The following is a 214,330-nucleotide window of genomic DNA, read 5'->3' as shown; positions in this document are numbered from 1 at the left end:
ATCCAAATGATCCTGACATTCCTGAAGAAGACGCTGAAAGACAAAATTATTTATCCAACACAAGAAATTATCATAGACGATGCTGTGCGTAGACGAGATTTCAGATATCCAAATGAAACACTCTTTGAAGAGGAAGTAGTAGTAGTAGATCAAATACAATTTCTAATGACATTCTGATATTCAATGATGTGAAGTATGGTTGTACTCCTAATGAAGTAAGTGAAGTTTGTGTAAAACAGTTACTAGAAAAATATAAACTTTCTGAACCATTACTTTGTGAAAGTTGTGCAATTCGTAGTGAGAAAGAAACAGCATAAATGTGTAAGTGAAAGTGATGAAGAATTAAATATTATTGTGTGGAATTTCCTAATTAATAAATCAACACGTGAAGAAATATTAAAACAATATCTAAAGATTCATATGAAATATATAGAAGTAAACATTATTACACATCTTATAAACAAATTTAACTATACATATCAGGAGATTACATTTAATAATTATCATTATTCTGATTTAAGAGAAGCATATCTTGAACACGATAAAAATGTGTATCAACGATCCATACTGTACCAATGTCTTTCCCTAAATGTGTACGACCATTGCGAATATCATTGTTCTTTTTCTATAGATGAACAGTGCGTTATTACGTATTGCACGCTGGAAACCACAGCATAAACTTTTGTGTTGCGGTTGTTTTGAAAATAGCACTAATTTCGATGAACATGAGTATTACTTTAGACTATGATATGTTACGCTATAATGCATGGCGTGCTATGGTTAATGTGCAAGTTTTTCATGACTTATATGAAGAATTTGCAATAATGCATTGTGATATTGAAACATGATTGAACATTTACATACGCATTATATAACATATTGTTAAACAAAGACAATATTCAGTTAATTACAGTGTTATTGTTACAAAAAGATTTACAATATAATATGCAATATTAATTTGTGAAATAGTAATAACGGAAAATAAAAACTTCTGTTAATCAATTACAAAATAATAAAAACAAAGTGTATAAATTAACAAAAACTAGTGATAAAAGACTTTCAGCAATAAATTGGCCAACATGTAATTGTACATCTACTAATATAAATATAGATTGTATTAAAAATATTTCAAGGAATGTTAACATTATTAAGTCACAAATGTATTTGTATGTAAAATGCATATCTTATTGTAATTTGTAAATAAAATTTTATCACTGTATATTGTTTTCATTTTTATTATTTCCTTAGATGTATGTTTTTAAAACTTTTTTATGTGTAAATGCGTTTTACATTATCGTACTTAAAATATTGCAACTAAAAACTTTAACATGTGCATATGAAAAAGTTTTCGCATTTTTATAAGAAAAAAATTCGCATGTCATGATCCGCGTGAATAAAATTTGTTTGTGCATTTTATATTGCATGCATGTGAAAAATTTTCAGATTTTTAGTTTACGCTTCTGCATTTTGTTTTTTAAACTTGTATTTTCATTTTGACAAGTTGCATTTTTTAATTTTGAAATTACATTTTCGTTTTGACAACTTGAATTTTTAATTTTGAAAATTACATTTTCATTTTATCAATTTGCATTTAAGTTTACGTTTCTCTATTTTGTTTTTGAAAATTACATTTTCATTTTTACAACTTGCATTTTTAATTTTGAAAGTAGAATTTTTAATTTTGAAAGTTACATTTTGTTTTTTTAAACATGCATTTTAAATTTTCAAATTTACATTTTCATTTTGACAACTTGCATTTTTAATTTTGAAAGTTACATTTTTAATTTTGAAAGTTACATTTTCATTTTGTCAAGGTGGAATTTAGTTTTCACAACTTGCATTTATAATTTTGAAAATAACATTTTCATTTTCGTAAGTTGCATTTTGTTTTTAAAAGTTGCATTTTTAATTTTGAAAATTACATTTTCATTTTGACAACTTGTATTTAAGTTTACGTTTCTGTATTTTGTTTTTCAAAACACTTTTCGACATTTATACCACATGTATGTGAAAAACTTTTTGCATGTTGATTCGCGTTTGTAAAATCAGTTTCTGCATTTTATATTACATGTATGTGAAAACTTGTTGCATTTTGTAAGGTAAGTATATAAATCACACCACAATATTACAGTTTTTTAAAAATTCATTATCAGATCAGTTTCTGTTTTATATATATATTCTCCTTTGCCATTGCAAAGTCGGTGTTAATTTTTTTTATTCTGAGTATTTTATTCTCTTGTAAAATTTACTCGATGAACAATGTTCTTATTTTATTATTTCGTATTACTTACAGTAATACTCTTACAACAACAAAGTTATGTAGTGTTAAATAATTACTATGTAAAATGTTAAGGACACTTAAGTGTAAACTTAGAAAATCGTTTCTCATTGCAAAGTCAGTGATAATTGTTTTTTTGATTGTGAATATATTTAAAACGTTTCTGTGGAGCTCAGAACAATCCATTAAAATTCTTGAAAAAACTCTGATTGCTTTTAATACTCGTGGAGTGTAATCCATCAAATAATTGTTGCACAAATTCGCTCTTATTTACTTATGTGGATCTTTCGTTACATAAACTCTTCTTATTGATATGTTTGTTGTTACACAAACTTTGAGGAACTATGTTTCGAAAATCGCAAACTATGTTTCGGAAATCGCACTTGTAAATAATTCAATGTAAAATACTCATCAAACTTTTAATACTTCAAAGTATTAGTAAAAATCAAAAAAAATATAAAACAATCATCAAATACCAATTTTTAAACGAGTTTCAAAAAGTAAACGATAAAATACATAAATAAGTGTCACCTTGTAAAATACCAATGATACCTTTTTATTTAGGAAAGTTTTTATTAAATAAAAATCAAGAAATGAAATTTGTATATATTTATTTGGATATAAAGATATATACAAGCAAACATAAGTATAGAAAATAATATATATATGTACAAACACAATAACACACACACACACACAACTATAGAAAATAATGTACAGGTAATATTATATACATATACACAAAAAGAAATCACTTTGCAGCGTTTCTATCTTTTTCTAGTAAAATGTTCACTAGTAGTTCAATATAATTTGGGTTCTTTAATTAGTTGTCATAGTTTTCATTAAATAAATGTTCATTTCTTTTGTTAGCAAAACGCGATTTCACATAATTTTCATACACTTTGTCTCACATTTTTGCTGGCCATAATTTACCATGCTTCTGCTTCGAGTTTATATATTCACAAGAAGACACCTGTGACCAAACTGATTGAAATAATTTAGGGTACATCCAACGCAAAGTAAAACTGTATTCTGTTCCCACTTTAAAATACTGTCTTTAACACATGTTTCACTTACAAAGTGACTACTACAGTTGCACTGACACTGTTTCGTATGCACACGCAAATCCAGTGGGGCCTTTTGGGATGAAGTTGGAAAATCCAACGGTGAAACACTTGGTGATGGCGTAATGAGTTTGCACTCACTGAATAACTTACAAATTTCTTCCTCCTCGTCCTCATTAAATAAATCAGGAGATGTTGGTCTTTCTTCTTCTTCTTCAGCAAGTGTCCACTTTATCGATGGAACTTGAAACTTTTGCTCCGGTGTTCCTGCTACTGGCACTGGTCAAGGTGTTCTTGATCCAACAGACGAAGTTGGAATTAGTATAGGGTCTTCTCTTAAATCAATAATTTCTTCCTCTGGGGAAGCCGGAGATAAATAGCAAGTTTCTTCATCAATAAACAAGTCCGGAGATTCTCTAGTCGATTTGAACTTTTTGTTGGGAGATTCAACATAGTCAAATGAAGAATCCCAGTCTACTTCGTTGCAAAGTTGAATTTCTCGTTGTACTAAACTGGCAGAGGAGTCCATGATGATACTATGCCAGTCTTCTCATCATACCCCATATATAAGGAAAACTTATGTCGACGTCATATCACGTGGCACTTTAAAACACTCCCCTTACATCATTTGAAATATTTTCACATTTACTTTCCCAATTCTCTACAATTTTTCATTGGTATATGGGATGGAGAAAACATGTAGTTACATTTCATTTATGTTCTCATATATCATTTATTTGATCAAACATTCTTTCTGAAACAACATCATCAATATTATTTACATTGCGCCACGATCATTCACATCTTACAACGGTATTCCCTCAATAATGTTATTCATATCCTGTACTAATCAATCAGATGTCATCTACGTACAAAGAAATGGGTCAACACAGTTCATACTGCATAACTTCTTTTGTATTTGCATTCGGTATCATATCAATGTGATAGTCTTCTATTCGCGTTCAGTACCGCTTCATGTTTCAATAGGATCAACAGTTCTTTTGTATTTCCGTTCAGTGTCGCGTCATGTTCCACCATACGTGGTGCAAAACTTCTATTGTATTCTTCGGCGACAATGTTTTATTTTCATTTCCCATACCATTAAACTTGCTTTTATTACTCTGTCGGTATTCTGTGATGTTTATCTACCGCAACCTTAATCTTCTTTGTATTTACCGTCTTGTGTTCACCTAACGCGGCGCCAAACTTCTTTTCTATTACCAATTAGCATACAGATATAATTCAACATGTTTACCTGCCACGACCTCAATCATTTTTGTATTCTCCGCCGACAATGGCTTGTGTTCACCTAACGTGGCGCCAAACTTCTTTTCTATTAGCAACTAGCATAGGGGCATAATTCAACATGTTTACCTGCCACAACGTCAATCTTCTTTGTATTCTTCGCCGACAATGTCTTGTGCTCACCTACCGCGGCGCCAAACTTGTTTTTATTACTCTGTCGGCACTCTGTGACACACGGCAGCGGTTTTCCTGTGCATTTGTCTTCATGTTTTAACATGCACCTGTTACCCAACAACGCCATCTTTCACTCTCGCCCAACCAGTTCCCAAAAAGCGTGCGAAAAGTTCAGTTCATGTCTTGAGTTCACCAGCGAAAGACGTACGAAAACCACGCTCTGTATATATACCAGCATGGCGTATCGTACTGGAGTATACATATTCCGTACACGACGTCTTTCAGACAGAGAATCCACAATGTGTCCCGCATGAATAAAGTTTATTTCCTCCAATTTATAACAAGGAGTATTATTATGAATAATACGAAAAACAAATAATTAATATGATCACAATCAAATTTAACGAGTTTGCACAGCAAACGCCCATCAAAATATAAGTTGCTATGCAAATGATCGAATTAAATAATACGAAAGAAAAAATATGATCACAATCAAATTTAACAATGAGCTTTTCTTTAGTACACTCACATTTTTCATAGGATCGCAAATACAATTTGCTCAGACTAATTTATTAAGAGAATACAATACAAGTCATTCAACCTTTTTCTAGAAACTACTCCATCCCTCCTAACACTCAACCTTTTCCAGGAACCTGTCTAACGACCTAACAAACAGGGTAATAAAACCACCTGCCCCAGAAACCTCCCCAAGGCCGGCACGGCCCAAGAGACATGAAAAGTACACAGTAATAAAGCAATTAACCAAACAAAAGTTCTTTTGTTGTTGACAAAAAGCGACTTCCCTACTAAGTGTATACCTAAAAAGTCACTTAATAAAAGTATCAAATGGAATAGTACTTAGAGTGTAGAATATTTTACCTAATATTACATCAAACGCAGCGAAAAAACGCCTTCATTTAATACCTATGACTCCTAAAATGTAGTCACTGAAAATTACTTTATCTAACAGCTGCCAGTAATGCGCCATCATCTGCTTCTATTTACTACAGGTTTTTCACGCTATATCGAACTGTCCGGGGCTACCCCTCTCTCCCCTACATATGTGCCAAAAAGTATAAAAGAAATACGTGTAGAATGAAGCACCATGCAAAAATTTGTTATCAATAACTGATTCGCTATTTTTCGAAAGGTGTCTACAAAAACTATTTGACTGTTTAATCAGTGCAGTTTAAAAGTAGTTGTCGTGCCACTCTTTATAAAAATTTTACAATCAAGTAATAGTAGAAATCTATTCTAAAAATACCCCTGTCATACTTATTTTCTGTAAGTTGGCCACTTTTCAATGGAACTAACGCACAGTGCAGTGTTGGGCAAATTTCAATTGAATTAACAATTAATCTGTAAATTTAATTGTTAATTGCAATTTCCAATTGAAATAAGTAATGGTTAATTGTTAATTGCAGTTGGCCATTGTAAAAGGAGAATCAATTGCAATTGATCAATTGATTGAAAGTAATTGCAGTGGAAAGTAATTGCAATTGAATTCTGTAATTCAATTGCAATTGAAATTAATTGGCAATTGATTCAATTGCAATTGATTTCCACAGCAATTACTTTCAATTGATTGATCAATTGCAATTGATTTTCACTGATTAATTTTCAACACTGTAGTTCAGAGAGGGCGTGGGGCAATGAGAACTTTAGCCACGACAAATTGACTCACCACCCGTCGTGACCCACGACCCACCGTGACCCACTCTGACCCACCACCCACCATAAACCACTCTTACCCACTGTGACCCACAGACCCACCAAAACCCATTGTCATCAACTCTGACCCATGATTCACGCCCTCCTCTCTACTGACTAAAGAGTTTAAACTTGTAATAAAACAAGCCCATGAAATTATCACTCATCGGAGTTTGAATTTCTACGATCAATCGCTCAAGCACCGCACTAATACAATAACGGCGGATCTGACCTTTCTAATATAAGTAAAATAGAGTTTGTTCGTGTGTCTGTCTGTCTATCTTTGTGCGACCTGTGGACGAGACGAGTGGACCGAAACTTTTCAAAATTTGGTCACGGGTAGCTTGGTCTAGGCCCCAGACCAAGACGAAGACACTTTTTTTTTTATTCCTTACTAGGGGGTCTCCAGAGGACGTTTACCGGGACCGGCCTCGGGACCAGAAAATTTGACCGAGAGTTACCAAATTTTGGTCAAAGATACCTTGGTCTAGGTCCCACACCAAGGCAAAGCGTTTTCAACAAAATTCGAACCAGGGGGTCTCAGGGGGGTGTTTAACGTGACATGTAAAAGTAGAACGATATCAGTGTCGATTTCATAGTTTTCGCGGTCGCTGAGATCAATGGTGGAACTCCGATCCCATTAACTTCCAATTCACCCTATTCGGCTGCGGGCCATGGGTCAACGGGGGGGGGGGGATACCGAAACGTAAAAGTAATTCAAAATGACCGATATTAGTGTCAAATCCATAGTTTTCGCGGTTACTGATATCAATGGCGACACTACCATTAGCGATGACTTTCAAATTCATCCACCGTTGTATGCGGGCCTTGGGTCACCAGAGGGGGGAATTCCGAGACATGTAAAAATAATCGAAAATGACCGATGTTAATGTCAAATACATAGTTTTCGGGATAGCTGAGCTCAATGGTGAAACTCAAGACCGCGTTTACTTTCATATTTAGCCCCCATCAGCTAAGAAAGGGGGGGCATTATAAAGGGGATCACGAGATATGTAAAAATAATCCACAATGACCGATGTCAAATCCGTAGTTTTAGCGGTGGCTGAGATCAATGGTGATACTTTCATTAGCGATGATTTTTAAATTTAGCCACCATTGAATGCGGGCCGGGAGTCACCGGGGGTGGGGAATTGCGAGACATGTAAAAATAATGGAAAGTGACCAATATTAATGTCAAATCCATAGTTTTCGCTGTCGCTGAGATGAATGGTGATACTTCCACATTCGTTGACTTTCAAATACAGCCCCCATCGGCTGTGGGCCAGAGGCATTGTTTTTCTTTTCAAAATTAGAGCCGCCATCGGCCTTCCCAATGAAAACACATGCACGTTGTTGGATATATATTCACACAAAATATATCCAATTTTAGAAATGTTTCTTAATTGTTCTCCCGTTGTTCAGTTCGTTTACATTGATATTTTATCAGATCCACGCGAAGAACGGGCATAACAGCTAGTACGAAATGGTAAAGTGTTTGTTATGGAACAAATTACAATGAATTCAATTATATAGATAATAATTATGATTAATAATTATTTCCTTGTTGAATTATAGATACTTTTCAGTGGAAAACTGAATAAAATTTAAAAGTCCCAAATCAACGTAAAGTAGACCAACGTAAAGGAAAAATGTATAAAATTTTCCATATAATTAAGCTTATAAACTTAAATGGAAATTTAGCTTAATTACATGGAAATTTTTTGTGTCGTTTTGTGCGCCTATTTCCATGTTTTCTGTGTCACCGGAAATGGGTCAATGTTATCCTACAAATATGGTGGAACAAGTTAATGCTGTTCCGTCAGGAACGATTTCGAGGTCGTTTCCTTCACATCATCTTGTGCGTGTTTTCTACCGTTTTGTAAGCCTATTTCCACGTTTTGTGAATCAATGGTAGTGGGTCGAAATGGGCATTCAATGTGGGAAGAAAAATCATCCACTCTCCCACCAGTATCGAATTTCAAGGTCGCTTTTTCGCATTGTTTAGTGCATGTTTTTACCGTTTCTGCGCATATTTTCACGTTTTGTAGGCCAACGAAAGTGGGTCAAAGACGACCTACAAATATGGCAGAAAGAGACATATACATTCCACTTTCAAGGTCCATTTTGACCCTCTCCCACTGATGCACAAAGCGACACGAATCATGCATAAAAAATGTGAAGAAAACGACCTCGACATTCGATGGTGACGGAACAGCATTAAGTTATTCCGCTATACTTGTAGGCCATTTTGACCCATTTTCGTTGTCGCACTAAAGTGGAAATAGGAGCACGAAACAGTACAAAGCAGGCATTATACGATGCGAAAGAAACGACCTCCAAATTCGACAGTGGCGGAACAATGGCTCTATTTCCTCACACATTGATGGACCATTTTGACGCATTTCTGGTGATGCTCAAAACGTGGAAGTAGACGAACAGAACGGTACAAAATACACACTAAACGATGCGAAAGAACCAACCCCGAAATTCGATAGTGGCGGAACAGTGAGCCATTTAACTCCCACTTTAAAGCCCCGTTTAACTCACCTCGGGTGATGCACAGGACGAGAAATAGGCGCAGAAATTTTTATTTTTTAAAAAAAGGCACTAAACGATGCGAAAGTAACGATCTAGAAATTCGATAGTGTCGGAACAGTGGGTCATTTTCGTCACACCTTGGAGGCTCATCTTGACACACTTCTGGTGACGAACAAAACGTACAAAACAGGCACTAAACGATGCGAAAGAACAGACCCCGAAATTCGATAGTGGCGGAACAGTGAGCCATTTAACTCCCACTTTAAAGGCCTGTTTAACTCACTGACGCACAAGACGAGGAAGTAGGTACATAAAACTTTTTAAAAAATAGGCACTAAACGATGCAAAAGAAACGACCTAGAAATTCGATAGTGTCGGAACAATGGGTCATTTTGGTCACACTTTAGAGGCCCATTTTGACACACTTCTGGTGACGCGCAAAACGTCCAAATAAGGGCACGAAACGGCACGAAACATTCACTAGTCGATGCGAAAGGAAGGACCACCAAATTTGGTAGTGGCGGAGCAGTGGGTCATTTTCGTCCCACATTCGAGGCCCATTTTGACCGTCTTCCAGTGACGCACAAAACGTCGAAATACGCGCACAAAAGGGTTCGCGATGTGAAATTAACGACCTCAAAATTCGATAGTGGCGGAACAGTGGGTCATTTTCGTCCCATCTTGGAAGCCTATTTTGACCCACTTCTGGTGACGCACGAAACGTGGAAATGGGGGCACGAAACAGCACGAAAATTCAGTAGTCGATGCAAAATGAAGGACCTCGAAATTCTTTAGTGGCGGAGAACTTGGTCATTTTCGTCCCACCTTCGAGGCCCATTTTGACCATCTTCCAGTGACGCACAAAACGTCGAAATAGGCGCACAAAAGGGTAGGCGGTGTGAAATTAACGACCTCGAAATTCGATAGTAGCGGAACTCTTGGTCATTTTCGTCCCATCTTGGAAGCCCATTTTGACCCACTTCCCATGACGCACAAAACGGAAGTAGACGCACAAAACGGCACAAAATGATGTGAAGGAAACGACCTCGAAATTCATTGGTGGCGGAAGAGCAATAATTTGTTCCGCCATATTTGTAGGCCCATTTTGACCCACTTCAGGTGATGCACAAAATGTGGGAATAGGCGCACAAGGCGACACAAAACACGCACAAAAGATGCAAAACAAAGTACCTCGAAATTCGTTGGTGGTGGAACAAGTTAATGACGCCGTGAGCACCAATATAAGTATATACTGTAGTTCTTACCAGGGGGCGCGGTGGGTCAGTGGTAGAGCGTTCATCTCCGGTGCTTGAGGTCCCTGGTTCGATCCCAGCTCGCGCAGTTTGGACTTTGTGGTGGACAAACACCGTGCTCGTGGATTTTCTCGGGGTTCTCCCGTTTCCTCCCACTTTCTTCATTTCATTCATTTCCAATCATCACCGTCTCCTTTAGCCTAACCGGCATAATCGTGGGACGTAAAACTAAAGATTTCATATCATTTTTTGTAGTTCTTACCATCAAGGCTGAGAACTGCACGGTCCAATTTTTTAGCCAAAGTAGAAGCCCAACCGGAATAGTGATGTAAACTGGCTCGGCTCGGTTCAACTGAGCGTACAGCTTGAGCTGGTTTGGTTGGGATTACCCATCGACTGGGCTCAATTGAGCCAATGGCTTTAACCGGCTCGGTAAAGACAAGTTATCGACTCGGCTCGATTGGAGCCAATGGATCGAACCAGCTCCGTTGAAACGAGTCCATATGCTGGGTTCGAGTTAGCTTAACTGAGCCAATGGCTTGAACCGGCTCGGTTGGGGTAAGCAATCAGCTCGGTTCGGTTCGGCTCGAGCTGGCTCGGTTGGATAAGCTGTTGGCTCGGCTCACTTCTCGGTTCGGCTCGATAAGTGAATGAGCTGTGAGCGAGCCGCTTGAGTCGTTGACAATCCTAAACCCGGGTCGAGCAGTTTTAAACATGTTTGGCTTGAGTCCCATAACTTCTAACAATTTTTGGCTCGAGCCCGAATACTTGCTCCTCCTGAACTCAAACCAAGAACCTCGTGACCGATGTCCTTGCCTCCTGAAGATTTCTTGACTACCGAGATCGACAGTTAACTAATTTTTAGTATTCCGATACAAACCGCCTATATTCCATGTTTATAGAGGTACACGGTGTTATAATAAAAATTAGTTATAATAGTGTAGTAGTAGTATCATTGTTAATTATATTGTCTATGTAGGATACTTGAAGATAGTAGTACTTGGAACTACACAAAGGATTTAGCTCGAATTGGCTCGACTCGACTGGAAACTCGATCCGAATTCGAGTCGAGTTGGGGGAAATTTTTCGAGCCGAGATCTCGAGTCGAGCTCAAAGATGTCTGCTTCGAGTCGAGTCGAGTTTTAAAGAAAACTCGCTCGAACAAGCTCGTGCTCATTCCTATTGTATGCATGACGGGCATATAGAGTTCTTTCGAGGGGGATAGAACCATAAACATAATATATTTAAAAAATACTTAGTTTCACGGCTTTCTTCCCAGGGGGGAAAGGGATGGTAGGTATCCAGCATTTCTTATAAGTACCTTATTTGAAATATGTAAAACAGTAACAAGTGGGCAATACAATATACACATATCTTCTTATCTTCAGTTTTAATTGCTGATTTCAATTCCAATTAACAATTACAAGTTTCAATTGTCAATTGCAATTAACAATTGAATGTTTCAATTGCACCCTTTGCAATTGACAATTAACAATTAAAAGTTTCAATTGCCTGGTGACCAATTAACAATTAACAATTGACGAAAATTTAATTGCAAATTTTATGATTGAATTCAATTGCAATTGAAATTAATTGTCAATTACAAATTGAAATCAATTGCAATTGATTTTCAGAGCAATTACTTTCAATTGATTGATCAATTGCAATTGATTTCAATTGATTTTGCCCAACACTGGCACAGTGGGGCGAAAACGCAAGAAGCTGGCCAAAAGTAAAAAAAACGAAAGTTAGTAATATAGAAATTTTATAATGTAGTTGGCTAGAGTGATGTTAGAAGGGCCCAAACCCATAAATAGAATAGGGTTTTTACTTTATTCCTACTACCTGAGCCACTCTTAGGTAGACCCTTCAGCAAGTCCAATGCGTAGACAACAATAGAAGAATTGTGACGCGTCCGTTTAAACGGTTGTAACTTTCGAACGCGTTCATAGTTTTTAAATCTGTAAAGTTTTCCTATATCGTACTGGTAAGTAGAATAGGTACGAAGTGAAAAATTAATAATAATGATGTAGTAATTTATTATTTGCATCGCAAGTCAGGCAGAATTTTCACATTGTTTACATATTTTATTAATTTAAAGCATTGAAAACATTATGTGCACCCTCGTTAACCACGTTCATATTTTGTAGAATGGTAGTCTGAATATTAATTAATGCTGTCGACAAAAACGTAGCTGCCAAAACGTGCCAATTACGAAGCGTGTTGATGTTAATTATTGTTCATTTAATGTTACAGTGACAAGCTGTTGCAGTTATCATAACGGAATCAAATACCAATAATTTGTGTCATTTAATTAATAATACATTTCTAATAAATAAGAACGTAAGTAACAAGTAATTGTTCATCAAAATATGTTAAAAAAGTGAATGTTGTTAAAGATACATTGTGAAAATTACGAAGTATGTTGACATTCTTTTTATTACACCATTTTGGATCCGCCATTTATTTATTTTTAACTTTAGTTGCAGAATCGTAATCAGCAACCTCAATAACCCCTTTATCGCCACTTTTGAGAATATTTCTACGACTTTTTCGACTTTTGCAAATTTTATTCCGCCATTTTGGATCCGCCATTTTGTTTTTTCAACTTTAGTTGCAGAATCGTAATCAGCAACCTCAATAACCCCTTAATACTGAATTTCATTCAATTTGAATATAGTTATCATATTTTGGCCAGCTTTTTGCGCTTTCGCCCCACTGTGCAACGGTGGCCAACATTAGGAATGGACACGAGCGAGTTTTCTTTAAAGCTCGACTCGAAACAGACATCTTTGAACTCGGCTCGAAAATTTTCCTCCAACTCGACTCGAATTTGGTTCGAGTTTCGAGTCGAGTCGAGCCAAATCGAGCCGAATCGTTTGTGTAGTTCAAGTACTCTCTTCAAGTATCATACATACACAATACCACTATTATCAATGACACTACTACTACTACTACTACAACTTATTACTACAGTACAACCCCTCAAATCCGAACCCCGGAAATCCGAAAACCCGGCAAATCCGAATACGTTTGTAGCGTTCAGTTTTCCCCTACAATAATTTGAACATTCTGTTTATAATGTTTTTGTCTGTTTTCATTTGTTTATGTAATTCTGATTATGGTTCACTCTTTTGGTTTGGTGTGTTTTTGAGATTGTTTAACTAGTGTCTTTACAATTGTCAAAATTAGTTTTTATAATTTGTATACTGTGCTTTTGAAAAGAATTTCCGGAAAGAAAGAGGGTAAGTTGAACTGTTCACCGTCCAGAATTGTGCGGAAAGTAAGGCAGAGAGATTGGAGCGTGTTACTTATCTAATAATTAGTCTTAAAACTCATAAATGCATTAACAGGATAAGTATATCTTTTAAGGAAATAGAACATTTAAAATACAACATTCCTTGTGAATTTTAATCTTCAAAGTTATGAATACAAACTAACGGCAAATCAAAGTGAAAATAGCAAACGGGTATTGATATCATTATAGTGCTGCTAGCATGTGGTTTTTGCACTTATAAATAATAATATTATTTTTAAAACATCGGAAAATACTAAAGACTCATCTGCATTCTTTAAGTATTACAGCACAGCTGCAAATTATTACAGGTGTAAACTTACTACGGTAAGATTTTCGGCGTAAAGTGTGACCTGTACAGTAAGTGTTAAATAAACTGATATTTTATTATCCTTCAGGAATGACCGCTAGTACTTTTTTTTCAATGACTATGGTTCAGATTTAATATAAGGTGTCAGGTAGCAACGAAATTATAATAGCACAAGTCTTGAAGCAACGAACCTGAATACGTGAAGTAAAAATTAGTTCTTTGATAAGTTTTTTCCCTTTTTTATAAGAAGTGGCGACCCATGCAAAAAATATAAGTAGTATTTTATGTCTGGGCTAGTACGTTTATAAATAATAAAAGAAAATAACACAAAAACAGAATATTGCCAAGTGTTTTTCAAAATACAATTTCCGTAGCATTACATAATAAATGGCGACCCAGCTTTAGGATATTTGCTTCTAGACGTTGACTGCTAGGTTTTGTTTCAAACAAGCCAAGATAGAAAGTATTTTTAATAGTACGGTTATAAACAATTTGTGTTTACTGAACTTTTAAGTGAGCTTCTGAAGGAAATTTAATAGTAAATATCAAAATGTCGAGCGATAGCAGTAGTGGAGAAGATTCTTACGACGAAGGTGTTGGACATAGTTGTTGCAATCGAAAATATAGGTACAGTGTAGCTTGTAGTACCTGTAAACGCTCGTATCATTTAAGGTGTCAGGGGATACCAAATACGGAATATGAAATACTAAAAATGAAAAGTGTAAAATGGAGTTGCTCAGAGTGTATGTTAAAAAACGGTACAGATAGAGAAAAGAATATAGATCGCCGTAATGCCGAAATCACAGATAATGGTAACGTTGTAGGGAACAGTGTCGAGGAAATTAAAGTTACCGGTAAGGAAATTGAGATAGATGGTGCTTCAAACGTTACCATACAAAAAGTAAGCAGTGATTTAGTAAATGAAACGGAAGATCTTGTTAACGCTAGTAATCAAACCAGTTCAAACGTCGAGTTTGTAATGCTGTTAGAGAAATTAAACGAAATGTCGATAAAACAGTATAATCAGTCAAAAGTGTTAACTGAAAGATTAGACTGTCAGGCAAGGGAATTTAGTGAAAGGTTAGAAACCCAGGTTAAAGCAATAAGTGATAATTTTGATAGAAAGATAATTGAGTTACAGGGTGAATTAAAGGCTTTTCAGTTAGAGACTTGCGTTGAAATTCGTAGGGACTTAGAACTTGTACAGGACGATGTTAAAACTTTGAAGAACAAGTGTGAAGAAGTATATTCACAAGTAGAAGAACTGAATGACCGTTTAGTGACTTTAGAAAATGATAAGAAGAGACACGAATCTAGTATTTGTCAGTTAAATGCACGTGTAAGTTCATTAGAAGAAGGAAATAGGGTTATCAATAACGAAATAGAGCAAAGCATTGAAAGAAATGTCCATTTGTGTAGCCAAAAGAGTCAACACCTAGACCAACGTTTGAAAGAATTAGAAAAGCAGGTGGAAATCTTTAGTTCAGGTGAAAATAAAGCTACATCAGAAAGTAATTGCATTGATAATCGAAAACAACTGCAATATACTGTAGGTTCGAGAAATTCTGAAGTTGAGGTGCGAGAAATTCCAATCGCAAGTACTTACAGAGATTGTACTACTACAAGTATTGTTACTACAATAGCTAGTACTACTCCGTGCAATGAACGAATTAATGTTACATCGCCTTTTTGTTTGCCTTTTGAACCACTTAGGGCAAATACAGTATATGGTACTGAAGCGACAAACGTTCATAGTAATGCTAATAGTTTTTATCCTTTTAAAACTACTAAGAGCCAGTTAGGTTGTTCAACTGCTGTTGCATGGTCTGGTTTAAGTTCTTCTCAACCAAATACAAATACTTTTAGTGCTAATAGTGTTAACAATCCTTTCTATTTTCGACCAATGAATCAAAGTGATACTGGGTTGAGTCGTAACGTAAGTATGTTCCCATATTCAACTCAAGAGTCTAGTAAACGAGAAAATGGTAACAATACAAGCTTTTCCTTAAGAGATTTAAATGCGTTTCCAAAATATGATGGTAATCCTACGCAAGGTGCCGCTCGAAACTTTTTAAGAGAGTTAGTTCAGTGCATGGAATTGTATAATATGTCAGAAAGGGAGAAATTGTTAGTAGTTTAGAGATTGTTGACACATTCGGCGTCAGCGTGGCTAAAGTCAGTTTCAGGAGAAATAAATTCATTCAATGATTTTGTATATCAGTTTAGAAAGCAGTATTTCTCAGCGCGCCTGGAACGTGCACAGAAAAGACAGTTGCAAGCTCTTCGTTCCCGCGAATGGTAGATTTTGTATGGTACATTGTAAATCAGTATTACAGTATTTGCGATACGGTAAATGAAACAGAACTAGTAGATCTGATACTCGAGTGTTTACCAGAAGGGGAGTCAAAATTGTTAAGACTAGTAGGTTGTCAGGATACGGAATCCCTAATTGCTCATTTGATGGAATTAGAAGCACAGACGGACGTTGCAGAGTGTCAATCCTCTAGTGTGAAGCAAACAAAAAGAGCTTTTGTTAGAAATGTTAATGTTCAAGAGAGTAAAAAGACGAAAATGGATTCTTCGGCGCAAACAGAGCAGTTTTTTGGTAATAGAAACAGTGAAACTTCTGACCGTGAAGGTTATCAGTATTCTTACAAGCCATACCGCTACCAACGGAATAATAAGTTCAGAAGAAATGGTCGTGGTAGGAAAAGGATGTATAATAATGATAATAATAGGGATTATAATTCAAATTGGAGACGTGACGACCCCGAGTTTAATTCGTATCCTCATGAGTCGCCAAGAGTACAATATTCATCAGAGAATGACGAAGGCGAAAGGAATGTAAATTATCGTATGGGAGCCGATTCCATTCAGAGAAATCCTAACAGAAATACGGTAGTGACAGATGCTGTTGTTCATCACTTGCGCGAGGAAAACTTCCCGTGCAGTCGACATTAGAAGGGGGCGATTTCGACTGCAGTTTGAGTCCCCGGCAGTACTCAAATTTCGAAAATACTTTTGGTAATAGATGTTTCGATTTAACGAACACTTTGCATGGTGATAAATCAATTGTTTGTGTTAACAATATCCAAGAAGAGGGTGAAGAAGTTCGAGTTAATAAAATTTCAGTTGATAGCGGTTGTGCATCAAGTAAACTTTCAGAATCGTTCTCAGAATTGGTTTTCAAACCTTGGCAGGATAATTATCCACTTGTACCGCGAAGCCGAAACGTGCCATTGCAAATACGTTTTGTTATCGATGAAGAGAGTGAGTTAAGTAATTCTAGGGTAGAAATAACAAAGTGTCATCCTCCTACTGTGGATTGCGAAGTAGCTGGACTTCCTATAAAGTGCATAATTGATAGTGGCTCAGAGTTAAATTTACTCAGTTTATCTGTTTGGAATAAAATAAAGAATAAATATCCTTCCGCCAGATTACGCCCAGATCCTAATATTGTTTTGTGTGGCTTTGCTGGAAACGAGAAATACTTAGTGAAAGGTTATCAACTTTTGAATCTAGATATCCAGGGCAAGATATTCGAGACGCCAGTGTATGTGGTGAAAAACCTGAAGACTGATATGATACTAGGTGTCCCATTCATTAAAAGATATAATGCTGTGTTAGATTGGAAAAACAAAATCCTGTCCTTCGAGGATTCTAATGAAACAAAAGTTACTGTAAACTTAGATGAATAAATATCTTTTTGGCAAAGTTAGAAGTGCATGATCCGATCCAAGAAGAAGAAGAGGGTGTAATATCCAAAGAAGAAATCGAGAATTACGTTCGTGAAAGAAATGGCTTGGATAACGAGACGAAGTCAAAATTATTATCATTGTTGCTGAAATATCGTACGTTGTTTTGTGAGTATCCGAGAAAAATTAAAACAGAGCCGTATAAAATTCAGTTAAAGGATAACGAGCCCGTAGTAGGTAAATCTTACCCAATTCCTCAACACATGCAGGGCGAGTTCGAGAAAACCTTGAGTAAATGGATACGTATTGGTGTAGTGAAAGAATGTGTTAGTCCTTATAAAAATCCAATACATTGCGTTCGCAAGTCATCAGGAAGCGTGAGGCCTGTATTAGATTTGAGACAATTGAATACTAAAGTTATATCACCAAGGGTACAGGTGGAACCAATAACAGACATTTTAAATCGTATGTCAGGGTCTACTATTTTTTCTTCATTGGATTCTACGGATTCATACTATGGTATTGCACTTCACCCGGAGTCATCTCTTTGTACTAGTTTCCTTTATTTAGGAAGACAGTTCATCTTTTTACGAATGCCAATGGGATTAAAGTCTTCAGGATCAGTTTTTCAAAGTGTTATGAATCATTATTTTGATATTAGTACTAAGGATTTTGTCATATGTTATTTAGATGATGTGATGTGCTTCTCACCTTCGTACGAGGATCATTTTTCTCACTTGGAAAGAGTATTAGAAATTTTTCGAACAGGAAACTTTTCATTGAACTTTAAGAAATGTCAATTTTTGAAATCCGAAATTTTGTTCTTAGGACATGTGATAAGTGGAAATTCCATACAGGTGAATCCTAAACATAACGAGGCCATTCGAAATTTTCCAATTCCCAAAAACAAGAAGCACTTGAAGGCATTTTTAGGGCTTGTTGGATGGAGAAGACGTTTCGTCAGTAATTTTTCTGAGCTAACATCACCTTTGTACGACCTATTAAAGAAAGTGAATAAATTTGAATGGACACCTGAAGCTTTAGAATCTTTCGATAAATTGAGTCATATTGAGTTCACCTGCACTATCTCAGCCAGATTTTAATCTAACATTCCATATCTATACAGATGCAACTGCACAAAATCTCGCTGGTTATATAGCACAACATCCTGAAGAACAAGAAGAAATGAATGTAATTGGTTACGCTAGCAGACGTGTTAAAGCCCATGAGATGTCATTATCAATATTTCAGTTAGAACTACTGGCAGTGTTATTTTTGTGCGAGCAGTTTTCATATTATCTATTAGGAAGAAAAGCTATCATACATTGTGATAATGCCGGAGTAAAACATGCGTTGACTCTTAAGAACTTGGATCCGCGCACGACCCGCATCATTCTAAAACGGTTTGACTTGGAGTTTGTACATTTGCCAGGAGTAGAAAACAGATTTGCGGACATTTTAAGCAGGTACCCACCTGATGTCAAAGAAAAGGAACCTCAAATATACCGAGTAAACTTCATGTCTCAAGAAGATGACTCACTTCTAAATTTTGATGAAATAAAAGGTCAAGCTTCAGATGATTATTGTGTAAAGCTAAGATCTTTGGCAGAAGATTTTAAGTTTCAAGATAAAGTTAGTTTTGGATGGCGTAATTTATCAAAGAAATCCTAAAACTCAAAATTGATTGTTAGTAATCCCCAGTAAGATGATTTCCGATTTGGCACAAAATATACATGTTAACGGACATTTGGGATTAAGAAAATGTTTAGCGTTCGCTAAATCAGTGTTTTATTGTAAAGGTATGAAGTCTGCCTTCGCGAAATGCATAAAGGACTGCCTTGATTGTGCTACGTGTAAGTTCGCTAATAGAAAAATAGCTAGAGAAACCTATCACATTACTGGTGAGAAACCACACGAGAAGATTTGTGTTGATATTGTTGGTAAACTTCCAGGCAGTTCCGGATACTATTTTATACTTTCCGTTTTGGATGTTTTTTCAAGGTTCATTTGTTTTTACCCACTAAAATTAGCGAAAACGAAAGAAATTGTTGCAATATTAGAAAAGAGATATTTCCATCATTATCCTATTCCAGCATGTTGTATTACTGATCAAGGAGCTCAGTTCAATTCGAAAGTGTGGAAGGAATTTTGTACAAAATATAAAATGCGGCATATCATGACATCCCCTTATAATCCAAAGTGTAATGGTTTAGTGGAAAGGAAACATAGAGACTTAAATACTATCATCAGAGTGTATTGTCATGATAATCACACACACTGGAGTAAAGTATTGAAAAGAGCACAGGATCTAATAAATAATTCACTTTGTAGCAGCACGGGGTATACTCCATCTGAACTATTTCTTTCTTATTCAGCATCAGAACGTTTTAAATCTAACTATCCCTGGCCTAAGGAAATGGAGAATGTGGATATCAAGGATCGTTTCCTAGAAGTTGTGTCAGAAATAAATTCTAAAAAGGACAAAAACACGGTGAAGTCATCAGGAAGGGAAGTGATAATCAAAGAAAGGGATTTGGATTTGGTGAAAACACATGCGCTTTCCTCATCCTGTAAGAAGAGAATACACAAATACATGAGTACTTACACAGGACCATATGTAGTGGCTAAACTTATGAAGAATAGTGCTATGTTGAAGGATCTTAAGAGAAATGCTGCTGGCATTCAGAATTTTTCAAATTTAAAAATATTTGATTGTTCCCGAGAGAAACGAGAAGAACTGTTAAAGGACTATGTTGTAGTAACATGAAGTTAGTTTGTTTTGTGCATTTATTATATATATCACTATTTAGTACATTTATAGTTTGTTTTCGTTTTCGTTGTATAGACATTCTTTGATAGCATTTGTGTATCTACTGGACACTGAAATAGTGAATTAACTTTACATTATTGAACATAAATTTTTACATATTGAAGACTAAGTAATTTTAGTGAAATATTTAAGTGAGGTTAAATAATATAAGCAAAAAAAGGACGATTTAAGAATTGTTAATTTTTTACTCATATTATTTTTTTGTGTGGCAGGGGAGGATGTAGCGTTCAGTTTTTCCCCTACAATATTTTGAACATTCTGTTTATAACGTTTTTGTCTGTTTTCATTTGTTTATGTAATTCTGATTATGGTTCACTCTTTTGGTTTGGTGTGTTTTTGAGATTGTTTAACTAGTGTCTTTACAATTGTCAAAATTAGTTTTTATAATTTGTATACTGTGCTTTTGAAAAGAATTTCCGGAAAGAAAGAGGGTAAGTTGAACTGTTCACCGTCCAGAATTGTGCGGAAAGTAAGGCAGAGAGATTGGAGCGTGTTACTTATCTAATAATTAGTCTTAAAACTCATAAATGCATTAACAGGATAAGTATATCTTTTAAGGAAATAGAACATTTAAAATACAACATTCCTTGTGAATTTTAATCTTCAAAGTTATGAATACAAACTAACGGCAAATCAAAGTGAAAATAGTAAACGGGTATTGATATCATTATAGTGCTGCTAGCATGTGGTTTTTGCACTTATAAATAATAATATTATTTTTAAAACATCGGAAAATACTAAAGACTCATCTCATTCTTTAAGTATTACAGCACAGCTGCAAATTATTACAGGTGTAAACTTACTACGGTAAGATTTTCGGCGTAAAGTGTGACCTGTACAGTAAGTGTTAAATAAACTGATATTTTATTATCCTTCAGGAATGACCGCTAGTACTTTTTTTTCAATGACTATGGTTCAGATTTAATATAAGGTGTCAGGTGGCAACGAAATTATAATAGCACAAGTCTTGAAGCAACGAACCTGAATACGTGAAGTAAAAATTAGTTCTTTGATAAGTTTTATCCCTTTTTTATAAGAAGTGGCGACCCATGCAAAAAATATAAGTAGTATTTTATGTCTGGGCTAGTACGTTTATAAATAATAAAAGAAAATAACACAAAAACAGAATATTGCCAAGTGTTTTTCAAAATACAATTTCCGTAGCATTACACGTTCTCAGGTGAAAAATAATAACTACAGCTGGAAAATGAAAAAACAAGATTAATCACACAAATTGTTTTTTTAAGGTTTTAACATTTTTAGACTTAATGCTTATTCTAAATCATTATCTAATTATATTCTTACAAGAAGACATAGATATGCGACAATCATTTTGGACATAAGTGTACACCCGCCAGTCAAGGTCACTGCCCTTTCGACCACTGGGCCTCCCTGTCTAACCTCAGTCGTTGTTTTACCGCCAATTCAGTGACGAAATAAGTACGTAATATTATTTCCCGGGTAATCCAAACCCCCGAAATCTGAACAGGCTTCAGCCCCAATTAGTTCGGATTTGAGGGGCTGTACTGTATTATTATTATTATTATTATTATTATTATTATTATTATTATTATTATTATAAGAGCCGCCGTGGCTCATTGGTAGAGTGTTCACCTCTGGTGCCTGGGGTCCTGGGTTCCATCTCTGCTCCCGCCAAGTGCACCTTATGGTGGACGAACACCGTGTGCATGGGTTTCCTCGGGGTTCGCCCATTTCCTCCCACTTTCTTCATTCCACCATTTCATTCATTTCTCATCATACCCATCTCCTTTAGCCTAGCAGACATAAGAGTGGAACGTAAAACTCAAAGATTTATTACAGCGTTTTTGCTTCGTAATCGGAAGGTCCCATGCTCGAATCCAGAGTTCAGTATCCTGACTGAGGTTTTCCTCAGTTAGGTCAATGTTGAGATGGTACCTTAAAATATAGACCCTGGACGCCACCCTTCCACTTCCTTTCCCAATGTTATTATTGTTGATTTGTTGAGTGCTCCAGTGTAAAATGGCCTCTGAGATTGTATCTGGTAGCTTAGTAATATATAAATAAATATATCTCTCGTTCACTTAATTCTGCAAAGGATGGGTGATGGTGGGCATGAAGTCATACGTTTCCAGGTACATATACACTTCCTAAGAGACTACCACTTTTACGATACTTTTTCGATACGAGACAGACGCAAACTTTGTCTCCTAGACTATTGTCATGGTTTGTATGGAAAAATTGAAGAACTTTTTATGAGTCGGAAAATTTTCATCATTTTGAAGCAAAAAGTAAAACAACTTTTTGTGAATCGGAAAGTTTTATTGCTTTGTCGAAACAAGTGAAAGGAATTTTCATAGATGGGAAAATTTTCATCACTATGTAGAAACAAGTGGAAAAAACTTTTCATAATCCGGACAGTTTTGGATATTATGTATAGTGATGTTAGGTGGAAAATTTTCCACTATATTTAACTGCACACTGAGCTACAAAATTGAATTTCTGTAGAGGAAAGTTAGTCAGCAACAAATTATAATTTTCCAATTAGCTTTCGGGAACTGGAAAATTTTCTAATATTTTAAGTTGGGAAGTAAACTTTTACACAGTGTTTCTCTCTCTCTCTTCATCTGCGAGCTCCTTGGTTGCTAAGCTCGAAGGTTAGCATACGTGCCTTTGGCATGGAAGACCTGGCTTCGATTTCCAGCGGGAGCTCAGGTAGTTCGGATTTCACGTTAATCAGTTGGTCCCGTCTTATATAGTCTCGGTGCTGAAAGGGACGTTAAACTCAAAATCAACTCAATTCAACTCCTCTCTCTCTGTGTGTGTGTGTGTGTGTGTGTATGTATGTATGTGTGTGTGTGTGTATGCAAAGTGCAGAGAACATGAGTTCGTTGAGTACAAATATCCAATTCTATTATTTAAAATTCAATTTATTAAAAGTCATGAATGTTTTCCGATTCATAAAAACATACTCCACTTATTCCTGCATCGTTGTTTAGCCGTAGAATTTATTAGTAGTAAGTATTGTCTTACAAAGTTTCATGAAGTGAAACTCTAACGATACTTCATTTCAAGAATGTTTCAAAAACTTCAATGCGTTCTTCCCTCAGAATCCACCTTTGATCTTACAATATTAGATTTCGTCACTTTATTACGACGGTTTTCTCATAGCTTTACTACTTTTATAGATTTATATTCTGCAACATTTATAATAAGTAGATATAATAGAGAGTAAGAGAGAGAGAGAGAGGGAGACTATGTAAATTTTTACTTCCCAACTTGAAATATTAGAAAATTTTCTGGTTCCCGAAACCTAATTGGAAAATTATAATTTGTTCCGGTCTAATTTGCTCTAGAGGAATTACAAATCTCAATGCGCAGTAAAATATAGTGGAAAATTTTCCACCTAACATCACTATACACAATATCCAAAACTGTCCGGATTATGAAAAGTTTTTTCCACTTGTTTCTACATAGTGATGAAAATTTTCCGATTCATGAAAATTCCTTACATTTGCTTCTACAGAGCAATAAAACTTTCCGATTCACAAAAAGTTGTTTTACTTTTTGCTTCAAAATGATGAAAATTTTCCGACTCATAAAAAGTTCTTCAATTTTTCCATACAAGACACAAAATACTTCGATTTAGGAAACATTGTTTCACTTGTTCCTACATAGTACTGAAAATTGTGTGAGCCATGAAAATTTTCAGATTCTTTAAACGATCTTTAACTTTTTAGCATTTTTATACATGATTTCAATCAATTTATGAAACTGAGGAACTGTTACTTGATCACTGATATTTGTTAAGAACGGAAAATTTTCCGGAAAAATATAGAAGAAAATTTTCCACCTCACATCACGGCTAAACAAGGATAGGGTATATAGGAATAAGTGGAGTATGTTTTTATGAATCGCAAAATTTTCCGTTTCAAAATTTTCCGGAAAATTTTCATCGCTGTACAGGACAGACAATTCTTCGATTCATGAAAAATTGTTTCACTTGTTCCTACATAGTACTGAAAATTGTCTGAGGAATGAAAATTTTCAGTTTCTTTAAACAATCTTTCACTTTTTAACATTTCCATACATGAATTTAATCAATTTATGAATACTGAGGAATTGTTACTTGATCACTGATATGTTAAGAACGGAAAATTTTCCGGAAAAGTATAGAAGAAAATTTTCCACCTCACATCACTGTTATACAACGATGTAGGAATAAGTGGAGTATGTTTTTATGAATCGGAAAATTTTCCGTTTCAAAATTTTCCGGAAAATTTTCATCACTGCTCATGCCATACACGTTGAGGTTTTGACTCTAGGACAATAAGAAATTTCCTAGGATCTATCCTATAGTGTATAACATGCCTTACTCGCTAACGACTGAACGTATCGCGATAAAAACAAACACCATTCTTTTATAATTTTCACTTCTACAAATGGAAATAATTGGTAAAAAATGCATTTCTAAGTAGAACTGCTCCTTTAATTTGTGAAATATCCGTTTTAGCGACTTCGAAACTGTGTTTAGCGACAATATGCTAATAAGAAATGGCAACATTGAGAGTAAGTTTAGTTATGAAGTTGAAGAAGAAGCTTGTATTGAGTTTGACAGTGGCCGTTCCAGCGTGTACCTGGTGGCATTTTCGCCGGTCCCAAAAGGTTTATCCAATACATGGCTGTAGTGGCACTCTTATTGGCCACGTACGGATGACGTCACTCCTATAAAGTATATAAAGTAAATTGCATTATATTTCGTGGGAGTTTAGCATCCCTTTCAACACTAAGGTAATAATGAGACATGGTCCTACTGCTTCCCGTGGAATCCGTACCACATGGGATTATGCCGGAAATCGAATCCGCATCTCCTGGGCCAAAGACGAGTATGTTAACGATATAGCCACGAGATAGTTCAAGACAATGTAAGTTTAACCTTGTTTCTCTTTAGAATGAATATACCTGGGTCAACTTTACATCGATTTAAACTTTAAACCAGTGGTCGTAAGGGTCAGCCTCCAAGAAGGGGACGTAAAGAACAAGCGAGGGATCACAGGCTGACCACAGAAATAAACTATAAATTGCCAATAAACTTAACAGATGTTAGGTTTTGATATTTTGTTTTTCTTATACTCCCATTCGAGACTTTTAAGTAATTAAACACTTAATAAATATAAACACACGGAAACAAGGCGAGTGGTTTGAGGTTTGGAGTCCCGTTCAGCATCAAAGTTATATGAGACGTGAAGCTACAGTTTAACGTAAAATGCAAACTACTTAAGTTCTGGTCGGAAAATAAATTCAGATCTCCCGCGCCGAAGACGTCTAGTGTTGTTTATAAGTTTGTAACACTACATTTACTTGGTTGTGTGTATATGAAAGCTAGTTCTTCAGAAATGCTCTCCTTTTCTAAATTACTACATATATCTTCCTAATGGGTGGGTAGGTGGATAGCGTACGCACATTTGGGACAGGAGGCACGTGTTCGACTCCCGGCTCCTGCTGAAAGGAACGCTAAATTCAAATTGAAAATCAAATCTAAATTACTACATCCTTCCTGTAAATTGCCAACTTTTGGAATGCCATTTCAAAATCTGCAGTAAATGCAACATACAATTGTCCGCGGTGTTTTTAGTCCAATGTTTTCAGATGTTATCCTTGCTCTTAAACTCACTCCATGCACTATTCAGGTGTCTGTTTTCTTAGGCCCCCTACACTTCCCAGTGGATTATGAACCCATTCCTTTCTTCAAAGAATTCGAAACAGAATGAAAATTTGCTCTTGGAAAAGGCCCATTCAAACATTACGAGTTTCGTATAGAAATAATTTAAAAAACGAAGTCCTGCAGTTCGTACGTGCATCGGACGTGGAAAAATATTTTGTAACAGATGTTATTGTCGTGTCTTTATTGATAATGGTTTCTTGATACAATTATAGCATCAAGTGTGTAAAATACAGTTCAATCTGTATTAGCTGGTCTGTACAAGCTAGTTTTGCATCAAATCCGGACAAATGCAGGACGAAGCAGGAAGCACAAGCGCGAGGTTATAAAGTGTAAGTGATAATGTTTAAGGTAGTGGTTCCCAACCGTTTACTTGACACCTCCTTCTTAAAACCTGTATACTTCTCGCTAACCTCCTTCCCCCACACAGCAACGAAATATTTTCAAAACGTTTCTAAAACGTACCATCATTTTCCTTCAGAAAATGTATCCTACTTCCCTTCAGGAAATATATTCCATATGTTGTTGAAAACATTTTCCAAATAACACTGAAAATATTTTCGCAATATACTCAAAAACGTTGTAGAAATATTTTATACGCCGTTAGAAAAGTTTTCCAAAAAATGTTTTCTGAATCATTTCCACACATTACTGAAAATGTATTTAAAACGTTCTATACAATGTGAACGGAATGGTTTTTAAAATGTTTCGCATGGAATATTTTAAAATCATTTGCCAATAACACTGAAAATCATTTGTCTAAAATAAATTTTTTCTAAATATTTTTACAATGTATTGGATACTTAGTTGAAATGTTTTCTGAAGATTTCTAATCCATTTTTAACAAAAATTAATGTTCTGTAAAATAACAATTTTAAAATATTTTCCACTCATATCAAAAAATATTTTCTATACATGACAAAAAATATTTAGTGAATATTTTCCGTACATCACAGAAAATATTTAATGAACATTTTCTGTGCATGACAGAAAATATTTAGAGAATATTTTCTGTACATGACAAAATATTTAGAGAATATTTTCTGTACAAGACAGAAAATATTCAGAGAATATAAGGTAGACATATCAAAAACATTTTCAAATTATTTTCCTTGGTGTTTTGTAACAGAAGACAATGTTTAGAAAATATTAAACTAGTTTCAGATATGAATTTGTGCTAAGAAAGAAAATATTTACGATTCATTTTTCAAATAGCAATTGATATGTTTTTGATTTGTTATTGCATGTAGTTTCAGAACGTACTTTCTAACGAATTCTGGTTTTCACATAGAATATTTTAAGTTCTTTCTGAATATTTTTTCATTACCACGATAACACCTACAGTTTGAAATACATTTCTTTCTTCAATACTGAAGGAAATGCATACTGAACAGTTTTCCAACTCTTGTAAGTTAAAATATCTGGATTTCATTTTTTACAAATTGATGGGGTGGTAGAAGTCTGTGTATGTTGGAACCGGTTTAGAACACACGGAAACTTCTATCATCACATAAATTTGTTGAAATAAATTCTAGTATTCTAACTTATAGGTTGAAGAAAGAAATGTATTTCAAACTGTAGGTGTTATGGTGGTAATGACGGAAAAATATTCAGAAAGAATTTAAAATATTTCTCTGCGAAAACCAGAAAATGTTAGAAAATACTTTAAGTACGTTCTGAAACTACATACAATAACAAATCAAAAACATATCAATTGCTATTTGAAAAATAAATCGTAAATATTTTCTTTGTTAGCACAAATTCGTCTGAAACTAGTTTAATATTTTCTTAACATTTGCTACTGCTACAAAACACCAAGAAAAGTAATTTGAAATTTTTTTTGATTTGTCTACCTTATATTCTCTGAATATTTTCTATCATGTACAGAAAATATTTTCTAAATATTTTTTCATGTACCCGGGATCCCTTAATATTACAAGGCGACACCATAGGGGCACTGTGCAGTACAAGTGGAGAAAACTAAATTATCTCGGACACACATTCTATATCTATGTCAATACTCATTTAAAAATATGGAGGAACAATAACAATCGGAACAAATCACATGCATTTTGTGAAAAGTATTCTTAATGGAACTAAAAAAAATGCTATAGTACAGTTTCTTACAGAAGTATTAAAAATATACGAAACTTACAAACACGTGTATATAATGAGTTTTTCTTATAAAGAATCACTATAAAACGTGATCATATCACCACGAAACCATTTTATTGCACCATGACTCTTAACACAAGGACGACGTGGACCACTCAGATGTCCACAGTCGAGGTGTCTTAATTGTGCTCTTCGTTGTATGTTTTACACAACACTAAAACAGCTATTGTAGTGCGTAGAATAAATGACAGAGCACAAGGAAGACATCCCAGTTATCAACATGTGAGTGGTTCATGTCGTCCTTGTGTTGAAAGTCATGATGAAATAACTCGGGTATAAAGAAATCAGGTATACTAAGTTAAAGTACATAATTACAAAAGGAAAGAAAATGCAAGACTGGACTAAGATTTGAACCTGTAACTTCAACTTACCGTGTCGATGCATTAACCACTAGGCTACTCACTGTTTACGAATAGTCATTCATTCTACCACTCCTGAAGTCAGTGCTCAAGCAACCAGACCGCACTGACTATACCGCAACTTGTGAAGTACTTGGGCAACCAGTGTCTATACTACAGAACCCCACTGGTGATAAGATTTATACATGATAAATGGGGAAAATAACTTATTTTATATCATGTAAATATTTAATGCGATATACAATCGATTATTTCTTTGAGTTATCGTATATAATAGAGAAATTATCCTTAAAATGATCTAAATTCCACCATCCTACATTACTTATGATTACATAACAAACCGAAAGCCAAATAAAGGAATGAATCTTTAAAAGACAATACATAAAATATCCTGTAGATTTATTGAGAATAACTACAGTAATAATTTATTAAATTTTACATTAAGTATACATTTGTAGTACACAATATATTTAATGTGAATACATAAACAAAAAGTCTATATTAATTTAAGTCTACTAATTGCATACCGTACATTATAATAGTTTGAAATGTATATACACCTCATCAGTGTATCAATTTTAACAAGTTTTATTTAAAATTAAAAAAACACTTACTTTGTAAGAAAAGTTTGCACAGAGTTGCATCTTACAAACTCTTTCCCACACCCTAGTATTGTAGTTCAGAAGATGACTGTACAAATCACCGAAAACCAAGCAGCAGAATCATGCGTTTACTTACGTCCCCCTCCCCTCAATACACACAAAATAAGTTAAACTATTTCTTGAAAAGTTTTCTGTCACCATCTAAGAATATATTTAACGACACGAAGTAGGTATATTATACATTACTTTAGAACCTGAAGTGTGATTTAACTGCCATAAATTAAAACTAAGCATAATATACCCGCAAATTAGCTTAAATGAGTACCATGAAGCGAGCTACGCCAATAAAAAAAATCACGGTCAATAAGAATTAATTAGATCTTCAGTCTATATTTTTAAGTTGGTGTTATGTTGACGCTATGAATTTTGGGCTTCCTATACTAAATGTCTCTATGCCAAATTATATATAAAACATTTTTCGTCGAATCTGCAAATTGAGCAAGCCACGCGCTAATGATGGGAGGCTGATAGTTGATCACATAGGAAGACACTTTGAAATGCTAGGTGAGTCACAACACTTTCTTCCTTTTTCTGGGATTCATCCTTACTTACGGTCAAATTTGATACCGTCTATGTAGCACCTGTGTGCGGCGTACCTTGAAATCATCTCGGTTGATAGCCTCCAAACACGGTGGACTCCTAAAATAAAGCAATTGTTGTAAAATTACTATTTCTAGCATGTGTGGCAAAATTTAAAAACGAAAGATATCTCAGAATCAAGGTTAAGTCAAACGAAGCGTTTTATGTGTTATTTTTTATCTTACCTCAGGTTATCCAAAATACTAAAACATTGTTTCCTATACTTTTGGAAGTTATATACTAAATATCTTAATAACTATCACTCAAATTTGGTACGCTGAATAAAGTTATAGTGTAGATATAGAATTGAAACTATGATCCAAACTTAAAATAATGATATTACAGAACACAATAAACTTAACGTAGGATGAAAATGGAAACTGTAGATGCATGAGTATTACTGAGCGAAGGAAGGAAAGTAACTCAGCTGGGTTACGAGTTTGACAGAGTTCATACACAGAAATCGTTCGGTGGTTTATATTTCCTGCTTCGACTTAAAAGATAAAGAAGATAAGCTTGCTTTAAAAAGAGTTAAAAAGAAAAAACTTTTAAAAGATTTAATTTATTCTGAATTTTTGTTCAGTATTTGTAAGTAAATAATGTAGAAAACCGACACAGAGCTTGCCCGCTGGACTCTGGCGCCCAAATCCCAACTCCGCTATATGCATGTCTGCCATAAAGTAATAGAGATATAAACTTTTTAAAAAAGGTGCAGATTAAGCCTAGCTTAATATTTACAATTTTTTAACGATACCTACAGTATGGCGCTAAATTTGTCGTACAAAAGCAGAGGAGTGTTTCCTGAGAGTAAAACAAACAAAAAAGTTCCAATAAACTTAGGGCGAAAAGCCCATCGTTCACGTGTTATAGGCTGCCGAAAACATGAAAAAATCAATTCTAAAGGTCCATAGCTCCAAAACTATGGGACCTACCAAAGTCGGGTCAAGACTTCACTTAGGAACTAATATGTCCTCTATCCAAAAATACATGTTTTAGAATTCTAAGGTACTCACGCAACAATTTTTATGGAGGTAGTTGGAGAGTACTTTATATCATAGGCCCGTAGTCAAACTCCCTCTATAAACATTGTTGTGGAAGCACCTCAGGATTCTGAAACACGCATTTTTGGATAGGAAACATAGTAGGTTCTAAGTGAAATCTTGACCGGACCAAGGTAGGTCCCAAAGTTTTGGAGCTATGAACCTTTAAAGTTCATTTTTTCATGATTTCAGCAGCCTATAACACATAAACGATGGGGTTTTCGCCCTATGTTTATTGGAACTTTTTTTTTTTACTCTCAGGAATCACCCCTCTGTTTTGTACACCGATTTTAGCGCCATACTGTATAAATTAATAAGGTAGAAGTATATGTGCTCCTTCTCACTATGCTCACTTATATATATACTAGCAGCGTTCACCCCGCTTCGCTGCGGTCACCCCGGAACGCAATAAACTTTGTTACTTAGATAATTTTTACTTTTTCGCTTTCAAGTGATATGATAAAAACCATAGAAGATTGCAGTAAATGTTAACATTATATCGCCTGTCATTTATGTTAACCCGCCCCGCTTCGCTGCGGTCACCCCGGAACGCAATAAACGTTGTTACTTAGATAATTTTTACTTTTTCGCTTTCAAGTGATATGATAAAAACCATAGTAGATTGCAGTAAATGTTAACATTATATCGCCTGTCATTTATGTTAACCCGCCGAGTGACACGGTCATGCGGGTTGCATATAAATACGTTTATTTTTACCTATGATGAACTAACAAAGGATTTGTACGTTATGGACACTTGAATGGTCAATTATCTCAAGACACTGGTAATTAAAAATTAAAGTGATATGATAAAAACCATCTAGGGTCCAAATCCTAATAACCCCCCAAAAATGAAAGAAATTGGTTCAGCCGTATTAGCGTGATGAGTTCACAAAGGATTTGTGCGTTCTCTTTTATATATATAGATATATATATATATCTTAAAGGCTAGTGACAAAGAACACCAGCCCTCTGCTCCTATACCACCCTGTGATACCGGAGCAGGACGTTTGGGCGCGAGACGTTTGGACGCAAAGCCGTATATCTAAATAGGTTAATCTACTTAAATGGGTTATAATGTACTTCAAAAATAGAAACCGGATGATTACGTACTAAAAGCCTTAAAAATAGGCATTAATATCACTAAAACTCAAAAAATAACTGCACAACCTAAAATTAAAAAGTTCGAAAAGGTTAAATTTGATCCACATTTTCTTTAAAATGCCATGGCAAACAGTCACTGAAAGTCTCAGTTGCAACAAATGCTTAATTTAGTTCTAATATTTTTTTTTTTTTTTGTATAATGCAGAAAAAAATGGGTCTAATTATTTTGTTTTTAAAATGATATATCCTAATTTCAGGAAAATCGGAGACAATGACCTGCAGAAATTTTTCTCAGCATGAATCTATATTGGGCTAAAATAAAATTTGCTGTAGGCAACCTACAGCACCCCCAAGTAAACTTCTGTGAAGTTATCTTTACAATATCTCTAATGTAAAGGATATTCATAACTTCATAGCAATTCATAACACTGCATTACCGCTTATTACTACGTATTTGCAACACAGATAATTGGAAAGGAAACAACAGTGAAATCTAATATACCTATTGAATAATTTACTTTGTCTTATGTTACAATTATCATGACATTAACATTCCATGACGGAATTATGGGCCAAATCCAGCATTATTCTGCAATGTCAAGAGTTTCAAAATTCTGTACGGCGAATTCTTTCATCAGCTTGAATGTATTTTCTTCTTTCAGTTCAGTTGAATTTGAGTTTAACGTCCCGTGAACAGCGAGGCTATACAAAACGTGAACCTACTGATTAACGTGGAATCCGAACCACGACGTGAGCTCTCGTCGGGAGTTTTCTTCTTTTCTTGGACGGATCGTCTTCTCGAAGCATTGCTCGTGTCCTGCTTCTCTTTTTTCCTTCGAAATGCATCAATAAAGCGCCAAATCAACCAATGTCGTTTCTTTATGTTCGATATATTATAAAGAACAGAAGGTTGTTTATTTTGGGGTGTCATTGGCTGCCTACAGTAAATTTTACTTGACACATTCTTCCTATTTAAATGTATAGTTAGTGCCTATTTCTATGAAAATTTATTAATATTATAGTGTCTCAACTTTCTATCAATACAATAGAGTCTCAACTATATGGTTTAATGGGCATATAGAATAATAATAATAAGACATTCAATAAATACTCACTTCCTGAACTACCCAATACATAGCATAAAGAACACCATTTTCATTCCAAAACCAGCTCGTATTCATCTTTTCTGATCTCTCGGAACAGGTCAGTACTTAATAAACATTTCTTATGTTTTGTATGTACCATGTGTTTTAATAATCTATTATAGAAAAAGAAAATGCAAAAAATTAAAATATGTACAGTATTTTACAAATTTTAAGTCACATCTTTAGAGTAACTAAAAATTAATGAGAAACGTACGTTGTTTTTAACTTAAATTAGATATCTGGTGCCTTCCATTTCAATTGAGGCAAAAATAAATAAATAAATAAAAAATAAAATTGTACCCTCAGCATCTCAGATATTGTTCAAACTTTTTTTAAATAGAAACTAGACGTGTTTTTAAGGGACCCGTATTTTTTTTCGGAAAAAAATTCCCATCAAGTAATGGGCCATCAAGGACGGGGAGTACAATTCATGAATTATAGAAAACGTGTAAAATGGTCAAATTCGGAGCCTCACAATTCAGCAATGGAGACATGTAGAGTTATAATTCTTGTTGTGGTATGCACATAGGGATATGAATAAACTATATTTTATTATAATTTGATTTGCGTATGCGTATCTTTTTGTACATAAATTAACAAATGAACGTAAGTTTATGTGAAAAGTCGAAGTTTATGCTTTCTTTCGAGCACTTCCTGTTCGAATTTTAAATTCCGTTTTCAAGGTTGGTAAGACCTAGTTACCCGCTTCCCCCCCCCCCCTTCCTTAAAAAAAAGTATCGCTTCTGTGTGCAACCGTTTTATCGCAAAAATTCGAGAAATCGTCAAATTTTCAAAAATCGTCATTTTCTCGAGAACATCATAATTTAAAATTCTTAAATTTTGTCAGATGGTTCAACTGTACATGAATAATAAACACCAAATAGCATTCTCGACCAATGCTTCATGAATGAACTACAGCCTTTTTAAGTTAGCGAACTTTCTTTAACTTTGAAGTCACAGTTGGCAACAATGAAAACAATGAAAGTGTAAAAAAATGTTACCGCAAAGCATCGTGTAAAATTTCAAGATACAAATTCTATTTTACTGCATGTGGACTTCGCTTAAATTGGACTGTTATTCTGCAAAGGGAAGTTCAGAATGATCACTGGAGAAACGAGCAAATGTCCTTCTTTATGACAGTGATATATTATTATGAAACAACTGACAGTTTTGCCGTAATAAGCGATGACAAAACACATGATTCGGCTCGTACTCATAGCCATGAATAAGATTCTAAAAATACTCGAAGAAAAGCGATAATATACGTTACAGAGAAAGGTTCGAACACGTGAAAATAAGTGTCTACGATTTAATAAACCGTTTCAGTGATTTCTGATGGTGCTGCATTCCACTTTAAAAATTGCTTTCAGATGTCCAAGATGCAGACAGGTCCGATAAAGCAGTGGCTTTTCAGTGAAACCGGCCGTGGTAAGTGTCTCTGCGACGTATTGGGGAGAGCGGGGATAAGAATGTGGCAACCCGGGAAAACGAAAAACAGATTCACAGTATTAAACCTGCAGAAAAATTCGTGAGTATAATGCAAGTACCAACTCCGGGTATTACTCTCGTCTTGTTGCCAAAAAGAAAGTGTGCGACCGGTAACTGGTATTTACCGAAGTCATCTTTGGCTTTTATGGCAGTAACGGGTCACCATGGACTAACTTCATGCTTTCCCCAAAATCGAGCTTCTGCAATTCAAAGTATAGGTTTAAGAAATCTGCAAAAATGAACTTTTGTTACATGCATATATGATAACCAGTGATGGATAGCAGAAATATTATCAATAAATCATAAACTACATGAAATTGCAGTGTTCTTTGTGTTTCCAGGAGGCGCGGTAGCTCAGTGGTAGAGCGTTCACCTCTGGTGCTCAGGGTCCTTAGTTCGATTTCAGCTCGCGCCATGTGGACTTTGTGGTGGACAAACACCGTGCTGGTGGGTTTTTCGGAATTCCCCCGTTTCCTCCCACTTTCTTCATTCCACCATTTCACTCATTTCTCATAATCACTGTCTCCTTTAGCCTAACCGGCATAAACGTGGGACGTAAAACTCCCAAGATTTCATTTCATTTTTTTTCTTTCTTTCCACATGGACCTTCAACAGGGTACAGGTTTCCAGAAGAGAATAAGAGAAGAGAATATAAGTGTTTTGTGACTATCGACAACGTGCTACGAGTTGTGAGTGCACCAACACCTATTGGAGTATCTGCCATGGTGACATGCTATTAGCGAAGAAGACACTAAAGGAGCGTTTACACTTGGTCGATTTGCGTTCGATTCAATTGAATTGACGTCACTTTCAACTTAATCGACCGTGTAAACAGGACTTCAACTTAATCGCTTGTTGATCGAAAGCGACTAATCGACTAACAACTGAATTGAAAGACGTTCTATTTTCTGTGGTCGATTCTGTTTTCTTCTGCTATAACACCGCAAATTCTACCAATTACTTTTTGCTTGGACATCATTAAAATTGCCAGTCGATTTCGAATCGACCAGAGGAGAGCGAGTCGACAAGCAGCATTCAATTTCGGTTAAAACAACTGAACACATCCATCGATCTCATTCGGTCTAGTTGCTACGATTTAGTCGCAAATCCAACGAGTCGATTTAGCCGTGCGACTAAATCGACCAAGTGTAAACGCCCCATAAGCAAGCAAATAATTACTTCAGAGTGGAAAAAATCAGTGAAACTTTGTTTCCGAAAACCATTTTAAGTAAGTTTAAAATTTGTTTCGTAATCGTAATTTTCACCTCAGGTTACATCGGTTTAAGAAAACGGAGTAAGGGGAGGCTCATCTTATTATTTCAGAGAGCTTTTTTTATCAAAATAATAAAAAGGAGCCAGGAAAAACTTTTATTCTTTGTTTAATGAATGTGAACCACAAACATCATCAAATTGTTGCACTTTCATTGTTTTCAGTGTTGCCAACGGTGATATTGAAGTTAATGAAACTTCGCTAACTTCAAGAGGCTGTAGTTCATTCATGAAGCATTGGTCGACAATGCTATTTGGTGTGTTTATTATTCATGTAAAGTTGAACAATTTGACAACATTTCAGGATTTTAAATTATGGTGATTTCGAGAAAAGTGATTTTTGAAAATTTGACGGTTTCTCGAATTTTTGCGACAAAACGATTGCACACACAAGCAATACAATTTTTTTTTTCGAGAAGCGGGTAACTAGGTCTTACCAACCGTAAAATAGAATTTTAAAATTCGAAACGGAAGTGCTCGAAAGAAAGCATAAACTTCGACTTTTCAGATAAACTTACATTCATTTGTTAATTTATGTACCAAAAGATACGCATGCGCAAACCAAACTATAATAAAATATATTCTATTTATATCCCTATGTACACTCATGTCCAAAATGATTGTCGCATATCTATAACTGTCTTCTTGTAAGAATATAATTCGATAATGATTTTGCAGGGTACTATTGATACTGATACTACATGTATAATCGGGAAATGTACACTCGTAGTAAATTTCAGAAGAAAAGAATTATTCAGAAGAAAAGTTCTACCCTAACCTGAATATGGAAGAAATTTGTCAAATGTTATATATAAATATATAAATAAATAAACACTTACTTGTTTCAAATGTTAGCTTCTTTGCTGCTCCTTTTTTTTTCTTCATCACTATTAACAGTGTTTTTCTCGCCTCCGACTTAAATGTAGTCTTAGTAGGCTCCAAATGCTAAATTCGTTAGGTGATCTCTATTGAACATTTCGACTTAAGTTACTATCTTCTTCAATGGAAGGAATATTTCAAGCAATTTATTTGTATTCATCTTCACAAACGAATGGTCCACCAATATCTAACACTCATTTGTTTTCAAAACTCGCTGGTTCAAATCAGCGTTGCCAGACTGACAGTTTGGAATTATTCCAAAACCTGATCGAAATTATGCTAGATTCGGTCAAATTATGCTAGATCCTCATAATTACTATTTCAGGAGTTTTAAAAGAAAAAAGAACGAAGTTGAGATACGATAACGTAACTTAAAATACGCAGAGCTCAAGAATGCGTGGATGGAACTCAATACTTCACGCACCAAAGCTTTAACTCAACTAAACTAGTGCAGTCGTTGCCAGACTCAATGGCGTATATATCGTATAAATAAATGCAAAGTGTTTGTTTACATATTTTGAAAGAAAATTACCTAGCAGCATAAGCGGAGTTGGGAATTGTCTGCTGGGAGGGGGGGCAAATTTTTGGTCGGTTCCTGACCTTTCATTTCAGGAATAAAGGTGGTCATGAAGTCAGAAATAAAGATGGTGAAATTGTCAAAAAGTTGGGGGGATAATGGCCCCCATAGCTCCGACCATGCCTCGCAGTTAAAGGATTAGAAAACTGTGGGTGGAGCCACAAAAAAAAAAAAAAAAAAACCAAAGCCGTTTTTAACTTACTTCGGAAAATAAGACTGCCTGCATGGTTTACCGACTATATGAATCGATGAAAGAGGATACATTTCTGCCGTTCTTTTTCTTCCCACGACCAACTTGTTTCTCATCTTCAGGTTTTACGGCTTTTTGATAAACTTGCTGAAATTATGCTAGATTTGGGTAGGATGCTAAAAGCAAGATGCTAGATCTAAAGAAATGCAAATTATGCTAGATCTAGCATCATTATGCTAGATCTGGCAACGCTGGTTCATATACTTGCCCCTGGCGCTGCATACTACAGGTAATAGAATGACGTGTAAGGCTGCGCCTCCATTGCTTCCGAATGCGATTGCGAATGCGAATCAAGTTGCAAAGTCTCTTTCAACTCTTCAATGTGAAATATTTTTGCTTCAAAATTCGTACCTTAAAATCTTGAGAGCACGAAGAAGACGAATGCGGATAAATGACATATTTTGCACATTCAAAGGATAAATGGCATTTCCTTTGTGTGCAAAATAGACTGAATGTCGCTCCCTTTATTATTATGCTTTCGTGGTAACCGCTACTATTTTCACTTTAAAATAAATTAACTAAATAAAATTAGAGATTACATAATCAATCTACTTTCTAAGTAACTTTTCTCCATGAGTAAAAGGAACCCGTTTTTGCTATTTCAAACATATTTGTCAATAATTACATATATTCCTAAAATCATTATTTAAGGAACAGAAAGGAAAAATAAGTTGAATAAAAAGTTGGAGTTCATGTATTAATTAAATCTTCATTATTTTAAAGACAAAACAAAGAAAAATATACATACCTTCCACGCCAAGTTCCTTGCTTATATCTGCCCATAATTTGTTCACGATGTGTCGTTTGTGATAATCTGGATAAGCTTGGTTCCACAATGCAACTTTATCAAAAGCACAATTTATTAAACCATGAACATCTACTTCCATTTTTATTTTTTATTTTATCTCCGCACCTTGCAACGTCGTTTGCTTTCACGCAAAACAAACTTTATTTCTCTCGTAGAGCTCAATTCCTCTGCAGATAAATCTCCTTCGCACGTATTCGGACGAACAATCCCAACAGGTTGGGATCATTCGTATCTTCTCGTCGGTTTTTTCACAATTTGCTGGTCGGAACTAGTCGAGGCCTCTCCAATTTATTTACACGTGCTGGGAAATTCGCATTCGCAATCGCATTCGGAAGTAATAGAGTCGCGGCCTAAAAGACGTCCACATTTAGTTCGGATTCCACGTTAATCAGTAGGTCCACGCCTCGCTGCTAAAAGGGACGTTAAACTCAATATCAACTCAACAATATATATATATATATATATATATATATATATATATATATATATATATATATATATATACAGGGTGTATCAAAAGTCCCTTACCACCCCTATTAAAATCCAAATGGATGTACTTTCAGCGAATTTGATGTGGTAGGTGAACTTGAGAGTTAGGGGGACACTTTTTAGCGTAGGTTACGCGGACGGCCGCCATATTGAATTTAACTTTTTTTATTACAAACGCTACGTGGGTCATGTGATACGTGACCATAGGCTAGAATTTCACCAGAAAACCGAATCAGAAGTCAAATTGCATTTATCTATGTGGTAAATAGTTATTAACAATTGAAGTTGTGCATTTGACTGCGTTTCTTTTGTCTTGCAGGTTGTGAATCATGCCCTTAACGAGGGACGAACGCATCCAGATCATCAAAGTATGGGGCGCGACAAGTGCCCGCGCTGTGGCTGCCGATTTTTCAATGCGCGTCATCCACAACGAACACATGTATCGCAGTGGCACGGTTATTGACCAAATTCGAAGAAACGGGAACAGTTGTGGATAGACTCCGTAATGGACTGCCAAGGACAGCCAGGGACGAAGAAACAGCTACTGCCGTGCTGCCCTCCTTCTCGAAGTCGCCGCAGCGAGGCACACGTCGTTTAGCAATGCAGTGTGCCGTGAGTCACAGTTCAGTGCACAGAGTGCTCCAAAGGTATAAGTGGCATCCATATAAGATGCAATTGCAGCAACATTTGTCGGAGGACGAACCCGATCGTCGCGTTCAGTTTTGCGAGTGGGCTATTGAGCAATTGAGGGTAAATCCGCAGTTCGCTATGCAGATACTTTTTTTCCGATGAAGCCCATTTCTACGTAAATGGTGAGGTCAATAGGCAAAACATGCGCTATTGCTCCCGTGACAACCCCGCTTGGACAGATCCCTCGAAAATGACCGGTGCAGGGAAAACTATGGTATGTGCAGGCATATGGGGAACAAAGATCGTCGGTCCGTTTTTCATTCCAGGAACGTTAAATGCAGACCGATACCTCGCGTTGTTGCAGGAAAACATAATGCCGGCTCTGATGTCCGAAGATGGTACCTTCCCCAGGTTCTTCCAACAAGATGGTGCACCTCCCCATTATGGCATCCAGGTGCGTCAGTTCCTGGATGAACAATTCCCTGGGACGTGGATTGGTCGACGTATACCAGTGGAATGGCCTGCCCGATCACCCGACTTAACCCCCCTTGACTTCTACCTGTGGGGACATGTGAAGGCAATGGTGAATGCTGTGAAAGTTCGTGATGTTCGCCATCTGGAACAACGTATCATGGCTGCCTTTGAACAAATATCCTCAGAAACCTTAATACGTATCCATAGCAACTGGGAGAAGCGTCTGAACACGTTCATTGCCCAGCACGGACAACATGTTGAGCACATTATGTAATACGAAAGTCACACTTGCAATTGTGGATAACTGTTTACCGCATAAAGATAAATGCATTTTGACTTTAGATTCGGTTTTCTGGTGAAATTCTAACCTATGGTCATGTATCACATGACCCACGTAGCGTTTGTAACAAAAACGTTAAATTCAAGATGGCGGCCGTCCGCGTACCCTACGCCAGAAAGTGTCGCCCTAACCCTGAAGTTCACCTACCATATCAAATTTGCTGAAAGTACATCCATTTGGATTTTAATAGTTGTGGTAAGGGACTTTTGAGACACCCTGTATATATATATATATATATATATATATATATATGTGTGTGTGTGTGTGTGTGTGTGTGTGTGTGTATGTGTGTGTGCTTTTGTGAATTTCTTTGCGTTTGTAAGGTTAGCATATACGCCTTGAGCACGGGAGACCATGGTTCGATTTCCGCTGGGAGCTCATGTAGTTGTTATACCACTTTAAACTGTAGCGTAAACAAACGTAATAGTTTCGCAATTAAAGCTTATAATGCAATACTAAACACGTATTTACTTACTTTGTAGTTCCTTAATTAGCTACTATAATGAAAATTTTGCCTACTCATACTCATTTATAGTGAAACTTCAGATTTCTCTGACACTACCAAAACTTGCAAGTCACTCAAATCACAAACCCTACTGATTCTTAGTTCCCAAACTGTGTAGGATTACTTTCTAATATCAGCGCCTTTTCTTAAAAGGAGTAAGTAATGTGCCCAGCACAACACTTGGCTGTTTATGCTTCATAGAAGCGCTAGAGACTGGGGTGCCGAATTAGGGATAGGGGGCTGGTATTGGTAACTTTCCTCTCTCTCTCTCTCTCTCTCTCTCTCTCTCTCTCTATATATATATATATATATATATATATATATATATATATTCTCCAACATATTTAAATTAGAAAAATGTTTCAGAAACATTTCCGATAAAATTCATTTTACGTATAACAAGGAATATGTACTTTTATTGTAACAGAACCATATATTATGAGAATAATGTAAAAGTATTTCTTTGATATATAATAAAATACTATTAGCTAAAAGCACAAACTATATTTCATAAACATCAAACTATATTCATTTTTAATATCTGTTTTAACTTTTTAAATTAAACATTAGATAAAATATTCTGAAAATAATTCTAATATATTGTATGAAAATATTTTATTTAACCCTAGGAAGTCCAAGCTCGTTTGTATTTCTTGAAAAAACCCCGTCGTAAGTCTTGATGAAAATATTGAGAATTTTATTTATTGTGTATTATTACTTCTTTGATAGGGGGGCGCGGTGGCTCAGTGGTAGAGCGTTCACCTCTGGTGCTTGGGGTCCCGGGTTCGATCCCAGCCCCCGCCAAGTGAACTTTGTGTTGGAAAAACACCGTGCTCGTGGGTTTTCTCGGGGTTCTCCCGTTTCCTCCCACTTTCTTCATTCCACCATTTCACTCATCTCTCATCATCACCGTCTCCTTTAGCCTAACCGGCATAGCCGTGGGACGTAAAACTTACAATTTCATTTTACTTCTTTGATAAATCCACATCATTAATATGCATTTTTATTTAGTAACTTGTAAGTTAAAAATTATTTCAAAGTAGTGGGCTCATCGAACCCCCTCCTTGGACTTCTATGCGACATAATTTCTACAAGTATATTTCCTGAAAAACTCCGTCGTAAGTCTTGATTAAAATATTGAGAATTTTATTTGTTGTCTATTATTACTTCTTTGATAAATCCACATCATTAATGTGCGGTATTATTTAGTAACTTGTAAATTAAAAATTATTTCTAAGTAGTGGGCTCATCGAGCCCCCTCCTTGGTCTTCCATGTGACATATTTTCTACAAGTATATTTCCTGAACTTAGATTTTTTCGTTTGTATTTAACAAGGATTGTGTTTTTATGATGGGAAACAACATATCAGCCACGAATAAGTTCTGAATGCTTATTCTATATTCATTTCTTGTTAGATGGCATTATGTGAGTTATAGTATGTTATACTGTGGGTTCGAGAAGCCCCCCCTTGGACCTACTTGAGACAAAAAAAAATTCTTGGACTTCCTAGGGTTAATTTACAGTAGAAGGTAAAAAAACATTTCCATACAAAATTAATAGGTGTTTTAAAAATATTTCTGGAAAATATTTCTCATATTACGAACGAATTTATTTTTAAAATATTCGAAACATTTTTAAAATTATATTTCATACGTTTTCTCGTAACAATAGAAAATATTGCAAATAACACGTTGGAAAACATTTGTAAAATCTATGGAATATATTTCCTATTCTCTTTTTTATATCATGTATGTAAAACATTTTCAGTATTACTTTGAAAACATTTTCTCTCTCAACATTGAAAACATATTGCATTACATTCAACACAATAGTAGAATTTGTGAAAATTTTCCTTAGATTATTTTCCTTCTAACGTTCTAAAAATATACTTATTGTACTTCATAAAATGTTTTTCAAACATTTTCTAAAAATATTTCCGGTAAGTATTTGGGATATTTCTCAGATATAACAAGAAATATATTTTCTCCAGTAACGGAAGAGTATATTCTGAAAACAATGTAAAAATATTTCTATAATATATCAGAAAATGTTGTTTACTAAAAACACAAAATATTTTCCAAAGCATAACGGAAAACATTTTCTATTAATTTTTAATATGTTTACTTTTCCCTGTTTTAGAGTTTTATATTCAAAATCCGATAAAATATTCTGGAAATAAAACTAAAATATTGTACGAAAATATTCCATTTAAGTTATAACAGAAGGTTACCAAAATACTTTTGTTAAAATTAAGTAAACCTTTTTAAAACATTTCTGAAAAATATTTCTTATATTACGAAAGAATTTATTTTTAAAATATTCTAAACGTTTTAAAAAATATATATTCAATATGTTTTCTTGTAAAAATAGAAAATATTGCAAATAATCTATTAGAAAACATTTTTCAAATATATGGAATATATTTCCTTTCATTGTTTCCCATATCATATATTGAAAACATTTTTATTATCATTTCGAAAATATTTTCCTTCTCAATAGTGAAAACATATTAGATTACATCCAATAAAATATTTCTAATACATTTTGTGAATATTTTCCTGGATATACTTTCCGGCTAGCATTCTCAAAATGTACTTTCGGTAATTTCTAAAATGTTTTCTAAACATTTTTGGGAAAATATTTTCCGGAAATATTCGGAATACATTAGGGAAACCAGCATGGAAATCTCCAGAGAAGGAAAACCTTTTGGAAACCAAGGAAAATATTTTCTTTTGGTTGAGAAAATATTCCTTGCTGTGTGGGCCCACTGATTGGCCGTATGTTCTTTTTTGTCTGATTTCAGATTCAGCATTGAAATCTCGTCTTCAATAATAATATCGATAATACAATAATAACCATATTTTCATTTTTAGTTCCCTCGTGGCTATATGCTTAGCATTGACGTCTTCGGCGTGGGAGACCTGAGTTTGATTTTCGGCGAGAACTTATGTAGTTAGGATTTTACGTTAAGCTGTAGCTCACATCTCATATAGCTTTGCTGCTGAACGGTACTCGAAACCTCAAACCACTCGACTTGTTTTCATCTGTTTATATTTATTGTTTAATTACTTAAAAGTTTCGAATGGAAGTATAAGAAAGACAAAATATCAAACATGTAACATCTGTTAAGTTATTGACAATTTTATAGTTTATTTCTGTAGTCTGCTTCTGATTCTTCGCTTGTTCTTCAAGTCCCCTTCAGGAGGCTAACCTTTGAGAACCACTGGTTTAAAGTTTAAATCGATGTAAACAGTAGCGTCATTTCAGATTTGGCTTGGAGTGCAAAGCCCCTTGACATAAGTAAAATTTCGCGTTTTTCACTGATTTACTACTATTCTATTGATAAAATCTATATAAATCTCAAACTCAGGGGGGCAAATGCCCTCCCTGCCTTCCCTAAATTGTAACGTACCCTTTTATGGTACCTCACATTACATTGTTGTTGAGTGGCCCCCGTTTGGTATAGTCGTGCCATTAGTTCAAATACACGTTTTATTTGGTTTTACGTGTTAGCTATTAACGTTAGTTGTTGAAATGTTTCTTAACTATTAATACAAGTCACTGGATGGTGGGGTTATTCTATAACTGTACACTATATTCACATATAACTAATATCAATTACAAATTATTTTTGACATCATATCAAATCATTCTAAATTTTCTACGTAAAGTCTATTATGTGTTTATATTACCATAATAACAGAAAAATTCTTATTATCTAAACCTTACCCATGATGTCAATAAATTAAGTCAATCACTAGTAGGTTTATATTTTGTGATGATTATACAATCAACCATCGATAATCGGTATTTACTTATTGCTTGCGCGTTGCATGCTGGGTAATAAAATAAACATGGCGCCTTCCAGTGTTTACGCTCTGAAGAGATGGGGGCGTCTATTGGTCTACTCAAGCTAGTAGGAAAGGCGAGATTTGGTGATATACATAAATATTTTGTTCTTAGCTTGAGCAATCATTTGTGTAGTTAAATATATCATATATATTAATACTTCATTGAGTTTTAAAATTTTAGGAAATTAATTATGATAAAATGTTAGTTATTATAATATGAAAAATATTGTGTAGCCTGGGTTATGTAATTGCCAGGTATTGCATGACGCTCAGCCATTTGTGTAGTGCTAAGGAATAGGCGACGCGTTCAGTCCTCCATAGAAATTTGAAATTTAAATGCATAAGTTACACGTCTAGGACTAAACCTTATAAAATTTTGTATCTCGATCCAACCTACAGTACTTTGGATAAAAATAATTGGAGGCTGAAATCTAAATTAAGTATTAATACCGTTGGAAAAATGCGTTGCCGTAGCCAACCACCTACAAATGCTACAAGGAATATGTGGCAGGTGGTTTATGAGTTGTTGGTGTAATTCGCCATTTCAGCTGTTGGTGTAAGGGCGGAGTCCGGAATTGTGGAGGTGACACAAACAACGTGTAATAAGATAAAACCTTTCTTTATTTATTTGGCCTGAACTATCCATACTGCAGGCAACAAGATCTAGGGTACCATTACTGCGGTGAAAAAACTAAAACATTGGAAATTAATGACTGTTCACGAATTTTTTATCAATACGTAACAATAGCATGACAACCATGTATGAATAAAATTTCGTGTTGCGTCACACATCTCATGGGATTATCGTAGTACTTCCACTAATACTATTATTAAATTCTTAGCATGCATTCGGTAAAATTACAAAATTAGCTTCCGGTACAGATTTCTAACGTGATGTCCTTATGTAGTTTTAAAGGTTAGGTTAGTTATGCTCAACGTGCCGCTTTTTCTTTGAATATATTAATCCATAGGGAAAAATGTTATGTTCACATTATAATCAGGAAAGTGCTAAACATTGTAAATGTAGGTTTTTTTCACATTTCATATTCATTTGTATATATAGTGCACACTCATTCATATTAATAATCAATGTAGTGTTTGTGATGAGTTGAGTTGATTTTAGTTTAGCGTCCCGTTGAGCAGCGAGGCTATATGAGACATGGACCTACTGATTAACGTGGAATCCGAACCACATGAGCTCCCGCCGGGAATCGAACCCGGGTCTCCCACGCCAAAGGCGCGTATGCTAACCGCTTAGCCACGAGGGAGCTCTAGTGTTTGTGATGTTGTAAGAAAATGTGACCCTGTGGTGTCATAGAAACAAATGAAGAATATGTTACGAACATATACTTTATGATTCCTAAGAAGGAATAATAATAATGATAATGATGTAGTATATAAGATTGGAGGTGACACAAGAGGGCACATATGCAATACGTGACGAAAGTGCACGAAACATATTTTCTCTTCATTTTTTTGTATTTATTTATTCCTGACACTTTCCTGAATCACAAATGAAAAATGAATGGATCAATGAATAATTAGAATTAATAGGATTGTTCCATTGAAGCGTAATATTCTATGTTTAACTGCCAAAGAAGCTACTAATACTGTATCATCTATATGTTTATTTTTTTCCCTTTGTACCGGCAAGCTATGGATATGTAAAACATGTTACATTCGTAATAATGTTTATCGGAAGTTATATACTGACCGAATGTAAAAACTGAAGCAGTGTAAAGATTCAAATTTATTTTGAAACGATAATTCAAAATTTTATAACCGCCTTCTTCAGTTGTAATTCGATTTTTTTTATTGAAACAATAAATGATAATTTCCAAATTTAATCTATGACTTTATTTTCAGAAGTTCATATTAAATAATTATATGATAATAGTAACATAACTTGTAAGTTCATGTCTAACATGTGCTAGATGGCACACTTGCTAAGATCTCATTGACGGTCTACCACTTGACAAGATTCAGCGATTGCTTTAAAAAAAATCCGTTGCGAATGTAAATTAGAAATTGCTTTTCATTCAAAATATTTTTTTTTATTAGTTGAACTTAGTATATGAAATTGGGTTAAGTTAGCCAAGCTACTGAATATTTGGAGATACCTTTTTTCTTTTTCCTCTAAAATAGTGTGTTTCAAAATGAGCCCCTGGATATAAAGTTGACCAAGGTATATTCATTCTAAAGAAAAGCAAGGTTAAATTTACATTGTCTTGAACTATATCGTTAACATACGCGTCTTTGGCCCAGGAGATCCGGTTTCGATTCCTGGCGTAATCCCATATGTTTCGGATTCCACGTGAAACAGTAGGCCCATGTCTCATTATAACCTTAGTGTTGAAAGGGATGCTAAACTCCCACGAAATATAATGCAATTTACTTTGTATACTACAGTTAGTAGCTTTATGTGGTTCGTAAAGAATGGTAGCTAATAAGGACCATCTATGATAGATCAAGTTAGTGAGTATTTCTCGTGCAATTGAACTGAACATGGCTTATCAATAAAGACACTCCAACGTTATTTGCCGCAAAATACTTCTAAACCAGACCTACTTTGGATGCAAATGAAGACGAACTGGAGCGTGTAAAGTTAATCTGAGAAAGATTTTGTACATGGTAAAAGTAACAAAGCCAAGACGTTTTCAATTTTACACCATCAATTGAGTGGAACCCAAGTTCTATATGTAAATTTGAAATGAAAAGGTGTTGCATAACAAATTGCACGATTTCTGCAAAAGCCATTCTATTCATTGTGAGTACCATCAGCTAATATTGTCTCTGTGATCTAATAAAAATGTTAAAATTGTAGACAATAATAACATTCATGTGAATTGCGTTTTATAACACTTGTTTGGACGAAGAATTATTTAAGGATAATTTATTTGTATATTCCTTTCTTTTTTATACTCTTCTCTTGTTCATTTTATACTTCCCACTTTCCTCTAACTTTTTTCCCTGTTCAAGTTGGTTTTCAGCCCTCTTTCACTGTCTGAACTTCTTTTCCGATTTTGACCTTTTCCTGACTTTGACCTTTTTCCCGATTGTGTACTATCTTCCCAATTGTGTCCTGTATTTATTCAATTTTATTCCTGAATCACAAATCCTCCGTGTGATATACACATAAGACAATTTTACAAATATAGCACACAGGATTTAGTGCTGGTGCACACACCTATTTGACCGATAATGGTCTCAATACAAGAATAAGTTTATTATTGTGAATTATTTATTTATGCAGGTGAAATGGGTTATTCCCACACTTTCCATCCTCTTACTTTAGGAACAAGAACAATGTTAATGATGCATATACTTTCGTAAAACGTTTTTATTAATTTAGTATATACTTAATTACTTAAGACCTCTCCAACTTTTTGCAGTTTCTGGCATTTAGTTGATGAAGAAGAAAGCGGTGCAGTTCTATAATCTGGATGCAAATATAAAGTGAATGAAAATGCATCGTCCCTTACATACATTTTGGTGCTATCGCAGTTTAGGTAAGCACAGGTTTATGAAATTTACGAAAGAATAATGTTTTTTTTTTTTTTTTTTTTTTTTTTTAATACAAGAGTAGTGTATAAATAATGAAAATATATGGGGGTCTCATCTTAGCATTACTGCTGTATCGCCGGACGAAACGAAAAAAAAAAAGAAGCCCCATGTTTAGCAGAAGGGGTCCAAGACTTTTTTCGGAAGTACGAAATTGAGTTTTAATCTGTACTTCGTATTCGTCCTGTTGTTCCTATTTGTAAATTACTTTTATGAAAGTACGTCTTCCCAATTGAAAAATAATTCGGGGATATAGTATACATGAAGCTGCATCAGTTCCCGAAGGAGCAGGACGCTCGTACTTTTAGGGATTATTCATTGAGTATGTACGAACTTACAAAGCGACTTTTATTTACTTATCGACTGATACGAAAATAAAAAAGGACGTACCTGTACTTTATATCTGCATGTGTAGTGCCCTTGTACTTTATCTATGACTATGTGTGTGTGGGGGGGGGAATTTAACGCATATCGCATGTCTTGTGCACTTTACTATTGCAATACGTAGAATATTTATGGTATTTTGTGTAGAAGTGGTAATAGAATACAGAAAAAACGCAGATCAGGGGGTTCTCGTGTATACTATTACCATCTTTCAAATAACGTAGAAATGAAGGCTATATGACAGTCCGGGGGTGGGGGCAGTACTGGATTAGGTAATTTACAAATAACAACAAGGCGAATACGAAGTACAGATTAAAACTCAGTTTCGTACTTCTTTTTATCAACATTTACGACAGTTACATTTTAGTCTTCATAACGAAATAAAAATAATGATTGAACTTTTCCACTACATTAAATTGAAAATTTGTAACCAAAGAAATGTGGAAAACTCCTTGTGCATGAAATCAATTTCTTACTTCAGCATGTGCCCATCACAGTGATTGGATTTCACTATTTGAGACTGAAGGAACTTACTACTTCGTTTAAGCAAAACGCAGCCAGTATTGTTCATCCACAACCTGAACCTCCTTATCTGAGAAATAATATATTCTTCCAGTACCTTTAGTAAAGGGGGCGCACACAGAAAAAATAATATTGGATATCGGAACATGAAACACGTCGTCTTTTCCTGCAGAAGGCCAGTAAAAGGATGGAGCTGGTCCAAAAGGATGCATAAACTTGACTTCAACATCATTTTCCTCTTCATCTTTACCTAACGCTAACCCCCCCCCCAAAAAAAAAATGGTTATCGTAAACACACAAAAGATACGAATTAGTGATGATGTCCGCGATGTTCATTCGAGAAGATGCCTTTTCTTCAGTAAAATGAAAAATGGAACCGAAATCTGGATCAGCACTCATTCGCTTTGTCCCAATCCAGGTTTGGCTTAGAGGAGAGAACTGATTATATAATCATGTTCCAGGAATTGTTTTTGCACCAGAAAAACGATTTTTTATTTTTTTGCGTGTATCTATGAGAGTTTCTTTTTTCAGCAGTCTGAAATTTATATGTTCAATTGCGAGATCTACAGTAGGTAAAACCTTTTTCTGGCGTATTTAAAAAATCGGAACATCTTTGAAGTCTTTCTTTAGTAAGCAGACGTTTACTTGTCCCACCAATACCATCACATGGGGATTTAGCATGGCTTGTAGCAAAAAATGACCATGTTGCACTTAAGGATAAATCGTCATAATGGTTACACAAGTTCATGAAGTTTTTACAATTTTTGTACTGCGCATCGCATGCATCACTAAAGTAATTTACATTTTTGACATATGGAAATTGCTCTTTCAGAAAAGAAGGTATTTGTTACTGAGTCTCATAAACAAATGCGACAGTGTGTTCCAAGTCATCTGATATCACATACAAACTAGAAACACTCAGGTCTGCAGATCCAGGAAGACGTGTATATCGTACTGCTGGCTGTAGGGTACAGAAATCAGTAGACCAGTGATATCCTTGAACTTCGTCTTGAATTATGTAGGAATAATTTTTATTGAAGTCCATCAGAACGACGGTTGTCTCTGGCACAAGATTTTTCTTTCTGTCATTTAAGAAATGTGACTGTGCCGTGGAAATAAATGAATGTGGCGCAAGCTTTTCAAGCTTTCGTATCAAAATTATCACATACTCGTCCAGTGTGACAGTACTTTTCACCAATTCTGTTCTGTCCGTTGATACCCACTGGTAATATGTTACTTCCTCCCCAGGATCAAAATCCTGGAATTTTGCTATCAGAAGCTGCCTCAAATTTTCACTGGAGGGACACACGGAACAATGCCTCAGCATGCAATCCCGACTATGCACAGAACTAACCAGAGGACGGATCAAGTCTTGATGTCTCTTCTATATGACATGCATGCTGTAAGAGAATAACGTTTTGATGTATTGTGCACACGCACACGGCCCAGCAGAACCTGCTAATACACACCACTTAGAACTTGGCGTGCAAAATTTAGAAAATCCAGTTCTAATGGTAGGATGTTGATGTTTAAATGAGGAGTGTAATTCTTTTAAATTCCCAAGTAATAATCGCTTCTCCATGTGTAATATTTTTTGATATATTCACTGTTTTTTACAATTTTTTCTGGAATATTCATCATCAACGTGGAAATTCTTTACCACTTGAATTGTACCTTCACTCAGCTGTTTTCCCTTTCTCAATTCAGAAAGCGCTGAAGTTCCTTTATTCTTCAGAACTTGCCTTGCTTGCCGAACGGCATATTCACTCACATTAAATTCATCGACATTTTGTGTCCTGCTCCAAAATGAGGGCACTAAAGTTAACAGTTGTACTCTTTTTCTCTTCTAGTGATTTTACCTTGGAGTTTGGCCTTATTAAATCAAGAAATTTATCCATATCATGAGCCTTTTGTTTCACATCTTTTGAAATTTTACAAGAATCTTGTTTAGAGACAAGCTCTTTTCACAACTTTGCTTATTTTACTTTTCAGAGCAAAACTTGCTGAGTCAAACTTTTTTTTTTTTTTTTTCGTCAGGCTTGTTGTGTGACGGAATGCCATGGACTTTTAGAGGTGACTCCCCTAATGTTGTAAGTGAAAAATTAAGATGCTCTACAATTTCGTTTTTGCGACAAATTCTTCTAAAACAGATACATCGTGTTCACTAAATCCGGCCACGTCTTTGCATTCAAAGGAAATCCCAAGTTTGTTTCTGCAATTACCGCATATCTTTTGTCCAGGAATAGCCTTTACAGAGTCAATGTTTTTATTAATTTCATTAGCAAAATCAACACTTAATTTTCGCAAAGCGTTAGTGATTGGTTTTTTGTGGCAATTAAATGGATCAAAACAACTTGTCTAATAATATTCATACTTGTGGCAATTAAAGGGATCAAAACAACTTGTCTGATAATGTTGATACTTCTTCAAGTAATATGTTTTATGATGTTTAGAAACACTAGTTAACAAATCAACTAGATAACAATTCTTTCTCGGATGCACTGATAATACAATGCAATTTGACCACCCGTGTATAGCTGTTTTTGTGGCATTCACTTTTAGTTTCCTTTCCTACACTGCACTGTTCTAATTCACTTTGCGACATCGTTGGAGGCCAAATTATCACTTGACAGGATGAACAACACTATCTTGCAGCAACCCCAATAAGTATTCAGTCTTAAGCACTCAACACGACATAAACATCTGCACAGAAACACAGCTGAAACTGAAATAAACAAGTTACTGTACGACCACAATGATGCAGAATCAGGCAAGATTAGGCATGTTCCTACTCGCATTGCTCAGACAAGATTTTTCACGTCAGCTTGGTTGAAGTAAAACTAAATTTTGGTATATGAACAAAATATCAGAATGGACAAATTCTGGCTGGTGTCGCCAATTGAAGTAAAACTGAAATTTTGGTTTAAGAATAATTCTTGCTAGTACAGCCACACTGAAGAAAATATTCTCTTCATGCCAAAAAGAAAAGAAAAGAGAAAAACATACCAGGCAAATCCTGAATTGGAGTAGCCAATTGAAGAAATTTCTGGTTTAATCCATTGTATTTATATAGAATGATTTAAAACTAAAGTAAATAATATACTACGAACTAAAATAACATTTTGTATATTTGTAGTTATTAATTGATTGAAATCATTCTCAGTTAGATTCCAAGATTCTGAGCTAAAGCAGCAACCGATTGTGAGAAACAAAATTATTTCTTGTAACTTTTTGAAATGAGGTGCAGTTACGTTCATTACTGTAGTATTATTCTATTATAACATAAAACTTGAAATATTATACTCAACCTTTCCATTATTGAATTCTTTTATTGCTTACAGATGGTGAAATACAACAAATATTCAAAATTTTGGCTAAGATGGTTAACATCGATTCAGTTTAGCAAGTAAGATCCGAAGAAGAAAAAAAGAAATCATGAATTACTAAAAGTTCCAGTCATAAATCAAATATATAAACTTTTGACTATTTAAAATTTATAACAGAATTTCGGCTGTATTTTCTTACAATGGAATAAATCGTATCATAAAAGAAATTTCAATGTTTTGGTCATGCAATATGACTATCCCATCGTCGTCATAAAGGCAGCATGCATATCTAACATTAAAGGTTTGATCTTATTTTGCTACAGGTGTACAAGGCATAACAAAAAAAAAAAAAAAAAAAGGCATATGAACCGATTATTATCCTTCTCATTCTAACAACATTATATTTCATGAACCCATTTTCTTTCAATATTCACACTGTCAAATAGCATGTGTCGATTTACTGAGCGATAATATCCTCACTTATGTATGTCATCATTTCACAATTTTTCCATTTCAAAATTTGGAGAGAAAACTACAATGACAGATACGAGGAACGCTCTTTGTGACTGTAACATTAAATCATTTAATCTAGCCATTAAGCCACACATAATAAATGAAACGTGAACTATATACAAATGAACATGCAAATGAAAAAAAAATATACTGGACAATGTTTTTGGGTTATTCCATTATTCATATTAATTACTTGGGAACAGGTTACTAAGAAAACTAAATCTTGTGCCATTTTCTTCCTTAGAACTAAAGAATTCACCTAGATACATGATCTTTAGTATTTTGTAATTAAGGGCAGCAAGCTGATGCCTCAGGTACATCCATGACCGAGATCAATGTTACATTAGTCGACATCATGAGCTAAACTTGTTATGTAATCCGGAAAAAACAAAGTAAATATCTAAAATTTCAAAGCGATCTAATTTCTAGATTTATTCAAACTATATATATTTCCAACTATGTCGAAGTAGCAACACTAATAAGATAACGTAGCAATAAAGACCAATCGATGTCACCATCATTGTTCCAGAAGATTCTACCAGCCTATTACGTAACTTAGACTACATCAGTGGAGACACAATTAAAGAATGTCGGGGATGTGTGACGCCGCACAAATTTTTAACTTGACATTTTGATATTAAGCATTTTCATCACATATATAACACCACAAATATGAATACTCACTAAAGTTCATGCGTCAGAAATTATGATGATAGTGTGATCGGCGCCATATTAATTTTAGAAGTTTCGAGTTCCTGGTTGTTCAACAAGATTAAGGAAAATTTGTATTACCTGAGTCCTGCAGATTTAAACGTCATCAACAATCTCCTGACACCACCAAACCTTCATTCCTTTCTAGGGATGAGTCCCAGTCGAGTCCTGATACTGCTCACGACAAAACAGGTCCACCAAGCCAACTACACGACTGCCAAGGTGAACATTCCAAAGTGACGACTAACATCCACATGAGGTTGAATAAATTTTGATTTTTTTTTTTTTTTTTTTTGCCAAACGTATTCAAGGTTAGCCCAAGAACGACAGGTTCGCCTAATTCTTGCAATTTCGCACGTTAATTTTCTAAATCTAAGGGCTCCACATCGTCACTGTCGTTTTTCTTAAAAATGACAGAATTCTTCTCTTCTATGTTATACCTGACCTACTTACTCGCACATCAAGCGTAACATACACATAATAATTATTATTATTATACCCGTCATTGCAAGCTTGGAATTAGAGACATGCATTGTTATTATTAAATAAGTGCATTATTATTATTAAATATCTATAAAATCCTACAAATTTAGCTTTATAAATGGTATTAGAATAATATTTTGACTCTCACCTAATCACGTCAAGCAAATTAATTCCAACATCATTACCAAAAAAGGTACAGCGCGTTACTTGCAATATTAAAACAATAACGCAACGAAAGAGAAGAAAAAGAAGACTAGCAGTAAAAAAAAAAAAAAAAAATCGTACAGTTTTAAACTTAAGAGTAAGTATCAAACCAAATACTGACCCGAAACAATGACGATGCAAATCATATATGTGTATGTTTTATGTAACTTGATAATTCAATTAATTATGCATTAGCCGTGTCAGATTATGCACGTAACGCACGCAGTTAATAATGTGTTGCACATACAGTTCAAGTATACAATCACCGATAAATACGTACTAATTATTTAATATTGTTCTCCACTAATATGGTCTGCAGATATACAATGGACAGGCCAATTAAATACCATGTATGTTATAAGTTGACAATTCTAATATAAAACATATCACGTCTCGTTATCAAATTAATTTGAATGAAGGCCTACCGCGTCATATTACTAGGTATGTCCATGGTAACTCACGTTACGTAATGACGGATGTTTTGAAGAATACTAACCACAAGTAAACTTAAAAGCTACGCTTTTTTTTCTTTCTTTTTTTTTTTAAAGTAAAATTGTCATATTTATACAGATAACTACCAAATATTGTCATTTTATATTATACAGCAAACCTAGGAAAAAATAAAATAGTATGGGAACTCACGTTACAAATTTTTTCCCTACATTCAGAGGCTGTGATTTTTCAGTACATTTTCTTTTGTCCTGGCATAGCTATGTGCATGAAATTACTATGTAAGATAGGGACACTCATAATTTAATTATGGCAAAAACATTAAATTTTTATTTACATTTTATGACTGCTTATTTTAGAGGAATATGCACAGAGTCGGGTAACTCATTACATTTGTCAATGATCTTTTATTATTAAGTATAAGCAACATACATTTATAACAACTTGAAATAAGCATAGTTTAATTAAGTTGAACATTGAACTTAACTTTAAGAAAATGTTTCATCAGTTATATGAAATTTTACTTGGGATACCGACAGAAAAAAATAAGACCTATGAAATAATAAATAAAGCTTGTATAATATAATCAACATTAAAACTTAGTAGATAAAAGGTAACCTACGGAAAAAATAAGAAAATAGTAATTCTCTGAAAAAAAAAAAATAATAATAATGATGCCAGCTACATACAACTATATTTTTATCAAAAGAACAACTTGACTAAAAATTATAACTATATTTCTTTTATGAATTTTGTCGCTGTTTCCGTGGACATACCCTACTGTTTACGGCGCAGATAGAGATTATGTACACTATCAATGCATTATCTCCATAGTACCAAACATTTACTGAGAGAAAACATCAATAACGAATTCATAAGAAGCACGAATCATAACAAATTAAACATGCACACAAATTCAAACTTACAAACGAACAATATAATGTATCGTGACCGATAATCGGTACGTTACATGGTAGTTCAAGACACAACTTGCATGTTCGCGTTAACTAAACGATTTTCAATCCGTAACTACTACTGCATTAGATTTGATAGTTTATTATGCATCATGTACATTCACAGCTAAAAGTTCTGATATGAAGAAATGAAATTTACTCCCCTCCCTCAGTTGCAAATTCGGTCAATCTCACTTCGTCTCAGATACTAAAAGCTACAAAATAACTTTAAAAATAACAGTGAGTTTAGAACTTCAGATAGAGAAAGTATTTTATTCGGATGCTCATGAAACGAACATTTGTCCTTGTGTACAGGATGTCTCAAAAGTCCCCTGACATAGGATAACTCGGTTATTATGAGAGTTACAACAAAGTGTAAGGGAAAATCGTCTCCAAATATGATGTTTTCAATCTAAAGTGAAGGAATTTTTTAAATCGAACTAGCCGTTTGGGCTGTACACTGTTTTATGTACCCAATGTTAAATGAAAATGCAATACTGCCATTTACCTGGACCCACAACATAAGTGAATGAAGTTACTGTCTTTTACGCTAACGTGCCGATGGCCAGCCCCCATTTAAAACATGACCCCTATTCATCATACTTTTACGAAATTGATCCACCTCCCCCAGCCCTTCTATTAATGGCAACGTTGCATTTTCGTTTAACATTGGGCACATAAAGAGTGCACAGCCCAAACGACTAGTCCGATATTAAAAAATCCTTCACATTAGATTGAAAACATCATATTTGGAAACTGTTTTTCCTCTTACATTTTGTTGTAACTATGATAATAATAGTTACCCTTTGTCAGGGGACTTTTGAGACACCCTGTATATTTAACAACTACGAACGTAAGATCTTTGACACTATAGATACATATATCAACAAATATGTTAAATAAATGTATACTCTTCAAGTCATACAAAACTTTGCATTATGACTAAAAGCTTGTACTTTAGTTTGTGCGGTTAGGTTAAGTTTGGTTGGCAGGTCTTTTATCTGGCACTGGCTTCCCCTTGACTGTTATATAACCTTCATTTCTACTTTATTTGAAAGATAATGGACTGTAGATTTGGAAAATTAATTCAATTTTGACATTAAATCCACTTTGATTATATTAATAGTTTGACAAACAGAAAAAAAAAAAAAAAACTATAAAATTTCGAGAATGAATGTTTCTAGCCTGGTTATCGCGCTTCTCTGAACCCCCACACATTTCAACACAAACAACACGTATACTTAGTGATTACTTGAGACCTGTGTGAGTGAATCGAGCAATAATTTGCCAATACCTTGCTTGCATCAATGGCAATAACGCTTTACAGATGACAGGAAAAGCTGGCGCGTTGGTCTTGAAGGGTTAAACGAGAATTACTAACCAAAGCATTCTAAAAACCACTAATTTTATTTTACAGTCTCTTAGAACATACCTTAAGGTTCAATTTTAAAAAAAAGAGCGGCAATGTACAGCAATCTTGATGGTGTTTTTTTTATTAGCTCTACAGACTTATACAAACCTCGGGTAGAAATTTCCAAGTGATACATTGCTTAAATACTGAGATATGAATTTTTGTATTAAGCTCTACGAAATATTAGATGACCTCGAGAGCTACCGGGATGCCTGAAGTTCTGAAACTTTGGTCTCGTATTTCTCACAAACTATTAGGATTTCGGAAGAAAAATTTTACAGGTCTTCATACCTTAGTAGTGTTAACAAGTACACGAAGTTTCATTAAAATCTGAATTGTTAGGTGACATGGCCTGGGTAGAGATGTGGGTCGGGTAAAATACCCAGTGGGTAGGTAAATAAAAAATGGGTATTTACCCTTTTGTATTTACCTACCCAAAAAATGGGTATTTTACGAAAGTTCAATTTATTATGAAGTTTTAAAAATTGTTAACCATACCGGTGACGTTTTTCTGTTTTGGGGTCTCTCGATCGTGATGTTTCATTCATTCACTATAAATATGCAAAATAATAATCAATTTACCCACTTCAGGTGCGGAGCAAGTTAACCATGGCGCACCAGCGGTACAATTATATGTTATTCTAGATTAAAGCGATATCTAAAATCTATTTTTTTTTAAAATAATTTTCCTCGGAAGAACTTCATAGGTAAAGAGGAAATCAAAGTATTGAATCGAATGTTTTGAAAGGGCGAAATGGTGGGGGTGAGTTGTTACATTTTTCGGACAAAGCCCTCGTGTACACCTATATGTACATCAAAGTTTGATCAACGTCGATCAAGCCAATCTTGAGAAATAATTCACACTACATTTCCGATTTTACTCATCGCTCACGAACAAATCAGATTGAGAATCAGAATCACGAGTTGAAACTTGAGGGATTAATGTCTCCTTGGGATACCTACATTAACATCCACTTGTCGTCTCAAGATTGATCTTGGCCTATTTTACTATACTTACCCAACTATTGCCTTTCTTCACAAAGGTGTGAACGGCTTTTAAACTTGGATTAGTTTCACACCAAGACTTTAAAAAATAAATCGTAGTATGACCAAGCCTTAGATTGCCCAAGCATAGAAATAATATATAAACCCTCTTTGTTGAATCATTGGGAGACAGACCCAGTTTTAAATGTAAAGTCTGCAATACGCCACCAATTTTCAAGAACCCTATCAAGTTATTGTGTATTTTCATTTGAGAACAGATGTTTTGAGACTCCTTCAATCCAAGAGGTTTTCCTGAAACGTGCAATTTTGAAATTTTAAAATTCTCAGGAATGTTTCACAGAAAACAACTCAGACACCCGACACACAAATAAAAGATAAATGAAAGCTGGATCATGGATATAAAGCATTACATCTCAGAGGCTATAACTAGTTGAATAAAGACACCCAAAATTATCAAAATCTTTCCGAGTCGAACATTATAGACTTCAAGTTAATCATGAAAAAAGTGTGCGCTAGGTCTACTAGTTTCGAACTTAAAAGGACATTTTAGAGTAGTTTTATCATGAAAGGAGAAAGTGAGTTCGATATACTTGATGTAGTCGCATTTATTGTATGAAAATATGCTGAAGTAAAAAACATTACATCAATTTCCATAAAATGTACAGACTTTTTTTTAACTTTTTATGGCTTTCTAGGTTTAATGTTACTATTTAGGAGTTTTGATAGAATCGTAATATTGATGTTTCTTAAAACAAATACCGACGTATGGAATGTTATCGAAGTCTTACAGGAAGTGTTTAACGAAAATATTGCCACAGCGATCTTCGTTAGTGGGTGTCCTCTGTCACTTGGTGATCACCCTTTGTGGATTGATTTTTTTTTTAAAGAAAATTCGTCCTTCGTATGCTCTCCCATCAAAGTATCGCCTGGTTACGAGTTACTTGGATGCTCTACACAGTGAAATGCAAGAGAAAATTAAAATGAAGTTAGAGGAAATCTCCAAATCTACATTTACAGTGTGACGGTTGGACTAACTTGAGAAATGAATCTATAATTTATTTCGTAATTTCAAAGTTTTAACCTGTATTTGTTGATTTTGTGTTGTTGAAAGATGCACATTGCTTGTCTGAAGAGATTGTGAATGTTCTGTAAACAATATAACCCTGAAAAAAATTTAGTAATCATAGGAGACAACGCGTATAACATCAGAGTAGCTTTTATATTAGTAAAATAGAAGTATCCTAATATAGTATCTCTGGGTTGTCTTGCTCATCTCATTTGCTTTGTTCTGACATACTCGGATGTCCTTCGGTAAAGACATTACTGGAAGTGAAACTGATGTTGTTAATACAAACATAGACATCACTTGCAAGCACTATTTACACAAATCTCAAGGGAGAAAAGGGTTACAATTTCTTTAAAGTTGCTTGGAAAAACAAGATGGGGAAGCCATTTACACTGCCTCCAAAGTTTGCTTGTCAATAAAACTAGGCTTCCGACGCTTGCTGTGAGTGAGGAATTGTCGTCATTACTTTCAGAAATCAAGAAAAGAAATGTTGATTATGTATTCTGGATTTGTATTGAAAACCTTGCAGCCATTGTGAAACCTATAGTGGATTTGATTAATTGCTTCGAGTAAAATAAGCCTCAGATGCACTCATAATTCCAGAGCCTTCATCAAACTCTGACAGAACAGTTACCATCGTCAATTCTTTCAAAAACAGAAGAGTAGTCAATAATGGAAAAATTTAAAGAATGAAGTGAGTTCGGCTTGGATCCAATTCATCTGGCTGCAGATCTCAATCCCACTTTTCAGCGCTGCAAATTGACCGCTGAAGAATTGTTTGATGAAGTAAACTTCGTTTGTAAAGTTGGAAAACAAATTGGGTTGAATTTTGGTTTACTGAGAGCACATTTGACTTGACTATAGGGACAAGGAAGGAATATGAGCAAGGAAGTTTTTGTGAGACGAAATGGAACAAATGACCTCACTATTTTGGTGGAAAGGGTTTCGAGGCATCAGTGAATTAGCTGATGTCGCCATTCGAATCCTTAGTGCTCCTGTTACATCTGCTGCCACAGAAAGAACTCTCTCTACATTTAGTTGGACCATAGTAAAACAATAAATTGTTTATCATCGGAGAGGGCAGGGAAACTAAAATATCTTTCATATTACTGGAAGATATATGAAGTTTCACGGATGCAACACTCAGAACCGGGGTCTATAAGGAAGAAGTCACCAGCTGTTGGCATGGAACAGAACAAAACACCAGAGACATTGGAAGGGCAAAAAAAGTGACAGATGAAAATAAAGAAACGAGTGATAGTGATGTTGATACTGAAGAATTACTCTGATCTTACGGTTGATTCTAAGTAGAACAGTAAAATTTGTGATAGTTTTATTTATAATGCTCTGAATATGGTAGGGGTTAATTGCTGTTCTATACTGAATAATTTAAGGTATAAATATTACCTTCACTTACTTCCTATACAACTTAACTTTTTTTTTTTATCACATTAATATTTTAAATTGCAATAAATACTTTCACAAAGCATTATTGGTAGTGTTAAACTCTGTTTAGTGAACACTTCTAAAAATCAGGAATTAGTTATTTAAGTGCTTTACAAAGTATTATTTCATATTTTATTGATCATTTTCTTTCAACGGCATATTTAGTAAATAATTTGATCGAACGATTTATTAAATTCAGTTACTTTGATTATTCTGCAACTTTCGTAATCATATAATTACTTCTACAGAATGGCAAATTAGTAAATGTGTAATTTGTTTAGTTCCTAAATATTTTCTAGGTTATTACTTACTAGAGTCGAGTTTATTTACTTTGTTATAACTATATCAACAACTTAGATGTTACAATATAGTTTCCTAATTAGATTTAATTTGTTAATTCAGTAAACCAGGAGTGAAATATAAGAAACTTATTGGTCCAATTTTTTGCATAATTGACAATTCAGTACATCTCATTGCCTAATAGATGAAATACAAAAATAACATTATTTTGCGTGAAGAAAGTAAGAAGCTGTATTTCGAATATCAATTCAGTTTTGTTAATTATTAAAAAAGTTATTTTACATCAGTACTATTCACATTTTTTAAGGTAAACTTTAGAACCGTAAAATGGGAAAGTAATTATTAATAATTCATTTTCCGCAATTAATGACTTTGGTAAACCTAAAGAAAAAGTGGTTGTTCATTTTAGTTGATCCCAGTGTTACTTAAATAGTTTAGTTAGTGTGCTCATCGGTGATTTGAAAAACTGGTGAAGGTATTGGAAGATAAAAGAAGATGTGCCAGATCGAGAAAAATGGAGAAAGCAATTTCACCAAACTCGAACCTAAAGAAGAACTTAAATTCCGTGTCATTAATACCAGGAGCTGCTGGCAGACAGAATACTTCATAAAAGTATATGATTAGTTTGGTGGCAACTGACTTCACTTTCTTTGGTCACCGTCATGTTCAGTCATAAATTTTATACTTTCGTGTTGGTTTGGTCCACTATTGAATTCTATACCGTGCGACTGATTGGACGACTCAGGGGCACACTAAGGTAAGAATTTACGGGGTAGAGTGGTCAATTATTTTCCGCCAAGGGTAATAGAAGGAAATTTAGTGTAAGTAGAAAGAAAATAGCGGTGAGTAACTAGGAAATCCGTACTGTGTTACTTAATAAATATGAAATTCATTCTTTAATCGCAAGAACAAATGATTAATTTAGTGGTTATTTAGTGCTCCTGTTGCAGGTGATACAAATTACCATTATATTTTTCATTAACAACAATAAAGTTCATTTATTGGTAATTGAAACATAAAATACTCATTTTGGGTAAATACCCGGGTATTTACACGCTGAAATAAATACCCAGGTATTTTACATCCCTAGACCTGGGTGATTTGACGTGGAATGAGCCTTAGGTTAGTTTAGATTTGGTTACGTTATGTTACGTCTAAGTATTTGCATCATTCATCTCTTGTAAATTTTGTGTTTTTTACGTGCTTCTGGACCCCTTCTGCCAAAAGGAATAATATTTAGTTTATCCTCCAAAACACTAGATTGTGACCCTGGCACACTTGGTATTGATTATTGTTTGAAATACACTGGACGTGTGACATATACTAATGCATAGAACACGAACTAACTTATGCTAGGTAACCCTAGAAAGCACGAATGCTATCTTAACCGAGTCAGAGTAGGGGGGTCCGAGGTATTGCGAAGCGGTGCGTTAGTAGGGTACAGGCATGTCCTCGGCCGTGGGTATACGAGGATAGTGGGAAAGCGTTTTATATGTCAAAAGGCGTGGCTTATATGTTGCCCAAGTTTGGGTGAAATAGTAAATGCCATCCAAAAAAGTACTAAGATGTGCTAAATTAGGATTGGTTTGCTATTCTTCTTTTGCAAAATGTTTAATAGAAGGGGTCCAGTACATTTGCAAGATAAACACAACTATCGGTACCATGTTTTTACGCCCCACCTCAGCAAGAGAGGTACGTAACATAATAATGTCATTGAAGTCAAAGTGGTCTTCTAGTCTGGGTGAAATACCAATTGCCATAATCAAAAAATGCAGCATCCACATCTCGGAACCATTGTCCTACCTCATCAATATGTCCTTTCAGACAGGTACCTTTCCTGAGAAATTAAAATATGCCAAAGTTAAACCGCTATATAAGAAGGGGGACAATACAAAAATCGAAAATTACAGACCAATTTCCTTGTTGTTTTCTTTTTCAAAAATTATAGAGAAAGCCTTTCTCAACCAAATTATACCATTCCTATCTAAGCATAATGTAATTTCACCTTCACAGTTCGGGTTTCAAAAATGCAAATCAACTGAAATTGCTATCTATAATTATATCAATGAGGTTACGGAGGCCCTGGACAAAGGCAAAAAATGCGTAGGATTGTTTCTAGATTTATCCAAAGCTTTTAATTCTGTCCCTCATAACATTCTTATTCAAAAACTTAACAGTTACGGTCTAAGAGGAGTCGTTAACTCATGGATTAAATCTTATTTGCAAAATCGCACCCAAGCTGTTGAAATATCTTTTTCGTCAGACAGCTGAATCAGCAACTTATAAATCTCAATTTAGAAGCATCTCTACCGGCGTCCCTCAGGGTTCGATACTAGGACCCATATTGTTTTTGTTATACGTAAATGATTTGCCACATGACGTATCATTAGCAAATACAACTATGTATGCAGATGACACAAGCCTAACAATAACAGGTACAGACTATGATATTGTCTGCGATAAAATTGACGAGACAACTCGTAGTTTAGAAAACTGGTTTGTCCAAAACAAACTAAAATTAAACACAGACAAATCTACAGCTCTAAATTTCCATCACATTCAAAATAAGCAGTGCGTAGAAATTTATATAATGCCAAATAATCACAAAATCATGTACTCAACCAAATTTTTGAGACTGGCTAAATCACAACCTCTCCTGGGAAACTCGCATATTTTCACTGGCCCAAAAACTCAATAAAATGCTCTATGCATTAAAATCAATTAAACACGTTTTACAACTCGACAAGATTCGTAACTTATATTTCGGGCTCTTTCTGTCTTTACTTACATATGGCATAATCTTCTGGGGAAATTCTCGAAAAAGTAATATGTTTTTTGTAATTCAAAAAAGGCTTTTAAGAACTATAGCAGGGGCCAAAATAAACGACCCATGTAAACCAATATTTAAGGAATTTAAAATTTTGCCGTTACCCTCTCTTTACATATTTCGACTGCTGCTCTTTGTCAAAAACAACATTGACTTATTTAACACACCATCAACACATAAATATGATATCAGGCGTAAGGATAAAATCCCCAGCAAACAGCACTTCACTAAGTTATATGAAAGGAATCCAATGTTTTTTATGGGTACTATATTGTACAATAAACTTCCTCAGAATATTTAAAGGACAGAACAAAAAGGAGAGTTCAAGAGGTTAATGAAAACTTATCTGTTGCAGCACTGTTTTTATTCTGTAAATGAATTTTTAGATATGTAAGTGAATTTGTCTATTGATAGTTTTGGGTAGCATAGTAGCTTAATTCAATTGTCTATTGATAGTTTTGGAAATATATATTATTATGTACTGCTTTTATATCGTAGATGTAGCATAGTAGTTTAATTCAATAGGTATGTATTTGTCATTACTACGTATTTTATATATTTGTACCCTTGACGAGTCTTATTCATACACACGTAATCGTGCAATATGTATGACTAAAAAGACGAAATAAATGAATGAATGAATGTATGGTCTTCTGTGATGGCAATGGTAATGATACTGTGCTAGTGAGTTTTAAGTTTTTGGACTTGTAAAAGAAGAAAGAAGTAATTTGTTGTTAGTAAGGGCATAAAGAATAACTTCATTGTTCTAAGTAGTAGTATTGTTTATTACTTATATTGGGTCTATATTAGAGTTTGTAAAATAATCAGGGTGTATTGATTTAAATCAGTCTGATTTAAATCACGATTTTAATCAAGATTTAAATCACCTGATTTTTTCAATAAAAATCGTTGATTTAAATCAAATTCCGAAATGAATTAATTTAAAGTGAAAGTAAGTAAAATCCCATTTCTGTTCTGTTATTTGGATTATGAAAGATAATAATCATAATACAATGAGACTCAAATGCACAATATGTAAGCACAGTATGAAAACGAGTATCATGTAGAGAACGATCAGGGAAAATCCCGTTTGAACGGGTAGCGGGTGAACCCTGCTTTCTCCTCTTTGTAACACAAGGTTTTAAAATTTCTATTCCAAAGGGGAAATCACCATGGACATTTAAGATGAAAACTGATTTAAGATGTCCACGTCTATTTGTTTGTTTCCAAATAATAGGGGCGTATTTAGAAGGGTCCGATCCCCTCTCCGAAACAAACAAACAAAAAAAAAAAAAAAAAAAAAAGATTTTAAAATTTTGGGCGAAACTTATGTACTAAATACATAGGAGTTCCTCGGGATCGTAATACGACAAATTTTCGATGCATTTAAATATCGAATAATACTTTTGATAAAGTGGATACTTGACCCTATTGCAGAACATGCCGCGATCTGCGATGTGATCGCAGAAAATTTGTCGTGCCCGTGCAGGAAAAATTGTCAGAGGAAATAGCCAACAGAAAAGTATAAAAACGTGTCTGCTATATACAGATGTCTTAAATGCACGGACAACTTGCATTTGAACTGTTTTTCACGTCACATAAAGCATATTTTTAACAATCACAACTGTTTCTTCTTCTGGAACTGATCATCTTGATTTTTTATTTTGGAATTCCTGCAGAAAATTTTTGACTTACAAAGACTCATCGCATAAAGACAAAGAAAGTTCTGCCATCGGTTAATATATAGGATCAGAAAACTATATTCACGAAGAAATTAAATATCGACTAAAAGCAGGGAATTCGTGTTATTATTCAGTTCAAAATCTCTTATCGTCGCGAATTCTGTCGAGTAATTTCAAGCTTTAAAATATATAAAACGATAATTATGCCTGTTATGCTGTATGGTTGTGAAACATGGTCGCTTACGCTGAGGGAAGAACGCAGACTGAAAGTATTTGAGAATAAAATCCTGAAACGAATATTCGGAACCAAAAGGAACGGTAATGAGGAATGGCGAAATCTTCATGATGAGGAACTGCATAATTTATACCGTTCACCAAAACATTGTTAAGGTCATCAAATCTTGGAGGCTCAGGTGGGCAGGGCATGTAGCGAGAATGGAAGAAAGTAGGAACGTTTTCAGTTTTAACTGGAAGTCCAATCGGAAAACGACCATTAGGAAGACCTAGGCGCAGATGGGAGGACAATATTAAGATGGATCTCGTAGAAATAAGAATACAAAATAGAAACTGGATTCAGTTGACTAAGGATAAAAGTCAGGAGAGCTTTTGTGAACATGGCATTGAACCTCTTATAGGTCATAGAGTGAGTTAATTAATTTTAGGCGAAATTTATATACTTTATATGTATTTCGTGCCGCTAGCTAGTTCCAATTGCTTAAAAATATGCCCCTGCCAAATATCAGTGATTTTCGTGAAAAGAAAAGTGTTATTTGATATACATTGCTGTACTTTTTCTTTAATGCTTAAGAAACATTGTTTGGGAATAGGTTAACGATTGGGAATTAATTCAAAATTAAAACCCCATACTTTCACTTAAATGGAATAATTAACATTTAATACTAATTCCTAATGTTTTTTCTTCAGTTCACGACTTGTATTATGCGAAGAAAAAGGTTTGATTTAAATAAAAAAAATCGATTTAAATCAAAAAAATCAACAAAAATGATTTTTTTGAAAAAATCATGATTTTTTTCCACCCTGAAAATAATTTACTTAGCGACAAATTTAGAAATGGTATATCTCAAAATGTGACAAAATACGAAATTTTTAATTTCAGAAACGAAATGTTTAATTTCAAATAGCGATAAACTCCTGCTCTTAGTGATTTGTGAAAAATAATCGTTGCATTTTTTTTAAAATATCGATTAATTTCGTACGAAAAATGAGCTTATATAAATATTTTGCAACAGTGCTTATCATTGGTTCCATATAATGAGTTCGTTTTATAATGCCAGAAAAAATGTTAATAATCTAAAATATCAAAAGAATGTTATTAGTATCTAACCTGCAACTTTATTATTAGTGAACAGTGTCTCAAATGCAAAGCTATTCTTGTTATTTGTATGTGGGAGCCAATTTTGTGTGATAATTATCATTATCGTAGTTAAAATACTGCTTCATATTTATTTTGAATGATATTCATACATTCATCTTATACACGTTATCAGTAGTGCCTATTCCATCGTTTATTAGGATTACCCCCACGCATTCCTGAACTCCTGGAAAGCGAGGAGAGTAACAATACCATCTTGGATTTTAACTATCACGTATAATCCTGTATTCTAATTTCTTTTATAATAGATGTGATCTCCAGCCAGAATCTTACAGACGTAAGTCAATGTTATTCATATTAAAAGAACACGCACGACGTTATAAATCATAAAACAATGAAAAAATAGTCATTTGAGAGCACTGAAAAGAAAAACTAACAATTATCGTTTAATAACGACGTTGCTAAAAATAATAATAATAATAATAATAATAATAGTAAGGCCACTCTGATAATCATTAAAATAATTCTGGTTAAGGCAACAATTTAATAATATTCTTTGTACAGTTTACATTTTAAAGTATAACTGTATAATATACAATGCTTGTTAAAAGTTCCGGAACGGCTAAATATCTCGGTTAAAATGCGTTTTGGTGAACGTGTAAAAGCAAAAAGTTGCAGGATATCAACAGAACTATCAGAATCCCGTGTGGGGTCTACATGGCCCAATTTTGATATTTCAAATGGGACCCCCCATTTTGTATTCCAGATTCGGTATCTAAGGAAAAATGAAATCAGAATATGTATTCCACACAACTGTAGGATGTGAGTTCCAGACCACAAAAGGCCGCAAATGAAGTGTCGAAAGTCCTGGAACGGTTAAATATCCCGGTGACAATACATTTTTCTGAAAACTTGAAACTGAAGAGTTGCAGGAAATCGACAGAACTGTCGGTAAGGTGTGCCAACCAAAATGTGTGTGGCCACGTATGGGACCCACGGGGCTAAACTTAGATCTGTCAAATGACAGTTTCCATTGTTTATTCGAAAGTCGGTATCTAGGAAAAAAACTAAATCAGAATATGTAGTGCTCAAAGCTATAGGATGTGATTCCTAAGCCCTACACAATCACATCCTACAGCTTTGAGCACTACATATTCTGATTTAGACCTGGGGACGGAAACAATATGATGGTGGGAAATGTGAAAAGTTCCAAAACGTCTAAATACCTCGATTTGAATTTGGTTTTCTGAACACGTGAAAAAGAAAAGTTGTAGGACATGAACAGAACTATCGGAAAGCCAGACCAGTCAAAATGTGTGCGGCGCTGTGTGGACCCCACGAAGCCTAATTTTGATTTTGCAAATGAGAAGCTCCATTTTGTATTCCAGATGCGGTATCTATGGAACAAATTAAATCAGAGTATGTGCTGCTGAAAGCTGAAGGATATGAGTCCCAGGCTCTACAGGGCTGGAAAGAGTATTGGGTTGAGAAGTGTTAAAATCTTCGAAACCGCTAAATATCTCGATTAGAATGTTTTTTTTTTTCCTGAAAACTTGATAGATACGATATTTACAGAAAATCAACAGGATGATCGGACTGATGGGAAAATAAAAATGTTAGGACCCTGTGGGCCCCAGGTCACCGGGCTTGTATTTTGTAAATGGTACAAAGGTGGACGTAAGCTATAAGCCGTGGAGATGTTCTGCAAAATTGGTTCGCGAAATCCTGTAGTGTCTAACACCTCTAAAATGAATGTCAATGAAAACCTACTTCAAAAGTAATACAGAGGGCATCAACAGATTACTATTGTTTGGAAACCTCCAATTATTTGTACTCTGAATCATTGTAGATTGTATTTCTACTGCAAACGATTTGGTGGGAAATACTTAGTCGCGAAGTTCGCGTCTTTCCATATCAGATGCTATTCGGGTCGTCTGGGAGATATGTATTTCTGCAAGAAAAACAGGTATTTCAGAAGATAGCAACTAATAGCATGTCACCGTCCTACAGCTCATTTTTTTTTTTTTTGCAATTTAAAAGAAATATTGAGAAAATAGATTTATTCTGAACTTTATTAACCAACCCTCGAATAAACCCAAATGTTCTAGAAACTCGTTGTCATCGCTTTGGAATGCTTGTTCATCTGTGTTAGTAGACTTCCGTCAGATTTTGTAACCATATATGGGCATCCGTTGCAGAGACAGTGATTTCCTTTGTGAACGCTCTCAGTCCCGAGAGCAACGGGAAAGTCGCAGAAATACTATACTCCTTGTCATTGCTTAACGCTGATTTGACTAGTTAAAATGCCCGCACTACTGCAGCCAAAGAGCGCGAACTTAGTAGTATACGTCATCATCTGAGCGCTCCAACGCCGAGAACATATACGCAATAGCTAACTGAACAAGTGGGGCAGTCGCCGTGGACCAGTTCAAGAGGAACGTGTTGACGTTCGCTCGCCCGAATTACATTTACCTAAAAGCAGCATTCAGGCTGCCTAGTTTTCTATATACAAAGTGACAGCTATATTTTTCATAGTGATTTTTTCTATAAGTGCACTTATTTGATAATACAGCGGTAACGAACTCCTGGAGCAAAACCTACATTTGTAGAACCTATGGGGAACCACCACTGAAGAAGCAGTAAATTAATTTTGGGACCTTAACGCCAAAACCAGTACACATCATCGAACACAGGACAGCGGAGGAGTGACATCGACAGGCTAGCCGAAGAGACACGTGAGTTAATTACCCTTTAATGCCACCTCTTCGTCTATTGTTAAAATCAAGCCACTAGCGTAAAAACAGTGTTAGATTGTTCATGGTGAATATATTGCAAATGCAAACGTATGTAATATTTGTGTTTTTATAGTAACATTATATTTCTTTTATCGAAAAGTAATTTTATCATTTGTATAGTTAATATCAAATCCTATTGTACTTGTAGCCTAACAAATTTATTTACGTTGTCTACACTTTCGTTTATTGCGTTTCCGGCTACCGCATAACGAAACTGTAGGCATGGGTAAGTGATCGTATACGTCGTAAAGTAGCTGGAAAATAAGAGAAGAAAGGGGCGAAGTATGAGACTGAGAAATTAATCCGAACCACGACGCAAAATAACGATTACACCCGAAATGGCGACCGTGACAGGACGTACTTTAATCTTCGGATAGAACTGCATTTAATTATTTCAGAGTTCATTTATTAAAATACGAAAATAGTAAACATTTGAACCACGTAGTCACAGATAGCTACTCAATACAGAATCATGCGCAGATTGCTTCAACTTGTGAAAAGAAAGAAAAGAAAAAGAAAATAATGAGTAGGATTTGAAAAAAGAAAAAATAAAGTAAATATAATTACCACGGAAATATAATTAGCAGCATAATTTGTTTTCTGCGAGATTAAAACGTTTTGTCCATTCGCGAACTTTTATTCCGCTAACCTTTCACAGTACGGAAGCATAGAACAGCTGATTACACATACACACACACATACACACACAGTTGTAGTCACACATGCACCTTTCATGAGTAAAGAGTGAAAAAACGTATCTTGTGTAAGATATTTGGTTATGTTTGTGTAATTTGCTAGTGAAACATCTCATTTAGTGGAAATTTAAAGCAAGTGTTGTGTAATTGAAATTATACGGGTTTTAGAAAAGTGTTTGTTTACATTGTTATTTACTTCAAGTGCTTGTTGCCGCATGTTTTGTATTGTGATTTAGCTACTTGTAAGTTAAGTAAACATGGAGAGTAGTATTACATTAGAACAAATTCAAGCATTATTAGAGAAACAGTCAGAGAAATTAGAGCATAAAATTGAAAGTACTAACGAGCGGATAAAGGAATTGGTAAATGAGTGCGCGAACAATAAGTCAGAATTAGGAAATAAGTTTGATTGCAAATTCGACCAATTAAGTACCGGTATTACAACTACCAATAATTCCATTATCGAGGTACATTCTGGACTAATTGATGTGACCAATCAAGTTGAAGCAGGAACTGTTGAGTTTAAAACTAGTGTAGCAAAATGTAAGGAAAGTCTCGTCGAGTTTCATGAATGCATGCAGACGGCACGACTTGAACGCAAAAAAGTGCAAGGCGAAAGTGAAATCGTAAATACTCTTGAATTCGCGCAGGTTCCCATTGCGGAAGATAGATGCCTCATAAGTCAGAGAGTTAGTTCTAGTCAGGAAAAGGAAACACGTAGTGTGGAAGTAGCAGTAAACAAAAGCTTGTTATGTGTATCCGTAGACAATTGCGATTCTAGTATACTTAGCGTTATTGATTTACCGGCTAGGGATGCCGATGGCTCACACACAACGAATGGTAGCGTTGGGAATACGCGTACCCACCCTCGCCAAGAAGCCAGGAAGGGCTTGCGAGTTGAATTGTTGTTTTTGTGTGAAGATGTAGTTACAGTGTTGTCGTTTTTATGTCGCGGGCAAGTGGTCTTGCGCGACTTAACGGATTCAAATTTGTCTTTGGTACCATACATGGCCAACGTGAATTGCATTTTTATACTGCAGATCCATTCCGACTTTACTAACTTCGAATACGGTAGTAAGAAACAGCTCCAGATTGATAATTTAAAGTGTAGGCCTATCCAGCGAATCGTGTTTTACGTGCTAAGCGCTTTATTTGTGGATGACTTGTCAGAAACGTTTATGATAGTTGAGCTTAAAAGTAACATTCTTACTCAAGTGCATGCAGATAAAGGGAAATTGTCACCCGTGAAAAAGTTAAAATGTAATACCGAGGTCAAGAACAACAGTGAGATAGTCCACAATAACCAGTTGAATTTTGTTAATTCGGTAGTTTACCTGAATTCGGTCCCAATGCGCACCAATAATAAATATGCTACAGAAGGGCGTAAATTAGATCCTAGTATGGTCACCTTTTATCAAGTTAGTACGTCATCATTGCGAAATTGTCGAAAACGAAGGTTTAAATGTAAATCTACTCGAAAACAGCTGATCGTTCGTGATCATGTTTATGCTTGTCAACTTCAATGCAAAGTGTATTTACAGCGCGCACAATCCCGCATTAGGTATGCAGCGAACAACAGGGCAAAAGTAAAACAAAAGCGTTCTCGAAAACGAAAGTTGGCACAAAGTAATCGTGGGAGAAAGAAATTTAAGTGCAAATCGAAGTTAGCGGCGTATCAACAAACTTGTGAGAAAGCGAAGACGCGAAAAAAGTGTATGTCGGCTCCGAAGAATGCTAAAAGGCGCAAGCGCAAATACGTACGAGCCTCGTGCAGCAAGTTACACGGTAAATACATTGGTAGTAAGTGTAAACTTAAAAGAAAAGTTGTGCATGATCCTAAATATAAGCGCCGTAAACGAAAACGCGTTACTATGTGGAAGTTCAGTAGGTGCGCTGCAAAAAGGAGAAAAGTCCCGCGAATTATAAAAGGTAATTGGAAAAGTACTCGTAAGCGTATGAAATTGCAGGCGTACAAGTGTAATCGACATCGGTGGAAGATTAAAAATTCTAGCGCGACCTAAGCGTGAACTTTCCCCGAATTTAGACTGAATCCCGGAAGAGACGAAAATTAAATACCGAATTTGATTCGTCAGATTTTATAAGAAATGAAAATAAAGATTACTATTTCTTTTATTTTAATTATTCCCCACCGAATTTCGAAAGTTAGGAATTTGTTTTTCAGTCTCAAGTGTGTGCACACTGTCACCGACGCGCCCAGCCAGAGGAACCACCAGTATCCATTCATAATCAGGTACGTTTATTTAAATACCATGTTTTATTCTTTCTTTACAGTTCTTGGAGATGGAAAGAGGAAAGGAAAACCGGAGGAAGGACAGTATTGGAAATTTTAAATAGGTAATCATCTTAGATCGCGATTTCGGTCTTTGAAATTTTAAAACGGCCCCACCACTTTTGAAAACTATGGTTATCCCGTTTTGGATACAGAACTTCTGTATTGAATTTTGTTAGGATGTTTATGTTTTGTATGTTTTATTTCTTTTCAGGTACTTCCAGTCCTGGGAACCAAATGTCATTAATAAAATTTTACTATTTTATTTTCTTTGAGTTTTTATTCATTTACCTTGTATGATTATATGAACATTTAGCTGTCCCCATACCATTAGGCATTTAGAGAAATGTTAGGCAATTAGAGATACTTAAAATTCAATTAGAGAAACACTAATGAATGTTACAATTAATTATGAAATTTGAAAAAAAAAAAGTGTGGTTTTCAGTTAACGAATTTTTCCATCTGACTTTGTCATGAAGTATGTGCAAAAGTATAATGAGTTTTGTAATATAAGACTGGCTAGGCGTCAGAACATTGAAAATTAAATAATACTTAGTATGATTTCGTAAATACTTGAAAATAATGTTGAATTTAATAATTTGCTTATGAATCCATTCACGTATAATGTTCGTTATGTAAAGTCAGTGGGTATTTGTTACGATACTAATGAAGTTTTGAACTTAATTGAATTTAATCACGAAAACTGTCCTACAAGTTAAGAAGAGGTAAAAGGTCGAAAATTATAATTCAACCCCTAGAGGCGTCACTACTATTCTCTTTCAAAATTACAGTGACGAAATCGGTTTGGCATCCGGTTGGGCCTCAGCTAGTGTGTGAATTTGGCCTTTAGACACACACACTTCAAAATTCTCTTTCGGCCTATGACATTCTCAATCTATTTATTTAAGAACAAAAATATCTAGTTTGACGCTTAAAATTTTATATTTTATCAGACATTTATTTTTCATTGACGCAAAAGACACAATAAATTGCATTTTATTTGGAATTTTGGCAAATAACTTTTCTCTTCTTTTCTTCCTGTAGCTCAGTTTTCACGAACTGTTACGCATATTTATAATAACGGTTCGCGGAAACTGAACTACCAATGATCATCGACACAATTTGGTATCGATATATAAAGTGTTTTCTTTTAATTAGGTAGCGATTACCTATAATAAAATTGGTTTATAAAAATGAAAAATATATATAGATATAATGATCGCGAAATATTATGGAAATTGAATAATCAAAAGTATTATCAACCTTAAAATTCATTAACGTCGGTAATTTCGAATAAAATTTGATAAGTGTTGTTTTAATTTTGAAAATAAATTTATTCTTGAAAAAAAAAAGTGAGTAATATTTTGCATCGTAAAGAATTTAATGTTGAAGTATTCTTGTTATTTGTTTAAGTTTGAATCAGAAACTTGTTTCAGTTTAGTGAAACGATTTGGCAATCAGTTTTGTTCAGTTTGAAATGCTTTGAAATGAAAAAAAAAGGGGCGTATAGTGGCAGTAAGTAACTGAGATATGTAAGACAAAAAGCCAATGGTAATTTAAGAACTATAATTGGGCAAAAAATAGATTAAGCCAATAAGCAGTTCCCATGTTGCGGGTTAATGCCGGTGTCAAAGGCTATTTTGAAGAGCGACACCGATGTTGCGTTTCAGGATACTAGCGATAATATTCGCATAGAGGGCGATAATTGCGTATAAGGCCTATAGGGAGGCAGACGCTTATACTGAGGACCACATATATATTGCGAAGTGTGCACGATGCAAAGGGCAATCAAAGGCCGCATCTGTGTTTTTCGAGGTTGATTTTTCCCTCGTTGTCGTTGTTAAGTTCCCAGCCAAGGGTGCTGGAGGAGGCAAGAAGCCTATATTTTGTGTGTTTATATTACTAGATAACAATGGTCCACAAGGTTGATATGTATATCCCTTTATGTGCAATGTTGTGAATGCTCAGAAGATATTTCTAAGAAACGCCCATGCTTTGAGGTGAATTTATCCCTCTTATGTTGTGTAAAGTGTCTTTGTAAAGACAACCGCAATATGAATTATTTTGGCTCAGTTTTGTAAGTGCCCATAACCCAGTTAGTTGCCATTAAACGTCTATCACAAAATCGTTGTTGATAAATTGTTATAACCAAGTTAAAATAAATAAATAACCTTAAGATATTAAGTTGAGATTTCAAGCAATGTTTTTTCAGAATTAAATTTATGCTATGAGAATACATCAACTTTATTACGTAACAGTAGATGCTAAACTGTATTAACGTTTAATGATCCAGTTATAAAACATTATGGAAATTTGATAATTGAATTTATCATTAGCTCTGAATTCATTAACATTGTCGGTTTGATTTTAGACAAAATTCGATAAATATTGTTTCAAATTTTAAAATGAGTGTATTTCAGAAATTGAGGGAACGTGAATAATAGTTATTAAAGTAATATTAATCGCATAACGAATGTAATATTCTGATTGTAAGTGATATGGTCACCACCCGATATGGCTAAATGTATTGATTTATTCCCGATTGTGACTTAATACCGGATATGACGATATTACTGATGTTGATAAGTGCATTTTTGCCAGATAGGCCGCACATTTCGTATTGGCTAGCGCTCTTTAAAGGAATGCAATTGTAAACCTACTAATTCTGTAGGTATGAGCGGGCCGAAAAATATTAATAATTAATAAATGGTTGATGATATTGAGATGCAGGGCTGTAGTATCGAACTTTCCCTCCCCCAGGGTATTCTTCTTGTCCTTTTCATATTTTTTTTTTTCAATACCTTCTGTAGGTCTAGATACTGGCAGCCCAATTGGGGTTGGAAAATTTTACCCGATTATGACATAGCTACGATGCGTAAAGCATCTAGCTGGGAGGGATTAGGATTTCATGCAGAAGCGATTTTATCCAAATCGTCGGGAAGGTTGGCGATCCCGCATACTTCGAGCTGTAAGAGGAAAATAGTAAGTCGGCGCTCATTGATCTTCGGGATCAACTCATTAACCTATTTTTGTTTAATTTATGACTTACGACCTGCTTTGTCAATCAATGGCACGCAGGATGGCGCTTCGAAAGGCCTAACCGCCGTTTAACTTATGTATATATATTAAAATGTTTTAAAGTTTACTAGTTAGGTTATGTAATGTAAATATATAGATTGATATTTTAACTATTTTGCATATTATAATATAATACGTAAAAATGTCAGTATATAGGCAGATTTTGTTTAGTGTTGAACTTCACTAGTTTATGAATAGATTTTGCATATTTAATGAGAAACTGTAATCAGAATTTGAATTTCATTCACATATTGTATTACTTTTATATATATTATGTTCGCATATTCCAATTATTATTTTGGAAAACAGACATTTAAAAATGAAGAAGTAGTTTTAATGTGGAAAACATATTAAAAAAAAAAAGTTTACTTTTGTAGTTTTTACAAGTTTATCTATTGCTCAACGACTCACACAAAGGAGAGAATACCTAATTATATTTTGCTTGCTTTAAATAATTCATACAGGTGGAAAAATTTTAATTTAATTCACTTTATTAGAGTTTTATTCATGTCAATTTGAGAAAAGTATCAGTTGGAACTTTCGCTGCATAGTTCATTTGAAAAGTGTGATTGTGATTAACGAATTACTTTGTTGTCTATCTGATTATTTTCATGTTCAAGAGTTTGAAAGGAGAGAACATCGTTTCGAATCAACACTTGTCAATAAACTCACACAACTATAACAAATTTTAGATTAAATTTGAATTTGAGAGTTGAGAATTTGAAAAATAACAGTAATAATAATAATAATGGAAAGAATTTGGTTTGTTGTACAATTTAACAGTAATTGATAGATCCTATTGTTTATAGTATGATGAGGCAATCAGGTTTAAATCTGTTAGGCACGTTGATATTGATAATGGTCATCGAGCGAACAAAATGATTGTGTGCAAAGTATTTTGAGCTGTATACGTTTGAGTTCAACTGAACGGCAATTGAGCATTACAAATAAGTTAGGGCTATTTTGAGATGCCAAAGGCTATATAGAGCGGCATTCTTATTTGAATTTATTGTTACGGCATACGTGTACTTTACCGTGAAACCAAAGGCCATTAGAGGGCGGTTCACGTTCAGAGATGAATACTCCTTGAATATCTAGCTTAGGGATGCTAGAAGAGAGAGTTTATTCAAAGTGTTTAATGTGTTTAGAGGTGGATTGTATATCCCTCTTGTTATGTGATATGCGTTTGTGATTAATGCCCGTAAAATGGAGTTGTATTTTGCCTTTGCCAATGAGATGTTTGTTGAAAATGAGATTCGGAAATGATTGTATCAGCTAAAAGTCGTATGTTCGCTAATATTATACAAGTTCCGTGCACTAGTATTGATGTCTACATACTACTTGCAACTAATAAATAAATGAAGGAATAAAATAAAAGTTTACATTTGTTGTTAGCAATACTGGCAATTAAAAAAAAAAGAAAAAGAAAGAAAAAGTGAGTTGATACGTAAATCCAAATTTATTTGAAACAATTTGATGAATCTCTTGTTTGTCGTTTGAGCAATACGATTATTGAAACTTGATAGTATATTTGATTTAGATTTCTTTAGTATTTTGATGTTTAATGAGTTGAAATATAATATTCCGAATAATTAGTGTGTAATTTACTTCATGACTATTTTATGAACTTTTGTTTTGAAAACTCTTTTGGATTATTAATATTTTGCATTTATGAATATATATATTAGTTAATATAGTTATTTTGATGTTATTTTAGAAAATTTAAGTATCAATTTTGTTGTAAGAAGGTGCATATACACACATTACACTACACAAACTACATGTTAGGAATTTTGATATTACCGTTCATTATGTTGTTAGGCTACACTTTCGAGATCGGTATACATATTTTACTATTGTTTAGTAGTTAAGTATTTTCTATATTAATGTTCATTTGTACATTTATTTGGTTTAACATGTTTAAGTATATCATGTGTTTTGCAAAAGATAATTGAAAAGTGAATTAAAATATTTTTATTATGGTGAGAAACCGATATTTGAAAAAATAAGTAAACAAATAAAAGGAACTATAAACTATAAACTATAAAATGAAATAATAATGAACAATCTATTAATGGTGGCATAAAGGTGGCTTTGTTTAAACAAAAGGTGGCTTCATATAAGTAATAGGTGGCTTTAGCAAAGGTGGCTTGTCGTCATACAGGGTGAACAACCTCACAGTTAATAAGTGAAGTGCGATAGATACAGTGCAGTCCCAATATGTCGAATTTTCATAGTGAGTCCCCAACGATTTTCAATTTATATACAGTGTGTCCCATAATATAGTGATCTTCTAATAACACTTCCGTACACTAGTGGAGTGAATTATATACAGTATAGCCCCAATATATCGAGTCATTATGGTGAACTCCCAGTGATAGTTGATTTATATACAGGACGTTCCAAAATATACTAACCCTCAAGTGATATTCCAGTATGGACTATTAACCCCTCAACGGCCAGGGTTCTCTTCACAAATTGAAGCAATTTGCTCGGACACTGCTCGGGCCCCAATAGGATGTCACCGTCCTACAGCTCATTTTTTTTTTTTTTTTTGCAATTTAAAAGAAATATTGAGAAAATAGATTTATTCTGAACTTTATTAACCAACCCTCGAATAAACCCAAATGTTCTAGAAACTCGTTGTCATCGCTTTGGAATGCTTGTTCATCTGTGTTAGTAGACTTCCGTCAGATTTCGTAACCATATATGGGCATCCGTTGCAGAGACAGTGATTGACTTTGTGAACGCTCTCAGTCCCGAGAGCAACGGGAAAGTCGCAGAAATACTATACTCCTTGTCATTGCTTAACGCTGATTTGACTAGTTAAAATGCCCGCACTACTGCAGCCAAAGAGCGCGAACTTAGTAGTATACGTCATCATCTGAGCGCTCCAACGCCGAGAACATATACGCAATAGCTAACTGAACAAGTGGGGCAGTCGCCGTGGACCAGTTCAAGAGGAACGTGTTGACGTTCGCTCGCCCGAATTACATTTACCTAAAAGCAGCATTCAGGCTGCCTAGTTTTCTATATACAAAGTGACAGCTATATTTTTCATAGTGATTTTTTCTATAAGTGCACTTATTTGATAATACAGCGGTAACGAACTCCTGGAGCAAAACCTACATTTGTAGAACCTATGGGGAACCACCACTAAAGAAGCAGTAAATTAATTTTGGGACCTTAACGCCAAAACCAGTACACATCATCGAACACAGGACAGCGGAGGAGTGACATCGACAGGCTAGCCGAAGAGACACGTGAGTTAATTACCCTTTAATGCCACCTCTTCGTCTATTGTTAAAATCAAGCCACTAGCGTAAAAACAGTGTTAGATTGTTCATGGTGAATATATTGCAAATGCAAACGTATGTAATATTTGTGTTTTTATAGTAACATTATATTTCTTTTATCGAAAAGTAATTTTATCATTTGTATAGTTAATATCAAATCCTATTGTACTTGTAGCCTAACAAATTTATTTACGTTGTCTACACTTTCGTTTATTGCGTTTCCGGCTACCGCATAACGAAACTGTAGGCATGGGTAAGTGATCGTATACGTCGTAAAGTAGCTGGAAAATAAAAGAAAGGGGCGCAGTATGAGACTGAGAAATTAATCCGAACCACGACGCAAAATAACGATTACAAGCAAGATATGAGAGATGGAAATGAAAGAAGAAATGCTACACTCTGCAGTAGGTTCAATGGCGAAACGCAGACATTTTTAAAAATCTAAATTAAAAGGAAATTAATATCAGGCTGACTTTTTTTTATAAGTATAATAACGTTTTCCTCCAGAAATTGTTTTGTTAGTAAAGTAAATTACGTGTAAGTGGTCAAATTTTCTGTATTCTTTACCTCTGATCCAGTACTAGCTAAGTAAGTATCTATCAAATATGGAGAAGGAAGAGATTCTGAAAATGTTATATTTGAAAGGTTTAGGAAGAGAAAAATATTTATCGTTCAAAGGTTAAAAATGAACTTTAATTTTTCACATTCCATAGTTCTCTCCCTACACACCAAAACTTCAAGCGAGAATAGCTCTTTACCACAATTTTGTTTTTCACTGGATCAGTATAATGTTGCGCTGCGCAAACTGGTACAAATATTTTCGAAAAAAAAAATAGCTGATGGTTTTCCGCATACCCTTCGTTTATTTTTAAAATAGTACATTAACATACTCCATATATAAATTTGAGATTGGACTTGGTGTGGCAATTTGTACGAAATCCTGATTTTTTTTTAATTCCTGACTTTTCCGAAATCCGGGATTTTTTCTGAATTCTGGAAATTATCCGGAAAGAGAAATTTCCGATTTCGGAAAATTTTGCCCATCCTTGATAATATGTACACATAATGTATAAAATTATGTAATAATGAAATTAATGCTTCATTTACTATTTTATTCGAAAAAGCCAGCAGGAGAAAGGACAGAAGACAACCAAATTATGTGTGTAGATGACTGTGGCCATATCAAAGTTGAAATAATTCTTATACGAATATTGACTTGTGAAGGACTGTGAACCTGAGTACGTACTGTTGCAAAATAAAACAAAATTCTGTAATATAATGGTAATATTTTGATTGGGCGTTAAGATGTTCCATCTGTGATCTAGGTTAGGTCAATTTCTTATGTGTTGTTTATAAGAATATGGAATATTTGTACATTGTAGTATACATTATAATAATATACATTTTGTTAATTACTTAATAACATTTCGTATGCATATATATATATATATATATATATATATATATATATATATATATATATGCATTTTTACATTTCATATAAGTATATGTATTTCAGTGTCATCTACTACTGGTCATATAAACATCAAAAAGGGTCACAGGAATAAAATGGTAGAAACAAAAATATGACGTGAGACAGCCGTTGATGGAAGATGCGTGAAACCACACAAGAGAGCCAGTCTTCAATGGAGATTGAGGGGCGCAGCATCTCCGAGCCTTTGGAGGTACGCTGTCATTATATAATTACATTTTTTATTATTACTATTTATAATGTCGAACTTGGGTAAGAGCACAAACTTAGAACTTAGTCCAGCTAACACATTCAGCTTTGATGCATGTGCTTCCTGCTTCTGCCTGACAGATGGATAGTCGAGATTAGTTACATAGCAGGTAAATGAAGAATTGAACTAAGAGAGAGGAGGGAAATATTACACTGTTGCAGGAAGTATACATAAGACAGTATTAGCAGGCATTTGTGTGAATGTCTCCTCAAATTGGTCCAAGATATTTTCAGAATGACTCAGATGCTGAGAAAAACGCTACAGTCCTCATCCAAAGAACTATGATCATGATCGAATGAATACGAACAAAGTTACAACTGATTTAAAAATTGACTTGTTTTAAAAGCCTTTACTTCGAGAAACTACCTAAATAAGTACCGCATCTGATTACAGAGATGATTTTCAATAGTGTGAGGATTACAATGTCGTTTACAGCTATTCGATATCGTGGAGATATGATAAAAACTATTAGTGTGCAACACTCCTAAAATTATATTATTCCGAGAAATTGCTGTATTTACACTTACCAAGGGTATTGTTGTAATGTTATAGAAGCAAAGTAAATAAACAAGTGTTTTAAAAAGTTCCTACAAACACGCCATTGTAAGAAACACATTAAAATTTCCACATCCACCTTTTTTCATATCTCCCTAATGGGTTGAGATACAAAATTGCTGCAAACGGTATTATAATCTTCATGTCTATTGAAAGTTATCTACGTAATTCGATGTCATACTTGTCTAACACTTCTTTCGAAATAAAGTTCTTTGAGAAAAGTTAAATTTTCAGTTAGTTTTAACTTTGTTTCTACTTCTTCGAAATGTCATATGAAGACCATAGAATTCAACATTAAGGTACTTTAGATGTGCATTACTTCGTCCGTGTCACTTGCCCTGCAAAATTTGTTTTTTTGTTTAAAGTTTGTGCCATAGCGTCCTTAGTTTACAACAGTGCATACTATAGAATTTTAAATTTTCGGAAGATTTGAAATATGTATGTAATAACCTGACGTAGTCTCATTTGAAAAAATACAACCTTATATCGAGTTGGCTACACGGTTAATTTTGTGATGTTAGAGGGTATTTCTAACAATGTTCCCCTGCTGAAGTTTGCATGGTACAAAATTTCAGCATTTTCTGGTGGGGAATGTGTTGGTCAGCAGCTTGAGGTGGGGTTCAACAAGGTGTACGTGTCGTTTTCAATGTACACCATTGCGGGCCAGGAAAACATTGTTCATTTGCATTTGAGGAACGTATAAGAAATGGCAGATCGCCGGTAGCAACGCAGCGTGCGTTTCACCTCCGCTTCACGCTTTGTATCAATAATGGAGACCACCATTTGAATGAGTTTTTGTTGAAAAGACATAGATGAAACGGCATGGCACTTTCCACAAAACGGCATATAAAACTTTCCACAAAAATAATTTCCGTACTTTCTTTGGTTTGGAATTGATTAGCTTCCTAAATAGAATTGTTTCTGCTGCACTTACTTTTTTTTTTTCCCTAGATTGAAAATAAGAATGACAGAGGGGAAAGTTTTATAGTTGTCTTTCTTTATATTTTCCTTCTTTCGTCTTTCTTTCTTACATACTTTATAAAAAAAAAGAAGTTGACTAGTTGAGGCTCTTTCTCTTTTCCTGCCTTCAAACATTTTTACTTTCTTTAAATTTAAGAGGAACGCTTTTCTTTTCACGGTGATTAAACATGCTCGCTTATAAAAAAAAAAAGGCAAGAAGAAGACTACAAATCCTGTTTCTCTTTGCCTTTCTGTCCGTCCTGTTTTCCTTTTATTTTAGATAATAATAATGAGTGTAGATAGATGAGAAAGTCAAGGAGCGGAGTGGGGAACAGGAACAAAAAAAAAATTGAACATAAAATAAGAAAAATGGAAGAGGATACGGGAAAATGGAGTGAGGAATCACTTTTTCTCTGCAATTGAAAAAATGAAGAAGAATCAACTATAGTAAAACTCCTCTCGTCCGCCCTCGGCTGGTCCGCCACTCCAGTAGATCCGACCGTGCTCGAGCCGAACTTGGTCCAACTCGTCGGTGAATCATTGTGGTTTACTGCCGTTGCGGCATTGTTATTTATTTGGTGTTACTGCATATTTGCCTTAGTGCTCCATCATCTCTTGTATCGTTTCATTCTTGTGCATGTTTTGTGTACTGTACTGTGCAGTTTTTAGTGCTTAGTGTTTGTTTGTTTTTTATTGTAGAGAACTATACAGTCATTTTTGGCTTCATAGAGTGTTTATTATACTGTAAATGCGTATTTTTCTGTATTTTCTGATAATCCGACCTTTTTCGCGTTCCGACCATACCCCCTGTCCCATAGGTGACGGATTAGAGGAGTTATACTGTATTTTCCGCTTTTAGTGTTTTCTTTCCTGGAGATTTACTCTGTCTTCCTTTTATTAACTCTTTCTCACTTCACATATCGTTAATTTTCTTCCTTCTTTTTACGATAATAAAGGAAACACCAGTAGTTCTTTTCTTTAAAAAATAAAGTTAGAGTTTTCCCATTTCCTCCTACTGTTTTCTTTTCATCATATTTTCTCATTCAGTAAGTTTTATATTTTTTCCTTAGGATACTTCCATTTTCCCGTTTTTTTTTTCTTGTGTGTGTGTTTTCTTTTCTTTCGATTGTTTCTTATATATATTCAGGAAATCTAAAAATGGGCCAAAATTTAAGTCACAACGTGCATTAAATATTTTAGTGGGTTTTCGTATAGAAATTTTGAGCCAAAAGTAATTCGTTATACGAGATATTCAGGAGGATTTGGGTCCTTACGACAAGTTCAACATTTCGAAACAGGATGTAAATTTACATCTTAAGGGTGTTGAAAATTTATTACGCCCTCTTGTTCCTGTCCATGTATTAACTTGTAAGATAAACATGGGCCTTATCTCTAAGATAAGAATATTTGGTTAAGTGATCAAAACTTACGCCATAAAGTGCAAAAACAGTCGAACGGAGTGTTCCCCAAAGTACTTCGCAAGCCAAAGGGGAAATTCCGAAAGAGTCAGAGAAAGCCTCACATTATAGTTGTTTTTTTTTTCTTTCTTTTTAAAGCTGAGTGTCCCTTTTCAATATCGATGCTATATGAGATGTGAACCCACGGTTTAAGGTGGCATTCAATGCTTTCTCACCGAGAACTTAAAGCGAGACCTCGTGCAGCAAAGACATGGTCGTAGTCACAACACCAGCGGGGAGAACTTCCCATATTATAGAAAGCATCGTTGAAGGACGTAAGTGCTTACTGAACATGTTCATGATATAAATTATGAACTTCTCTGTGTTCCTCACCCAATTTGTACTATTGATGATTTCGGCGATTTTTTTTTTTTCAATCCTGTTAATTGGAACATTCATTAAAAAATGGGTTAAAAAGTTACGGTATTACAGAGGCTAAAAGCAGATAAATAGACAGGTCTTATCTAGTGAATAGCAAAATTACCCTTAAGTTGTGGATCAATCTTAATTTTATGTTATTAGTGTTCCATGTCACTGTGTAAGTTTATTTGGCTTTTATTGGTTTGTTGCACGCGCCTTCTGTGCGTCACAGCAAATTCAAAATCTTCTCTCCGATGTACTTCGAGCGGTAGAAATTATAATAGGACCTCGATACAAAAGATTTGATTTGGGACCCAAATGGCGTCCCCCGTCGTTAGAGCAGAAGTACAGTCAGAAACAATATTAAGTATAGGTTGGAGCTATCATTTCTTATACCTCCAACCTATACTTAATATTGTTTCTGACTGTACAAGCTGAAACTATAATCTAACTTGTACATACATACACTATAAACCCTAGAAGATCCAAATATATTATTTTCTAATATGGTATCCAACCAAAGACATACGATAGCATATCAAAATATGAGAAAATATCCATTACTAAAATAAAATGACATCTGAGATAGAAGAATTATTCTTCTGAAACGTTTAGTAAGTGTTTTATTAATTATTTTTTTACTTGGGTAGACCTGGTACCTTTTCCGAGTATGACGTCATCAATGATGGTTACTGAATCAAAAAATGTTCATATTGGCTGCCACTTGATTGACTAACATCGAATTTCGTTATTTTGTTTATTAGAAATGATTAGTAGATGTCCTAATAAGTACTTTTACTAAGGTGACCATTGGGATTATTTCTCTGTAATGACGTCGTCCAAGATTGCGACTGCTCAAATACAAAAATATTCATATTTCTGATAATATTTGTTTGAAGTTAACACGGAATTTCGATATTTGCTTTCATTAATGCTAAGCATATATTATAAGTAGTTTCAATGCAGCTGGACATTGGACAAATTTTCCACATATTACGTCATTTAAGATGGGAGGCGGCTGCTCAGCTATAGAAATCTTCATATTGTTCATATTTGGCTGATCAACATAGAATTTTGTTAGTATGTTGCAATTGCTATTGGTGAGGCAACGATTATTATTGTTGTCGCAGGTCAAGTACGCGAGCGGAACGTACTTTATAATTTCAACTTCAGGATTAACAGTATGCGAGCGGTCACACGTGAATAAACAACAAATATATCAAGTCTCTCTTAATCTTTAGCTGCAGACAGGTCCATGAGGTAGTAAGTACTTTAAATAATTGAGACGATTAAGCTAATTCTTTTTATTTTAAAATGAAGTTTAGAGAAGTAACGTTACAGTTGAAGTCCGTCGGTGAATTTAGTATTACAAATGCATTTGTAATAAATGGAAAAACGTGACAAGTTTCTGCAACTTACGTCAGATCTCTTAACTATTTTGTACTTTGGTCACCAATGTTAACTTTCCATATACCCTTTTGTGCACCCAACACTATAGCTGCATGCGCACATAGACTCTGAGTATTTTCCCTTTTCGTACACATTTTTTGTTATTGACACATTGACACAAAAATTTGATACATTGATATTCAGTGCTTAAGTCCTTATCACGTGCCTGGTGACCATTTCCTAACAAACATCTCCAAAGTCCCTTTCATATCCTGTTCTGAATTACCTCTTTGACTTTGTCTCAGTCTTGAAGTCTCTCCTACGATATCCAATGTTAATAGGAATTTTCCATTGAGAATATTCTATCATTGGGATTTAAGAACACACAAAACACATATTGAACAGACGAAATAAACGAAACATACATATATACAATATAAACAATTGGCAACTTCTCAATTAAGAAGGGGAGATCAGCCATCCTTTTAACATCCCATAGCATAATTAAATATAATTAACCAACAACAAGAATTATATAACATTCAATAAAAGAAAATAAAAAAAAAATACAATAATAAGATGTACGGCTGTTACAAAAGAATGGCACAGGCTAAACAAGCATTCATTAGGAGAAGAGGACAACTAACATCAAGAAATATGTCTCTGGACGTTCGTAAATGATTTATTAAGACATTGGTATGGAGCGTGGCGCTGTACGGATCAGAGACGTAGACATTGAGAAAAGCTTAAATATCCAAGCTGGAAGCATTTGAAATGTGGGGTTGGCGCAGAATGCTGCGCATATCATGGACCGAAAGGAAAAGGAATGAAGACGTACTAAACGACGCAAATGAAGGACGACAGATCATGAAGATAATAGGAAAAAGAATAAACAACATGCTTGGCCATCTTATTCAACACTCCGATTGGATCACTGTGCTGATAGAGGGAAAGACAGAAGGAAAACCAGGAAGAGGAAGACCAAGGATAGAATATCTAGATGCAGTTACGAAGAAGAGGCCTTATCAAAGTATAAAACAGCTCTCCCAAGCGACAGAAAAATTTTAAAATTTCCATGTTGCACACCAACCTATGGTTGAGGTGAACAAAAGAAGACAATTGTTACATTGTGTTCATTCAATATTGTTAAAATGTTACACTTATTCGAATGAAACTTTTTGTTTTTATTATATATTAAGGCATTCGAATGATTTTTTTTTCTTTACAATGTGAGGTGCATCAGAAGTTTAAAATTATAGTATATGAGAAACAAAAGGATGAGAGATACTATAATAAACATCATCACCATCTTGTTCTTATGTAATCTAAAAAGAATTACGACAAGCTGAATCTGACTCCTTTACACTTCTATATTTGGAAAAGAAGCAACACGTTACCTCATTTGTCTTACAAATATATGGGAGTTTTGTACTTGTCAAACAATACATGTCCCAATAAATTCATTAGGAAATTGCTGTAAGTTTTGCTTTGGCATCAAACAATTTTCTGTCATTTTAAGACCAAAATCACAATGGTCTAGTTGAGCAATTGAGTCATCAATACAGTACTCTTAAAGGTATGTATAAAAGTAAGATCTTAAAAAAAATATCTCTTAACACTCTTGCTTGTAGGTAGTAAGTTGTCAATGTCTGTTTTTTTCATGGTAGTATCTCCAAACTCTAAATCCATCTAAAGATGTGCAAGAGGATTCTTTCTTCAGTAGTTGTACTAAATATTCTTCGGCAACTTTAAGGCTTTTTTCTATATTGTAAAACTTTCTCTCATATAGGATTTTCGGGTAGAGCAGTTAATAAAAAGAGCGTCCGGAATCGACTCCCACTACCAGTTTTATTATAAAACTTCCTCTATAAGAGTATTTTCACAAAATACTGTACAATTTAATCTCTCTAGAAGCAAAGGTTAGTTATAGATGGTCTTTGACCGTAAGGTCGCAGACAGGATCTCCAACAGAGCCCCGTAGCAGGCTAAGAGGAGTGGAATTAAGGAACCAATGCTCCGTAGCAAGCAGAAGCGGGTTAAGTGGCCAACAGAGCCCCGTAGCAGGCTAAGCCAGGAGATAGGATAGGCGTAGTCCCGTAGCAGATTAGAGGCCTGGGGTTAGGTTACTCCAAGAGTCTCGTAGCAGACTAAAGGAGGGTCACCAGATAACTGGTATCGAGTTGCCTTCGTCCATCCAATTTATAGGGTCCTTTGGGTGGCGGTGGCGCTGCTGCTCCGATGTCGTCTTCTGCTCCGTGGGAGGGGCCAGAAGCCGTTGTCTGCGTGTGATTATAGGTCCCTCTGGTGGGAGATCCTCTTGCCGAACCATGTGGTGGTGTTTGTAAACATTGATGCGTGGAATTGCTTGTTTACGACATCACATAGGTTATTACAATATTATCCCAGCAGGCGACACTCAAAAATTTTCCAGATATATTTTTTGTGCAGAATGAACAGTTGTTTTCTTCGTACTGAACTTACTAGTGTAATCTGACCCAGGTAATGCATGGATGGCTGGAAGCAATTTACATTAGACTTTTCCCATTTTTCGGTGAAGAGCATGAAGAGGCAAAAGTCACAAACACTCCATTTTGCACAGATGTATAGTTGAATGTTATCTCATCTTCATCACCAGAGAAGGCACTAAAGGTGTGTGGTTGGCGCTTCAGTCAAAAAAGCTGTCAATATGTTCGCAATAAACTCTTGTAATAGCAGTTTGTTCCTTGATAATCCTCGGAAACTGTAGAGTTGGGCAGACTATGAAGTGTCTTCTGAGATGCGAGTTATATACGAGAGTGGTTCAATAAATATTGTCCCTGAGCTATAAGCAGTATTATTTTTCCAAAAATCTCCTTTCATAGTAATGTACTTCTTCCACCTATGCTGTAAAGCCATTATGCCAGCTTCAAAGAAAGTCTCTGGCTGAGTCGTGATTCATTCCTCCACCGCTTCAATAGCAGCTGCATTTGAGTGAAACTTCTTCCCCTTGAGATGCTCCTTCAACTTTGGGAACAAATGAAAGTCATTGGGGTCGAGGTCGGGTGAGTAGGGAGGATGTTCCAACAGATCAAAACCAACAGCATGGATTGCGGCACCAGTAATATGGCTTTTGTGGGCCGGAGCATTATCATGGGGGAACAGCACTGTTCGCTGCAATATCCCGCGCCGTTTGTCCTTGATTGCTTCGCGTAACTTAAGGATTAGGACTGCATGATAAGCCCTTGTGATAGTGTGTCAAACCTCCAGGTAGTTAATAAGGAGCACACCCTTCGCATCCCAAAAAATTATGGCCATAACCTTGCGTGCTGATGCTTGCACCTTGAACTTGCATGGGGGAGGCGAACTGCTGTGCCGCCACTCCATGCTCTGTCGTTTGGACTCGGGATCATAGTAGTGGAGCCACGTCTCATCCACTGTCACAAATCTATCACAGAACTGTTTCAGGTCTCTCCCCATAACCTCCAAACCAGCCCTTGAACATCGAACTCTGTCTTTCTGATGTTCACGAGATAACATTGTGGTTACCCATCGCGCTGACACCTTTCTGATTCCCAAGTGTTCATGCACAATGGTTTTCACTGAGCCTACAGAGATTTGCATGATATCTGCTAACTGTTGCACCGTGATTGTTGTGTCTGCTATAATCGTATCGTGCACAGCATCAATGTTTTCTGGGGTGATGCTGTTGTTGGAGGACCAGCACCAGGGGCCTGTTGACAGCTTTCTCTGCGCAATGGAAGTCGCGGCACCAGTTCTTCACCACCTGGTAGGAAGGAGCCCCATCACCTAACACACTGATCATGTCCTCATGCATCTCCTTTGGGCTTAACTTCTTTTTCTGGAGCTACTTGATGACAGCAAGTTGTTCGGTTTTCTCCATTTTTCAAGCTAGGTTTCACCTCTCACACCCGAAACAACAAAAAAGAATATTAACATAGCAGCTATGCTTCTGAAATTTAGCATATAGGCATCTAAGACATTAGGCTACGATATCCCGCATCACTCATCCCAGCTCAAGTATTTTAAATATGCCGGGGACAATAATTATTGAACCTCCCTCGTATATAACAAGAGCATTATTTTGCCTTCACATTCTCTTATGTACTTTTGGTGATAGTTTGTGGTAGCTGTCGAACACATAATCGACTCTTCCACACTTCTTCATGATGCTCTGAATATATATGAAGAAAAAGAAGCTACTCCACCAAAAATTTTCTTTTCACATTTTATTACTTTCCAAGTAGAATTCCTGACATCCACAATGTAACAAGTTTTCTGATCCACCTGGAACATGAGATCGTTGGTGATTCTGAAAGGTGTTTGTATATATTTCAATAACGCGCTCTTTGTGGTTTTGTCATAAATCTTTCTTCATCGAAGAGTAAGGAATTACTGGATAAATAATATTTAATAAGCTCTTGCATGCCATATGTACAAGCTTGACAAAGTTGTATCATCGTTAGTAGTGAGAACTGCGAGACTTACGTTTCTTGTTTTTATCCTGTACTTGATGCTATGTGACTATGAAATGATGATAGCATAACTTTGTGAGTAGTATTAGAGATCCATCTTGTTATTTTCTTCATACAGTGTCTTACGCAATTTAAAATAGACCTAATCACCGATTTGGAAAACGTTAAAATCTTTTCTTTTGCATGCTGTGAACATGTTACAAAATTGTGCAGTCCTTTAGGACAAATTTCAAATAGGTAACTTTTTGGGAAATATATTAGAAAACTGAGCTTATAGGAAATTCCAAAACATAAGAACCTTGTCTCACACCACTACAAAAAGAGCAACCCAACCTTTGTTAGGAGGGTGGTTGTTGCCAGCTGCTCGATGTCATTAGGTAGAAGAAGAAACAACAAAGAAAAAAAGAAAGGAAAACAAGTGAAAAATAAAGACATAATGTTAATACTTTTAGTGGTAAATTAAATAAAAGAAATCTGGAGAAAAGGGGACGTTTGTCAACTTCTTTTTCTCTTTCTAACCAAGGGTCACCTACTGTTTTGTGAGATTTATGGCCTGTTGACAAAAGACAGAGTCGTGTGAGTGTTCCGTGCAATTCCAAGAACTGGAGTTTTCTTGTTCTAAAACCCACAGTACCTTTTCATGTACGCTCTGTGTTTGTTTCTTAGAAAAATTATGATGAGCATTTAAATCTTCAACAAAAGAAATGGAATCTGGTACTTCACGAAACAAGTTTGTATGTTCAGACGTTCATGGTGAGTTACCTCCCATTCTGCCACAAATTGCTTTTGTTAATGCGCCGTATTATGTTGGATGAATTCTTTTGAGACCTATTAGTAGTTTGTTCTAATGCCAGCAGTAAGACCGGTTAATTTATGGTCGTACCGTTTTACAATATGCTTCTCTTCATGAATATTTGATACACTTCTGGTCCTGTTCTGGACAATCTTCTCATGTTCTCTAAATATAAGGTAACCTACAAAGCTCATAGCGAGTCACTTACCTAACTAAAAGTTACTTTTTTCAAATGGGTCACTAAAAGTTACTTTTTTAAATTTGTCAGTAAAAGTTACTTGTGTGGTGAAGTCATTTTTTCGTGTGATTTATGTTTTGTATTAGCAGTTTTCTAAGAGAAATATGATAAAAATAAATGGAAAAAGGCAGAAACTTGTTATTTATTACTCTTCTGAAAACTTCAGTAATTGCTGCTACATGTGAACCAAGTCAGCTTTATTTTTTCTAAAGCACAGTGGATGGTTGGTGGGTGCTTAAGCTCTCAAGGTAGGTTTGAGAGCCCTTGTAAGCATTTTGTATGCAACTTCATTTTTAGTTAACATTTGTAATTTATTTTAGAAGTTCATAACAAGGGTATAAACATAATCCACATTATTTGATTTGATCTTATTGTGTTACAAGAGAATGGTATATATTACCTGTTTACAGTTTACCTTTCATTGTGTGCGGAATGTTGGAAGAAACCATACCAATGTTTATTAATCATGTGGTACCAAGCCAAGATTTGTATCAAATCAATTATACAAGACAATTTTATTACCAGTTAATGGTAATCTGGAAAATATACAAATTTGACCTTATCCCATCCAGATAAAAGTTGAAATACAAAACCATGGAAAGTATGTAAGTAATAACGAATTTCTAAACACAAGTAATCCACTTTATGTTAGCTGACAAACTTAAGTAAAATAAATTTTAATCTTAAAACAATGCGTATTTCAGCTATGATCCAGCCTTTTTTTTTTTTTTAAAGTAAAATTCAATTTATGCCCAAGTTTGGCATCTAGGTTTAAAGTTACTTTTTGATGAGATTTTGGTCACTTCTCAACTATTTAGGAAAGACCAGACCACTATGAGCCCTGTAACCAAGAAAGTTCTGTCGCTCTTTCATTCACCACCTTCGAACATTGATATGTCACCTAAGACGTACCTGGAAGATCAAAAATAGTCCCCATCAAATCTACTACGAATTTGAATTGGCGTCCTCTAAAGTGATTGTCCAAGAAATGGAACAGGTGATAATCGGACGGTTCAATGTCCGGCGAATATGGCGGATGCAATAGTGTTTCCCATCCAAGGCGTAGAATGGTGTCCCGGGTCATCCTAGCCACGCGGGGCAAAGCGTTGTCATGTAACAGGAGGACCCCTTTGCGATTCAGAACTGCTGGCTCCAGAGTTTTGAGTTTTTCTTGAACACGGCTCAACTACTGACAGTACATAGTTGCATTGAGCTCTGACCAGCTGGTAGCAGTTCCCGATGCACGATGCCGCGAGCAGCCCACCAAACACACAGGAGGATCTTCTGATGCACTGCTGGTTTCGGCTGTTTTGGAACCGATTCGTGGGATGCTAACCAATGATGACGGCGCAGTGGAACTTCGTATAGGACCCACTTCTCATCACATGTCAACACGCTGTCCAGAAATGGCTCCTTCCTCAGACGAGACAGCAAAAAAACACAAGTGTCTGCTCGCGTTGTCTTCTGGTCAGAGTCATATCATGTGGGACCTATCGACCCAACTTGTAGTGCTTTCCAAGTTGATGGAGATGCTGCCGAAAGAATTCTCCACTTACACTGAATTATAGTTCCAGTTTTTCACATGTCTGGCCACTGTTCGCCTCGGTTGCTGCCTGAAGATCTTAATTTTGTATATGTATTGATCTTCCGGCACGTTTAGCATCTTCGAGCGTCCGCGTAGTCACGACACCCTCACGAAAGGTCTGGCATATCTTCCGCTCCGCTGCAGCGTCGTTTGAGCCCAGTTTGAACTTGTACAGCATACACACCCTTATGACGCTCTGTGAAGGTCCCGTGTTCACTCTGTCCTTACGCAAGTTCACGGTGTAACTGAACTGCCACAACCAGGTGTGTTGGATATACCAACACCAACAACTGACCTTTGCCTTATTTCCATTCGCATTTAACTCACGGTGTGAGGGTCAATGGAACACAGACCTTCACAAAAAGCGAAAGAACTTTCTTGGTTACCTTTATATAAAGAACACCATTGCTGATAGATCATACAATAAAATATGGCAAATACAGGCTGCAATTCGTATAGGATGTCTAGGTGTGACTCCCACAGACTTTTTAGAAAATTATCCCAATACAAAAATTGTTCAGAAACTTGCCTTCTACTTTCAATAATTTTTTCGAAGTTAGTTAAAAGCTTTTCCACATTTATATCCTTGCTAACAAGGAGGGTCACGAAGTTGCTCCGCTGAGATCCAAACGAAACAATTGTGTTTGCATTTGATATATTATAACTAGACAAATCCCAAAGTTATACGTGCCACCGGGCGGGATATCGTGAGGTACAACATTAAATGTAAAAGCTACAAAAAATTACCTGGTAGAACAGTTTGAATCGAGTCATTTGTTCGGAAATGGTTGGGTAAATAGAAAACTCGGCGAACACGTATTCCATCATTTCCAAGGACACACTTTTCGGGGTAAAAAAAACTTTGCCCCAAGGTCCCCCCGCAGGGTCCCAGACGGGGTCCAACTCAATTTTCAAATGGCAAAGGGGAGTTAAGTATCGCATTGTTTGAAAACTGTTGTAAACTGAAAGAAATGGAGCAAGTCTCGACTTCTACGCCAACCCTGTGCAAAATGGCGGCGGATCAAAATGTACACAAAAGCTTAATTGAAAATCTATGGCAACCATGAATCCAAATGGCCAGTTAAAACCTATATCGAAAGGATAGGCATACCAAACTGCTGAAGCTAGGAAAACCAAATTTGGCTTGAATGTTGGTCAGTAGGTGACGAAAGGATGCGAAATGTTCAAAAACGCGATATCTTGAGTTCAAAATGCCGCACTATGTATCGAACGCATGTCCAGCTCAAACCACTGCTGTCGCAGAAGCGAAATATGGTAGTTACGTTTATGGTTAATATCAGATATCCACAAAATATCGAAGAGGATCATCTATAATCCAATATGGCTGCCAGCGTGAAAAATGAGTTTGTCAGTAGCGTAGCCAGGATGTGTGTTTGGGGGGGGGCCCAAGTGCTGTTATAGGTACACATAGAAAAATTACAAACAAAAAAATATATAAACATAAAAATATATAAAAAATTACAAATATCAAAGTACCAAAGTACATTGTCGGACCTCTTTGGGGGGGGCCCGGCCCCTCTGGCCCCCCCCTTCCCTACGCCACTGGAGTTTGTATATAAATATGCTATTTCTTGGAATATTGTGACAAACCAACAAAGGTTACGCAGCTCGATGCACTGAGATGATTTACACGTGGTTTGGTACTGCTCGCCAATCTTGTAAATGAATGTTTTTTGTATAGTTGGTATTGTTTGAAATATTGCGATCGAACCAACGAATGGCATACAAACGTAACCATCACGAATACGTTATAATACCTAGGAAGAGCCTCCAACCTGACTGGTGCAGCAAGTTTTTTATGTATCAACTGCGTATGACAAAATTAGAAAAATACTCGAAGATATTCAACTTTTGTTTAGCAGTATGAATAGGAAGACATAGTTGTGTATTCATCACATATTCGTTATATTCACGTAAATGATATCGAGAGAACCGTGACGAACGTGCATTAGGAACAAAATATATGTGTTGTTACGGAATGAAATAATAGTTGAAGTGAATCGAAATTCAGTTGTTCTTTAGTCTTCCTATTGTTTCTAAATATATAATAGAGAAAAATAGAGATTTAGATTTGTACTGGTATGAATGATACAGGTTTTAAGCGGCCATCTTGGATTCAAGGTGGCCATAGAGTTTTAATTAAGCTTTTGTTTACATTTTGGCCCGACGCCATTTTGCACATAGTTGCGTAGAAAGTCGAGACTTGCTCCATCTTCTTTTATTTAACAAAAGCTTTCAATCGATGTGTTACTTAACCCCTCTCGCCATTTGAAACATTTTAGTTGGATCCCAACTCAGACCCTGTGGGGCCTTGGGACAAGACGTTTTAACTTAAATCGTTGTAAATAATGCCACAGTTCTTTTCCTGTTTTCACATTTGTCTCACCGTTTCCGATTTATAGGGGTGGCCATAGACTTTTCAATTAAGTTTTTGGTTACATTTTGACAGGGTTTGGAAAAACCCGTTTTTTTATTTTTTTATTTTTTTTTAAAGCCCAACCCACCTGGGTCCATATGGATTTTTTCGGGTTTATTTTATTTTATTATTATTATTTTCTTTTAATATTCCAATGTGTTTGGGGTAAAAGTGTTAAAATGTGATATATATTTCAAGATTATCATTATCACAATTTGCAGCAATTTTCTATTCACTGCTGTTTTTTGAAAAAAATGCCGGCCATTTTGAAGTTTTACGTTGGTATGCCGCCAAAATCTATACGGGAAATTTAGTGTGTCTCGTGCTTCTACTCTGAAAGTTTAAACTTAAAAAATCGAAAGTGGTACCCAGTAGTATGTGTGGTACAGGCAGACGAACGAACAAATGTAGATTGAATCATCCCAGGAGCCTCAGTGACGTTCGGCAAATATCAATACCAAACATATTAATTTAAAACAAACATATAATTCATGTTTTGTAAAATAAATGTTTCAAAATGTTTTATACGACATAAATATTTTCTAACGTAAAATAAATGGATGTGTTGTTGAAGTTCACTTCCGATACTTTGTGCGTTCAATTACAGGAATTTCCCGAGCACTTGTTGCAAGACGGTTCTTTCCAGAAAACTAATTTAAAACAATTAACAAAGATATAATTCATATTTTATGAAATAAACGTTTCAAAATGTCTTAAATGAATCTAAATATCTTCCAGCGTAAAATAAACAGTTTTATTGTTGAACTATTGAGTTCCGATGCTGTATGCGTTCAGTTGCGGGAATTTCCCAAACACTTCTTTTGCGACGGTATTTTTTTTTCTTTGAAAGTGCAGCTTTCTTTACTGTACATCAAAACTACCACTAGTACGGAAGTTTGAATTCAGCACTTGAAATAGTAAGCGTTACGTCGTTTTCGGAACTCCGAGCATTAAGCTTGTTAAATTTGAGAAGAATTTTTATACTATTGCTGGTGTTGATTCTACAGAATGCTTATTTGAAGAGTAGCAACAAATAACTGAATTAAACTGTTGTTGTTGGAAAACCAAATTTTGCTGAAGAATGCTTGTGCTACCATCAAAGATAGAAATAATACTAATAGTTTTATTAATGTATTTACATATTTACTGGTATCTGCACCTATGGTCTTAAACCCGTCAAAACGTATGAGGTATAACGTCCCTCGGCTTCGCCGAGTCGCGAGCACACTATTCACGGAAAGTATTTTCTAAAATATAAAATTGCATATTTTACTTCAAATAGGCTATAAGCATAATCTATACATTAATTTGTTCTATAATTATCTCAAGCTGATAAGGTTCTTTTTTATTCATTCAGTGCATTCAGAACTTTATAAAGGTATTATGTCGAATGTTGTGTACTTTAACGTAAAAGCATCTCATTTGCCCAAGGAAAGTCCAAAATCTGCTAGAAATCCCAGGCTGGGCCCACTTTGGCAAACCCTGCATTTTGACTCGCCGCCATTTTGCACAGGGTTGTCGTAGAGAGTCGAGATGTATTCCATTTTCTTTCATTGTACAACAGCTTTCAAACGATGTGCTACTTAACCTCCCTTGCCGTTTGAAAATTTTGAGTTGGACCCTGTCTGGGATCCTGCGGGGAATCCTGGGGCAAACTTTTTTACGTGTTCGCCGAGCTTTCCATTTACCCAACTATTTCCGAACAAATGACCCGGTTCAAACTGTTCTGCCAGCTTTGTAGCTTTTACATTACAAAATATGTTGTAACTCACGACATTCCGCCCGGTGGCATGTATAACTTTGGGATTCGTCTAGTCATAATATATCAAATGCAAACACAATTGTCTCGTTCGGATCTCAGCGGAACCACTTCGTAACCCTCCCTTATAAGACACCTAGTAAACTCTCCTTTTAAAAAATCAATGTTGATTAGCCGAATATTATCAGCGATATTAAGATTTCTGTGGCTGAGCAGCTGTTATCTTGATGACGTAATACTCGTACATGGAAAATTTGTCGAATGTCCACCTACGTTGGAATTACTTACAAGAATTTTTTTTTTTTTTTTTTTGTAAGCATTAATGAAAGCAAATATTGAAATTCCGTGTTACTTTCAGTCAAATATTACCAGAAATATGAATAGTTATGTCTTTGACCAGTCGCCATCTTGGACGACATCATCCCAGGGAAATATGTCCCAATATTTACCTTAATAAAAGTATTTACTAGGACGCGTACTAAACATTCGTAATATAAAATAATGAAATGCTGTGTTAGTCAGTCAAGTACTAGCCGAAATATGAACATTTTTGTGATTCAGCAACCACCATCTTTGATTACCTTATACCCGGAAAATGTACCAAGTGTCAGATGTCCACTGTAGTAAAAGGTAATTACTAAGACACCTACTAAACATTTCTGAAGAAAAATTGTCCATACTCAAACTTTCCTACAGGACAATAGTCAGATCCTGGACTAAAACGTTTCTGAGACCTTTTTTTCTCCCTCAGCCAATGAAGTACGGGCAACGATTTTAAATTTGTAGATTTAGTGATAGCAGGGTTCTGTGGATAAATTTTGATTTCATCAGTTTTCTTATGTTATTAGTGAAGTGAAATGAAACACAGATGAAAGAACGGTGAGAATTCAAAGGAAGATTTCATTAATTATAAATCCCGTGTTTTACAAAATACGGGTTAATGCAAAAGAAGAAAAATTATAAAGGTACAAGGAGAATGTAGTTAAAATATTAGTAGAAGTGCTCAAGTTAAAGATACAGAAAAGTGTGAAAAATGATGACGTTTCCATCAAGAAATAGTAATTTTTTGAAAGTACCTGAGCTGAGGGTGACAATAACCACTTGCCAAAACGTACACAGTTGATATAAATAAAAAAGTGTTTTTGGTTGAGTAAGTACCATTTTAAATTAAATTTATACAGCATTACACGCCTCGTATAATCTGCATTACCATATTCGAACGCACGTCCCTGGTACACAACTTGCCATGGAATTATCTCACTCCGCACACTGCTGTACTTGGACTTGGCCTATACAGCGATACGAAGACAACTTCCATGTAGTCATTCGTCCGTCATATTGCGCTGTTAGAAAACGACATTGCTTACGAAACAACTCAATAGATTGGTTATTTTGATAGACACCCTCTATTTACAGAGTGTCTTACAGTCCAGAAATTTAAAAGAACAGCTTATGATATACCTATTGGACACTTCAACTACTACAAGTACAAAATGGCATATTTCCCAAAATCATGACATTGTTAATATAAATAGGGACAGACATGCTCAGAGCATACCGAAGAGTTTTACATCTAAAAGAAATTAAATCATAATGTTAAGGCTTTTGAGACCAAGTTTACTTAACAAGATTCTGACTTGAATTTTTAAAGAATGATTGTAAAAATCGGCGAAATTCTTCTTTCCTATGACAGCTATAATAAGAGACATCCATTACAGTTATATCTGAAAATGTTTAAGTATTGAAGTTTTTCAGATTTTAGTACAGCCATCTGCAAAAGAAAACAGTATACGTCATTTACGAATTGTGTATAAAATACATTGTTTTGTTTTGTCGCAGACTGTAGAACCAATGGTTGTCAATATAATTTAATTTTATGTATCTATATTTAACCTGTCTGGAGATGTGATAAATGAATTTAAAAATTATAACAATAATAAATAAATCCTTTTATCTAATTGCTACTAAATTGATTCATTGATTAATTTAAAGTCTAGTGTCGTTTGTAACACCGAGACTATATAAGACGTAGACCTACAGCTTAATGTAGAATCTGAATCACATGGTGTCGTTCTTACCTTGTATCTCCAGATTTGTGAAGGTTATTAAATAATTTCAGTAGTCTTTGCTACTTCTATCAGTAACTTCATAAAAGATTTGCTACACTGGACCCTTTGTAGGATCCTCCTTCCTATGGAACTATTCTAGAGGAATTGATAGAACATTATTCCTTGGAAAAATCAGTTGAAACCAAAGGTGAACAGAAAACAGGGATCGTTTGCATACTTCAGCCATGCTGTTTCGTAAAACAATATTATGTACGACCTAATTATTACTCTGAGTTCTAATATCGGAATTGCTACTCGAAGCTTTTGCTTTAGAATACGAGGGTTATTAAAAAAAAAAAAAAAAAAAAGATTCTAATCCTACCTGTGCTTCTAAGAGATTAATTCCAATACCTTCTGCTCCTTTGATTAACATTCATCTTTATATTTATTAAAAGTTCTCTATATGCACTTATAATTGTCACTAATTTGCGTGTCGTCAATGATAAGATCACTAATATTCTGGTATCAGCAGAATAATCCTGTAAAACTTTTGTAACATATTCATTATAGATGGTATTACGTTTTCAACATAGTCCCCTGACAGGTCAACATATTTTGCCCATCGATGATCAAGTGAGTTAATGCCAGTAATAAAAAATGATTTGTCGAAGGCGTGTAAAATTTCATGTACGGCATGTATGACGTCATTATCAGTGTCAAAATGAGTACCTGCCAACTTCTTTTTGAGGTTCGGAAAGAGATAAAAGTTGGAAGATGCCAAGTCAGAAGAATAAGGTGGGTGGGCGGCCAATCTGTAGCTGTAATCGTGAAATGTTGTCATTGCTGACTGACTTGTGGCTAGGGGGTATTGTCTTGGTGAAGAAGCGCACCTGCTGACAGTTTTTCCACGACGCTTGTGCCGAATATTATCACGCAGCTGTCGTAGAAGACCTGCATAGTACTCTCGAGTCTCTGTTTGCCCTTTTGGGAAATAATCCATCACTATCCCTTCCAAGCTCTAGAAAACTGTATCCACCACTTTTCCAGCTGAGGCATTGACTTGGACTTCTTCGGAAGGGGAAAGAAGTGTGTTTCCCGTGCTTGGAACTTCGTTGGGACTCTGGTTGGTAATGATGGACCCAGGTCTCATCTGCTGTTACGAACCGAATGCGAAAAGTATCTGGATTTATCCGGAAGAGATGAAGATTGTCCCTTATGCATCTGGTGAGCTTTTGATCATGTGTCAAAAGTTTTCGCACCTATTTCGCGAAAGCTTCGCTCCAGTGGCGAAGCGTGCTGTAAAAAACTGGGTAGACACACACACGCATACACACACACACACACACACACACATATATATATATATATATATATATATATATATATATATATATACAGTATATGGGGGGTATTTATTTTTTATTTATTTCTATTTTTAGTTCTGATATTTCGTTCTGTATAAAAAGATGCTGATACACTAATCACTATTCCAAGTAAGATGATCCCTGATAATTCATAAATATAGTATTAATGTTTGAGTTTTCAATATACTTTGCAATTTATGTTTACTCTGTTCCTTTAAGTATAAAATTTTATAATTATTGAAATTTGGTGTATAGTATTTCTTTTTCCGAAGTATAGATTTCTGAATGGTACCACATTTGCTAGAAATGAGAGCATTACTTCCCCATACCCTCTTTGGGAATAGTCTTGTCTAAATACCTTAGAAATGAGCTATAAAGAAAAAAAATAGAAGTAAAACACTTAGAATACCTAACGTAATACCTAATACCTCACCGTCTTGTAAATGAACTCCATGCTCTGTTCTACATTTCGGCGAAAATATTAACAGAAAGCCTCCACACCAGGTTCTTTATTGTAAGTGTCCGTAATTCAAAAAGAGTGTCCGTAATTTGTTATGCTGTTCGTTAAGTAAGTTTTCACTCTTTTCAGGGTACTCATTGAATGTTTTCAAAAAACTGAAGTTGATGAAATGCTCAATACCATATTTAGCAGTTTTGTTGTTTCCTTATATACGCTTTGAAATTCATTACTGAGAATATATTTAAAGTATTCGGAAAGAGAAATGTGTTCGTTACTATCGGAACATAACTTGATAGGTTCATTTTTAAGCTGATCTGAGCAAAAAGTATTAGGAAAGGTGGATATCAAGTCATTCAGTTTGTCGTATGAAAGAATTTGTTGATACATACTAAATTTTCCATAATTTATTAGTTCTACAATGACCAAATTTTTGTATTTTTCAAATCTTTCATCTGTACAATTATTGAGCGAAGAATCTAATATAAATAAAATAGAGTTTGTTTGTATGTTTTTCTGTCTTTGTGCCTGTGTGCGGCCTGGGGATCAGACGAGTGGACCGAGTTATCAAAATTTAGTCACGGGTACCTTGGTCTAGGCCTCAGACCAAGACGAAGCATTCTTTTTTAATTCGAACCAGGGGGTCTCAGGGAGAGGGGCGTTTACCGGGACATGTAAAAGTACTTGTCACTCTCGCGAAAAACATAAAAGTGATAAAATTGCCAATATATCTCAACTAGGGAGGTCTTTTTTTATTCTGATGTTTAAGACACATAGAGACAATATATATATACTAATGTTCAAGGTTTCGCGAGACGCTTTGCTTTCTGTCTTTCATATGGAAGCATTAAAAAGAAAAAAAAAAAAGCTCAGAATAAATAATAGGAAATTTTAAGTTCAGAATCTTTAAATTACAAAATTTTAAGTTCAGAATCTTTAAATTACAAAATTTTAAGTTCAGAATCTTTAAATTACAAAATTTTAAGTTAGTAATTTAGGCTTAATATATATAAAATTCTAAAGGGTAGACGCTGTCTCCCTTCAAGCCTCGCCACTGCCTTGCTTATTCCCAGAAGCTGGGTGATAATACAGTCAACGCTTGCAGTAGATAAATCCACTGCTTCAGCAATCTGCCTGATGGTCATTCGAGGATCATTCATGATTTAATGCGTTTTCTCAATGTTCTCGTGAGTTAGTGCTTCCTCAGGCCTCTCTGATCGAATGTCATTTTCAATGGAAGTTCTTTTCCTCTTAAATTCGGCTGGTCATTTCTTCGCTGTTACATATGAAGGGGCACTATTACCTAAAGTATCAACTGTGTCTGCGTGGATCTCCTGCACCTTTAAACATTTCTTCTCGCATTCAATTTCCCATTTGGACACTCTTTGCTCACTCTTCTTTCTGGACCTGTAACACAAGAAAGAAGTTGATATTAATACCAAATTTGGTATGACATCATAGGAAGTTTCAGTAAATACGGACTACAATTATAAGGCCGGCTATACACTATAAGATAGATCCTAGGAAATCTCTTACGATTTATCCTAGAGTCAAAATCTCAACGTGTATGGCAACAGATTCTATGTCATTTCCTGTGTTCTGAACGATCCTATGAGATTTCTCTTGTTTAGAGCACGCTCTATTTCGGAAAGAAAATTCGTAAGATTTCGATTTAAGCGACATCAGGTGAGAGAAAGTGAAAACAAAACAAATGAAAACACAAATGATGAGGTATCTTCTGATCGTGCAGGTTTACTTTAGATGTACCACTCGAAATAATTGTTGAAAAATTATAATTTGTCACTATTTCCTAAATGATTTGCGTTGACCGACATGAAAATATCTTACATAGCATAGATAAAATCCCTGAAGGGAACCAACAAAAGCAATTGTTGATAAACTACAATTCTTTTACGATTTGCGTACAAATACGGGGTCAAGATATATATATAGTATAAAAACTATAGTGCAAAAAACGCAAACCAAGTTGTGCTAGGTTGTTTCTAGAAAGTACGAATGCTATTTAACCGAGCCAGAGCAGGGTTAAGCGGGGTTCCGAGCGTCAGTGAGGGGGTGCGAGCGAAGGAAGCAGGCGCGTCAGTTGATGTAGTGAAAACGAGTGGGTTTTGGCAATGATAAGAGTTTGAATAGCACTTGTCATGGTATCGTGGTAGTAGCGCTCCACTCGTAAACATAAATTATAGCTTCTGTAAACTATGCAGAAATACACCGGTGGTGGAAAATAGTATCACCGGTCAACTTTCATATGCACTCACTTACGTAAAAGTTTCGCGGAAGGGGTCCAGAAGTAAGCAGAACATACAAAATTTACAGGAGAAATGGAAGATGCAAGTACTTAGACCTAACACAACCTAACTAAATCTAACCTAATGAAGTTAACTAGCTTAAACTAACCTAATATTAATAGAAGTAAGCGAAATTCTATCACTTTTTGAAAATTGTGTTGGACCCATATACTAATATAATCTAACGTAACATAACCGTAACTAACCTGAACCAACCTAAACTAAACTAATGTGAATATAAAATACCGAAATTGTAGCATTTCTTAGAAAAAATAGCTGGACCCTTTCTGTTAAACATTGTCTCACCTATTTTAACCGTCGTTAAAACATTTATAATGATTTTACACTAGTAACCCTACAGTTGTAAAAATAAAATACAGGTGTATTACTTTGTATTTAATTATGTTGCTTCCAAAAAATTTGTTCCTTATAAATATGTCTTTTCATGCAAAGTATTAAATTTTACTTGTAAATCTTCTAAAATGTGGTGCGCCAAAAGTATACCAGCACCCTTCTGACTTATGCTTTTTTTTTTTTTAGAGGTATCCAATTTAACAATATAGCGCCTGATATTAATATCAGTGGGATGTGCAGTGTGGTTAGCATAGTAATTCTTCAACTTTATACTTTTATTAAATAGAACTATTTCACAATGTTGATATACGTCATTCGGTCAGACAGGAAAAATCTTCACGTGTATGGCACACAAGGGTAAGATTTCCTACAAGATATGTCATAACATTTTTCCGAAGATAAATCCTAAGATATTTCCTAGGATTGATCTCGTAATGTATAGCGCGCCTTACGTGTCTAGTTATAATATTTCTTGGTTAGACTTAGAAATTATGTAACAACTCTCGTATATGAGTCGTATAATATTACTCTTTCTAATTACATCAAATCATCAATGTGTATGTATTAACCCTTCGAGTACCAAGACTGGGTCAATTTGACCCAAATGATCTTTTACAAAGAAATGCTATAATTTCAAAGAGCAGTAGTGGGCTAACATTTTAGGTATTCCTCCATTAGCAACCATTTTTACTTTTGGAAACCATTTAAGTAGAATTCATATATAAAATAAACATAAAATACCCAAAAATATGGCAGAAAGTGTAGTTGGGTCAAATCCGCGGCACGGCACACAAAAATAACATTTATTATTATTATTATTATTATTATTATTATTATTATTATTATTATTATTATTATTATTATTATTATTATTTGTAGTAGTTGTAATAGTAGTGGTAGTAGTAGTATGCCGGTATGCTTATTATCCCTTCCTCGTTCTACCGAGCTTTGATTGGGGTGAGAGTAATAGAAATTTCTCTTTTAGCAAATTCTTTCTTCGCACCCTTTCTCCCTCCACACTTACCGCTGTACTTATCATTCTAAGTAATTTCTACATTGTTGTTCAATTGCCTATAATATCTGGTTTTATTTCTAGCAAGCCACGTGATTCTTCACCCGTCAAAAGTGTGCAATCTGCCACAAGTTTGTATGCAAAGCACACTGCACCAGCGAACCGCTCTACAAGGACTGTCAGGTGTAATCAAAATACCATGTCTGAAAGGAATTACTCCTAACAAAAACAGCGTATTTCTTTTTATAAATTTCTAATGTTACAGTACTATAATTCAGGTATTGTTTGAAAGTGTCACGAGCCGCCACTGATAGTGTATACAGTGTATAAAATTTACTGTAATATAAAAAACGATCAGGTACATTGCCCTTTTTATTGTACGTTAAAATTTTAACTCCTGAATCAGTTTTTATATTTTTTATCAAAAAACACGCCTGGGTCAAAATGACCCAAGCTTAGTACAGTGAAACTTGTCTATGTTGGCCACCATCGGTTCCATCGAAAAGTGGCCAACTTAGACAGGTGGCCAACTTACAGAAAATAAGTGTGATTTGTGTATTTTTAGAATAGGATTTCTAGTATTACTTGATTGTAAAATTTTAATAAACAGTGGCACGACATCTACTTATAAATAATGTATATAGAGTAATCATAAAAATATACAGTACTAGAAAATATTACTATAGTATGCAAGAGCGCCGATTTCTCTGTAAATTTTGGGGGCATTTAGATGCAGAATGTATATAGATGAAGATTTTAAGACAAATTGCACTCAAATTATACCAAATATTGTATACTCATAAATAAAATAGGAACCACATGAGCTTTGGGGAGCCCGGGGCCCTTCGGTCCCCCCAGGATCGGCGCTCCTCATGGTATGTTTAATATATATGCATACCTTTCTCTTCCTGAAAACTAGTCTAGTACATTGGATTATTTGGATTGAAAACAGTAACACAAACAACTATGAAATAGAAGTGTATGTACGCAGTTTATTGAAATTGATATTATAGCACACTGAGTTATTCAGATTGAAAACAAGAAAAGCTAAGTTATAAATTGAGAAATTCATATGCAATTTATATGACTTCTTTCCAGTTGTTGCTGAATGGTGGTTCATTTTAGACATATTTGCTTTATTCTTTTTGGCAGATATGCACATTCTATATTGTAGTTAACTACCTCTTGTTAATGAGCTAGAAGTGTTTCCCTCGCAGCAAAAGATGTTTTGAGAAAATCTTGAGGAAATTTATATCTCAAAACCTCCGCTACCTTTTGATATGCAGTCAGGTGCCAATAAATGACAATTGAGCTTTAACCTTGAGAATTTTCCGGAATTACTAAAGCTTCCCACTGATGAAAGAAGCCGATATAGCTAATGGTTTTACCAAAACAGACAGGGTAAACAAATACGTAGAACCATTTCCTGAATTCCTGTACGTGCTTTTTCTTATTCACATCTTTCTTCACCACCCCTTTATCAGGGTAGTCTTCTGGCCATTGACCTCCAAGAACAAATCGTGCGAATCTATGCTTCTTTGTGTCCAGTCACAAATACAGAACATCTGCCTCTCATATGGCAATTCGAAAGAGTTAAGAAAAATAACAAAACTGTATTTTTCGTGGCCAAGATGCGCAGGTAAATTTATCATTATCATCATAGGATAAACATTGCTTCAGTGTGGCCAACTTCCAAGATAGACAGGTGGCCAACTTATAGAGTAGTAAGTAACGAATGTCTTACGGGAAAATGCAGGTTCAAGACGACCTAGGCCAAGTTGACAGGTTTCACTGTACTTTACGTAACATTTTAGGCTTGGTATTCTAAGGGTTAATCAAAAATGTATCGGAAGGAATACTGTAATGACCTAAAACATTCAAGCGTAATTTTATATTTTTATATAACAAAGAATTGAAAGAGATATTAAACTAATGTGTCTAATGATTACAGGCAACCGACGACTATCACAAAACAGATAAAGCAATCCTTAGATTGGCAACTGATATTCAACAGAAGCAAAATGTAAGCAGCGAGCTATATCCAGAGATAGCTGTTGAAGTTAAACAGGAACTACTAAGCCCAGAAATTATAATAAAGGAAGAATTAAGTAATATCAATGAAGACTGTAGTTTCCAAGATGTTGATACATCGACTCTGCTTGAGGATGAAGTAAATAATGAACAGCCAACACCATCTGCAGATGAAAATGATAAACGTGAAGGGCCGTATTCGAGTGTGTAAGTGTATTTTCTTAAATTTCGTTCTCGGCTAAATTATTACATTCAGTGTTATTAGTAGTAGATTTAAATATAATGTTAGTAGTAATGGCAGTCTTTGTGTTTATCTGTGTATTATGTATCACACTTTGAAGACATAATGTGCAATTTGGGAAGAAAATGGCTCTTTGGATCAGAAACTTAGCCAAAATTCAGAATTCACTGTTGTTCACGGTTGGTGGGTTTAAACAAAAACAAAAAAAAAAAAAAAAAGCTTTAAATCGTATGAACTGCATGGTGACGTTTCCACATATCAAACCATCTGCATTAGTTTTATCTCCGTTTCGCCTTTTAATTAAGGCTCCCATATTCAATTCTCGAAAGAAGGGTTCGAACCACAACCCTCCTTTCAAGTGTAAACCAAATAGCGGTTCGAATGTCACTTTTAAGCGAAAGTCTTCCGCTTAATAAGCTAGGTATAACATAAGGATGTTAAGCCTAAAAATACGGAAGGAAACCAAATTGTATATTTCTGCTTGCCTGAATGCCTGTTGTTTTATAAAGAAGCCAAGGTTGCTTAAATATATTGATAGAAATTGGCAAAATTTATCGACTGCCTATGTAGCTTCCAACATTAGCTCGGATTGGACTTTCAGTTTTAGTTTAATTGAATGATATCTACATAACTAAATTTGTAATTTAATACCTCAATTTTAGCGTACTGATCATGATACGTTCAGTACCACTTGGCCATAACATTTTACATGCCAAGCAATAACGGGATTTTTGCGTTATTGCTTTACACTTAAAGTAATAACAGGATTTCCCCAATGGCTAAGGCGGGAGTTTCCCGATTAATTCTGTACAATGGTTTCATTTGTGAAACTATTTATCTTTTTGTCCTTTTGAAGTGACTCTTGACAATTATATTAACAGGTATGTCAAGATCAGTGCAACGTATTTTTATCAGGAGTCCTTCGTGAGTGAGTCGGCAGACTCATCGCATTTGTGGCCAATTGTTTCAAGTCCAAATGCAGAACAATTTCTCTCGGTTTGGATTCCGCTTTAAGCTTATGTGACTCCTTCCAGCACAACCCCGTTGCTGCATAATAACACCAAGGCGAAACAAACTTATTTCTGCCCATACCTAATATAAATACATAGAGCAATTAAAAAAAACGGGTTTAAACAAAAAAAAACTGTTTTTTTGTTTTTTTTTTCAATAAAAACCATGGTTTTTGCCAACCCTATGTTGAAAGATTTTTAAAGATAATTCCTAGGGTTAAATATTTACTAAATCGTAACACCTAATTGAGTTATTTTGCACTGATTTTGTTACATTAGGTAGTAGCAATAAGAGTTAGAATTTATGTGCAATTTAGTCATAAATATATACCAAATAATACTAAAAATGTGAAGATGCCAGAAGATGCACGTAATAGCCTATATTTGCTTGAAATTTTAAATACGATTGGTATTATAGTAGCGGGAGAGAACTGACATAATAACAAAATGAAAAGGAAAGCTTCGAATCTTTCTCTGAAATTAATTTACATCACGACTCAATACTTCTAACAGAATCTTCTGCACTGAATGATACCCAGTTGATTCTATTAGAGAAGAGCTCTATAAACTTGGATATACAGTAAAAAGAACAAAAAAAAAAAAAAAAAAAATCTCATGTTCAGAAAACACACGGACTACTCATGGCTTTATCACTTTTCGACACTGACTACAAGGTAATCAAAAACATCCTTGTCGTTCTAGGGCAGTGACAAACAAAGAGCAATGCAGTGGGTGATAGTACTTTTAGGTTTCGAAATAATCTCCATCAGCATCCAACATCTTTTGCCAACGTTCTTGCAGCTGAACGATACCTCGGTGATAAAACTCGGCGGACGTGAATGCACAGAAGTCCATGAAGGCGTCCCTCAGGTCTTCTGCATTTGAGAAAGGATCTCCCATGAAGGGGTTGTCGAGGAAATGGAAACAGGTAGTAATATGTTGGCGCAAGGTCCGATGAACATGCTGTACGATACAGTGTCTCCAGCCAGGTTGCCGAATAGTCTCCCGGTTCCTCTTTGCCACATGTAGCTTGGCATTGTCTGCGATTCACCAACACCGACTCTTGTTGCAGTGCACAGTACATCCCTTGCAACTGCTGAAAGGAGAGGTCAGCAGTTATGGTCCGATCAGGTGGAAAGAGTTCGTAATGCACCACGTTCCGACGATTCCACTATACAAAGAGCATAACGTTTCGTGGATGCGGAGGTGATCTTAAGGTGTGACAACCAATGTCTGGTACGCTTGGGAGTGTTATAGGAGACCCACATTTCGTCACCAGTGAGCAAGCGATTAAAAGGACAAAGAGGCTGTCACTTGTTATTCCTTGTTGGCTGCTGATAATACCCACTTGCTTAGCGTATATGACTTCCCTATCCCATGGAGGTGCAGACTGACTCTCTCAGCGGAGACATGAAACTTTTCTGCAAGTTCATCATACATTAGACTACTGTCCTCCTCGACACCCAACACATGTGGTCGTCTGCTGCGAAGTTCATCCGAAAGGCTCATATCTCCCGAACAGAATTTCTGGAACCACTGTCTGGTGGTGCATCCTTTGCGGCATTCTTTTCAAATGCCTACTTGATGCGGCAGCTGGCAGGCCCACTTGAAAGTCATACAACAAATATACGCGAACAATCTGCTTCGATACCTCCATTTCTCTTCGAATTGGACAAACTATGACTGCTGTGTGTGCGCGACGTGCCTGCATTACTGAAGGTTGGTGGTCAGACTAAGGGTAAGGACATACCAAAGATACGTCGAGGTCGAGATTTAAGTCGCGGCCGCTGCCTTGATGATGGCACAAACATATGGATTCATATGGGTAAGCGCCTGCCGGAGATGCACACTACATCTACCTAGAGGTTGACCGCGATGATGAATTAGAGGCCACGATGATGAAGAACCGAGTATATTTTTACATCGATGTTGAGTGAAAGCATCGCTGTGGCTAGTGTTCTCATTGGTTTCCCAAAGGTAACGAAGCGCTGAGGAATGGGTTCGTGTAGTAAATATTGTAGTTGTCTTTTTCTGTTTTACTTGATTTAATTAAAAATGTAGTCGAAAGTTTCAATAGACATTCTCTTATATTCATGAAATTATGGATGCTGTTTCAGTTCCAGGAATAAATAGTATTCACGCAACTCCTCTTATTAATAGGATGAACACTATAACGCTGTTCTGAATATTGAAAGTAACTACCATTTTATAATTGTAGAGATAGAATCATTACCTTCATTGTCACTGGAGTCCACGGTTTTATCTACACTTGAGTATACAAAATAAACTGAACAAGGAATCACGTTCGGAATAATTTCGCACGCGTCACAGCTGCTTTCAGGCCCATAACTGGGACTTGTGTCACCCAGAGCAAACATGAAATTCGACATCCACACCCATTTCGTAAGTTTGATAAGAGAAATGTTACTTAGTTATATTATTGGTATAAATTACAGTTTAAATAAAAATTATGTTGTTCGGGTTTGTAATTATGTTAATGTAAATAATTTCCTTACACATATCTCCTTAAATTTATCACACTCCTCTCAGGGGGCACGCCCAGCTGATAAGTTGTGAAGACCAAAAAATTGGATTCAAGATACCGACAGAATAACCTACAGTCGCAGTTACAGATACTACGAATGTTGTAACAAGGAAATGAAATATCCAGTTTAACGTCCCACAATAATGCACCGAAACTAAGGGAGACGGTGGTGATAACAAATGAGTGAAAAGTTGGAATGAAAAGAAGTGGGAGTAAATGGGAGAACCCTTAGAAAACTCTTGCACACTGTGTTTGTCCACTACAAAGCCCACTTCTCGCTGGAATCGAACCAGGGACGCCACGCAGCAGAGGTGAACGCTCTACCACTGAGCCACCGCGGCCTCGTATGTTGTAACAAAGTGTCGTTAAATTAAATACAGTACAAGCACAAAGTAATTGTTAAAAACTGTGGTTTCATTAACGAAAGAAAAGAAAAAGAAAGTTTTAAAAAATATGAGCTACATGATATACACTTATGCAGAAGTCTTGATGGAAATAAATAGAAATTGTGAGAATATTATTATTATTATTATTATTATTATTATTATTATTATTATTATTATTATTGAAAATTAGAGAATGCAATACTGTATCTGAAATCGCAGAAAGGGTCAAACTAAAAGCACGCACGTCCAACGAGCAGGAAGGAGTGGGGTGAAGAATACAGAGTTTACGAGGGGAACGTGACGCGAACAAAGTTGTGAACCACTGCTCTAATTTACTTCACGACGCTTTAAAGACGTTTTGCAAAGCGCTGAAGCTTCTTGAACGAAGCACAGAACAAGACTGCCAGAGAAGAGGGAAGGAAACCTGCGAGGGCCTGTTTGTAGATTCATTTCTATCAAGATGCATATTATATTTTTAATGCATGGCACTAGATTTTACATTAAATTAATTTTTCGATATCGACTTGAAATAGTGGAATTTTAGGCGAAAAATAATATTAAATACCTAGAATATTATTCTTTATAAGTGCCATAGTTGCGGCCGTGTGTTTCTCCTCAAACAGAACTTACAGCGAGGATGCGACCTCTTCGGTATGTGCGCCCTTCATCCATCGCGACCTGAACACCGAGGTAGCGACCGCGACTTAATCCTCGACCTCAACCGTGAGGCATCTTTGGCATATCTTTGCTCTTACTTCTGATCGCATGGCAGTCATGTGTGTCATTTCGTTTCCTCTCTATGAACTTATGATTAATGGACTGTCAAAAACGGCACGAACTTTTGTGGTTACCTTGTATTATGTGGTTGAGAAAAGCTGGCGTCCATTAGAAACCGTGTGTTGTAGACAAAACGAAGGGGGAAGTCGATCACCACTCACTGTAGTATTCTTTTGCGCTAATTCTAAGCAACCAAGGAGACCTCCTGTTGGTCTAATGGCTATTCCAACGAGAGCTTTGAAATTACGGTGGTTCGGATTCCACTTTAAACTTACGTCAGCGTTCCAAATGTCAGAAAAGAAGAGGCGGCCACCATGTGACAAGAAAGCTAGAAAAAAAAAGCCAAATGTCATCTTTTCTGCGGAAGCCATTTCTGTCTTTATTAATGATCATTTAATTTTTTTTTTTTTTTTTTTTATATATATATATATCTTCGAACTAATTTGAATTATCCTAACAGCGGTTTGGATACTCTTCTGCAATAGTTTGAAAATAGGAAAAGATTAATAGTTAAAACACACTAAAAAAAACTGTCATGAAGTTTTATTTATTTATTTATTTATTTATTTATTTTTTAACTTGTAACTAAGAAGGTAATGCAATGCTTAATCTGATGTAAACTTGTGTTTTTCATATTTCGACAAAGGAGAGGTATTGAGAAACAAGATTGCGAAAAATACCAGTGTAATTACTGATAGGAAACACTACCAATGTAAAATAAATTGTTCGAGGTACATCTTCTATTCCCTCAAATCAAGCACGAGCTGCATGCGGCTCTTGACCAATTTTTGTGCAGCCCTCGGTTCACCCCGAGAAAATATATATCGTAAGATGTCATGGTTTAAACCAGCGACAATTTTCTGCTTTCCTGGAAGAATTAGAAAGCATATATTCCGGGCTTTCCTATTACTCAGAAGTGCACGTTGTTTTCTGTTTCACGAGGCTCGAAAGGGTTTGAAAGACGAAATACGCTGCTTTCTGGAAATAAGGAACAAAACACCAGCTTATTAGTTTGTTCTATGTGGCTAGAGATCTTCCCTTTATAGTTGATATTAAGAATAATCTAATTTGAAATTAAAACCGCAACGAAAGGATATAATGTAAATCTGATAGGGGATGACGTAGAACAGTAGAAAGGTATGCAGAGGTCGTATTAAACGCTTGTAGAGACATAGGTTTAGAAGTAAATGCAGAGAAAACTAAATACATGGAAATTTGCTGGGATCGTAATACTGCAAATTATGGATGCATCAAAATATCAGATCATATTGTCGTCAAAGTTGATACTTTCCAATATCTTGGATCAATATTAACAGATTAAAATCATCTCTAGGAAGAAATTAAATGTCGATTGAAAGTTTTTTTTTTTTCGTCGCGAATTTTGTTGAGGAATTTGAAGCGTAAAATATATAAAACTATAATCATGCCTATTGTACTCTATGGTTGCGAAACATGGCCGCTTACTCCGAGGGAAGAACGCAGACAAAGCATTTGAGAATAAAATCCTGAGACGAATATTTGGATCTAAGAGAAACGGGAATGACGAATGCTGGAAACTTCATAACGAAGAACCAATCTGAAAACGACCGTTAGGAAGACCCAGGCACAGATGGGAGAATAACATTAATATGAATCTCCCAGAAATAGGAATACAAAGTAGAAACTGGATTCAGTTGGTTAAGGACAGATGCCAACAGAGAGCTTTTTTGTGAACGCAGTATTAAACCTTCGGGTTCCATAGTCCATAGAGTTAGTAAGAGATCTGCATTATCTATCTTGTAATCCTGATAATTCAGTTTGACTAATAATTTATTCCTTTACTCATTAAGTAAATTTATAATTTATTCCTACTAATAGAACTTATGAAATATATATATATTTCAAAATTAGTAAAGAACTCAGCTAATTGTATTTCTGTTAACAGCAAAGACTTTCCAATTTTTCGGATACTATACGAGTATCCTTTTACGAGGAACATAGAGGCTTAACGCATGTTGTACTAAAGGTTCTTCACATGCTTCTTCTTCTATCGATACCATTGGACCTTTAAATTTTTGTAACGTATTTTTCGAAGTTGATTTGATTTTCAGTGTAGCGACTCTTTAGCAGCGAGGCTACATGAAACATAGACCTACAGCTTAACGTGAGATCCGACCCATATGAGCTCCCGCCAGGAATCGAACCCGGGTTTTCTACGCCAAAGGCGCGTATGCTAGCCGCTTAGCAACATGGAAGCTCGTATTTTTCGAACTGACGTCGGTTTAATGTACTAAATTTTACGTGGGGACAACACACGATTATATTATTGCCCCATTAAATTCAAATTTCTGCAAGTGCACTTACAATCAAATTACCTGTTTTAATAAGTTAATATCTATTCTATATACATTAGAAAATTGTTCCACTCGATGATCTTGATGTATCTTCACTCTTATACCCAAAACCAGTATGGAGCCCATGCGAAGATTACTGTTACCATTTCAAAGTTGAAGTGAGTGATTTTTTTATTGTCAAAAATGGACTAAACTTATAAATGGACATTTCAGTAAACGACGAAATTGAATACAGAACTCATTAGGTCTTAGGGATGGGTTAAGCCCTTATGGAAAGTTGGCAACAAAGGGAATCCAATATTATATAAAATTCAAAAATTGGTGAAACTAAAATACAGGACAAACAGGTAAATATATGGGTTTCATTCCCCTTATTTCCTAGCTTGTCGTGTAGATTAAGAAAAATTGCAATGAAGTATAACATAAAAGTTAGCTTAAAATTACCTAAAAATTTGGAAAGGTCTTTGAGCTAGCTGAAAATTTATTTCATTGATAAATGTTCCCTTAGCGGTAGTTTCGAGGTATTCTGTTCGTGCCTAGACACTTACATTGGGATGACCAAAAGGAATATCAACATCAGACTAAAGGAAAATCTTAGGGAGTCACGAAATGATAAAGAAGCTATTTCGGAGTTGTCCAAACATTTTCAAAGGACCAAACATTATTTGCAGAATAAAGTTTTACGTTGTGCGACATCTACGATTGATAGAAACGTTTTTTAGGCTTATTACATTAGGATGAAGTATCCTTTTAAAAAAACTTAAAAAAGGATTTTGGATAGGGAATGAAACACTATTATTATCAATCTCATTAACAAACCTTGAACTGTTGCTATTGTACCGTATATCTTTATTACTTTGCTGTATACATTAGCAAGAATTTTCCACTTCGTATTTTCTGTACTATACCGAAGTGTCCGTTTATAAGTTTCGTTCATTTTTGAGAATGAAACAAACACTATAACTTTGATTTGACAACAGAGATCCTCTCGAAGGGTTTCACTTGGTTTTTGTATAAAGCCGAAGATACATCAAGATTATCGCCTGGAAGAATTTTCTCATCTTCTGGAATGGAAATGAATTTATTTGGAACGGGTAATTTGATTGTAAGTGCACTTACCTAGATTTGAATTTAATGGGGCAATAATGTAATCGTGTTTTGTCCCCACGTAAAACTTAGTATATTTAACCGACGTCACTTCGAAAAGTAAGTTACAAAAACTTATAGAGTTAAAGTGATATTGATAGAAGAAGGAGCATATGAAGAACCTTTTGCATAACATGTATTAAGCCTCTATGTTTCTCGTACATGTATCCGAAATATTGGATAGTCTTCTGCTGAATACAGTTAGGTGAGCTCTTTTCTAATTTTAAATTTATTCTTTTTATCCGGTTTAATGCACCAACTATTATTTTCTTGTAACCATTTTTTAAATTCCCTAATTAGGTGACCTGTTTTAGCTCCATGGTTGTTTCTTATACAGGGTGTCTATCGGTCACGAATGTCACGAAAAAGTCACGAAATTTAGCTTTTGAGTCACGATTTTTTTTAAACTGTACAAATGTAAGTACATATTGGAAAATTTTGTTCTGTGAAACGTCAAAATTCACCACCAAAAATGTCTGTGGTCAGCTTTAGACGCTACCAAATCGCAAGCAAAGCACGTTTCTATCCATGGATGAAAATTCGGCCCAATTCGCACGCAAATTCGCTCTTGAAAATGTTAGGAAATTTTATGATTTGGTAAAGAAAAGGTCACGAAAAAGTCACGAAATTTCATTTTGGAATTTTAGTAGACACCCTGCTATATAATTACGTATCTAATTATCTATAACACATTTGCATTCTAGTTTAAATTTTTCCAACTCTTCCGCATCATGTGAATATATAGTGCAGTTTTTTCCATCACAGAGATAAACTCTGGGAGTCGTATGTATTTGTTAGGGAAACTAAATTTATAATCAAATCTGAAAATATCTGGAACTTCTTAGGCAATTATAGATTAGTAAGATTCAAAAAATTACTGTATAGTTCATAATTTGAAGGCTGTCTTGAATTATGTGGATTTAACCACTGTAGCTCATTGTCTGTTATTACTATTATTATAACAGGCGCATTCCAAGCGAAATCAGCACATGGATGTAGTGGGACCATCTTCAATTTTGCTCATGTTTTGCTATGTTATGAGGCATCAAGAGAGGTGTTGAAATACAAAGTGGCAGATGCTGATGGTTCACCATTTCCATCCAAGATACAGGGCACTGAACACGTGAACAGTGCTTCAAACATGTATATATTAAAATATTTGTAGTTACAGTTTGGTGAGTGTGAGGCACATGAAACTTTGTCACAGTACACATAGTAGTACAGGGGAACACACAAAAAAGTAAGAAACCAATGTTACCATCACAATGGCGGATCAAAGATAAAGGTCATTAACGCAAAAATGACCCAAGTTTGATAACCTTTTTGGAGTAGAAGGGGAAAGAACCACTAACCTTTATTTTGTGACTGACAACCTTGGACCTTCCTCAGAACATTGGTGTATATTTCAGCGAGTGGTATGTTGCCCCTGCCTGTGTATGGATGTATTGTAACTCAATGTTGTCAATATCGGTCGTATTTGGGAGGTCGCCTGGAAGAAAATTGTTCAGCATGTGGGAAAATAACCTCCCGTTGTATGTCTCCTTGCACAAAAAATATGATTTGGTGGTTCACAGTATTGTCCGAGTTATCAAAGGTGCAATATGGCTATGTTCAGATAGCGAAAAACATATTCGAATAGTGCATGCAATATGTAGATGTCTATGATTACAACTCATATGTTCATTATAAAATACATATTACCTTATCAATAGGTGGTTGACATCCAAAATTAATGCTTACAATCTCATATAAAAGGAAAGCATGTCAGTGGAAAAAATCAAGTCTCAGTTTCGGAACCCTGCCTGGTAACAGAATTTATTCCAGAACATTGCATCTGCCATGTTTGTTTTATTGTATCGTGCTAGATTGAATGTGTTGAATGGTGTGTAAGTCAAACATTATTGTACGGTAGCAACTACTGAAGATAAGAATGTCTGCAGATATTACTACTGTGTGTGAACACCACAAGAAGATGTGTCTTGCAAAATACCACCATTTGTATGGACGAACCTGCTGTGATTTCACACGTGTTCATAAGGAGGCATTAGGAAAGAAACCTGAAGAAAATCACTGTTGAATTTGGGAAGAAACATAGTGTCCAAGAAATAAAACTAATTCCTAGTAAATCAATATGCACATGTCATAAAGGGTTATTCATACATGATATGCCAAAGGACTTGGTAACAAGACATATCAAACATGATCAACATTTATCGGACGATGCGACATGTAGCAGTGATTGCTTGTGTGGGTACAGACGAGCTGTATGACCTTTTGTCAGAATTGTCTTCAGTTACAAGTCCAACAGAACACTGCATGATACTGGTAGGACTACCACATTTCTGCAAAAGAACACAAATCAACAGTTGCAATGATGTTGACTTACACACTACTCAACACATTCAAATTAGCACTATACAATAAAACAAACATGGCAGTTGCAATGTTCTGGAATGAATTCTGCTAGCGGACTGATGAAGGCCTAGGATCCTGCCAAACTACTACGTTTTATTCGTTTCCAATAGCAACAAGCTTGAGTGGCACAAGAGAAATGCGAAACAAAGATTTGTCGCTCGCTAATTCACCCACCACGAATTTTTGTTTATAGCGGCTTTGATCGGGACTACCATCACAATCTCACTTAGTCAATAGGTTATATCGTTGATATGGCAAATTCGTCAAAATGTCTTGTTGAACTTTACACAAACGTTTAACTGTATGATCAAGTAGATCTTGGAGAGGTACTGCTGCAAATATATCTGAATCGGTAATGTTAGCTGGATAGCAGTTGTCTTTACTTCCATGCAGTAAGTAATATGGTGGATACTGGTTACTGTTGTACGCCTTTACATTGTCTCGTAATTCCTTATACTGGTTGGAGGTCAGTTGTACATCTTTCATCAGGTTACATAACAGGTTTACCTTGCACGAACAATTTTCATGCTTTTTTTGAGCTTCGTTGCGCGTTGTGGAGAGGCAATGACACCTCCCACACTATGCTGGCAGCATCGTTTTTTCCTGATTCACGTAAATTGTTCAGTGCTGCAGCCACCGTTTCTTCATGTGATCCTTCTTCCCCAAGAGTTTTAACTTTCCTTGTCTTAGATCTTCCATTTAATTCTGCAAAACGTTTCTGTGGACGTCCACGACTGTTGCTACTGGGTGTATCATCTGTACTCTGTTGCAATGAACATGACACTATTTTATGTGCTCCTAAATCAAGACTGGCATCGCCATTTAATCATAGTCATTGTATTTCAAAAATATCGTCCTACTTCGACCATACTTCCTCCATCTGGATCTAATTTTCGCACACAGAATGCTAATACTGTTCTTCACTAGTTTCTGCACATCTTCATTGTGTTCCTGCAAATTAAACTGTTCTTTTACGTACTTCCAAATGTCTTTATTACATGCACTTTCGTCACATTTGTTCCACAACTCGAAAATAACTCTACGATTTAATGCACACATTGTCAATGAAACAGTGTTATTGCCACTCTGTTTGCAGCAAACATTTTTTGTGTCCCTTTAAGAACACTATGAAAAATATATTTACAAAGTTTCGTCGCGGAAGACAGGAGTAATACCTTTTAAAAGTCTACATATAAAAGTCTAACTAGTGAAACAAAACGATGCCGCGCTTCTATATTTTCCGTCTCAGGTCACAATCAGTAATGTAACAAATTTCGGCACGCTGTTTAGCTTGCAGGAAAGTTCATACATTCATGTATTATATCCGCCTCTTAGGCTAGCACACATACAAACTCATCTTTCCTTGCTGTGCACTTTTTACCACATTGACTGGGCGCTGTTTTGCAGCTGTTATATACACCGTATTTGTGAACTTACGTAAAGGACTCTGTGGTCGGGCATACGAAGGTCAGAGAAAACAAACTACACATTCTAGTTAGGAAGAGTTTCGTGCACGTGATAGTTCACCAATTGATCTCAAGTCACATTATTGACGATAACGATATTTGGCCACCTAGATTAATGAAATTACACGCTGTGCATTGTGATGGCAACATTGGTGATACTGGTTCCTTACCTTTTTGTGTGTTCCCCTATATTATTATGTGTACAAAGTTTCATGTTCCTCACATTTCCAAACTGAAACTACAAATATTTTAATATATGTGTTTGGGGCATTGTTCACGTATTCAGTGCCCTGTATCTTGGAAACGGTGAACCATCAGCATCTGCCACTTTGTATATCAACACCTCTCTTGATACCTCATAACATACCAAAACATGAGCAAAATCGAAGACGGTGAAACTACAACATTTTTTAAAATTGACTGATTTCACTTGGAATGCATCAACATCATTATTATAATTATTTGAGTTACGTATACTCTTATCATGACTGAGTTTTTTTCAAAGAATCTTTGGCACTCGTAAAAGCTATACATTTACTGTTGTGATCTTTTTTTACCATTTAGATATGTATCCTTATCTTATACACTTCCATGATTGGTGGTAGTATTTTTCACGTCTATTGCATTTTTCAAATTGACATCTAATTCAAATGAGCGTAATCAGCGTGTTCAATACTGTTAGCTGGGAGATCAAGATATTCTAAACCATCCTTGGTTTTTTATTTTATTTTATTTTTTTTTTTTTTGGGGGGGGAGAGATTGTGTATCAATCTCTTTACTGTCTTTAGATTGAATGGCTGTACCTTTAGTATCATAGCTATCCAATACTACCATAGTTGGTAATCAAAAGCTTGGGTCCTAGTCTCTCCAACTTTGAATTGATTTTAGTTATCTTCTTAAATTGTCAATTCGGATTAAAATATGCTACATAATACCGTTATCAAAGTGTACTCTCAACTCATTAGATAAATACGTCCAAAGATTGTGAGCAGTTTTTTTTTTTGAAGAGAGCACAGGGCGTTATATTTTTCGGAAATGAGGTTTTTTTAATAGTCTAGTTTGAAACAGGCTAATAATCTTCTTGAAGGTAACTGTATATACTGATAAAGGTCTGTCGAACAGAACAATTACAGATTTTATTGAAAATTCAGAACGAATTCATCCTGAAATAAGTTTACGGTGAAACGAAAACAAAAACATTCTGCTAATTAATTTTTAAGATTATATGTTTTATAGGAGCCAGAATAAATTGTAATCAAAAATAAAAAAAAAAAAAAAATCTTGTAGTTATGTCTGTGTACACAAAAAATCGTCCCATCACTGGCAGGTAAAAGCTAATATTTAGATTGATATGTACTTGAGTGGCTATAGATTAGTGACACAGTGACATCACATAGAGATTTGCTTGAAGAATTAAATATCATTGCTAACACTGGCGTAGCTAACTGTTAATGAAAGAATACCCTTTTAAGGTGGCAGGAGTACGCGCATAACATTTTCAAAGGTGGAAAAAAAAAGCTAAAAAATTAAGTCCGGAAATTTTTTAAAATTAGTTTTGTTTCCATTATTGTTTTGTTTGACATCTAGGTCAGTAAAACTTGCTAGAAAATATAACTTAAACATATGTCAAGAGCCACCTCTCAACTTGAAAAGGAGTCTAAGTCAGTAAAAGAGTTGTTTTGTTGATAAGCTTTCATTAAGTGGCATTATCAAGTATTTTGTTTGTAGTGAATCGTACATTGTATGACAAAAAGAAATATTAGCACCGGAGTAGAACATATTAGTAAATCTAGGGAAAAGAAAGAAACTATTTGAGAACTTTTTTAAACATCTTCAAAAATCAAAACATACCGTTCAGGACATCGATACTTTCCATCGTGACAACTCTCAGATTGGAAAAGCCAAGAATCCGAGTTTTAATAACCAAAAACATGAGTAATAGTATACATGAGAACCCCCTGATCTGCGTTTCTTCTGTGTTCTATTACCACTTCTACATGAGATACCATAAATTTTCTACGTAGTGCAATAGTAAGAAGTATCCATGTGCACAAGACATGCAATATGCGTTAAATTCCCCCCCCCCCACACACACACATACTCATAGATAAAGTACAAAGGCACTACACATGCAGATATAAAGTACAGGTACGTTCTTTTTTATTTTCGTATCAGTCGATAAGTAAACAAAAGTCGCTTTGTTACCCCCTTTGTAAGTTCGTACATACTCAATGAATAATCCCTAAAAGTATGAGCGTCCTGCTCCTTCGGGAACTGATGCAGCTTCATGTATACTATATCCAAAAATTTTAACAAAATAAAATTAACACATTCATGATAATAGGCTTTTATTATACGGAAACATTCTAAAATTCTGGAAATACATGGTTGACAAATTCTGCACACATTAGATTATACAAAATATCACAAATTTCACCATTGTAGACAAAAGGTTTAGGAGAAAGAATATTATCATAGGGTAATATGTATAGTAATATGAAATTTTATACGAAAAGGTTAATACGACGTTTGAAAATTTCACCGAACTGGATACAAACTTGTTATAGCAACAATGGTATTCCAAGAAGGTTTTGACTTTAACAGCATACAATTTTCTAATTTGGTGCATGAAGAAGGACCAAATTTTTAACGAATATTGAATAATGTCCACAAGCTTAATAAAGTAAACTGTAAATAAAGAATATTAACTAATATTGACTTAAAAAGTGCACTTTTAGGGATATTGATTACCGTTCATTTCCGTTTGATCCATGCTTTAGTCACTTGTATGTTGAATTTTCTCGTTTAAAAAAAAAAAAATCATTATGTAACGTGCAATGTATTACATGTAATTCAGATCGAAAGGATTGACTCTTACAATTTTGTACTTCTTTTACTAGGAACATTTTCAATGAATAATCCTGAATGGAGTGCTGAATTGATTGTATTAGAGTTATTGAAACAACTAAAGACATTTTGTCGTGTATCAATTATGAAAACGATGATTATAATAAAGTTTTTTTTGCAACGGGTGAATTAAGCTCCAATATGATAAATCCATTAAAGTTTTTTCTAGGAACAATGAATGCAGCTAGGGTACAAGGTGAATATTTAATGCATAATGTCTTGAAATTACGGTGTATTTTCAATTAATGAGATCATATTAGTTCAGTGTTTGCCTTAATTCTAAAGTTGGTTTAAGCGAACGAAAATATTGTCATTTTGTCATGTATAATCGTATCAATATTTTACACAGCATTCTTCCGAAATCAGATTACTATGCAGGTTTTTTTTTTTTCTTTCTTCATATCTTTCTCCGTGACTATAACCTATATTTATTACCGAACTAGTGTATTCATGAAGACATATTCGATGGTTTTAATGAAGGCTGCACTGAAAAAAAAATGTAGTATATTACCTAGTCAGATAATTTTGTTATTCGTAGTTTCACTTTTTTTTTGTGTGTATATATATATATATATATATATATATATATATATATATATATATATATATATATATAATCAATTTGAAAATGTTAAATGAAATTGGATGTATACTGCAATATGCGAGACATTTAAAGCCCCTCTGGTTTATTTGTAGGACAATGAGGATTACAGAGTCAGCCTTGCAGCCTAAATTTCATCAGAAGCAAACACCAAGAATTCTTAATTCAACTGACGGAAGTACCGGTGACGTTAGTTTGAACTCGGATTTCAGTGACTCTTTTCAACAGAGGGAGCAAGTTCTCAAGAATTTCAAAGATGGTTTCAATATTGTGGTCAAAACAGGAGATGGATTGCAACAGAAGCCCAAAAAGAAGCGACGAATGCATTACGTAAATTGTGAAATATGTGGCAAAACATACGAGAAACGACATTTAAAACAACACCTATTAGTACATAGTACTACTAGAAATTTTGAATGTGAGATCTGTTACAAAAAATTCAAAGTACCGGAAACTTTAAAAACTCATATGCGAATTCATGACGAACAGAACCGAAATTTTGTGTGTCCGTTTTGTCAAAAGATTTACGCATCTGAAAACTATTTAAAACTTCACCTAAAGAGACATTCACAGCAACCTAATTATTATTGTCGTTTTTGTGAAAGAGGATTTTATGAACGATTCAGTTTACAGATTCATGAGAATGAACATACAAATGAAAAGGTTTACGAATGTGAAGTGTGCAATGCTCAGTTTGTTTCCTATTCAACTTTCCACACACACAAAAGGAAACATAGGAGTGATATTTATATTTGTGATCAATGTGGCAAGACTTTTACAGAGAAAAAACGACTGAAAACGCACCTTGAAGTACATAGTTCCCTACTTACTGGTGATTTTGTGAGTAAAGAAACTTTTGTGTGCGATGTATGTGGTAAGAATGTCGCGTCAAGGGACTCACTCAAGGATCATACAAGAATACACACTGGCGAGAGACCTTATGTTTGTGAAGTTTGTGGTAAACGGTCGCGCACGTTCACATTGCATGCACAACATTCGAAAATACACACAGGGGAAAGGCCGCATGTATGTAGTTATTGTGGCAAAGGATTTACTCAACGTACAACTCTTGTCATTCATCAAAGATCTCATACGGGTGAACGACCGTACAAATGTCCAGTGTGTTCTAAGACTTATCCTTCAAATTCAGCTTTGAGCATACACAGAAAAAGTCACATGAATGAATAGAGAAATACTACGTTTCCTTTTATTACTTCTTAAACTCGAAAACTAATCTACCAGATTTTAAAGTAACGCGTGGGCGATAATCCAAATTTAGAAATTCTACTATATAATTTATAGGGTATCAGAACACTAAATTGCTTGAATGAAATTTTCTTTTTAATACTGATAATTATTGCTTACGGTACTTCAACTGGTGGCAAGGAATGAGTCTCCCCCTTTTTAAAATCTTGAATATACAATCGATACAGTACAAGTTTGTTTCGAAATAAATAATACGAGTGCATGTGTAGTGAACATACAGCGTGAGCACAGAAACAGTACCTGATTTTAAAGTGCCATATAATTAACATTTAATTGAATATTTACATGAAATTTTGTACAGAGCTCAGTAAACTCAAAGTATTTTCCCATCTCTTTTCAGAATCCTAGTTCTGACCAGGGCAGCTAGAGGGCAGTAACATCGAAAATGGCGTTCACCCCACAGCAACGAAGCTGGTGCGTTTTACAATTTACAAAAACAAGCAGTTTTGTGAGAGTGCAGCGTGATTTCAAACGACAATTTAATGCTGATCCACCCACACACAAATCCAGTGTGAAGTGGCATAGAACGTTTATTGAGACGGGGTGCATTTGTGATCAAAGAAAAGAACATTCAGGGCGACGTCCAGTCTCCGAGGAAACTGTGGAGCGCGTAAGAGCAGCCTTCGTACACAGCCCACAGAAGTCTACACGTAAAGCTAGCAGAGAGTTGCAGATGCCACAAACAACGGTAAGCAAGATCTTACGCAAGCGTTTGCGGTGTTACCCGTACCGACTGCAGTTGGTTCAGAAGTTATACCCACAAGACAAGGTAAAGCGCCGTGAGTTCTGTGAGACCTTGCAAAATTTCATGGACGACGACGAAAACTTTCTGACGAAGATCATTTTCAGCGATGAGGCGACATTTCACTTAAGTGGAAAGGTGAATAGACACAATGTAAGGATATGGGGAACCCAGAATCCTCATGCAACTGTAAATGTGGAACGTGACTCACCGAAAACCAATGTTTTTGGTGCAATATCAAAGCGTCGGGTGCACGGTCCGTTCTTCTTTCACGAACAAACAATTACAGGTGAAAGTTACTTAGCATTGCTAGTAACTGGTTGATTCCGCAACTTAGTAATGCAGAGATAGACGACTTCGTTCTACAAGATGGGGCGCCGCTACACTGGCATCGTGCTGTACGCAGGTTTCTAAACGAGAACCTCCCAAACCGATGGATAGAGCGCTCTGGAGTCAATGATCAAGTTCTTTGCAAGTGGCCTCCAAGATCACCTGACCTCACTGGTTGTGACTTCTTTCTGTGGGGATTTGTGAAGGACAAAGTGTATGCACCTCTACTACTCGCAACTCTGAACGATGTCCAAGAACGCATCAGTGATGCTGTCAACTCCATCACACCGGATATGCTTCAAAACGTGTGGTTGGAGCTAGATTACCGCCTCGATATTTCCCGCGTTACAGGTGGTGCGCACATCGAGTTTCAATTATTGATACAAAAACTTTTTGAGTTTATGTATCACTGTTCAAAATTTCAGCAAAATATTCCTTCGCACATTAAATTTACATTAATTTGAAACCTGGGACTTTCTGTGCTCACCCTGTATATTCTTCCGTGGTTATGTACGTTATGAGCCTGGTTTTTATTTATTTTTAAATCAGAAAATAGGATTTCGTCACAACGTTAAGCGTATTATCTTGAAAATAACGCTTTGTATCTATCGTATTGCTGTCGGTTCTTGTGTTTTTCAGTGCGTAAATGGCTTATCTTTCAGAACTTCGTTGGCATATTGCGTATCGCTTTCCTGTCAGTTCCAGTAGTTTTTGCTGTCTCTTATCGATAACTTGCGATTTTGTAAACCGAATAAATGTCGAGTCTATGTAACTCAATGCCATATAGTCCTGGAGTCATTCCATGGCACCGTGTATGAGCATCCGTATAAAATATTTTTGCATTTTCATGGCGTGTTAGGAAGGGTGTCACTCTAACACACTTGGTCATATTGCGTAATACCCATTAACCCTTTCGAATCCAATGACGGCAAGCCAATGTAATATTTGTCACAATCAACCTGATTTACTACCTAAAGTAGCTCACGATTACAATGGCATACATTTTCTTCAAGTCTTTCAGAATTATTATTGCTGTTATTCTTTCTCTTATTCCTACGTGACTTATTTTTTTTCTTTTTCGGTTACCTTTACCATATGGATTTTCATTAGTTTGGTTCTGTGAAAAATTACGTCTACTATTTCCGTCATTTTGACAACTTTTCTATTTTTTTTTTTTTTTTTTTCTGTGGAAACCTGATTGACCTTCAAATATCTATGATTATTATATTTAGGGATAGCCTCTAATCTCTGTGCTACAGTAATAAAGATGACAAATTCATAAGAGACAGTGCAGTCAACTGACTTCTGTACTAAGGGTGAATACGATTCAAAATCATATTGATAGCCAATAATTCTTTAATATTAGAATTTACCTCCTGAATTTTATTACATCTACTACACTCTTCGAATTAATTGGGACATTTTTTTAAAATCTAAAGCCTTAGCTTTTAGTCATTACATACCTTAAGTACACTGATAAATCTCTATATTAGTACGAAGTATGTTCTCCTTTAGCAGAAATGACCTCTTGAACACGTCTTGGCATTGACTCCCCTAGTGTAGTGCTCATGTTCTTGATTTCATCATCGTAGAACCACACTTGTATAACACTGTTTATCATGCGTTCTGTTGTACAATTCATCTTAGCAAAACGATTATTGAGAATATGCTATAAGTTCTCAATGGGATTTACGTCTGGTGAATTAACAGGCCAATCAAGCACTTTTATTTTCTCGCATAAAAGTCTGGACCAATTTCGAATTGTGACAAAGGCAAAGTCATGTTAAAATGTTCCGTTTGAATGGAACAATCCTACTGGGTAATATTTCTGTGTATTTGATAGAATTCATCATGCCTTTAAGAGGAACTAAACTTCCAGTGCCATTTGTTGTGTTTTACAGTCTGTTGTATATGATCTGGTCGCACGCAGAGTTTCACTTTCATTTTATCTAACTACACTTGATTTGTGTCCCTGCACAAATAAATGTGTTTCATCACTGAAAAATCACCTTCTGCCAGTCGTTAACAGTCCATGATCGGTATTTTTTGGCGCACGCTAAACCTTTTTTTTCCATCATTGTCAGAGTTAGAAATTATTTTCCTCGGTAGTGTTGCCTTATGGCCAACTTCCAGAAGCCTTTTCCATGCAGTTGAGGTACTCTTTTCAATACAATAATCCAATAAATTCCTTCAAAGGTCTGTGCTTGTCTTTCTTGGATTTATTTTGCTATTTTTATTGGATTTATCAGTTCTGGGAGTAGTTTTCCATTTGCGTCCACATTTCCCTTTTCTTTTTGGAGACGATGATCTTGAAATCTTGAAATGTTCTTAAAATTCTTGAAACACTTGAACTGCCCACACCAACCGTCGTAGCTATATTTCTCAGTCATAGGACTCTGTTCATTAAGAGCGATTATTTTCGAATATTTCCTCAGAGTAATATCCATCTTTGAACAAGCAAACGTAACACGTGTTACACGGAACGCAACATTATAACCAGCTGCCACACTGAAGGGCTCACAGCTGAACTATTATTATACTAAATCGTCAAACGAGTAAATTATAGTCAAGGTCGATCAGTTGTGGCGTTTACTTCATAGGATGGTAATCCAAGTAGAGCAAACATCACATTAGATAGCCATTAATTGAATTTTTCTCCCGAGCGTTAACGAAGAAACAAGTTATCAGAAAATGATATCTTCTTCCACCGCTAACTACACACAGAAGAAAATTCAATTAATAACTTTAAATCGATAAACGAAACAAAATTTCAGCATCATTTAACATGAAAATTGATTTGAACATTAAAAATTCACTTGTATCAATATATTGCACCATGCACAACAAGGCAAAGAACATGAGGCATCACTTTCCAGACGCAAATAAAGTGAATGATACACAGGAATATAGGCGTATTCTTTACAAAATTATAGTACTTACATTTCCTTTATAATGAACAGGTCTTTTATACTAATAAAATATTGTTAATCTTAAATATTGTAGATGACGGTGGATACAAGATTTGTTTTAGTTTCAAATTAATCCATTTCGGCAGCGTTTTCTACGTATTGTTCTTCAGTCAGTGTCTGCGCGCCCAGTGATGGCTGCTTCCCGCAAATTCTCTCTTGTTCTCGCTGTTTGCGCGAGCTACGCCTACCAGATGACGTAATTGCAGGTAGGGCTGTGACTGGCTGCCAAGGCCGTCAGTCGCTTCGTCTGCTGTATGTTGCTATCCGGGGGAGAATGCATAGCGCTGATGTAAATATAGCAGTCCTTTTAAAATAAAAAGGGAACTAAATTGTCTGAGCTGGATACATCAAAAATAATGCACAAATGAGTTTATCACAACTGGCTCCCGAACAGTCGAAAGGTAAAGTTCTGATGAGATGCTTTTATCTTAAGAACCCTGGCAACACTTACAGTTTGTGCTTGCGTATGACGGGACACACTGTAAGTTTTTGAAGTATACTTCGGTTGGGCCATAGTTCACACAAACACTTGGTTAGCACTCACAAATATAGAATGTCTATTCAATCCAAAGTTAGATATGTGAATAATTGTATATATGTATTTATTATAGTCATAATAATTCAAATGCAAATTCACTCAATAATTATGACAATTGAATATCTGACACCTACACTAAGATATTGCAAGATAATATGAATGAAATAAGAAAATACTTCAAATAATGAAATAATTTCAGCTTATAAAACACTTTGACTTATGCAATTAATTGAAAATAAAAAAATAAATATTTCTCAGTTTGAAGAATAACACTTCACTGTTCATTTAGAACATACTGTTTATACTTTTAGTATATGCACACGCAACAGTCTGAATTGTCCACTATCCTCCAGAACAATGTCCAATCCCACAGAGTGTCCTCTTCGTTCATTCTCTTCCCATTGAATGAACACTCGATGAATAAATCTTCTGCTCCTATCCTCTTCCCATTGGATAGGGCTAGGTCCATCGGTGAAAATTCTTGAAGTTCTCAGCAGGCAATAGTCCTCTATATTAGCGTAGGGCTACTTTCCAAGTATTGGGCGCCGATATAGAGATGCTTATTGTGCGAAGACTTATTCTACAAATAATTTGCATTTTTTTTTTTATCTGCTGCAGCTGCTGCTCCTGCATTCGTGTTAATTGGATGTGAACAGAATGTGGTGGTTCTTATTGTTTGGACCCGCATGTGTTCTTCCTTGTGTTATATTCTTCGTGTATGTATATCAAGTGTATATTCGTTACGTGTTACATGTAATTATTACAAAAGGTAAATTGCGTAATCATGGTTAAAAGGAAGTTGACTTGGGATGAGTTAACAAAAGAAATGTAAGTATTTCTTTCTTCATTACACTCCCTTCATGCGTATCAATCACGATAGATGCGACTCAACTCTAGTCGCCTACTTGCAACTTCACCAACTTCATACATATTGATACTTGACAATATATTGATACTTGATACCTAAATATACTTATAGAATATGATGCTGAATAGGAATATATATATAGAAAACATGATAAACCTACACATGTACTCTTAATGATGACTATTATATGGATGTTAATATGAAGACAGAAATAAACCAATATAAACTCGAATGATGGAGTATTATATTGAGGCAATGTCAGATGTCTACAGATGCCAACCTGTATCCATCTTAGGGATGGTCTGACGACTACATGAAGAAGAGCCAACCCACAAAAACCAAATAAACCTACCCACTATAAGTACGACCACGAAGAGACAGAGTTGTGGTTAACAAAAAGAAGTTACACTAAGGAAACCCCATAGAGTTTTTATAGAAGACAAAAGAAAAATGCTGCACATGAAATTCATGGCGAAACATGGTCGTAGGTTTTAAGGTAAAACTTCAATGTTGTTCCAATAACAAAAAAAGGAATACTCTAATAAAATGTGTACATACTCTAATAACTCCTAATATATCTATATAAATTCGATCTTACTTCTTCAAACCACTATTGATAATATCTCTCTAACAGACTGAACAACTTTCGCTCGTCTAAGTAACCGTGTCGCACATACCACACAACATTTTCGTCGATAAAGCCAGAATGCACTTTTACTTCTTGGTCTTCGATGTTTGCATTGCACAATTGATCTTTGATTTCTTGTTCTTTTTCTTGGTCGTCCATGCAATCTGCGTTTGCTTTCTTTTCAGCTCTCTCCAAAATATCACTGAACTGTTCTTCGTTCACATGCGTCTTCAGAAGTTCTAGCCATTTCTTCCTAGTAGCTGGTGTTGGTCTCCACAACTTCATTCTTGAAACATTCTGAAATCCAAGGTATTTACCACTTTGCGGATCTACCACTTCAAATACATTTTCACCGATTTTCTTCCACAGCAAAGAGGGACCACGGTACACTTCACACAGTTTAGCTATGCGTTTGTCCACTAAGCTACTGATGTTATATTGACGTAAGAAAACTAAATCACCTTCACACAAAGTTCTGTCTCTGAGAAACATTTGAATTTTCATTTCGTTGCTGAATAATTTTCTTTCGTCATAAATCAGCCATGATCAATTTTCCATTCCAATCTATACCTTCCGTTTCGTCAATCACTTCGTTATTCTCCACAATACCAAAATGTGATAATGAAAATTCTTTGGTTTAATATTAAGATGTAATTCTGCTGGCGCTATTCCCAAACTGGCACTAATAGTATAATTCAACAACAAACGCTTGCACAACATATTCTGACGATGAAGAATGAGAATCGCGGCACAAAACACGCAAAATTCTTTCTAAGTCAGCATGAAATCTTTCGATGACATTTCCTTGCGCCTGGTAAGGCGTAGTATAATGTATTTTGATGTTGTACGCTTCCATGGTTTGCACAAATTCTTTACCAATAAATTGTGGTCCATTAGCTACCAAAATGTTCATAAAAATACCAAGATGAAGCATGTATGACTTAGTGAGACATTTCGCTACACTTGCACTTGTTGCACGTCGAAGTGGATATGCTAAGTAACGAGAGTATACATCACACACTGTTAACAGGTAAGTTTCACCATGTTTACGTAGAGGAAGAGGGCCCACTAAATCTGCTGAAACCAAATGAACGTTTTTCGCTGGCACTGATTGCATTAAACACTCACTGGGTGATGATCGACCTTCGTTTTCATGCAGACCTCACAATCAAGAATGTACGACTTAATGTCACTACGCATAGTTTTCCAATAGAACATACGTGAAATGATGTTAAACACTTTCATAAATCCAAAGTGACCGTAGTGATCATGGTAGCCAATTAAAATGTTTTTCACTAAACATGGAGGCACGCACAATTTTAATGTCTGGGAAATGAAAATCTCACCATCAAAATACCATTTTCCAAAGTGTAATTTTGTTTCCAATTTCGAGCACTACTACAGAAAGAACTTTTATTTACACTACTTTCACTTACGTCCCCTTGTAGGTAACTGATAATAGGACGGTATTCGTCACATTCCCACTGTAATTTCCCAATTGTAGATGGATCTAAATCGAACACTTGTGATTGAACAGCGTGTACGGGATTCACATTCACCATGAGATCTTCCTGTGTTGGTAACATACGAGATAAAAAATCACGTAATGTGTTAGTTTTGCCATTGATGAATTCAATTTTGTAATCATAAGATTGGAGTTCGAGGGACCATCTCATAAGTCTTGCATTCCAATTACGCATGCGTCTTAACTGTACCAAACCTTTATGATCTGTTCGTATGTATATTTTTGATTCTTTCAGCCAAACATGCCACTTACAAATACACCACACTAATGCTACACACTCAAGTTCAATAATTGCGTAATTTCGTTCATGTTTATTGAGAGTACGACTCGCATATCCTAACACACTTTTCACAATCTATAATTTGATAACACACACAAGCCAGCCCGAGTTTGCTTATGTCACTTTCGAGATAAAAGGGCTTATCGAATTGAGGATGGTGTAATTTAGCGTCTTTCACTAATTCGGCCTTTAATAACTCAAATGCCTTTTGGTGTTCTTCCCACTTCCATTTCTTTTCCTTCTTTAAAAGTTCATAAAGGGGTTGAGCGATAACAGCGTGACCACTGACTGTTCGCGAATGCCACTGAACTGCACCGAGAAATGAACGTAACATTTTTAAATTTTTCGGCACTGGTAACTTCTCGATTGCTTCGGCTGATTTCGGATCCTTTCGTATACCTTCCGAAGATACGTAGTAGCCTAAATAGTTAATTTCGCTTACACCAAAAATGCACTTTGATAAATTTAATGTCATATTCGCATCACTCAATAAACTAAGCACTTCATCTAACTGCTGTAAAAATTCAGGGACTTTTACAAGCAAGAGCTACGTCGTCCATATACCTAATTAATTTCTCTTGTAATGGCAATGGGAACACTTTATTCAGGCACATTTGTAACAGATGAGCTGTTTTTCACTCCAAAAACTATACGTGTGTATTCATATAATGTTCCTTCATATAAGAAAGCTAAATATGGCATGGAATCTTCTGTAATTACACACTGTTGATACGAACTGGTGAAATCGAGAGTTCCTAGCACACGTTTTCCACTAAATTTAGCAAAGAGGTCAGATAACTTTTCTACACGAAGAGCTGGATTCTTAATGTGCACATTTAGAGCTCTACAGTCTGTTACTATTCTCAGCGCTCCACTCTTTTTTAACACTACGTGCAACGGTAATAGATGACACGATGAACTAGGTCTGATCACACCCCACTTTAACAATTTTCGGATTTCTTCACGCACTTCTTGTATTTGTGCGGAATATCGTAAGGACGAGCAACAATAGGTTCACTTGTATCTACTTCTAATCAGTACTGAAATATATTACACAGGCCAGGAAAACGAGCAAACACTCTTCTGTGTTTCAATAACTGAAATAATTCTTCTTTCTCGTTCTCATTAAACAGCGTAGCGCGTGTAACTGCATCCCTTATTTCTTCTACAGTAAAATATAAATCTGGCGGGAAGTCCTCTATTTGGTCACTAGCTTCATTTACTTGTACTGTTTCGGCGCATCCACTGCGAAACACATTCACTGTTTTCGCGTAAAACTCATTAGGGTCCTTTATTTCGGACAACCCAAAAGTAGGGGCTACCTCACGCTTAATTCCACTAACGTTAGCTAAAATGACATTTTCACTATTTCTCTGAATCAACGGCACTTCACCACTCGTTCCTTGAAATTCAACACGGAAGGTACTTCGCTTAAAATCTATAACACTGTTTAATTTCTCAAGAAAATTTGCACCAAGTATCACATCTTCATGTAACTCTGGTAGTACGAGAAATTCGACTGGCACTTCTACGTTTTCAATTCGTACCGGTAAAATAACTTTTTCTTTCTTCCAAGAAAATCACTCAAAACAATATGCTATCCTTTTTGCAAATGCAGATTCGTTACGCATTTAGTTACCTGTCGAAAAATGTTATATCGTAAAAAACACAATTCCGATCCACTGTCGAATGGCAAATTTTGGGTTGTTCGTTTAACAAAATCTTTACTCTCATAGTATTCCGACCTAATTCACATCTAATCACTTCCTCTTCGTTAACATTATATGTCATCGTCTGCTTGTATATCTTCTTCGTTGCACATGTGGAAAAGTAATCCATTTTACACTATTGAAATCCCTCCCCTTTGCAGCAATCAAGTGGGAGAGCGCTACTAGCTTTAAGGCACAGCACACTGCGGGTAAAATCCATCCTGTTGGTACGTATACTGGCGTTGCTGATTATTACTATTGTTTACATTGGACCTCTATTAAACGTTGGAAACCAATTATTATTTTGATTCGAAGTGTTCGGAGAATTTTGTGTTCTCGCACCCTGAGTTTCACTCCTATTCTCGTTTGTACTTACGTTCTGTTGCGTATAACTTTGTGAATGATTACCCCCGTTCGCATTATTATTTCTGTTAAACTTACCACGTCGTCCACGTTTATAAAAAAATTTATTCCAACCTTGTTTGAAATTCGGACGCGAACTATGATCACTACTCACTTCACTACCTTGTTCTGCTTTCACATCAACACTGGCACCACCTTGCTGTTTCTGTTTATTACACTGTCATACATATTCGTTATTCCCGACAATCCTTCAATAGACTGCACAATCGCAAGGAATTGATTTATATTGTCTGGCATAGAGCCCATCATAGCTAATTGGTACCGTTTGGGCAGGAGAGTGGTGATGTGTGACAACGAAATGATTGGGTTTTCATATTCTTCCAAGACTTAGATTTGGCTAAAGCGCTCTGTCACAAAATCAACAACACTTCTGTAACGCTTTGGATCGAACGGAATAGAACGTAAGTTTCGCAGGCGCGTAGCTTTCACAAATGGACTCTCGAAAGCATTCTGAAACTCTATCACAAATTCCTGGAAAGTTTGGCCATTTTCTTCACTCCGATAGGCCTTCAAATCACTCAGAAATTTCAAATTAACGTTGGGGCCATCAAGAGAAACCTGAAGTAACTTACAAAAATCGAGACCCTTGTCCTGGAAAGTATTATAAATGCGCTTAACAAATCCTGGGCAGTAGCATGTTCGAGGAATATTGATGTTAAATAACGCGTTAAAACTTTATTTTCGTCATTGTGCCAGAAACGAACTACTAAGTCCATTTGATTTTTCTGTGAGATAGTGTTTAGGCTTTCGTCGAACGATACTGCAAAAATTCACAATTTTGTAGTTCACGAAGTAATGTCTATTGGAAATATGGACCCAATCCAAAAGTGATGACATAACCTATTTTGTCTTTGTGTAACTGCATATTTTTAGCGACTTCACACTCAGGAAACATCCGTGTCTCTCGCTTGGCTTCTGGCCGATGCATGACTTGTAACTTTGTGTAATGTCCAGATTATTTCTGCTTTCGTCACTAGATCTTTGATAAGATAACTCTTATTACACCACCAGTTTTTGCTGGGCTTTCATTTTTCTCCTGAACAACTGGAGTAGATGATGTGCCAGTCACTGAACTGGAAGACGCTGTAGAATTTTTTTGTACAAGAAGGCTCCTTGTTAACATTGCTTGAGAACTTTACGATCGAACATTATGCATTAAGAGCTTTAACAGCTATTTGATGTTTCTTTACTTTTTCAAGAGATTTCAATGATCCAGCTCCCATACTTGAAATGTCAAAATCAGTTCTGCAGTTTACAACCTGCTTTAAATGGATCATTGGACCTAATAACCCATTTCCACTGGTCTTTCCACGAGTCCTGGAATTTAGTTTTACTTTTCCCCATTTTAATGGCTGAAAAATAAAATGTTAATTGTTAGCGTGTAACAGGATTTATTGCAAGACTAGTAAAATGTTAACCTAAATACAAAAAGTGGTTCCGTTAAGATGTGGGCAATTTTACTTTTTTCCGGTGATACACCTTTCAGCCACCGGGAATGGTGTTAACTGCGACATCCGCAAGCTTTGGACTCCTGTTAAAAAGCTTCGGCACAGGAGTATAAGCGGAATGTTGTTTCAGACCTGTCTACTACTCTTGCTACAGAAATATGTAAACCTATGTCTTCACAATGCACCAAATAAGCTTGATTCATACTATGCAAATAAGCAGCAACTACAGAGAAAGCTTCTGGCTTGTATGCCAGTATCACTTCAGTGTAAAACACAAACTTAATAGATCATAAAATTTAACTTTTCAATTACCTTACTCTCATCATCGGGGACTAATTTAGATCTTTTTATAGTTACTGTTATTCACAACGACCATGCCAAACAAATAAAATCTTATTCAGTCTCTTCTTGTACCACCATACTTTTCAAAAACATTCACCGCCTGCAGCCTGCTTACGTCTATCTTGTCTTTCTCAACTACGGTTCCACTGATTAAGTTATTGGCTTTTAACTTACGCTGTAGTATATAACTTTCTTGCATTTTACAAAAAATATACTTATCCCATACCAATTCCAAAAACAGTATTTTAAAAACAATTTTAAAACTTCCAGGTTCCTCGTTCAATTCCAGGTTTTCCAGGTTCAAAAGTAAATTCCAGGTCAGTAGACACCCTGATGTTAGACTTCAAGCTTATGAATTTTATTCTGTTTCGACTATCAAGTTTTAATTTTATTTGTCAAAATAGTGTATATCTTAGTTGTGTCTTGTGCTTATTTGATTAAAAAAATGCTATTTATTATTGAAATTGGAACTGTTTAGTATTCATTCAGTCAGTTATAATTTTGCCATTTTTCGTTAATATTCACAGGGAAACTACAGATATTGAAGAAATTTGTAATGGTAGTAATTATTTGAAGAATATTTGTACATTACAACTTTCTACTCTTTTATTATCATTTAGGTGGGGCCGCCTAATGTTTGTTTGCTTACCCTTAAGAAATGTCTAGAACCGGCCCTGGTTGTGACCCACACAGACCCTCTCTAGGTTGCAAAGTCCCCGATTAACCACTTAATACTACAATATATTATTAATCGGCCCATGGTCAATAAGGCGCCATTAATACCAGGATAAAGCACTTAACAGCCACCAGACGGTCTAGTGGCTAGTTAGACTAGAATAGGCAAAGTAATTTCTCATTCTTTTCTACTTACACTACTTTTATTACTACCTTGCATAACTACTCAGGAAACTATTTCTTACAAACATATTTTAAACTTACAACACTGCTGCTTTCTGCATATTTATTGGATAGAAGAATGCAACATACCTGAGCTCTTACACAAGACTATTGACAAATCGAACTATGACACTTCATATCATAGCCCCAGTTTCTCTCTATATCAAGACAGCGCGAACGGTCGTTGCGGAACACGGTATAATTTATACTGGTTTTTATCACTTTCATTTTTATAGTATCCTTCACTCTTTAGTTCGTATAAATAGTTTGGTCAGTGTCCTCCTCTCATGCTTGCAAAAACTTTGTTCTTTTGGACAAAGTTCGACGAATGTCCTACCTCGGAAGATTCCAAACGACGCAACAGTGCGCCAAATTGTAGCAAACCTTGTCACACCTCAGTTTTCCGTTGATTTTGACTGGGTACGACAGTACGAGTTACGTCATCTTAAACGTTAGTTTCGTATAAAAAAAAAATACAACTGATTAATTACTATTATTTGTTATGTACGACGCACTTTATATGATTCTTATCACTTTCGTAATTTAGTAATGTATTATATTTGGAGTGAAGGCTAGGTTTTTATCACTAGCATCCAATCGTCATGATTAAGCACTTACGAAAGTCACTCTTCTCTTCACACACACAAGTAAGTCAAAACTACGGAAACGCTTGTACTTCCTTTCCTCTTCTTTAGTTCAACTTTTCGTCACCAGGAGGTAGCATAATAAAAAAAACTATAAAGCAATCCATATCCCAAAGACTTTATACGGAAACAGTCAAGTTCTTATTTTCACTTTGGTAGACGAAATATTGTTTAAAACCAGTGCAATAGAAGGCCAATTGGGCTGTCCTCGTCATCGTAAAATACAAAGATTGACAAAATTTATCGGTAAGGGTCAAATTACATTGTTTCATGCAAGTACAATATTATTTGCAGGTAGCTTTCAGTAAGAAGTCAATTCTTATTCGCCCTATACATAAAATTAATAGATGTATGGGTTTTTTAAATGTAAATATTTGTAGATAAGTGCTTTAATAAATACTCATAATTTGTTGACTGCTTTTTCTCTGTCCGCTTACTTGTTCATACCTGAGAAGCTCGAAGGTAAAATGATGGTGTGAAACTACCGAAGATAAATAACATGTTCACAAGAGGAAAAAAAATCAGTGTATTTATATTATCTAAAGTTCTTGACAAAATCATTCAATATTATTTCAAGTCTTCCTGCTTACTTTTAATTCGATAATGTAATCTGCGGTGAAAACTAATGTGATGACTACACACGTAATTAAACTAATAGGTTTTGTTATATGTAGATTTAAAAATCCCAATTCTGTAAGTAGGTGTATGAAAGCACGAACATGTACGGTATATGTACAACTACTGCTATACCAAATACAATACATCCGAAATAAAATAAAGTAACATACGAAAGATTAATGGCTGGTTACTGTGTGTTCTCCTGGAATATATAAAAAAATATCACCTGAAAGGAAACACGTTAACGCAAGTGATGTTTCCAAAACATAACCTAGTAACGTAATACTAAAATACGAATGCACAATTTGTTAAAGTCCTACTGGGAATTTGAGAATGTGGTTGAGGTTCAGAGACAATAAAGACGTGCGTATGGTGCTAATTTTCCTTCACAGCTAACAAGTACTCTTATACTTTGCATATTCGAAATGCATGGAAATGTGTGATGTGCACAAAAGGCCAATCGAGGCGACCTCGGACAGCTACAAGTGAGAGTTCTAGGCTGCAGTGCTAGAAGGTTCGTGAACTGAACGATAACGAGAGGGTTTATTACTAACAAGATGCTCCAACATTTTCTAGCAAAGGATTACAACGTATGTATATATACAGGGGGCCGCGGTGGCTCAGTGGTAGAGCGTTCACCTCTGGTGCTAGGGGTCCCGGGTTCGATCCCAGCCCCCGCCAAGTGAACTTTGTGGTGGACAAACACCGTGTGCGTGTGTTCTCGGGGTCCTCCCGTTTCCTACCACTTCATTCCACCATTTTCATTCATTACTCATCATCACCGTCTCCTTTAATCTAACCGGCATAATCATGGGACGTAAAACTCAAAGATTTCATTTTGTATATATACAGGATGTTTCAAAACATCGACAACGTTTGGGAGGTGATTCCTGACACCAAGATAAGACTAAAAGTATAGACCTATAACCGCCACCAGGTTATAGAAGTATTTTTGTGGACGCTCTGTATATTTCGTAAAGACAGTGACTATTTTTTAAATTTATATTTTATTCTGCGACGCATGTAAGTTCTTTCTTCGGTGGGAATTGCTTCTTTCCCACACAACTGGACAAAGAAGTCTTTCATTGCTTTTTCATATATATATTTAAAACATTGCTTTTGGTGAGAACATTTCAGTTAGTGACGAACCATTTCAGTGTTTCTCCCTGACTTATTATATGCACAGTATATATTCTATAGTTATTGGGAACTGAATTAAGTGTTTTCTTTAATCGCTTATGAAACATTGCAATAGATTAGAGCAGACTAGACCAGAACAGGTATTCAAGTGACCAGAGTGACGCCGGTTGCGTTGGTTTTGCAGTTCCTTATCTGTACTTTCTCACGCCCGAGTTATCGCAGTGTCTCGTGCATTGTGGGCAGTTGACTAAAATTAACATAAATTATTTTCCGTATTCTGTTTGCATGTGCATACAGGTGCTTTAAGTGAGTGGTTTTTGGAATGAACTGCCAACACTCTTCAGTCGACCATTGCAGCCGGTACCTTGAGCTTTGGTGCTCAGTGAGTTTGACTCCAGGTTTAGAAGCATCCACCACGCACGTTGCGTCGGGAATCAAGTATGATTCTGTGTTAAGGGACACAAGCTATTAGCCGGCGAAGGACGTTTTCTTACGGCTAGCCCTCAACTAGTGAAGTCCCAGGTTCTCAAACCTTGTGCGCTAAAAAGTTATACACGCGCCCTCCAACATCAGCATTCTACTTTCTTTTTATAATTTGCTGAAGACTCATCTTTATGCTTCAGGATTGTTTGGCGCAGCAACTGGATTTCTACGCGGGATTGTCTCGGCAACTTTTCCCCCAATGCTAATCCCCCAAGTGCGTCAATGGTGTGAGAGGCATTTGCAGTGAAATCTGAATTATAATCTTATATATATAAAGGTCTACAGTGCATTAGAAAGGCAAAGTGCGATTTTAGTGATGAAAATTATTATCCATATTCTGTGTTAAGTGTTGTGTTTTTTTTATATATTAGTATTCTAATAAATAAACATAGTGTTCTGTAATTCAGTGTGTTTTCGTTGTTTGTGTGCGTTATGGTCTGGATGACCGTCTGATCGTCCGTGAGGTTTTCGGGACAAGACATCCGAACTTCTCGGCGCCTAATGCTCATCTCATCGTTGAGGCCGACGAGCGATTTGGAAACAGTTTGTAACCTTTTCTTGGAGAGGTCCTTCATCGTCCTGTCCAGGTAAGTTCCAGTCTCAGGAGAATCCTTATTGGTAGGACCACGAACAGCGACCAGATTCAGGGAGTGGTTACGAATAATTGGCAGCCCGAACAGCGACCCGACATTCGAAATGGTTACAAATAAATGGAAGCCCGATCAGTGACTTGACACCCGGTTGGTTACAGACCAAGCTGGGTGCACAAATACTTCCTTTCGGAGTTATAGCCTGCCGAAAACCCGAAAAAAACAACTTTAAATGGTCATAGCTCTAAAACTATGGGAGCTAGCGTAGTCGGGTCAAGACTTCGCTTAGGAACTAGTATGTGGCCTATCCAAATATCCATCTTTCAGAATCCTGCGGTACTTCTGCAACAATTTAACAGGTAGTTGATGAGTACTTCAAATTATATGCCCGTAGCCAAACTCCATCTATAAAAATTGTTTCGTGAGTACCTTAGGATTCTGGAACATGGATTTATGGATAGAGCACATATTAGTTCCGAAGTGAAATCTTGACCCGACTACGGTAAGTCGCATAGTTTTGGAGCTATGGGCTTTGAAAGTTCATTTTTTCATAACTCCGAAAGGAAGCACTTGTGCACCCAGGTTTGTCTATACTTTTCGACTTATCTTGGTGTCAGGAATCATCTCCCAAACGTCGGTGTTGTTTTGAAACCCCCTGCATATATATATATATATATATATATACAGGGTGCGAATTACCGGGGGGATGAGGGTGATTTTCCCCCTCAATCACATTTTGTCCCCCCCCCCCAAAGAAGTCAGCTGAAGTATCCCCACCGGGGATGCTCGCTTTCCCCCTCAAACTATGCTTAGTGTAACTCCAAATTTCACTGATTTTTGTTATTTCTTGTAAATTTAATCTTCTAGCTGTATTTCGAAATGATCGATGTAAACTGTTCAGCCTTAGTCATTTCTACTTACCACCTAATTACCCACTATTTTCAACGTTGTTTAGTAGAACTATATTATTATAATATGACTACGGTTGTTACTTGCAACTGTACCTTCGTACCCTTCAGTTCGTCATCGTTTGTGAATTTGAATGTACTAATTGCGTATAACAAAGCCACATATAGATTTATAAATGTTCTTAGCGGTTGGCCAAGAAGAAGTAAACAAATAGCTTCTTCTACCATACTTGGCGAAGTTCGGATATGTCTTATTCATCCTCTATATTTGTATCGATTATCATCTTATTTTAATTTTTGTTATAACATGTTATTTCATTTTCCAGTGTACTCTTTGTTAGCACATGGTCTTCATTCCCTAGTAGGTTGTGTGTATGCAACTCAAAAGTTGCATTTAATTTGTGATAATTAGCATAGTAATCACTGCTTTTACAGTTTACGGAAATGAACTTTTGAAACTGTACTCAAAATCTGAGATATAGGTATTCTCTCGTAAGTATATGTTAACGTACACGCTGGGGGATACGCTCCTAGTGAGCAGACATGTTAATGAAGGTGATTTTTAGGTGAATAAGCGAATAATTCATGATTTGTTTCAGCATTTGTTAATACGACTGGTTCTCCGTGTCATTGTCCGTGTCTGTATAAGCATTTCAACTGGAGCGGGTTTTTTTTAAAGTTAACCCTTCATTTTTCCATCTTTTCGCTGTACAGTTTGCCGTCCACGCAATTAATGTTATCTGAAAAACTTCAGTGTAATGTTTTACTTTATTTGAATAACGTAGCCCATAGTGAATCAACTCATCTTCAACCTAACAGTAAAGTAATTTTTAAGTGTTGACTTTCCGTGCCCATCACGGAATCGATATTTGGAGAAAAAAAAAGTCGTGATGAGCACAGCTTTAGCGGGAAGTAGAAGCACAAGCTCGAAATTTGAATTGAGAGATTTTAAATATTTGGCCTTCGATTTGACCTTGATGTGAGAAATCGGGACCAGCAACAATCCATTTCTTATTTGATAGGCTAATATCTAGATTTTCTTTAAAAAAAATGTCCGGTTTAACTGATAATTTTAGTGGTTTTCACAAGACTGAAGTAGGTTTCTTCTCGCAACCTGTATGTATTAATGCAAAGTGGAAGCTTTCAATATGAGTGGAAAAATTAACATATGCTTGTGATCATGGCTATCGCTCGAGCCAAATTATTAACTAAATAAACCTTAGAGAGCTACGGGGACAAGAGTGAGTACAACATCAAAACACGTTCAGAAAGGTTTAGTGGTGTGTGTGTATGTCAGACAATATATATGTGCATAGTTATTGTCGGTAGATTTATTAAATTAATAATCTCTCATTTATTACAGGTCACACACATATTATATATATATATATATATATATATATATATATATATATATATATATATATATATATATATATATATATGGGGGTAAGGCATTTATTGTCTCATTTTGAAATTTGAACCTTCAGACTATGTCCTTTGGCCTAATTTTATCCCCCCCAATATAGATTATCTAATTCGCACACTGTATATATATATATATATATATATATATATATATATATAGAGAGAGAGAGAGAGAGAGAGAGAGAGAGAGCACATACGAGGTATGTTTTCAAAGCTTACTATAAAAGTAAACTAAAAATCAAATCAGATACAGACCCCAATTAGTGTTCCTCACTGGAAGGGTTCACGGAATATGTGAACGTTCAAAGCTAAAGCGCCAGAGCTTAATGAAAACCATATACTGATTCTGTTCAGTAAAGATAAACTTCACATCATGTAAATGAAAATGAAATCTTTGAGTTTTACGTCCCGCTTTATGCCGGTTAGGCTAAAGGAGACGGTGATGATGAGTAACGAATGAAATGGTGGAATGAAGAAAGTGGGAGGAAACGGGAAAACCCCGAGGAACCCACACTCACGGTGTTTGTCCAACACAAAGTTCACTTGGCCTTCACATTATGTGTCGCGAAAGTAACAACCTCATTATTTTGACCAGGAAATTGAAGGAAAAATCTCGTCTTGGATTCACAAATACAAGGTAAAATTTCATTCTCAGTTCAAAATTATTGAATATTGTCAAATTCTTTTGTTTATTGTGTCAGTTCCTATACAAAATATTCGCGCTAAATAGATTTTTTGACATTAACATGAAAATATACGACTACACAAGAAAATTGAAGGAAAAGTGTGAAATAATAGGAAACCTGAAAAGTTGGTTTAATATCCTTACATCATAATATTTGGAACTTAAATGCGTCCCTGTTGTCATACTTATCCCCGCATTTCAAGCCCGTTAGTTACGCCACTGCTCATCACTGGCTGCTTAGTGGCTTTAGCTCCCTGGTACCTGTTGAGTGTAAATATCACACCACCCTTCTTACAGTATTTCATCTACCAGGTAGAAACATGATTTTTTTGGTCATGTTTCAAAGTCAGTATACAGGGTTTGTCCGGGAAGTAATAGGACTGATTTTATTCCGCCATGACTGTACTTCGGAGCGTGCGCGCACCGACTGGATCCGGTAGAGGGCGTTCCTAGCTAATGAACGAGCGGCTGGTCAGTTGTCTCCGAGCACACGGAGAGTCAGGACAGGCTTTTTCGCCCGACGTGTTTCTGTGAGTGGTGCAAGCCGAAAATGCAGCGTTCGTTAGAGCAGAGGTACGTGATTAAATTCTGTGTTAAACTCGGTAAATCTGCGACAGAGACGTTTGATATGATCAAGCAGGCTTATTCAGATGATGCTTTAGCAAGAAGTGGTGTGTTTCGGTGGCACAAGGCCTTTTCGGAGGGCCGGGAAGAGGTCGCCGATGAAGACCGTGCTCGAAGACCTTCGACTTCGACAAACACCGACAATGTGACTCGTGTGCGCGAAGTTTTGAACTCAGACCGTCGACTAAGTATTCGTTTAATTGCCCAGATGTTAAATTTACCAAAAACTGTGGTTCATGAAATTGTGACGGTGCATTTGAACATGCGCAAGGTGTGCGCGAAGATTGTCCCAAAAGTGCTCACTGACGACCAGAAATTGCGGAGAGTGGAATTGTGCCAAGAAAATTTGAACATGTGAAAGTGACCCCCAATTTTGAATAACGTAATCACAGGTGACGAATCATGGATCTTTGAGTATGATTCCAAGACAAAGAGGCAATCTTACGAGTGGCACGCGCCGGCGTCTCCTCGCCCCAAAAAAGGGAAAAATGAGCAAATCCAAAGTGAAAACGATGCTCGTTGTCTTTTTTGACATCAAAGGCATCGTCCACCATGAATTTGTTCCTCCTGGACAAACCGTCAACGCCAAGTTTTACGTGGAAGTGCTCAAGAGACTCAAACGAAGGGTCAATCGGAGCTGACTGGAAGCTGCACCACGACAACGCCCCGGCTCACACCGCCTTTCTTGTGAACAGCTTCCTGACCAAGGCCGGCATCCCAACGCTTCCGCAGCCGCCCTACAGCCCAGATGTGGCCCCCTGGACTTCTTTTTGTTTCCTCGCCTGAAACGCCCGATGAAAGGCAAGCATTTTGAGACGACAGAGGGGATTCAAGCAGCTTGCACCGCGGCTCTCAAGGCTATTCCGGAGAATGACTTCCGTGACGCCTTCAATGCTTGGAAATCGCGCTGCATCGACGCAGAAGGAGCCTATTTTTGAAAGTTTTAAAGAATTGTAACGATTGGCTCAATAATTTTTTTTTAAATCGACTCAGTCCTATTACTTTCCGGACAAACCCTGTATATTTTCATGAAGCACTCTGTATTTAATCTTTTATATACATTATGATGAATTTGATGATTTGTCATAGATTGGGGTATCTATACTTCTACTTCTAAGGGCATGCGAAGTTAACGCGCTTTCTCTTCACAGATGTGCTTGCAGTGGCGTCGGTGCATGTCCGTAGGGCGTGTACACTAGAAATTTCATTTCAACAAGATAAATAGTAATAGTCATTTTTGTCTTTTTGATAGAGTTGTGTTTGAGCTTGGGAGCGATTAACTTCTCTCAGAGTAGCAAACAGACGACCCTGTTCTATACCAATTCTTTCAAAGAGAAACGAGTTATGACTTCGCAGTTGAGTATTATTAATATCTCTTCGTCTACTCACCAAGTACGCGCCCGGGGTTCGATTCTTGGTGGAGGCAGAATTTTTTTCACAATCTACTTTCGTTCTAATGCTGCTCAGGGTTCTCCCAGTGTCTATAAAATACCTGCAGAAATTGGAGGGGGGGGAAGACTAGATCACCTCTAGGGCTGCTCACGAAACAAAAGCGGAGGTATCGTTTCGGAAGGTGAAAAAAAAGTCTTATCTCGGGAAATGTATCTATTTCTATTGGAAGAACCCTCTAGTCTTGTAGTCAACTCTATCACCATATCCTGTATGTGCTGAAGTTTGGAAATTGCAGAATCTTACCCCTACTCAGTCCTTCGCCCCTCTGGCGTGTCGTGAATGGGAGAGGGAGATTTAATTTTTTAGATGTAAATTCATTTTACCATAAATTGCGACCAATTTTCAATTATTGCTTCACGTACGTCCATTCTTACGCACTCAACAACCATGTTCTTTCTTTGAAACGTGTTTTTTTATTGTCTAAATTATTGTAAATATATGTTTAATTCTATTACTTTATATATATATATAACTTTCAAAGTTAACGTTTAATATAAATGATGCATTGGGAACTTTTGACAAACACTGAGAAAAAATTAATATTCGTAGAACATTGCTGTTTTGAAGCAAGTTTAGTTTTTTGTACTGTATATAATTACAAAAGTCCAATTAACGAGTATCCTTGCCAATGGCAAAACTAACCCCCTCTTCCGCATTCTGCGTAACTACAAAATGGGGGTATGAATAACGGAAATCCGAAGTTGGCTTCAAATTTTTAGTTTCCATTGTTTTTCCAACAAGAAACGAATTATAAATAATAACTCTGTAATTTTCTCGAGACTGAAATATTGGAAATTGAGGTTTAATACTACAAGAATGGAAGGTAAAGCAAATTAGTACCAGTTGCTGAGCTTTGTCCCAGTGGCATAGAAAAGGGAGGCAGTCCTCTCCCCAAAGAGTTCCGACAATGTACTATGGTACTTTGATGTTTGTAATTTTTTTCTCGGAACAAACAACAATTGCCTTTCACGTACTCTATTCCAAAACAAAATATGTCACTAAACAGTTCCTAGACAAGCTCTGTTCGCCAACGTCGCTTTATTCTTTAAAATGTTTGCATTTTAAGGGCTACTGAAATCGAGTTTTCCAAGAATCTACGCTGTTCAAAGGGAAAAAAGGAAATAGAATGAGGATGGCCTAGATGTATATGGTGACCTTAAAGTTATTGCTCTATTTTTTGACATAACAATGACCACAGTGTCTTCTTTGATTCAAAGCTGAAGTTTCCAGACTGAGCCAGGCAATACTGAAAAGAATTAGTTCCTTTCTATTCATAAGAGATTCGAAAACATTAATCTTAACATCTATTTTGAATCATTCACAGCCATTCCCAATAGGATTAACTGCAACAAAAAACCTTGGTTTAATACCATTCCTAATCGCAATTGGCATCAAAGAAAGTGACGAATCAATTAATTTCAATAAATGCTCAGTAGCTAGTTTCTTTAACCAAGAAAAAATAAGGACAGGTAAAAATAAAGATTTTGCTTTGTTATTTTGATTCATTCAGATGAAAAATATTTAAGGAAAAATTGTTAACAGGAGAGGGTGGAAAACAGTAGTAAAGACTTGTAGCGTGTGACTGTGTCACATCAATCTCTGATCAGTTAGAGCAGTTCAGAAGATTTGCTTGAGTTATACATGTTCAGTGTCGAAATAGGAACTTGTTTTGCAATTGCAAAATGTGGAAAACGTTTTATAAAAGTGGTTAAAACGGGAAAAGGACAACTGTGCTAATTTCAGTGAGGAAAATGTGCAAAGAAACCAAAAAACAACGGAGAAAAATAGCTAGAATGAAAAAAAAAGAAAAGAAAAAGGAAAGTGATGTTAATTTTGCCGAAGGAAACATGCGAAAACAGCAATCGAGAAACAAAAGGAAGACGAACCTAAAGAAGCCAACTCTTTAGAGAAAGCTGTAAGTATTATTATTAAAATTAAACTGTCTCCCTTTGACACACATAAAAACGCATATAACACCACTAAGCCTCCCCCTCCCAAAGGAAAATCTTGGCTACGATACTGCTTTCTCCTATCAGTCTTGGATGTATAGGCTTTTACATTTGTACCCCTCCGTATTTTTCAAAAAAAAAAAGCAAATTAATGACATTTTACTGGAAAATAGCGTTCTCTCTCTTTTTTCTAAAAAAAATATTTAAAAATTTGCCCATAATTACAACGAACTTGTTACCTTATACATTGGGTATAATGTAACATGGTCCGAGATTTTTGGACATCATGTATATATATTCACAAAATTTTGTTTGGTAGAGATTTTGGAAATATGTAGAAATTTATTGTGGTACTATAGGAGTAAGTCGCAAAATTTTCATAATTTTATTTAGAACGGCTAAACAGACCAAAGACACTTCGTCACAAACTGAGGATGACGAAGGAAAACGGTATAATGGGGAAACATCTGGAAAGGGAGAGAAGAATGATAGATTCTCTAGAAACAAAGGTAGTAGAAGAAATTGTCAATCACGAAGACCTTGGCACAATAATGGAAAACAAAACTGGGGAAGAGAAAACTATGTAATCGGTATGCCCCGTACAGTTCAAACCAATCATTTCAACCGGGAGCGATGAACTTCGGGTATCATCGGGGTGCATCCCAGTCGTATGCGCCGAATTCGACGAACCTGGCAAGCTTATCCAGTGTATACGCCGAATTTATCTCCTGGAGGGGGAGTGACAACTTCCACTCCCTCCCCAGCGGTGAACATGGCTATGTCCACTGGTTGGCCTCCGCAATATCCGACGTTTGTATCACCGATGGTAAAGCCGCCGGAATTGAACGGGAATAGTTTGGGAAATGCATATCGCAGCCCTCATTAGGGAGAGTGTGGAGTGCGAGATAGATTCCTCAACTCCCCAGAAAGAACAAAGTAAGTTATCGGGAAAACAAAATTATAGTTTGGCCAGAACCTCGGTAGATTCTTATTCAGAACCTCAAAATTCCAAAACAATTGTTTCGGCTAATTCCGCAAGTCAAGAAAACAAATCGGACACGCCTCTGTCCTCGATTCACTGAAGCGAGAATAGCGGAAAGATCTGTATTGCAGAAAGCTACATACCGGTTGGAAGGATTCTCAAAGCAATAATAGGGTAAGTGTGGAGAATAATTTAGTTTACGTTCGAAATTCACAAAATTGTCTTTGGTTGCTGGTTATTCCTGCCAGCTTAGTGAAAACCATTGTTTCGGCAATTCATAACAAAGGTCATTTTGGTGTAAAACGATGTTTACCGGTCGCTAAGGCCATGTTTCATTGGAGAGGTATGCGTGAGACATTTACTAAATATATACAGGAATGCCTTCTTTGTGCACGCACTAAGTATTCCTACAGGGTGATTAGAAAGGAGTCTTGCCATGTTGAGGCATCTTCTTCCTCTGAGAAGCAATGCCTGGATCTGGTCGGACCCTTTCCTAAGAGCCAAGGATACTAATATATCTTATCTATCTTGGACGTCTACAGTCGCTTTGTGTGTTTCTTCCCTTTGCGGACGGCACACACAGGGGAGATTTTGGTTGTCCTTGAGAAAAGATATCAATTGCCATACCCTAAATACTTGGTGAGTGATCAAGGCCCGCAATTCCTATCGGAAGTTGGGCGCGAATTTTGTCAAAAACATCGGATAAAACATATACTTACCACGCCATACCATCCTGCTTCTCATAGCGTTACTGAACGAAGACATCGTGATCTTCATCGGATTCTCCGCCTTTATTGCAGTGAGAACCAGTCCAGGTGGAGTAACTTTCTGAAATCAGCTCAAGATTTATGTAATCATTCTTGGTGTGATGTACTTGGGTGTACTCCAGCGAAGCGTTTCCTATCCCATTCTGCATCCAAACATTTTAAGAATAATTTTATTTGGCCAAAGGAGTCTACACAGATAACTGAAGATAAAAAACTTGTCATACCCATTCCAGCAGTAGCACAGAAAAAGGCAAGAAAGCAACAGAAACAGCAAGATACAATAGCAGAAGGTTCATTAGTAATGGTAAAAACGCATCACATTTCGTCAATACCAAAGAAGGTATTTGCTAAGTTTATGCATACCTATGTTGGACCATATTTGGTAACTTCTTTATCCAGAAACTCAGGCAGACTACGTACACTGAAAGGTGAAGATATTGGAGTACAGAGTTATGATAATCTAAAATTGTTTCGATGCTCAGAACAGAAGAGACAAGAATTATTAAAAGCATAGATTGAAACAAATTCTTTTGGGAAAAAAGAAAACAGAACTAAAGCAAGAACTTTGTGTCACGTTAAGTTTAGGTTAGGATACTAAAATTTTATAATATAGGGTGTTCATATATTCATGTTTAGGATTAAATCAAATTCAATATTTAGTTTTTCCTTTTTTTTCATATCTTGTATGACACATAGTATGCTTTGTAGTTATAACGTTATCGAAAAAAAATCAACTTGTCGAGAACACATAAGTGCAGAATTTTTTCCGAAGCTCCCGGAGGATATTACCTTAAACATTGGGTATAATGTAACATGGTCCGAGATTTTTGGACATCCTGTATATATATATTCACAAAATTTTGTTTAGTAGAGATTTTAAAAATATGTAGAAATTTATTGCGGTACTATAGGAGTAAATAGCAAAATTTTCATAATTTCGTCAAAAGAGTATAGATTCCATAAAGATGTATGTAATAATATTATTTTTAGAATTTTGCTTATTTAATCAAAATATTGAATTATTTTAAGAAATAAGAGTATATTTTGCAGTGTTCAGTGGGTTTTAGTTTATTTCCAATGGAAGGAGTCTTCTTTAAAAAGCCTCAAAATTTTATTTCATAATTTCTTCAAAATTATTAAGTTTAGAAATTCAGCCATAATGTCTTCTTGGCACACCCCTTTGTTTTGGTGAAAATTGTCTGCTATTGGATCATCAGAAATCACAGCTGCGTTTGAGATTTGCAGCGTCTTTGATGTTAAATAGATAAAATCTCGTCCTACAGTCGAGTCATCAAAAATAGCCAAGTAGGGATCATCTTCCTATTATCTTTTGTCTTTTACCTGAAGCAGTGTTAAAAGCTAGACGTCAAAATTTATCATCGTCTATAAAACGTAAAAGAGTGAAAATTTAAATGGTGACAGTAGTTTAGAGTGGCATTTTGGACTTGCATAACTAACAGAAAATGAACGAGTGAAATTGCTTGTAGAAGGCTTTTCAGGACAGTGGTGATATATATATATATATATATGAGCAGCGATTAACGTCAACGAAGAAGTAGTTCGCTAGTACGCGTGACATGGCTGTTGTATGAAGGATTTGTTGATGTTTTGAAGCCACGAATAAGATCTTCTGGTAAGATCTAGTGGATTCATAATTTCAAAGGAATATTTCAAACTATCAACAGTTATTGGCTGTATATCAGGTAAGTGTCGTAGAAAGAGTAAAGCAAAAATTCAGTTTGGTATCTAACCTTCAAAGTTTTTTAGTGTCGTGACAGTGAATGGTGTTTTCTACACAATTAGCTGAAGTTACTATAATGTGCTAAGTTTAGAAGTTTTCCTCAGAGATTACACATACATTTTCATAATGTGAATGTAAGAAACACTCAATGGGGGGGGGGGATTTGTTATAAATCTCGGTTGTCATAATAATTACAAATGTATGTACTAGACGTACATATGTTTACCCAAAATTTGAACCCAGTCTTCAAGCTTAGTGTATTTGTAGAAATTATTGTTTTGGGTGACAAGAGTACTGCTCATTATTTTCTTTTCTTTGTTTAAATTCTGGAAAAATGCTCATTCAGTAAATATGTTTGGAAACATCTAGAAAACAGTTTAAAAGTGGTTTCCCATTACATTAGTTTGCTATACCACGGCTTAGATTAAGTAAATTATATGAGTGCACTTCTAAAGTACCGGTAAGTTGAGACTTTCGTTAACAGCTCGTATCTCGACTACTATATTCTGATAAGAACAATAGTAATTTCATATTAGTTATAGAATAATTTGGAATGTTCAAATCAAAAACCCTTTTATAACAAGACGACTGTTGGTTTGATAACTCCACGTTCTTGGGAAGGTGTGGTAGCTAGCAAATGATATTTTATTTTAAAGTGAAAATGTCAATATATGTGTTTTTTCCTTAAGTTAAGTTAGTTTAGTTAGAGTAGGTTAGGTATTTTAGGTTAGGAATAGCTCATAAAAAAGTGTCAGTAAAGTGAACATGGTAAAATGAGAGTACCGTGCTACATGTGTGAGGTCACTAAGAATGCGTAAACTCTCCAGCCGGTCATCACCATGTTAAACTGACATCGACGCAGAGCAGGGAAAAATAAGAAGAGTAAATGAAAACAAAACTAGCTTACCACATACTAAAATAATGTAAACCGAGTATTATTAGAATGTTGTATAGCCAGTCTGTTTATTTTTCATTTTCTTTTTAAATTTACTTTCTAAACCTAATAGATATTGAGAATATGTAAAATACAGTCAAGTAATATATATATATATATATATATATATATATATATATATATATATATATATATATATATATATATATATATATATATATATATATATAATTTTGAAAGATCCAAACAGTTTATATGTTGAATAAGGTTGTTCAAGCTAAAGAAATCTTCACTGAAAAACTCTTGTGATAGTGGATTCCAAGCAGGATAGTGGATTTAATTTTCTTCAGCAAAGTATGTCAAGATTAAAGTTATATAAATAAAGTGTACAAGCTCTGAATTGAATTCTTCCTTTCAAAGCAAAAAATGGGAAAACCACTTTAGTTTTAAGTCATTAAGAATAAAGTCTGAGTTTACAATGTGTATGATATACTGATGAGGTTTAAAGCAGTACATGAAAATGTTCTCACTTGCGAAAAGATGAAGATCACAGCTGCGAAGGATGCAAAAGTTTTCTGGGTGTGACCGGGAATGGGAACAACCGAATTCTAAGACGAAATTCATTCTTTCAGTTCTTTCAAAATTTTCAATTTGGATTTTTTTTTTTTTTTTTTAATTTTTCCGTTGCGCTAAATTTTGTTTGGAAGTTATTGTAGATTTTTTTTCTCTTAGGGTCATTACAGACGTAACTTCAGATTTCCGTAGTCTCCTCATTGCCAACACAACTGAGAGGTCGACATCCTGTGTCGATAGTTTGTGGTTCACGAAGGGTTGCGGATGACGGACTAAAAACCTAGATGCCGAGCTGTGAGTTGTGATGGAAGAGGCTCTGGAATCATCATCTTTGGGTAAATTTGAGTTCCAGTTTCCGGAGACAACTTGCTTGGTCAATGGATCGGTGATTGTTGGTTGCATATCTACACGGGGCCCAGTAGGTTCACGACCACCAGTCTGTGATACATTTACACAGTCCATAGTCCTAAGGAAAGTGAACATCATACACAATTAATCCCACACTATTCAATTTATTTCATTTTTTATTTATATATATATATTATATATATATATATATATATATATATATATATATATATATATATATATATATATATATATATATATATATATATATATACATATTGTAAAAAACAAGTGTAATTCCCTAACTACACTAAATTTTACATATTATATTCTGTCTGTTAGTACACCAGACATTTTTCACAGAACTTACACATATCGAATATCGTCTATTATGTGAAATAATACATCCCTATATAATACGCTAATAAATACCGACGACTTAGAAGACAATTTCTGACGATGTAGTTCAATATTGTGACGGCACAATGCTATATTTATTTATGTGTTGACTTATTTTACGTATCGATCGCGCCAGTGTCACAATATCTTGGACGATAACTCTTCAAAACCTTGCTCAGAGACGTATATACCTAGGTATTGTAAGAATATTAGTCAATGACTGTGTAGGTTAATATTATTGACTTGTGGTGAAGATAGTATGACCGTCAATATACAGTGAAATAAATTGTTGCAATTTACTGCGATGATATGCTGCAATTAAAATACTCATAAAGTATAATAGTTTCGAATTTGCAAGAATAAAGAATATTCCAAAGGGCAAGTTATAGTATCAAATATTCAAACTTCCCAATTATAACAGGAAATCTATGACCGGATATCCCCACTTTCGATGTGGCATGTCTAGTACTTATCTGAAGCTTTGTTCTTTTAAAAGCTTACTCATTACTAACGAATGTACGTCTACATGGACTACTTATTGTCCATGTTCCGTCGAGAAGAAACGAACTGAGTTTTTCGGGGAATCCGAAAGATGACATCCAGAAACAAAGAAAATAATAGTTACGCACAATCTCCAGTGAAATTATGCACGCACCAGTTTTCTCTCCATGATTTCTAGTTTTTCGTTTTTTTTTTTTTTTGTTTTTTTTTTCTACTTTTTGTCGTGGATGTACTACTGAACGCAAGATCTTTCGACTTGGCTTTATGTGTAAATATCAAAGCAGTAAATGAAAATTTTATTCTACGTTCTTTTTCAGTCTTGCTCTCATAACCACTCTCACACACCTTTATGTCTACTCTTTTTATTATCGGAATAGAAAGTCTGTATTTTCCGTTTCATACGAGGAGGAATCCGAAAATAAATTTCCCAGGGCGACTATGAACAGAGATGAGGATGCAAGACCAAAAATACGAGGCTTTTTTTTTTTTTTTTTTTTTTTAAGTAAGGTCCGTTTGAACATAAGTACACAACGAAAGGTAATTTCAAAAAAGTAAATCATGGTGTCCACATTCTGGAAAGTCAGGGAAAATCAGGGATAGTCAGGGAAATGGATTTTAGTCAGGGAAAGTCAGGGAAATCACAAGAAAAGCTTGCCAAGTCAGGGAAAGTCAGGGAAAATGCATAAGAAATTGTACGATCAATTACAAACATTACAATTAGAAAGATTTCTTGTGTTTTGCAGTTGATTCCTGGAGGGACAAACACCATATGTTGATGGAAATGTACAAGTATTTTTGTATTCACCTTCTGATGCTTATCAGAAGGTACTTTCCCGCCTTCCTAGCGGCTCATTTTTTTCTTCCCTTTTTTTTTTTTTTTTTTTTTTGTTTGTTTTGTTTTGTTTGTTTGCTTTTTACTTGACAGTAGAGTATTTTGAATCTCTTCTTGGTTTCATACATACTTTATTTTCATCTTTTTCTAACACCTGTACTATAGGAATACCAAGTCAATATTTCAGGCTCTTTGGTAGGCTAAGCGAAAAAAATTCAGTTGTTAATATCAGTTGAAATGTTTCGCACGACCTGAGCCCAATAATGAAACATACCAAAACTGAGGGCTTGTCTAGATACTTAATAGATTGTTTCGCATGGCCTGTACCCAATGATGAAAAGCAACAGGATGATTCAAAAGACTTGCACCATAAACTACATCCGTGAACATGTGATTGTGAGTCAATGATGCAGGCATAATGGGCTTGCTTATTCCGTGAGCGCTTGCTTCCCGTAAACAAACTTGGCCTAGCTGTCAGTTCAAAGTCCTTATCAGTTAACTATTCCTTTGAACACAGTGTTTTTTATATAAACAGGGCTCCCACTTGTCCTGTTTTCCTATATTTTGGAAATTTGTGACAATTATTATAGGACAAATATATATGTCCTTTATTTCCTTTATTTTTCAAGTGCAGTCCCAATGATGATTTAAATTGCTACATATTAGCAATATGTTAATTGTGTCTTAGGATTTTTTCTGAGGGACTAGAATATGCATATGCCTTTATGAGCTATACATATTTGCTAATTTAATTGTATTTAAATTTTTCTTGTATAGATCATTAGTTTACAATGCCAAGAAAAACTCGATTTTGCGATCAGTGGCTAAGTGATCAGTCCATATTTATTTTATTATTATTTTTTTAAGGATACAGCAGGTCTACTAAGTTTAAAAAGTAAAAAGATACTCTTATTTTGTATTAATCTAAATCTTGTTTCCGGTTGCCCTTGGAGGTGAAGGGTGACCTTTTCTTACAATACATTTATATTTTTTTCTGTGCTTCAGAGCATAATATTCTATTGTATCTACCTATCTACATAATTTCTAAACCGCAAAAGTTGGACCGCTTTGTAGTTACTAACATTGATATACTTACGAGATAACAGGTGCTGATAGTAAACTGTTACCCAATTTGATTACCATCACTAATATATGTACGAGTTTCGAGAACTAACTCACTGTTCTCATCATCAGGCTTAGATGGGAGAATAGGATGGGTGAGGGCAGCACGGACGATGATGTGAACAGTGAGTTAGTTCTTGAAAGCTCGTACATATATTAGTGATGGTAATCAAATTGTGGTAACAGTTTACTATCAGTACCTTTTGTCTGGTAAGTATATCATTGTACGTAATTTCTAATTTCACTTCCAAAAATATTTTAGATGTCTTTCTTTGCATTGCTTCAGAAATTAATATCACTTTCTCTTTTTGCAGGTTTAAGTGGGATGTCAACTCAATAATCTGACCTTATGAGTCATCATAATGGCTAATAAGTCAACTTCTTTTAATGATCAATGGCTTGATGAAAAGTTGTACCCGGAATTTTCATGTTGGATTGGACGTGTACATGGAAATAGTGGATGTGCGTTTTGCAAAGTATGTTCAAAATCATTCAAGCTTAGTAACATGGGACGAAGAGCAGTGTCCTCTCATGCTAAAGGACCTCAACATCTTAAGAACTTGAAAGCTAAACTCATGCAACCTGCTGTCTGTGTGTTTGTGCCTTCCAGTTCAACAGGTCAGTCATCAGGTACAAGTGACTGTAGCCAGGAATCTGATCAAACTGTGTGTAAGCATAAAGATGATCAGCCAGAATCAAGTGAAGGAAGTGGTGAAATCAATAGCAAAAATAAAGAGCGTGGTTTACATTCATACATACAGACCGAAGAAGTTATGAAGGCAGAAATAATATGGACTTTGGAGTTGGTTGCAAAGAAAATATCCTTGAATGCTTGCCAGAACATTAGCCAAACTTTCCAGTTGATGTTTCCTGACAGCTCTATTGCTTCCAAATTTACCCTTGGGAAGACAAAAGCCTCTTATCTAGTAAATCATGGCTTGGCTCCATATTTTAAAGATTGTGTTATGGATAGAGTTAAACAGGCTTCAGATTATGTCATATATTTCGACAAATCTCTGAATAAAGTAGTTCAGAGAGGCCAGATGGACCTAGTCGTAAGATTCTGGGATGTAAATCAACAAAAAGTTTCTACATCATATCTAAATAGTGTATTTTTGGGACGGGCAAGAGCCGATGATCTTTTGGAGAGATTCAGAGAGGGAATAGGTCTTTCATTAGACAATTTACTGCAGGTTTCCATGGATGGACCAAACGTAAATCTCCTCTTCAGGGAAAAACTAAAGAGTGAAATGTGCCAACGAAATCCCGATGGAAAAAGTTTGATAGACACTGGTGTTTGTGGACTACATGTTTTGCATGGTAGCATGAAAAATGGGCTAAAGGCATCACAGTGGCATTTAGACGAGACTCTTAGGGATATGTATTACCTTTTTAATAACAGCCCAGCTCGCCGGGCGGAATATACTACCATTACAGGATCCACCGATTTCCCAAAAAAGTTCTGTTCTATCAGATGGCTTGAGAATGTGGATTGCTTGGAAAGGGCTGTGAAAATTTATCACAATGTGAAGAAATTCATACAAGATTCTACACTACCTAGTTGTCGGCAACAATCTTCTTTAAAGGAACAGATGAAAGACCCTCTGTTGAAGAGTAAGTTGGCTGGTTATAGAGTTGTTTCAGCAGAATGTGAAACTTTTCTTCGAAGATTTCAGTCTCCAAAGCCACTAATGCCTTTCTTGCACACAGCACTTTTGGACTTAATGCATAGTTTATTGGCTCGATGTGTGAAACCAGAAATATTGCAGCAAGCTGACTCTGCTCAAAAACTGATGTCTTTGGAACTTTCAAATGAGAACCTTCTTCCTTCAGCAATGATTGACATTGGTTTTGCTACGAGGAAAGTATTAAGAGAAACCGTATGTACAGACAAGGAAAAAGCAGAATTCAAACTTGAGTTTCGCAAATTAATCATAGGTTTAGTTCAGAAGTTGCGTGAAAGAAGCCCGCTGAAGTACAGGTTTGTGCGTGGTGTCACTTGTTTTGCCCCAAGTATTATTTTGGAGCAGCCATCTCTAGCAAGAAAGAGAGCGCAGATTGTTCTTGAAGACCTTCACAGTGCAAACAGGATTTCGTCAGATGTGGCTGAACAGGCAAAGAAACAGTTCAGTGTATTGTGTGTTGAAGCACAAGGTTCCTTGAAATCATACTTTTGCGAGTTTACTGCAAGACACGACGATTCTGTAGGATTAAATGAGTTTTACTACAAGATGCTAAAGGATGATGTCAAGTTTGCTAGCCTTTTGAATGTAGTGAAAATTTGCTTGATAATGTCACATGGCAATTCACCGGTTGAAAGTGGTTTCTCCATCAACAAATCACTACTTGTAGAAAATCTTGTAGAACACTCTCTGGTGTCTCAAAGACTTGTGCATGATGCTATCAGCAGTGCTGGGGGTGTAGGTAATATATCCATCACCAGGAGCTTACTACAGTCTGTAAAATGTTCCAGACGAAGGTACCAAGATTATCTGGACAAACAGAAAAGTGTACAGCGCGAAGAAGAAAAGAAAGTTGTAGAAAAGAGAAGGATTAATCAAGAGCTAAAAGATTTAAATGACAAAAGACAAAAGTTGCAGAATAACTTGAAATCAGAAGAAAGTGCTCTTCAAGCAAGAATCGATGAGCTGGAAAAGAAGAAAGGCAGTTTGTAATATGGAACACTTATTAAAAATATAAACTCTTTTATTCCCCACTTTTATGGATAGTTGTGCAATCATAAGTGAGAAATTTTCATGTGAACACATTCTCCATATTGTACAGAAGACGCTTTATTATTATTATTATCATTATTATTTTTTATTTTAAACCATGATATTTTTCAGTTTTATGTCAACATGTGCTAACATAATACATTTTGTAAACTTGTAAATGTACGTTAAAAAATCTTTCTGTATCTTTGTAATCTTGTGTGCATAATGTGTAATAAAATGTAATAATACGACAGTAAATAAGGTGAGAATTGGCTGGCTATGGGGATGGTGGAGGCCAGAAAAAGTCAGGGAAAAATTGGAAATGCAGTCAGGGAAAATCAGGGAAATTGAGATGGAATTTTCTGTGGACACCATGTAAATGTATTTTCAGAAAGTACATACTTTACTCAATTTTTCGACATAGTTGCCAAGTTTGTTCAAACACTTATCATACCTCTCGACCAATTTCAAAATACCCTCTTCATAAAAACTTGACGCCTGCTCCGATAACCAAGACTTCACCGCCGTTTTCACATCGTCATCCCAGCCAAAACTGTTCAACAAATCACGGGTCTGACCTGCAGTGTGAGGTCTTGCATTGTCATGGAGGACAATGCCCTTTGTCAGCATGCCGCGTCGTTTGTTTTGAATCACTCTGCGTAGCTTTCTCAGGGTTTGGCAGTATGCTTCTGCATTGATAATGGTTCCTCGTTGCATGAAGTCGACCAACAAAACACCATGCCTATCCCAAAACACCGACGCCCTGATTTTGCGCTGGGACACAGTCTGTTTGGCCTTCACCTTTACAGGCGAGTGTGTGTGTCTCTATTCCATGCTCTGTTGTTTTGATTTGGGCGTGATATGCGAAACCCATGTTTCGTCTCCAGTTACGATCTGATTCAAGAAGCCGTCACTTTCTTCGTGATAACGAGTCAAGAACTTCATCGCACACTCAAATCTTTGGTTTTTGTGGTCCTCTGTTAGGAGTTTCGGGACCCAACGGGTGCACAGTTTCCTAAACTTTAGGTGTTCAGAAACAATTTTGTAAAGCGCTGATCTCGACACGTCAGGAAGTTCGTTTGAGAGACCTGTTGTTGTGAAGCGTCTGTTCTCACAAGCCCTCGCTTCAACTGAAGCCACCAAATAGTCTGTAATCGAAGAAGGGTGACCGGAGCGGTCCTCATCATGGACGTTGTCACGGCCATTTTTGAATTCTCGTACCCACGCACTTTGCTTGCACTCATAACAGTATCACCGTACACTTTGCAAATCTGTCGATGAATTTCTGCAGCAGACAGGTTTCTTGCTGACAAAAACCATATCACTGAGCGAACCTCACACGCGGCGGGCGACTTGATAGTCTTAAACATTGTGAAAGCACAGAACACAACCGTAAAGGTCAGCTACAGAGCTGAAACTGAGCACAGTTTTTCCCGAGGCATGCCGGTATACGACGCACACGCTCGTTTCGGTATGCGCGCGAACTACTAGTCTACAACAAAACGGACCTTACTTAAAAAACACGCCTCGTAGCATGTGACATTAAAGACAGACATACCTTTATTTTTCCACATAAGTACCACGTACATTGACACATTTGTCATACCTGCCTATAAGCTTCAAAACCCTTCCAGGAAAAATTCAGGGCTCTACATACGGAAGAAGCGTCGAACAGCTGTGACTTCAGCATTGCTTCGAAAGCGCCTGCTGCCAAGAGGCTTCTTCAAAACCGGAAACCGATGGAAGTCACTGGGTGTGAGATCAGGATACTATGGCGGATGGACAAGGCGCTCCTACCAAGAGTTGCAATACGGTTTCGCGTTGCCATCGCTAAGTGTGATTTCGCATTGTCATCCAACAACAGAACACCAGAAGTGAGAAGGCCAGGCCGCTTTTTTCGAATCGCCTCCTTTAAATTCGACAGAGTGTGACAGTATCGTGCTACAGTGATGTTTCCAACCTCCACAAACTCTAGCAGCAACACTCCTTGGGCATCCCAGAACACTGAGTAGCACTTTTCCTGCAGAGGGCGTTGTTTTGAATTTCTTGCGGACATGCGATGACGGATGTTTCCATTCCATCGATGCGGCCTTCGAATCTGACGTGAAGTGGTGGACCCACGTTTCCTCCTTCATCACAATCCGGAACAGAAAGTCATTGCCATCACGTTGGTAACGCACGAGATGTTCCAGGCTGACGCTCATGAGTTGTTCCATGTGATTCGAGATAAGTTGTCGAGGCACTCATCGTGCTCTGGTAGTTAAGAATGTCGTGGATGATCTTATGAGTTCGCGCATGTCCAAGTTCCTCCGCTACTTCATCGATGGTGATACGCCGGTTTGCTTTAATCACATCGATCACCATCCTGACATTTTCGTCCACAGTGGCCGTGCACGTCCTTCCAGGTCTCGATCTCGGCCGTTCACTTGCTGCCGCCCCTCACTGAATTTGCAACACTTGTTTCGCCATCACATCAAACCCATAGACTTCCACGAGGCGGTTATGGATTTCTGCTCCTGATACGCCACGTGTCGATTCATAGCGGACAACAGTTCGCACTTTCTCCTTTGACCACAACGTCAAAACGCTCGTTCTCTCCATAGCTACCAGGCTCGGACTGAGAGAATTGTCTCCACTTTCCACAGGCGCCATCTGCAGTATTACGGGCGAACTTGGGTCTAGGTATATTGCGCGTGCAGTCGCTGTCTTGTTTCCACAATTGCTGGTCGCTTTCCTGGGGAGAACGAGAGGGAAAACTTATTTTCGGACTCCCCTTTGTATTTCCCTACCACATTTCTAAATTTGCAGCAAACCTTAGTTATTTAGCCTCTCTCCTTTTATGTTTGTAATTTCCCCGTGTACTGCAGGAGTACTTTCATTTCCTATTTCAATGTCTCCCTTATATGTCGTAACTTTTATCATGTTCCTGTTATGTTCTAGTCCTTCCCTTGACCTGAGTAAACGGCAAAATGTTTTGAAAAAACAAAGTTTGGTACGAGTTAAGCGTTAGATGAACCACGATATTTTAGAACTAGTTACAAATGACATTGTTTAGTATGTATACTTAAACCTGAGTTTGAAGTGAAAGCTTTTGAACAAATTATACATGAGTAAGGGCGTTCTCCTGTATGAGTTCTTGTATGGATGACTAAGCTAGTTCGTTGGGTGAATCCTTTTCCGCAAACGTCACACACATGTGGCCTCTCTCCTGTATGTACTAACATATGTAGAGCATTCAGTTCATTCGTACGGGAACGTTTCCCACACACCTCACACACAAAGGGTTTCTCACCCGTATGTATTGTCAAGTGATTCCTGAGCTTACAAGGTCGACTGAAAGTTTTCCCGCATATTTCACAAATGTTGAATGGTTTTTCATTAGTATGACCTTGCGTATGAACTTTCAGCGACCACTTAGCTCGAAACGTTTTACCACAAGTATCGCACGTGTATCCTTCATCATTATGTTTCCTTTTGTGCGAGCGAAGACTGGTATAAGATATAAACTGTTCATTGCATATATCACATATATACATTTTACCCCCTGTATGTCCATCTTCGTGTAATTTCAGACTATATTTTGTATAGAATTCTTGGCTGCAGAACTGACAATTAAATACTGATGGTGCAGTATGCCTTTCCTCATGAACTTTCAAAATAGCTTTCGAACTACATATCACAGCACAGTAAGAGCACGAATACTGTATAGCTACTGATGTATGTTTATTCATATGAGCTTTCAGGGTACTTACCGATTTGTATGTTTTACAACAAGTTTCACACTCGTAGTTTTTTTCATTCTTATGCGTTTCTAAATGCTGTTTTAAATATTCTTTACGGTAGCTTTTCTTACACACATCACATTCACCGAAAAGTATCCGTCGTTTCTTCTTGCGGTTACTTTTCAATAATACGTATTCCGCATCTTCATAATCTAAAACACTTTCATTTGAGTTGTGAAAATCACTATCAGTTGTTGCTTGTAAAAATCGTTTTCTCTTTGGTGATTGTTGATCAGTGTTTCGAGATTTATGTCTTGAATTAGATTTGATATTATCCCTGGAAAAGAAATTAAGAAACTTGAAAATTATGAATAGAATATTTTGTACTATAGACACTATTAATTTGTCTCACTTAAAGTATTTACAACTAAAACTGTACATAAATACTTTCTTATATATTATTAACAAATTAAAATGAGTAAGATCCATGTTTGAATCTCAGCCTTATTGAAATATTCAACATTTATTCAACTGAAATTAAATCACTTTTATTCGTTATCCAGTCACATCTCTCTTTTTTATCCAGTCATCCCTCTCATGTAAACTAGGTTATTGCATTTTAGAATAGAGATGAGTTTATCAAATACATTTTAAGTTTACGTAAACCTTCGGCCAGTCTTAAAGGTCTGATGAATTTTTAACCTTGATGGCTGACTTTCTCAAAACTGCAGCAATTTGTTACCTATTTTAGTGAGAAAACACAATCACACTTCTGGACAACTCTACTTCACCCTAAAATATCCTCTAAATTAATGCATTTTTTTTCTTTATTGCCTCACAGTCGCTTGTGTGTGTGTATGAATGAAGAAATTTGGCCAGAAAAAATTAGATGCACTTACACTTACAACTACACAATTTCACGCAATCCCTGTTACAGAAGTACTCTCGAAATAGCTCTATTACAATATATATATATATATATATATATATATATATATATATATATATATATATATATATATATAAATAAATCACCCTTACTGCAATTTTTCAGTGATAAAGTCAGCACAACATTTTAATCATACCCGATTAAAAAAAAAAAAAAAAAAAAACTTTCCGGAACTTCCCTACATAAATTTGTAAATTTTCCCACAAAAATAAATAAAATTAGATTTAAAAAACTCGCTTTCTCGTACTCGGACACCTAGGCTCTTTTTTTTTCGTTTAAAATTCTTATTCTTAGAAATGAATCTTTTTAGGTCGCTTTCTTTCAAATTGTTAATGACACCATTCCAATATGTAAAAGTTTGCAGCGATCCGTTTCACGATTCTCACGGTTAGTCGATCTAAATAATATAGAAACACTGCTTTTCGAAACTACTGAATATACACATACTGTCAAGTAATTATCTGAATACGTAGATATTTATACGTATAGCAAGTTTATAGCACACTTAATCGGCATGATTTATCAAAATTTCGTAGCTATATTCTAAAGTCTGTTTCAGGCAACCTGATATGAAACTCCTGTAACTCCTACCACTCTACACTATAGAAGGGGAAGCAAGTTGTTGACCCTCACAGGGAGGGAAGTTTTTCTAATAAACAGAATCGTGCAAACTAAACTCGTACATCAATTTGCTCCCATCTGATGTTGAGAAAACACCGCTATTCCTATTAGCTATCAACCCCGAGTAACAAACAATTACTGTTTATAATTTTTGTCTTTAAGAAACGAATTGCTTATTTTTATTGTTTTAACAAATATCGAAGACACTAAAATCAATAAGAAGGATCGATAAGACACTAAATCCGCCCATTATTTTGTATGAATGTGGAAGTTGATCCCTGACGCGAATACAAAAATGGGAACTGCAAAGTTAGGAAAATAAAACGTAGATAAAAATATTCAGAGCGAAAGAGGCAAACATTCAGGTGAATTAAAAAGGCCCTTTTATTTCAAACTACAGATCACCGAATATTATAGAAATAGCAAAGTTAACACGTGTACGTATAAGATAAACATAAGGGAAAAGCGCGTCTTACGCGTTGCTTGTATGGGAAATACGCACTAAGTCACCAAGTCCAATCAAAAAGCTTAGGAGAAAGAGACTATTAGATGGGCGAAAGAGAAGGCTCTCGGATAATGTAAAGCAGGATCTTTGAAGGATGGCTGATAACGAACATGGTACATTGAATTTTCACAGGTTAAAGTCTAATGGAAAAGTTTTTCTGCTGCGATGAGCCTTTGAGCTCTATAAACCAAAGCGTTTGTTATTCTTTTATTTATCGTTATTCTTTCCTTATTATACACTAACTCTTGTTACAACATTAGATCACGCTGCAGGCCATAACCGTATCTCTCTTGCCAGTTAATTACTACAAATGATTATTCCTATTAATGGAGACCGATAATCTTTCCAAGACAATAAAAAGTCATTTTTCCCCTCTTCCGCAAGAGAGGCTCAGCAAACAAACATTATTATTGCAACACTATTTTCACTCTATATAATGAAATGAAATGAAATGTTTTGTTTTACATCTCACGATTATGCCGGTTAGACTAAAGCAGACGGTGATGATGAGAAATGAACGAAATAGTGAAATGCAGAAAGTGGGGAAAAAACGGGAGAACCCCGAGGAAACCCACGCACATCGTATTTGTCCACCACAAACTCCACTTGGCGCGAGCTGGGAGCCAATGCACCACAGGTGAACGCTCTACCACTGAGCCACAGCGGACCCATATTAGCGTATATATATCGTTCTTTTTCTTCTTGTTCTTTTTAATGTAATAACATGTTTATAAGAGAGTAAACGATTTTTTTATCATTTCAGATTCTACTGTTATCTTAACGCTCTGATACTTTACCCTTACATATTGTACTTGGTTTTCGATTTCGTATTATTATGAAATTATTGTATCAATACAGTAAATACCCATTTAATTGCCAACCCTGCATCACTTGCCATTCCAACATTATGTCACAGCCCCGACTGCCAAAACAAGAAAAATAAACAACACAGCTGTTGAATAAACTTTCCATTAATAACACATGTGTTACTTACCTCACTAATACAGGTAAATGTAAATAAGTGTTCTAAAATACATAGTGTTACTATGAAAGTTAAAATTTATTATTTAAACATATTTAGATACACTTTAAAACTTCGTGTGCGGGGGCTGATGGTGGAAGACGGAACACCAACATTCACGTTTTTCACACCTGTACTTGAGTGTGGAGGGGAAAAAAACACTTCTTTTCCTATCAGGTTATGTGGAACAGACTATAGTCCATTAACTCTAACATAGTCGGTTATAAAAATAATGGAGAAACCTAAAGAAAATGGAACTTACTTGCTTAATAACGCGTGGGATCACCGTTAGCCTACATACTAGCGCAGATTCATAGTGGGAGGAAGGTATATAAACCATGAATGCTTTCTAGAGGAATATTGTACCATTCCTCATATAATACAGTACTCATTTCTGTTACTAAGGATGGAGGATAGCTATTCCGTAGTCTGACAAGTAAACCTTACGTTTGGGTGAATCGAGTTGCTGACCGAGATACATATGAGAAATTAGTACTAAATGTGGTCAGTATTTCAGTGAAGTTGTAGGTGCGAAGCTCCAGGGGTTTAGGGGATACAGCTACCAGAACATCACATGGAAATACAGAATAGTCTTCATACAGTTGGAGGTAAAAGCCCTGTAAGACCTCTTGTAACGACAAAAGGTGAATAACAAATATATGGATACATATTAGGACTAGGGGGAAGTCATATAGTAAGGGCATACCTGACGGCGGCCATCTTGAAATCCGCCATTTTGAAATAAGGTTAAGTTTTTAAAATAGGAATAGGGTCATGTGATACATGATTTAAGGCGCAAATTTAATCACAAGAACAATGGTGACGTTAATTTTGATTTACACGCAATTGGTAAAAAGTTACAGGGCAATTAAATATTGTTGCAGCATATGTATTAGTCCTTTACCCCACCTTGTAAATTTTGTGTTAATGATAATAATTAAATAAAAAGCAGGTGGATAAATATTAGGTCTATGGTAAGAGTTGCCTTGATGGCGGCCATGTTCAAATCCGCCATTTTGAATCAGGCAAAAGTTTTAAACAAAACGCATAACAGTGACACCTTATTAATAGCAAATTTTACCATAAATCCAACGGTATAATAATTTTTGCTTTATCATTAACCAGCACAAAATTAAATGGGAATAGAGTAATGCAATAGATGACTCCGTGCTAGATAACTTGTTTATGCGATAACAAATGCTTGTTAATGATAAAGCAAAAATGGTTATACCGTTGGATTTATGGTAAAATTTGCTGTTAATAAGGTGTCAATGTTTTGCGTTTTGTTTAAAACTTTTGTCTGATTCAAAATGGCGGATTTGAGCATGGCCGCCATCAAGGCAACTCTTACCATAGACCTAATATTTATCCACCTGCTTTTTATTTAATTATTATCATTAGCACAAAATTTACAAGGTGGGGTAAAGGACTAATACATATGCTGCAACAATATTTAATTTCCCTCTAACTTTTTGCCAATTGCGCGTAAATCAAAATTAACGTCACCATTGTTCTTGTGATTAAATTTGCGTCTTAAATCATGTATCACATGACCCTATTCCTATTTTAAAAACTTAACCTTAATTCAAAATGGCGGATTTCAAGATGGCCGCCGTCAGATATACCCTTACTATATGACTTCTCCCTAGTCCTGATATGCACCCATGTATTTGTTATTCACCTTTTGTCGTTACAAGAGGTCTTACAGGGCTTTTACCTTCAACTGTATGAAGACTATTCTGTACTTCCATGTGATGTTCCGGTAGGTGTATCTCCTAAACCCCTGGAGCTTCGCACCTACAACTTCACTGAAATACTGACCATATTTAGTACTACTTTCTCATATGTGTCTCAGTCAGCAACTCGAGTCACCCAAACGTAAGGTTTACTTGTGAGCTCCACAACTAACCACAGATGTTCAGTAATGTTGAGATCTATGGATTGGAGGGGCCATGAGACAAAGCATCAACAGCTCCAGCAGTGTGAATGGGAGCATTGTCGTGTTGGAAAATTGCATTATTAGACGGAAAAAACATCTGGGCCATTCGAGACACATTGCTACTTAAGTTTCATATAATCACTGGCAGTAATGTGTTCTGTAAGCGTAATCACAGAACCAGGAAATTTTAGCAATTCAGAGCTTAAGATTCTTTAGGCGTCCGCCACACATAAACATGGTCTGTTGTTAGAAATAAAGTGGAAGAGATTTCATCGGAGCTTATTACGCGTTCCCAATCATCGGCAGCCCATTTTAAATGTTCTCAGCACCACTTTTCTCGTGCTACTGCATTGGTGGTGGTGATCAGCACTTTGGAAATTGCAATCCGACCGCTGATGTTCAAGTGACGCAACTTACGCCAGACAGTTACAAAAGGCTGTTCCATGTGCTAATTGAGTTTTGTTATTTTTTCTGCATTTGCTCTAAGGTTTACCATATAACACGTCGCCATACATATTTACCAGAATGTTTTTGACAGTTTCCTCGTCGTTCTCAGCGGTATTTCTGAAAACACCAACTGCCGAATTTTAATTCTCAGCCCCTGGCATTAACCATGGTTTCAAAAACTTTACCGGTATTCCTTAGATGTACTAAACGGTTACCTCCTTGAATAACAAGAAAATACAAAATAAGTTAATGTGATGTATAATCACAAGTAATCGCTTATTGAATTATTCGAAAATAATAATAATAAAAAAATGAAATAAGCACTAAGTTGAAATTTCCTGTGAAATGAATCCTATGATCTGCCTTTGAATTTCGCTAAAGCTGTCCTTATGTGAGGTAAGTAGAAACTAATACGTACAGAAATCTCAATTTCTATAAAGGCTATTATTTAAATTTCATTACTTTACATACTGAAGCTTCTCTATGCAATTCAATAGACTTAGCAAAGTTCTACTTACTTTTGATCAGAGATAACGGCTGAAAATTGGTCAAAGACATCTGTAAATGCAGTAATTCTACAGGAGTAGGATGAGCTGTGTTGCAAGGAATCCGTATCATTACGGGCTGTTTCTGGTATATTCCGTTCCTCACCACTGGCAGAAAATACAAATTCTCGTTTTGTATCTTGATTATAATCATAATTCTTGGCATCATCGTCCTGTATACTTCTCTCTTCTATCACTAGCTCCATTTCTTCTTCCTTCACAAAAATATCAACCTCTTCCACCACCAAAGTCTGGAACAGGGAATCCAAAATTGTAAGGGAAATATCTTTCTCTTTACCTTGCAATGAATGTGGAAATCTATATGAATACTTATATCATGATGAGATTTTATTCAGAATGTTTACATCATTCAATGTACAAATTTATCCAATCATTTTAGGACACTACGGAAAAGTTTTCACTTCTCTTTCACATAAGATATGTCATGTCAATTTATAGTAGCAACTCGATTTGATATAAAGAAGGTCGTCCCTCTTACAGGTGTTCTCCTCCACACGCCTATCGTAAACAGTCCTTTTCATATTTATTTAGAAATACGGCACTGAAGTCTTGCTGATCTCTTAGGTTACTAGCTTGGAAGCCATAATAGGCATTATAAGCATTGTGTAAGCTCTCTATCATTTTCTGATTTTTCAAATATTCAAAATGGTATTGACACGAAACTAATGCTTGAGCTCCCTCGTCGCTATATGGTTGGGGTACACAGACCCGCACTTGATTCCCGGTGGCAGCTCATGTGGTTCGGATCCCACGTTAGCTCTAGTTTCACGTCTCGCGTAGTCTGGGTGTTCAAGAGAGGGCAAACTTCAGTCCAACCAATGAATTTCTTGACTGTTTTCTCCAGTATATGTACTTTAAGCATAGGCCTGTTGATTGAGGTGTCCATTACCGAAAAGGGTTTTATCCATTAATTAAAAAAGAATATCAAGTGATAAAACCTAAGAGCTACTTTTTGAGACGGAGAGAAGTTATTTTAATTTCTAAGACTGAAAATCAATTTTCCTACCTGGAATATACGTATTTCCGTAAAAATACGTGAAAGGCAGGGGTGTAGCCACGGGGGGCCAATCGGGGCCAGGCCCCCCCAAGTGGTTTCATGCCGCCCCCCCCCCCCCCCCACAAATGACCAGCTTTTAAAACATCATCATAAGATTACCTCGCTTCAGTCATTTAAAAATAACAAAGTTTACATATAATTAATAATTTACGGTAAAATAGTATGTAAAAATACTATTTTACCATACCAATCGAAAAATAGTATGGAATCTCTTTCTTATACCGATCGGAAAATAGTACGGTATACTTTTTTGTGCCAGCAGATTACACAATTTACTGTGATTATGTTTGACAGTTTGAAAAGAAACGTTTTAACAAGGTACTATAAATACTACCATAAAACAATGGTACTAAACTAATTAGTACGTATATTATTTTTTTGTATGCTATAACTAGTGTTTTAAACAACATCCTTTTATGAGATCGAAAATTGGTGAAAAACATCGTTTTTATTCAATTTCACAGTTTGGATTTCATTTGTTTATTTCATGATACCTCGTATAAAACAGGAAGTGAGATACAGCTGTTATTTTTTTTAGTCACGAATCTATATTATAAAATTGAAAATGATTATGTTTTTGACTCTTTAATGTCTTAAACTGCCTGACCGATCTCGATCAAACTTTTGACATAAATGCGGTTCTGGCCTGGAATTGTCTTTAGCTATTCACTTTGACGGTAGAACTTAGTTGAGGGGGAGGTAGGGGAAAATGGAAAAAATAAGTAAAACTTAATAACTCTTGAACCAAACGACTAATCTCGATCAAATTCTCAACATAGATGAGGTTCTGGACTGTGATGGATTTTGACGGAACAACGTAGGGGAGAAGGATGAGGGGAAGATACATATAAAAATCAACATAAATAAAAATAAAAGTGACTAGGTTTGTGACTTAATAACTCTTGAACCACGGGGCCAGTTTCATTCAAATTTTCAACATAGATGAAGTTCGGTACTTGTAAGTTTTTTTTTTTTTTTTTTTTTTTTTTTTTAATCATTTCGCTTCGACGGTAGATCTTAGGGCAGGGGGAGGGGAAATATACGAAAATGAATAAAACTTAATAACTCTTAAACCATCCGACCGATCTCGATCAAACTTTCAACATAGGTAAGTTTAGGGCCTGGGATGGTTTTACCAATTCACTCTTGCGGTGCAACTTAAGAGAAGGGATGGGGGAAGATATTTGTAAAATAATAATAATAATAATAATAATAAAATAAAAGTGACTGTCTTTGTGACTTCATCACGCTTAAGCCATCCGACCAATCTTAATCAAATTTTCAACATAGATGAGGTTCAGACCTGAGGTGGTTTTTATCACATCACTTTGACACTAAAACTTAGGGGAGGGAGAGGGGAGGGGAGAGAGAGATGAAAATGAATAAAACCTAATAACTCCCAATCTCTATCAAATTTTAAACATAGATGGCGTTCGGTCCTGAGATAATTTTTAACTTTGACAGTCCAACGTAGGGGAGAGCGAGGGGGGTACATATGTATAAATAAAAATGAAACTGACTATTTTTGTGACTTCATCACTCTTGAACCATCCGAACGATATCGATCAAATTTTCAACATAGATGAGGTTTGGGCCTGGCATGGTACTTATCTATTCACTTTGACGATAGAACTTCGGGAAGGGGAAGGGAGGAGTTAAAAATAAATAAAACTTAGTAACTCTTGAACCAAACGATCAATCTCGATCAAATTTTTAACTTAGATGTTTTCTATCATTTCACTTTAAGGGTAGAACTTAGGGGAGCGGGTGGGAGGGGGAGATACATAAAAATAAATAAAACTTAACAACTCACGAACCTCCGGGACAATCTCAATCATGTTTTCAACATAGATGAAGTTCGAACCTGAGATTTTTTTTTTTTTTTTTTGTCATATCACTTTGACGGTGTAACTTCAGAGTGGGAGGGGAGAGACATTTTAAAATGTTCGAAAATGACGGATATTTGTGTCGAATCTATAGATTTTGGAGTCGCTGAGATGAAAAGTGACACTTTCGATGCCGTGCCCCGCAAATTGGGAGACATAAAAAATCATCGAAAATGACCAATATCAAAGAGTAATAGTAGAAAGTGACTGACTGGGGGAACATATTACTACTTTTCCTTACTTTAACCCAGCGAAGCGGGTAAGTGATGCTAGTCTATATTATAAAATTGAAAAGTGACTATGTTTGTGACTCTTAATCTTTTGAACCGCCCGACCGATCTCGATCAAATTCTTTACATAGATGCACTTCTGGCCTGGGACTGATTTTGGCTATTCACTTTGACGGAACAACATAGGGGAGGGGGAGGGGATATATATATATATATATATATATATATATATATATATATATATATATATATATATATATATATATATATATACAAGTTAATATAAATAAAAATGAAAGTGACTGGGGTTGTGACTTAATAACTCTTGAACCACCCGACCGAACTCAAATTTTCAACATAGATGAGGTTCGAGATTGGAAGGTTCTTTTATAATTTTACCTTGACGGTAGAACTAAGGAGAGGGGGAGGGATATATATATATATATATATATATATATATATATATATATATATATATATATATATATATATATATATATATATATATATATACATTAAAGTAAATAAAAGTTAATAACTCTTCAACCATCCAACCGACCTCGATCAAATTTTCAACATACATGAGATTCGAACCTGGGACGATTTTGTCGATATATATATATATATAAAAAAAAAGAAAGGTAACTATCTTTGTGACTTTACCACTCTTGAACCACCCGACCTATCTCGATGAAATTTTCATCATATATGAGGTTCAGACCTGAGACGGTTTTGTCATATCACTTTGTCGGTGCAACTTAGGGGAGGAAGAAGGGAGAGGAACATTTATTAATGATAAAAAATGACCGGTATTACTACCGAATATATAGTTTTCGGGGTTTCTGAGATGAACAGTGACACTTCTGATGTTGATAAAATCAAATTCAGCACTGCAGCTTGGGGGAGGGGAAAGGGAAATACATAAAACTGATCTAAAATGACCCATAATAGTGTCGAATTCATAGTTTTCGGGGTCGCTGAGACGAACGATGACACTTCCGATGCTGTGTCCCGCAACTGAAGGAGGGGGAGAAAGAGATATATAAAAATGATCGAAATGACCTATATTAGTGTCGAATCCATAATTTTCGGGATTGCTGAGATGAACTATGATCATTCCGATTCAGTTGAAATCGATGCCACTAAAAATGAAAACAGCATATTTCACGGTTACCAAACACATGAGATACGGAATTGTGCAGTTAATTTTTCATTTTAACCCAGCGAAGTGGATAATCGATGCTAGTAACAAATAAATATTTTTGGCAGGAAATCTTAAAGAAATTAAGTGCAATTTCAAAGAAAATCAGTCTTATGTACAAGGGCTACGTTGAAATAGTTATGCACAAAAGTATGTTTGGTCTGGGGCAGTAGTTCTTGGTTAAACATAATAAAAACTACCTGGACTATAATTTATGGCGAGAAAGCAAAAATAAATAAATAAAATAAATAATAATAATAATAAGCTAAAAAAAACTGTCTTTAGTTTTTAGACGGAAGCAAATCAAATTTTTCCTGTTTTTTCAAGCATCAAAAGCACTAGCTGCAACACTTTTTTTTTTTTTTTTTTTTTTGTTTTATACATTGTAGCTGGCCCCACTTGAAATACGGCGGGCCCCTCCTACATAAACTTGCTGGCTACACCCCTGGTGAAAGGTATCAAACAATGTCAATATTTCAATTCCTTTTCTTTCTTTTTCTTTTTGGCAGGGTTGGTAAAGACCATGGTTTATATTGAAAAAACAAATAAAACTTTTTTTTTTTTTTTTGTTTAAACCAGGGTTTTTGGTTTAAATAATTTGCTCTATATATTCATATCATATATGGACAGAAATAAGTCTGTTTCGCCTTTATGTTATTATGCAACAACCGGGTTATGCTGGAAGGGGTCACATAAGCTTAAAGCGGAATAAAAACCGCTTCTCGAGTTACATCCGAGAGAAATTGTCCTCCATTTGAACTCCGAACCAAGACTAATTGGCCACAAATGCGATACGTCTGCCTACTCATTCACGAAGGAATCCTGATAGAAATACATTGTACTGATCTTTACATGCTTCTTAATGTAACTGTCAACAGTCATTTCAGAAGGACAAAAAGATAAACGTTGCACAAGTCAAACCATTATATAAAATTACATATGGACAATTTCAAAGTACTACGGAGTACAGAAGAACTAATTTAGTTCAAGTTAGTTAACGACTTTTATTGGTCCAAATTAAAGAAATACAACGACTTAATTTGCATATCAGTAAGAAAAATGAATAAAGATACGAATTATTTGAGTCCACTTTGGCTCTGACCCATTTATACATAAATAGATATCGAAGATACCTCTCATTTCGCTAAATGCCTCTCGTGGGGTCTGTATGACCCCCCCCCCACACACACACACAAAAAGTACGGCATTTCGATGTATTTTATCAATAGTAAACATTGAAACGAAACAATATTTAGAATTTTGCTTTGATTGCAATTACATAACAATAATAATAAATACAAAAAATCACAAAACAAACATTTATAAACTTATCAAAAAAAAAAAAAGTTGTTTTTGTAGTATAATCTTTTTGAGTAATGAATGGGGAATTTAGGTCTGAATATAATACGAATAATATACGGGAGTGAAACGTGACAACCCACAAATGTGTGTTCATCAAGATTTTACAAACACTTACACTTTTACGAACATTTTATGTTTTTTGGTTTAAACCAGTTGGTGTTTTGAAAAAACGAGCTGGTTTAAACCAGCCAACCCTGCTTTTTGGACAAGATACATTTTGGGAATAGTTATATAACTGTACTATTTGTTATGATTGTACGTGTAAGAGGTAGAAAGAGGTTTGTTATAGTCTTACGAGTACTGAAGTCATTAAAGACGGAAACCTACTACTTGTATCACCAAGTATATATGCTGCAGGTGCAAGACATGAGATTACAACTGCGAACCCCGTAAATAAACATATCTTAATGCGAATATTACCACTTGGTCTTGAATTTCATTTTAATTTAACCCTACCAGACTAAAATGACATACATAATACGAAAGATCTGTTCATTCTTTGAGTTATTCTGAAATATTAATAGCTGACATTTTCCTCTGAATGTCCGCTTACTCATACGATTTTGTGAAATGTTTGTTTCAGTAGTGTTAGTTGCTTAAAGTGTAAACTTTTGACGATGAATTGTGCCATCGAGAGATCGATAACTTGTCAATCACATACAAAATTCTTATTAATAGCAAATCTTAAGATTGAAGTCTACGTAGTTATATATATTTTAAGGAAACCATCGCCTGTTCCACGTAGAATTATACAAGTCTTGTGAGTTTACGTCTATCAGGACCTGATCTATAATCATTTATAAAGAAAATTATATTTTTTTTTTTTTAATTTCTCGTGAATAAATAATTATGTCTGTGTATTTATTTTGAGATAAGTCCTCAGCACGCTCTGTATGCTACAGTCACACTAGCGTTATACATTTTTGCGAACATAAAAGAAAAATCATTGTACATTTCATGTACGGCGTCATGATTGATAAGGGGAGACAAAATTTCATTGAAGATTTTATTCCCTTCTCCTTAACACCATTCAGTTTATCAAATGTTTTGTTTGGTTTTAGTTTGATGTCCCACGGTTATGCCTGCTAGGCAAAAAGACACGTGGACCTATTGATTATAGTGGAATCCTACTGTTAAAGACTTTTATTTTCTTTTCGACGTCAATACGACTTAGTGTTCATTGTCGCCGAAAAGAAAACAAAGTCTTTAACAGTAACAGTAATTATCAAAAATCACCTTTTTTGTTGTTCCTCAAAACAAGCCAAATGTAGATACTTCTCTACCTTTGGGCGGTCGAAGTTAGCTAGTAACTACAGTATACAAACTGAAATAAAGTATAGGTGATCATGACGCGCAACTATGAATGTGTCCAGTTCAGGGATCCACATAATTGTAAAATTTACGTTAGTAATGTGTTATGTTACGTTATAACACAAATATACAAGCAAGGAAAACATATCGGTATACTACGTATAACGTCTGAAGTAACCTACAAATACATAATTCACCAAGTAAATAATTGGTGATAGTATACATGAGAACCCTCTGATCTGCGTTTCTTCTCTGTTCTATTACCACTTCTACATGAAATACCATAAATTTTCTACGTAGTGCAATAATAAGAAGTATCCATGTGCACAAGACATGCGATATGCGTTAAATCCCCCCCCCCCACACACACACATAGTAATAGATAAAGTACAAGGGCACTACACATGCAGATATAAAGTACAGGTACGTTCTTTTTTATTTTCGTATCAGTCGATAAGTAAATAAAAGTCGCTTTGTTACCCCCTTTGTAAGTTCGTACATACTCAATGAATAATCCCTAAAAATATGAACGTCCAGCTCCTTCGGGAACTGATGCAGCTTCATGTATACTATATCCAAATAATTTTACGCTATATTCAATGTTACATGCTACTCTCGTTTATGAGTATACTCACCTTCGCTGACGCGCCTGCTTCCAACGGACGCACTCTCTTGCTAACGCTCAGGTTCCCTTCTTTGCTCCTACTTTGACTCGGTTAGACAGCGATCGTACTTTTTAGCAGCCAGCTAGCGCAAGTTGGATAGTAGCAAAATGTGGTATACTTAACCTGCACTAGGAACTGTAACGATATATAAACATTTATAATTCTTCCATCTAAAATATATTACGCCGCTGAAGATGCTTCCAGCAGCCAGAATTTTAGCTCTGTTATTCCACATCTGTGCACAGATCAACATACCCTAACGGTTTCACATGGTGATATTCACTTTTACCTCCACCTTCACCTTCACCTATTGAGAGGTGTTGCATTATCAGAGTGCAGACAGTCTGTTTCACCCATATCCTAGGAATTGTAAGCGGAGTAACATTGGGCCTTATGCAGAGTTATTTTCACGTATGATTAGCGTCAAATTAAAAGCTTGACTACTGCAGGAAACATATGTTAGTCGAACTCTCTAGTATGACACTAATCACCCGTCAGAATGACTCTGCATAAGGCGGATTGTGGTTGTTCCTTAGTAAGTGTGCTTTGACCTTTTCCGGTGGAAATTGAAAAATGAGAATTGGAATAGTCATTCCCTCTAGTTGGAATATATGAGTGGTGTTAATTCCATTGCCTATGTGAGAAATACAGAGCTAAGATTTTCTAGTGATTTTTTTTTTCCACCGGAAAATGAAATGTAAAAGAAAAAATGATATTATTAACCAGGTAATGATTAAAGTAAATTAAAGAACAAGTCCATTATCTTGAAAAAAATTAAATGTTTCAGGATATCAAAATCATTGTGCGTCAAAATTTGTTTGATGGTGAAGGGTCCATAACCATAGCGTTTATTTAGCTCTTCCATAACTTGAGTTCTATTTTTACATCACAAAGGACACTTAAATATGAGATGATTCCAAGTTCCAACCTTTTCGTTGCACCAACAGAGAGGTGAATCTCTCCTTCACCTTCCATTCCGTTCGGCATCTGTAAAAAGCCGTATAGTTTGGCCCAAACTTAGATTCAAATGGCCTGTTCCCTATAATTGTCCAAAATGAAGTTGATTTAATGGTAATTTATAACATTTGAATGATAGTGGAAAAACTGGGAGTTTTAAATGTTGAGTTTTTTTTTCTTTCGTTGAAATGCACATATTAGTTCTTTAACTTCTCATGATTATGCTGTTACAAGTGAATTATAGTGGCAATAGTTATTTCTCAGACTTTCAAAATATTTTATGTGAGTTAAATATATCTATGTAACAAATTATCCATGTCATTTTTTAATTATTTTTTATTGATTTAAGTTATTATCCTGTATATACTGTAAGCAGTGGCGTATTTACGTTTTTGTTTCGGGAGGAGCTTTGCTAAATTTCGGGGGGGTTGCCTGAAAATGTGAAAATTCTGCAAGATACTTCATATACTTTACTATAGTAAGTAAGATTTCGGGGGGTTTAAGCCCGGAAGGCCCCTAAATACGCCACTGACTGTAAGAGTATTTTAATAAGCATCCAATTTCTTGAAGTGATTATCATTTCAACTGTAATTGGGAAGTATAAAAGTTATTCAATAAATGTGTTATAAACTTTTCTTTTGTTTTGTAATATTTCACAATAGAATATTAAATGATTTAGATTATCAATTTCTTTTCCGCACCAACAAATATTTGTATCTTTTTTCCTTATACAGAACAGTTTTTTGGTGCTAATGCTGTGTTGAATATTATACGATAAAATAGCACAATTTTCGATCTGGACCACATTCTTAATACTTCCCAATTGTTAACTTCCAAATTATCCGCTAAACTCCAGTAATGCTTGCCAGGACCTTCTCTATTATTCTTTTCCCATTGGGTAATTAATATTTCTATTTTATTTTTGATGATATATTTGAAATTATAGTAAGAAATTCGTATATTAACTTTGATGCCTGTATTAGCTGCAGCTTTACTTAATTAGTCCACTATGAGTTTTTATGTTCATTAAAATAGTATTTAAGTTATTAGATTGTAATGACTGATATAATTTTTTAATTAATAAAATATTCCAAGAAGTTTGAATAGTCCATCTTGTATTGTTTAGAGCTGTTATGACACTCAAAGCATCCGTACATATACAGACATGTTTAAAATTAAGTTTTTTAATAAGCAAAAATGCTTGTCTTATGGCGAAGGCTTCGCCTTCAAACACAGACATATTACAAGGTAGTTTGTATTGTTTCTGTATACATAACTGCGGTATCAATAAGGCTGCACCAACTTGTTTATTATTATTATTATTATTATTATTATTATTATTATTATTATTATTATTATTATTATTATTATTATTATTATTATTATTATTTTGTTTTGATGCATCAGTGAGTATAAGTGTATATTCTTTTGGAAGAGAATCTATATAAAATTGCCAAATCTTTCTATATATATTATGTAAGTTTTCAAATTTATGAAATTGTACATATTATGGAATAATGGCTCGAATTTTTATTAAGTTAATATTATAATTGAATAAGTATGCTGGCATACTTGGAGCTTTTGATATATTAGCTTGCAATTCTTTTATATTCTTAAAGACAGTAAAGATCCATGTCCGTGATTTTTGGTAAGGAAGTTTTTTACTTTGATTTATAATTTCCATATTTCCTAGTTTTTTAATTATAACTGAGGAAGTTTTTGCCATCCGAGAAAGTAAAAAGTTTGCCGTATGTTTGAATATTTTTATTTCTATCGGCACATTCATTGCAGCCTCTAAGATTGCATTCCTTGGACAAAAAGCTGGTTGAGATAATATTGTCTTAATCATATCATAATGAAGTTGTTGAATTTTTGTATAAAACATTGAATAATTTGTATTATAAAACGTGGAACCATATAATATTCTTGCTGTTAATGTTTGTTGATTAATCATATTCAGCGCATGAGGTTGTATACCCCATTTTTTGGCACTCATACTCTTCAAAATATTATGATATTTGGTTGCTTCTTTGGTTAAATATTGAAGGCGTGACTTCCAGGATAAGGTGGTATCAAGATTAAGTCCTAAATATTCCAAATGTTTTGTAAATTTTAATTGTTTGTCATTAATACTTATTTGTGGAAAATGTTTTATACGTTTTTTGTGAAAATCGTAAATGATGATTTTCCCAATTAATATCCAATCCATTCTGAGAACTCCATTGATGTATATTTTGCATATTGTTGTGTATTTTTCCACTCCAATTTTTAGATTTTCCACTATTTCGTATGTGACAAGGTCATCAGCATATAGAAAGATATTTGTTGTTTTATTCAACAAATTAATAAGATCTAACATGAAAAGGTTAAAAAGAGTTGGACTTACGTGGAAGGTCCATAAACCGTGAGAGTTGAATTTTGATGAAAATTAGTGATAAGATTCAGTTCGAGATGCTACTAACGTACTAATAGTCACTCGATGCGCAAATGCTTTGTTGAGCTGCTACACCGACGCCATCTTGAAATCCAATAGGCAATGTTCAAGAATACCCTTTTGGCATAAAAATGAAAAAAACTTTTGGTAGATCTGACTTCAACATTGTAAACCGGGATAGGGCATCTATATGTGGGAGTACTTCCAGTGCATGATCGCCATCTTGAAAGGCACCATATTGAATCGCGTTTAAATATGATAAATGACAAGATGTTCATGTGGGGTATCAAAAAGCACTGGAATTTACTCCTGAATCCATTTCCGAAACCGATGTTTACATATCTGTTTTCAGTTCAGAGTTAAGAGCTCTCTCACCCACAGGAACATATAAAAACTGTGCGAGTTAGATTTGTGTTGTGAAACATGGTCGTGCGAGCAAATTCAGGGTTACAACTAATGCAGTAGTAGTCACTTGACCTACAATAGCCACTATACCAGTAAGATCTTGAGCCTAGTGAGAGAAATCGTTAATTAAATTGAAATTTCTGTAGTGAAAAAAAGAATAGCAGCACTGAAACAAATTATACTTATTTCAAAGTGCGAAGGAATAGACTGGTGGTCGATGAAACATGTTTAATAGTACTGGCGAGCAGAGAATACCAAAGGGATTGTTCGGATATATATTAGAAAGTCCACTATAATAAGTAGGTCCAGGTCTCTTTTAGCGTAGCAGGCATAAGTGTGGGACGTTAAACTGAATCAAACCAAAAATCTATTTTATTCAATTCAATTTTACATGGCCCATTATATTGTGTTTTCTTCTCCAATCTTGAAACCTTACACAAAGACCCTCATTGTTGCAGAATATTGCGTTCCTTTCCAATACTCATACTTGACAACCTATAATTTACCGTGCATATTACGAAGTTAAAATACTTTAATGTATTTATTGTCAGTTTGTCTAAATAAAATCGATTTGTCGCTGACGCATTGAACAATGAAGGGGATTTAAATTATCAGTTCACAGCCTATTCTTAGAATATACACCTGCTAACTTAGCAGAACAGACACAAGAAAAGTGAAGAGCAGCATAGACTGATATGGCGTGTGATAATGAGAAAGTGGCTTTGATGAACATATTTTAAGTTAAATCAAAGTTAGTGGTGAAATTTCATCGCTTTTTCACCAAAAACAACAGTTCGGTGAGATCTGTCTACATTTCTCGCAAATGTGGTACTTTTAATTGACTTGTGCTTGTTAGTTGTTATATTTAGGTGTTGTTATAAGTTAGGTCTATTTTTATTTATATCAATTTCTAAGTTTATGAACAATTGTTCTTCATCATCAAAACTTCTTACAAATAGAAATGGCACCTCGCCATCAACGATAGAGATCATTACATTTAATAATTCAAACTCTCCTGAAATCATGGATATTTCTAATGAAGTTGAAATCTTAAATAATGACATTCAACATCAGCAGGAATCGGAAACGGTAATCATGAATAAAGTAAATAAAGTTAATTCTAAGGACATCCCAATATATACAAAACATCAAGATCATGAGGTTAACCTTTATGGTACTCATCAGTCTGCACCGTTCTTTGTATTTCTGAAAGGTAATAATATGGAAATAGGAAAAAAAAACATATCATGACAGTAAGCAGGAAACTATACTTAGCAGAAATCTCTGGTATCACTAAAATATAAACAATAGGTAGAAACCTTCTCAAAACTTCATTTAACACAGCTACTGAGGCAAATGAATTTTTAACTCATTCAATTCATAAAACGCAAGATTGGTCATCATTCATACCTAACCACGCTTTTTTATTCCACGGGCATAATCAAAAATGTGGACGTAGACATTTCTACAGAAGATTTATTGCAGGATCTTGACTCTGATATACCGATAACACCGGCGAGACGAATTCTCCATAAAGGAGAAAATGACACAAGAATTCCTACTAAAACTATTATACTCACTTTCAATTCTAGACAGTTACCATCAGAAGTTAAACTTTATTTTCTCAAACTTCCAGTAGAACCATATATACCGGCAATCAGATAGTGCATGGGTTGCCGAAAATACGGTCATACGATACGTTCGTGTAAAGCTAGGATCCAATTATGTATTAATTGTGGCCAAAATCATACATCGAATGAATGCACCAATTCCCTACAATGTTATCATTGTAAATCTAATCATAAAGCAAATTCTGATCAATGCCCGGACCGACTACGACAAAAAAGAATTGTACAATTAATGGCTAATTTACATATATCCTTTAATGAAGCAAGTACCTTAACAACTCTTCCAAAAATATATACTTCTACAAGTGTCATGCCACCTCATACTTACACTTTATAGTGAAATGCTACGACAATCTGTTGTTGACAATGTATCTTCATCTCCTAACAAAGGGATTACAAATTCATCTGCTTCTTCTACCGGCTCCGAAAATCAGTTATTCAAATTTTGACACCCGCCCCTCTTCTACTTCAGCACTGCCTGAAAAAAGACGGAAAGGCACTCATAATGAACAATTTCCGCTTTTTCAATCTAATTTAAACAGTAAAAGAAGTCACTCGTTTCCTGCAACGGTGCCTTCTACCTCTACTCTTCCATCTTCCCCTCTTCCACCCTTGAAACATACTTCATCAAAATTTATATCTGATAACAAAGGTACCTTTCGCATAAGAGGTAAAACAGCTTTTCGCAATCTGTACGCACAAACTAGTCCGACTGAAACAATACACTCTGTTGACAATTCCATTGTCGGTATTAATACTTCGGAATCTTCATCTGGCCCTATTAGCAATCGTCAAAATCATAACTTTCTTACTGAAACAGAACAACGTGCTCAGAAAGAGAATTGGGAATTATCCCGTCTTAATGACATTCTCAACAATCAAATAAAAGCTATAAAACAACTCCTAACCACGACATCTCTTAGTTTTACTAATGAACCCAATCCTAAAATATTGGATAATTTAATACAAGTTACCAGTATACTCAACACTAAATAACTTATTAATGGCTTTACATTCTTTTGAAAATTTATTACTTCTTCAGTGGAATATGCAAAGTGCAAAAAGGGAGGGTTATGCACTGAATCATCTCATTAATTTATTTCACCCACATTTACTTATGTTACAGGAAACCTGGTCTAAACCTCATTTTATGCTACGTATTAAAAACTACCGGATCATCGAACAACTTCGTGAAGATGGGTATGGAGGTATTGCCATTAGCATCCGTCATGATATCCCCTATACTGAACTCCCAATACATTTAACTCTTACACCTCGTACTGTCCAAGTTTTAGGACTACAAGTACAAAATTTTAATTTTGCCAACATTTATATTCCTTCTTCGGTTACTGTTCAGATAGATTTCTGGCAAGAACTATTTCATAATAATAATTTTGATGTCATAACTGGTGACACCAATACCTAAGGAATTTGGTGGGGTGGAGTACGTACTAACACAGCTGGTCGACAATTAATCAAAGCTTTATCAATAAGTGATTATCTTCTTCTAAACGATGGTACACCAACTCGCATCTCGTATAACTTAGCTAGTGCAACAGATATTTCACTCATCACATCAACTCATTACATCTATTCCTCATGGAATGTTTTTTACGACGCTCTAGGAAGCGACCATTTTCCCACTCTAACGGAAATATCAAGTTGTAAACTACCTTCTATCGAAAAAGATCACATTTCTCCTTTCAAATCGAAATTATCTCATATTACCACACCTGTACATTGGTCTTCATATGGCGAGTTTATTACTTCTTATTTTCAAAACAATAAGTTGTTTTTAAATTCCCTATTAGACAAACAGAAAGCAGCAAGAAATTTTGATAGTCTTCTTAAAACGTCAGTTTGTCATTCCAAACTTCAGTCAGCATATTCTTCTAAATTATCGATTACTCGCCGTCCTTTAGCCAAACCTCCTTGGTGGACATTAGAATGCCAACAATGCATTAACCTCCGACAAAGAGCCTCGAAAACTTTTCTGCACACTAAAGAAAAAAATTCACTTTATAGAATATAAAAAAGCAAATGCACTTACTAAAAGAATACTTCGTCAAACACACCGTCAACATTAGCAAGAGTTCTGCAACAACCTTTCTTATCAAACTCCTAAAACTAAAATCTGGAAATTTATCAAACACTGTAAAAAACAATTTATTTCATCTGTACCAAATAAAATACAACTTTCTGGACATGATTGGATCGAGGAATTTCATCAACAATTGACACCATCTTCTGTGAATAATAATCGCCTCGATCTAATAAAATATTTTTCTTCCCGTTCACACTCTACATTAGAACAGCCGTTTACAATGGAGGAACTGATTCCAGTTGTAAAGTCATTAAAAGCAGACACAACACCAGGTCTGGATGGAATACATTTTAAACATTTAACATCTCTTCCTCCCGAGGGAATTGCTGCATTGTTGGAATAATACAATACAGTACGGAAAACTTCACAAATACCAACTATGTGGAAACAAATTTTGATTACTCCTATACAAAAACTTAACAAACCCATTGGCAAAGCGACTAGTTATAGACCGATAGCATTACTATCATGCTATTTAAAAACACTAGAACAGTTGATCCTCACCCGCTTACAATGATATCTGGAACACAACCAGCTCTTACCCCCCAATATGACTGCTTTTAGAAAACATATATCAACAATAGATGCTTTCAGTCCACTTATATTAGACATATGGACTACTTTCCAACATCGTTAGTATCTTATGGCTGTAAGTATAGATCTTCAACAAGCATATGTTTTAGTACAACTAGATATATTGATTCAAAAAATGACACATTTAAATATTCCGGCCTCATATATTCGATTTGTGCACAATGTTCTTATAAACAGACAAATATATATTAAAATTAACAAGACATATAGTACTTCTCGACAAATTTCTCTTGGCCTTTTAGAAAGCAGCAAACTCAGTCCTACTCTATTTAATATTTATATGGTGGATTTACTTCAAGCTCTCACAGGAATTGTATCCGCATATCTATATGCCGATGACCTACTTATTTACGTAATCACTGATGATTTGTATAGTGGAAGAAAGAAGCCAGAGCATACGTTGGGAAAAAAATCATACTAGTATCAGGAAAACGGTTTACTAATTAATTGGACCAAAGCAAAATATATTGTTTTCACCAGAAAAAACTAATAATTTTCCACCGCTACAACTTTCAAATTTTGAGCTACATAGTACCACATGCATCAAATATTTAGGATTATACCTTGATTATAGATTAACTTGGAAAATTCATCTAACTCAAGTTATACAACAATGCAAGAAAGTACAGGACATTCTTCGCAGCTTAAGTTCGAGAAAATGGGGCATTCATCCTCATACATTATACACCATTTTTCAACAATGTATTGAAGCTAAGATTCTCTACGGAAGTATTATTTACACCACTACATCACCTCAGTTCTATATAGCTCTAGCAAAACTGCAGCATTCCACATTAAAAATCATACTTGCACAGCCTCGATTCTGTCCAAACAATGTCATTTTGGAAGAAACAAGCACGCTTCCTTTACCTATAAAAATGTTCAAACTGGCCTGTAAATATCTTTTACTCAGAATCACCATTACTAATTCTCCGCTCTTCAAAAAATTGGACAAATTAGAAGTGCAGAATAAACACAACAAGCTACCATATGGTACAAACCTACCATGGCTCTATAAAGCTTTTCTATTTTTAAAAGCCTTGCGCTCAAAAATTATCAAGCTTCCGAACCTACCGTGCTTCAGTTTTGCATATGAAACCAATACGACTACTATCAAACCTATTTTTCCACCTTATGTTGATACTAAAAATAAACAGCTCTCTCAAAATATGAATAAAAATATATGGTATAGTTTTATAGATCGCTTTTCATCGAATATTGTCTTTATCTACACTGATGCATCAAAAGTCGAACATAAACCTGTTGGTGTAGCAGTTTTTATTCCACAACTCAAAATTATAAATCAATTGAAACTTCCAGTTTCTACAACCATCTTTGAGGGCGAGGCCTTCGGTATACGGCATGCATTATTATTAATACAACGTCATAATATCCAGCATGCATGTATATGTACGGATTCTTATAGTGTCTTAAAGGCACTTTCTTCTATTCATTGGAATATTAAATCTACTTGGAATTTACTTAACACCAAATTTATTTATCGCAAATTACTAGTCATGGATCATACAACAGATTTAATTCACGTCCTCAGCCATATCAACATAAAATCAAACGAAATTGTTGATAACCTATCTAAAAAAGCAAGAGACAAAGGAATTATAGCCAATATCAAACTTCCCCTTTTAAATTTTAAATATTACATTGATCAGATGATTTCTGAGCAATCTGTCATATGGAAAAACAAAAACCGAACAGGTCCTGGAACTTATTATTGGGAAATTATCCCTGTTCGCTCTACCACGTGGAATGACCTGCGTTCTTGGTCTAGATCCAAAATTATTATATATTATAGACTCAGGTTTAATACAGCGATCACACCCTACCTCTTGTACAAAATTCGCAGGAATAGACTACTTCACCTTTATGTTGGTGTAATGAACAAGTAGGCACTTTGGATCATCTTCTCTTTCACTGCTCTCTATTATCTAAACATAGGACAATAGTTATGAAAGTTTTACATCAACGCTATGGCTATGGCCCATTCGTAATTAAACAACTTTTGACAATAAACGATTTAGACATTTTGCATTACATCATTACTTTTTTTTTCAAGATAATGGTCTTGCACTCTGAAAAACTATAGCATGCTTATTCGGAATCTAATAGTAAATGTTATAATTTAACATATATAAATTTTTAAGCATCTTTTCTTCCGGTGGAAAAAAATTAATCGCTTAATTACACTTTACATAAACGTATATTCTTACAAACATAATAGCAGAATTTTATTACCAAACTGAACTATTACTCAAATTCATTTTTTCAATTTCATCGGAAAAGGCCTAAGAACACACCTTTCAACTAACAATCATAATTTTACATAGTTTTCTATATGAAGGATGTGGGTGAAACAGACTTAAGTTTGCACTCTTCAATTTTAACACCTATTGTTAGTTGAAGTGGAAGTGGAAAAGTGAATTCTATTAGTAATAAGAGAATGCATAGGAGTTCAGCGGTGATTGTGACAGTGTAAACATCTCGGATAGTGAGCTGTTGAAGAGGAAGTAGTTAAAGTGGAAAAATTTCATCATTCAACATTTACACACATCACATTAGAACACGAAAACATTTACACACATTTACAATTAATCTACACTCACTCATTTCATTAATTTTCACTTTATCCAACATTTCCACCCCGATCATCTGGGTAACTGGCCCTCTTCTTCCCGCTGGAACTCCTTCCCGATTTTGACATTTTCATACCAGACTAAGACATTTCAATTATTACCTGAATTTGACTAATTGTTTCTTTATATACCTTACTTTAACTAACGAACCATTTATATTTAAAATTCATTTAATACTATATGTTACAGGTAATACGACTAGTAAGTCGACCAAAAAATGCAAATGGCGGCTTCCACCATTTGCAAAATTAATTACAATAACAATACAAACATTTCAAATTAATCGCATTTTTAGCATACTTGACGTAAACTGATGCATTTTAATAACACTGATAATTGTGAAGAAGAAAGAAAGAGAATGCATAAACACCTGCTAAGAAGAGATGGCAATAAGGATTGTTATAAGATTCAATATCAAGTTGCAATCCACAAAACAAGGCTTTTTCTTGCTTTTTCATTCAATATTAAATGATTAAATACCTGCATCTTTCCACCTTTAACAATAAAACACTCTTAAAATAAGGATAAGACTAATTTTCATATCAAAACTGTAATAAATAACTAATTGTAGCAGGTGTTTATTAAAGTCTGAGGATTTATTTATTGTTTAAACCACGTACTTACAACTCAAGAAATTCATTTCGGGACTTGATTATTCATTTGCTTTAATAGGCCTACTCACAATGATATATATATACAGAGTGAATCAAAAGTCTGGACACGGTGGAATAAATCGAGAACTTAACTTCGAATCGAAAAACCAAAAAACACGTGTTTAGTAATATTAAAAAAACTATCTGATGAAACCAAACTCGACCCTCTAGACCCACCCACTGGGGGCTGGAGTGGGGTCAACTTTGAAATTTCAAATGGAAACCCCAATTTTTGATTGCAGATTTGGATTCTACGGCCCAAACTATGTAAGGTTTCATCAACACTTTTCCGTCGATTCATTATATGGCGCCATAATCGGTGAAAGTAAATTAACTGTTTGGGGTGAAAAAGAAAGACATTTTGCTGTTAGACCGAGAATCGTTACCAACAGATCCGTCACCGTTAACGACCTGCCACTTATAAACGAATCGCGCAGGTGAACGTCGCTTTAACATGTGAATGAACGAACGAGCAATGCCATTCCAATGTTGCAATCCCATGTCACGTGCCACTAAACGTGTTATAATTCACACATCCATACGTTGCATGTGAGAAGAGAAAACAATAATGAAACGAATAACACACACACACACTCACACACAGGTATCACTTCTTGTACAAATGCTCCACTATAATGCCCAAATTACAGGTTACGCCTATAACTTTCGTCATGTTTATCCCGAACGAAAGTTCGATCAACGTACTTAAGAGGACTCCATGCCACGAAAATGAAATGAAATTTTTGAGTTTTAGGTCCCACGATTTTGCCGGTTAGGCTAAAGGAGACGGTGATTGTGAGAGAGATGAATGAAATGGTGGAATTAAGGAAGTGGGAGGAAACGGGAGATCCCCGAGAAAACCCACGCACACGGTGTTTGTCCACCAAAGTTCATTTGGCGGGAGCAGGTTTTGAACCCAAGACCCCAAGCACCAGAGGTGAACGCTCTACCACTGAGCCACCGTGGCCCCATCCATGCCACGAAATTAAGGTGGTACCATACATATGTATTGAAATGTGCACTCTGTTCACACAATGCTCTTTAGTGGTAACTCCTTTAGTTTTGAAATTATATAGGAACGACAGAATCTAATCTTGTCCAGGGTCCGATATGATCAATTTATTGATGACACATTAATAATGTCGTATTTACGATTTTGTTTCGGGAGGGGCTTTGCTAACTTTCGGGGGGGCTTTGCCTGGAAATGTGAAAATTCTGCAAGATATTTCATTTACTTTACTATACTAAGTAAGATTTCGGGGGGGGCTTAAGCCCGGAAGCCATCCCCTAAATACGCCACTGCACATTATAGACATTTAAAAATTAAAGGATGAAAGGATTAAAAATAAAAATAAAACATACTACTACAGACTACTACCCTTTACAGACTACTACTACTATCACTACTACTACTACTACTACTACTACTACTACTACTACTACTACTACTACTACAACTACTAGCAGATAATAATATAATATACTATAATAATAATAATAATAATAATAATAATAATAATAATAATAATAATAATAATAATAATAATAATAATAAGAAGAAGAAGAAGAAGAAGAAGAAGAAGAAGAGAAAGAAGAAGAAGTAAAGAAAGAATTCAATAATAATTTCACCCATCTAAAACTATGCGAGACTGCGAGCAGTCTCGTGAGTCGCAGTCCGACTATTCGCACAAGTCAGGCGAAATGATGGCGAAAATCATGATGCCGTCGCTTCGGGGGACGACGTCGTGCTACTGCTGGGCCAAGACAACCGTCTGTCTCATAGCTGCCGTTCCTGAACAGCGGCGGGGCCGTCACGGTGTTCGCTGCCAAGCCGACAAATAGGCAGCCGCCTTTGAACGAGCACTAGCACACCCTTTTCGCTGCTGTCACCCAATAATCAACGACGGTCGGACAAACTTCGTCGGCAATTGTTCATGGTGAACGTCTCGGTTCCAAAACGTAATAGAGGTTCGGATCTCACTTTCAACTGTAGGTCCCGTCTCTCTCGTCCCACTACGGAAAAGGAACGATCAACACCCTAACAAACCCAATAGTCACACATTTTCTTTTGTTTTTTGATCACATGTATACTTCTTTCATCACGTCCACAGCATTGAAGCTAATTCAAGTTCATATAGGAAGTTCTCCTGATTTCGCCATTACAGCGCCACGTCACACAGCGACAACGATGTTTCGACTAAATCTTATACAGGTTTGTGCGCAGAATCCGACTCTGCAATAAGAAATAAAAGCTTCCATTTCAAATCTTTCAGCTAACCCCACCTGGCGGTAGGGTGCGGTATCGTGTTTGGTACTATTGAATAACTTTGTTGATCCGACGCGTATTTCTCAAAATACTGTACCTTGTACAGACGGTCGGAGCTAATATCAAGCTCATAAACGAAGAGGGGAGCATCTAATTTCGCCGATTACAGCATGATATCACACATTGACGAAAAAGTTTTGATTATACCTTACATTATTTCGATGCAGTCTAAGAATCTTCAATAAAACATTGGAGTTCCCATTTGAAAAATCAATGCCCCCCACTCCTTTCCAGAAGGTGGGGGCGGAGTGTTGTGTTTGATATCATCGGATAGCTTCTTGAAACATATTAAATACGTTTTTTGCGCTTTTATAATCAGAAGTGTATTTCTCCAGTTACTCTACCGTGGCCAAACTTTTGGTTCACCCGTTATTTCAAACATAAATTAGCTTGACAGTTACAGGCTATTTTTGATAATTTCACACCATTCGAACATTTGCACGTTATAGGGCCAATTCTACACTATCCTGATATCTTTTAATCGTCAGATAAGATAACACTGGTCGCAGTGGTCGTGTGTTATTTTGTGTAAGATGAGATCTACTACCGCGACAAGGTTGGATCATTCCGATAATTTATCTTTATCAGAGAATGGTACGATTGACCCTAATGAATGTCATAATTTAGCGATTAGAAAACAGTTATATCAATACATTTTCATCTTAGACACAGAAGTCAAATAACACCATAGTGCAATAAGCAGATACTTCAATAGCTATACTTTTATTCAATTTTCCTTTTACTTTTAATTGTTTTATTTTTTGTCCTCTACTCGCCGCTTTTGAATTTTCTGGTTTGCAACATTGATACTGCCCGAAGCCCGAATGAAGAAGGTGTGCCTTTCTCTGTGTCTTCTGACTGTGTGTAGTGTGCTTCTATCCAGTGACGAGAAGGAACAGAGAAGTGAACCAGTGACACTGAACGAGAACAGAGGTCGGAAATACTACCAAGCTCATGAACGAAATGGGAGTATTTAGGGGCCATTTATTTTCCCCGATTACTGCGCCATGTTATGCATCGACGGAAAAGTGTTGATGAAACTTTACATAGTTTGGGCCGTAGAATCCAAATCTGCAATCAAAAATTGGGGTTTCCATTAGAAATTTCAAAATTGACCCCACTCCAAGCCCCAGGGGGTGGGTCTAGAGGGTCAAGTTTGGTTTCATCAGATAGATTTTTTATAATTACTAAACACGTGTTTTTTGATTTTTCAATCCGAAGTTAAGTTCTCGATTTATTCCACCGTGTCCAGACTTTTGATTCACTCTGTATATATATATATATATATATATATATATATATATATATATATATATATATATATATATATATATATATATATATATATGACATTTTTTTGTTTGAAATACTCTAAGGAAATGTAGTGAAATTCCCCAATTATTAAAAACTGACAAAGTAGACTTATTAGTTCTCTTGACTTTAGATTATTGTTTAGGGTTTTAAGAAATAGCACGTAGAATTTAGAGTGCTTTCCTATATGCAACCGCAACATGGGTGTGCAGTAAGGTATATGGTGTCTGTCTTCGAATGACAAACGGTAGTAGGACAGCAATTTTTGTGCGGGCAGGCGTGTGATGTTCGGTACGAACACATTTGTTGGACCAGTGAAACATTCGTTCCGTGCATAAAATGCGAACAATTAAGCCTATAAACGTAGTCAACATTTTAAATCAAGCAGTAGTGAAAAATATAGTGTCCTGAGTGAAAATGGGGTAGAAGATAAGACATGCGTAAGTACATTGCCAATGATACCATTGTCAATGATAGCAAGCAAATATGATGGTGACCTTTCTCTAACAGTTGGTGACACATTAAATGTAGACACTAACACAGAGTGAGCATGAATATTCGACAAACGGAATGGATTTGGAACGGATAACTAGTCCATCAATTAGTGACAGTGAGCCTTCTACGAGCGAGTTAGATGCTATCTCAAAGCCAGACTAAAGCTGTACGTGTAACAGAGCACGTTGCATTATTGAAAAGGAATGGGAAACGTAACATTGTTGCAGCTGCAGCGAAGAAATTCAAATGCAATACGGCGTTTGTGTAGGCTATAAGGCTTTGAACTTCCATAACAAACCTCCTCGCTCTCATGCCATGTCACAATAAAGTACAAAGTACTCAAGACATTCAACGTTTATCGCACTAAAGGACTTACGGTCCATGATGATCATTTGAAAGCGTGGATGTTATTGACAGCGAGGAAATTGAACTACCCATTCCGTGCTTCTCTTGGTTTCATTAACAAATTTAAAAAAGAGCACAGGATTAGCTCACGAAGGATTACTCAATTTGTAACGAAGAAAGATGTTGAAAACGAAGGTGAATTACTTGATAATGCCCAAATTTTTGTGATTAAAATTAATAAAATAATACATGAGAAACCGTACAACAGTGAATGCATCTTTAATACTGATCAGTCTAGGTTTGAGTACGAAATGACCTCTGGTAGAACTCTGTCAGAAATAGGTGAGAAACATACCACAGCAGCCGTTCAGTCTTTGGCCTCAGTGTCCCACGCATATACCTTCCAAATTCACATTTATCCAGTACGGATAGGCATATATATGCTTCTAGGAGCCTAAAGGCGTGTTCATACCTAAAGTGAAACAACAGCTAGACAGACACCTTTCAACATTGTTATTGATGCGAGCAAATCAGGTAAACTCACTCGCGAACACGTTAAACGGTGGCTAAACGACGTGTTTATTCCTGATGTGAAAAAGGATTCCCTACTGTTGCTTGACTCGTGGAGTGGACAGACGAGTGAAGACTGTGAGAATTGTTACATGAGAAAAACATTCGTGCTGAAGTTATACCCACAAAGACCACCAAATTTATTCAACCTCTTGTTGTATACTTTTTTCGGCAATATAAGCTGGTAATTCGGAGACTTGAGGACCATTTTCGACATAAATTCATTGTTTCTGGTACACCGAACAAGTTATATGACAGAATTTTCATAATGAAAATGCATTCTGTTGTGTATCATCAATTTTGGGCGCCAGTCATATAGGACATATTTGCATATGCATGGCAAAAATGTGGGTACGTCACAAGAGCAATAGTTGGTTTATTTCAAATTCTCTGAAGACTATGTTGTAAGTAGAAAATAGTGTCTGTGGTCATCAAGATTGTCATCAAAGTGCATTTGTTAAGTATGTGTACTGCTCCATGATGCTGTGTGCTAATCACTTCGCTATGGATCTCCATCATCACAACTGAAGAACAAAGGTTAGTAGGTTAATGTCTGCTTATGTACACCGGTTTATATTATTTTTCTGATATTTCTTCTATTAATTTTCTAGTAACATCAAGACATATCTCTGTAAAGCCATATGTGTCGTTGCACCAAACTTATATTACATCATTTAAATGCTATGCATAATCACAACACACAAACTCTCTCTCACACACACACACACACACTTTATATATATATATATATATATATATATATATATATACAGATGGTGATCAGAAAAATGGAAACACCTGAACGAAATTGCAACTTACCAGATTAATATGGTGTCGGGCCACCTTTCGCCTTCAGAACAACCTTAATGCAACGTGGGATGGAGGCAGAGAGGTCGTGAACGGTAGCAAGTGGAATTTTACACCATTCCTCCTGCAGGGCATCGGCCAGTTCTGTGAGAGAGGATGGAGGTGGAAATCGTCGCCGGAGTCGTGTTTCCAAGACGGACCACAGATGTTCAATTATTTTGAGACCTGGGAATTGGGCGGGCCAGGGGAGGTGTTGAACTTCATCCCGATGTTCCTCAAACCACGCTGCAACAACGCCAGCTGTGTGACTGGGTGCATTATCATCCTGGAAGATAGCGTCATTGTCCGGGAACAACATCCGGACCATAGGATGCAAGTGGTCTCCTAAAATTGCGACATAATCGTTGGCAGTGATTCGTCCGCTAAGTGTGACCACAGGACCCAACGAAAACCATGATATGACGGCCCACAGCATCACCGAGCCGCCGCCATGTATCACAGTTGGGCGGAGACACTGCAGATCATAAGCTTCTTTGGACGTTCTCCACACATAAACACGGCCCGTGGTTAGGACTAGGGTGAAGGATGACTCATTCGACCACATCACACGTTTCCAGTCCTCAACGGTCCAAGTTGCATGGTCGCGGCACCATTTGCGGCGTGCGAAAACGTTATGGTTCCTGATGAGTGGTTTGGCCCGTGCAACAAGACCCCGTAAGTTCATGTCATGTAATTCGCGGCGGACTGTGATTGTCGAAATAGGGTGGGGGAGGTGCTGATTGAGCTCCTCCGTCACTTGCTCCGCAGTGGCACTACGGTTCTGCGTGACAATGCGCTTTAATACCCGGCGTGACCTGTCACTTATGATTTTCTTCCGACCACTGTTCCGCTTCCCCGATGTGGTTTTCCCGTGTGTTGTGTAGGCCGTCATCACCTTCGACACTATCCCACGCGACACACCTAACACAGTAGCCACTGCCGTCACAGTGACTGCACATAACCGCGCACCAACAATTTGCCCTCTTGGAAAATCTGAGAGGTCTCCCATTTTACACTACCTCCGTCTGCTGCAGCGACTGGACACTGCTGTTCCACTGCACCTGACGTAGTATGGAGACCGACCTAACACTTCACCACCAGGGGTCCGGCGCTGTGGTCGCCACGACACCACTGTCAACCCATACATCTAACGTGTTGCCAAGTACAGGTGTTTTCATTTTTCTGATCACCATCTGTATATATATATATATATATATATATATATATATATATATATATATATATATAGCGCACTTTGAAATAGGTTTAATTTGTTACAGTGCTGCTATTCCATTTTTCACTGCAGGCATTTCAATTTAATTAATAATTTCTCTCACTAGGCTCAAGATCTTACTGGTATAGTGGCTATTGTAGATCAGGCCGGGTTCTGTAGGCCGAAATTGAATTCAGACGTAATTTTCATTGCAGTGGTCTTCTTTTTAGCTGCTACAATCCGTTTTAATACCCTCCGGTCCCTATCTGACAGGATTCTTTCGCCCATTGTTGTGTTCTGCAGACGTCGTTTGCCCATGAATTGTGTATGCCCTCGTGACGTTGGACACAGTGCCTTTCGATACCCCCAAAATGTTCGCCACTGTTGCCACTGAAGCTCCAACCAGACGGGCACCAACGACGATGCCTCTTTGGAAGTCTGTCAGGTCGACAATTTTACCGTACCACATTCACACCACGACACTTACATCTGAATTGATTACTGCTGACGGAAGAGGAAGGTTCACATGACACATTGAAAACAAAAAGCGATCGGCAACCGCAACACGTGTTATACCAAGGATGTTATAAAATAGAGGATCTGCCCAAACAACAAAATCGTGAAACCATACGCCACAGCTTCGCCACACCTACTCTGCTCACTCCGCGCCACTAAGATCGCAATGTTTCGAGCCTACAATCATGGCGGAAACGAGAGTAGCCAATCAGACTTGCCGGCTTGGACGATGCTCGGCTTTTTTTTTTTTTTTTTTTTTTTTGCTTCATTGAGTTCATATGATGAAGATACGTATGGATAGATCCTCTATTTTATAACATTCTTGTGTTATACATTGGAGGGCCAAATTTATGTGTCCTGTATGAAGGGTTTTTAGATTTTTTTTCTACCCCCTGTATATATATAGGATTTAGGGGGGTGCAAAGGTGCACGTGCACCACTTCCCCTTCGTTGTAAATATACACTACCTAAAGTGAGAAGTTGGCAGTGAATTTTGCAAAAATCAATAGTTTCAGTCAATTTTCTGATGGTTGAAGGAAAAGGAATCACGTGTACTTTCCCAATTCCCAAATTAAATAGACGAGAAACACTTGAAGAATATGTTACGCACAGGGCAATCAACTGTCGTAATTGTAAATATTGTTTTTCTATTTCACAATATGTGTTCATCCGAAGAGGATGAAATAGCTGTAGCAGCGATATCTTCTCTGTTGTCGACACAAAATGCGCCCTCCCCTCCCTCCAAACAACGAGAGAAAGAGAGAGAAGAGAGTAAAGAATAGTTGCTGGACCAAGGAGTGAATTCTTCGCCGCAATAATGCACCGTATTTTCAGTGGTGAATAATGAACTACTTGCAGAAGATCCTCGTTTCTACAAAAAAAAAAAAATTTACATAATGGACTATTCAGAATTCCATATGCTATTGAAATTAGTAACTCCGAAAATTCGGCAGCAAGATGCGAACATGAGGGAGTCTGTATCAGCTGAAATAGGTCTGTAGATCTTCGTATCCACCAGATTGTAGAACTGAAAATCAAATGACTTGTCCAAATAATTTATGTAAATGAGGGCAGTTATCAGGCGCGGAAATCTAAAATAAAGAAGAAAGAGCAATTTTCTAGTATGGTACTGAGTGGATCCGCTCAGCTCAGTACACACATAGCTCGTAAAGTAAACTTATACCGCGCCGGGAGCTCCTCTCATCCACTACACCCGGACTTTTTGTATTGTGCCAGCACTGTACAACTGTTCCCTAAAATTGCATGGGGGCCACACAATATTGATGACAATTAACTCTTATTGTTTCCAACGGCGTAGCGTAAGGGAACGCCGGTATGCCCGGTATCCCCTATTAATAAGAAAAAGTACGTATTTCATTGTATATAAATTGTTTGCTTGTAATTATCACAATTATTTCCACTGCAATCTTCTGGATGTGCTCTCTCGCCTTACTTTGATAAGCGGAACCTACGCATGCGCGTCACTCAGATACACATTTTCTATCTTTCCTCTTGTTGTATGCTATGTTTCTTGGGCATCCCGGCCTACTGCAAGAAACGGGGTTTTCGTCTGCTTTCTGTCGAGAGCGCATGCGCAACTACTTGCTTTCTTAACTCCCTTCATCCCTTGCAACTCTATATTTTGCTTTAGATATACGCTGGCATATCTTCAAGTATTTCCAACTCTATCTATTTTGAACTAAGCTATAGTTTCTGTACAGAACGTACGAGCGCTAACGTCAAGGAAATAGAACAAAACAGAAATGGCTAGTTCAATGCTTTTTGAAGCATGTCGGTTATGTAAATAATAGTATAAAAATAGTTATGCTTTAATCGTAATTAAATGCATCGTAATTGTAATCGTAATTAAAGGCAAACTATTAATCAACATCATAAATACATAGCATGTCCAGTGGCGTGGCCAAAAACTCTTTGAGGAAGCTCACACACACAAGCATAAATATAAAGCATTCTGTAGAATCACGGTCACCGATCTGATAGACCAAGAGAGCCAGCATTCCCGCCCCTCGCAAAGATTGCTTGGGACCTTCAGTCATTGGCACATATCCCGAGGAGATGAGGAGGACATGTCCCCTCCACCCGATTTGAAATTGTGATTATTTGTATCCGAATGCCACAAAGGAAAGTGGGATGAAATTGTTTCCCTTGACTTGTTTCATTTTAAAAAAAGAATCGTGTTTTTTAATATTTCATTGTCATTAATTATTGTTAGTCTATGTTCAACTATTTGTTTAATTCCTGTAACGATTCCTATAATGCTATTGTGATCATCATAATTTTGCTCAAATAAGAGTATTGTTGCGCCATACATAGTTGATTTTCTTTCATAGTTTTGGGGAAGTCATTATTTAGGCCTATATTATTACAAAACAAGTGTCCTAAAATTTTAACGTGGATCATTGTGGATGCGTAAATAGAAACATATAAATTATAAATATGCATGTATTCGGATTTCAGAATGTGTTCACGGCACTTGATACGTATCACAATTTCATCTACATCACCTGGTATATAATATACAACAGGTTCACCTCAGAAATCAGATTCATCTACCGTAATATGAGTTTCATCACCTCTCTCCCCAGAGTAAGCCTCAAATATGCCCTCCTCCCTCAAATCTGCCCTCCTCCAAATGTTGAAGACAACTCTGATACTCCACAGCATTGTTTTTCAACTTCATAAATATTTTGAACATCGCTTTAAAAAATGGAAACGGCCTTACCCGTTCCCCGAATGTTGAAGACAGATTTGCGCCCCTGCCTTCAGTATCTGGCTGGCAACGAAATACATACTCAGAAACAGGCCCCCAGAGTTGGTTTAAGTGTTTTCTATTTGCATCTTCAAATGATATACGTATGCACTCAGTCCCATATTCACGAATGGGCGTCTGAGTTCCGGACTCAAGATGACAAATTTCTAGGGGTGACTTTTTAAAGAACGAGACTGAAGTATGGTATGCGGAAAAAGAAGCTGCCCACGAGAAATAAATAAAGGGAACTATACTGGAAACAATGTTCATACAACAGCGGGGCCGAGTTTTCTTGTTTTACGGTAGTGGTAAGAAGAAGCTGAGACAATTGATTAGCTTCTGACGTAATCCACGCATTTGCTTCTGTATGCCCCACCAATTAGGGGGCCTCCCCCCTAAATTTTTTACAACCCTATATTTCCCATCGGTATAGCTATGTATTGCTGATTTTAGTAGTATTGTATCGCACAAGTGACCAACTTTGGCATCTCCATTTCGGAATACCACGCTACGCTACTGATTGTTTCTGTTTCAGTTTCTGGTTTACTTTTTGCGTACCACATTTGAATTTTATGTTTATAAGTGTAGGATTCCTAGTCTAAAATTATTATAAGTGCTTTAGGATAGATAAAGTGAGTTCATATGAAAGATGACTGTATAGAAACTATTTTCCACCGGCGGTGAATTTCTGCACAAGTGTACAGAAGTAGTATTTTGTTTACAAGTGGAACGCTACTATTATGAAACCATGGTAAATGCTATTAAAACTCGTATCATTACCAAAATCCATTCGTTTTCACTACCCTCGCTTATGCGGATACCCATCTTCGCTTACGCACCCACTTGCTAACACTGGGGCCCTCCATCTTGTTAGATAGCATTCGTGCTTTCTAGTGAGGCAAGGTTGTTTTGTGTTTTTTGGGCTGTAGTTTTAATGTATGCATCCGGACGCTGTATTTATACGCAAATAGTAAATGAATTATAATTTTTCAACTATTGCTTATGATACCCCCTAGAATTTTAACTATGCCATGTGGATATTTTCATATCGCCCAGCACAAATCATTTAGAAAGCAATAAGAAGAAAATTAGTGAAGGAATTCTAATTTTTGAACAATTATTTCGAGTGGTGCGCCAAAAGTAAACCTGCGCGCTTTTTTAAATATGTTACATTTTTTGGCATACAAATTGACAATATACTTAAATCACTTATTTTTATTCTTTTAAAAGAAGTAATTACATTTGTTCACATCTGTAGTGTTCGGGCGGACACTACTTACTTCACTGCATACTTCCTCTAAGGTCTTTATTCTTGCAGTTTTTTAAAATAATATAAATCGTGCGTCACGTTATACAAGAAATCATATTTTTCATGTGACTCTGTTAATATAATTAATGCTTCTCTTGTCCAGACAGCATTGTTTTGAAATTACAGCGAGAAAAAGTTGAATGTCGTCAGGCGTTACACTTTTCTGATTGGTAGTTGTATGGAAGTCCAGAAGAAAATAGAAACTGCTTCTATTTTTTCCAAGTCAGGATCGAAATAAAGATCGAAAAAATTTCAACCTTAACTAAGGATAAGTTACCTCTCACACGATCGTTAAGTAAGGTCGTGAGTTTTAGATCGTAAATCGCAGCCTTACTTCAGTCCCGTCTGAGACAGGCTTAAGAAAAATATTTCAACAGCTAAATAGCCTCCGAAAAAAATGAAATTAAATCTTTAAGTAGGGATGGTATCGAGACGAGACGAGACGAGACTTCGTACAGTCTTGGTCTCGTCTCGGTTTAAAAATAGCTGTCTCGGTCTCGAGGGCCAAATCTCGGTCTCGTCTCGAAAGTCTCGAAATAAAAAGGTGAAATTAAAATTGTAAAAGTATTATTATTGTAAAGTCTGTCGTTTCTGCTTCTTATTTTTGGCCTTATTCTTGACTTAGAATTATGGTGTACTTCTTCAGAGCTAATTTGCTAGCGCTGATGCCTTCCATGCGTGTATTCCAGTTTCAATCATCAATGGGTATATCATATCTGGGATAAAATTCTAATAGTAACCCATATTTCACTTTCAGCAAAAGACTTTCTCATATGGCCTCAGTACTGCCTATACAATTAAACTCTATTAAATTAATTCCAATACTATACAGTGGTTTATTTCCTTCCTTAGAATAAGAATTGTTCAATACATTCTAACGGATAACGCAACACATAGCAGCACGAAAGTATTTAATCGTACCGAAATTGAAATTTTACAATTTCTCATTTATTATCCAATACATTCTGTTTTGACTGTCATTTTAAAAACATAATATAACGTTCATTATCTGAACAAATAGGGTAAATTATTACTACAATATATTTTGTTTAAAATTGATCAAATGCTTTATTACCGTTTCACATCTACGTGTTTAATTGACACCTTATAACACGAAATTCCTGAACTTTGTGGTGGGAGCTACGGCACTCATCTTTGCTATGTGTGGCCTCGGGTTGCATCAGGAAACAAGTTAGATTCAAAGTCAGATGTTTCGCGTAGTTCGCGTCTAAATTTAAGTACATTCTGTTTCTTATACAAGTTCCTAAAGTTGTAATGCATTACATACGCATACGTATATCCACTGCCGTAACATAGATTAAGCTTGTTCCTGAGCTCTTAGCGGTGCATGTGATCTTTATTCGAGAAAACCAATCGTGCGTTCATTACGTTGAAATTTTATATTAATTAAAAATTACTTGCGAAACATGAACATACATATTATATAAGTATATAGGTAATTCGAGCTAGCTGTATCTATTTTCTGTCTCTTGCCAAAACAAGTGATTCTTAACTTCCTAGTTTTCTTTTGTATTAATTTTCGTAGTTTTGCAGCAACATGAAGTATTAAATAGTCAAAAATATATTATTTTTTCGCTGTATGACTTTCGTTAAATTTTGGATCCAATTTTACCCTACCTTACCTAGTAAATTTATACAGTATATATATATATATATATATATATATATATATATATATATATATATATATATATATATATATATATCAGTGGCGGCTAATGTTAGTGTTGCAGCGTTGCCAAAGTATTTCAAGAAAAAAAATATTATTATCAATAGTAGTAAAGAACAGAAAAAATACTTTTTAATACTCGCATATATACACTTTAAATAACATATTTTTTACTTCCGTAACTGTCCGTTCCGTTAATCCGTTTTAAAAAGCGAAAAATAATCAGTCACAGAGTCTCTAATTTATATTGTGGGGGGCGCGGTGGCTCAGTGGTAGAGCGTTCACCTCTGGTGCTTGGGGTCCCGGGTTCGATCCCAGCCCCCGCCAAGTGAACTTTGTGGTGGACAAACACCGTGCTCGTGGGTTTTCTCGGGGTTCTCCCGTTTCCTCTCACTTTCTTCATTCCACCATTTCACTCATCTCTCATAATCACCGTCTCCTTTAGCCTAACCGGCATAACCGTGGGACGTAAAACTTAAAGATTTCATTTCATTTTTTCTAATTTATATTGTGTTGCAGCGAGCATACAACGACCAGATTCCTTCAGCGTAGCAATTGGAGCAAATGGTTAGTCTCCTTTCCCCTATCTCAAAAGTTAAAGTGACTGGTTGTTGCAGAGCTTCTGCAACACAGCACGGTTTCCAGTGAACGAGAAGGTTTTTCGCGCTAAATAAGATTTCTGAATTTTCTTTCACTAGCAATTAACAAATGGAATTCGTTTTTATGCATTCATATTTTTAAATTACGGTACTTATACTGAAGCAAATCAATATAATGACAATTTAAAAAAAGTGATTGCAGAATTATAAAATAAGAAAGAAAATATGTAGTAGAGCAGAAATCAAATGAAAGTAGATCCGCATTTACAAGTTAATTCTTAGCTTATATAGATAATGAAGGTTTCTTGTACAGTAGGCTAATTTGTGAACCAAATATTAATAAGTCAATATGCAGAATCCCCCCCCCCTCTGTGGATAGTATTTTAGTATATACATATCTTTTATAAAATAAGTATATTTTATACTCTTGATAAAACTGTATGGTGGTGAACGCCACATTGAATTTAGGACTAGTTAGCAATGCTCAGAGGCGTAGCCACGAGGGGGTCCAACGGATCCGGACCTCCCAAAAATTTCGAAAGTTGGCTAACATTTGTAGACTTTCCTAACGAACTATACTTGTTTAACAGAGAAATGATTGATGTAAGCTAAATATTTTATTTTACGCCTCATCATGTACTCTTTCTTTTCTTATAGAAATAATCGTCCTATCATTTTTTTCTAAAAATATAGGTGACAGTAATTAAGAATTACTTATCTTTTCGGGTACAGTATAAGACAGGTTTGTTATTACGTAGACGTATTGGACCTTCCTCAAATACTTTGGACCCCTCATAGCTAACATGTTGTTTCTATATCTGGGTTGCTTTCAAGGTTGCTTTCCAGAACGTGTGACATTTATAAACATTGTTTTGCCTCATGTGGAAGTATATTGTGTTCATCGTTCATTGCGTAACAACCAAAACGGATGATTTGGAATGTAGTTTTTTTTCTTTTACGCACATATGTGTGTGTGTATGTGTGTTGATATATGAATAGGGTTGCCAAGTCTGTAAAATAATAATAATAAAAAAAAAAAACGGTACTTCCTCAAAATTCTCTATGATATAGGTCTCAGCGTGAAGTATCTCTGTTCGGACCTATCCATGGAAAGGAAATGTACTATCGTGAACAAAAGTGCATTAACACATATATTCTGTATACCCTTAGAACATTCACTAATAAGCTTAATAGATACATTGTGCTATAAATGAGAAACTGAAATTGATCAATCGGCATTGATCAATTTATTGTATTTACCAGTAACTACCATTTCTTTAAAATTATCGAAACAGATGAACAAAAGTATAATAATCTTTACGTGACAATTTTGGATTTGGAAAATGAAATTCACTCTTTAAACATATAGTCTCTACTTCAACTATAGGAAATTGCTTTAAGAAGTCCTTTTCCACTCTTAATAAATGTATAAAATTCCTTGAAAGTAAATTTCAAAATTTCCCTGATACAGTCCCTGTCATATCTCTAAAATTTTCTAAACAGGTGAACAAAATCTATTAATCGTTGATAGATGGTGAAAGGTAACAGTTTTGAGTTTACAGAATGACAGCTACTTTTCAGTATCTATACTTGAACTAGATACAAATTTGAAAAAAAAACGGTTATAAAGGGGCTGGTGAGAAGTTTGTACCCGTCACCAGCTTTAATCAAAATAACAGCAATTTTCCCGCCCAGGCCAATGAAAAGCCGGCCAGTTGACAGCCTTATGTATGAATATGTGACATTCGCAATTCATATACCAGTATCTCTTTTGTATCAGTTGTTTTGGTTATTAGTTATTAGATCTAATTTTATTGTGTGTGCTTTAATTCTGTACATAACCTACAAATTCTGAATGAATTGCATACCATGACTTCTGTAAATAACTTACAAAAAACATTGCCCAACTTTCAACTGAGGAAAAACTTACAATTAAGGCTTAGACAAAACAAGCAAAGTGCAATTCAGGAGAGTGTTCAAAAAAAAAAAAAGTTTAAATTTACAGGACATCTAATGGCAGTAATGTTGTATGCACTAGATATATTTTCACAATTTATTTTAAATTTTCCTAGATAAATTGTGAATAAAGCGTGTTCAATGTACATTTTTTATAACATTAATCTCTCTTACGAACTCTCTTCAGTCTACACTGAAGAGGAATTCGATCACTGTCAGGGACTGAGTTTGCTAGAATGAATTGTTCAGAATAATCTGGGAAAAAAAATAGTGAATCTACAAAGCTTCTGAAATTAATATTAACTGTATGATCTGTCAGGAAAGTAAATGTACACCTATTTTTCGAGTCTGGCATTCCTGTGCTCCATCCGTGGAGAGTATGAGAATTAAATCAATCAAATGTTTACTGAGGGGCAAAAAGAAAAGCTTAATCTGAATAAGACATTGCAGAGGGGCACAAGCTGTGAATACGAATAGTGCATTGTGTAAATAAAGGACGACACCGAAAGACAAAGCCAGAAACAGCTGTTAAACTTACAAAAAAACAGTAAAAATTGTCGAAGTGGGAACATAAAACACAAATACAACAAATACGCCGACAACTAAACGGTCACCATACCATGAACTTGGTGTAGTGGTTAAGGTGCTGGCTTACAAATGCAAAGGACACAAGTTCGAATCTTAAGCGAGGGCATTTTAAAAATTTGTGTTAATAATACATACAACTCATGAGAGATGGTAAAAGAGGTCGTATTTAGTTTTTCGTAGCAATTATTATTGGTAATGTTTAGTACTGATAATACTTCTTGTCTTTGCGTATTGCTTTTATTCTTTTCTTCATTTCCAAAGAGAAGAATATCCGAACAAATGCCACCAAAATTCCTCATATTTTGAATGTAAACGCCATTTGCAATTAGTGAAGAATAAAAATTGAACGTTCCGATGTAGCTGCAAAAAGTAAAAAGAAAAACATGGAAGTGGACCATACTCATGGTTATTAAAAATACAATTTCTACATGCCTTACACCTCCCGACCACGTTTCTACGTTAGCAAGTAAGAGGTTTGTGTTTAGGTTAGGTTGGTCAATACGTTTTGCAAAGGGGCCCGGTTTAGCTCTGACGCACCACAGGTGCGAGAAGGGAGAAAAACACTTTTTCTCTCTCCCTCTGTGTGTCTACTTATCTATCTATTTGTATATATATAACGCTATTTGTGAATGCCATAACCACCCTAATTTTCAGCGGATTGAGACAAAACTTGGCACAAACATTAATTGTTGAAATATCTTGATGAGTTCGTTAACCAGAATAATCAGATGAAAATGTTCAAAATGGTGGCCCTTCAAACTCTTAAAAAGTTCCAAGGGAACCAAATTTCGCCCATAAATAGGTATTCAGAAAGTTTGAATAAATTTTCCTCTTTTACTGAAATATTTGTGTGCAGAAACTTATTGAAATATTGGACCCGATTAATCGCCTAAAGAAGGTTCACGCCCTTTCGCTACGGTCAGTTTTTTTTTTTTTTTTTTTTGCAGGAGGGGGTTATCTTCCTATTGGAACAAGATGATTGTTACTGATGATATGAAATTACACATTGAAAGTGAAGTAACTTGTGTAACGTGTTATTTGAAAGAATAATATAATAAATGTGCATTCCTCTAACACAGAGAACTCATGTATTTCGAGTTCGGGAGCCTGAATGGCGAGGAGTGTTATTTGATTTGCTTTTTAGTAACACATTGCATTGCAAATAAAGGTAGGCACCATTAGTGGTAAGTAAAACAATAATAATAATAATAATAATAATAATAATAATAATAATAATAATAATAATAATAATAATAATAGGTGTTGTTTGTGGCAAGGTAATATCTTAATCAATTCTTCTTCAAACGTAATGATTGTAACGCCATATCTCCCTTACAAACAAAATATTAGCAATTTATATCGAGAGAACGAGAAACTGTAGAGCGATTGGAGCAACGTTGGACAGTATGCACTCATATTACTCAGAAAAGTAAGCGATTTCAATGCAAAAGGAACGAAGAGTCATTGTCATGGGTAGTCATGGGGCCACGGCAGAGCCCTCTTTAGGCAAAGTGTCAATAACTTATATCGAGAGGTGATACTGGGATGGGACCAACTTTGGACACCGTGGACCCATAAAGCGCATCGAAAAAATAGGGGGGGCGCCAGCCAGCCTTACTTATTTCCACATAATAATATAAAATTATGTTGTCGAAATACACACACGAGTTAGCTACTAATATTTCATATTATTATTATTATTATCGACAGCGTCTTTTCATTACGTGTGCGTGTTTGACATGAAGCCAAAGAGAAGATCCATCATTCGTAGAAAGAATAATAGTCAGTTACTTTAACTGTGAACGACAGCGAAAAATACGAAAAGAGTGGACTACCTGTAGAGTAAAGAAGCAAAATTTTCTCTCAAATGGATAAAAAATCAAGCCGAGATTAATTCGAACTGGCATGGACGGCGCGAAAAGCCAGTGCTTTGTCCACTTTTTTTTTTAACTGACTCACTGAACGTGTTTCAGTAACGTACTTGTTGCTAATTTTACTTGCTTCACTCGTTTAACTTGCTTTTTCTAATAACTTATAACGACAGAGACACAAACACAGAAACATCGAGAACAGTTAAAAATCATAGATGCTCTCCCGCCGGGAATCGAACCCGGAACTCCATAGACCAAAGGCGCACGTGCTAGCGACTAGACCAGCGGGAAGGGCACCACTCTCTCCCTGTGTCGTTAGGGATTACGACCACTCTATTGCCAGCTATCACTTCTGTGGGTTGTATACTATGATCACATGTTTCTTCTCTGCTGCAAGAGTAAAACCTACATTATATGTAATACATGAGGTATTTAGACCTACATGCTCTTCATATAATGTAATAAAAGGGTCATGCTGGGAATAAGAAAAAGAACATTCCTGGGACAAAACGGAAACTATTGGCATCAGAAATATTTATCTACGAGGCATGCGCAGTAGTATATTTCAGAATAGTTACTGTTTTGTTCAGTAAACGAAGAAAGGGGTATAAAAAAGCCAATATGTCGCGTCAACGAGATCGACCAGATTTGACAGGGGCGGAAGCAGATGTATAGTAATACAACAACTTCGCTCAGTTGATACGAGCCGAGCCGGTTGATATCACTACCCGAGTTGGTCTTCTGCTTGGGCTCAAGAATTCGACCGTGCAGGTCTCAGCCTTAATTTTAAGAACTACAGTATAATTTTAAGTACTACAAGAAAAATACCTTTGACTCGACTCGGATTGAACTCGAGTCGAGTCGAATTTTGGCTTGACTCCTGCTCATCCCTATTCGTATTTGTATTTTGTTTCCACTTCAACAATTTCTACTCTTTTTTTTCTTCGTTTACCTATTTTTTCTGGATTTCTCTGTCGGTGTCGTCCTTTATTAACACCATGCACTATTCTTATTCCCAGCTTGTGACCCGCTTCAATGTCTTATTCAGTTTAGGCTTTTCTCCTTACATTGACTTGACATGTGATTGATTTAATTCTCACTTTCCGCGCACGACCGATGAAAATGTTTTATTATTATTATTATTATTATTATTATTATTATTATTATTATTATTATTATTATTATTATTATTATTATTATTATTATTATACTATTGAACTTGCACGGTGAAATTACTGTATAATACGATATCATTTCAGTAATTTTATTCCATTGTATGTTATTTAATTTATTAATGGGCACTAAATTGTCTCCAGATCAACGAATAAATTAACTACGGCATGCACTTTGGTGGAAATATCATTACATGAACATGTTTGGAACGAACCAATAATCTTATTGCAATGATATTTCCACCAAAGTGCATGCCGTAGTTAATTTATTCGTTGATCTGGAGACAATTTAGTGCCCATTAATAAACTAAATAACATACAATGGAGTAAAATTACAGAAATGATATCGTATTATACAGTAATTTCGCCGTGCAAGTTCAATAGTATAATAATAATAATAATAATAATAATAATAATAATAATAATAATAATAATAATAATAATAATAATAATAATAATAATAATAATAATAATAATAATAATAATAATAAAACATTTTCATCGGTCGTGCGCGGAAAGTGAGAATTAAATCAATCACATGTGAAGTCAATGTAAGAAGAAAAGCCTAAACTGAATAAGACATTGAAGCGGGTCACAAGCTGGGAATAAGAATAGTGCACGGTGTAAATAAAGGACGACACCGAAAGAGAAATCCAGAAACAGCAGGTAAAAGGAGAAAAAAGAGTAGACATTGTTGAAGTGGAAACATAAAATACAAACACGAATAGGGATGAGCACAAGTCGAACCAAAATTCAATTCAACTCGAGTACAATTTGAGTCGAGTCAAAGGTAATTTTCTTGAATTGAGTTCCGAGCCAAGTCGCTGTTTTCGAGGTCTAGTTTCGAGTTGAGTTGAGTTTGATAATGGCTCTCTCGCTCGTTCAGGTCGTTTTAACTCGTTTTGAAATATTGGCCTGATCAGACTGGAAAGCAAAAGCCATGAGAAATGTAAGCAGTAATGTGGAATACTTTTAGTGTTGCTCACGACAGAGGTGCGTCTCATCTCGTAATTTTAGTGCATCTCGTGGGGCAATTTTAGTGTATCTCGTCTCGTCTAGATAACGAGAAGACAAGAGTTTATTATTATTATTATTATTATTATTACGAGACAGCCTCAAATGTCGTAATCACCAATATAAGTATATACTGTAGTTCTTAAAATCAAGGCTGAGATGTGCACGGTCGAATTCTTGAGCCCAAGCAGAAGACCAACTCGGGTAGTGATATCAACCGGCTCGGCTCGTATCAACTGAGCGAACAGCTCGAGTCGGCTCGGTTGGGATGAGCCGATGACCCGAGCCGGCTTAGTTGGAACAAGCTATCGACTCAGCTCAATTGAGCCGATGGCTCGAGCTTTCTCGGTTGGGATGGGTCACCTACTCGGCTCATGTGAACCGGTTCGAGCCAGCTAAGTTGAAACTAGTTCATCAGCACGTTTCGACTCAGCTCAACTAAGCCGATGGCTCAAATCGGCTCGGTGTGGTGAGCTGTTGGCTCGGCTCACTTCTCGATTCGGTTCGATATTGAATGAGCTGTAAGCCGAGCCGCTCGAGCCGTTGAGAAGCCCAAACCCGGTCCCAGCTGTTTTGAATATGTTTGGCTGAAGCCTATAACTTTTAACAATTTTTGGCTCGAGCCCGAATACTTGCCCCTTTGGAACTCAAACCCAGAACGTGACCGATGTCCTTGCCTCCTGAAGACTTCCAGACGACCGAGATCGACAGTCAATTAGCTTTTACTATTCAGATACAAACCGTATATCTTTTAAAGATTATACATGGAGTTGATATAATAATAATAATAATAATAATAATAATAATAATAATAATAATAATAATAATAATAATAATAATAATAATAATAGTTTTAAACTTGCCCTGAAATTTGGCAAAACTTACTTAAAAGTAGAGATTTCGGGGAAAGGGTTCCGTACCTTCAAGACACACCTCTGCAACTAACATTTTAAACTAGAACCTTTTATTGAAGTTTCATGTAGAAAGTATGTTTTGAGGAAAATAACTGTAATAAATATAACTGAATATCACGCGACAGTAAGGCATATAATAAACTAATTTTTAGAATATGCAGAGGTAAATATAAAAGCTTTGCTACAAAAATACCTACACAGAGCATAATTCAATGAGCTCTGAAATATAATGTAACGAAATAGCCTATGAGATTCAGTCTACAGAGCAATTGTTACTTAAAGAATGGACATACACTATTTCGAGAATCGAGACAAGACGGGAAATGTTTACGATACTTTTCGTCTCGTCTCGATTCTCATCTCCAAAGAGAGACGAAAATTTTAATTTAGCCCTGACCCGTCTCGAATGTAAAATGTTAATTCTCATGTTATTTTATTTGTTTTAGAAACGAGATGAGAAACTCCTCTTCTCGTGAGCAACATTAAACCAAACCGAAATATTCTTTCCAAATGTCACGTTTCTCCTTGTAATGGTATGACCTGAGCGATAATTTAGCTTCTAGCTTTTAATCTTCTACGAGATAATAATAATTATTATTATTACTATTACTATTCCTGAAGATTTGATAGTTCAAGTATTGAAACATCCGAGTATTCAAATATCTGAATATAATAAAACGTATGTTATCGCTGATCAATCGCCATCAAAAATTCTAAAGTAAGAAAAAAAATTGCAACGTGCATTCGCAGAAGCACCTTGACCACTGAACCGCGATCGCTACGCGGTAAACGATCCGTCTTTAGTCTGGTTACGTTAGGTTTCTTTGTTTCTTTGTTAGGAAATTCCGGAATTGAGAAAAACTCCGACTTTCGAAAAAATCCGGATTTTCCGAATTCCGGAATGTTAACGAAATCAGAAATTTCTAAATTCCGGATTTTTCCGAATTCCGAAATTATTACAAAATTGGAATTTTCCGAATTCCGGAATTTGTCCGGCTTTACTTTCGGGAGTCCGAAAACTAATAATTCCGGAACGGGCTATCCCTAGTTTATACACAACCTTTCAGAACACTAAGCTAGTAGCTGTCTACAAACAAACAAGTAATGTAAAGCATGTTGTATACTGCAATACGTCATGTATTAAAATCCGACACCATGACCCTTTTATTACATTATATGAAGAGCATGTAGGTCTAAATAACTCATGTATTACATATAATGTAGGTTTTACTCTTCCAGCAAAGAAGAAACATGTGATCATAGTATACAACCCACAGAAGTGATAGCTGGCAATACAGTGGTCGTAATCCCTAACGACACAGGAAGTGAGTGGTGCCATCGCCGCTGGTCTAGAGGCTAGCACGTGAGCCTTGGGTGTATGGAGTCTCGGGTTCGATTCTCGGCGGGAGAGCATCTATCATTTTTAACTGTTCTCGATGTTTCTGTGTTCGTGTCCCTGTCGTTATAAGTTATTAGAAAAAGCCAGTTAAACGAGTGAGGCAAGTAAAATTAGCAATAAGTAAGTTACTGAAACGCGTTCGGTGAGTCAGTTAAAAAAATAGTGGACAAAGCACTGGCTTTTCGCGCCGTCCATGCGAGTTCGAATCAATCTCAGCTTGATATTTTATCCATTTGAGAGAAAGTGTTGTTTCCTTTCGCTACAGGATGGATTTTCTCTTTGGTTTCATGTCAAACATGCTCACGTAATGAAAAGACGCTGTAGATAATAATAATAATAATAATAATAATAATAATAATAATAATAATAATAATAATAATAATAATAATAATAATAATAATAATAATATGAAATATTAGTAGCTAACTCGTGTGTGTATTTCAACAATATAATTTTATATTATTATGTGGAAATAAGTAAGGCTGGCTGGCGCCCGCCTCCCTAATTTTTTCGATGCGCCTTATGGGTCCACGGTGTCCAACGTTGGTCCCATCCCAGTATCACCTCCTGTTTTCTCGATATAAGCTATCGACATTTTTCCTAAAGAGGGCTCTGCCGTGGCCCCATGAGTACCCATGACAATGACTCTTCATTCATTTTGCATTGAAATCGCTTACTTTTCTGAGTACTATGAGTGCATACTGTCCAACGTTGGTCCCATCGCTCTACAGTTTCCCGTTCTCTCGATATAAATTGCTAATATTTTGTTTGTAAGGGAGATATGGCGTTACAATCATTACGTTTGAAGAAGAACTGAGGAAGATATTGCCTTGCCACAAACAACACCTATTATTATTATTATTATTATTATTATTATTATTATTATTATTATTATTATTATTATTATTATTATTATTATTATTATTATTATTATTATTATTATTGTTTTACTTACCACTAATGTTGCCTACCTTTATTTGCAATGCAATGTGTTACTAAAAAGCAAATCAAATAACACTCCTCGCCATTCAGGCTCCCGAACTCGAAATACATGAGTTCTCTGTGTTAGAGGAATGCACATTTATTATATTATTCTTTCAAATAACACGTTACACAAGTTACTTCACTTTCAATGTGTAATTTCATATCATCAGTAACAATCATCTTGTTCCAATAGGAAGATAACCCCCTCCTGCAAAAAAAAAAAAAAAAAAAAAAAAAAAACTGACCGTAGCGAAAGGGCGTGAACCTTCTTTAGGCGATTAATCGGGTCCAATATTTCAATAAGTTTCTGCACACAAATATTTCAGTAAAAGAGGAAAATTTATTCAAACTTTCTGAATACCTATTTATGGGCGAAATTTGGTTCCCTTGGAACTTTTTAAGAGTTTGAAGGGCCACCATTTTGAACATTTTCATCTGATTATTCTGGTTAACGAACTCATCAAGATATTTCAACAATTAATGTTTGTGCCAAGTTTCGTCTCAATCCGCTGAAAATTAGGGTGGTTATGGCATTCACAAATAGCGTTATATATATACAAATAGATAGATAAGTAGACACACAGAGGGAGAGAGAAAAAGTGTTTTTCTCCCTTCTCGCACCTGTGGTGCGTCAGAGCTAAACCGGGCCCCTTTGCAAAACGTATTGACCAACCTAACCTAAACACAAACCTCTTACTTGCTAACGTAGAAACGTGGTCGGGAGGTGTAAGGCATGTAGAAATTGTATTTTTAGTAACCATGAGTATGGTCGACTTCCATGTTTTTCCTTTTACTTTTTGCAGTTACTTCGGAACGTTCAATTTTTATTCTTTACTAATTGCAAATGGCGTTTACATTCAAAATATGAGGAATTTTGGTGGCATTTGTTCGGATATTCTTCTCTTTGGAAATGAAGACAAGAACAAAAGCAATACGCAAAGACAAGAAGTATTATCAGTACTAAACATTACCAATAATAATTGCTACGAAAAACTAAATACGATCTCTTTTACCATCTCTCATGAGTTGTATGTATTATTAACAAAAATTTTTAAAATGTCCTTGCCGAGGATTCGAACTTGCGTCTTTTGCATTTGTAAGCCAGCACCTTAACCACTACACCAAGATCATGGTATGGTGACCGTTTAGTTGTCGGCGTATTTGTTGTATTTGTGTTTTATGTTCCCACTTCGACAATTTTTACTGTTTTTTTGTAAGTTTAACAGCTGTTTCTGGCTTTGTCTTTCGGTGTCGTCCTTTATTTACACAATGCACTATTCGTATTCACAGCTTGTGCCCCTCTGCAATGTCTTATTCAGATTAAGCTTTTCTTTTTGCCCCTCAGTAAACATTTGATTGATTTAATTCTCATACTCTCCACGGATGGAGCACAGGAATGCCAGACTCGAAAAATAGGTGTACATTTACTTTCCTGACAGATCATACCTATGGCTTCAGTAAAAGAAGAAAAGTTTTTTTTTTTTTTTTTTTTTTTTACATCAAAAAAGAATTGACAGTTTCAAGAAATTGAATGTCCCAAGAAAGGTTTTCACCATTGGTTATGCTTTCCATCGAAAAAGACCTGACAATAAGAATACTAAAGTTCAACCAGCATGTATGAGGCAGATTTGTTTCAATCAAAGAGAAAAGAATGAACTTACTAATTAAATAAGGTGATTAATCTGATAAAATGTTCTGCATTTTTTATTTTTTAGAAACAGAACTTTATTTAATTTCACATGTCACATAGCATTTGCATCTAAAGTTATGCTGATTAGTCAATGAGTCCACTTCATATATTCTGTCTCCGATCGTTCGTACTGCAACACCCGAAACCACAACCCACCGGCCGCCACTGATATATATATATATATATATATATATATATATATATATATATATATATGAACATAAGTGGTAGACTATGTTAAGTCACTTTTTGGTCAAATTGAGTTAGAATACTTTTTAAATAGACTATGTTCTTTCTAGTGGTGTAATAATGTAAGTCTAAAGCCATCTTACTAGTTTGTAACTACTTAGTATAGTTTGAAAAACAGTATTATAGATCTTAGTTAAGGAACCGGTTTTTCGCTTCTCCTGAAAAATTACGAAATTATAACTTGGTTTAGTTTACCTCTGAGGTCTCGATATAAAATCATCACCATCATCATAATCAAGCATTATCAATCCACTGCTGGATGAAGTCTTCCCAAGTTTTCTCTACAACTATCTATCTTGGGTAGTTCTTTTCCAGGTTACTCCCCAGTGGTTCCTGATTTTGTCACAATTTCTTGTATGCAGACATTTCCTAGGCTGTTTTTGTCACGTGGTATCCAATCTAAAATTGTTTTCGTCTATCGATAATAATTTCGTCTTGCAATATGTCCATCACATTTTCCGGTCTATTTTAAACATTATTTCATTAGAACCAGTCATTAGTTGCCAAATAATTCATTTCTATATATTTGGGCTACAAATAGTTAATATCCTCTACTTTTGGAGCACAGACACGCTACTTTTTGATGTACGGATCTGGCAACACTGACTCAATTATTTAAATCAACACAATGTAAGAAGCCCCATTTGCTGTAATGGCTAGTACGCTTGATTTTGGTTCGCATGGTCCCGAGTTCGATTCCCGGTGGCGGTAATGTTCAACGGCCAAAGTTTTTCGGATTCCACTATGATCAGTAACTCCACGTCTTCTTTAGCCGCCCTAGCATAATCGTGAGACGTTAAACTAAAACAAAACAAACCAAAAATCAACACAATGTGTTTATTGCATATAGCTATATGGTATGGATCGAGTTTGAGGTGGTCGGTGGTCAAACTATAACGAATGAAATGCAGTTTGGGTGTAATTCAAATTTTAATAAAGCTGTGTTTTAATCTAAAAAATATACCAGACCTAAGGCTTAGGGAGAACAACTAGTGCTACTGAAAACTTGTCAGTTACGTTTAATTTCAGTTACAATTTGCTTTTACATGTATTGCTGGTACGAAAACTTTGATATTAACATTATAAGTACCCGAAAGACTATGAAAAACATCGTGTTTTGAAAACATTCTTGCACCATAAAACAAATTACAAGTAATTTAAAATATTTTGCACTTTAGCTACGTTATTTGCACTATATTTATAATAATATTTAGCAATTAATTTAAGTTCGCAACACTGCTTAAAATAATGTAACTGCGACTTGTAATTAAAACTACTGAACACTAATGTTATAATGTTCCTGCCACTTGAGTTATTAGAGATCTCCAAAATGTTGATGTTAGTGATATGTATTGTCCTTTGTTACACTGAATAATATACGTGCTTTTGTGGTTTAATTTAATATCTAAATTAGAAATATGTAAAGCTCTTTCGTGGCTAAGCAGTTAGCGTATGGCGTGAGAGACCCGGGTTAGATTACCGGCGGGAGATCATGTGGTTTAGATTCAACGTTAATCAGTAGGTTCAGTCTCATATAACCTCGCTGTTAAACTCAATTAAAAAATGAAATGAATTTTTTGTTTTACGTCCCACGGTTATGCCGGTTAGGCTAAAGGAGACTGTGATGCTCAGAGATGAATGAAATGGTGGAATGAAGAAAGTGGGAGGAAACGGGAGAATCCCGAAAAAAAACATGAACTAAACTAAATTAACTGAACAGAAATATGTAATATCAAACGTAGTGCAATTTGAGAAATTACAACTTTATGTTGCGTTGGCAACATTGCTTGTTTATCTAGTGGTATTGCAGAGTATCTAGAAGAATTTCCCTTTCCATATTTCACACAGCATGTTAAAAAAATTCAGCATTTTTAATATATATGACTATTATATATAACTAGATGAAATACCCATTTTTCGCATGGGACCAGTATTTGGAAGTCAAGGCCTGTGGGAGTATCACTATCTCAGCAACCGCGAAAACTATGTATTTGACACTAATATCGGTCATTTTGTATTATTTTTACATGTCTCGGTACCCC

At 35.7% G+C, this 214,330-nt stretch overlaps 2 protein-coding genes across 6 annotated transcripts; one reads left to right on the top strand and one right to left on the bottom strand.

Moving 5' to 3' along the window:
* Nucleotides 1–47,894: 47,894 nt before the first annotated feature.
* Nucleotides 47,895–137,216, top strand: LOC145663076 (uncharacterized). Its single transcript, XM_081729288.1, has 4 exons — nucleotides 47,895–48,225; nucleotides 80,567–80,732; nucleotides 106,287–106,573; nucleotides 122,289–137,216. Exons 2-4 carry the CDS (start codon nucleotides 80,661–80,663, stop codon nucleotides 123,379–123,381), a joined length of 1,452 nt encoding a protein of 483 aa, XP_081585414.1. The 5' UTR covers nucleotides 47,895–48,225; nucleotides 80,567–80,660; the 3' UTR covers nucleotides 123,382–137,216.
* LOC145663077 (uncharacterized) lies at nucleotides 101,630–175,957 on the bottom strand. 5 transcript variants are annotated; one of them, XM_081729294.1, is made up of 4 exons: nucleotides 175,006–175,954; nucleotides 167,276–167,553; nucleotides 161,306–161,612; nucleotides 101,630–102,070 (listed from the first exon to the last, which is right to left on the bottom strand). In XM_081729294.1, exons 2-4 carry the CDS (start codon nucleotides 167,506–167,508, stop codon nucleotides 102,053–102,055), a joined length of 558 nt encoding a protein of 185 aa, XP_081585420.1. In that variant the 5' UTR covers nucleotides 167,509–167,553; nucleotides 175,006–175,954; the 3' UTR covers nucleotides 101,630–102,052. The 5 variants fall into 5 exon arrangements, with proteins under 5 accessions (XP_081585420.1, XP_081585419.1, XP_081585416.1 ...); XM_081729293.1 differs by lacking the exon at nucleotides 101,630–102,070 and adding an exon at nucleotides 151,325–152,103 and having other exon boundaries at nucleotides 175,006–175,957; XM_081729290.1 differs by lacking the exon at nucleotides 101,630–102,070 and having other exon boundaries at nucleotides 153,064–161,612; nucleotides 175,159–175,955.
* Between the last annotated feature and the right edge of the window lie 38,373 nt (nucleotides 175,958–214,330).

This window comes from Thermobia domestica, chromosome 10, assembly GCF_964235325.1.
Source record: "Thermobia domestica chromosome 10, izTheDome1.hap1.1, whole genome shotgun sequence".
NCBI lineage: Eukaryota > Metazoa > Arthropoda > Insecta > Zygentoma > Lepismatidae > Thermobia > Thermobia domestica.
This window is presented reverse-complemented; position numbering and strand designations above follow the sequence as displayed.

Excerpts from the sequence above, each read along its gene's own strand:
- LOC145663076 (XM_081729288.1), top strand. The coding sequence starts at position 80,661 with ATGCGTGAAACCACACAAGAGAGCCAGTCTTCAATGGAGATTGAGGGG. Across the intron at positions 80,733-106,286 it reads GCATCTCCGAGCCTTTGGAG|GCAACCGACGACTATCACAA; the intron begins GTACGCTGTCAT and ends TAATGATTACAG. Across the intron at positions 106,574-122,288 it reads GAAGGGCCGTATTCGAGTGT|GACAATGAGGATTACAGAGT; the intron begins GTAAGTGTATTT and ends GTTTATTTGTAG.
- LOC145663077 (XM_081729290.1), bottom strand. The coding sequence starts at position 167,508 with ATGGAGCTAGTGATAGAAGAGAGAAGTATACAGGACGATGATGCCAAG. Across the intron at positions 161,613-167,275 it reads GCCGTTATCTCTGATCAAAA|GGATAATATCAAATCTAATT; the intron begins GTAAGTAGAACT and ends TTTCTTTTCCAG.